A 288,358-nucleotide genomic window follows, 5' to 3' on the forward strand; every position below is an offset into this window, starting at 1 on the left:
ACCAAACTCCCAACAGACACTCTAGCTGCATAATTAAAATAAAAAAGCTTAATCTAATTTAAATGCAAAATTAAGTAACATAATTGATTGTTTGCTTTATTGAAAGCAATTATTTTGATAGTGAGAAACAGGAGCCAAGTAAAAGATATGAGTAGCAACCAAGGCATTAATCTTAAGAAATAGCACTACAGGAACAAGAATAGGAGCAAAACCAGGAAAGCAAAGAACACAGCAGTAAAATACAAAAAAATACACCACAATTTTAAAGCAGAAATTCACTAAAGCACTTTCTAAACAAATATTTCAACAAATACACAGAAACGCACTAAACCTTATTATTATGATTCATAAAACAGACCATAGCTCTCCCTAACCTGCTCAAAAAAGGCCTCACCTCCTGACCCCACAGGCAGGCTTTGGGCCTAACCAGGGGAACAGGCTTTAGAAGTTCAAATAACTTCAAATGTCCAAAAATATATAAGAACGGCCCAAATGATGTGAGGCCTCCAAAATGGACAGGGAAGAAGACTCTTTATTGGTCTGCCCAGAGGGGGGCACAAAGGCAGCCTGAGATCCACCAAGACTGACTGGAAGTAAAATGTGCTTCTAAGTCAAAGCTGAAAAATATATTCTTAAATGTCCCAATTATATCAAAAATGCCTGACTAGGGAAGGGAAGTCCATAATCCCTAGAAGATGAAAAGGGCGGATGTTGTGGTGTGAAATTTTGCATACAAGTTGATAAATGTTTTGTATGTCTTTATTTGTAACTTAGACAAAGCAATGTAATATTAGTGTTATATTATTGATAATATCAGCAATGGTTTGATGGTTTAAGAACCCCCTCCCCATTTTAGGGATGAGTCTCTTTGTAATTTTATGATAGGGTTGAGGAAAGTGCCTCAAACCAGTTTGACCAGTGATTCTCTGCTAAAGTCTCTCTGTCAACCCCCACAGGAAAGCCAGACTGCCTAACTGGCAAGCTTCATGGGGGCAGGTGTGAGGGTATTCTGTCCCCCCATTAGTCTGAAGTATGGCTGTTTGGAACTGGCTTGTATTAGAAGCCTTTAAGTACCATGACGCCCTATTGGCTCTAGGGGTTGGACAGAAAATCTATAAATTTGCTTGCTTTACCCCTCACTCTCTGACCAACTGATGAAAGACCATCTCACACACCATGAACTGAAAAGGACAACACAATGAAGAGCACAGCTCGGCAGCCATATTGAGACAGGCATGCGGCCTGTTCTGAAGAAAGCTGACCACAAATGAGAACTTAACTAGAGACATTTTTACTAACTAACAAGTCTGTGTGCTGCCTGAAACTACACATCAACATTTATCAGGTTGTATGGTTGCCAATATTCAAAAGTACTTTGCATATTGTTATTATTTATGAATATTATCAATAATACATTATTTAAATTGTAACTTAACTCCAGCTTGTCTTTTACTACACCTAATTGCCTGAGATTATAAATGTAGAAGGGAAGGTGGGGAGAAGTTATGTTGTACAATACCTTACAAACAGTGGTAAGTCTATGAGATTTGAGGCATTCTTACAAATGTTACATATTAATAATACAAAAGGGGAAAGAAGGGTAAAACATTACTCTACCAAGACAAAACAGGCAGAAATAAAATATTTATTTTTAAAAATGATCTGTGTAACAAAAGAAAGCTCAAAGAGCAGAAAGGGACAAAAGGAGTTGTTTAAAAATGGGCAATCCGGTAACAAGCAGATCCCCAATACTCAATCTGAAAACAGACGTGAAAAAACAAGAAGGTCAAAAATCCAGTAATGCAATAATAACAATAATCAAAAACACAATAGAACTCTGCAACATTCTGTGCATACAATGCACCACATTAATCTGCCTGTCTACACCACCTTTATAGGGCTGGGGGCAGTCCAAAGAGGGAGATGGACAGGTGGCCCCACCTCCTGGGGAACCCCCTACAAATACTCAAACTTGGTAGAACAAATTGTCATATATTGAAACTAAGTGATAACTAAACTGACAAGAAGACACATCATTATATAAAGAATAAACTTAATCAACAATAATTACATACAAGATACCGTATATACTTGTGTATAAGTCAGGTCTTGAAAACCGAAAAATTGATCATAAAATCAGACCCTGACTTATACTCCCGTTCAAAAATACGACACTTTTTTTTGTTTTTTTTTTTTTTACATCTTCTTGCCTCCTCCAGTCTCAATCAACAATTTTGTTGCTGCCACACTGTTACCAATTTCTTTTGCCACTTCAACGACTTTTAATTTAAAACCAGCTTCATATTTTCTTCTGATCAAACTCTCCATTGTAGATAAGGGATGCCCTTACGATAAAGGTGTATGAGGGTGTGAGATACAAAAAACACAAAACAGTGCAAACGTCGCTTTGGAATAGTTTGGGTATTACCGTGTGGTTACGTAGGCACAATACATAGAAAAAAAAGGCAGTCATAATCTCTTGGACCAATAACGTGAGTTTTCCACATTCGACTTATACGGCCGACATTATAAAATACCAGAAATTATACTGTAAAATCAAGCCCCAACTTATCCGCGGGAGAACTTAAACACGAGTATATACTGTATGGTAATAACTAAAGAACGAAAAATGAATGAAAAAAACATAAGAAATAAATTTAAACATAAGCCAGGTGAAAAAACATAAAAACATTAAACATTAGCCAGCCTGGAAAACTCTATTCGGGGGTCCTGGAGAGGAGGGTCCTTCAGATAGTCGAGCCTCGGATTCAGGAGGAACAGTGTGGTTTTCGTCCTGGTCGCGGAACAGTGGACCAGCTCTACACCCTTAGCAGGGTCCTGGAGGGTGCATGGGAGTTTGCCCAACCAGTCTACATGTGTTTTGTGGACTTGGAAAAGGCATTCGACCGTGTCCCTCGGGGAATCCTGTGGGGGTACTCCGAGAGTATGGGGTACCGGACTCCCTGATAAGGGCTGTTCGGTCCCTGTATGATCGGTGTCAGAGCTTGGTCCGCATTACCAGCAGTAAGTCGAAACCGTTTCCAGTGAGAGTTGGACTCCGCCAGGGCTGCCCTTTGTCACCGATTCTGTTCATAACTTTTATGGACAGAATTTTTAGGCACAGCCAGGGTGTTGAGGAGGTCCAGTTTGGTGGGCTCAGGATTGGGTCACTGCTTTTTGCAGATGATGTTGTCCTGTTTGCTTCATCAGGCTGTGATCTTCAGTTATCTCTGGATCAGTTCGCAGCTGAGTGAGAAGCGGCTGGGATGGGAATCAGCACCTCCAAATCCGAGACCATGGTCCTCAGCCGGAAAAGGGTGGAGTGCCCTCTCAGGGTTGGGAGCGAGATCCTGCCCCAAATGGAGGAGTTCAAGTATCTCGGGATCTTGTTCACGAGTGAGGGAAGAATGGAGCGTGAGATCAACAGGTGGATCGGTGTGGCATCCGCAGTAATGCGGGCTCTGCATCGTGTGGTGAAAATGGAGTTGAGCCGCAAAGCTCTCAATTTACCAGTCGATCTATGTTCCTACCCTCACCTATGGTCATGAGCTATGGGTAGTGACCGATAGAACAAGATTGCGAATACAAGCGGCTGAAATGAGTTTCCTCCGCAGGGTGTCTGGGCTCTCCCTTAAAGATAGGGTGAGAAGCTCAGTCATCCGGGAGGGGCTCAGAGTAGAGTCGCTGCTCCTCTGCATCGAGAGGAGTCAGATGAGGTGGCTCGGGCATCTGATCAGGATGCCTCCTGGACGTCTCCCTGGTGAGGTGTTCCGGGCACGTCCAACCAGGAGGAGACCCCAGGGAAGACCCAGGACATGCTGGAGGGACTATGTCTCTCGGCTGGCCTGGGAACGCCTCGGGATTCTCCCGGAAGAGCTAGAAGAAGTGGCCGGGGAGAGGGAAGTCTGGGCATCTCTGCTCAAGCTGCTGCCCCCGCGACCCGACCTCGGATAAGCGGAAGAGAATGGATGGATGGATGGATGGATGGATAAGCCAGGTGGCTTAAACATAACAGTCAATGGAAAGGAAAACTGTAAAAACAAAACCTTTGGGTTGAGAAAAAATTTCACAAAGAATCTTATTAAAACAAGAATTTTCCTATATAAACAAAAGAAGGACAAAAACTGGAAAAGAAGGCAAAATAAGGCAAAAGGACTTGCCTACCAAGGTAATCCACGGCAAACAAGTCCAAAATATGAAATTCTAAACTGAAACCACAAAACAAAAGCAAAATTTCAGAACCCAAAAAAAAAATCCATACATACAAAAGAACAGAAGACTTCCAACTGCAGTGAACCACCAAAGGATCCACTTTCTTAGAGTACACAATACTGTATACAGTATAAGGTGAGGGCAGTCCTTCAGCGGTGACATCAGGGTTGCCCCGCCTCTTTGGGGAATCCATCCTCAAAACACCAGCAACACAAGGGAACACCACAAAATACCACATAGTAAAGAAACAGAAAAAAACAATAAAAAAATACATAATTACTGTGCTGTATTTAAAATAAACAAAAAGGCACACAATGGGGAAATAAACATAAGCCAGAGAAAATATCTCGACTGAAACATTTGTTACAAGTTTAGAATATCAAAAAATAGAGCACTAAAACCAAAATAACAAACCAAAAGTCATCAAAAAGAATCGAGCCAATATCCTATTAAGAACGGTTTATTATTTGCCCTCACTAACACCCAAAGAGTTTATTATTTTAGTCAAAAGCAATATCAAAACTCATTACTGCAACATTTGTCTGTGTGACTGGCAAAGCGCATTACTGGCATAAACAAAGTGGCCGTAGCCATGCAGAAGAAACTAAAACAGTTAGCATTTCCAAGAAAAACAAACACCATGATGCAGAGGTGATGTCATTGTCATAAGGCTGTTGTATTTTAAGGGGAATGATAACAATCCATAAAGTACAGTACAAAAATGGGATACAGAGACGTTGAACCTCAGACTATAAAAGCTATGATATGTAGTTAGGATGCCCTCTTCACACAGCAGCTCTACCAGGCATGCCCAATGGAAGAGGAGTCACAACATCCTGGATGGCATGGGATGTGGCAAAGGTGCTATATAGGCGTAGATCCGACAAAGACTGACACCGGAGACACAGGTGAAAATCAACCACAATATTTTATTTGTTTTTCGTCTGTGGGATTCGCCTTCCTTGTACCCACAGACACAACACAGTCCTCCCAGGCAGCTTTGTCCTCCTCCCCCCGACTCTGGCGCCCTGTGTAGTCACTGCAGGCTCCTATTATAGCCCTCCCAGAAGTGCTCCAGGGGGTAAATGGCCTAATTAGGATGCACTTCCGGGCTCGTTAAGCCATGTAGCTCCTCCGGGTGGTGGCCATGGAGCCCAACAGGTCTCAGCCCTGAAGTCCCACGCCTGTGGCCCCGGTGTAACCCAGGAGGGCTGCCACCATGCATTCTGGGGGATGTAGTATGCATCCCATAGCTGCTCCCCCGGTCCCAGTGACTAAGAGGCGTCCCTTTCTATCTATCTATCTATTGTGGATGCTAGGGGTCGGTGTTGCCCCGTGAAACCCACCAGACAGGCATTCCAGACACACGTTTAAAAGCACCAAGTATAATTTTTTATTATTTTATTCAAAAAAGTGCACAAAGCACCACAATCACCACAATCCCCAATACAAATAATCAATAATCATACAATAATCCAAAAATCCTCCACTCCCAGAAGCTTCGTCACCCAACCTCCTAACTCCAGCCCAACTTGCTGGGTCTCAAACAGTCCTTTATATATTCCATGAACCGGAAGTGCTTCTCCTCTTCTTCTGGGGCAAACACCACATCATCCTTCCTCAAGCATCCCAGAAGTACTGTGGGTTTCCATCCTCGTGACTCCAAAGTACTTCTGGGTTGTAGGAAAAGTAGAAGTCCCCATGTCCTTTATGAGCTCCCCCTGGCGGCACTCATGGCACCCAACAGGGCTGAGAAAATGGACTCCATGTCCCATGATGCCCTGCGGGAATCCGGGGTACAGTTACCGTCCAGGGGAGCTGCCACCTAGCGTCCTGCAAGAGGCAGTGTCCTGGAAAGGCTGTCCTTCTCCACTCTTCCCGTTCTGGGACATCCCAGCCGGATTGAGCTGCCGGCCGTCTATCACACTATCTATCTATATTATATAGTGCCTCATCTATCTATCTATCTATCTATCTATCTATCTATCTATCTATCTATCTATCTATCTATCTATCTATCTATCTATCTATCTATCTATCTATCTATCTATCTATCTATCTATCTATCTTTATTATATAGTGCCTCATCTATCTATCTATCTATCTATCTATCTATCTATCTATCTATCTATCTATCTATCTATCTATCTATCTATCTATCTATCTATCTATCTTTATTATATAGTGCCTCATCTATCTATCTATCTATCTATCTATCTATCTATCTATCTATCTATCTATCTATCTATCTATCTATCTATCTATCTATCTATCTATCTTTATTATATAGTGCCTCATCTATCTATCTATCTATCTATCTATCTATCTATCTATCTATCTATCTATCTATCTATCTATCTATCTATCTATCTATCTTTATTATATAGTGCCTCATCTATCTATCTATCTATCTATCTATCTATCTATCTATCTATCTATCTATCTATCTATCTATCTATCTATCTATCTATCTATCTATCTATCTATCTATCTATCTCATCTCATTCATTGAGTATGGTGAGTCTCTTACAAGGGTCGATTTCAAAGTCCATGAGCAGCTGGAATGAGCTCCAAGGCAGTTACTAACAAAGTCTCCATTTGCCTCTTTAGACTAAGAGAAAAACTAACAGAGAAGATGATGGCCATAGGAGGTGTCCACAACTCTGCATCCTTCTGGTCAGAACACCATAAAAAGAAAAACAAAATGATGGCACAGGAAGTGGGCATCCATTTGACTGCTGATTCTTCAAAGAGCAGCCCAGCCACACTTAAAGTGATCCTGTTTCGTTATATTAACTGGTGGAACATCACACACATTTAAATATTGTATTTACATTGGAACCCCATTTTTATTTTACACTAGATATTTATATATTCTTTTTTCCACAGTTTAAGCATGTTTACAATACATTATGTGTACTGTAGCTTAGACGTCTCCATCCAAGTAGCTTAGTCTGGTGAACTTCAGTTTGGCTGCCATTTAATAAAAATAAGAGTATCCTTCCAGCACAAAAAGGTGTCCTCTGTACTGCAGTCACACAGTCCTGAAGCTGACCAAAAAACGTCCATCTCTGTTTCTCCACGACTAACACGCTTAGCTAGGTGGCTAAAAAATGTCACCCTTCTATTAGCAGTGCTTGTGCCCACCCATTCAACAGCACTGTGACCAATCAGAAGTGTGCTTACTAGTATGCCAGCCAGTGACCCTGCAATGTCTAGCAAGCCATTCTTTTTCTAACCATAAAAATGTTATAAATTCTGATGTTTTCTACTCCACAATGCATTCATTTCCCAGAAATTGAGTCCTACGGCATATTGTTTGCATTTCCTCTCTCATTATAGAATGTGAGCAATAAAACTTTCAAAGCCGAATCCTTTTATTAACTCCATCAGTGGTATCACATAAGAATGAAAGCACTCAAAAATCACAGCAACATTTTTCACAGCAGTTGGGCGGCACTAATAAAAATGATAGGCTTTATATTACAAATTGTATTTAGTATTTTTGATGTCATCAAAAAGGCAAGAATTAATACATCACAGCAGGCATTCTATTATGTCAATCAGAGTTCACTTCATAAAACACATTAAATAGCAGTTTATAAATGAACTAAAAATATTACAGGCTGCACTCGCCAATACTAAGACAAGAACATTGAGAGGAGCAGAGAGAAGTGCGACCGCCACACTGCTCACTGGCCAGGCTTATCTCTGTGTGGTGTTTGCGTGTTCTACTTGTGTTCACATGGATTTTCTTCTGCTTTATTCTGTCACCTTAAGACAGTCAGGTTTGGTTAGAGAGCCTGTGGGAGTCTGGGTAAGGGTTGGCACCTGCCTTGAAACTAATGCAGTCAGGAGAGGCTCCTGCTCCCCACAACTCTGTAACAGAATAAGCTTTTAAAATATACGGGCCATTGTTTGACGTTCAGTGCTAAGCAATTATTGAATTTAAAAATTCATGATAAATACATTAATATTGGCCATTCACTAGTCTGTTTACTATCCATCCAGTATTCAACCCGCTATATCCGAACTACAGGGTCACGGGGGTCTGCTGGATCCAATCCCAGCCAGCACAGGGCACAAGGCAGGAAACAAACCCCGGGCAGGGTGCCAGCCCACGCACACACACACTAGGGACAATTTAGGATCACCAATGCACCTAACCTGCATGTCTTTGGACTGTGGGAGGAAACCCACGCAAACATGGGGAGAACATGCAAACTCCAAGCAGGGAGGACCCGGGAAGCGAACCCAGGTCTCCTAAGTGCGAGGCAGCAGCACTACCCACTGTGCCACCCTCTGTTTACTATGAAACTGTTAAAAGGGAAAACTGACACAAAGAAACTAACAATGTCACAGTTCAAGAGAAATCAGTTCAAAGGAATCAGCCATGCTGATGTGTTTTTATAGTGGGCTCTACCACAGACCAAAGCACAGAAATGGCAGGCCTTACCTCACTGGTAGACGGGACTTGTGGGTTTTCCTAGGCGCAAAAAGACAAAAGGAATTGAAATCAGCATCACTGAAAGACATTACTTAATTGCGGAGTCTTAAACTCATATAAAACCATGAACAGCAAGCAATGGCAATGTCATCTTCAACAACAAAGTAATGCTTTGAACAGTGAAAAGTTTGATTGAGGGTTTCTTTCCAGTTGCCTGTTGTTGTCAGCAGGGGGCTCAGTGGCATAAACAATACAAGTTCTGTACCAGAGCAGGAAGCGATGGCGGGATTACTACTCTCTTTGTCTAGGAACAGGGTAAGAGAATTAGATGACAAAAGGCACACACGCACATAAAGTGACACAACCAAAGACAAAAGCATTTGAAAAAATCATTCTAAAAATGAAGGTGGTGCGCAGTAGATAGTAATTCTGTGCTAGAACCCTGGCTCGTTCACAGACTACGTGGGGTCTCCCTGTGTGCACCTCCCAAAGGCACGACTGGCAGCTCTGCACTCTGTGCTTCTGCATGGCCTAGCAACGGACTCATGTCCAGTCCAGAATTGGCTCCAGCCGTACACACCTGGCAGCTGCAACAGGTGTCACAAATGTGCCTTTAATTAGCCAAAAATCATCTAACTGTCAAGACATTAAAACACACAGGTAATAATGAGACACTCACCTCCCTTTCATGCTATGAATATGACACGTTATGTCCAAGTTTACTGTAATGGGTGACATGTTTAAAAGATGACAGCTTTCCTTGTAGTTCCATTATTTTGCTGTATTATATTACATTTATTAAAAAATAATAAATTACAGTGAATGAAAAATGCGGGCGGCATGGTGGCGCAGTGGTAGCGCTGCTGCCTCGCAGTAAGGAGACCTGGGTTCGCTTCCCGGGTCCTCCCTGCGTGGAGTTTGTATGATCTCCACATGTCTGCGTGGGTTTCCTCCCACAGTCCAAAGACATGCTGGTTAGGTGGACTGGTGATTCTAAATTGGCCCAAGTGTGTGCTTGGTGTGTGCTTGGTGTTTGTGTGTGTCCTGCGGTGGGTTGGCACCCTGCCTGGGATTGGTTCCTGCCTTGTGCCCTGTGCTGGCTGGGATTGGCTCCAGCAGACCCCCGTGACCCTGTGTTCGGATTCAGCGGGTTGGAAAATGAATGGATGGATGAAAAATGCAATGATGATTTAAAAATTGCAAAATAAACTTAACATTTCATTAGAAATGCTGTGATCTTGTATTGGAAGAAGCAGGTTCAGATAATGGATGGCTGCCTTGTAACTCTGCAGATCTTTATTTCACATACTGTAGTGCACCTCTTCATCACAAGACGCTTTACAGAGCAGACTAGATTGGTCATTTTATTTGGAACCGTTTCTGCTGCCATTTTTGTCATCACAGGTGTCACTATTTTAGTGACATCTTACGGCTTCTTCAAGTACAGTCATTGTAACCCAAAAGGTACGTTTGCTTGATGTGGCACTCTGCTATCCGAGTTCACAGATAAACTTTTACAAGCCTTTGTGTACTTTTGGTTACAACCCTATCCTTGAAAATTTTGACTTTGATTTCAGCCAAACATGTTGGATGTGTCTCTTGTGCTAACATTTGACCGGCTTTTGACTTTCTCTCTGTGTCTCCTCATCAGACTCATGAAAATCACTCTTCTCTCTAAAAGCAGAATACAGTAAACGATGGTCGGGAGCAGAGATACTTCAATTCAGTCCTGCACGGCCAAAGTGGCTGCAGATTTGTTTCTTAATTAAAAGCCAATTAATGCTGAGTCAACAGTTTTGTGCTTCCTTTTCATTAACTCACTTGTTAAGAATCTGTCATTTTCTAGAAAGTTGATTCAGTTCATCTGGATATAGTTCTTTTCTAGGGAGATACGTTACATCACTCATCCAAGTGACTTCCTCAGTCTCCATCGAGACAAATCCATCACTTTCTACCTGGCTTAGTCCAAGTAAAGGGAGCGGAGGGTGCTGGAGCCTATCCTGGCCCTACGTAGTGCGCAAGGCAGGAACAAACCCTGGACAGGGCGCCAGTCCATTGCAGGATGAATTACACACACACACACACACACACACACGGGTCAACTTAGTATCACCAATCCACCTGACCTGCATGTCTTTAGACTGTGGGAGGAAACCGGAGATATACCGAGGCACAGGGAGACCACGCAAACTCCACACGGGGTCACATGCCAACTTCACGGGATGTGAACCCTGGTCTCCTTACTGAGAAGCAGCGGCGCTATCACTGTGCCACCGTGTCACCCTTGTTGAGAATCCCAACCCTTAAGTGCTTCTTTTAGCCTTAGCCAGGCCCCTTCCTTTTGTTTTCTTAGCAAGATGCCAATTAATATTCACCCCTAAATGACAAATGAGCCAGCAGTTTGCAATTTAGTCCCATTTATGTGTTCTTTATGGAGTGTCTGTTTAAATAAAATATTTGACAAGAAATGGAAAAGTAAAAAGGTAAGTAATGAGAATTAGTAATCTGCTCTGGACCACAAACCATTTGAATGACATCTCTCTGTTATATAAAAACATCCTTCTGTAAGAGCCATTTTCCTAGTTCTATAAGATTCATAGACATTTTCTAAGATGACAATACATAATCTATGGGAGGTTCCTATAACCCCCATAAGTAGAATTGAATTGGTATATTCTAGCTATTTCTAACAGCTCTGACTAAACATTATTCTTCAGTTAGTGACCAGCCTTGCCGAGTGTAAGGTGCCTATGTGCCAACGGGCCTTTTGAGTGTGTAAAGTAACTCGTAAAACAGCACTTATTTAAGTGCAGAACCGTATGCTTATACTGTACAGAAGAAGAAGCTAAGAATCTTTTAAGTAAAGAAGAAGAAGTAAAGAACTTTTAATTACAGAAATAAATAAAGTTTCTCAGGAAAAGTTTAGAGAAGATATATTTTTCCTTTTTTTTTGCCTTTCGTGTAACTATTTGTTCCTTTATTCTTGCGTGGATGATTTGCTTTTAACTTTCACTAAATATTTTTAAAACAAACTTTTGGACTGAGAGATTTCTTTCGTCACACGTTTTACCTGTGCTTGATCTCGCCTTACGCTTCAGCGATGAGACTTTTTGGAAGCGAGATTTTTTTCAAGTCACGCCCTCCTCCATTTTAACGTTTTCCTCACTTTAAGTTCCCTATTAAAGAAGACGTATGATGTCCAAATCTTGTTGAAGAATTTCATCACTAAGGGTTATCAACATAAAAAAATGAGTACATGCACAATCCTAGCACAGAGAAATGGGGAAGTCAAACGAATTAACGCCAAAAATGTTGATCAGTTACACATCAAATTAGTTAAATGCATCCAAAAATGTCGAATGGTTACACTGCAGATTGGTTAAACATATATCAATAGACTATGCAGAAACAGTTGGTGGTGATCATGCGGACTATAAAAATAACAACTTACAATATCCTGAAGAATATCTACAACCGTTAACAACATCCGGTCTTACAACACACAAATTACTGTAGAAAGAAGGATGTATCCAAGAAAGGTAATGTAGTACATCTTCAGGGGATAACATTAAGACACTAAAGGAGATCTTGATATGCCATTCGTATTAAAACGTTAACAGTTTCCAGTTAGAATAGCTTTTGCAAAGACAATCAACAAATCACAGCGACAAACATTCAAAAAAGTCATTTTATTTAATAGAGAGAAAGAAATGAAATTCAATCACGGGCAGTTATACAATAAGTTGATGCATATGTAATAATTCCCATGAAAATAAAATATGTTTAAATTGTACATCCGCATCCCCATATGTGAGCGGCAGAACCGCAAAGAGGCTAGCGCATAGCACAGGCTGGGGCGTTGGCGAGTGAAGCCCCCTAATTTAAATATAAAATGATCCTCAATAGAATGTGTACTTCTTGGGGGTCCCAAAGCATGTAAGTCCCAAAAGCACTTCCAAAAATGCCCACTAGAGGGGGGAAATCCCATCAAAAACCCCTGCTAAATACAAAAGGGGCCACACAAAATCTTTATAAAATTAAATGTGTTTTTCACAAAAATGCTCTTCAATAACATTGAAGCTGTGTGGAGCATGAAGGTAACAAGATTAACCCAACGCAATAAGATACTCCAATGCAACCAAAGTCCCAATAAAGAAAGCCAAATGAAGTCAAAATCTGAAAATCACAGTAAACACAGAAGATCACAGCAACTCACCGCTTCCAAATTAACCACTTGGAATTGTGGAGACCCTCTGGCTTTATAAGACGGAGAGCAGTTTCTGGCAGTGATGGCCCCAACTCTTGAGGGAGCACCCATAAAACACATGGAACATAACAGAGGCAAAGACAATACAGCCCATAATTAACAAAAGCGACATTAACATAAATAAATGGCTCAACCAAGAACAAAGAGGACATAAAACATGGATTTGAACCCCAGCCAGAGGAGGAGCCCTGGCTGAAATTTGCAGTCACCGTTCTGACCGCAGGAGATTGCAGCAGCGTTTGAGTGGAATTGGAATCAGGAGATGCTGCTAAGGCAACCAATTCAAGAAAAGGGTCAAAACCAGAAAGATCAAAGGTGGAGGAAGCAGGATGTTTATCAAGATTCGCAGGCAGGAAATGGTGCGGTAAGTTAGAAAACCAAAAATAAAAAGAAACACATATTCAGCACCAAGTCTTACATTGTGCTTCTAAAAGTCGGGAAAATGTATTCATTACCAGGAATTCAGTAACAAGAAGGGATGAATGCAGAGGTTTTTTGGGAGAATCCAGTCTTGGACAACCAGAAAGTGTACAGCTTGACTGTTAAACCTTTGAAAAACTCACACTTCTGGTCATACGAAATGCAAAAATGGCGTTGTTAGAGAATGGCATTCATTTTTAACATTGTTAAAGACATAAAAAGTACCAAAACACACAACACCAGAGATGCCTTGACCCCTAAAACTCCTAAAGCAAAGACTCACAACATTTAGAGGCCAAGGATGAAGATAAACATCAAAACTAAAAGCCTGATAATGACAGAATGAAGACAATCAATCAGCCACAGAACTTTTTCTTTTGTGGGAAAGGACTGGCTTCCAAAAATATTTTGGTGGTAATTGTTTTATTCAGACTGGAAGAGGTTAGAAACAAAATCCAGAAATGAAAATCATAGGGTAGTCAAGGCCTATGAACACGGGAGTCTTCATAATAAATCTAAACAATTATATTGGTTGAGAGAATGATTATTTAAGAGCCTGTAATTCTCAAGAAAGGAAAGCTTTTATTCTTCAAAGAAGCAACCTTCTGCTCTAATATAAGTGTGTTCAGTCACAGCTCATTCCAGTGCTGTCACAGGGATGCATCGATAGCACCACTCACATTCCAAGCAAAGGTAGGCGAAAAAAATAAAAGGGACAACTAAAAAAATATTTGAATTACTCCAAAACAGTCCACAATGACTGGAGATCAAGACAAATGGAACGCCCAGATTTCTGTTTGGACAAGAATATAGTATATATTAGGGTGGAGTGGTGGCTCTGAGGCTAAGGATCTGTGCTGGTATCCAGAAGGCTGCTGGTTCAAATCCCCGTCACTGCCAAAAGAGATCCTACCCTTAACCTGTAATTGCTCCAGGGGCGCTGTACAATAGCTGACCCTGAGCTCTGACCCCAAGGGGTATGCGAAAACTAACAAATTCCTAGTACAAGAAATTGTATAAGGCAAAATAAAGAACAAAAATATATATATATATATATACATAATGGTCTGAACACACCATAAAAAGGAAGACAATTAAAAACAAAGAAATCTTCTGAATTGGCTGTCCCTGTCTCAGTGAGCCATTATGCAGATTTATTGCTGTTGGTATAAAGGAGCCTGCATGTTGTTTCTTGACAGACTTCTGCTGAACAATTCATCGTTTATGTGTCATGGAGAGCATGTGCAGCATTGTTCATAACGGTTCTCGATTTTGTTTTAATTCTCTTCTTTGCGATGACGTCCAGGGGGTCCAGAGTGGGTCAACAAGCTCTTTTAATTAGCTTCCTGATTTGGTGGGACTCTCTTGAAATGATATTATCAGTCCAGAACACCACAGTGTAGACAATTGGACTAGACATCAGGGATTTATAGAAGATGTGAAGGATATCACTTCCCACATTAAAGGAACACAGCCTCCTAAAAAAATAGCCTGCTCTGCCCCTTCTTCTACAGCTCCTCTGTGTTCTGAGACCTGCCTAACCAGTCATTGATGTGGACCCTCAAGTACTTGTAGGAGTGGACCACCTCTACATCCACATTATTAACATAGTCCCACAGATAGTTCATTATCTAGGACACCTCAACCAAAACTCCTGAAGTCTTTACAAATCTACTCTCTATATATAAAACCCTAAAAGTGCAATGATTTATGTGACGTTTTTTTGACACACTTTAAATCAGACTTATTTTAAAACCTATACACTGTATATATGTTTGGTATCATTCTTTTCAGAATTTATCGAACTTTAATGTGATGTTTTTAGATTTTCAGATTCTTATTCCGTTTTTAAATTATAAACTAAAAAATATCAAGAACTCACGTCCTGCGAAACAAGACTCTGTGCCAAGAGATTTAACCATGCCCTGGGCTGGAAATAAAACACAGAGAGTATGACAGCTGCTGTACAGGCTTTTAAATGTACGAAGTGCAGTGCGAGATGCTGATCACGTGGTACAGCAACAGCAGCAGCAGCAGCTGATCGAGCAAAGAGGAGGTAAAAAAAAACAAACTTTGTTTCCCATTGTATCACCGTTTAAGAGGGGGTTTCCGAGGAGCAACAGCATCTCCTTGGGGTGCGTTCAGCACCCCTCTTCACAACATGAGTGGCAGAGACTCAGAGTGGCTGGCACGTAGTGCAGGAAAGGGGAGTTGGCGAAGGAAGCAAGCAGGGGGCAAACCCCCTAGTAGATAAATACACAACTTCTGGAGGGGGAAAGTAGAAAGAGGACATGAGACTGGAAAGGCACAACAGGGGTGAGATGTTGGTGTGGTTAATTCAATGAAACAAGCTGGTGTCACACACGTGCGCATGGGAGGCAACTAAAGAGCTTGAATAAGGGCAATTCCGAGTCAGACTGGGATGTGGCAGAGTCCACTGATTCTTTTTCTCACTTTCCTGCAGACTATCCACAGGAGATTCCACCTGGCCCTGTTGACGGCTCCGGCCCCTTTGATGTCATGTCCGGGCTCGAGCCTATGGCTGAAGACCCTTATGAGCCCGACCCCTCTGACTTCACTTCCTGTCTTCCACTTTAAAAGCCTCCACCTTTTCCTTATTCCTTCAGTTCTGTTTTGGACTCAGTTTTGTGCACAGCAGTGCTGCAGACTGCAGTAACTACAGTATATTTAAACTATAAAAAAATGAACATAAGATTTGGGTTATCAACTGTCAAAAACTATAAACAGATCACAAACCTGCCAGGAAAAGGTGCAGAAAAAGATGGAGCAAAATTAAAAAGAAACCAAACCACATCAGAGTTGCAGTTGTACTCTCCGTTCCAAAAGGTCACTCGTGGCAAACTCTCACTGACTTTGGTGGTGGCCTCTCTGTTTCCTTGGCTTGAACAGAATGAATATACCTTTGAATACATAAGAAATTTGACAAACGAGAGGAGACCACTCAGTCCATCAAGCCTGTTGTTTAGCTAACTGCTAAGCTGTCCCAATATCTCATCCAGATTTTTCTTAAAGGTTGTCAAGGTTTCTGCTTCAACTCCACGTCTCAGTAAATTGTTCCAGATTCACAAAAGGTTTTGCATAAAGAAGTGCTTGAAGTTTTAAATGCACTTTCTCTTAATTTCCACTGATGTCCTCAAGTACGTGATTCACCCTTAAGCTGAAAGAATTCTGCTGGATCAGCTTTATCAACGCCTTTCAGGATTTCATATACCTGCATCAGGTCCCCTCACAGTCTCCTCTGCTCGAGAATGTCCCTGAGCTTCGGTACAACCCCAGTCAGCCAACTCAGTTCCACTTCCTAGACTGCTGTTTGCTTGTGGTGTCGTTCATCTTCCTACAGGTAGAACGCCATAGAAATGTTCAGTCCACATGTGGCTTTAGCTGAACACATTAGTACTCCACTGGTTTTGTTTCATCCTGGGCATTGGGTGTAATGACTACATAGGACAGCAGCAGTTTAAAGTAAGACAGAATCAGAAGACGGACTGAAAAGGCAATAACAAGCAAAGATCATAAATAAACAAAGGTCATGACGTGACACAAAATCAGAGAGAGAGAAATGCAGCAAGGGAGACAGCAGCCAAAATACTTCATGCACCCTAAGTCAAAATGCAAGACATAAATCCAAGTTGAAGAAGAGACAAAGCTTTACAACTAGAGATTTCTTCAACAATAATAATGGCGGAGGTTTGGTCTGGAATATCCACAAACTTGGACAACCAGTGAGTGCATGGTGCTGAACATTATGCCCTTGTGGTACTGATGTCATATGTTGCACACTCTTGCTCATGCTGCCTGGTAGAAACCTGGTGATTCTGAGGAACTGAACTCTCAAAAGGCGTCATCCATACTAACGCCAACAGGGTACAGGCGGAAGATGTATATTTTTTAATTTAATTTGAAACAAATAGCATTCCATACAAATAACTCAAGTTTAACAAAAAAAGGTTCAAAACAAATCAACCCCCACCCCTGAGAAAGAGAGCTAGTAAAAATAAGTAAATAGATAAAGTAATAAATGAATAAAGATAAATGGAGTAAAAGAGGAAAGAGAACCTGCTTCCTCAATTAAAATGCTTATTCTATGATGTTATTGATTAGATCCTTCCAGGTTTTGAAAAAGTTCTGCACAGATCCTCTAAGTGAGAATTTGATTTTTTCCAGTTTCCAATAACATATAACATCAGTTACCCACTGACTTAAAAGAGGAGAGTTAAGATTCTTCCAGTTGAGTAAGATAAGTCTACGTGCCAATAGTGTAGTAAAGGCAATCACAGTTTGTTTGTCCTTCTCCACTTTAAGCCCATCTGTGAGCCCACCAAACACAGCTGTTAATGGGTTAGGAGGGATTGTGACACCAAGGCTGTCTGATAGGCATTTAAAGAGTTTGGTTCAGAATGATGTTAACTTGGTGTAGGCCCAAAACATGTGACCCAGTGAGGCTGGAAGATGTATACCATATGTGGCAGTCGACCAGGGACCTTGTCCCACCGGGACGCCTGGAGAGCAGAAGGACCGGGAGCCACAATACAATTGATGAGCCACAGCATGAAGTTATGGGAAAGAATAGTGGAAGCTTGGGTTAAGAAGTGAGGTGATGATTAGTGAGCAGCAGTATGGTTTCATGCCAAGAAAGAGCACCACAGATGCAATGTTTGCTCTGAGGGTGTTGATGGAGAAGTTTAGAGAAGGCCAGAAGGAGTTGCATTGCATCTTTGTGGACCTGGAGAAAGCAAATGACAGGGTGCCTCGAGAGGAGCTGTGGTATTGTATGAAGAAGTCGGGAGTGGCAGAGAAGTATGTAAGAGTTATACAGGATATGTACAAAGGAAGTGTGACAGTGGTGAGGTCTGCGGTAAGAGCAACAGGTGCATTCAACGTGGAGGTGGGATTACACCAGGGATCAGCTCTGAGCCCTTATTTGCAATGGTGATGGACAGGTTGACGGACAAGATTAGACAGGAGTCCCCGTGGACAATGATGTTCGCTGATGACATTGTGATATGTAGTGATAGTAGGGAGCAGGTTGAGGAGACCCTGGAGAGGTGGAGATATGCTCTAGAGAGGAGAGGAATGAAGGTCAGTAGGAACAAGACAGAATACATGTGTGTAAATGAGAGGGAGGTCAGTGGAATGGTGAGGATGCAGGGAGTAGAGTTGGCGAAGTTGAATGAGTTTAAATACTTAAGATCAACAGTACAGAGTAATGGGGATTGTGGAAGAGAGGTGAAAAAGAGAGTGCAGGCAGGGTGGGATGGGTGGAGAAGAGTGGCAGGAGTGATTGTGACAGACGGATAATAGGCCAGAGTTAAAAGGAAGGTCTACAGGACGGTAGTGAGACCAGTTATGTTATATGGGTTGAAGGCGGTGGCACTGACAAAAAAGCAGGAGACAGAGCTGGAGGTAGCAGAGTTAAAGATGCTAAGATTTGCATTGGGTGTGACGAGGATGGATAGGATTAGAAATGAGGACATTAGAGGGTCAGCTCAAGTTGGACGGTTGGGAGACAAAGTCAGAGAGGCGAGATTGCGTTGGTTTGGACATGTGCAGAGGAGAGATGCTGGGTATATTGGGAGAAAGATGCTAAGGATAGAGCTGCCAGGGAAGAGGAAGAGAGGAAGGCCTAAGAGAAGGTTTATGGATGTGGTGAGAGAGGACATGCAGGTGATGGGTGTAACAGAGAAAGATGCAGAGGACAGAAAGATATGGAAGAAGATGATCCGCTGTGGCAACCCCTAACGGGAGCAGCCGAAAGAAGAAGAAGAAGAAGAAGTGCTGTTGCGACTTTGTAGCCAGGATACCAGTTATATGGGCGGCTGCCCCAAACCTTGCTATGGCTCTGTGTGGAGTTTCCGACACTGGCTACTCTGCTTACCCCCCACCTGAGATCTTGAAACTGAACTGGCATGTTGGACTTTAGTGACCAAAAGTAGAAACGTACATCGAAAACCAAGCCAATATTGAAGCTAAGAATCAATTTTATCTTTTGTCTACATCAGAATTAAAAACCAGAAATAATAATTGAGAGTTTGTAGCGCACAATCTTTTGCCAGGAATTATAAACTAAACACACATGCTAAATCTGTTTTTGAAATTCAAGCTTTAATATCAGATAACCAGGAACGGCAGTGCTGACCTTTCTACAGTCCTGCGTCACACAGTCCTGGCCTTTCTGGACAGCGACACCATAACACCTGCACATCGAGACAGTATCGCCTATAAGAAACAACAATGGCATTGTGGTAAGGCAGTAAGTATATTTAAACTATAAAAAAACTCTCTGTACATTGGAAACGAACATAAGATTTGGATATCAACTGTCAAAAACTACAAACAGATCACAAACCTGCCAGGAAAAGGTGCAGAAAAAGATGGAGCAAAATTAAAAAGAAACCAAACCACATCAGAGTCGCAGTTGTACTCTCCGTTCCAAAAGGTCACTCGTGGCAAACTCTCACTGAGTTTGGTGGTGGCCTCTCTGTTTCCTTGGCTTGAACAGAATGAATATACCTTTGAATACATAAGAAATTTGACAAACGAGAGGAGACCACTCAGTCCATCAAGCCTGTTGTTTAGCTAACTGCTAAGCTGTCCCAATATCTCATCCAGATTTTCCTTAAAGGTTGTCAAGGTTTCTGCTTCAACTCCACGTCTCAGTAAATTGTTCCAGATTCACAAAAGGTTTTGCATAAAGAAGTGCTTGAAGTTTTAAATGAACTTTCTCTTAATTTCCACTGATGTCCTCAAGTACGTGATTCACCCTTAAGCTGAAAGAATTCTGCTGGATCAGCTTTATCAATGCCTTTCAGGATTTCATATACCTGCATCAGGTCCCCTCACAGTCTCCTCTGCTCGAGAATGTCCCTGAGCTTCGGTACAACCCCAGTCAGCCAACTCAGTTCCACTTCCTAGACTGCTGTTTGCTTGTGGTGTCGTTCATCTTCCTACAGGTAGAACGCCATAGAAATGTTCAGTCCACATGTGGCTTTAGCTGAACACATTAGTACTCCACTGGTTTTGTTTCATCCTGGGCATTGGGTGTAATGACTACATAGGACAGCAGCAGTTTAAAGTAAGACAGAATCAGAAGACGGACTGAAAAGGCAATAACAAGCAAAGATCATAAATAAACAAAGGTCATGACGTGACACAAAATCAGAGAGAGAGAAATGCAGCCAGGGAGACAGCAGCCAAAATACTTCATGCACCCTAAGTCAAAATGCAAGACATAAATCCAAGTTGAAGAAGAGATAAAGCTTTACAACTAGAGATTTCTTCAACAATAATAATGGCGGAGGTTTGGTCTGGAATATCCACAAACTTGGACAACCAGTGAGTGCATGGTGCTGAACATTATGCCCTTGTGGTACTGATGTCATATGTTGCACACTCTTGCTCATGCTGCCTGGTAGAAACCTGGTGATTCTGAGGAACTGAACTCTCAAAAGGCGTCATCCATACTAACGCCAACAGGGTACAGGCGGAAGATGTATATTTTTTAATTTAATTTGAAACAAATAGCATTCCATACAAATAACTCAAGTTTAACAAAAAAAGGTTCAAAACAAATCAACCCCCACCCCTGAGAAAGAGAGCTAGTAAAAATAAGTAAATAGATAAAGTAATAAATGAATAAAGATAAATGGAGTAAAAGAGGAAAGAGAACCTGCTTCCTCAATTAAAATGCTTATTCTATGATGTTATTGATTAGATCCTTCCAGGTTTTGAAAAAGTTCTGCACAGATCCTCTAAGTGAGAATTTGATTTTTTCCAGTTTCCAATAACATATAACATCAGTTACCCACTGACTTAAAAGAGGAGAGTTAAGATTCTTCCAGTTGAGTAAGATAAGTCTATGTGCCAATAGTGTAGTAAAGGCAATCACAGTTTGTTTGTCCTTCTCCACTTTAAGCCCATCTGTGAGCCCACCAAACACAGCTGTTAATGGGTTAGGAGGGATTGTGACACCAAGGCTGTCTGATAGGCATTTAAAGAGTTTGGTTCAGAATGATGTTAACTTGGTGTAGGCCCAAAACATGTGACCCAGTGAGGCTGGAAGATGTATACCATATGTGGCAGTCGACCAGGGACCTTGTCCCACCGGGACGCCTGGAGAGCAGAAGGACCGGGAGCCACAATACAATTGATGAGCCACAGCATGAAGTTATGGGAAAGAATAGTGGAAGCTTGGGTTAAGAAGTGAGGTGATGATTAGTGAGCAGCAGTATGGTTTCATGCCAAGAAAGAGCACCACAGATGCAATGTTTGCTCTGAGGGTGTTGATGGAGAAGTTTAGAGAAGGCCAGAAGGAGTTGCATTGCATCTTTGTGGACCTGGAGAAAGCAAATGACAGGGTGCCTCGAGAGGAGCTGTGGTATTGTATGAAGAAGTCGGGAGTGGCAGAGAAGTATGTAAGAGTTATACAGGATATGTACAAAGGAAGTGTGACAGTGGTGAGGTCTGCGGTAAGAGCAACAGGTGCATTCAACGTGGAGGTGGGATTACACCAGGGATCAGCTCTGAGCCCTTATTTGCAATGGTGATGGACAGGTTGACGGACAAGATTAGACAGGAGTCCCCGTGGACAATGATGTTCGCTGATGACATTGTGATATGTAGTGATAGTAGGGAGCAGGTTGAGGAGACCCTGGAGAGGTGGAGATATGCTCTAGAGAGGAGAGGAATGAAGGTCAGTAGGAACAAGACAGAATACATGTGTGTAAATGAGAGGGAGGTCAGTGGAATGGTGAGGATGCAGGGAGTAGAGTTGGCGAAGTTGAATGAGTTTAAATACTTAAGATCAACAGTACAGAGTAATGGGGATTGTGGAAGAGAGGTGAAAAAGAGAGTGCAGGCAGGGTGGGATGGGTGGAGAAGAGTGGCAGGAGTGATTGTGACAGACGGATAATAGGCCAGAGTTAAAAGGAAGGTCTACAGGACGGTAGTGAGACCAGTTATGTTATATGGGTTGAAGGCGGTGGCACTGACAAAAAAGCAGGAGACAGAGCTGGAGGTAGCAGAGTTAAAGATGCTAAGATTTGCATTGGGTGTGACGAGGATGGATAGGATTAGAAATGAGGACATTAGAGGGTCAGCTCAAGTTGGACGGTTGGGAGACAAAGTCAGAGAGGCGAGATTGCGTTGGTTTGGACATGTGCAGAGGAGAGATGCTGGGTATATTGGGAGAAAGATGCTAAGGATAGAGCTGCCAGGGAAGAGGAAGAGAGGAAGGCCTAAGAGAAGGTTTATGGATGTGGTGAGAGAGGACATGCAGGTGATGGGTGTAACAGAGAAAGATGCAGAGGACAGAAAGATATGGAAGAAGATGATCCGCTGTGGCAACCCCTAACGGGAGCAGCCGAAAGAAGAAGAAGAAGAAGAAGTGCTGTTGCGACTTTGTAGCCAGGATACCAGTTATATGGGCGGCTGCCCCAAACCTTGCTATGGCTCTGTGTGGAGTTTCCGACACTGGCTACTCTGCTTACCCCCCACCTGAGATCTTGAAACTGAACTGGCATGTTGGATTTTAGTGACCAAAAGTAGAAACGTACATCGAAAACCAAGCCAATATTGAAGCTAAGAATCAATTTTATCTTTTGTCTACATCAGAATTAAAAACCAGAAATAATAATTGAGAGTTTGTAGCGCACAATCTTTTGCCAGGAATTATAAACTAAACACACATGCTAAACCTGTTTTTGAAATTCAAGCTTTAATATCAGATAACCAGGAACGGCAGTGCTGACCTTTCTACAGTCCTGCGTCACACAGTCCTGGCCTTTCTGGACAGCGACACCATAACACCTGCACATCGAGACAGTATCGCCTATAAGAAACAACAATGGCATTGTGGTAAGGCAGTAAGTATATTTAAACTATAAAAAAACTCTCTGTACATTGGAAACGAACATAAGATTTGGGTTATCAACTGTCAAAAACTATAAACAGATCACAAACCTGCCAGGAAAAGGTGCAGAAAAAGATGGAGCAAAATTAAAAAGAAACCAAACCACATCAGAGTCGCAGTTGTACTCTCCGTTCCAAAAGGTCACTCGTGGCAAACTCTCACTGAGTTTGGTGGTGGCCTCTCTGTTTCCTTGGCTTGAACAGAATGAATATACCTTTGAATACATAAGAAATTTGACAAATGAGAGGAGACCACTCAGTCCATCAAGCCTGCTGTTTAGCTAACTGCTAAGCTGTCCCAATATCTCATCCAGATTTTCCTTAAAGGTTGTCAAGGTTTCTGCTTCAACTCCACGTCTCAGTAAATTGTTCCAGATTCACAAAAGGTTTTGCATAAAGAAGTGCTTGAAGTTTTAAATGCACTTTCTCTTAATTTCCACTGATGTCCTCAAGTACGTGATTCACCCTTAAGCTGAAAGAATTCTGCTGGATCAGCTTTATCAATGCCTTTCAAGATTTCAGATACCTGCATCAGGTACCCTCACAGTCTCCTCTGCTCGAGAATGTCCCTGAGCTTCGGTACAACCCCAGTCAGCCAACTCAGTTCCACTTCCTAGACTGCTGTTTGCTTGTGGTGTCGTTCATCTTCCTACAGGTAGAATGCCATAGAAATGTTCAGTCCACATGTGGCTTTAGCTGAACACATTAGTACTCCACTGGTTTTGTTTCATCCTGGGCATTGGGTGTAATGACTACATAGGACAGCAGCAGTTTAAAGTAAGACAGAATCAGAAGACGGATTGAAAAGGCAATAACAAGCAAAGATCATAAATAAACAAAGGTCATGATGTGAGACAAAATCACAGAGAGAGAAATGCAGCAAGGGAGTCAGCAGCCAAAATACTTCATGCACCCTAAGTCAAAATGCAAGACATAAATCCAAGTTGAAGAAGAGACAAAGCTTTACAACTAGAGATTTCTTTAACAATAATAATGGCGGAGGTTTGGTCTGGAATATCCACAAACTTGGACAACCAGTGAGTGCATGGTGCTGAACATTATGCCCTTGTGGTACTGATGTCATATGTTGCACACTCTTGCTCATGCTGCCTGGTAGAAACCTGGTGATTCGGACGAACTGAACTCTCAAAAGGCGTCGTCCATACTAACGCCAACAGGGTACAGGCGGAAGATATATATATTTTTTTTATTTTATTAGAAACAAATAGCATTCCATACAAATAACTCAAGTTTAACAAAAAAAGGTTCGAAACAAATCAACCCCCACCCCTGAGAAAGAGAGCTAGGCCAGCAGAGTAAAACTTTAAGCTAGTAAAAATAAGTAAATAGATAAAGTAATAAATGAATAAAGATAAATGGAGTAAAAGAGGAAAGAGAACCTGCTTCCTCAATTAAAATGCTTATTCTATGATGTTATTAATTATATCCTGCCAGGTTTTGAAAACGTTCTGCACAGATCCTCTAAGTGAGAATTAGATTTTTTCCAGTTTCCAATAACATAACATCAGTTACCCACTGACTTAAAAGAGGAGAGTTAAGATTCTTCCAGTTGAGTAAGATAAGTCTGCGTGCCAATAGTGTAGTAAAGGCAATCACAGTTTGTTTGTCCTTCTCCACTTTAAGCCCATCTGTAAGTCCACCAAACACAGCTGTTAGTGGGTTAGGAGGGATTGTGACACCAAGGCCGTCTGATAGGCATTTAAAGAGTTTGGTTCAGAATGATGTTAATTTGGTGTAGGCCCAAAACATGTGACCCAGTGAGGCTGGAAGATGTATACCATATTTGGCAGTCGACCAGGGACCTTGTCCCACTGGGACGCCTGGAGAGCAGAAGGACCGGAGACACAATACAATTGATGAGCCACAGCATGAAGTTATGGGAAAGAATAGTGGAAGCTTTGGTTAAGAAGTGAGGTGATGATTATTGAGCAGCAGTATGGTTTCATGCTAAGAAAGAGCACCACAGATGCAATATTTGCTCTGAGGGTGTTGATTGAGAAGTTTAGAGAAGGCCAGAAGGAGTTGCATTGCGTCTTTGTGGACCTAGAGAAAGCAAATGACAGGGTGCCTCAAGAGGAGCTGTGGTATTGTATGAGGAAGTCGGGAGTGGCAGAGAAGTACATAAGAGTTGCACGAGGGACGTGTAACAGTGGTGAGGTCTGCGGTAAGAGCAACGGGTGCATTCAATGTGGAGGTGGGATTACATCAGGGATCAGCTCTGAGACCTTATTTGCAATGGTGATGGACAGGTTGACGGACGAGATTAGACAGGAGTCCTCGTGGACTATGATGTTTGCTGATGACATTGTGATCTGTAGCGATAGTAGGGAGCAGATTGAGGAGACCCTGGGGAGGTGGAGATATGCTCTAGAGAGGAGAGGAATGAAGGTCAGTAGGAACAAGACAGAATACATGTGTGTAAATGACAGGGAGGTCAGTGGAATGGTGAGGATGTAGGGAGTAGAGTTGCCGAAGGTGGATGAGTTGAAATACTAGGGATCAACAGTAGAGAGTAATGGGGATTGTGGAAGAGAGGTGAAAAAGAGAGTGCAGGCAGGGTGGAATGGGTGGAGAAGAGTGTCAGGAGTAATTTGTGACAGACGGGTATCAGCAAGAGTGAAAGGGAAGGTCTACAGGACGGTAGTGAGACCAGCTATGTTATATGGGTTAGAGATGGTGGCACTGACCAGAAAGCAGGAGACAGAGCTGGAGGTGGCAGAGTTAAAGATGCTAAGATTTGCACTGGGTGTGACGAGGATGGATAGGATTAGAAATGAGTACATTAGAGGGTCAGCTGAAGTTGGACGGTTGGGAGACAAAGTCAGAGATGTGAGATTGCGTTGGTTTGGACATGTGCAGAGGAGAGATGCTGGGTATATTAGGAGAAGGATGCTAAGGATAGAGCTGCCAGGGAAGAGGAAAACATGGCCCAAAACATGTGACCCAGTGAGGCTGGAAGATGTACACCATATGTGGCAGTCGACCAGGGACCTTATCCCACCAGGACACTTGGACAGCAGAAGGACCGGGAGAGAAGCAGTACCTTCCCGGGTACATGAGAGGGAAGCCCCCCTGGTTTGCATCGGGGCCACGGGATTGGAGCTTGGAAGCTCAATCCTATTGGGGACCGTGGCCACTGCCAGGGGGCGCTTGGACAACCCCAGACTCTTGGACTGCAGCACTTCCACTACACCAGGAAAGGTGTCAGGGAGCACCTGGAGCACATCCGGGGGGAATATAAAAGGGGCCGCCTCACTCCATTCGATGAGCCGGAGTCGGGAGGTAGAGGACAGATCTTGTAGGAGAGGAGTGGAGGTGGCAGTAAAGAGAGAAGAAGAGAAAGAAGAGGGAAAGAACTGTGCACTGTGTGTGCTGTGAAGAAAAATAATAAACGTGTGTGTTTTTGGACTTCTGAGTCTGCGTGTCAGTCTGTGTCGAGGCTGATCTTCCACACATAATTAATACCTTCAAAAAAATACTAAACCAAAAATAAAAAAGATCTGACCATTAAATTCTTTAGCCATAAAAACAATATTGCCCTGATTTTTTTTGAGGTAAAAGAAATCCATCCATCCATTATCCAACCCGCTATATCCTAGCTACAGGGTCACGGGGGTCTGCTGGAGCCAATCCCAGCCAACACAGGGCACAAGGCAGGAAACAAACCCTGGGCAGGGTGCCAGCCCACCGCAGGGTAAAAGAAATGCTGTTAAAAATTTTAATCACAACACTGGTCCACTTGTGCTACATTCATTATGGCTCCCAACAGTGTCGGACAATTCATTATCCAAGAAATATTAATATCAGCTTGTTGTGCTCAGATTTATTACTCCGTATGATAAATTACTAATCCTACTTTTTTATGAATACTGAGAAAAGTCTAGGTCATGTCCAAGTTTCAGATTCACCTTTAAAGTGGTGTTTCTTTAAAATGAGCTTCATTTTGTGAAGTTGTCTTATGAAACTCAAACACATCCTGATGTTTATTTGAATTTTTGTCAGGCCACTCATCCAGCATTTCACTGTGAGTCTAAACCTCATGAATGGAGAGAAGACTCAAAGTAATTCTAAACTAAATGCATTGTTTTAGCTTCTCGTTTTTCTTTTGAATATCTCAGTCAATGTCATATCCCCCAACATTTTGACGCTTGCTGACTTTAGTATGCTGTGCACGTTGACTCTTCTAACTTCAAATTCTGGTTTTGCAATGCGAATATGTCACTGAGAACTTCACAGTTCCTTTTCGCAAGAACCCATGGATGACCCTTCTGCAATCTCAATACTCTTCAGTCCATTTATTTTCAATATTAACATACAGTGCCCAAAAATGTATTCACGCCCTTGGAAGTTTTTATATTTTATTATTATCTAACATTGAATCACAAAGGGTTTAGTTTGGCTTCTTCAAACAAAGTTGGACCTTCCACGTTCAGCTACAGTTATATGACAATCAACTGAAACCCCCCAAGCTAGTTCAGGGACTTCTAAACCCAATGGGCTGCACCAGTGATGATTTTGGTGTGTCCTATTAGACAGTGTAAGTAGGTGGACACTAGGTGGCACTGTTTACCCAACAGACAGACGCAGGTTAAAAGCACTAAGAAGACTTTTAATTTCTTTTCTTTTTCCAAAACAGCGACTCCAAAGCACCACAGCCACAATAAACCACAATAATCTCTCCTCCATACCTCCCAGCAAGCTCTGTCACACTCCTCCCAGACTCCGACTCACTTGCTGGGTCTCCACCAGTCCTTTATATAGTCCTTGACCCAGAAGTTCTTCTGCTGTTTCTCCCACATGACTTGCCAGCACTTCCGGGTCAGATGGAGAATCCCAAGTCTTTAATCAGCCTGGACGTACTGTGGGGCTTCCGTCCTCATGACTTCCAAGTACTTTCCTGGCTGCAAGGGAAGCATGACTCCCCAGGTCCTTTCATAGCTCCCCCTGGCACCCAACAGGGTTGAGAAACCAGACTCCAAGTCCCATGATGCTACACTCCAGGGGAGCTGCCATCTAGCGTTTTGGGGGAAGCAGTGTCCTGAAAAAGCTGCCTTTCCCCCCTCCTTCCATTTCAGGGGCGTCCCGGGTGGGATAAACTGCTGGCCGTCCGCCACAATGGGGTGAATACTTATTTTGTGCTTTATACTTGCAGTTTATTTAACTTTGCAGAGATCTGTTTGCATTTTGACATTAAAGAATGATTTCCAGTTGATTAATGTCAAAAAAGCCAAACAAAATCTACTTTGATTCAAGGTTGTATAACAATAAAATGTGAAAACTTCCAAGTGGTTGTATACTTTTTATAGCCGCTGTTTATCTTGCTCCTGACCTTCAGTCCTTCCCTAATGAATTACTTTGCTTATTATATCAAATGTTTATCTTACTCTCCATTACCCTGGTAAACAACAGAGCTGGCCAGCACTTGAAATGGTTGTCCAAAGGAGCTGGCCTGGGCTCAAGCATATGCTGACGTCCTTACTAAATATAACGCGCTCTCAGCACTTATTACTCACCCATTGACTGTGTTCGCCAGGGAAAGTTATTTTTTCCACTGTTAATAAACATTTGCAGTCTCATGACAATTTTCCACTCTCCACTTTTACAGAAGTTTGCTGTTCTTTTTGGCATTTTCTTTTTTCCCCCAATCTAAAATTGATGCCATACGCCAACATCTTAACTCCTTACCGTCTTTACATATGTCACAAAATACGCTTTCTGAAGTCAACGATGTTTTATTAGCTGAGCTGCACATCGTCTTCATCAACGGCTCATCTTGATCCCACTCCCAGGGTTTTAGCCAAAGCCCATTTACCTCTTGCCTGTTTTTCTGCTCACTCATTCTCGCCTGGTGCTGTTCCAGAAAACACATCACAGTATTTCCTCTGACTTTACACACCTCTCACACCCTTTCCCTGCTCATTTTGTGCTGTTGCTTCAATAAACTCAGTACTATTAGAATTTGAATACATATATTCTAAGAAAGGTTAGCGCTGTAATGCAGAGGGTAGCACTGCCTTCTAATGGATGTGCCATCCTGGGTTCAATTGCATCCATGTTGTCTGTGTGGGCTCACATTCCTACAATAGCATGTCGGTCTCTGGAGTGGCACCCTGTCTACGACTGCTTCTTGCCACTATAGACTCCTCTCTCCAATGGCCCTGCATTGGAATAAACAGGCTTGAGAATATAATGTTATTTAATCTCTTATATTTATTTCTCTTCTGGTTCGTCCTGCTTCCACTTCAGAACCGGTCCCGTCCACACGCAGCCGACACTGCATTTCTCGATTCCTATTCGTCCTCTTCCATGTCATGCACTATACTGGCTTGCTGAGCGTAATACATCCAAAAAGTACTCGAGGTGCTGCCACAACGGTAAAGTAGCTTTACCACCTTTGCAGGAGCCACCTGTGTCTTTACAACAGCTTCTTACACAGCAAACATCAGAAGCTAAAAATTATCATAAAACATTCGAGAATACAACTCTTCTCTAGCATTCGCTTCCATGGGTGCACAGATAACTCAACCTCCTGGCCACGGACCATACTGTTTTAAAATACACGGGCAAATTTATCACCAAATCTCTCCACTATACGCTAACACTTCTACCTCTACAGGATATGAACAGTTGTATGTTTTTGACACAGCGCAAGCTACTAAAGTACGCTTACAAAATAAAGCAAACTCTGCATGCAGCAAAAATGTACTTCTCCAGCTAGATTCCATGCTCAGAACCATCAACCCCTTCGCTAAATCATACAAAAACATGCATGAGATTGCTCAGTCCAATCCAAAAGCATCTGTACGAATGGTTTTCAAGGAAAACCCAAGGCAGGATTTATGACGATACAATACCCCGACATGTCACACCGATGTTGCAGTGATTTTCATCGGAGAATATGGTGAAACGCCTGCTGAAAGGGACATTTGCATCTATCCCATAGGCAACTCCTGTAAACAGATTTCCACGCTCAATATGCATTGCGATCCAATGGTTTACCCGCTTTTATTCCCTTACAGAGACATTGGCTGGCACAAAGATTTACATGTTCCCGATAAAAGAACCGGCAAGTAAATAAGGCTTACTCAATGCCAATTTTACGCGTACAGATTAGCAACGAGGAATACATTCAGTATTTTGCACTCGAGCGGCAAACTATTCCAACAGTATGCCATAGATGTGTATGTTAAAACAGAGTGCGCGCATCTCAACTATCTCAGATTACATCAACAAGATCTGTGCGTGGAACAATACAAAGGACTATCAGACGCACTGCAAGCAAATGCTGAAAATAACAATGCATGTGTAGGGAAAATGATTATATTACCGTCCACATTTTCAGGAAGTTCAAGATACATGCAACAAAACCATCAGGATGCCATGGCCATAGTACATACATTCGGAAAGTCTGGTTTATTTATCACTTTCACATGTAATCCTGCTCGGCCGGAAATTCTACATGCACACTGCGTCTTTCAAGAAGTATTTATTTCTTCTTGATTTCTGAATTCCTTTCTCACCGTTTTCCGTTCCTATTCTTACACCGCTGTATGCTACGGCGGGCGTTGGCTAGAAATCAATATTTTGAACCTTTTCAGTCTGGTCTGCATTCTAAACACAACTCTGAAACATTTTTAATAACATAAAGAGATTCCCCGTTCTGTGCTGCCGATTCTGAATTACTTGACCTACAGGATTGATACTTCTGGATTTTAGGGCACAATTATCTGTGCCGATCCAGCATATAAAACACACTGAGAAGTAATCAGTATTTGTTGTTATGCATTTCACTTTGTCTTGATAATTTCTTTTTAATTATTTCACACACACAAAAAAAAGAGTTGCTTGTCAACATAACACATAATATTTAGGCCAACCTCAAAATGCAGCACTAATGCGCATTATTATTTTACTTCAGGTTCATTAAATCACATATTAAACATGCCTCAACTAACTGCAAAACAACCGCATTAGATTTCACTTTTGGAGTCTGCTTGGAATGCATTGTATTTCTTTTCATAAGCACGTGCTAACTGAGCCAAAACTAAATGAAACTTAGTGATAAATCAGCGTCAAGAAACCGGGTGAGGCACAAGGACAACAGAGCAGTGGCAGAGGAGTCCCAGTGTAACTCTGGCCTGGCTGAAGAAGTTTACCCTTAGATAAAGTAGTCTACTGCTGTTGGTAGGTAATTATCAACGTTAAATTATCAAGATGGGGCTAGCTGTTTAAACTTTGGAAGCACTGAATGCTGGCAGTTGTTTGTCAGCATTAATGCCACCGCCAAGCTTGGGTGTTTCATGTCTTTTTTTTTGCTTTGTGCCCTCCACCGCCATCCTACCTATCACCTATAGTGGAGGAGCAAAAGCTTTAGATTCGTCAAAAATTTTGATTTCCAGTTTTCAACGGATCTCGATGTTTTAGGGTCTCCTGATACCGAAAACATTGATATTTTGATGATGGCTGTGTGTCTGTCTGTGTGTCACAGTTTTTAGAGGTCGATCTACAGCTACAACGGCTGGAAACTTGAAACTTCAGCCTGTTATGAGATGACGATGTGCTGATTACTTTTTTGAGCCAAATCATGAAAGAGGCACTCTAGAGCAGCAGTCGCCAACTCCAGTCCTGGAGGACCACTGTGGCTGCAGGTTTTCATTCTAACCCTTTTGTTAATGAGTGCCCTGTTTGTGTTGCTAATTAACTTATTGGGAATTAATTTTAATTGAATTGCTTCTTTAAGATTTCTTCATTGTTCCTCTGAATTACTTCATTTCTTTCCTTAAATGGCACCCAAACAGAAATGAAATGTGATGTGAGTGAGCCAACAGAAGACCAACTAAGTCAGGGCCTCAAACTCCAACCAATTTCACTCCAACCAGTTGCTTAATGAGGTGCCACTTCTTGTTGTTAATTAAACTCGTTCTTTAATTCCACGGCTTATTGCTGCTCTCGTGGTGCAATAGCAGACATTTCTGTAATTGTTGATTTTCTCTTTTCTAAGAGCTCTGTTCAAATGTTTTGGGGACCTGAGCAGATCAGCATTCCTGAGACCTTCATCTTTCTTTATTTTCAGATATTGCATGATGGACACCAGTTGTTTTGGCTCATTTTGGATCTCATTACTGTTTGGCTGCTAATTAAGGAAAAAGAAACAATTAAGGGGTCTGAGTCTTCAAGAACAAGTCAATTAAAATTAGTTCAAATGAAGTTAATTAGCAGCAAAAACAGTTCACTCATTAAGAAAAGGGTTAGAATGAAAAACCTGCAGCAACGGTGGTCCTCCAGGACCGGAGTTGGCGACCCCTGCTCTAGAGGAACCCTCAAATACTGTAATTCTGCAATTAATTAATTACGAATTCTTCTCATTACTTGCTATCGTAATGACCTATTTTATGATCAGAAAGATCAGCATCAGAACGGTAAATAATTACTGAAATGTTATAGAATAATTTAGGTAATTTGGTTCCTAGGGTGCAAAGCCTACTGACGCTCACGTTCAGATTTTTTTCTTTATCTTATGTTTTCATCTTCTTCTAACTTTGTAGAACATTTTGCAGATGTTGATGCTGGTTGTTGACATAATGAGGCAAGCTAAAGCAGCACCAGGGTAAGCAGACCACCACTCCAGAAGCCTTCAGTAGCTCATTCAGTGGCCAGTCAGTAGTCTCACTTCAACAAGAAGTACGCCTCTTTGTTAATAACGGAGCACACAGTAAGAGAGACATTTTATGTAAATATTAAGTGTGAACTAAATATTACTTCTTTAATTACTTCAGATCATTTATCTCTTAGACTTGGTTTGCATATGGGTGGGAATCAGTGGTTCCCTGATTTTGACCCTGCTTGTTACTGGCTAACGTTTCCATCTCTCAGCCTATTTGCTCTGCTGTTGCGGTCTGCTGATTCCATCTCTGGAAGAACAGATGAATGTCTCTGGCAGCCAGGATGTGCTACCACTTCTGTTGTTCTCTCCGAGGTCCTTGCAAATGCTGTGCCACCCTCCTCCTAGCATCCTGAGAGAAGACTATACACTTCTCTCAGGTCGCTTCTTCAATTTATGTACTGTGCCCTCCATAATATTTAGGACAAGAACACCCCTCTGCTCCACAGTTGAAAATTACAAATCAAACAATTCAGACAAGATTAAAGTGCACATTGGAGACTTTAATTTATGGGTATTTGCATACATCTTGGTCACAGAAAGCAGTGAGTAATGATTACAAGGACCTCCATTTCAAGACACGAAAATGTTTAGGACAGAAATCTGTGATTCATAGACATCAGGCACTGTATGCTGGGAAACCGCTGTCTAATGGACATCTGGAGGCCCACCGGCCTTTGATAGAGTCTTAGTGACTCCATTGGCATGTCGGTTTTGGCTTAGCGGGGTCTTGAATGGTAATCTACTTGTCTATAACCCACCACCCTGCTTGCACTCCTAATGTAACGCTGGCCCCGATCACAATGTCTAAGAAGGAAAGGTGCAATCGGGTAATATCGTATCATCACGACTCTTTATCTCTGAGACACTGCCTTATTCCCATAATGTCTCTGATTCTGATACACAGACTAGTGAATGTTAAATTAAAGTCACTGTAATTGCACTTTCACTAGTTATGCGTGTAGCAGGCAACATGTGATATTTATTTAGAACTGGGAATAAGGTCAAAAAGAAGAGAGTTAAATATATACTAATACATAATACAATACCCACCTGTTAATATGGCTGTTGTTATTAAACTTTACACAACAGTGCTGTTAAATGTAATTAATGATAATCACAACAAGACTTTAGAAGACCTGTAATAGCTGTGCTCTCCTACATCTTTGTTTTTACTATTTGTAATGTAAATTTCAATTCACTCAATCCATAATTATGCACTACACTGAAAATGAAGGCTTATAATCATATATTTCCATTCTACAATCAAGAGCTCAGAGAAAGAACTAATCAGCTCTGTTACAAAATGTGCAGGAAACGCTGCAGCTGTTGTAATAACGCTGAAACAGATTGATGAGAAGCACAAGGAACAAGAAAAACTTCAATGTTAAGCAAAAAATACAATTTTTTCATTTCCTTTTTGCAAATCACTGGCAGTTGACCTCTAATGTAAATGTTTTACAGCCAGTTATACGGATGGATAAAGTGGGAGTTAAAAATATGTTTAACACGTGCTGCTGTGTGCGCTCTTGGGCCCTCTGGGCTGTGCCTCACGCTCTGTGGTCCTACCTTCTGCTTCCACTTCCATAAATGAAGCAAATCTTTACAAACAGAAATGAAGCCGGGGTTATAAAAGATATGGCAGATGATGATACAGAAGGCTGCTGTTGGGAACTCTGGGGAGATGGCCTGACCATCCGTTGGTAGCTCTGACTGGGGAGATGGCCTGACTGTCCGTTGGTAGCTCTGACTGGGGAGATGGCCTGACCGTCCGTTGGTAGCTCTGACTGGGGAGATGGCCTCACTGTCTGTTGGTAGCTCTGACTGGGAAGATGGCCTCACCATCCGTTGGTAGGTCTGACTGGGGAGATGGCCTGACTGTCCGTTGGTAGCCCTGACTGGGAAGATGGCCTCACCATCTGTTGGTAGCTCTGACTAGGGGAGATGGCTTGACCGTTCGTTGGTAGCTCTGACTGGGAAGATGGCCTCACCGTCCGATGGTAGCTCTGACTGGGGAGATGGCCTCACCGTCCGTTGGTAGCTCTGACTGGGGAGATGGCCTCACTGTCTGTTGGTAGCTCTGACTGGGAAGATGGCCTCACCGTCTGTTGGTAGCTCTGACTGGGGAGATGGCCTGACCGTTCATTGGTAGCTCTGACTGGGGAGATGGCCTGACGGTCCGTTGGTAGCTCTGACTGGGGAGATGGCCTGACCGTCCGTTGGTAGCTCTGACTGGGGAGATGGCCTCACTGTCTGTTGGTAGCTCTGACTGGGAAGATGGCCTCACCATTTGTTGGTAGGTCTGACTGGGGAGATGGCCTGACCGTCCGTTGGTAGCTCTGACTGGGGAGATGGCCTCACCATCCGTTGGTAGCTCTGACTGGGGAGATGGCCTGACCGTCCGTTGGTAGCTCTGACTGGGGAGATGGCCTGACCGTCCGTTAGTAGCTCTGACTGGGAAGATGGCCTCACCATCCGTTGGTAGGTCTGACTGGGGAGATGGCCTGACTGTCCGTTGGTAGCCCTGACTGGGAAGATGGCCTCACCATCTGTTGGTAGCTCTGACTAGGGGAGATGGCTTGACCGTTCGTTGGTAGCTCTGACTGGGAAGATGGCCTCACCATCCGTTGGTAGGTCTGACTGGGGAGATGGCCTCACCATCCGTTGGTAGCTCTGACTGGGGAGATGGCCTGACCGTCCGTTGGTAGCTCTGACTGGGGAGATGGCCTCACTGTCTGTTGGTAGCTCTGACTGGGAAGACGGCCTCACCATCCGTTGGTAGGTCTGACTGGGGAGATGGCCTGATCGTCCGTTGGTAGGTCTGACTGGGGAGATAGCCTGACCGTCCGTTGGTAGCTCTGACTGGGACGATGGCCTCACCATCCGTTGGTAGCTCTGACTGGGGAGATGGCCTGACTGTCCGTTGGTAGCTCTGACTGGGGAGATGGCCTCACTGTCTGTTGGTAGCTCTGACTGGGAAGATGGCCTGACCGTTCGTTGGTAGCTCTGACTGGGGAGATGGCCTCACTTTCTGTTGGTAGCTCTGACTGGGGAGACGGCCTCAATGTCTGTTGGTAACTCTGACTGGGAAGATGGCCTCACCATCCGTTGGTAGGTCTGACTGGGGAGATGGCCTGACCGTCCGTTGGTAGCTCTGACTGGGAAGATGGCCTCACCATCCGTTGGCAGCTCTGACTGGGAAGATGGCCTCATCATCCGTTTGTAGCTCTGACTGGGGAGATGACCTGACCGTCCGTTGGTAGCTCTGACTGGGGAGATGGCCTCACCGTCTGTTGGTAGCTCTGACTGTGGAGATGGCCTGACCGTCCGTTGGTAGCTCTGACTGGAGAGATGGCCTCACCATCCGTTGGTCGCTCTGACTGGGGAGATGGCCTGATCGTTCGTTGGTAGCTCTGACTGGGGCGATGGCCTCACCGTCTGTTGGTAGCTCTGACTGGGGAGATGGCCTGACCGTTCATTGGTAGCTCTGACTGGGGAGATGGCCTCACCGTCCGTTGGTAGCTCTGACTGGGGAGATGGCCTCACCGTCCGTTGGTAGCTCTGACTGGGGAGATGGCCTCACTGTCTGTTGGTAGCTCTGACTGGGAAGATGGCCTCACCATCCGTTTGTAGGTCTGACTGGGGAGATGGCCTGACTGTCCGTTGGTAGCTCTGACTGGGAAGATGGCCTCACCATCCGTTGGTAGGTCTGACTGGGGAGATGGCCTGACCGTCCGTTGGTAGCTCTGACTGGGAAGATGGCCTCACCATCCGTTGGTAGCTCTGACTGGGGAGATGGCCTGACCGTCCGTTGGTAGCTCTGACTGGGGAGATGGCCTGACCGTCCGTTGGTAGCTCTGACTGGGGAGATGGCCTGACTGTCCATTGGTAGCTCTGACTGGGAAGATGGCCTCACCATCCATTGGTAGGTCTGACTGGGGAGATGGCCTGACTGTCCGTTGGTAGCTCTGACTGGGGAGATGACCTCACCGTCTGTTGGTAGCTCTGACTGGGGAGATGGCCTGACCGTCCGTTGGTAGCTCTGACTGGGGAGATGACCTGCTCGTCTGTTGGTAGCTCTGACTGGGGAGATGGCCTCACCGTCTGTTGGTAGCTCTGACTGGGGAGATGGCCTGACTGTCCGTTGGTAGCTCTGACTGGGGAGATGGCCTCACTGTCCGTTGGTAGCTCTGACTGGGAAGATGGCCTGACTGTCCGTTGGTAGCTCTGACTGGGAAGATGGCCACACCATCCGTTGGTAGCTCTGACTGGAGAGATGGCCTGACCGTCCGTTGGTAGGTCTGACTGGGGAGATGGCCTCACCATCCGTTGGTAGCTCTGACTGGGGAGATGGCCTCACCATCCGTTGGTAGCTCTGACTGGGGAGATGGCCTGACCGTCCGTTGGTAGCTCTGACTGGGGAGATGGCCTCACTGTCTGTTGGCCATCCGTTGGTAGCTCTGACTGGGGAGATGGCCTGACCGTCCGTTGGTAGCTCTGACTGGAGAGATGGCCTCACTGTCTGTTGGTAGCTCTGACTGGGAAGATGGCCTCACCATCCGTTGGTAGGTCTGACTGGGGAGTTGGCCTGACCATCCGTTGGTAGCTCTGACTGGGGAGATGGCCTCACTTTCTGTTGGTAGCTCTGACTGGGGAGACGGCCTCAATGTCTGTTGGTAGCTCTGACTGTGAAGATGGCCTCACCATCCGTTGGTAGCTCTGACTGGGGAGATGGCCTGACCGTCCGTTGGTAGCTCTGACTGGGGAGATGGCCTCACTGTCTGTTGGCCATCCGTTGGTAGCTCTGACTGGGGAGATGGCCTGACCGTCCGTTGGTAGCTCTGACTGGGGAGATGGCCTCACTCTCTGTTGGTAGCTCTGACTGGGAAGATGGCCTCACCATCCGTTGGTAGGTCTGACTGGGGAGTTGGCCTGACCATCCGTTGGTAGCTCTGACTGGGGAGATGGCCTCACCGTCTGTTGGTAGCTCTGACTGGGGAGATGGCCTCACTGTCTGTTGGTAGCTCTGACTGGGGAGATGGCCTCACCATCCGTTGGTAGCTCTGACTGGGGAGATGGCCTGACCGTCCGTTGGTAGCTCTGACTGGGGAGATGGCCTCACTTTCTGTTGGTAGCTCTGACTGGGGAGACGGCCTCAATGTCTGTTGGTAGCTCTGACTGGGAAGATGGCCTCACCATCCGTTGGTAGGTCTGACTGGGGAGATGGCCTGACCGTCCGTTGGTAGCTCTGACTGGGAAGATGGCCTCACCATCCGTTGGTAGCTCTGACTGGGAAGATGGCCTCACCATCCGTTGGTAGCTCTGACTGGGGAGATGACCTGATCGTCCGTTGGTAGCTCTGACTGGGGAGATGGCCTCACTGTCTGTTGGTAGCTCTGACTGGGGAGATGGCCTGACTGTCCATTGGTAGCTCTGACTGGGAAGATGGCCTCACCATCCGTTGGTAGCTCTGACTGGGGAGATGGCCTGACTGTCCATTGGTAGCTCTGACTGGGGAGATGGCCTCACCGTCTGTTGGTAGCTGACTGTGGAGATGGCCTGACCGCCCATTGGTAGCTCTGACTGGGGAGATGGCCTTACCATCAGTTGGTAGCTCTGACTGGGGAGATGGCCTGACCGTCCGTTGGTAACTCTGACTGGGGAGATGGTCTCAATGTCTGTTGATAGCTCTGACTGGGAAGATGGCCTCACCATCCGTTGGTAACTCTGACTGGGGAGATGGCCTGACCGTCCGTTGGTAGCTCTGACTGGGGAGATGACCTCACCGTCTGTTGGTAGCTCTGACTGGGGAGATGGCCTGACCGTCCGTTGGTAGCTCTGACTGGGGAGATGACCTGATCGTCCGTTGGTAGCTCTGACTGGGGAGATGGCCTCACCGTCTGTTGGTAGCTCTGACTGGGGAGATGGCCTGACTGTCCGTTGGTAGCTCTGACTGGGGAGATGGCCTCACCGTCTGTTGGTAGCTTTCTGTGGAGATGGCCTGACCGCCCGTTGGTAGCTCTGACTGGGGAGATGGCCTGACCGTTCGTTGGTAGCTCTGACTGGGAAGATGGCCTCACCATCCGTTGGTAGGTCTGACTGGGGAGATGGCCTCACCATCCGTTGGTAGCTCTGACTGGGGAGATGACCTCACCATCCATTGGTAGCTCTGACTGGGGAGATGGCCTGACCGTCCGTTGGTAGCTCTGACTGGGGAGATGGCCTCACTGTCTGTTGGTAGCTCTGACTGGGGAGATGGCCTGATCGTCCGTTGGTAGCTCTGACTGGGGAGATGGCCTCACTGTCTGTTTGTTGCTCTGACTGGGGAGATGGCCTGACCGTCCGTTGGTAGCTCTGACTGGGGAGATGGCCTCACTGTCTGTTGGTAGCTCTGACTGGGGAGATGGCCTCACCGTTAGTTGGTAGCTCTGACTGGGGAGATGGCCTCACTGTCTGTTGGTAGCTCTGACTGGGAAGATGGCCTCACCATCCGTTGGTAGGTCTGACTGGGGAGATGGCCTCACCATCCGTTGGTAGCTCTGACTGGGGAGATGGCCTCACTTTCTGTTGGTAGCTCTGACTGGGAAGATGGCCTGACTGTCCGTTGGTAGCTCTGACTGGGAAGATGGCCTCACCATCCATTGGTAGGTCTGACTGGGGAGATGGCCTGACTGTCCATTGGTAGCTCTGACTGGGAAGATGGCCTCACCATGGTAGCTGTTACTGGGGAGACGGCCTGACCGTTCGTTGGTAGCTCTGACTGGGGAGATGGCCTCACTGTCTGTTGGTAGCTCTGACTGGGGAGATGGCCTCACCGTTAGTTGGTAGCTCTGACTGGGGAGATGGCCTCACTGTCTGTTGGTAGCTCTGACTGGGAAGATGGCCTCACCATCCATTGGTAGGTCTGACTGGGGAGATGGCCTCACCATCCGTTGGTAGCTCTGACTGGGGAGATGGCCTGACCGTCCGTTGGTAGCTCTGACTGGGGAGATGGCCTCACTGTCTGTTGGTAGCTCTGACTGGGGAGATGGCCTGATCGTCCGTTGGTAGCTCTGACTGGGGAGATGGCCTCACTGTCTGTTTGTTGCTCTGACTGGGGAGATGGCTTGACCGTCCGTTGGTAGCTCTGACTGGGGAGATGGCCTCACTGTCTGTTGGTAGCTCTGACTGGGGAGATGGCCTCACCGTTAGTTGGTAGCTCTGACTGGGGAGATGGCCTCACTGTCTGTTGGTAGCTCTGACTGGGAAGATGGCCTCACCATCCGTTGGTAGGTCTGACTGGGGAGATGGCCTCACCATCCGTTGGTAGCTCTGACTGGGGAGATGGCCTCACTTTCTGTTGGTAGCTCTGACTGGGAAGATGGCCTGACTGTCCGTTGGTAGCTCTGACTGGGAAGATGGCCTCACCATCCATTGGTAGGTCTGACTGGGGAGATGGCCTGACTGTCCATTGGTAGCTCTGACTGGGAAGATGGCCTCACCATGGTAGCTGTTACTGGGGAGACGGCCTGACCGTTCGTTGGTAGCTCTGACTGGGGAGATGGCCTCACTGTCTGTTGGTAGCTCTGACTGGGGAGATGGCCTCACCGTTAGTTGGTAGCTCTGACTGGGGAGATGGCCTCACTGTCTGTTGGTAGCTCTGACTGGGAAGATGGCCTCACCATCCATTGGTAGGTCTGACTGGGGAGATGGCCTCACCATCCGTTGGTAGCTCTGACTGGGGAGATGGCCTGACCATCCGTTGGTAGCTCTGACTGGGGAGATGGCCTCACTGTCTGTTGGTAGCTCTGACTGGGAAGATGGCCTGACTGTCCGTTGGTAGCTCTGACTGGGAAGATGGCCTCACCATCCATTGGTAGGTCTGACTGGGGAGTTGGCCTGACTGTCCGTTGGTAGCTCTGACTGGGAAGATGGCCTCACCATCTGTTGGTAGCTCTGACTGGGGAGACGGCCTGACCGTTCGTTGGTAGCTCTGACTGGGAAGATGGCCTCACTGTCTGTTGGTAGCTCTGACTGGGAAGATGGCCTGACTGTCCGTTGGTAGCTCTGACTGGGAAGATGGCCTCACCATCCATTGGTAGGTCTGACTGGGGAGATGGCCTGACTGTCCGTTGGTAGCTCTGACTGGGAAGATGGCCTCACCATCTGTTGGTAGCTCTGACTGGGGAGACGGCCTGACCGTTCGTTGGTAGCTCTGACTGGGAAGATGGCCTCACCATCCGTTGGTAGGTCTGACTGGGGAGATGGCCTCACCATCCGTTGGTAGCTCTGACTGGGGAGACGGCCTCACCATCCGTTGGTAGCTCTGACTGGGTAGATGGCCTGACCGTCTGTTGGTAGGTCTGACTGGGGAGATGGCCTCACTGTCTGTTGGTAGCTCTGACTGGGAAGATGGCCTCACCATCCGTTGGTAGGTCTGACTGGGGAGATGGCCTGACCATCCGTTGGTAGCTCTGACTGGGGAGATGGCCTGACCGTCCGTTGGTAGCTCTGACTGGGGAGATGGCCTCACTTTCTGTTGGTAGCTCTGACTGGGGAGATGGCCTCAATGTCTGTTGGTAGCTCTGACTGGGAAGATGGCCTCACCATCCGTTGGTAGCTCTGACTGGGGAGATGACCTGATCGTCCGTTGGCAGCTCTGAGTGGGGAGATGGCCTCACTGTCTGTTGGTAGCTCTGACTGGGGAGATGGCCTCACCGTTAGTTGGTAGCTCTGACTGGGGAGATGGCCTCACTGTCTGTTGGTAGCTCTGACTGGGGAGATGGCCTCACCGTTAGTTGGTAGCTCTGACTGGGAAGATGGCCTCACCATCCGTTGGTAGCTCTGACTGGGGAGATGACCTGATCGTCCGTTGGTAGCTCTGACTGGGGAGATGGCCTCACTGTCTGTTTGTTGCTCTGACTGGGGAGATGGCCTCACCATCCGTTGGTAGCTCTGACTGGGGAGATGGCCTGACCGTCCGTTGGTAGCTCTGACTGGGGAGATGGCCTCACTTTCTGTTGGTAGCTCTGAGTGGGGAGATGGCCTCACTGTCTGTTGGTAGCTCTGACTGGGGAGATGGCCTCACCGTTAGTTGGTAGCTCTGACTGGGGAGATGGCCTCACTGTCTGTTGGTAGCTCTGACTGGGGAGATGGCCTCACCATTAGTTGGTAGCTCTGACTGGGAAGATGGCCTCACCATCCGTTGGTAGCTCTGACTGGGGAGATGACCTGATCGTCCGTTGGTAGCTCTGACTGGGGAGATGGCCTCACTGTCTGTTTGTTGCTCTGACTGGGGAGATGGCCTGACCGTCCGTTGGTAGCTCTGACTGGGGAGATGGCCTCACTGTCTGTTGGTAGCTCTGACTGGGGAGATGGCCTCACCGTTAGTTGGTAGCTCTGACTGGGGAGATGGCCTCACTGTCTGTTGGTAGCTCTGACTGGGAAGATGGCCTCACCATCCGTTGGTAGGTCTGACTGGGGAGATGGCCTCACCATCCGTTGGTAGCTCTGACTGGGGAGATGGCCTCACTTTCTGTTGGTAGCTCTGACTGGGAAGATGGCCTGACTGTCCGTTGGTAGCTCTGACTGGGAAGATGGCCTCACCATCCATTGGTAGGTCTGACTGGGGAGATGGCCTGACTGTCCATTGGTAGCTCTGACTGGGAAGATGGCCTCACCATCTGTTGGTAGCTCTGACTGGGGAGATGGCCTCACTTTCTGTTGGTAGCTCTGAGTGGGGAGATGGCCTCAGTGTCTGTTGGTAGCTCTGACTGGGGAGATGGCCTCACTGTTAGTTGGTAGCTCTGACTGGGGAGATGGCCTCACTGTCTGTTGGTAGCTCTGACTGGGGAGATGGCCTCACCATTAGTTGGTAGCTCTGACTGGGAAGATGGCCTCACCATCCGTTGGTAGCTCTGACTGGGGAGATGACCTGATCGTCCGTTGGTAGCTCTGACTGGGGAGATGGCCTCACTGTCTGTTTGTTGCTCTGACTGGGGAGATGGCCTGACCGTCCGTTGGTAGCTCTGACTGGGGAGATGGCCTCACTGTCTGTTGGTAGCTATGACTGGGGAGATGGCCTCACCGTTAGTTGGTAGCTCTGACTGGGGAGATGGCCTCACTGTCTGTTGGTAGCTCTGACTGGGAAGATGGCCTCACCATCCGTTGGTAGGTCTGACTGGGGAGATGGCCTCACCATCCGTTGGTAGCTCTGACTGGGGAGATGGCCTCACTTTCTGTTGGTAGCTCTGACTGGGAAGATGGCCTGACTGTCCGTTGGTAGCTCTGACTGGGAAGATGGCCTCACCATCCATTGGTAGGTCTGACTGGGGAGATGGCCTGACTGTCCATTGGTAGCTCTGACTGGGAAGATGGCCTCACCATCTGTTGGTAGCTCTGACTGGGGAGATGGCCTCACCGTTAGTTGGTAGCTCTGACTGGGGAGATGGCCTCACTGTCTGTTGGTAGGTCTGACTGGGAAGATGGCCTCACCATCCGTTGGTAGGTCTGACTGGGGAGATGGCCTCACCATCCGTTGGTAGCTCTGACTGGGGAGATGGCCTGACCATCCGTTGGTAGCTCTGACTGGGGAGATGGCCTCACTGTCTGTTGGTAGTTCTGACTGGGAAGATGGCCTGACTGTCCGTTGGTAGCTCTGACTGGGAAGATGGCCTCACCATCCATTGGTAGGTCTGACTGGGGAGATGGCCTGACTGTCCGTTGGTAGCTCTGACTGGGAAGATGGCCTCACCATCTGTTGGTAGCTCTGACTGGGGAGACGGCCTGACCGTCTGTTGGTAGGTCTGACTGGGGAGATGGCCTCACTGTCTGTTGGTAGCTCTGACTGGGAAGATGGCCTCACCATCCGTTGGTAGCTCTGACTGGGTAGATGGCCTGACCGTCTGTTGGTAGGTCTGACTGGGGAGATGGCCTCACTGTCTGTTGGTAGCTCTGACTGGGAAGATGGCCTCACCATCCGTTGGTAGGTCTGACTGGGGAGATGGCCTGACCATCCGTTGGTAGCTCTGACTGGGGAGATGGCCTGACCGTCCGTTGGTAGCTCTGACTGGGAAGATGGCCTCACCATCCGTTGGTAGCTCTGACTGGGGAGATGGCCTGACCGTCCGTTGGTAGCTCTGACTGGGGAGATGGCCTCACTTTCTGTTGGTAGCTCTGACTGGGGAGACGGCCTCAATGTCTGTTGGTAGCTCTGACTGGGAAGATGGCCTCACCATCCGTTGGTAGGTCTGACTGGGGAGATGGCCTGACCGTCCGTTGGTAGCTCTGACTGGGGAGATGGCCTCACTGTCTGTTGGTAGCTCTGACTGGGAAGATGGCCTCACCATCCGTTGGTAGCTCTGACTGGGGAGATGGCCTGACCGTCCGTTGGTAGCTCTGACTGGGGAGATGGCCTCACTTTCTGTTGGTAGCTCTGACTGGGTAGACGGCCTCAATGTCTGTTGGTAGCTCTGACTGGGAAGATGGCCTCACCATCCGTTGGTAGCTCTGACTGGGGAGATGACCTGATTGTCCGTTGGTAGCTCTGACTGGGGAGATGGCCTCACTGTCTGTTTGTTGCTATGACTGGGGAGATGGCCTCACCGTTAGTTGGTAGCTCTGAGTGGGGAGATGGCCTCACTGTCTGTTGGTAGCTCTGACTGGGGAGATGGCCTCACCGTTAGTTGGTAGCTCTGACTGGGGAGATGGCCTCACTGTCTGTTGGTAGCTCTGACTGGGGAGATGGCCTCACCGTTAGTTGGTAGCTCTGACTGGGAAGATGGCCTCACCATCCGTTGGTAGCTCTGACTGGGGAGATGACCTGATCGTCCGTTGGTAGCTCTGACTGGGGAGATGGCCTCACTGTCTGTTTGTTGCTCTGACTGGGGAGATGACCTGACCGTCCGTTGGTAGCTCTGACTGGGGAGATGGCCTCACTGTCTGTTGGTAGCTCTGACTGGGGAGATGGCCTCACCGTTAGTTGGTAGCTCTGACTGGGGAGATGGCCTCACTGTGTGTTGGTAGCTCTGACTGGGAAGATGGCCTCACCATCCGTTGGTAGGTCTGACTGGGGAGATGGCCTGACCATCCGTTGGTAGCTCTGACTGGGGAGATGGCCTGACCGTCCGTTGGTAGCTCTGACTGGGAAGATGGCCTCACCATCCGTTGGTAGCTCTGACTGGGGAGATGGCCTCACCATCCATTGGTAGGTCTGACTGGGGAGATGGCCTGACTGTCCATTGGTAGCTCTGACTGGGAAGATGGCCTCACCATCTGTTGGTAGCTCTGACTGGGGAGACGGCCTGACCGTTCGTTGGTAGCTCTGACTGGGGAGATGGCCTCACTGTCTGTTGGTAGCTCTGACTGGGGAGATGGCCTCACCGTTAGTTGGTAGCTCTGACTGGGGAGATGGCCTCACTGTCTGTTGGTAGCTCTGACTGGGAAGATGGCCTCACCATCCGTTGGTAGGTCTGACTGGGGAGATGGCCTCACCATCCGTTGGTAGCTCTGACTGGGGAGATGGCCTGACCATCCGTTGGTAGCTCTGACTGGGGAGATGGCCTCACTGTCTGTTGGTAGCTCTGACTGGGAAGATGGCCTGACTGTCCGTTGGTAGCTCTGACTGGGAAGATGGCCTCACCATCCATTGGTAGGTCTGACTGGGGAGATGGCCTGACTGTCCGTTGGTAGCTCTGACTGGGAAGATGGCCTCACCATCTGTTGGTAGCTCTGACTGGGGAGACGGCCTGACCGTTCGTTGGTAGCTCTGACTGGGAAGATGGCCTCACCATCCGTTGGTAGGTCTGACTGGGGAGATGGCCTCACCATCCGTTGGTAGCTCTGACTGGGGAGACGGCCTCACCATCCGTTGGTAGCTCTGACTGGGTAGATGGCCTGACCGTCTGTTGGTAGGTCTGACTGGGGAGATGGCGTCACTGTCTGTTGGTAGCTCTGACTGGGAAGATGGGCTCACCATCCGTTGGTAGGTCTGACTGGGGAGATGGCCTGACCATCCGTTGGTAGCTCTGACTGGGGAGATGGCCTCACCGTTAGTTCGTAGCTCTGACTGGGGAGATGGCCTCACTGTCTGTTGGTAGCTCTGACTGGGGAGATGGCCTCACCGTTAGTTGGTAGCTCTGAGTGGGAAGATGGCCTTACCATCCGTTGGTAGCTCTGACTGGGGAGATGACCTGATCGTCCGTTGGTAGCTCTGACTGGGGAGATGGCCTCACTGTCTGTTTGTTGCTCTGACTGGGGAGATGACCTGACCGTCCGTTGGTAGCTCTGACTGGGGAGATGGCCTCACTGTGTGTTGGTAGCTCTGACTGGGAAGATGGCCTCACCATCCGTTGGTAGGTCTGACTGGGGAGATGGCCTCACCATCCGTTGGTAGCTCTGACTGGGGAGATGGCCTCACTTTCTGTTGGTAGCTCTGAATGGGAAGATGGCCTGACTGTCCGTTGGTAGCTCTGACTGGGAAGATGGCCTCACCATCCATTGGTAGGTCTGACTGGGGAGATGGCCTGACTGTCCATTGGTAGCTCTGACTGGGAAGATGGCCTCACCATCTGTTGGTAGCTCTGACTGGGGAGACGGCCTGACCGTTCGTTGGTAGCTCTGACTGGGGAGATGGCCTCACTGTCTGTTGGTAGCTCTGACTGGGGAGATGGCCTCACCGTTAGTTGGTAGCTCTGACTGGGGAGATGGCCTCACTGTCTGTTGGTAGCTCTGACTGGGAAGATGGCCTCACCATCCGTTGGTAGGTCTGACTGGGGAGATGGCCTCACCATCCGTTGGTAGCTCTGACTGGGGAGATGGCCTGACCATCCGTTGGTAGCTCTGACTGGGGAGATGGCCTCACTGTCTGTTGGTAGCTCTGACTGGGAAGATGGCCTGACTGTCCGATGGTAGCTCTGACTGGGAAGATGGCCTCACCATCCATTGGTAGGTCTGACTGGGGAGATGGCCTGACTGTCCGTTGGTAGCTCTGACTGGGAAGATGGCCTCACCATCTGTTGGTAGCTCTGACTGGGGAGACGGCCTCACCGTTAGTTGGTAGCTCTGACTGGGGAGATGGCCTCACTGTCTGTTGGTAGCTCTGACTGGGAAGATGGCCTCACCATCCGTTGGTAGGTCTGACTGGGGAGATGGCCTCACCATCCGTTGGTAGCTCTGACTGGGGAGATGGCCTGACCATCCGTTGGTAGCTCTGACTGGGGAGATGGCCTCACTGTCTGTTGGTAGCTCTGACTGGGAAGATGGCCTGACTGTCCGATGGTAGCTCTGACTGGGAAGATGGCCTCACCATCCATTGGTAGGTCTGACTGGGGAGATGGCCTGACTGTCCGTTGGTAGCTCTGACTGGGAAGATGGCCTCACCATCTGTTGGTAGCTCTGACTGGGGAGACGGCCTGACCGTTCGTTGGTAGCTCTGACTGGGAAGATGGCCTCACCATCCGTTGGTAGGTCTGACTGGGGAGATGGCCTCACCATCCGTTGGTAGCTCTGACTGGGGAGACGGCCTCACCATCCGTTGGTAGCTCTGACTGGGTAGATGGCCTGACCGTCTGTTGGTAGGTCTGACTGGGGAGATGGCGTCACTGTCTGTTGGTAGCTCTGACTGGGAAGATGGCCTCACTATCCGTTGGTAGGTCTGACTGGGGAGATGGCCTGACCATCCGTTGGTAGCTCTGACTGGGGAGATGGCCTGACCGTCCGTTGGTAGCTCTGACTGGGAAGATGGCCTCACCATCCGTTGGTAGCTCTGACTGGGGAGATGGCCTGACCGTCCGTTGGTAGCTCTGACTGGGGAGATGGCCTCACTTTCTGTTGGTAGCTCTGACTGGGGAGACGGCCTCAATGTCTGTTGGTAGCTCTGACTGGGAAGATGGCCTCACCATCCGTTGGTAGGTCTGACTGGGGAGATGGCCTGACCGTCCGTTGGTAGCTCTTACTGGGAAGATGGCCTCACCATCCGTTGGTAGCTCTGACTGGGAAGATGGCCTCACCATCCGTTGGTAGCTCTGACTGGGGAGATGACCTGATCGTCCGTTGGTAGCACTGACTGGGGAGATGGCCTCACCGTCTGTTGGTAGCTCTGACTGGGGAGATGGCCTGACTGTCCGTTGGTAGCTCTGACTGGGGAGATGGCCTCACCATCAGTTGGTAGCTCTGACTAGGGAGATGGCCTGACCGTCCGTTGGTAGCTCTGACTGGGAAGATGACCTCACCATCCGTTGGTAGCTCTGTCAGACTCAAAAGTGCTTCCAAGCTACCATCCTGGGGTGCCATGAGTACTCCCTGGTTGGGCTTTAAAAGAAGCCCATGTGTCTTAGCCAGGTATGTTTCTGGAGAATATTGTTGGTGAGAGCTCACCTAACATGAGAAGAAGGGGAATGTAAAGATTGTGGTTTATGAGGATGGAAATGAGTTACATTGAATGGAACTGTCTAGTAAAGACATTCTGATTGACAGATCCTAGACTTGTGCATTTGTGTTCTGGGCCAGGGTTTGTGGAAGACAACCATAACTTGTCACACCAGACATTTTGTATTTCACAGTCCCATACAGGCAATTTATGTATCTTGACTTATTTTTAAAATTTTTTTATTAGTACCATATTTTAGACAAGATTGCTTTCTCATTGTAGTGCTTTTACATGCTGTGTATTACTCTATGTGTGTTGTTGAATACAGCACCCTCTTGGTACAACTGTGAGATCCTCTTAACGGCCAATCACATCATTCAAAACACAGACAAAACTGGACCAATTGGATGTCTTGTAATTGTGAAGCCGGTGTCTGTATCAAGTTGGCCGGTAGCTGTAGACGTGTATGCACCCTGTGGAAGATCACTTCAATTACAGGCCATAGACACAAGATGAGCAGCCACACATCTCCAGCTAAAAAAAAACATTTTACAATTTGGTTTTTGTAAATTATTGTGTCGTTTCACTGATGCTGTCATTTAACTCTTCATACTATAGAAAGGATATATAGAAAGGAGAGGATATAGAGAGGAGGTGGAACAGCTGGCAATAACAAGCTATCCCTCAACATTACAAGAACCTGACCTGACCACTTCCCAGTCTGCCTCAAAGTCTCCACTGTGGAGATTGTAAAGAGTGTAAAGTTCCTTGGTACAACATAACTGAGGACCTCATATGGACTAACAACATAATTTCCTTAACTAAAAAGACCCAGCAGAGGCCACACTTTTTGAGGCGACTGAAGTGAGTGAGCGTCTGGTCTTCCATTCTCACCCCATTTTACAGAGGAACCATTAAGAGTGTTCTGAGCAGTGGCATTACACTCTGGTGGCCAGCAATTACAGCATGTCCATCCACTAGAGACTGCAGAGAACAGTGAGGTCAGTGGAAAGTATTGTTGGGGTGCCTCTCCCTTCCCTGGAAGACACATTCTATCCAAACGCTGTGTCCACATGGAATGCTAGATTGTGCAGGACCCTTCTCACCTCTCTCATGGCTGCCATCTAGCGTCTTGTGGGAGGCAGTGTCCCAAAGTAGCTGCCTTCCCCCATCCTTCCAGTCTCTGGGTGTTCTGGCCGTGTATTACACTGTAAACACTCATATCAGGTATGAAACACTTAAAGTATTAATTTGAACGCTCAAAAAAATAAAACTGGAATACAGTCATGCACGTAAAAGTAGATTACAAGACTCACGCTTGTTCAGACAATGGCTCCTTTTTTCTTTATTGTAAATGTTCAACAGCAGTATCCAAAATAACTAAATATGAAACATGCAAAATGTGGGAACGTTAAATTGTTGGCCTTCTGTATCTTTGTTTGCTTGTTTCTCTATGTTTCTTTATGTACAGATTTGTTTTCAAGCCACAGATTGGATATTTGAAACCTAACTTTTGCCCTTGGAGTTTAGGATCAGAGTGAATGCTAAGAAGTTTGAGTGTGGTCTGACAACAGAGAAACAGCACCATGCAGGGTATAAAGGTCCTAAGGAGAGTAGCAGGCTTACTGTTCCACCAATAAATCCTTGGGGGATCCCTACCTATTATATTTAACTTTTTCTTTAACTTATTACTTCCCTTGCCATTTTTTAGGGCCCCAAGCCACCCTGGGTGGATCATATTGTCAATGTAGTTGATGAAGTAAATATCCAAAAATTAAAAATGTGTTCATTGAAAAGGACTCCATTTTAGAGGAAAACATACAAGCCAAGGCTTTGTGTGAACATTCATCTGCCATTGTATAAATTGTATAAAAGGGGATGAAACATGAATCCATCATTGCCCACTTCAGCCATTTGCTTTGTGTAACAAAAGAGATTTCTTGAAGTGGCCCTTCTCTCACTTCCAAAGCCTTTATATGAGTGCACATTCAAGTCTGTGGTGCCCCACCTTTGTAACCCAATATCTGTTGCACAAAGCTCTTTTGGTAGAAAAATTCAAACATAAATCAATGGGGTAAGGGATCTCTGTTACATTATATACCCAAAATCATTGGTAATAGTAAAGAAAACGAAGCTTGTTGTTTAGCTTCTTCTTCTTTTGGCAGCAACTGTTAGAGGTTGCCACAGTGGATCATCTTCTTCCATATCTTTCTGTCCTCTGCATCTTGTTCTGTTACACCCATCACCTGCATGTCCTCTCTCACCACATCCATAAACCTTCGCTTAGACCTTCCTCTTTTCCTCTTCCCTGGCAGCTCTATCCTTAGCATCCTTCTCCCAACATACTCAGCATCTCTCCTCTGCACATGTCCAAACCAACGCAGTCTCGCCTCTCTGACTTTGTCTCCCATCTGTCCAACTTGAGATGACCCTCTAATGTTCTCCTTTCTAATCCTATCCATCCTCGTTACACCCAGTGCGAATCTTAGCATCTTTAACTCTGCCACCTCCAGCTCTGTCTCCTGCTTTCTGGTCAGTGCCACCGTCTCCAACCCATATAACATAGGTGGTCTCACTACCGTCCTGTAGACTTTCCCTTTCACTCTTGATGATACCCGTCTGTCACAAATCACTCCTGACATTCTTATTTGTTGTTTAGCATTCCCCCGAAATACACTGTAAATAATCAAGATGGTTTCTTCTTATAAAAGGCATTATATATACTGTATATACAGTATATCAGAGATTTGTTGTTCTCAAGCACTTACAAGCAGTGTGCTCCATCTGGATGAGGAATTTGAAAAGGCAATCCACGAGACGGGACCTATGCTGGAGAATATCATTTGACAAAGTGGTGTATTTAAATGAATGCAAAAATACAGATAAACCTGATGTTGTGGGGTATAAAATCTGTACATTTTGGTTTATATTTTCATTATATTTTGTTCAAGACAAGACAACAGATGAACTACATTCAGAACAAATCAATGCATGTCTTTTTTCTCAGTTATACCTCACAGCTGTTCCAACAAAGAAAGGAAGACATGCTGGTGGCTCAATTACTTTATAACCTGAGAAAGGATGGACATTTAATTATTTTCCAGCCTGGGAAAGGAAGACATAGCGACACCTCAGAGAACATAAAAGGTTTTATTGTTTGGGAAAACGGACAGTGAATTAATTCTTCATATTGACAGCCAGCCAATCAGAAAATCTTGCAAAACCCCCTGGAACAATTTTAGAATAAATATGCCTCGTCTGAGGAGTGAGTAGGGAAGTAAGGACGTAGGGAAGTAAGGAAGGAGGGAGGAAGAAGAACGGACGAAGACGTCACTGGTCGTCAGAAAAGCATCATGAACAACGATTGCTAAATCAAACGCCGCCCTGGGACATTCATCCTTGTTATCTGTAACTTTTTCTTTTGTAAGCTTTTTCTAAAGACTATATATATTCAGACTTTCCTATCAGTACCTATTGTCTATTATTCTTTGTTCCAGTGGTATTATTATCATTCCTGTAATAAACACCATGCTGCTTTTAACTTTCTATGCTTTGTCTTAATGTCTATAGAGTGATTGAAATAATAAGTTACATTTCTTTGAGCACCTGGTGCAGCCGGAGATTTGCCATTACCTCTGTGTTGCGAGGTTTATTAGGCTGAGAGTGAGAGCTCTACTCAATAGTAGAGGAACAGCATGTAAAGAAGGTATTCTTGGCTGATAAATGGCCTACAGTCAAGAGTGCCGAGTCTTTCTATGTTTAAATGTATTCTTGTAGACCAAAAGTAATATTCAGGTCTGAGATATCATTAAAACATCGTATGTTGTTTGTGCCGATAATAAGTAAGTCTCTTGAAGTGCTGAGTGCCAGGCTGTGTTATTCCTAAAGCACTTGTGTGGTTTAAAGTGCTAAAGGTTTATCAGCGTGTGTGTGTCATTCATGGAGCACTGTTGTGGTTAGGGTCTGTGTGTATGCGTATAGCTATGTATGTGTGTGTTCATCTTAAAGTGCAACAGTAGACCTGATAACGAACTTGACGAGAACACTTACCCTTGAGAAAACAGGTAAAGGGTAAGTAGAGGGACATACTACGATAATACACCTGATAAAGGAAAATGAGGAGACAATACACAATGGAGGGGCAGATGAACTATCACTAGAAGAACTTGGACGTACAATCGGTTCTAAAGTTTCAACAGATACATTTTGGAATGTCTTCAAAATTTTGCTTACAAGTAGTTTCCCTTCATTTACCGGAATGTCAGACTCTGCAATGCCAAGACTTAAAACGGTCACGGTTTAAAAAGAGTCTTTAGATGGATGTCCTTTACCCAGTATCTCTGAAAGATCTGTGACAAGAGCTTGTTGTTGTCAACGATTAAAATGCAGGCAAAGACCCTTTATTTCCAGCACACCATTATCATTTAATCCTCTTCTGTCCGTGAACTCTAAGATACACTTTCACCTTCATATAAGATACCATTTCTACAAAGAAACAAGACCTCACCAGAGGTGAAAGAAATCACACAATCACATACCTTCTGTTGGAGCGCCTGCCAGACAGTAACATAACCATCACTGTCTGGGTCAAATGATAGGCATGTAGTCCATGCAGACTTCTTGGCCTCACAAAAATGCTGTGAACCTCCTATTCCTGCTGATCCCAAAAGTGCTCTATAGATCTGAAGACTCTGTTGGCCACAGGAATAAATGAAAGCCATTGTTATTTTCAAGGAACTAGTTTGAGATCATATGTACTTTGTGACATTAACTGCTTTATGAAATTTAGGCTACTCATGGATTATTTATTATGTATTAAATCCCAATTCTGACATACGGCACGTCTGTATTAGAGATGGCTTAATTCCAGTTTCTCCAGCATGTGAAATTCAAACCATTTACTATCATGTATCTAATTCTGTTTGATCGGCACATGAACTTTGTGACCTCGACTGTGCAGTGCTCATATTGAATCAATCAGAAAACAGAACAACTGTAGCTCCCTTTCATGCTGTGGAGCAGCGAGGAGAAGAGACGTCTTACCTCGCTCTGTGTTATCTAATATGTTTCATCCTGTCTAAGTGGCAAGCTTTCATAACATCACATCCAAGTGTTTTATGAATTGAAGCCATCCCCCACAGCAGGGCAGCCAAACTTCGAGCTGAACACAGATGATCTCAGATTATTACCAGAATTTTCTGGTTGCGAAATGACTGCTTGGTCCCAGGAAAACTGAGTACAACTAACCCCCTTCTGTGCATGATGTGCGTCCTGACTAACCATTTACCTGCTCTAGTGCTCATTTCAGTGTAAATGTAACCCAAAGCCAGGGAATCCATCACATCACACTTTTAAAAGTGTGCATACACACGTGGACACTCAGATATTCTCAAACATACAATAAACACGATTTTCAAAGAATGCCATTAAGTTCCTCAGTTAGGCTGCATATTACTACACCCTGAAGCATTAGGGTTGTCATGATGACCACCGCTAAAAACACGTTAAAGCAGGAGAGTATGAAATAAACTCACACTTGTGTCCATATTACATTATTACTTTTTGTTATTTTTTGTTCATTTGTAATAAATTACTTGTGTTTAATGTAATATTTGTTACCTGCATCTACATTTTTCTATTTGCTGTTTGGCTCTGTAGAGCATATGCTAGTTATATTACCCACAATCTCCTGGATCATGGACTACCTGACCAACAGGGAGCAGTCTGTGAGGCTGAGGGACTGCGTGTCAGAAATGGTGGTGTGTAATGTAAGGTAGCAGAAAAAACATTATTAACTGTAATGATTATAAGTATCCATCTATCCATCCATTATCCAACTTGCTATATCCTAACTGCATGGTTGCGGGGGTCTGCTGGAGCCAATCCCAGCCAACACAGGGTGTAAGGCAGGAAGCAGACCCCGGGCAGGGAGCCAGCCCACCGCAGATGATTCTAAGTATTTAACTCACAAAATACCAATAACTGTATTTTGTATTAATCATGCTGCAGAGAACTAGTACTTTTCTACTTTTATTTTTCTATTTTTATTTATTGATCACTCCTACCACTTTATTTTATCATTCTTTAATTTAATATTATTTATTGTATCAGTATGCTGCTGCTGAAGAATGTGAATTTCCCATTGGGATTACTAAAGTATCTATCTATCTATCTATCTATCTATCTATCTATCTATCTATCTATCTATCTATCTATCTATCTATCTATATGATTTTATACTTCTTTATGATTTGATCTGCATTTAGGTAGGAAAGGAATTATTTTTATGCACAGAATATGAGACTGATTTAATTCTTCTATGTGAAAGTGCTAACCTCTTGATATTAACAGAACACCCTGTCATATTATGAATCAATGTGATTGTTTTCTTCACTCTTGCTTAAAAATATAAGACAAAATTGGTATTTATGAATGAATAAATAAGGATTATTAATATAATCAAACAAATATAATCTAATGAAGATATTAAAGTTATATGAATGTAATATCTTTATAACTAATGCAATGAACTTTAAGAAAACTGCTTAAAATGGGTTTGTGTGTGTACTGAGAAGGTCACAGTCTTTAGATAATGTAGGCGCCTGGTACTGCTTTGTTTTTCTGTACTCCTAAATGTCATAAATTAAAGATGTAACCCTAATTTATGTATGACCTCAAAATGAACTGTTATGTTTTTTTCTGTTCTCTCTTTGGCTAATGAATAAGCTAGGTTAATATAAAGAGGATTTTTTTCTTTTAAGCAAGACTGTCTGTTCTGACCAGCCAGTGGCACTGAGCTTTTGTGGGTGGGGGACTCCAGTCTCTTCGGATGCATGGGGGGGCAGTCTCACAATCTCTCTAACTCACCAGGTATAAAGAATAAAGAAATTGCTTTTAATTTTAAATTGGTGTTTATCTCGTTGTTTTCCGACTTCAGCACTCACAAATGCTAGAGCACCTTAGGGAACTGTCCTGTCTCCCTTCCTGTTTACCATCTACACAACTGAACTCCAGCACAATACCAGTGCTTTCCATCTTCAGAAATGTTCAGATGACTCCTCCATCATTACTGCCAGAAGGCATACTACTTTTATGGGCCCTTCAGCAAGGCCCTTAACCTGAAAAATGCTCCTGGGGCACCGACCCTCAAAGGTCATGCAAAAAGGTAATTTCCCTTCAAGGATTAATGAAGTATATCAAATCAAAAATCAAAATTAAATCATAGGCTGCATTTAGATGTGTCACACACGTGCGCTTGGGAGTCAACCAAAGGGACCAGGAAATGACAATTCCACGGCAGGCCAGGGGGCGGTGGGGTGCACTAAGGCTCTCTCTTTTCTCTCCGCAGACTTAGCACGAGAAATCCCTCCTGTCCCGGCCCCGAGGACGTCACTTCCTGTGAACCAGCTATAAAAACCCTCATCCTCCATACTTAAACAGCTCTGTTTTGGACTCTAACCTGTACACATTGTACTCTACTTTAAAGCATTTTGCAGCCAGGGAAACTATACGGGTGGCTGCCCCAAACCTTTGTTGTGTGTTTGGCTGTTTCTTTCACAAATGGAGATGAGTTAGAGTACAGGTAGTTTGTGCAGGATGCGGTCTTGCGGTGCAGGGACAACAACCTTCAACTCAACATCAGCAGGACAACAGAGCTGGTGGTGGACTTCCAAAGAGCCTCTGAAACCTGTCACCATCCAGGAGGAGGACATAGAAGTGGTGCACAGCTACAAGTGCCTGGGGGTTCACATAAACAACAAATTGGACTGGTCTGACAAAACTGTGGCGCTGTACAAGAAAGGCCAGAGCAGACTGGACTTCCTAAGGAGACTCAGGTCTTTTGATGTGTGCAGCAATCTGCTGGAAATGTTCTACCAGTCCATAGTAACCAGTATGTTTTTTTTACGCTGCAGTCTCCTGGGGAAGCAACTTGAGGTCAAGAGAAGCACAATGCCTGAAAAGACTTATCTGGAAAGCCTACTCCATCACAGGACGAACCCTAGACACACTATGAAAAAGAGGATGGTGGCAAAATTGGATGCCATCATGAAAAATCCTTTCAATCCCCTCCAGGAGGCGCTGTCTTGGAATACTTTAAGCCACAGGCTCATTTCACTATGGCTAAGAAGCATCACTGGGGGTCTTTTCTGCCCAATGCTATCGGGCAATTCAATGCTTCCTCCCAATGTACTCTTTAAGTTCATTTTGAAATTTCTGCACAATATACAGTACATTTATTTACTTATTATTTGATTGGCTGTATTATCTGTCCTGTGAGTCTGTATCTTTGTTTCTGTTGCTGTATGCATCTGAATTTTCATGTGGAATGAATAAAGTTTATCTAATCTAATCTGATCTGATCTGATCTATTACCAATAGAGATAAGTGACACTCAGAAGCCAAAAAAAATGATCCCTATTGAGAACAGACAGACCTACAATACACTCAGAAAGTATCCAGGCCTCTTTACTTTATGCACACTTTATTGCGCTATGAATTTAATTTTATATATACAAAAGTACTTTTTAGCCCATCAATCTACACTCAATAACCCATAATGACAAAGTGAAAACGTGTTGAGAAAGGTGTACAATGTTATTAAAAACGAAGAAGTGAAATTGCTCATTTCTGTAAAGTATTTGCTGTGGTCAGGTGCAGCCTACCATTCATGTCTGCTGCTTGAATGTCAGCCGTTAATCTGGCAGTGCATTGCCGTGGCTGGCGAGCTGGGCGCTTGAATCCCAAAGGTGGTACTTCAGTTCCTACCTGTGACTCACTGTGTAATACTGAGCAAGTCACTTATCCTAATTCAGCATTAAAAGTAAAAAATATATAAACAATTGCACTGCTTCCTGATTTTTCCAAGTAGTGTGGTAGACAGCTGACATGTAGGGACCTTCAAAATTTCACTGGATGTTATTTTGGAGAAATTAGGTGGACGGGATTGGTGAGATTTGTTGGGCTGAATGACGTGTTCATGCTAAAAGATTTACACTTCTTCTTTCGGCTGCTCCCGTTAGGGGTTGCCACAGCAGATCATCTTCTTCCATATCTTTCTGTCCTCTGCATCTTGTTCTTACACCCATCACCTGCATGTCCTCTCTCACCACATCCATAAACCTTCTCTTAGGTCTTCCTCTTTTCCTCTTCCCTGGCAGCTCTATCCTTATCATCCTTCTCCCAATATACCCAGCATCTCTCCTCTGCACATGTCCAAACCAACGTAATCTTGCCTTTCTGACTTTGTCTCCCAAATGTCCAACTTGAGCTGACCCTCTAATGTACTCATTTCTAATCCTGTCCATCCTCGTCACACCCAGTGCAAATCTTAGCATCTTTAACTCTGCCACCTCCAGCTCTGTCTCCTGCTTTCTGGTCAGTGCCACCGTCTCCAACCCATATAACATAGCTGGTCTCACTACCATCCTGCAGACCTTCCCTTTCACTCTTGTTGGATAAAAAGTGGCATACAAACACAAAAGTAATTTTCAAAATCTGGTTTCAATGGCAGTGTGTTCAGGAACCATATCTAGATGGGATGCCAAACACCCTTGAAATAAGTGAAATGAATGGTGTTTAGTCAAGCAGAGCTTAAGTGGTGACATTATGGGAGTGTTTAAAATTATGAAAGGAATTGGTACACTAGATGCAGGCTGTTGCTTTAAAATATTTTTTTTAGTTGTGGAAGCCTGGAACAAACTAGTGAGACATATACTGTAGATGAGGCACAAGCCGAATTGTCTGGATGTGATACTGGAATATCTTAGCTGTTAGTTAAATAAATGAACTGAATGGTCTCCTCTAGCTTGCCACATTCCTTATGTTTGTATGCCATAACAAGAACAAGGGCACAGTTAGAAACTTGTTAAGGGTAAATTTTGCACAAATATTAGAAAGTTTTCGTCATACTATGAACCATCCATCCATTTTCCAACCTGCTGAATCCGAACACATCCCAGCCAACACAGGAACCAATCCCGGGCAGGGTGCCAACCCACTGCAGGACACACACAAACACACACACACTAGGGCCAATTTAGAATCGTCAATCCACCTAACCTGCATGTCTTTGGACTGTGGGAGGAAACCCACGCAGACATGGGGAGAACATGCAAACTCCACACAGGGAGGACCCGGGAAGTGAACCCAGGTCCCCAGGTCTCCCAACTGCGAGGCAGCAGCACTACCCACTGCACCACCGTGCCACCCTACTAAGAACCATCCATGGAATAAATTACCAAGTAGTGTGGTAGACAGCTGACATGTAGGGACTTTCAAATTTCACTGGATGCTATTTTGGCGAAATTAGATGGACAGGATTTGTGAGCTTTCTTAGGGTGAATGGCCTGTTCTTGCCAAAACTTTTCTAATGTTCTAATTTCTGACAAACCCCCAGATCACCATATTCCAGTCTTTTACTTATTTCCAGGGTAAACAAGTGAAATGACATCTTTTATTGGCTAACTAAAAAGATAACAATGTGCAAACTTTCAAGGCAACTCAGCCAATAAAAGGAGTCATTTTGCTTGACTTCTCACTACATTCACAATGGCTAACACGGTATAACAGCCTAGTACTACAGGGCAAACAAGAAACACAGGGAGGCATCCACTAGTTGTCTTTATTCCCCTAGACCACAGGTGTCGAACTCCGGTCCTCGAGGGCCGCAGTGGCTGCATGTTTTCATTCTAACCATCTTCTTCATTAGTGAGCCGTTCTTACTGCTGATTAACTTCTTTTGCTTTAGTTTAAATTAGCTTGACTCAGGCCCCATAATTGTCTCTTTTTCCTTAATTAGTAGCCAAACAATAATGAGACATTAAACAAGCCACCATATGACAGAAAAACAACAGAAAAATCAACAGATTTGGAAATGTCTGCTGTGGCAGAATGAGAGCAGCAACAAGCCATTGAATTAAATAACAGGCTTAATTAACAGCAAGAATCAGCTTGTCATTGAGAGACTGGTTGGAGTGAAATTGGTTGGAGTTTGAAATCCCAGTTTAGTTGGTCATCTGTTGGCTCGTTTCATGTCTCATTTCTGTTTGGCTGTCATTTAATGAAGAAACAAATCAATTCAGAGCACTGAATCCTTAAAAACAGGGCTATTGAAATGAAGGGAAAAGGAGTTAATTAGCAGTGAAAACTACTCACTGATTAGGAAAAGGGTTAGAATGAAAACCTGCAGCCACTGCGGCCCCCCAGGCCTGGAGTTCGACACCCCTGCCCTAAAGCTTTATGAATCTATTTATGCATTTTTTCCATTGCAGGGTTTTTGGGCATTGTAGCCTAACCCAACAGCACCAAGTAAACCAGTCCTGGGTGAGATGTCAGTCCTCCATTGAATACACTCATTCATTCACAGTTGGGTAATTAACACACAGGTTATGTGGGAGAACATACAGTCCAGACACAAGGAGAACATGCAAACTCCACACAGACAGTGACCAGGCTGGGCTTTGGACCAAAGTCCTGGGAACGGCTCAGCAGTAGGAGAAATCTATTTTACTATATTAAAAACTGAAAAAAACCCTTTGAAGACCCTGCATATTTTTGCTTTATTTTCACCTCATTTTTTAATTAGTTTAGCACTTTCTTTTTTGCTCTCCCTCATTGAAACCGACGGTATCAAATGCCTTATACAAAATAAAGTCATTATTTAACCAGCCAGGTGAGAAAATCCTTGACAAAACTCTGTGCCTGCCTTCAGCCTCTCCAGTTCCTCCCTGCTTGTGTAAGAGGAGGCTCTGCTGCGGCCAATCAGAGCTGAAGCACCGCTGGGCCACAGGACTCACCAGCTCGCCCACAGCACACTCTCTCTCTCTCTCTCTCGCTCACTTACTGTCTGACAGCGCACACAGCAGGCAGCGGAGACAGGCGTCATCTGCCATGCTGCTTCACTGGGGCTTGATGCTCGTGTCTCTCTGCGGTGAGTTGTCTCAAATCTTTTGGCCACTTCTTCTAGAGACAGTCTGCTTTGGTTATTCCTACAGAAGTTAGAGTTTGTCAGTTGTAATTGGCTGTAGTACTTGTAAATATGTAAGCCTTGTCCAAAGTTATACTTTACAGATGTCAATTCACTCAGTAAAAGGGGATTCATTCTCCAAGACATTAGCGGGTAGTTTGCATTTTAGATTTTTTTCAGGTGTGTTAAAAGGAATTTCATACGCAGGACAGCTGGCTGGATTTCATTCATATTGAATATTTATTAAATGGCAAATTGTTTTAAAGCAACTTAAAGACAACAAGTTCATAAGAAAAATTCGGCAAGTTCAAAGGCTCACTCTGTGTCACAAATGAAGTTAACAGCCAGCGGACAACTTCTGGATTAATACAGTGAACGCCGTCTAAAGACAATTATAAGATTATTCTCAAGTGTTTACTTCCAGAGCACTGGCTTGATAACTGAATCATTTCGAATCGAGCGAGGCACTGATAGAAACTGAACCACACTATATAGTGCCTATCATGGGGAACACTATCCAAAGAAGCTTTACTAGTACATGTCAAATGAATCAGTCTTTGTGCAGGCAGCAGGGAAAGGCAGACACAGGGAGTCTGTGGTTGGGACTAAACCACCAACTATGTGGTTCAATATAGCGCCTTTCAAAGTGAACACTGTCTATTCCCAGCATTGGGAAACTCCTTATTTACATTTACAGTTGGTGCCCCCGCAGTGTTGAAAGTGACACCGTGAAACAAGTTACGACTAAACTGTCAGCCTTACGATTTTGCAATGGAGAAGATCCTCTCAAAGTGCTTAACTGATGAAGCAGAATTATTTCCATTATTTCCACAATTTGAACACATCATCCAAAAGCTTCACTAATATACTTTAAATGTTTCCATAGTTTCATATTTCTAGCACTGGTAAGATAAATGACAGAGTCAGGGTCACAAAGCAAGTTGGTGTCAGGGTTAAATCTGTAGACTTCTTGTGTGATGTGGTGCCTCAGATAGTGAACATCACCCAAAGATGCTAAACCTAGTATTGGACAATTGTGTCCATGCTTGTGGAGCTGGAGCGCTGGCACGATAAGACAGTTTTTAATCTGGTGTCTTTTACATTAAAGACCACAGAAGCCACTTAATGTATGAAGCAACTGCATTCTTGTTTCTACAGAAGAAATATGACTTTCTCAGAGTCAGTGGCTGGGGCCGAACTAGCACCTTGCGGTTTGATATAGTGCCTTTTATAATAAACGCTGCCCAACTTTATCAGTATACTACAATTGCATCAGCATTTCTACAGTTTGATCACGGGCAGGATGGCAATGTGCTCGGGATAAGAAATTCAGACTCCATTTAGAATTAAACCAACTACCTTGTGGATTGTGGGCAGCACGGTGGCGCAGTGGGTAGCGCTGCTGCCTCGCAGTTAGGGGACCCGGGTTCGCTTCCTGGGTCCTCCCTGCGTGGAGTTTGCATGTTCTCCCCATGGGTGTGCTCTGGTTTCCTCTCACAGTCTAAAGACATGCGGGTTAGGTGCATTGGCAATCCTAAATTGTCCCTAGTGTGTGTGCCCTGCGGTGGGCTGGCATCATGCCCGGGATTTTTTCCTGCCTTGTGCCCTGTGCTGGCTGGGATTGGCTCTAGCAGTCCCGTGACCCTGTGTTAGGATATAGCGGTTGGAAAATGACTGATTGACGGATTGACATAGTGCTTGTTACAGTGAACACCATTCAAAGAAACTTTACTGGGGTGCTTTAATCATTGCATTTATTGAGCATATTTGATTGACTTATTAAGTGTTACATAAAGACTCATTCAGTCATGGCAACTGACCTGGCACCCTCACAGTTCACAATCCATCACCCAAGCCAACAAGCCACACTTTCTGCATTTAAAAGGGAAAAATATGTGGAAGTGAGAAGGAAAGTAAATCTGTGTCCTCATTTAATCACTTGTTGTCATTTAATTGTGAAGGTACATGTCTGGTGCAAATGTTGTCCCTTTATAGAAGGGCTCCATGTGACATCGCAGCTGTGTAATTAGACAAACTAATATTCTCACCAAATTATAAACTTCCCCATTTTCCCTTACTAAACTGTCATTTTGTAAAATGATAGGCGAACTGGATCTAATGAGCTCAGATTTTCTTTAACAATAATCACATTCTTTTACAATAAAATGAAACATTTTATGAAGGTGATCGTTTTATTGTATAAAGCACCTCTTATTGTGAAAGTCATCCTTAAGTGGTTTCTGTGCACTTTTGAATATAAACGGAGACAGATTAAAGACTTAGTCAGAGGCACACAGTGACACCGAGGAGGTAGCCGTTATCCTTCATCGCTTGTTCATGCTACCGGTCTGAACAGTACATACGTATGAACAAGCATCACAACAGCCTTCAGAAAAGACCATTTGCATTTCATTTTCAATTTGTTTGAACTTTCTGAGGGAAACCGCAATGGCTGACATTAGGACAGTTTCACTATTAGCCAAGCCTGCCAACTTAATGGAATGGAGCGTCTCAGTTTCTTATGTTTTTAGATGTAAGTTCTTTATTGTACATCAGCAAAGTCCAGAAAACTTATTATACCCTAAATGAATCTGTCCGTCAGTTTCTGTTTGTTCTCAGTGAACAATACAGACCACATCAAAAAATGACAACTTTAACAGAACTCAAATGATAGGTTAATATTATAATATACTAGCTGTGTAAGCCCGTGCTGTAAAAAGCCTGGGGTCCTAGAAACTATTGAAATCATCAGAAAAAAACTGAAATGTAGAGATGTCAGGTAGTTGAAAAGAACTTCTCTGGGCGTCTCTCTCCTAGGAGATTTCGTTTTGGCAATGCGCTTGCATCACTTGTGCATTAGTGGCATGAGGAAAAGTAAAATGGATACCGTTTTGTCGGTGTTAGTGGCTAAGTGACTTTGTCTTTCTGTGGAGGTTTTGTTTTGCTGATGTGCTGACCCCACTTGTGTATTGACTGCGGGAGGAAAAGTAAAAGGCATACCATTTCACCGATGTTAGCGGCTAAGTGACTCTGCCTTTCTTCTGAGGTTTTGTTTTATCGATGTGCTGGCCTCACTTGTGTATTGACGGCGGGAGGAAAAGTAAAAGGGATACTGTTTTGTCGGTGTTAGTGGCTAAGCGACTTTGTCTTTCTTTGGAGGTTTTGTTTTGTCAACGCGCACGCATCACTTGTGTATTAACGGCGGGAGGAAAAGTAAAAGGGATACTGTTTCACCGATGTTAGCGGCTAAGCGACATTGTCTTTCTTCTGAGGTTTCGTTTTGCTGACATGCTGACCCCGCTTGTGTTATTAGCGGCTAAGTGAGTTTTCTGTTTCCTCTGCAGTGGAGCCCTTACCCCGAATCCACCTCTCACTTCCGGACCGGACAGACAGACAGACACACTTCCATGCATAGACGTTTATATATAAGAAACGAACACTGTTGCCATGCCCCAAGTGGCCAGGATAGGCCCTGATATTAAAACAAATGGATGGAATAAAACCTAAGATTAGGTCTGTTTCTGAAAGATAATAAATATTATAGTTAGGTAGCCTTAATACAGTGATGCTTATACTCAGAAATTAAAATGTGATGTGATGGAGAGTAGTTAGAAAAGAGTTAGAGTAGTGCCTGTTACGTTAAAATGACTTCTTTAGCTAGAACACAGGGAAATGGAAAAAAAAAAGATGAAGGGAATTTTCTCAAAGTCTTTCAACGTCACATGGAGAACTCCAGATATGTGGAAAAAGTTAGAAAGCGATGTAGCAGATAGTAACAACAATTCTTTCTATAGCACATTTTCATACACAGGGTGTAGATCAAAGTTCAAAGAAAAAGTTACAAGGAAAAAGGAGTAAATTAAAATTAGGTAGAACTTGGTTGAACTTTGGGGACTTTCAAAACTCAATGTGCTATTTTGAAAATGAAAAGAAATGATTCTGAATGATCTATGATTGCCAAAATGTTTGCATGTTTGTTATTATTTATTATACTGTACCATATGCTTTTTTATCATTAACTTTTAATTTGTGAGGGATGGATCGGCAACCCAGTAGGAATGGACCCCATTCCTTTACCCGGCCAGATAGCCATGACAGAGGAAGGACAGCGAGGGAGCTGTGATATTCCCCTTCCATGCCAGGATGTGGTTACAGAAGGACGCTGCAGCAGCGGCTACACTGAGGCTGGCCCCCCAGCAGCTACGGAAGAACACACTGGATAGCCTTGGGAGCCTGGAAGCACAGGCTAATGATTGACTGGGTGCTATGGCCAGTGCGTCCCCCCATACTCTGGGTGACAGCATCCCATCTGGCAACCCCCAGTATGGACATCTGCAGGGCGGGTTGGGAGTTTGCGTCCCATGAGACTGTCCTGTTGGGTTCTGTGGGACCCACCAGGGCGAGCTGTCAGATATTGATGGCACAAGGACCGTTATGGTCCTGTCTGACCTGGAAGTGCAATAGTTTGTGCACTGGAAGCACTCTCATGTCAGGCTTTAAAAGAGGAGCCCTCCACTTGACCTGGGGAGTCAGAGTCAGGAGAAGGGCTGGACAACACTTGCATGGGAAGAGTGGATAGAAAAGAAAAGGATTGGAAAGGTACTACTGAGGTACTGTTTGCCAATAAAAATAACTTTTGGTTGAACATGGGACTGTCCTGGTGTAGTCGTGTATGGGGTTTAGGGGGCTGGTACACCTTCTAGTGGCTACACACTAATATAAAACATAATGTGCGTCAACATAAGCCTCTGCTGTGCTATTAGTTAGAAAAGGAATGAAATCTCTAAGTGTCTTTACTTGTTAGCACTAGTGATGAGTGAACCCCGCCTTGAGTTTTGGCAAAAATGTGGATATGTTTGTGAATGCTGGTGAACATAGCAAAATGCATTAAAGTGGATTATAATGGTGCAATGGTCTTTTAAGCGTCCCTGAGGTCTTGGGAAGTGTCTGCCAACCATGTTGGGCCGAGCTGTGAGGCAGCAGTACCAATCAATGCACCACCACTCTAACCTGAGATAAAATTACACTCGAGTTTATTATCTCACTCTGAGTCTCCTGAGCTTCCATCACTATGAAACTAAACTAAAACCCACAGAGCCTGTGATGCAAGGGATCAATGTCATATGCTTGGGGACAGTCCCTGTGATACCAATCTACACTACAAAGTGAGACGCTTAACCTTCACCCAGCAGTGAAAACACAAGAATCTATGAGTCTGCATGATCACTGTGTGCGTGTGTTTCACGGTGGTTACTCCAGTTTTTCTCCCACATCCCAAAACACGTGTGTTATGTTAGCTCTCGCCTTGACATTGGCCCTGTTTGTGGGTGTGTACGAGTGAACCCTGTGACAGACTTTTGTTTCCTACCTTGCTCCAAGGATAGGACTCCCCATCCAATTGACCCAGACCTGGATTAAGCAAGATGGATAATGGACCCATTGCCGGATTTTGTAAATGCCATACGACATGAATAAATATACTCTTCAACTCACTCATCAATGTGATATCTGCTCACCCAAAGGTGCAATACACTCATCTTCTGTGTCTGTATGTGTCCACTGAAAAATTTAAGCTTAATTTTTAGCTTCTGACAGGCTTTGCTACTTAGGTTCAGGTCTGAGAATGTGTGCAGAGATAAGTTGGCAAAGCTAAGGCCTCACAATAAAGATTTGTCAAGTCAGGAAAAAACTACTTCATGAGTCAATAAACATTTTTTTTGTTTAAATAGTAGACAGATGTAACTCTCATTCCTTCATTTTCAGTTAACATGATTGCATAACTGAGCAAGAAATCATTGCAAATCTCAGATAAAAAAAGCGAAATGCAAATTTTTTTTTGTAGCTGACATACAAAAATATAATAAATTTGCCATTTATGGGAAATATTGTTTTAGTTGAGTTACTGCTGGTACACTTTAAAGATACATTTATTAATTCTGGCATAAAAGAATAAATAAAGAATTAATGAAGAAAGTTCCACAGGGAAGTTATCCAAATAAAGCAATAGGGATTTTTTTTTTACCAGGAACAAAGTAGATGGGCAGCATTAGAACTCGAATTGAACAATGGGGTGAGGCAGGGACCCAATATGTACCATACACACACACACACACACACACACACACACACACACACAAATATATACTGTATCTATAGTGACCTGACCTGTAGGGGGCACACACAGAACCACACAGACACAATTCTCGGTTCAAACATTAAGATTTATTACAACCCAAATACCTTTCACAGGCTTCTTATCCAAGGTTGCACAATCACAATTTACATCTTTCTTTCTTTCTTTCTTTCTTTCTTTCTTTCTTTCTTTCTTTCTTTCTTTCTTTCTTTCTTTCTTTCTTTCTAAAGTTGGGGCTGAAAAACTCTGCAGCACCCCTTGGCAGCACCCATCGAACCCAAGAGGTGACGCCCATATAACTTTATTATTATTATTTATTTCCCAGCATACCCTGCAGGTGTCTGAATGGGTACCAAAGCCCAGGGATGCTGCCCTTTCGTGCATTGGGGGAGCTAATAATCAACGCAGATTTTCTCCCTCTGTCTCTTAATTATCCTGGTTTCCCAGTATCTTAGGACCATTCCAGCTGGGATGCCAGCATACACACTTCTCTTGCCTACCTTCTGGCCAAGGCAGGCCATTTCTTGCCTTTCTTTTTTATTCCACTGGATGATTGGCCTCACAGCCAGGTAAGAAACCTCAGCCCATCCTGGCAGAGGCACCCACCCATGGATGGTGTCCATTACACTATATATTGTTTTATATATATATATATATATATTACTCTACTTTCCCTTTTGTATTATTCATGTGTAGCCTTTGTCAGAATGCCTCAAATCTCACAGACTTACCACTGTTTATAAGGTATTGTACTTTATAATTTCTCTCCACCTTCCCTTCTACATTTATAACCTCAGGCAATTAGGTGTAGTAAAAGACAAGCAGGAGTTAAGTTACAATTTAAATAATGTATTATTGGTAATATTCATAAATAATAATAATATGCAATATACATATGAATAATGGCAACCATACAACCTGATAAATGCTCATGTCTAGTTTCAGGCGACACACACACTTGTTAGTTACTTAAAATGTCTCTAGTTAAGTCCTCATTTGTGGTCAACTTTCTTCAGAACAGGCTGCATGCCTGTCTCAATATGGCTGCCGAGCTGTGCTCTTCATTGTATTGTCCTTTTCAGTTCATGGTGTGTGTGATGGTCTTTCATCAGTTGGTCAGAGAGAGAGAGGGGTAAAGCAAGAAAATTTATAGATTTTCTGTCCAACCCCTAGAGCCAATAGGGCGTCATGGTACTTAAAGGCTTCTGATACAAGCCAATCCCAAACAGACATCCTTCAGACCAACGGGGCACAGAACACCTTCATACGTGTCCCCAAAACCATTTGTTAAGGTGAAGCTTGCCAGCTAGGCAGTCTGGCTTTCTTGTGGGGTTTGACTGAGAGAGTCCAGCAGAAAAACATTTGCCAAACTTGCTTTAGGCACTTTCCCCCAACCCTGTCGTAAAATTCACTGTCCTGACTTAGTCCAAGGGGGTAAACATGAATGCTTCTCACTAATGTAACACTAATTCCATATTGCTTTGCCTAAGTTACAAATAAAGACATACACAATATTTATGAATTCGTATGCAAAATTTCACACCACAACAGAGGTACACACCAGACTCCATTTAGCATGGAGCTGCAATATCATATCCATCATATGCTAAAATGTTAGTGTTCTGCCAATGAAGAAAAAAAAAACTGGCAAAATAAAAAAGATTGGATTTGACTATGAGAGGAGAGAAAAACAAAGTCTGACAAAGGTGCCAAAGCCTAATATAGAAATCAAAACTCATTGTCAGGAAATTTCACAATTAAAAATGCTTGTAATCCTAAGAACACGACCACTAAGCACCAGGCAGTTTCTTAAAGATATATATCCACAAACATGTAAACAGCGCAAGACCAACTTAAGTAGTGGTGTTCTGCTGACAGCCTGACATCAAGCATTATACCTTCTGGGAGACGCATCACTACAACAGGAGACACTGTTAACACCAAAAATATATTATAACGGTAAAGAATGTTAACAGGCTCAAAATTAAAGTAAATCCACAAAATAAGATCAGATATGCTTTCTAAAGGTTTCAAAAGTATAAAATCTGAACAGTTACGCTAGCACTGTGACGTCCAAATGGGAGGTGAACAAATTCAGGCAAACCATTATTATAAGGAAGAAAAGCAGCTTTCTCACACCTGGACTACTTGAGAGGCACCAGCCAGTAACCACTAGTTAGAGCGTAGCTAAAGATGTGCAATACTTCATCCAGCTTCTCTGACAGGCTGTGTATCGAACTTTGTGTATTCAACCAACTAAAGTCTACATAAAATCATATAGGAACCTTAACAACTACAATACACCATTTACTATGGCTTTTTTGTATTACACCCTGGTCAAGCATCTGCTTAACTTCTTGATCATTGGGAGTTCTCCGGACCTTGGGGATTCTATAGAAATGCATTTTGACCTTAACACTGGGCTCCTTAATTAATTTCTGTTTGGTAAGATTGGTCTTCCCGGGTGGTACATGAAACACGTCTCGATTTCTTTGGTAACTATGGGCTCTAAAGAACTGCTAATACAAAAAACTTCATCTTTGGGTCATAGTTTTCAAAGATTAGCATGCAGTAATTGAAGAGGCTTACACTGCCAAGGTATTCCAACTCTACAATTCTACAATGGCAGGAATCCATCATTTAGCCCAAAAATAGTGGACCGGAAGGAACAAGAATGAGTATGTGGGCCCCATTCTGGAATTCATGGAGTTTACCTTTTCTGTTAAGCGCTTTTGAGTTTCTTGCTGTGGAAGCTCCCTCACAAGACAGGATAATTTAGGCAATTTTTTCAAGCAAAAGTACAACCTTAGTGGCTAATCTGGCTTTATGATCACCAATAAAACCATTTCCCCAGTCCTCCCTAAAAAGTCCACCAGCAAAAAGGTAATTTAAATGTTCTTACAGCAATAGATACCTGGTGAGATTCCCTCACTACATCTATAAGAAATAATAAAACAATACCCCTGGCTGTTGGGTCCTCAAGAACACACTGAATCAGTTGTTATAGTGATTTATTACATTTTTCAATCAAACCATCAGTTTATGGATGATAAACAGTAATGAGTGACATAATAGCAAGCATCCTACACAATCCTTTCTTCAGTTTTGAAATAGAAGATGTTCTCTGATATGTCAAAATCTCCCGGGGAATACGCATACAAGTAAAAACCTCAATAAGTGCTTTCATAACCCTGGCTGAGTTTGCCTTGTGAAACGCGACCACTTCCAGATAGATATCTTATCACATACTCCACTAACATGAAAATATGTTCATAACCAGTAGTGTTTGTAGTGGCATCTTACAAGAATCTTTCTCAATGTTTGCAGACAAACAATTAAAAAAAAAATTCTACATCACTGCTCCAGAACTCTGTCTGCTCTTCTTTAAAACAGGGCCATCATACTGCTGACTACATTTCCAGAATGTGGAAAAAGTGCATGTAAGGCTTCTGTGGTAGTTTTGTCAAATTTAGAGCCATCAGGCGGTCCCCTTTAGCAATGCGTGAGCCTCATCACATTGGCTTGCGTTTGGTGTATCCATGAGATTTATCTGGTTTGTTTTTTGCTTTTCAGTTTACTGTGGCTTCTTTTAAGGCAACAAATGGTACTAGACTTTTGTATCTCTGCCCTGGCTTGTGCTGCATAGCCTTGACTGGGAAATGCTTGAACTGAAAGTGCAAATATACAATAAACAAATAAGGTGAACCTAATTTTCAAGTTTAGATGGCACATGTATAAAAATACCCAAGGATAAACCTAGGACACTGCAGGACCAATGTGCCAGACTTGCAGCAAGAAGCTAAAAGACAATTTCACATACTACAAAAAGCAAATATTTTTCTAACTACAGTAAGTAATGATATTGAGCATATGATGTAAAATTAGAAAGTAATGCTTATGAATACAAAGACAAAACGAAGTGTAGGGCTTGTTTGTGGGTGTCATACATTGTACTGGAGCACTAGGACTAGCACTAGTTCTCATCGGGCTTGGGAGGCAAGGGAACTGTTGCTGCTCCATTTGCAAAGCATCTCACTCCTGTTACCATCTGTCACATTCTAAGGCTTTGTTTTACACTAATAACATAGAGATGTGGAAAATCACATTTTATTTCAGAACCATAAGAATAACTGTTTTTTTCTAAAACAACTTAAAAGCATAAAAGAGAATGAAAGTCAGGTGATACTTCGCTGTGATGGCTGGCTATGGCTACAGCTCTGTCCTCCCCCATTGCCAATAGAGTCCACTATTTGACTTTTACCTTTAATATTAAATTGACTGACTGTACCATATCTCTTACTGTCAACGAGAACAGATGTCTTCTTCAGGCCAGAGACCCCATTATTTGGATTTTAACTTACTAAAGAAGCTGTAACAACCTCTGTTGGAATCCAGTGACAATACGGACGTCTACTGGGATTCGATGAGAAATCTCGTTCTCGAACATACAACCAAATTAAATACTACAATGCAGACAAATTTCACTGAGATGCGTGGCGGGCTGAAAGCTATTAGAAAGGAGCAGACATAATTGAATAAAGATGTCCAAGTCCTACAATACACCATATCCGGTAACAAATTGGAAATGAAGATAATCCGTAAAAACGTTTCTGACTTGAGAGTCAAACTGGTCAATCAAGAAGACGGGGCTCAAAGAGACAGTTTAAGAATTGTTGGACTTAAAGAAGTGGCAGAGAAAGACAATCTGATTTACCTACTCATACAAATGTGGCAAAAGTGGTTCCCAAACCTCTCAAACTTCACCCTGGATATTATATGTGTACAGATGTGTGCTTGCAGATGCTGCCACTCCTCGACCCCTTATAATTAAACTTCTGAGGTTTTCAGACCACCAACAAATTTTGAAGATGGTATGTTGTGGTAGCCATTAAGAAGGCTAACAGAATGTTAGGATATATAGCACGATGTTTGGAGTACAAGTCCATGGAGGTTCTGCTCAACCTTTATAATGCACTGGTGAGGCCTCATCTTGAGTACTGTGTGCAGTTTTGGTCTCCAGGCCACAAAAAGGACACAGCAACACTAGAAAAAGTCCAGAGAAGAGCGACTAGGCTGAGTCTAGGGCTACAAGGAATGAATTATGAGGAAAGATTAAAAGAGCTGAGCCTTTACAGTTTAAGCAAAAGAAGATTAAGAGGTGACATGACTGAAGTGTTTAGTGCAGTGGATCGAGACTGTTATTTTAAAATGAGTTCATCAAGAACACGGGGACACAGTTGGAAACTTGTAAATTTCGCACAAACATTAGGAAGTTTTTCTTTACACAAAGAACAATAGAAACTTGGAATAAGCTACCAAGTAGTGTGGTAGACAGTAAGACGTGAGGGTCTTTCAAAACTCGACTTGATGTTTTCTTGGAAGAAATAAGTGGATAGTACTGGCGAGCTTTGTTGGGCTGAATGGCCTGTTCTCGTCTAGAATGTTCTAATGTTCTAAAATATCAGTTTCAAAGGCTAACGGATCCGCTTCTTCCTGGATTTCAACTCATTAACTGCACAGTGCAGGTAGGCCATGGAGCCAGTTTTGTTTCTACCAGTACTTCGATGCTGAGAAGATCTCTCTGTTTGCCCCAAGTTACACTGTTTGCATTGATCAAGTTCAACTTCAAGTCACATCCGTGGAGTGGTTATTCAGGTTTCTGACTTACCAAAAATTTTATCATGGCTAGATTCAACTTTTGAACTGTCCTTTATATTTTTCATATGACATTAATGTTATGCTCACACTGGAGTGGAATTGAGGGACTTTCTGCATAGTTTATCTGTTTGTTGGATTCTGGGTGGTGTGGATGCGAATGCCTGATGGCATCTTTATCATCATCATGGGTCACCAGGTGCTGCAGTTAATTCTCTCCCTTCAGTATTTTGTTCTATGTGTTCTTTTTGTTTTCTGCACCGCACATACTATTTCAAGATATAATTTACTCCTTTTCATTAATTATGTGGGTGAGGTTGAGGATCAGGGGATGTGGGTGGTTTGGGGCCTCTCTTTTTCTGGTAGTCTCTTTTTATTACACTCCTTTGAGGGGTGGTTTGAGGATTGGCCAGGGAAGAGATGTTTGGGTGCGGGGGTGGTTTGGACCTACACTGCTTGCTTTTGTTTTAATGAGGTTACTTATTGTGGGGTTCCTGCCGCTGGGGGTAGTTTGTGGGTCAGTTTGGGTGATTTTTGGAGGGAGTCTGAACTGGGGGGACTTTTATGATTTTGGTTTTTATGTATGTGACAGTACTGATTGCCGCTCAACAGCATATAAATACTTCCTTTTCTTGTTTCGCTTCATCTCCTGCCAATCTCTTTTCTCAGTCTAATTATAGCAAAGCTTAACATTATCTCGTGGATCACCAATAGCTTGAATTCAGGTCAGTGACACCTTTGTCTCCTTGATCTCCTCCACTGTCACCATGTAGATGTGTCTTTAATTCAGGAGTCGCACCTCTTGGCTGCGGATGTTTCTCTGTAATAATAAGCACTACAGGGTTGTGGCGTCTTCGTCTGCTCGTTCTTTAAAGTTATGACGTAGTTATTCTACTGTATTATAGCTTACAAATGAAAGATTTGGCTTTGGGTGGCAACAACATGGATCAATTTTGTTACCTGAAGCCCGAGCTGGGAGGTTGTGAATTACCCTTCTTTTCTGCCTATAGCCATAGCCATCCATTGCTAGTCAGATCCCCTCCACCTGCTGGCAATTACACCTCACTCTATATATTCATTATGTAATTTTACTGTCAACCTTACTTTAATAGATTTATTTCAGTTACTTAATCCTTTAGTCAGAGAATTCTTTTGTTTTTTTTCTCACCATAATTTGCAATCTTGTATTGATTATATTTTCATATCACGTAACCTAACTTCGTTGGTTTCAGATGCGTCATTGGTCTCATTTGCTATATCTCATCACAAATTTAATCATTTGCAGTTGATCCTTCCATTTTTAAAATCTCACGCCCCAAGGTGAAAATTCAACACGTCTCTTCTGAAAAACAAACTGTTTTGTGAACAACTTGCTGTCAAACCAGATGAGTTTTTAACGTTCAATATTGGCTCTTTAGATAATACAGGTGCCATCTGGGAGGCAATTAAAGGTTTCATTCGGGACTTTACTATATCCTTTTCCTCACATTTAGCACGTAATAAACTCCAAAGAATAAAGGACCATGATTCTAAACACTCATCCTTATAAAGTGCACACCTCCTTGTTGTTAATAAAGAATACAAACTTCTGAGTGCTAACATCAGAACCGAACTTAATAATCTATTCCAAACAGCCGAATTCTTAATCCGTCGTACAAGGGCCCGCTATTTTATCTCAGGCCAAGCGGACTTCTTGCTGCTAGGATCAAGAAAAATTCTTCCTTTGCCTCCATGCCTTCTATCCATACAAAATTTGGCTTGATTTCTAATGATCCCCAGATAATAATGCATTTGTAGATTACTACTCTAAACTATTTACTGACGACTCTTGTACCACTCATTCAGATCAAATCATTCCTTAGCACTCTTCCATTCCTCTGTCTCACTAAGGAACAGTCTCCTCTTTTAGATGCACACATCTCATTGCCTGAACTTTAAAGAGGGACTAGACTCAATGAGCACAGGTAAGGCTCTGGGGATGGCTCCTGCCTGAGTTAATTTTTGCATTCCGGAAACACTTATCCCTTCCCCTGTTTGAGATGATCAGTGAAGCCACCTCCTCTGGTCATTTAAACCCTAGTATTAATATTGCAGTTATCACTCTATGTTTGAAGCAAGGTAAAGACCCAACTCTGTGTCAGAGTTACAGACCCCTCTCTCTCATTAATATGGATACAAAACTGCTAGCTAAACTTCTGGCCTGGCGCTTACAGAAAGTCATTAGCAAATCAATCAATCCTGATCAGTCTGGTTTCATACAGTCACAGTTTAGTCTGTGATAACATGGGAAGACTTCTGCATGTCATTAATTCAGCTCCCTCTCTTTCTAGCCCTGCTGCACTCCTTTCCCTGGATACCGAAAAGACTTTTGACCTCATTAATTGGCAATTCTTACAGCAAGTCATAAACAGAATGGGCTTTGGTCCCAGTTTCAGAAATCTGGTGAAGACTCTATACTCTCCCACTCTGCAGTTCACCTGTCTAACTCAGATATCTCACGTCCCTTCTCCATTAGTAGGGGAGCTAGGTATGGCTGTCCTTTGTCATCCTTACTCTTCAATTTATCTCTTGAACCGCTTGCAATTGCCATCTGTAATTCCCAGCATCTAACTCCCATTACAGTTTCAAATTCCAGTCATATAATATCCTGATATGACTGACTACACACACGATTATACACCCGTTCAAAAATGTCACACTTATTTCTTTTTACATCTACTTACCTCCTCCAGTCTCGCATCGAATTTTATTGCAGCAGCATAGTTACCAATTTCTTTCGCTACTTCAATGATGTTTAATTTTAAATCAGCTTCATATTTTCTTCTGATCGAACACTCCACCACAGATAAGAGATGCCCTTACGATAAAGGTGTATGAGGGTTTGAGGTACAAAAAACACAAAACAGTGCAAACGTCGCTTCAAAATCGTAAGAATATTACCGAGTGGTCACGTAGGCACGATACAGACAGAGAGAAGTTAGGAGCACATGCTGATACAGCCGCACCCACATACACGTAGAAAAAAAAGGCAGTGTGCTCCATGGTTACTCTCTCAGGTGGGCGTTAGCATATCATAATTCCTTGTACCAATAGCATGAGTTTTCCGCATTCGACTTATATGACCGACATTACAAAATACCAGAAATTATACAATAAAATCAAGTCCCGACTTATCTACGGGAGAACTTATCCGCGAGTATATACGGTAGAAAATTTAGGAAGCTGTGCTCCATTCAGTGCTTAATATTTGAGTGGGAGAATTTCTGAGCTGCGATAGTTTTGATGCCTATGGCTTTGTTTTAAATGGTTCTTTAATGAAGAAATGGAGTCAGCAGGTGTAAATTTAGCACTCAAATAAATCTGACTAGCCTCCATATAAAAATGTAAAACCAACCCAAAGCTATGAATAACATGGCCAAAGGACAGTATGTTAGTTGCAAAAAGCAGAGAACCCCACGCAGCTCCTTGTGTGACTGGCGCTAAGCTGGTCCTGATTTGATGAAGACTCAAACCAGTGCAGGACAGTACTACAGATGCTTAGGATGCTCTCCATTCTGGACAATACAGCCCTGTGATTGATGAGATTTAATACTGATTTATCCAGTGCCAGCTACAACAAGTAAATCATGAGTTAATTGAAGCAGATATAGGGAGCTTTGGGATGTTTTCATCACGAAGATAACTACATATAATGTGTTTAAATGGTACTTAGATTTCTTTTTCTCATTCCATATACTGGAGATTTTTAATGTTTGCATGGAACATTTTCATATGAATGTCTTCTAAATGCAAGAACACATAGTAAATTCTCATAATTACTCCAGACCAAATTAAACCCCGGCAAAGCAAATTTATGAAAATCAAATATATTCAGCAAGTCAGCCTAGCATTTAAAATGTCTTACTTTAAAATCTGCAAATAATGGCCGTATCTTTCCATCTTGGCAGCTCCCTGTGCTGCTCAGGCACGTTAACTATACTGTAGGCCAAACTGGAGTGACTGATGAATACAATGAATACAGATAGAAAATCTGTAAATTTTACAAATATTTGTTATCGGATTAAAAAGAACCTCTCTGATTATTTCAAATTCATATATTTATTTATTTTTTGAATGAACAGATCAGAAAAGGGATCTCCATTTGATACAAATAAGAGATACACAATGCCCCTGAAGAGAATGAGAAACACAATAACATGTGCTCCAAAGATTATCTCATTACTTGATTAGTTGTTAAATGTTAGTAGAAATCAGACTGTTTGAGGGTGTGAGAAGAATTAACTCCTCTGGACAGGCTATTTCTAGGAGTGGGCCTAGTGATTAATTAGCCTGAACCAATCCTGGAGTGTGTTAAACAGATGTAATGAGTCCTTATGGAGCTGCTAGATGCACTACCAGCATCTTAGCCATAGGGATCTTTAACTGTGATAGTGAGAAGCAAGATATTTGTGCTTAATCCGTCCTTTTACTACTCCTGTCTTTTTTTTAGCATTTTGTTAATCTTTAACTGTACCATCAGTGTGGATAGTATTCAGTAATAACATTCATAAAACCATAAATTCTGGGGTATATATAATAAACATGCTTACCTGTAGAGATGCATTTGAACTTAATGCAAACTGTGAGTGAATTCTTAAAAGCCCTCACAATTAACTTTCTTTGCGTAAGAAAAACAGAAATTCACAGTACTGTAACAAAAATATAAAGACATGCAGTGGGAAGAAGCAATTATTAACCTTGCTGAAGATGGCTAGGTGGTGCAGTGGTTCTACTACTTAGTCAAAACTTGAGCAGTCTGTATTTGCAAATCTTTCAGGTCACTATTTGTGTAGCAGCTAGCATGTCCTCACTGTGTCCAACAGGGTTTTCCTGTGGAAGCTGCGGTTTTCCTCTCACTCTGAATGTAAATTTGCCTTCATATAAATATGTATTGCCTACAATGGACTTTTTTCAACTTTGTTGACTCTTAGCTTATTCCTGAAGATGCCGATCTGGCCTTTCACAATGCTCAGTTGGCATAAATAGGTGTGGAGCATTGATAGATGGATTAATAGATGTTTATATCATATGCATGCGATTAGGCAGGTGGGAAAATGGCTTTATCTCTGTAGTTGATATGCTTTTACTGACCCATACAAATTGTGATATATGCAATATTGTTATGATTTACTGTTTATTCATTTTAAAATATTTTCTCTGTGTTTGAATATGCAAAGAAGGTCTGGAACTTAAAGGTACCCCTTATTAGAAAAACCCAGCAGTCATAGTGGACTCTACTGGATGTACTGTACCTTCAGACAGTGATAGATAGATAGACAGATAGATAGATAGATAGATAGATAGATAGATAGATAGATAGATAGATAGATAGATACTTTATTAATCCCAGAATTCACAAAAATGTACAGTGTACAGATATGATCAAGAAGGGTAATAAAATGTTAGGTTATATATTGCGAGGTGTAAAGTACAAGTCAAAGGAAGCTATGCTTAAGCTTTGTAACATACTAGTGAGACCTAACCTGAAGTATCATGTGTAGATTTAGTCTCTCGATTACAAAACAGACTTAGCAGTGTAGGAGAAAGTTCAGAAAAAAACAACTAGAAAGATTCCAGGACTGAGGGGGATTAACTACGAGGACAAGTTAAGGGAGTTGAATGTTTGCAATCCCAAATCATACAAGTTAGGTGAACCGGTATTGTAAAATTTACCTTAGGGTGTGTATGTGTATGTGTTCACTCTGTGATGGACTGGCACCTGATGACTGCTGCGATGGGCTTCGGCTGCCCCAAAACCCTGCCATGGAGAAACAGGTTGCAGAAATGGATGGATGAGTTAGCACAGTGGATTTCAGGTTTAACTTTACAATAAGTTGGAGAATAACATGAAAACTTGTTAAAGATAAACTTCTCATATATATGAGAATTCTTTTCTTAACGCAGAGAGCTATAGATACATGGAACAGGTTACCAGTTAGTTTCATAGGACTTTAGGGACCATCAAAACTTAACTTGATTTTACTGTGGTAAAATTAGGCGGATAGGAATGCAGGGTTTTTTGAGCTGAATGGACTGTTCTCATCAACCTTTTTCTAATGTTCAATTATTCTGTGTGGATTCTTTTCAGGCTCTGTTGCTGGTGATCTTTTTGAAGTGGATATAAATATGGCTGGTGTTAAAGGATCAGTGAAATTTGACTCTTCTACAAAAATAGCCACTGTTAACTTGACAGGCACGTGTAACGTGGTGAACATCTCCCTGAATGAGTTTCCTGTAATGTTTGGCCATTATGCTCATCCCTGTCTGGAAATGAACCTTGGCAAGAAAGTTTACAAATTCAGCAGCCTTCAGATTGACGAAACTATTAATGTAACAGATCTATTTCATGTATGGCCTAATTTGGTGGATTTATCTTTGATAGTGGAGCAATCCTGCAATATAAGTGAAAGTCGAGCTTGTTCCGTTGTTCGTAAAAGTGGAAACGTGAAGACCTGGCAGGCCAAGTTCTATTCTCCAGTGGCTGGAAATGTGTATATTCGTCAAAATGAAGGGGAAGATCAGATTCGTTTTTTGTCTGACTTGGTGGATATTACTAAAATTGGAAGTCTAACAAATGTTAGTGTTTATATGCAGAGTGGACCATCAAGTTGTGATTTGCTCATTAGTTCACTCAACAAATCTGCTCTGTTACCTCTTGGAATAATGAGAGTAGGCTCTAATGGGCAAACAGAAAAATCACGAATAGAAGTGGCAAATCTTACTGGTATCAGAACCTTTGCTCTGCTTGGTACTGGAACAGTTTTTGCTTGTGCAGAAATTAGGAAGTTGGAACCCAAAGAGGTCACAGCAGTCATCAACATGAAGGGTATCAAAGGTACCATCATCTTTTCCCAGACTTCTCCATTTGAGAGCACAGAACTGAAAGTGTCTTTGTCAAACCTGAGGAACAGTGTTGGACCTTATCATGTCCACCAATTTCCTGTGCCTCCAAAGAAATCATCCAATGAAGACATCTGCAGCAATGATAATGTGGGTGGTCACTGGAATCCTTACAATCTTGACACAAAGAGCTTTTCATATCCGACTGGTCCTGGAGCCACTCACGATCGTTACGAGATTGGAGACCTCAGTGGTAAGCATGGTTCCTTGAAAGACAAAGACTGGTTCAGCTCTGTATACATTGACTGGAACTTGCCTCTGTTTGGAAGAAACAGTATAGTGGGCCGATCAGTAGTCATCCACCTTCCAAATGGCACAAGGCTTGCATGTGGCTCTATTGGCTATCCAGGAGAGATCATAACAGCGGTGGCTCTTCTGAGGGGCCCTGTGATTGGGACAGTCATATTTAGTCAGTTGAAGAGTAACCCTTACTCGGACATGTCAATTTTCATGGAAGTCTCAACCTCAAATGATACTGCTTCCAAAGACCATGGATGGCATGTTCATGAGTATCCAATCAGCTCTGAAACGGACACTGATTTGAGTGCATGCCAAAGTACAAAAGGGCATTACAATCCATTTAAAATTGAAACCAGTGCCAACAGCAATTATTCTCTTTCTTGTCAACCCGACTGCCCTTTTGCATGTGAGGTGGGTGACTTTTCCGGGAAGCATTTTTTGCTCAATCTAAGTACCCTTGCAGGAAAAGTGCAGAACAAAAATTTTTTCACAGACACCACTTCCAGCCTAGCTGGAATAACATCCGTCCTTGGCCGGTCACTGATAATTCATGGGGCAGATAGGAATCCGGACAGAATTGCTTGTGCAAATATTACAAGTCTGCACCAAACATCAGCAAGGACTGGAAACTGGTCTGGCGTTGGATCGGCGAATGGAAGAATTATATTCACACAAAATGTTTTCCTTCAGGCTACAAGTATTAATGTCTCACTATCAAATTTAAAATCTTTAGCTGGTGGCTACCATGTGCATATTTTGCCCTTAGGAATCACTGGGCAGGGTGTAGACCCGTGTTCTGATGAAAGAATTATGGGTCATTTTAATCCATTTTCTGTTAACCAATCCTTATCACCCCCTCCAGCCAATGGCACTAATGACCAGTATGAAATTGGAGACCTGAGTGGAAAATTTGGACATTTAAAAAATCTAAATCAGCTCAGTGACAACTATGTAGATAATAACTTGCCACTCTCTGGACTCAACAGTATCATAGGACGTTCTCTGGTTATACATTATGCAGATGGAAAAAGGTAAGTATAAACAGACACAAATGTTATTATTAGGCAAAAATGTCAAAATGTTGGGGTTTTCCCTGCAATAAACCCCAGGTGGTTGTTCCTTAGTGTACATATAAATGCTGAACACTGAATCTTTACTTTTGTAAGCCTCTCTCTCACATTGTGGTAAACTAAACCAGCTGCTGTAACACTAGAAAAGGGAAGTGGGCCCTCCCGTCTCACTCTGCCCTGGAAGTCCTGTTTGTAGCCAAATCATTGTTTTTATAAATATTCTCTTGCTATTTTCACTGGTAGTAGATGCTTTACAGAGACTAAGACAGAACTTATCCAATTAGAAATTCACACAATACAAAGGTTGGTGATGTCATTAGTGTTCCTGCTTCACAGCTTAGGAGACCTGGACTCAACTGCCAGCCTAGGTGCTTCGGAATTCACATTTTCCTCTTATCTAGACAGACTTCCTCAAGGAATCACAGTTACTCCTAATTCCTAAAGGCATGCATGTTAGATGAATATGTCACTCGATGACTGACCTATAATGAACTGGTAACCCATTCATGACTGGTTCCTGGCTTGCAAACAATTCAAGTGGGAAATACTCTGGCTCCCTGTAATCAAAAAACTGGGTGCAGAAAATGAATGAATGGATTTAAATTAATACATGGGCGGCATGTTGGCGTATTGGTTGGTGCCACTGTCAAATGGATGTAGAGTTGAAATTTTCTCCAAAGACGTCAGTGATTGCTTAACAGTCCATTCTAAATTGTTCTTGCATGAGTGGACCCTGAGATGGCCTAGTACAGTGTTGATTCCTGCTTTGTGCCCCGTGCTCCTGGGACAATCCCTGAACATCATGGCAATGAATTGGATGTACAGTTAGGTCCATAAATATTTGGACAGAGACAACTTTTTTCTAAATTTGGTTCTGTACATTACCACAATGAATTTTAAATGAAACAACTCAGATGCAGTTGAAGTGCAGACTTTCAGCTTTAATTCAGTGGGGTGAACAAAACGATTGCATAAAAATGTGAGGCAACTAAAGCATTTTTTTAACTGAGTGTACAGCTCAGTGATACCCTGATGCCTGCCTCCCAATACCGACTAAATCCTGAGTGAAGATCTAAGCCTTGGATTCAAATCCTGGCTCTGCTGTGATTGCTATATTAAAAAACAATCATTAAATCAGGTATTTATCAATCTATTTAGTGAATCCACTTATCCAATTTCTGGGTCATAGAAGCAGGCATTTATCCTGGATGTGAGGCGGAAAACAACCCTGGACAGAGAATAAGTTCAAGGCTGATGTTTACACGTGATCTTAAATCTAGCAGTAGAGAATGATTAGCTAGCATGTTGGCGTGGAAGACCACAGAACACAAGGTGGCTGCTCCTAGTGGAAGAAGTATTGAGAAAATGTTGTTACTGCAGTCTGTTCACTGGGTGCTCATTCTTAGTGCTTTGAAAGTGATTCTTCAAGACTCTGCAGACTGTAAAACAAATATGGCTAGAGACTTTAGCAAAAATGGCCCTTTGTTTGAAAGCTGCTTAATATTTGTATTAGTAAAAACAGTAAAATGTCACTCCTTCAAATAAAAAGATAAGCTGATAAACTCAATATTCATCTATTCATTTTCTTAACCCACTTTTTAACTGAAACTGTTGCAGGGAAATGAGCACAGGCAGAAATTAAGACAGGATGCCAGTATTATTTGATGGCTGTCTCGGTGGCTCTCAGTATCTCCCATGTAACTCTATGGGCTACAGTCTTATTGAACTCTGTGTAGGTTCCTGATCTTTTCAGTAGCTGTTGGGCCAAAAAAAACAAATTTCAATTTCTCTGTGTGTTTAAGTATAAAGTACAAATGCCAATGGCAGACCCACCAGGCTTGGGGTTGAAATCCAACACTGTCATTACCTTAGTAGTAAAGTGAAGTAATTGTGGCTTTAACTAATAAAAAATAAACTGCCTATCAGTTACAAATAGTGCTACCATAAATGATAAAAAAAGTAACTAAATTGTAGCAGAAGTTTATTTTGAAGCAGAAACAGCTAGAAGAATAAGAACAAATAGTGAGTAGCCACTGCTGATTTTGGCAGCTGAGCTAAAAACGGGAGGTGAGCAACTGACAGTGTTTACCAGAAGCTTTGTATGAAAGGGAGAATTTATCAGTGCTGTTTTTATAAAGTCTTATTGCTACAGAGCTCGTTTTTTAGTGACGTCAGGACCTTTTCACAAGCCTGCTAGTCGATCATCTCCTATCTGCCTGTTCAAGTGCTGTTGTAGCCTCTCTAATCAGTTATTGTTTCTGCCATGCCAATGAACTGTTGTTGTACGCCATCCTGACCAGAACATCTCCACAGAGGCCTTTTGAAACATTTCAGTCTGTGCTAAAGTACTATAAGAAGTTCTCATGCCTGCTGTTTGGACATCCCGTGGCTAATGGCTTTCATTTTGGCACATGTTTTTATTAGTAAATTGTACTCTTTGCTACTTCAGTAATTTTATTTTCTTCTTAGTGTGAGGAGGATATGGGTATTCATTTTTTGTACTTGTTTAATGTCATTACACCTCACAAGTAAGTTTTCTCATATTCAAACCTGCTCAAAGTTACCTGCAACATGTTAGTTTTAATTTTGACAGTTTCTATTATTAATGTTTCAAATTCTGAAATGCAAGGCCAATTACGCTGAGCAAGATTCCCTCTTGCATGGAAGGCAACATAAGGTCAAATAAGGGGAACTATGGCTACAAAAGAAAGTAAAAAAAAAATGTAAGAAGCTGGGATTTGAAGATAATCTTCAGAATCAAATTTAAAGATTGGATTTTAAGAATATCCTCTTAAAAAGATCAAATTAGAATTAAGATTAGGCTCATATGCATGGCTCTGTTCCTTTGTTGACAGGTTGTAGTGGCTGCTGGTTTGACGTGCACCACGTGTAATTTAAGAGGTTGCCCAGGGAGTATCCAGATTGCTGCCACTGTACCAGTCAGTGATATGGGCAAATATTGAATGGGGTCACCACATGCCATAGCGTATAGCAGTAGTAGGTGATCCGTTAAGCAGGTTAACTATAGATATAAAAAATAATTTAGGAGGAGACACTCACTGGACCCGGTCCTTGAAGATTTTATATTATGGTGTCTCACTACTCATGACAGAGCCTTTTTTTATGCAGTTATGGTAACAGTACTTGCTTACTTGACTGATACCAATTTTAAAATTTTATGTACCACATGTGTCACAAAGACTCATTATACAGAAGAAAGCCTTCTTCGCTAACTGAGTGGGTAGTGTGCAGGGAGAGCTTATTTTCATCCTCAGTACAATTTAGAGTGGGCAGTTGAATTGCCAGGTTGTGCTATGTGCTGAATGGTTTTTGTAAGCTCCTTGAGGTACTGACAGACAGCCAGCAGCCTAGGAAAGGAGAAACTAGGATTCTGCACAGCTTGAATTTCCTGCTACATGAGGAATTCGTTTTCACTGAGACTTCACATTTTTGGCAGGATTTCTAGTGACTTTGGAGTATAAAGACTAACACAAATCTGAGCATCCAGGCCAAGAGAGAAGCAGGTGACAAGACTATTATTTAAGCATGAGTGGATTAAAGCTGTGAGCTGAGATCATCTGGCTGTTTTGTTGTACCATGTATTCTTATTGCTCCTGAACATTTCTGTACCAGTAAGACTAGCAACAACAAATACTTTTTAATTGCACTATAAAATCCTCTTTAATAAAATCCCTGTGTGCGTCCATGTGTCCGTGTGTGTGTGTCTTCTGGTACTTTTTAATAAAGGACATCATTGCTGGGGAGAGTGCTAAATAGATAGATAGATAGACAGATAGATACTTTATTAATCCCAAGGGGTACTCGCGGCCGCGCACATAAAATTAGTTGCTGGGGAGACGCCACACATACAATAATCAGCTGCACGCCAGCACAGATTAAAATACTTGCTGGGGAACTGCACAGTACTTGCTGGAGAGACACCACAGCAAACTAAAATAAAGAGAGGCAGGATAAGAGATCTTCAAACAGACACAGCACATCAATCAACAGCCACAGAGTAGAGGATAAATGTAATATTAATTATACTTACTGTATTGTCATATACCTTTCTATTTTATTTTTATTATTATTTTACTTTAGGCTTCTTGCAAAAAATATTTTTGACAAAAAAAAATTAAGACAAGAAACAGAATGAGGTCATGGTCCCGTGCCATTTAATATAGACTGTTCCTACTAATGTTTATGCACTATTGTTCTAGCGCCCGTTATTGTAACGGGCTTAATGTCTAGTATATATATAATATCAAACTGAAAATTCTCTGCATTGAAATTTTTTACCTGCATCTTTCCTTGACACTAAAGCAACTGCTTAATCAATGATAGAATTAAATAGGCGGACAATGAGAGGAAAGTACCAATGGATTGCATGGGCGTAAGTTAAAGAGAGAGTAGGCAGGGCTAAAGATTGAAATTGCCTTTAATATGGTATGGCAGTGGGTAGGAACAGTACAATGTGCAACAGCAACACTACATCAATGATGAATCAACAGTACATTACAAATGTGGTGAGACTGGGCCATCACCTAAACGACATCAAGCCAGTACTAGTCCTGTGGCTGGAAACAGACTGTTGATGAAAGAGGCAAATATGACTGGTGCAGTGCAATGGTATAGTTCTTTTTTAATTAGCTTATACTGTACTTCTACACTATGGAAATCTATCATTCAATTTAAATTGAAGAACCTTTCATTATTTTATTTAATTTTTTTTTATTGCTGTCTGACCTCAATAATTTTTATTTTGAAAGAATCATTTCAGTTTAGTTTTTATTTATTTTCTAGAGAAGGGCTATTCAATGAAGATGAAATGCACATTGCACCTCCATAGCAGAGGAATTCCCGAAACATGCAAATATGTCCATAAAAGACTCAGAAAGGCACTTTTTGCTTCAGCCATCTCTACAGAGTTATAGTTTCAAATAGTTTATAAAATGTGTCTCTTTTGTTGTAAAAGTCTCTGTTCAAGTAGTAAGCAGTCCTCTTTGGCAACACTAGGCATTTTAAAGCTTCAGTCAAATACTAATTAACAGTAACTTATGAAAAGAGGTCATTTCCGCAGCCTCTTCACAGACATCTTTTTGAAAGCAGTACTGTATAAGTGTTTTTAAATTTGCCAGGGTCTTTCCCTTTAAGTTCCCACTGTGTACATCAATTACATGTTCACGCTTGTTCCGGTCTGTGTATAACAAAGTAATCCTGGGTAGCACTTTCTCATTCCCATTTATGACCAATTCTCTGCAATATTCCCATTTTTAAAAGCATGTTCTGTCTACACAGCTGACAACCATCAGGCTTCGTAGTATTATCATGCCAGTAAAGTGAATGGGGTGGGGGCAGTTAAGAGTGGGCCAACAGTAATTGGTTTACAAAAAAAAAAGGTTTTCTTTCCCACTGTAAGTAGGGACACAGCCAGGGGAAAGCGCATTTAGTAGCAATAATCTGAAAGTAAGTAACTAGAATAGAGACAAGTCATCTTAGGAATACAGTACAGGAACGACAGTCAGCAGATGACTTCCTGTTGGTATGTCCTTTAGGTATCAAAGGGCGGACTCTGGAAGGAGCGGACGTGACTTCAGGCATAGGTGGGCAGGATGTCATCCATCCTGGGAACAGGAGCGGAAATTATTATTATATATAGTGTAATCCTCTTACCCCTTTATAAGCTCAGTTAAATCGGTCCCTTGACAGGAAAGTATACTCCACCCAAAAAATTATATATATATATATATATATATATATATATATATATATATTATACTGTAGGCTTCTTACTTTGTTTAGTTTGTAGTGATGGTCAAGAAAAATGTTTAATCGTTAACGTTTTAATAATGTTTTCATCGAGAAAGTACATAACAAAGATTCTGATAGAGCAGGACCAAATAGCGACCAATGCTGGACAACGGCAAACAGTGTGGAAAACATCCATGGAAAGAAAACAATTTCAGGTAACTCATGTTGCATAATCCACATGTCCATTATCCATTTACTGTATATGCTCAAAATGCGCAAAATACATGCATTTTTTGCTAAAATATGATTCATATTTCCAGAAAACTCAGCGTACAAAATAAACAGGAAAGGCACCTTCCCATAACATTGTGTTTTTGAATTGGATTCTTGACCATGAGGAGGCGAGGCAGATCTTCAATTCAAAAGCGCGGTATTATGGGAAGGTGCCTTTCCTGTTTATATTGCACGCTGAGTTAAGTTATGGTGTAGCCAGGTTTTTCATTGTACTCATGTGTATTTTACTGTACTTTAATATTATTTTTTGTTCTTTATGAATTACATTTTTTCTCTTATAAGTTCTTTGTGTTTCATTTGTTTGAATTGCCCAGCAGGATGAAAGTTAAATTTCTTGTGTAATGACCGGGATAAATGTGAAGTCAAAAAAAGGTCGGAATTGAAAGTCAATGTTATATCTTAAACAAACTGGGAATGCATTACAAAAAATCAGAGTTCAGAACTGAGAGGAAGAGATCAGGTAACCGGGAAGACAAAAACATTTCTTTCCTCTAAACCAAAACACAATCAAAAATTTGAAGTCAGTAAGGCAATAGCAATGCTTCATTAACCAGGAAAAAATCTAAAGCAGCAGTCTTTCACAGAGTGGTTCAAGGCTTTTTGAAAAACTCAGATAAAACATGGCTGTTCAAGCCATCCTTTAAATTGTTGACCTAACACACCCAGCAACTAGAGGTCACATCGTCAAAAACGCAAAAAACAAACCTAGATTAGGAATCCCTCTGTGTTAAAAAACACTATAATTAATATATATTTGGCCACAAACTAAGTTTTTGAAAATCAGAGATCATAACAATGTTGAGCAGAAAGGGCCATTACTGTTAATTTTATGTCTTTCACCACCTCTTAGGATTCTTGGATATTGTAAGAGGTTTTTGATTTATGATATTCTGGTAATGGACTTGGGTTTGTGTTTAGGATTAAGATTTTTCATTTGTGGACTGTGGTTTGCATCTTGTGGTTTGCTGTTTAGACGTCCATTGTCAGCAGTTTATTTTTGCTTTTGTTTTTTGTTAATACATCTTTAAAATATAAAGAGACTTTGTTTTCCTGAAATTTGAAACATTATCAATTTTGTTGCACCTGTGCAGGCCAAAAGTCTGCCATTTGAGGCTGGGATAAGGCTGATATTTTTTCATTGAGCTTCATTTGTGACCAGAGACTTGAGTTTTTAGGTTAGGCCTCATTATGAGGTGGACACACAGTTAATATAATGACAGACTATTTAAGACTATCTATGGAAACCTATGGGAAAACAGAGTGATGTATGTAGTAACTGAACAAAGGTCTAAGCTGTAAGTTGACATTACGTGCCACAAACCCATGCCACCTTGTAAATATACAAATGACATTAAGAAAATGATCATAATAAATGATGATTTCCAGTTCACAAAAGAAACTGTTTCTAGACAAAGCAAATGAGGGTATCTGTTTAAAAAATGTAATAGCTAAAGAAAGTGCAGCACAAGTAGTGCTGATAAAACAGAATAGAGTGTGTAAGGTTTGTCTTCCTGCTGATTTGCTCCTGCTGGACATAATGTACTGATCTGGAAGTTTTAAAGCACATTACTAGTCAGCCAGCATTCCTCACATGTATTCAGTTATCGTGTCTCAGTCTTTTAATTCATCAATATAAAACACAAAACTATTTGTTTCATACGAGTTTATAATTATGACTTTGAGACAAGAATGAGGTGAAACTGAAAGAGAGCTCTGAAATCATTAAGGGATTAAATATCCATAGGTTTCTTTTCATGAGCGGTGAAGCAAAGAATTTTACTGCTGTCTCCAATTCCATTATGCTGCCACAACATCAGCATTTATAGCTGAAAAAGGGTGATGAAAACCTTTATTTTCAAAATTTGTCTCCTGGGATTTATGATGTCTCAAAATGTTTAAATCTGAGACTTGGGAAAATCATCTGATTCTAAAGATAAGAAAAGCAGGCTGAAACGTTCAAGTCTATTTTTGTTTGCATGTGTCTGTGTTTTTCCTTTCTTTGATTTGCTAAATTCAGCATTAATGAAAGGCAAACATAACATTCAGATGTTATGATCTGTGGCTTTTTCATTCATTTTTTGTGGACTCCCTTAAACATACAATATATAGACAAAGTATATATCTATTTGAGGGTGTTTAGGGTCAAGAATTCCAAAAATAACATTAGTTTCCAGTTTTAAGGTGAACTGAAAAAGCTGATTTATTTTACCTTCCTTTCTGCAATGCCTGTTTGCTGCTGGTGCTGCTGTTTTGTGGAGCAGTTGTTGACATGTTGCTAGAAAAAACAACCCAATGGTGACATCACGGGTGTTGCGGGCATAATGGTAACAAACAGCATTTCCTCAGTATCTGAGATTGATGGATAAAAACCTAAATGTGTGAGTTAGAAACCTTTACTCATGGCCTTCAGATTCCAGCTTTTGAGTTTTGTCTTAGAGTTTTGGTTTGCAATTTCAGTTTTGAACTTCCTAATTGTTTTGATTTCTGGTTGGCTTGTTCTAACAGTCCTTTTCATTAAAGTTATACTGTCTCACTTTGAGGCAGAATATCAGAGACCCCTGAATATTGTTGACTACGTGAGAATATGGACACAAACGTTAAGAGACAATAATACTAAGAATTGCTAAGAAACTGAGAGGGCAACCGTTAGAGAGAGAGAAAATGAACTGTTTGTTTTAATAGGACCCTTGGACTCTGGAGGGACAACTGTCTAGACCAGGGGCCTCATGTATAACGCCGTGCGTAGAACTCACACTATAACATGGCGTAAGCACAAAAGCGGGATTATGCGTACGCACAGAAAAATCCAGATGCAGGAATCTGTGCGCACGCATACTTTCATGTTCTTCCACTACATAAATCCCGATTTGCGTGAAAAGTAACGCACGTGCACGCGCCTTCTGTCCCGCCCCAACTCCTCCCAGAATTATGCCTCTTTGAATATGCAAATCAATATAAATAGCCTTCTCTGAAAAGACAATGGGAAAAGCACGGGAGAAAATATAAGAATTTCAGCGAATACCAAGTGGAGGCAAAGGAAAAACGTACTTACTATTTGTTGGTTTAAACAGTGGTATAATCAACAAAAGGAAGCTGATCGAGTGACAGAGTGTCGGAGAAACTCAAAGGCTCAACTTCACAAAGTCGCACAGTGCCCGAAATAAAAAAGAAATCACATATCAAAGTCGCCGTGAAAAAGCGAGTCGTAGCCCACCGTCTGAGTGTCATATGAAAGCTTATTAGGGTACAGACCAAAAAAAGGCACACAGTGGGGAAAAAAGCACGAAATGTCAACTTTAATCTCGAAATTTCCACTTTAATCACGTAGTTTATTTTGCCATTAAAGTAGAACATCATAAACTTCATCTTAAAATCATTTAATTTACTAGTTTCTCAAATCCCATTGTAACTAAAGTGGCATGTTAAATGCTTTGTTCTGTATTTGATCTTCTATGTGCTCTATGTGTATGAATCACTACCTGCTTTTTAAACGGGCTTTCTCTTTCTCCGACAGGACACATAATCCATTACATTCGTGATATTACAGCTCTCTGAATAATTAAAATACTGAGATGTATACGTGATATCTTTTTCATGATGATAGGAATGAAAGCATGTTATTAAACATGGGAACACGGTGGCGCAGTGCTTGTTCATGTCTCACGCAAGAGGCTTGCTGCGCCATGCGCACCCTTCAATTAAATAATTTATCACAGCAGTACTGTCTCTTTCAAACGTACTAACCTCCAATTCCTGTCCTTACTTTTCTTTCTCCAAAAACTCAATCGCCACACAATAAGCTATGTAATAGACGTGAAGCCATCTGTAAGCTTAGAACTTCGATTCTTCAAAACTTTTAAGGAACATTGAAATATCTTAGTAGTACGTGTTTAATTATTATATCCGTCTATCTTTCCAGTGTCGCGTCAGCACCAGCAAGAATACAGAGCAAGGCAGGAACAATTACTGAACTAGCTAGCGCTGCGGTACCGTGTCCTCACATGTTTAATTATAAACAATACAGATTATTTAAATGAAGTTAAAGTTTTATCTGTATAATATAATCAACATGTTTTGCTGCATTTCGTCTTAGAAATGAATACCGTCATCACATGTAAATACGCGCTTTATAAAGTGGCGCAGGTTGTGCAATATTATAACTGTAGTGCAAGTTTACAGTGGGGTAATTGTACTTATAAGTCCAAATATTTCTACAAGGAGCACTTGATGGACTGATTTAGTGTGTTTAGAGTTCTTGGGATGAAACTGTTTCTAAACCGCGAAGTCCGTACAGGGACTAAAGCGTTTGCTGTGGCTCAGGCAGCATCTGCTTCATGCTGTGTACCGATAATTCTCTTTCCAATCAGCTGCTGCTGTGATTTCCCACTCAGATACAGTGATATAAATACTCCGAGTGGTGCAGTGAGAGTAATGTGGAAAAAGATGATCTGCTGTGGCAACCCTTAACGGGATCAGCTGAAAGAAGAAGAAGATGCAGTGAGAGTAACAACGCTAGAGCAGTTATGGTATTTGGAATACTATGGCTATTCCCTGGACCATTATATTGCTACAGGTTAATTACAATCAGATGCATTACACTAATAAACAATATGCAGTTAATTTCAGTGTATTTATAAAGCCGCGCCAGGAATGTGGATTTAAGAATGAAAGGGTGATCACATAGGAACAGTAGCACTGCTTTGACACTGGGTGCCGCCAGTCTGCAAAACCGGGCGGATAAATTGCGTACGCCAAGGAATGAGTTACCGTGGAAATGTGCGTGGCTTTACGCCAAGTTTAGGTTTTATACATTGCGATTTGAGCGTGGAAAGGTTCGTACGCAACATTTCTGTGCGCACGCACCGTTTATACATGAGGCCCCAGGTGTCCTCAATTTCATCCTAGAGGAAGGCAGTGGCAGCAGATTTTTGCTTTAACCAGTTATTTAATTAGTACCTGGTCACTTACTACTAAACATTTTTTTCTTTTTGGAGCTTAATTCACTTGTTATGATTCAGAACTCTAAATTGTCCATTTTAGTTTTGAACAGCTGCATTCAGGTTTTAACCAGCCATCAGATAATAATGAGCTACAAATGACAAAGGAACCACCAGTTTTTCAGCTAATGTGCTTCCATTTAAACCTGTGTACACACATCATGAAGTATATGTGTTAAAAAAATATTTCGAAATAAAGGAGAGAGAAGGCACGGACCAAGAGGTACAAATCTGTTCTAAAACACAAAACATATGAATAACTTCCTCAGAAAATGAAAACTCTACAATTTGATTAATGCACTACGAAGCCATATACTGTAATTAAATACCAAGTTTAATAATATGCTAGACCTAGCTTCTAATTACGAAACTGGTTGGAAGAAAAACTTGCAGCCACCGCAGCCCTCCAAGACCGTAGCAGAGAACGCCTGGTCCATATCATGTGAATCAGTCAAACAATTTCTTGACCAAGGTTTTGTGTCTGTTTAGTTCCTTGTCCAGGGTGACACCTGCAGCCTTCTGTTTCTGTGGCTGGCTGCTCTTCAGGCAGTTGTGCTTCTGTTTTATCTGAGCAAAAGCCTGATACACGACCAATCAACAGCACACATGTCACTGCTTTGTCTGTATAACTGCTGACTCACAAAATAAACTACAGCTGTTGTATTTATGCCTTGTCTCTGTGTCATCAGAGATGAGAGTTAGTCAGGCCAGTCAGTCATGGCACAGGCTATTAAACCAAAAGGAGTTGATTATCTTGTCTACTCTACTTCTGGTTTGTGATTGTGACACTGGCATTTCTCATAATTATGAGTCTGGTTCCATCCCTGGGTTAAATGCCCTGTTCTTTTGTATCATTTTTACTTTACCCCATGCTGGTCCTGTCTACTCACTTTTGTAAGTATTTATGGGTGTGTATGACTTACTAGAACAAGTCTTTCTCAATTCCTCACCACAGTTTGACCTGGTGTTTGTGTATTTAACCTCTGGCACTCAGATACACATACTTGTAATCCAGTGAGCAAAAAGAAAATCAATTTTTGCTCCACCAAGTATAATCATGACAACCGTACTAGATCTTGGATGAATAAATTTGGTCATGGGGTCAATAAATTGACTTCCTTGACGTAGGACAGCAATATTCAGCAATGTATGCATTCCAAATTATCTCACATTTTTAGACTCAGTGATATTTTGGCATGTAAATTCTGGTGGGGTCATACCAGAATTTCCCTTTATGTGTGTACTTCTTAAATATACTGTTCAATGTATCATCCGCTTGACTGAAATGGGTGCCACTGGTTTGTAGTCATTCATACACTCTACTTTTTGTTTTCTGAGGTGCAGGGATAATTGCAAAGACATAGATCCTCACAGAAGAATCCTAAAGACGTTATTTAAGACTTCAGTTATTTTTTTAAAATGCCATGAAATTCCATCAAACCAGGATGTTCCATAAACATTAACTCATTTAAAAGTTCTCCTTATGTCATGTACAAAAACCAAAAAAATTAATCATATGCTGCTGCAGGAAATGACATTTACAGTGCATTTATTTCTCTCTATTATAAAAAAAATCTTGGAAGGAGACGTGATTGTCTCAGAGACATTTTCACATCCCGCAAGACGAGTCTTCGTGCCAAGCGATGTAACCACGCCCGGGGTCAGATGCCCTGCAAGACAACAGCTTATGCAAAGAGATTTGGAAAAGTCCTGTGTGGTTATGTCAGACACATTTCTTGTAGAGAGAAAGAAATATTCACTCACGGGCAGTTATACGTTGCGTTTTCACAATGTAATTCTGAACACGGAATCAAAATTCAATGCAATATTGATGAAAAAGTAATAGCGAAAAGAGATCGAATATATGGACATAGGTGATATGACAGAAGTGCGCCGTGCGAAATGCAGATCATGTGGCATGGCAGCAGCAGCTGATCGAGCAAAGGAGGTAAAAAAAAAAACTGTACGTTTCCCATTGTATCACTGTTTAATAGGGTGTGTTGGAGGAGCGATCGTGTCTCCTTGGGGTGCATTCAGCCCCACCTCTTTATAACGTGAGCGGCACAGACGTGAAGTGGTTGGCACGTAGCACAGGTGGGGGGGCGAAGCCCCCTTTTGCAATTAAATGGCAGACTGCTTTTCATTGTAATCAATGCGAGCATGGAAGGTATTAAGTTCATCAGTTAGTGAAAAAGTAAAGAAGACTCGATTAGGCCAAACTTTGTAGTCTGTAGGCATCTCTAAACCCTGCCAAAGCTTTTGCAAATTATTTGCTGTACATGGTTTCTAGATTAATTCTGTACTGAAGTGTGAGTGTGAGTTTGAAACCCAGCCTGATTACTTGCTTTCTGGAGTTTAGAAGTTCTCCACTTGTCTCATGATTACTTTAGTTTTTTCCCATGTCTCACAGACAGGCAGGTTTGGTGACTGGTGCTTCTAAATGGGCCTTTTTCTGAGCAAACATGAATGTGTTCATAAGTATACCCTGAAGTGAAGTGGCACTCCATCAAAGGTAGACTACTGCTTTGCGATCAGCTACTGTTGGGATACGCTCTTTGTCCTTCTTTGAACTGGTACTGGAACAAGCCTATTCAGAAAATGGAACATTAGAACATTAGAGGTGGCTTGGGCATCTGATCAGGATGCCTCCTGGACGCCTCCCTGGTGAGGTGTTCAGGGCACGTCTAACCGGGTGGAGGCCCCAGGGAAGACCCAGGACACGCTGGAGGGACTATGTCTCTCTGCTGGCCTGGGAACGCTTTGGGATTCTCCCAGAAGAGCTAGAAGAAGTGGCCGGGGAGAGGGAAGTCTGGGCATCTCTGCTCAAGCTGCTGCCCCTGCGACCCGACCTTGGATAAGCGGAAGAGGATGGATGGATGGATAGAAAACTTTTGATAAGTACAGGCCATTCAGCCCAGCAAAGCTTGCAGATTCTATTCACCAAATTTCTCCACAACATCATCAATTCGAATTATGAATCTCTTTAAAATCCTCCTCTCTACCACATTACTTGGTAATTTATTCCATACGTCTATGGTTCTCTATGTGAAGAAAATCTTTCTAATGGGATCCCGCATTCTTGTTGAACTAATTTTAAAGCAACAGCCTGCATCTACAATACCTGTCAGAATTTCGAAAACATCAATCGGGTTACATCTCTGTATGCTTAAACTGAAAATGTTCTACTCCTGTCCTCACAGTTCATACTTCTCAGTCCAGAAATCAGCATTCACTTTCCTTTATAAATTTTACCCTTTTCTATTCATCTATAAAAGTTATCATTAAATGATCTGGATTACTAAGGGTAGTAGTATTGTAACAAGCACATAGTACAGTCAAATTGATTCTGAACTACATGTTGCCACTCTCCCATGCTCTGATAAATAAGAATTTATTAAAATACAGAACTTTATTTTAGCTAACGGAACATATATTTACAATTAAATTTACTTGCTTAGCAGATGTTTTTATCCAAAGCGACTTATAAAAGAGGTAGCATTAGGCTAGGGTCTGTTTGTTCAGCAAGTGTAATAGGACAGGTAACAAAAGTTGATTGCCGCAAGTGAAAAGATGCAATGACTCATACATTTACAATCATAGATTACAATCAATAAAGCAATTAAATTTAAACAAATTAACAATTAAACAAATTAACCAAGAATATAAAGTATCGCAAGTATGTATTTTTTCTCTTCATTAGTTTGACAGACATTCACAGAACAGATGGGTCTTCAATCGCTTCTTAAATACATTGAGGGAGTCATTAGTACAGATGGAGGTGGGCATGCCATTACACCAACTAGGAATTACACAGGAAAATGTAATGACTGAATTGAGACTTAATGCCATGCAGAGTTGGCATCACCAGACGCTGTTCCCTGGCAGACCTGAGTGGGTGAGAAGGAGCACAGCACTTCACCAGTGTCTCCGTATACTCAGGTGCAGACCCATTGACTACTCTGTAGGCAAGCATCAGGGATTTGAACTTAATTTGTGCTGCTACAGGGAGCCAATGTAGCAACATGAGGAGAGTAGAGATATGTGCCCACCTTGGCTGGCTAAATACATGAGAGGCTGCTACATTCTGGATCATTTGTAGCAGCTCGATAGCACATGCGGGTGTTCCTGTCAGAAGCGAGTTGCACCTTTGTGGAAAACACGAATCAGCTGATCTGATTTTAATCTTGATGACATACAAGCTAGAAGCATACATACACACAAGACACCAAAGACTCCATATGCTACCCAACAATGATGTCATCAACACGTGAAATGTAAACAGGTATTAATATGAATTAAATAAAATAACACATCTATTTTATGATGCATGTTACTATGAGTATCATTCTATGCATTCCTTATATTCTAAATGAATCTCCAATCTTTATTGTACATTTTCAGTTTTAAACTGAGTGATTACTTTAAAGATCCTAGGTATGACATATAAAATGTCACGCATGTGTGTCTGTGGATCAGCCTACTGACTCATCTTGGGTAAGCTGTCCCAATGTGGAGGGGCACTGTTGCTAACGGTATCTTCCCTTTCTTTTCATGTAGCCAGGAGAAGATGCCCAATATGGGCAACTGACTCTGCCCCTTCCAGTTGGAAAAGTATAAAAGTGAGATGCTCACAGAATGTAGCGTGTCATTTTGGACCCCCACTCATGACAGAAAGAGCTCCAAACCAGACCTGACCTGCTTTATCAAATGCCAAACCACATCCTATTTCCTTTCATTCTGAAATTGAACTTCTTTTCTTAAAAGACACTGTTCTCAATGTAAAAAACCTTTCTCAATGGTGTGATTTTTTTTTGGAATAATAGTAATAACCTTATTGGGAAAGATATTTGATCATCCTCTAAAATTTCTTTACTGACTACCATGAAGTCTTTCTTTATAGCTTTATATTTAGGGTGAAGTGTTCTGCTCTTGGTCAGCTGTTGTCTTCCACATTATATTATTACTTATATCATTACATTATGCTGTGGTGGGCTGGTGCCCTGCCCGGGGTTTGTTCCTGCCTTGCGCCCTGTGTTGGCTGGGATTGGCTCCAGCAGACCCCCGTGACCCTGTAATTAGGATATAGCAGGTTGGATAATGGATGGATATTACATTATGTACTTACTTCCTTAGCCACCTGACTGTTACTTAATTAAAGATTGCTCTTTAAACTAAAGGTTAAATTAAGTTTAATCCCACTTTGTGCAAAATAAAAATAAGTTTACAAGACATATTGAAAATTTGAAATCTGTAATGCTTTTAACTAAGCTAATGTACAATTTTGAGTGGCTCAGATGTTACATTTCCAAAAACTTTGATTTTCTTATTGCCTTTGTAGATTTTTCACATTCTACCTGTTTCTGTACAGACGTTTTTCAAATACAGGCGGGGTGGTGGCTCTGAGGCTAGGGATCTGCACTGGCAATCGGAAGGTTGCCGGTTCGAATCCCGTAAATGCCCATAGGGACTCTGCTCTATTGGGCCCTTGAGCAAGGCCCTTAACCTGCAATTGCTAAGCGCTTTGAGTAGTGAGAAAAGTGCTATATAAATGCAAAGTATTATTATTAGTTTTGATATCTTTTGCATTCTGGAGATAGGTGTATGATACTTATTGATCATTATTAATTGTCCCACTATAAATAAATGTGGAAGCATGTTTAAAGATGCTCTCCCATTTTCTGCCATTGCATTAAGGGCTTGTTCATACTTTGTTTCCACATCTGCCAGTTTAGGGAATGCTTCTGTATTGGAATAAGTGGGTTCAGAATATCTATATAAGTACATATGCATTGTACATACAGTACATCTAACCATTCCTTTGCTAAACATGCACATGCAATACAGCATCAAGGCGGGGAGCAACCCTGGATGGAATATCCTTTATAAATTATATTCTACCCCAGTTCTTAGGCTGTTTCCTCAATACCTCTTTATTCCTTCTTTTCCTGGTTCTAAAATGAAGACTACAGTGTGCAGACATCGTGCCTGACAAAGCCTCAGATGGTGAATGGGTGAGAGCGAAGGCAGTCTTTGGAAGCACAGTGAAGGGGACAATATCAATGGTAAGTTTTTATATTTATTGCTTAATGTCAAGTGTCAGACTATTCATCACTATAGCACTCTAAATGGATCTGATTTGATAATCTTTGGCTATATAACCCTGCATGATAACCAACATGAGTTTCACTTACCATTCATCACTATTGATTTCCTTATAGCAGAACTGTACTGTTTATTTTCCTAAATACCTGATATCTAGAAATCTACAAATCCTTTAACAGCCTAAGGTCAAAGAGATATATTTAAACTATTAAAATTAGCAGTTAGTTTTGTTTCCTCAAAGGAATATTCCAAAAAGAACATGTCTGATAAAACATGAAGATATCAGAAACACTTCAATGACTTTAATAACAAATCTGTGCAAATATCTATCTTACTAAACCACAGTTAATTTATGCACGGCGGACGCACCGAGGCGCATGCGCACTGCGGCCTTGGCGCCTGCCCCAGAGTTCAGAGTCAAATGCACGCATGCGCACTGCGGCCTTGGCGCCCGCCCCAGACTCCAGAGTCAAACGTGGTGGTGGCCGCCCCAGAGTCAAATGCAGCGGCTTCCCAGAGTCAGTAGGTGGCGCCCAAATAACACAACGTGCTGCGCCGTGGCACCTGCCCCAGAGTCAAACGCAGCGGCTTCCCAAAACGCAGCGGTTTCCCAGATTCAGTAGGTGCCGCCCAGACAACACAACCTGTGAGCGCCCAAACAACAGTCATGGATACAAACAATGAACGAAGGTGCCCACACAAAGAAACCGCTTTAGTTCAAATAGGGTTATTGAATTAAATGGAAACTTTACCATGCCTATGACCTGTGAACTACACCTGAGGTAAAGCGTGTACGCCAGGTTGTACAGCCGCCCGGAGGCGACCGCCCACACCATTGCATATACCCTCCATAATATGTCATCACGCAGCGGCTTCCCACCGAGGCGCATATTGCGCCGTGGCGCACGCTCCAGAATCAAACGCAGCGGCTTCCCAGAGTCAGTAGGTGGTGCCCAAACAACACAACCTGTTCACTACATTTGCTCTAATCCACTGTGCCAGTAATAAAGATCACATAACGGTCACAGACTCAAACCCAGCGGCTTCCCCGACTCAGTAGCTGGCACACGAACACTACAACCTGTAAACTACACGTGCTGTGCTCCACTCTGCCAGCAGTCGGTGTCAGCAAAGGCAACAGAATCACATCTCCACAAAACGAAACCGCTTTAGTACAGATATGCTTATTGAATTAAATGACATTTCCCCAGACGCACCCACCCTCCATGATATGTCATCCATCCAAATATCGGACGGAACAGAAACTAATTGCCATTCTTGGATTTCCGATTCGCTAGCGAATCGCAGGCTTACTTGTTTACAGCATAACCTGCACAAAACCAAGATTAAAGTATACTGTTAATCTACAAGTATTGTCTAGCTTCTGACTATTTGCAACAAAAACAGCTGCCCACCAAGAAAATACAGGGAGAAAATTACTTTAAAGGAAACAACTGATCAACTGATGTTTAATTTATACAATGCCATCAACACTACCCAGCAAGGATATAACAGAAGAGTAAAACAGTTTGACAAGAACATGCCACTTTGCCCAACAAAAACGGTCAATTATATTCATCTAATAATGACACTAAGTCAAATTTTAAAAGTCCATAAAGTTCCTAAAGTCTTAGCCTACATTTATTACTATGTTTTCATTTAAAAGTAACATTTTTAAATGAAAATGATCTCTGTTCACACTGGTGTTTTCACTTTATTTAGGAAAGTATCTCCATTCGCAATTAATTGACCAAAAATGCATATGACATAGCTATTTGCCTACAATGGGCACACATGCATTGGCAGAAACGGGAGTAATAAGTGTCCTCCTCACTAACCATTCATTTGCAGCTTATGTTTACACACAGAGAACAGAAATGGCGAATAGGAAAAAAAAAAAAACCTAGATTGTTTTGATTGGACTGATGATGAAGTGAAATTGTTATTGTGCAAAAGATACCTCAATTTTAACCTTTTCTACACTGCTGCTGGGGGGCTCGATTTGTTCTGGATGTGCTCTGTCTCTTGGCCTCAATAGGGGAGGCAAAATGGAGCAGGGGGGTGTTGAGAGGTGGGGGAAGAGAGCTTTGCTATTTCTTATTTGTCCTTTCTACCTCAGTAACTGTTAGCGCCAACACAACAATAGGCTTCATAGCCATAACACCTGGCAATGATATGAAATTTAGGTCAAAGCTATTATATTTATAAATGTACTACTTTAACTTAAGACTACAAAATGTCAACAAAAGTTCAGAAGCAATGTTTTTATGACCAAACTGTGAATTTTGTGAGCTGGAATATCAAAGGTCTCAATTATGAATTAAAGAGAAAGAAAGTATTCACTCACTTAACAAATGCCAATATAGTATTGTTACAGGACACTCACTTAAGTAAGGAACAGTTTTGGTTGCAAAGGGAGTTGGTTGGCCAAATTTAAGCTCCAGCTTTACAAAAAAAAAACACCTAGTGGTATAGGAATCTTAATATACAGAACCATCCTTTTTTGCAGTGTCAGACATAACATGTGATCCTGAAAGGTGATATGTCATGGTGATGGGCAATTTATTTAATACTAAAGTGATTCTGATAAATATTTATGCACCTTATATGAATGGCAAGAGATGTCATCCAAAATGTATTTGCATCTATTCCTAAAGTGAACACTCATAAAATTATAATGACTGGAGACTTTAATTGTGTTTTAAATCCAGACTTGGATAGGTCTTCAGCTACAGTAGCGATAACATCTAATTCTGCAAAAATAATTACACACATTGTAATGGATCAGATCACATGGATGTTTTTAAACCCTAAACTAAGAGCATATTCCTTCTTCTCACAAGTTCATCATTGCTACTCTTGTATGTACAACGCGATTGTTATCTCCGACCACGCCCCTCTGATCATGGAGTTTAAATCACTATGCCCTACACACTCATCTCGTAGTTTCCATTTTAACCCCCTGTCATTAGCTGTTGATAACTATACAGAATTCATATCCAAGCAAAATGATTATTTTCTAGAGATAAATGCATCCCCAGAGGTCTCTGCAGGAATACTCCGGGAAACTCTGAATGCATTTTTACGAGGACAGATTATTTCATATCTTTCTCACAAAAATAAATTGGAAACCAAGAAGGCATCTGAGTTAATCAGCGAAATTATCAGAATAGATCTAGAATACGCCAGACCTCCAAATGAGGCACTTTATAGGAAAAGACAGGTTTTGCAATTAGAATTTAACCTCTTGACTACTAGAGAAACAGAACAGCTCATCTTTAAATCACAACATCATTACTATGAACATGGAGAGAAGGCCAATAAGATTTTAGTCCAACAAATCTACAAGCAGGAAGTCTACAATGCAATAACAGCAATTACCAACACAGATGGAAATTAAATCATAGCCCATAGAAATATAACCCACAAATTTAGAGAGAACCGTAAGTCCTTACATTCTACTCTATCTAGATAAGATAAGACACAATCTAATGAGTTCTTTTACTTATTACAGATACCAAAACTATCTGTATAAACCTCTGACACGCTCAGAATTATTAGATACTATAAACTCACTTTAAAGTGGGAAAGCAGCTGGTCCTAATGGCTACCCAGTGTAATATTATAAAAAAAAAAAATAAGTTAGCTCGACTATTAATTGCAACATTTACAGAAGCTAAAGACAACAAACTTCTACCTCAAACTTTTCACCAAGCATTAAATTCCATCTTTCCTTAGAAAAATAAGGACTTACTACAATGTGCATCATACAGGCCAATCTCACTCCTGAATAATGATGTTAAGATAGTCTTCAAAGTTGTAGTTAGAAGGACTTTGAAGTGCTTCCTTCTGTAATATCACAAGACCAAACCGGATTTATTAAAGGCAGACATTTAGCTTCTAATCTTCAATGTTTGTTTAATATAATATACTAGCCAACCCTTGGCGTAGCATACCCCGCATAATTATGTATTGATGGGTGAACACTTCCTGAAAGACACAGTTGTCCAAATGGGGTGGGTTTGAGGATACAACTGTAAGTGAATGCAAAGATGGAACTCTGGTGAGAGGGCGGGGAAGCGGGCCCGAGAGGTTTCGGGTCCTAACCGTCCAACGACGGGTCGGCACAACCGGTAACGATCCTTCCGCAGGTTCACCTACGGAACCCGTGTTAGGACATTTACATCCTCTAGATAGGCAAGTTTGATCGTCTGACGCCCATTCTGCCCCCCCCCATTCTAGTCTGCCGATTTCTTAAGTCATCTCTTAGTCATCGTTCAGTACGCACTGCCTGCTCATGTGTCCGCCCCCAACTCCTCACCTGAATTGCTTTCGTCTGTGTACAGTCCCCATGCACTTGTGAGTCACATTGACTGTTCATTTTCCACACACCGCCTCAGTCGCATGCACCTGTGAGCCACGTTCAGGCCAGGTGAGATTTCCCGTGTTGACTCCAATTAAGCCAAAGGCTTCACACCTGGTGGTGCCCTTCCGTCAATTCCTTTCAGTTTCAGCTTTGCAACCATACTCCCCCCGGAACCCAAAGACTTTGGTTACCCGGTTGGCCATGGGAATAACGCCGCCGGTTCGCCAGTCGGCATCATGTATGGTCGGAACTACGACGGTATGTGATCTTCTTTGAACCTCCGACTTTTGTTCTTGGTTAATGAACACATTCTTGGCAAATGCTTTCGCTCTGGCGCCATGGTCGGCTGGTTAGTGAATTGTTGGTGGGCGGGGCTCTGTGAGTTGGCATCTTGCTTGCCATGGACTTAGTGAATTATATATATAGATTCACCCATTAAATCTAAAACCCCAGAGCTCTTATTACCTTTGGATGCAGAAAAAGCATGATATGGCTGAATTTGACTACTGTGGAAGCCAGGGCGCATACAGCCACCCTAACCTGACACAGATAGGCAGAGACACAAGTACAGCACATGACACACTTTTACTCAGAGTTGGGGAGCTCTTTAACCTCGCTCCCTAGAGGACAGCACAGTACAAAGCACTAACGTACACAGTCCTTTTCTTCTCTTTACCTCTCTCTCCCAGTCCTCCCGCCTCAACTCCCTCTCGGGCAAGCTTTGTCCTCTTCCACCCGAACCTGGCTCCCCTAATGGCGTGAGGCAGCTCCTTTTAAGCAGCTGCTAGGAGTGCGCCAGGTGGTTCATCAGCGTTAACCTGGAATCACTCCCAAGTGTGAAATTACCATATAATAAGCACAATTCGAGTTTCAAAAGTCTCCATTTTCATCCATCCACAATGCTCAGCTGGTGTTTTAAGAACTATACAGCTCTGGAGGATGTTTCTGAAAGTCTCCATTTTCAGGGGTTAAAAAAGCTTGGGTAGTGAACATTTTAAAGCAAAGAACATAGAGTAGTAGTGTGGATGTAGCCTTAGTGTCTAACACACTATTTAGCAACTTACTCCATGTTTCTAAACTTCTCTGCTGGAATAGAGTTAGCTTGAAAAAGATCCTGAAGGCAACTTTTGACATTTTTCTTAAACAAGCAATATGGAAGCAAAGAAACTACAGATATAAATACTAATAAAAAACAAGAGAAGTCAGACATATGCCTTCAGTAAAAACTCTGATGATAATGATGTCATACTTAAGGTGACAATGAATTATCTCAGTAGGTGCATCTGTGTGCCCCCTCAGAAAGGACTGCCACCTTGTTTAAGGTGAGCTGTTTTAACTCTTAGTTATTCCATCTCTATATATATATATAAAATGAGAAAACAGCCATCATTCATGCCTGGGTATAATGTCATCTGATGTGTGCAAGGGGATGGGAATCTCAGATGAACAATGGCAACAAGATGCACCATGATCAAAACAGACGGACTTCACATTGTACACCCAGTTTAAGAAATGAGCATTTCGTTATGCTAGTCTAGAATAATATGTATAATAATGTTCACTCTTTAGTCATGCAAAACCCAGTATAAATGCAAAGGATGACAAGTTATAAACAAGTTAGAAAATATACAGTACACATGGCATAACAATTACAGTAAGCACATTTGGGGACTTAGCTAACTGTATCTAAACTTGGGACATTTTTAATTCTTCTATAAGTACTTTATCAAAGAGACAGAAACAAAGCACCTATCATTAAATAACCTCTCTCAAAGTAATTTTAAAACAGCAAATGTTTCAAAAATGAATGTTCAATAGAATGTTTCACTGTTTTAAAAGATGTACAGCATTTTCTATTTGAGATATCTCGCTACAAATCTCGCTGTTGACAGATTTTCCCACATTTTATATAAATTCACCTAAAGAATATTTTTTTTGTTATAAATAGAGGAAACAAAGGAGAAAATAAGCAAAAAATACAACAAAAGCACAAAATAAAACAAAGTAAATAAAGAAAAGACAAAAAACTCTACGGCTAAGATGGGTCTTCCTAAAACAGGTGATGAATGAAATTTCTTAGGTGATGTGGCTGGTTGATGTCCTCACTTTGCACTCCCACAAGCATTCATCTTTCTCACCTCCTGTACCTTGTGCTTCAAATGACTCAAAGTTTGCTGGGTACTTCACTATAAGGAGTTTGTAAGTTCTGGCTAAGGACAATGTCTGGAGTAATCCCCCTACTTTCTGGGCTGGAAATGCCCACAAAAACTACAGCATCCACCAGTAATCCTCTTTATGAATTGGCATGATGACATGTATTGTTTCTGTCAGAGCTTACTACAGTCGACCCCTGATATACGACCGGCCTGACATGCGAACAACTTGGTTTACGACCAAAATTTATGTTTTGAATTACGACCAACGTCTTGCGTTACGACCTGAATGCGGTCACGTGTATCCACTTGTGTGACTGTAAACAAACAGCCGAGAGCATTTGTAAGCGTCAGTCGGAGCCCAGATACATGTGTTTGTGGATGTAATTTCGGTCAGTGCAGTGATTAATATAATTTATTTCGATAATTGCTAAGGAAGGAACAGAAGGTAACGAAGGTAAAGAAAGCGATCACAATTGAAACGAAGAAGGAAATTGTGTGGAAATATGAGTGTGGCGTTCGAGTGACCAATCTCGCTAATATGTACAGCATGTCGAAATCCACCATCTCGACAATTTTACAAAGAAAAGATTTGTATAAGGAAGCTCCTTCCAAACAATAACCACCTTCCATTTCATTCTCCTCCTCCTCCCTTCCTGCAAGCCAAAGATGTCAACTTAAATGGTGAGTACAGCATGAAATTGTTGTTTCTGGTAGGCTAGGCACTTTTTATAACTTTTTGGTTAGTAAATTAGAAAAATTATTGGTGTTCTTGGTAAATTATGCACATTATACAACCCTTTTTATTAAAAAAAGTTAAGTGTTGCTGTGGGAGATTCAGAACACATTAAGGGCATTTCCATTATTTCTTATGGGAAAAACAGTCTTGACTTACAACCAACTTGAGTTACAACCAGCCCTCGCGAACGAATTGAGTTCGTAAGTCAAGGGTCCACTGTATTCTTCTACAGGAAGGACTTTGTCAGGCCCTGCCTTATCTTTCTAACACCCTTATAGCCCGCAAATCCCATTCTTTATTCTACACAATGTCTTTTATATTGTAAACAACCATCCATCACAGAGCTCTAGTAGGATCGATTGCATATACCATACTGCAAGTATTAAATGACTTGCTGTCGGTCACACAGTGAATCAGAGATGAGAGATGATCCAGTGGCCTTGCGGTATACAGCTGAATGCCTTATCCTCTAGGGGACATGGCCCGCCTAAAGCTGATATGAGCATTGAAAATGGAAAAGAGGAGCTATACTTTGGATTGAGGCACCATCAGTATCACTACATGTGTAATGATTTTATAACCCAGTACTACAACCATGACTAATAAAGGAATATATACAATTTTATTTATGTTTGCATGCATGTGTCTTAAATATGCATTATACATCTTTTTATTTTCAGTGTTCTTCAACTTCATTGTCTGAGTGATTTCCTCAGAATCACAGTGATTGAGGGCTAAACAAACAACCCTGAACTTCAGAATCCAGTACTTTAACTACTTGGCCAAAACTGAAGAGAAGCTGTAGGCAAACACACAATACAAAAATGCTTTTATAATCCATCCAATTACTAAACCCAGATCAGATCTGAGGGAGCAGGTGGTTATCCCTGCAGCAGTGAAAGCAATACAGGAACCAAAATAAAGAAATACATTGCAGGGCACGCTAAATACACATCCACACACTCAATCATTGGGCTAATTTCGTTATTATTCAAATCAACATGTACTTTTTGGAAAGTAGACAAAAAACGAAAGACGTAAACTGCACAGACAAGGGAAGATACAGACAGTGAAGAGGCCAAGATTTGAACCCAATACTCTGAAATGGTGACACAAACCACAGCATTAATTACTGCACAACCATGTTGCCATCATGTTTATACTCTAACCCTAAAAGCCAGCTACTGTTTTTCTGGTATCAGCGCTCTGTATCGTGTGTGTGTCAAGATTTACTTCACACATCTTTACACTGCTCCAATGGGCAGGACACAGAGCACTGAGTGAATATTCTTTGAATGTTCCTGAGAGAACTGACTGTTGTTATGTTCACAAAGATAAACCGTAATTACAGTGATTCAGCATGTTCTCACACTTTATGTCTCTTCTCAGTCAAGGAAATACTAGACTGCTTTGTAGTGTTCTGCTATAGACAGGGGCCCCTCACTTCCTGGGACTTTGCCAAAACTTAACACACATACAGAAAAATATATAATGTGCCTATACTGTGACAAACTTTTGACAGATGATAGATAATTTAGCAGTCTGGGCTATAGAATGGTTTTCTAGAGTTTTTATAATCTTTTACACTTGTTTTAAACTATGCAGGACTCATATATATATTCAAATCTGTACTTTTGTTAATTTAATTTTTACTTTGTTTTGAATTTTGATATATATGTTAGTTGCTAGGGGGTGCGTCCTGGAAGTCCTGTCTTAGGACTCATCTCGGTGATGGTATAAAAGCAAGTGTGGCCTTTTTCATTATCAGGGTGCAAGGTGTGTTGGTGGTTACTGCTGGTCTCTTACTGTTCCAGAGTGCCGGGGTAAAATCCTGAGCCCTTTCCCAGTGAGGGTTGGATTTCCAGTGGGTAGTCCAGTTTTCCTCCCACATGCCCCAAGACGTGCTGGTTTGGCTAGTTTGTGGCTTGTTGGTGTGTGTGTGGGTATGTCCATGTTTCATGGAATTGAACCTTGTCCATGGCTCTTTACTGCTTTGTGTTAAGGGCTAGCTGGATAGGCTCTGGTCCCTCGTAACTCTGCATTGAATTAAGCAAGTTTGAGAATAAGAAGAGATGTGAACATTAATGCTTAATAATGCTTAATAAACTTCATGGCTCCCGGTCAAACTTGTTATAAAGTTTCCCTTTAATATTTGCTTCTTTGTAAAATACCAAATTGGCTTCAATAAGAATAATCACATTTTCTTAGTGCCGGTGAGTCTGGTTTTATGCTGGGATATTTACTAGCTTGCCATGATTCTGTACTTGAAATGCAAGTTCTGAAAACTGATTGATGGATTACTACAAATATGGTGCCTGCAGTGCAGGGCTCGACCCCCTGTCTACAGTGCATACTGTTTAAATGAAAAGGGTTACCAAGAGCTTGTGTGTGAAGATGAAATGTAAGCAGCAAAATAAACAAATAAGCTGCAAATGAACTCAATAAATTTAACATATGCATTTAACATGCATGCTTGTTGGTGAAGCACTTTAAAATCAATTACTGTAATATGAACCATGTTTTCTTGAAGGGCGGCACGGTGGCGCAGTGGGTAGCGCTGCTGCCTCGCAGTTGGGAGACCTGAGGACCTGGGTTCGCTTCCCGGGTCCTCCCTGCGTGGAGTTTGCATGTTCTCCCCGTGTCTGCGTGGGTTTCCTCCCACAGTCCAAAGACATGCTGGTTAGGTGGATTGGCGATTCTAAATTGGCCCTAGTGTGTGCTTGGTGTGTTTGTGTGTGTCCTGCGGTGGGTTGGCACCCTGCCCAGGATTGGTTCCTGCCTTGTGCCCTGTGTTGGCTGGGATTGGCTCCAGCAGACCCCCGTGACCCTGTGTTCGGATTCAGCGGGTTGAAAAATGGATGGATGGATGGATGGACTCAAGTAAAATTAATGAAAACAAATACGAGTAGCAAAATAAATGAATAAGCAGCAAATGTGAAGGGAGATCACAGGATAGGTATTCTCTGACATTGTTTCTATGAAATACATAAGAATGTGATGATGGGACAATTGTTAAGCAGGAATACAATAAATATTCAACTGGATATCTGCTTTTAAACTAAAAAAAACACATGTATGAAAAAAATAAAACTGCCATTTAAAAAAGAAATGTGCAATACATTGAAATATACAGCATTTTATATTGTAGGGTTAAAAGAATGACACTAACAGTTAAATTTAAGCTGTCAGTAAAAGGTGACGTCCCCTCAGCTGGTGAGTGAATTAATTGGCTGTGTACTCTGTCTCCCAGTGGGGTTTCATCACTTGACCAGATACGGGGCTTTGACTTCCTTAAATCTCATTTTCCATTTAGCAGATGGATCTGTCAGTAGAAAGACTAAATATTTGCATTCATAAAAATAAAGTCTTGATTTTGTGGAAGATAAAAAGCTGTAACTGTCTTTTTGCTATGTTTACATACTTATGACTTAAACAATATTAAAAATAAACAAAAAGTGGGATTTGAGATAGTAAAGCTTGAAAGTATGGAACACTTAAAAGTAGCCCAAGCCTATTTACTAGGTGACTAATTCAAAATGTCTAACATGTATCAAAAAATAAATAGAAATAAGATTAATGAATTAAGATATTATCTGGAAAATGATTTGCTTTTACTATTTTGGAACATCGGAAGAGCCTGCACCACTATTCCACAGTAAATACTGGAACTGCCTTTCTTCCACAGGAAGGTATTATACGCAGCACATAAGAGGGGGAAATTGATCCTGGAATTAAAAAAAAATAAAAAATGTATACAACTTCCAACAATTCCATTCACCGTCAAAATATCCACCTTGAAATGCAATACACTTGTCCCAGTGTGTCTTCCATTCCTGGAAATATTTTCTCTAGTTATCTGTTGTTACTGTGTCTAGGAGTCTCCTGTTAGTTGTTCCAAGATTTTTTCCATGGTAGCAAATCATCTTCCCTTCAGTCTCAATTGTATTTTTGGGAACAAAAAGAAGTCGCAGGGAGCAAGGGCTGCTGAATTAATGGGGGTGTGTGACAACAACCATATTTTCTTTGGTCAGAAATTCTTTAACTGACAACATGGTGTGTGCAGGAGTGCTTTCATGGTACAGTGGTATATGGAGAATACACTGTCATTGTGCAAAATGCAGTTTTGCACGCTCTAATTGCTACGGACATTTTTTTCCTGATGCTTTACCGTAGATGCCCCAGCCTTCAGTTTACTGTTGCCGATTATCAATCTGTTCATGGGGAACAAATTTTAAAAAGACTGTTAATGTCCAGCGGCTATGGGTCATCTGTTGGTGAAGAAAGATTCACGGACCGTCGTGGAGTCAATGGAGGCTCTGATCGGGGCGCTCGAGAGACTGAACGAGTGTCTGGGCTTGCGAGTGTCCTGGATAAAAACCAAGATCCAGGCCTTTAATGACCTCTTGGGCACAGCCATCTGCAGTGTTTCTGTTTGCAGAGAGAGTGTCGATCTTTTCGAGAGGTTTACTTACCTTGGCAGTGGCATTCATGTCTCTGGTGACTCTTCCTATGAAGTCAGTAGATTGATTGGGAAAGCATGGGGGGGTCATGAGGTCGCTGGAAAGGGGTGTGTGGTGCTCACGATATCTGTGTAAAAGGACGAAGGTCCAAGTCTTTAGAGTCGTGGTGCTTCCTGTCTTGCTATATGGTTGCGAGACAAGGATGCTATCCAGTGACCTGAGATGAAGACTGGACTCCTTTGGTACTGCGTCTATTTGGAAAATTCTTGGGTACCGTTGGTTTGATTTTGTGATGAATGAGCGGTTGCTCATGGAGTCCTAAATGAGGCACATTACCTGCATTGTGAGGGAGTTTCAGTTACGGCACTATGGCCATGAGGTGCGTTTCCCCGAGGGTGATCTGCCTCGTAAGATCCTCATTATTGGGGACCCGAGCGGCTGGACCAGGCCAAGGGGTCGCCCATGTAACACCTGGCTGCGGCAGATAGAGGTTCATTTCTGAAGGGTGGCACTGGACCGCATGTCTGCCTGGGGGGTTGCCAACCGGGATCCCAAGTTGTTTTGTCATGTAGTGGGTGTGGCAACGCATTGTACCAGTGCCCGCTCCCCAACTTGACTTGACTTGTTAATGTTGAAAAACAAGACTATCGATGTTCAATAGGACCTGAAGTGCTTTTTCGTGCTGAAGTCACCTGCACAATTGTAGAATAAATGCCAGAAATATGATCTTTATCTAATCAGCACAGTACCACTCAGTGGACTTATTAACAAGGCTCTAGGCATTTGATACCTAGCAGCATAGCCGATAACTGTTGCTTACTCCTGTGCTATTGACCAACTGTGGAATGTTTGGGTCCTCATACACCTCTGAGACGTGGGTTTTCTCTAGTGATATAGCCACAAAATATTATCTGCTTCCACCACGACAGAAGGAGGCCTCAGCATTAATAACAAAGTTGGAAAATGTATGCAAGACATAACATTCAAGTGCATTCAAGGATTAGTTAAAGTAAAAAATGAGATACAGATATCACATTTTTATTGATTAAATACTTTTGTAAAAATTAATTATATCCAAAAACAGCAAGTGATGCATGTTTTTAAATTGCATTTTATAGTACTTCTTCTTCTTCTTCTGGCTGCTCCTGTTAGGGGTTGCCACAGCAGATCATCTTCTTCCATATGTTTCTGTCCTCTGCATCTTGCTCTGTCACACCCATCACCTTCATGTCCTCTCTCACCACATCCAAAAACCTTCCCTTAGGCATTCCACTTTTTCTCTTGCCTGGCAGCTCCATTTGTAGAATCCTTCTCCCAATATACTCAGCATCTCTCTTCTGCACATGTCCAAACCAATGCAATCTTGCCTCTCTGACTTTGTCTCCCAACCGTCCAACTAGAGCAGACCCTCTAATGTATTCATTTCCAATCCTGTCCATCCTCGTCACACCCAGTGCAAATCTTAGCATCTTTAACACTGCCACCTCCAGTTCTGTCTCCTGCTTTCTGATCAGTACCACCGTCTCCAACCCATATAACATAGCTGGTCTTACTACTGTCCTGTAGACCTTCCCTTTCACTCTTGCTGATACCCGTCTATCACAAATTACTCCTGACACTCTTCACCCATTCCACCCTACATGCACACTCTTTTTCACCTCTCTTCCACAATCCCCATTACTCTGTACTGTTGATCCCAAGTATTTAAACTCATCCACCTTCGCCAACTCTACTCCTTGCATCCTCACTATTCTACTGACCTTCCTTTCATTTACACACATGTATTCCATCTTGTTCCTACATTCATCTCCTCTCTCAAGCATATCGTCAACTCTCCAGGATCTCCTTTGACCTGCTCCCTAGTCTCGCTACAGATCACAATGTATTCAGCAAACATCATAGTCCACAGGCACTCCTGTCTAATATTGTCTGTCAATCTGTCCATCAACACTGCAAATAAGAAGGGGCTCAAAGCCAGTCCCCGATGTATTCCCACCTCCATGTGGAATGCATCCGTCACTCCTACTACAGACCTCACCACTGTCACACTTCCCTCATACATATCCTGTACAACTCTTATGTACTTCTCTGCCACTTCCTCATACAATACCACAACTCCTCTTGAGGCACCCTGTCATATGCTTTCTCCAGGTCCACAATGATGCAATGCAACTCCTACTGATCTTCTCTATACTTCTCCATCAACACCCTCAGAGCAAACATTGCATCTGTGGTGCTCTTTCTTGGCATGAAACCATACTGCTGCTCACTAATCATCACTTCCCTTTTTAACACTAGCTTCCACTACTCTTTCCTATAACTTCATGCTGTGGCTCATCAATTTTATTCCCCTGTAGTTACTACAGCTCTACACAACCCTCTTATTCTTAAAAATCAGGACCAGTACACTTCTTCTCCACACCTCAGGCATCCTCTCAATTTCCAAGATTCCATTAAACAATCTGGTTAAAAACTCCACTGCCAACTCTCCTAAACATCTCCATGCTTCCACAGGTATGTCATCTAGACCAGTGGTCCCCAACCTTTTTAACAGCAAGGACCACTTTATTAGATGCAAATTTTTCCACGGACCAGTCGGGGGGGGGGGGTTTGGGGGGGCAGTTTTATACACAATTTACATAACATTTCTATTATTATTAAGTTATTAAGCAGTTTGCATACGTTTGCAACCCGAGATTTTTCTTCTTTTTTTGCATAAAACAAAGACATATGCTTTGTATTTGCCATTCCAACAGATTGCACATCACAAACATTAACACTTCTATCTTTTTTTCGTGTCTGCCGTTTCTATAGGAGGGTGACAATGAGTTAAATTCCAATGGATGTTTTTCAGATTTTGACAAGCATTAAGCAAAAGGTATCACTGAAAACCACAGAAAACAAAAACAGCAAAAAAAAAAAAAAAAAAAAACAGTACGAGGAAAGTTCGAAGAAAGATTTTTTTTTTTTTTTTACTATGTTTCTGTTTGGGGATCAACTGAGCTGTGCACACAGATCTAACTGCTCTGTGGATGATTTGTTCAAGCATTTCAAGGTCACTTCGTTGTAATGAAAGCATCTGCTGAATGTACTTCGTAGTAACGCGATTTCTATAGACTCGCATCATATGGGGAAACTGTTGGGACCATAAAAATAACTTTGTTGTAATACTCCCTCACCTCGGTCTCTTTCCTCTCTCTGCGCCGCTGCAAAGCCCCGCCCGCCAAGCGTTCTGAAAAGTCTGAGTGAGTCTCCGTTGCCGGCAGTTCTCTCGCGGCCCGGCTTTCAGACGGCTGCGGCCCGGTAGTGGGCCGCGGACCGGGGGTTGGGGACCCCTGATCTAGACCAACAGCCTTTCCATTCTTCATTCTTTTTAATAGCTGTCCTTACTTCCTCCTTGGTAATCCATCACACATCCTGATTCACTATCTCCACATTATCCAATCTTCTCTTTCTTTCATTCATCAGCCTCTCAAAGTACCCTTTCCATCTGCTCAACACATTCTCCTCGTGTATGAGTATGTTTTCATCTTTATCCTTTATCACTCTAACCTGCTGCACATTTTTACCAGCTCGGTCCCTCTGCCTAGCCAATCGGTACAGGTCTTTTTTTCCCCTCCTTAGTCTCTATCTTCTCAAACAACTCATCATACGCCTTTTCTTTAGCCATTGCCACCTATCTCTTCACCTTGCGCCTTATCTCCTTGTACTCTTGTCTACTAGGACTATTTCATTTATGTTAGGTAGAATGCCCAGAGGGGACTGGGCGGTCTCGTGGCCTGGAACCCCTACAGATTTTATTTTTTTCTCCAGCTTTCTGGAGTTTTTTTTTTTTTTTTTTTCTGTCCACCCTGGCCATCGGACCTTACTCCTTTTCTATGTTAACTAATGTTGTCTTATTTTAATTTCTTATTTTGTCTTTTATTTTTCTTCATTATGTAAAGCACTTTGAGCTACTTTTTGTATGAAAATGAGCTATATAAATAAAAATGTTGTTGTTGTTACTTTCTGCAGTTCTCTGACTATCCCACTTCTTCTTCACCATCCTCTTCCTCTGTATACTCTCCTGTACTTCCACATTCCATCATCAGGTTTCCTTTTCCTCCTTCCTCTGTCCAGATGTCACGCTAAGCACCCTTCTTGCTGTCACTCTTTCTACTTCTGCTGTAGTGGCCCAGCTGTCTGGCAACTCTTCTCTGCCACCCAGTACCTGTCCATTTTTAACTTCCACCACTACTTGATCCTTCGCTCTGTCCACCATCCTATGTTGCCTAACTACACTTTCTCCTACCAACACTTTGCAGTCTTCAATCTCCTTCAGATTGACTCTTCTGCATAGGATATAATCTACCTGTGTGTATCTTCCTCCACTCTTGTACATCACCTTATGGTCCTCCCTCTTCTTAAAATATGTATTCACTACAGCCGTGCCCATCTTTTTTTGCAAAATCCACTATCATCTGGAACCATGAGTACAGCATATAAATTACTCACAGTGAATAGACTGGGATTCACATCCAATTCCTGCACACTCTGAGGCATCAGCAAGCTACATGGAGTTTAGTGGCAACTGAACTAACCGAAACAAAAATAACACATTTGAGAAACAATTTGTTTAAATTACTGAAGAATGTGGTAACAAACATAAAACAATAATCATCGACTAGTATGAAATAAATAAAAAACAAATAAAACATTTGGATCATCCATTCTATGAATGGGTGGAGTGGTGGCTTTGAGGCTTGGGATCTTGCTGGCAATCAGAAGGTTGCCAGTTCGAATCCTGTAAACGGCAGATATGATTCTATTCCTTAACCTGCAATTGCTTCATCCTGGGCATGATGTTTATCTCCATCCAGCCCTGCAAGAAGGTCCTCCAAATTACAGGGAAAACCTGGGGGTTGGTGGCAGGACTGGCACTCCCGGTACCATAAAAAACCTCACACTGTTCCAGTGTGGTGCTGAGGTGTCACCTGCTGCACTTAAGTCCCAATTCAGGTGGTTCAGTGTGTGGTGGGTGCGGCAAAACGCTATCAGAGCATGCTCCCATCCTCTATTCTGAGAATGTCTTTTAAACCTTTTGCACTGGTTCGTGTTAAATGTGAATGCACATTACACTAATACCACATGAAAATTATTAGAACAAAGGATGGCCTTTAATTTACATATAGACAGTCTTTCACCAGGGGTATGATTTAGGGTGACTTTGTCTTAACTGATATAAATAATCTTCTCTTCCACTACTTTCAAATTAGAATTTTGCTAAAAGAAACCTGCCCAATTTTTCACACCTCCCACTCATTTCCAGTCAAGAAGAAATACTGATCAGTCCTAAAGACTCAGACAGGATCTCAACAATATATAAGAACATCTCAAATAATCTTCCCTTCAAAGATCCTAGGGTGGTGGGAAAAGGATCTTTCATTTCAGTTAATGTCTCACAAAAGGAGTGGAAGGCAGCCTTGCACAGAATACACTTTATCGGTATATGCATATAGCATTCAACTTAAAATCTTTCTTTGATCACATTTATCTTGTTTAAAATTGAGAGAGATCTAACCTGTGAACATTGCAATCTAGATCCAGGGTCACTGGGCCAAATGTTTTGGGAGTGCAGCAAATGAACATTATTTTGGACAAAAATCTTTGAATGCCTATCAGATAACCTTGGTGTCACAATCACTACTAACCGTTAACAGTTATGTTTGGTATACTCCCAGATGGGCTTAAAGTGGAGAAGGACAAACAAACTGTAATTACCTACACCACACTACTAGCATTTAAGGAATAACTTATTACTACACATAGTAAACTGTCCTCTCAAATTTCAAAGGCATGTGTGTGTTTACATTGACTAGGAAATCAAAGTGTTAAAATGATGCATTGTCAGAGATCCTTTAGCTTTCAGTTTTATTTTACAGGTTCAGCAAATATTTTCAGATGGAAGTTTCAGTGATACGATTATAAATGTGGACTTGCAAGGAACACCAGGAGTCACAGTGAGTATTACAATTAAGTATATAAAACAGATATTTACCTTGGACAGTTTTAAAAAATTTAAATGACAGTTAAAATGTATTTATTAATGTATTTATTTGACTAAAACACAGTATGACTAAAGCAGTTACCCTGCAGATCACTGAAGAACACAATAATGATAATGAGAACTGTAATCCCTGAAACTGGATTGGAGAATAAATCAAAACCACTATAAAATGAGTAGAGTTCTCCAGCTTAAGAATGCCCACATTTCATCACTTACTTATTTTTAGATAGTATGTTGAGGTAAAAAGGACTTTTATGGAAATGTGGTCTATGATAGCTGTCTGTGAACTGGTTTCTTATGTATTAAATCAAGCTGAGTTGTGGGCAAGAGAGTTAGGAATCACCCCATGAAGGGGAAAAAAAGCAACATCAAAAACAAGAAAGCTATAAATGTTCAGTCAATTAATCATTGTTAAATAAAATAATAAAGTCACAATCTTAAGAACTCAGATGTTGTGACTGAAAAAATTGTCCATCCAATCAATGACAAAGATATTTATTTATGAAGAAATAGCAGATCGCAGTCATGTATAGTTCAGCAAGGGACAGAAATGCAAGATATCATTAGTAAAAATTGTAAGAAAATCAAAGTAATTATTAAGAAAAGAGCTGATTTGTAATTTTTTTATTATTAAAATGCTGAAAATGCTTAATTTAATTTTTATTATTACTAGTCTTTCCCTAGAAGCTAGGTTTAGAAGAGTTCTTATGGTGCCTATCGTTAAATAAGACTACCACCATGGTGTTACACTAAAATGTGTGAGCAATGAAGACTACACTTCCAGTAACCACTGTTAGAAAAGACAAAGATATCATTTATTTGTGACATCCAATCAGGTAAAGACAAAAACAAAATAACAATAAAAAAACCATTTGTAAACAAATACTGAATGAAAGTGTAGACATATTGCACAACATTGCGGATTTTGTTTTAATTATTGTTTTTTTTTCCCAAATTTAATTTTATATTTTGAAACTCTGAAGTCATTTAGACCATGCAATATTATAATATATATTATATATGCAATATTTTTTGGTATTTTATTAGTATTGCTACACTGCCATTTTTATTTTGTTTTCAAACAAGTGAGCTACCATTTTGTGCTTTTTGTTATTGGCAATGGCTTCTACATAGTGTCCAGATTTTGCAATGCAGGATATCATAGAGTTGATGCTATTTATGATAGTAGCGGGCTAAATGGTGATGTGTATCTTGTGTATCCTTGTTTTTGGATTCAGTTGATAAAACTTCCTGTGGCTGCTATTGGTAAAATCTATTTTGCGAATAAGGCCTTTCCTATGGTGAGAGGACACTCTCTGACTACTTTTTGAACCTGGGGTTTCAAAGCCAAGAGAAGGCTAGCTTTTTGTCCACATAGTTGCTATTGTTTTCTTTAAAAAAACTGATAATGTGAAATATTTGATGGGAGTACCTAGGCCTTCTTTTTTTCGTTTACCCTTGAACATAGCAAATAAGCCTTAGATGTGTGTACTGTGATTGCCACTGCTGTGCAGCCAGAGATGCTGATTGCAAAGTGGTGACATTATTAAATGCTGCCAGCCCCTAGACACCTGTCTGTAGTGCACATAAGGCATTGGCCTGCCGTTGAGAAAGTGGAATTATTTTAGTCAACAGCTGCACAGTTTGATGCTGAATAGCAGTCAATCAAGAAAGCGATCATAAAATAGAGAATTTAGAATACAGATGGGAACTACAGAATTGATGTAACAATGGCTATGGCAGATGATCATTGTATATCAGGCAAAAGGATATGTAGCATAGAAAAACTTAAAAAATGCACATCAGTTGAGGTAACACAGAAGCTGATGTCAGGAAGGGGATGACCACCTCAGAGTGTGCAGTGGGACTGCAGGCTGCTGATGCCTAATCCTTATAAATATATGACAACAATAGGAAAACTATTCAGTTCAATTTTAAAACAATTTAAAAGCCCAGTGCATCACTGTATTATAATTTCATATATAATATGTGAAAAGAATGGGATGCTACTCAGTCACAGTGCCAACTGGATTACATTTCATGATGTGTCAGAGAAGGGCTACTCTTCTGGCAACCACTTATCCCAAAATAATATTAATTAGGTCAAAAATTAAATTAATCTTTAATCTTGAGGTGATTTTAAACTTCTACAGTGTATGTCAGGATCAGTTGCATCCAAGCCCTGGAACCATTTATCAGGTCCTGGGTAGTCCTAAATATACTACAAAGGTTAGCATTCTCTGTTAAGGTTCCATGTGCCCCTGCGCTCACCTATTGGCCATGAGCTTGAGGCCTCTTGACAGCCTATTAAATACTTAAAATTATAAAAATGTTATTTTTTAATTAAACAAATAAAAGAAGTGGGTACTGCAAAATTAAAACAAGTATAATTCAAAATATATTAATTATAAGTAATGATACAAAAAAAATGAACATTTTTTGTTGCATTACAAATCACTTTTGCCCTCATTACCATCTTCTTTGGAACAATATTCAAAATATTTTATGAAAAAGATTAATTAATCTTTGCTGTACTAAGTAGATTCTGATAGAGGTCACAATCAAAGAAGATTAAGGAAGTGAGTCATACTATATGATTACAGTTTTATTTTTATTTTTTGTGGATTAATAGACAAAAGAGAAATGTATTCTAAATATCAGTCCCCAAAGCTTTAACCAGAAATGAAAGACAGAAAATAAGTAAAAGTTTAGAACACTAAATTTAAAAAATTTCGCTGAAGGCACATGGATTTTTTGATATGTTTCAATCCAAAGACCATGAAGATAAGAACTGGTATATCATTATCTAAAATAGCAGTGACCTACGCTTAAGACTTTATGGGCATGACCACCTCATGTCTTCTCTCTTCTCCAAACACATACGCACACAGTAATAAATCAAATGCAACTACACTATGCTTCATCTTTTCAAAGAAAAAAATCTTTATGCACATTTTGTAATGCAAAAGTATTCCTATACTCTTTCTTTTTCTTTGTTTTGTTTTAGTGCACCATAGCATGCACATGATTTTAGGCTAACTTGCAAGTGGTTAATAATATTGACACAAAATCACAACAAAGTTGTTCATGGTCCTGAAGTCACTACTCACAAGATATGTTGCAACACAACTGGAGTAGCTTATGAGCTCAAAAATAATTTGCACTCTGGTCTTGAGGTTATCAGTTGTGAGACGTTCTACAAGCAATTCCCATATTTCAGGTCCCATTGAACAATCAGGAATCAACTTCATGGTTATGCTTTTACAAACATTGTTGCAAAACATTGGTGAACACATGGGAAGGAGGATAGACTGGTTGGGTTTTAGCAAGCAAACCTCCATTTTATGATATTTCTTCAGAGAAATGTTACAAGTGTGTTATCAAAAAAGAAATACTGAGGAACGCTGGCCTGCAACTACAAATTCCTGGTAGCACTGAATGTTTGTGCTTTTAATAGACTAGTAGTGCAGTCTGCTAGTCATAAACTAAAAGCTAATCTAGTGAATATTGACAGTGAGCTTACCTATATTTAGCCTTCCATAAAAAACAAAGACACGGTGACAAATCATTACATTTTTCACTGTGTCAAATTTGCAGGTAACCTAAAGTCTCACCCAATGATCTCACTACATAATCATGTAAGACCGTTGAAAAGTAACACCTGTAAAATCACACAGCGTATGCTTAGTTCTGATCAGCTATCAATACAAACAATTGACTACCAGTAAGTGTGAGAGGGCACAAAACTCCTGATGTCATAACATGGCTCAAAATTTCCTATTGTGCACCCAACCCTAAGCTGAAGCTTCCCTGTTTTGTATTCAATTGGTGCTGCCATAGCTTGTACAGAAAGAGGGTGCTTAGCAAGCCAACATCTACAGGGGAACTTAAAAGTTATCATTTCTATGTTTGTGTGATCCCACTTGCGAATGCAGATGTGCAACTGCAACATGTAAAGCATAGCTCCATGTTTGGTGTTTAGGGTTCTTGGTGCCTGCACCGCCAGGCACTCTCCTGATTGACAATACATGCTAATCCAAAACAGTGTTTGGGTGACAAGTGCCAGCCCCTGGAGTCAAAAAAGGACAAAATGGAATTTAAAAGGCAATGCAAAATATAAACAAAATCCCCAAAGAGAAAAAAAAATTTCAGAATAACAAAATGAGAGCCATAACAAAGACTACACATAAGGAAACCAAGAAATTCATATCAATCTTAATAATTCTCTAAACAGCTGTCCATCAAGGAACAAAGGTCCAGATTAGAAAATGCAGGAAGAAAAAACAAACGAGATTTAAGGAAGGGAGGATATAATAATCACGAAATGAGTGTTACCACTAAAGGTATGCTTAAAGAAGTAGTCTGCTTCACTGCACTAAAAGGAGAAATCCAGAATACAAAACCAACAAATATCAAATTTGTGAGGTTGGGAAGAAAGTAAGTCAAAACCACAAAACTACACTAACCATGTCTGATGTGGAGGCAGTTTCAGCCTCAGCTACTCTACATCCTTTCTTTTCCATGGGACAAAGTTCACTTATTTCCTTGTGAGCCCTACTAAATTTTATAGCAGCAACCTAATGCCATTCAGGTCATGTGATGCTGTGTTGCATGATGTGTGCCGTTGGTATAAATACTACGGTGGAGAAAAAAACACAAAATGTCTAAGCCCATAAAAAAGTAGCAATGTGATAACATTACAAAAATTAACAATAATAATTATAAATAAATAAAACAATATAAATAGTGGATTCAAAGTTTTGAGACTAATATCGTTCTTTTCACTATTAAAGGTCACAGAAGCGTTGTGGTATATTCATATCAATCAGACGAAAGAAAACGACAAAAAGTGTACAGAAGTTGGGGATCACTTTAATCCTTACGGTTTACGCATTGGGGTAAGTGCTATTTTATTCTTGATTCATTAAATACTGAATTGCAACAGAGCCAAGTGTAGGACCACAGACTTCAGAAAATGACAAACTTCAAGAAAGCCTCCTCTATGAAAGTACCTGTTATAGTATATGAAGAGAGAATCTTTCAAACAGTGACATGCTGGAATTAATCCTTTTTCTCTGAGCTTCCCACTATGACTGGCAGAGTTTAACAGTAGTATTGTGTGCACTTGTAGATTAGCCTTCAAATGCAATCTTCAGATAAATGACATCTTCTTCTGTTTATATTGTTCATTGCTGACCTTCAGATAGGTAGGACAAAATGAAGGGTAAATAGCTGGACTCTTAAAAGAAGATCTATTTAATGCTACTTTAAAATGTCACAAGTGCAAGCAGTAAAGCAGCAAAACATGGAAAATGTGCAAGACTCTGAATATTTTATTTACAGTTAAAATTAGAAATTGTAGTGATCTCCTGAGTTTCAGTAAATTATATAATTTAGTAGGTAACACAACTCAGTTAAAGTGCTGTGATGGTATCACCATTGCAGATAATGGCAGCAACTATCCTGGCCACAGATGTCCTTCTTTAAATTAGCCAATTACGCTGGTTATATCTTTGCTACAAGCTAAGTCAAGCTAGTGTGGGCACAACACTTGGCACTAAGGTCCATACCGATATTATCTTGAGATTGTGAAATGAAATAAGGCAAGTCACAGATAATTTCAAACATCTCACAGATTTATATAGGGATTGAATAATTCAGCCTTGTAAACTAAAAGCAAAAATTATGAAGATAATTATATATCAAGAGGTATCCACTATAGTCAAGATTTAATGTAGAGCACTGGATGTTTTTTGAATCAGGACTCTGAAAAGCAGAACTCAGAATTTGTTGAAGGGAGAATACTGAAAGGAAAACCATGCTAATCCCACTTAGCAGTAATGAAGAGGTGACTGGGCATTTCCACATCAGAGGTGGAGGCGCTGAGTCATGCAGTATTCTAGCATTATTACTTAATAGGACCATTTTGAAGGATGCAGAAAGAGCTTCTTGACTTTGCCCCAAGCTGTTTTTTTGTTGTTATTATTATATTGGACTCTTGTAATAAAATGTGACCTCATAACGCAAAATCAGATATAACCGGGTACAACTGTGGATACCTAAATTAGGTACAGTACATTTTTTCACATTTTAAATAATACCAGGGAACTTTAAAAATAAAAGGAAGTGGTAAAGGAGAACAACAAAATTATAGGAAGTGGCTAAGGACATTATTACTTCATCATCTAAATTTAAAAGTTAATGTTTACCCTTTGTGACATATGGGCTCACTGTAACACTAAACAAATCCTAGTTACATACCCTAAACCATTTTTATATCTGTTGCTTGGATGTTTAATAATTCTATCATTTCTCCAAAAGTTTTTCTTTTCAAATTGTTCTTTAAGTCTGGAAATAAAAAGAAGACTGTTGAACTGCAACTCAACAGGTAAATGACTTCCGGAAAACACGCTCATATGTGGGCAAATTGTAATTCTGACATCCAGAAAACACCCTCAAATCAGAAGTTGTGCTTTTCTAGAATTAATCAAACGGCTCCTGTCTGTGTTTCATTCCACCATTTATTTTTGTATGTATGTGTATACAGCTGTATTAAAGGGCCAGAGATTGTTTCATGCTCATTAAAATTAAAATACAGTATGAAACTTTATTAGTAATAAGGGGCACGTTTTCAGCCTTAGTCGTTAGTATCAAACCCCAGCACTCGATATTTAATTGTATTTGTCAGTATTAAAGCATTTAACTTTGTTGTAGTCATCCATATTTAAGGTTTTGGTCTTCGTTATCAGTATAGTGGTCAGCATTAAAGCATAGTATTTCCCTTTACAGACCATTTATAATTAAAAATAAGCTATTTTTAATGTCATCCTGAGAGCTTTTTAAAATAAATTTAACAAATGCATTTAACATGCATGCTTGTTGGTGAAGCAGTTTAAAATCAATTAATATGAACCATGTTTTCTTGAAGGGCGGCACGGTGGTGCAGTGGGTAGCGCTGCTGCCTTGCAGTTGGGAGACCTGGGTTCACTTCCCGGGTCCTCCCTATGTGGAGTTTGCATGCTCTCCCCGCGTCTGTGTGGGTTTCCTCCCACAGTCCAAAGACATGCAGGTTAGGTGGATTGGCGATTCTAAATTGGCCCTAGTGTGTGCTTGGTGTGTTTGTGTGTGTCCTGCGGTGGGTTGGTTCCTGTCTTGTGCCCTATGTTGGCTGGGATTGGCTCCAGCAGACCCCTGTGTTCGGATTCAGCGGGTTGGATAATGGATGGATGTTTTCTTGGATGTTGAATTTTATAATAAAAAAAGATTATTCATATAAATCCACATGCAAGAATGTAAATAAGTAATGTCAAAATGCAATTAAACAACAGAAAATATTTTATTGTTCTAAAGCTAAAGATTTATTGCTTATACTACAATTATGGTACTCATAAAGGCCACATTTGCAAATTTAAGAAAATTTTATTCTTGGCATCATATTGAATGAAGGAGACACTATGTTAATAAAACATATTTGTGAAGACATACATTAGTTACATCACCTCTGTATGTCAAACATACAGTACCTTCAAAATACAACCTAGGCACACCTGCACACATGGAAATTCTAAACTCCTTGTCACAGAACATGTTACATGCTATGCCCCTCGTCAGGACCAAAATATTATTAAGGGTCCATTAAATTAATTTAGGAATTACAATCTTCAGGAGTGATCTCTAGGGAAACACCAGTGAATAAGTCATACTGGCGTGTTAATACAGAACTGGAGATCTCCAATTAGCATTTTTGTTCACATTTTAAGAAGACGTTGTGCTTGATGGTATCAAAACTAAATAGTTAGTTCAAGCAGATGCAGCATACAAGGAAATCCCAGCATCAACACTGATTCATAATACTAAAAAAAGGATTTTAATGACATGTTGAATCTATATGGAAAGAAAAAAAGCAGCTTTTTATATGGAACTGAATAAAATAACTCAAAACAATATGTTTTTGTGTTTCTGAAAAGTCATGTGAATTTCAAACGGGACAAAATTTAGACAAGAGTGCCAAGAATATATGCACACCATGAAAAGGCTGGAGAGTGTTAAGGGTTAAGCCTGATTGAGAAGACGGACTTAAAATATGGGTAGAACAGAGGAGAATCCAGAGAACAAGTGTTGGAATAGAAAGAGAGAACAAGTTTGGCAGTTGCATGGTACATTCATAACATGCCAATATTAAGCCACCAGCCAACATAAAAGCAAGTCTTTGCTGAAAGAGTGATGACAGAGAGAACATGTAGACTCCACACAGATGTGACACTAGCAGGGAATTCCAAAGACCAGGTATTTTTGAATACACCAAGCTTTACTATATGTTCCTATAATGGGAGTTATGCTATTTTATTCAAGCAGTAAGTTACTTTGTTAAATTAATGGTGATAATATATAACTGAACTCTTTTTGCTCCGGTGGCACTCACCACACTGGGTTTCAGTGACTCAAACTTGGGTCTGCACAGCATGCAGAGAAAAACCAGGTCAAGTGACTAAACAGGCTTTTGACTGAAAAAGTATCCCTTCTTTGCGGAAGGCTCAATCTGACTTTTGAGCATCTTCTACCTGTGATCTGACTACATCCGAAGGCTCTTCTCATCTTCTCACATTGACATTTAGGGGAGGTTAACTCTTCCCGTGTTGTACCCCATGAAATATGTCTCTTTTTGGGCCTTTTCTCTGATGTCACTCCTCCAATGACTCCCCTGCTGTTTCTTCTTTCACTAAATGGAACTCACAATTGCTGTACTCATCTCTAACCCTACTATCTGTGTACTGTATGTTTGTAGAAATACATACTTTTTCATGTATTACTATATTTTTTCACTTTACATCAAGTAGATATTCCCTAATATTAAAATGGAAGCCAAAAGTTAATTTTAATGTTTCTTAAGTGGTTGAAAAGGTAAAATAAAAATCTTAAAAGAAAATAATTTTTGTTTTCATACATGTACTTTTGGCCCACATCTAACAATGACAACAGTTATCCAATGGCCTGATTATAAAAGAGCAAATGGCACACCCTTACCTTCACTGTCTGGATGCTGCTTATTCTGTTGAACAAAAATACTGCATATTACTACTAGCTGGTGATTTCACATGTAATACCTCTTAAAGTTTAAAAATGAATTTTAAGAACTTTTTACATCACATGTTAAGGCAACTCCTGATGAAGGCTATACAGTACAGCCAAAACGTGGTGTTCCTTACCTTCTTTCCTTTTCAGAATGGACATAACATTTAAACCTTTATTTCCACTACTGCCTACTGCCCAATTACGTAAGTCCAAGCTTATATAAATTACATTTACAAATATGGCACTACCCAGACCTATTACATATATTAAAGTATTGTAAAAATAATTATGCAATTTACTTTTTTAATTTATTTCTGCACTTATGAAAATAAGAAATCTCCTCTTTTGTCTTCAGTGTGCTTATCTAACATCCCATATAAGCTGAACTTTGAACATAATTACAACTTGCATAATTGGTGACCTCAAATGCAGTCATTTTCATGATAATAATTTAATCTTTATGAACTTAGCTGTTTTTTGTATGTGCTTCTAGGGTGGATATTACAACAGTTGCTTCAGAGTTAACCCTCTAAATTGTGAAGTGGGAGACCTGAATTCAAAACAGGGACCTGTAAGTCTAGGAATTCGGCAGTTGTATACAGATGCCAACCTTCCACTAGCTGGTGATTTCACAGGTAATGACTTCTTAGAGTTTAAGAAAATGAATTCTGAAAGTCTTTTATATCTCATGTTTAAAATGTAATGAAAGCTCTTCTGGAGGTGAGAATTGAGCTCATTCTGAAAAGAGACATACCTTCAGTACATGCTTGGGTCTTTCAGGTTTGTCCAGTGGTTCTTCATCCGTCTGAGCTGTCTTATCACTAAATCGGGATCAGCCGACAGCTCAGCACCTTACAAAAGTGACCAAAACATACAGCCTCAGACTACAAAGTCAAGCAATGACCTTTAGTGTAAGGTAGCCTAGTGCCAGGTGAACTTATGAACAATTTTGTAATTGAACATGGTGTTTATTATGGACAATTCATGATAGGAACAGAAATCCAGTAATGATTCATCTCAAACTGTCCAATCCTCCCCATCACTCCGCTCCAAATACTGTATCTTCATCATTCCTGATGTAAAGACTGAGGTCTTACAGGACATTCTTTCTTAAAAGCCATTTGTAGTGTACAAAAAAAAAATAGCAAACAAAAGAAAAAAAATAACAGTCAAAATGTACCTCTGCAACTTGAAGATCCTGCAGACACCAGAACAAACTACAACTGTACAGCACTTAGCCAAGAACTAGGAAGGGGAAATGAGAAAGGTTTAGAAAAAACAAATGAGATGAATAGTAAAAGCCCAATTGTATACTTCTAAGTTTAGCCACCTTTGTATCTATCATGGATCAAAGTAGAGTACTTCAAGGAATGTTTTTTATTGCACACCTTACAATCTAAAATTCCAAGGAATATTCATACTGGTAAGGAGTAACTTTTTTACATTATTTTTGTGATTTCTGTTTTTCAATTCTTAAATTTTGTGTGGCCCTCCAGCATTTTAATCTGTCTTGGTGACAAATAGTTTTAATCAGTGATCCAAACTCCAATGAGTTCTTTTTAACTGGGCAATATATCAAATTTTTGATTCAATTTAATATTTAAGTCAATGTTGTGATGTCTAGTTTTTTTTTGATTTTCAAGAACTTCCCACGCCACTCCATTGCTTTTTCTAAGCACGACTGTGATGACTTCGCCTGTGCTGCCTGGTAGTAATAATAAGCATGAGAAAAAAAATGTTGTGATGATCAGAAGAAGAGGCCACATAAGTATGTGAGGCACCTGCAATGTGCTCTCTCACCTCTACCAAAATGGGTCTCTACTTAGCAAAGTTCCAAAAAATGTGCTCTGTTCCACTGCATAATGTATGAGCAGACAAGCAGCATTTGGAAGGAGATAACAGATGCAGTTACTTACCACGTTGCAAAACACACTTTTGGCTGCTTAATGTACACTAGTGCTGGGCGGTATACCGGTTCATACCGAAAACCGTTTTTTACTTTTTTTATGATATGGATTTTTCTTATACCGCAACACCAGTTTAAATTGCCTAAACGACGTTCGGAACGTGGCGCAGCGGGAAACTGTTCAAGTGGGGACCTTTTTCACTGCTACACCGCTAAACACAGATTTGTTGCACTAGGGCTTTTTTTCACTGCTACACCACCAAATAGTGGGGCGATAGCATAGGTATGCCGCGCAGTGAAAATGGACAGAGGGACGAAAAAAAGCAGTCACGTCTGTCGCCTGGAGATGCTTTAGTTTTAAAAGGTCAGATGTGAAAATACTGTTTCTATACTACTGGATAATACTGCAAGCCAAGTTGTACTTGTTTTATTTGTTTTCAATACAGTGTAATGTATCTGGGTACTATGTAATAGTGTGACGACATTTTGACTTTATTCTCGACATTTCCACTTTAATCTTGACGCTTATGACAAGAATAAAGTCGACATGTTGACTTTATTCTCGTAATTTGTCATTAAAGTAGAACATCGTAAACTAAGCTTCATCATAAAATGAATATTTAATTTACTAGATTTTCTCAAACCCCGTCATAAGTTATATAGCACATTAAATGCTTTGTGTTAAGTGATTCGTTCAGAGATGGGCGCAACTCTGAATGGATGGCATAATTAAACATGTATAACAAAGATATTTTTAAAGTTCTGAATACTCCGTGGGCTAAGTTTATAACTAGTTTTAATTTCACAAAGACGTTTATCGTGTGGGGATTGGTTATGTGGTGAAAGAAAAAGGAAGGATAGGAACTGGGGTTTTGGTATCCTATGTCAGATAGAGACAGCATGCATGCAATAAAGATAGCCCGCTCAGAAGAACATGCATTGAATTCTGTGTTCGTGTCTCCGACCAGCAGATCACAAACCCAACACTTATACAATATTTAAGTTAAACCTGTGCGATAGCTATTCATACATCGAGTTTTTTGGAGCCTCGTCACACCTGCCATAAAGTTCTCTACACTGAACATACATCTGGGGACCCCTTACTGCGAGGGAGCAGCACTACCGCCTCACTACCGTGCATGTGTAATACCTGCTTTAATGCATTTCATTATGAAAATGATATCAAGTATTTATCTTAGCATTCTAAATTTTCAGAAAGCAGGAATATCATGAAGTGAATGGATTCTGTATGGTGATCGCTGTCTTCTCTTAGTGCGGAGGAAGTCAGTTTAAGAAATGTAGTGATTAACCACTGTGTCGGGGAACGTAACACAAAGCATTTAATGTGCTGCATTAATTTATGATGGGGTAAATTAAGTAATTGATTAAACATTGATTTTAGGAAGAAGTTTAGTTTACGACATTCTACTTTAATTATGAAGTAAACTATGAGAATAAAGTGAAAATGTCGACTTTAATCTCAACATAAACAGCGAGAATAAAGTGGAAATGTCGATTTTAATCTCGACATAAACGCCGAGAATAAAGTGGAAATGTTGACTTTGTTCTCGACATATAGTTTGTTTTTTTCTTCCCAGTATAGCTTAGCTTGAAGCAAGGTCCATATTAATGCAGTTTGCCTAAATGATGGTTCAGTTGGTAAAGATGTCATCACCAAGTTGCACTTGTATTATATTTTAATTTGGTGAATACTGTGTAATGCACCTGGGCTTGAAGTCTTGAAGTAATAGTGCAACTATCAGTAATAATACTATTATTTATTTTATTGTTATTATTTATTAGTTTAAATATTATGCAGTTTAATGATGATAAAGTTGTTTAAAAAGTCACTTTAACGTGTCAGTGGACAGAGATTGTTAACATTAACAGAAAGTGTAGTTGGTTTACAAAAAATATTTACTATTTATTCCTTTTCTAAGACATATTCGGTGCAATACAATTTTTGACAAGCACTTCTGGATATTTTATTAAGTCTAAATGCCTCTTTGTATGGTTGAGAATATGTTGTCAAAATTATAGTTTGTTTTTTGCAAAATTTGTTCAATAAAAAGGTTCTATATTTTGACTGCATCTGTCATGCAATGTGATACCTTCTCTTCATTAGTGCCACCCCCTTGAAAACTATCACTTTATGGGGCAATGCAAAACTGTATTAATACTTGTGTGTACATTAAAATGTTTTTTTTTTGTACAATGTACAATACTGTTGACAGTGGAATAGGTTACTCTTAGCCAGTAATTGCAGTGGAAAATGTGGTTAACATCCACTCATGCATGGGGAAAAAAATACCGTCGAATACTGTGAAACCGGGATAATTTAGAAAAATACCGTGATATAGAATTTTGGTCATACCGCCCACCCCTAATGTACACCCTAAAATATTTGTCAGTGATGAAATAACTACACTAACAGTAATTCCCACCAAACATGATATGTTCATTCACCATAAGCCCTCATCCATTCATTCTGTACAGAAACTTTCAAAGCAAGACTAAAAACAACAGTATGTATCATTTATAGGGTAAACTGCAAATAAACAATCAAATAAACAATCTTATTACTTTTGACTAGAATTTAGTAATAGGATAATTCAGCATCAATTATTCGGTTAAAAATCTGTGTGATTTTAAAATGGTAAATTGCAATAGCAAGATGTTACTTATGTTTATTAAGATTAATAGCAAAAGTAAAGTTTCACTGGATGATTTTAACAGCTCAGTTTCCAGCAAAATATTACTGCCCTCTTCAGATTTTTGTCTGGCACCAGCACTGTAGAGTAACTCTCTATACCATAGAAAAAGAAGGATCCAAGAACCGTTTTAAGCACACGGGGTGCAAAATATTAATTGCTCAGGCAGAAATGCAGTACTGTAATTACTATACTGGTGAATGTTATAAAACAAACTAGCCAACCCGCGGCGTACCATACGCCGCATAATCAGGCTGGGTTTTTAATGATTTTTAAGCACAGGGGAAAAATTAACATTTGAAAAATCCGGAGGAGAGGGGAAGGACGCCTATTACGCCCCATCCGTCATGCTAGTCTGCTGATTTCTCGTTCAGTAACCTGTGAGTAGTGATTGGGGGGGGGTGAAGCCTCGCGAAGCATCAACACGTTTCAAGCAATTGTGTCGGAAATCGTATCGAAGCTTCGAAGCATTTAACACTCACTTCCCTAGTGACACGTCCTGGCCATTTTCATTAACGTTACAGAAAGTTATGATACACTTGAATGACGTCTGTTAAAACTCGTATTGCTTTTATTTTTTCGCAGCTACAGACTGACAACGAAGAGAAGGGTTCGTCAGCAGCTTCTAGTGTGTGATGCTTTGCATTAAGGAGACAGTGGAAGATTGTGGGTTGGCTTCCTGGTTCTTCCCTGTGTGGATAGCAAATTATCCGCGACAAACAAACTGTTTTACACGCTGCAAACCAACCCGCGGCGTAGTATATGCCGCTTTTTCAATGTTTTTTAAGCAGAGGGAAAAAAATGAACATTTGCAAAATTGGTAACGCTGCTTTCAGTAAGTACAATGCACACGCGTTTAGTTTGTTGGCGACTTTTTGCCAGCTGTCTTTCCTGGTTTGGGCTGTTTTTGCAGTGTTACCGCTTGTGCATATTAAATCTTGAATTCCTTTGAGTAACTAACTAACACCCACCCATTCAGCTTGTGTGAAAAAAATGCGCCCGTTCTTTCATCATTTTGTTGCAGCAATATACATTGTGTTTTCACTCAGCGCGGAGGTGCGCATTCATCTCGGATTATTACATCCAGCTAATCTGCTACACGACTGCGTTTGAAAAACTGACTTATCCCAGATGAGTTTCACCGGCATTAATGATTAGGAATCTGGTTGGAACAAAACACTGCAGCCACAGGGGTTCAGCAGGACTGAGTTTGGGAAACACCGCTGAACACTCATGGCTCTTGCCAACTCACGGCGTATCATATGTCGCATAATTATGTATTGATGGGTGAACACTTTCTGAACGACACAGTTGTCCAAACAGAAGTGAAAGTAAAATCGAGCCTGGTGCATTCTTTTGGTAGTGTTGCTGCTTTACAGTAAGGAGACTGTGGAAGATTTTTGGTTCGTTTGGGCTGCATTTGCAGTGTTACCGCCTGTGCATATGAAATCTTGAAATCCTTTGAGTAACAAATTAACTAACACCCACCCACACACACACAGCTTGTGTAAAAAAAATGCGCCCGTACTTTCATCATTTTGTTGCAGCCTATCAAAGACTTGCTGCCCCCAACTCAAGGTGGCTCAGAGGTCGATGTGTAGCGTACAACAGATGAACATAAATGACGCCGTTTTTTTCGAGGCGTTGCGTCCCCAGTTAGTGGGCGTGGCTCTGCGAGTTGTCGTCGTATCCAATGGTCATAGAGTTGGTGGGCGAGGCTCTTTCCTACTTGTCGGCGGCTTAGTGAATCCACGCCTCTTCCTGCGTGCTTTGATGGGTGTCTTGTTTTGGTGTGCGTGCTTTCATGGTTGTCTTCCCCTTCTGGCGTCGACTTTGTGAATTATATATATAGATACCCACACACATTATACCCACAGTTAAAGATATGAAAGTATATGCAAATGCATAATTTGGGACCATTAAAAATTATGTAAATTATAAAACATATGTATAATACACATACATAATGTACATTAATTATGAACTCTGATTAGAGCCCTTAATGAATCAAGAGCTTTGTCTTTCCTTATATAAAAATGTTAAACAGACATACAGAGCAATGTAAATAAGCACGTTTCATTCTCTAATATATTTCATAATATTATTGTGAGAAAATGTAACCAGTTTTTGTTTCTATATGGAAAGCGTATATCCTCTCTTGAGAATATCAAGAACTATCAACTATCAAATTGGTTGCTACATCAATTTAAGTTCATATTGTCCACACCTACTCTAACTTTCTCCAATTAATGATGGGCAGCACCAAGATCAGGTAGAAAACTCTGCTTAACAGAATCACGTATGGGAGCATGCTGCTCAACTGTAAACTGTTTAATACTGTCAAATAGGATATCCATAATAAATACACAAGCATGTTCAGGATAGGCCTCACACTTGGCAGCAGAGCCCCAACACAAATTGCAGGCTTCAGGCCTGCACAGGCCCAATACTGGGGTTAAAGGTTTTTAAGTTCAAAGTCTCAAAATATCCAAAATGGAGAAGAGGGAAACTGTAAACCTAGGCAAAGTTTCTTTATATTTGATTATTTATTAGAAGGATTCATATGGATTGCAACAAACAAAGCAGGAGCAATAAACAAGAGTAAACATAGGTTTGGACAAAAAACAAAACTAAAAGAATCTAAATGAATAAATTCAAGAATCACAAAACCAGGATCAGCACATTTAATGATAGCAGGGTTTAAAACTAGGCATCCAAAATCAGAAGCACAGAATCACAAAAACAGGAACTGAACATCAAAAAAGCAAAACTAAAGCTGCTTTCATTTATACTAATGAGTCCAGTCTACCAGCCGTATAAACAACAACAACATTTATTTATATAGCACATTTTCATACAAAAAAGTAGCTCAGAGTGCTTTACATAGTGAAGAAAAGAAAAATAAAGGACAAAATAAGAAATTAAAATAAGACAACATTAGTTAACATAGAATAAGAGTAAGGTCCGATGGCCAGGGAGGACAGAAAAAACAAAACAAAAAAAAAAAAAAACTCCAGATGGCTGGAGAAAAAAATAAAATCTGCAGGGGTTCCAGGCCACGAGACCACCCAGTCCCCTCTGGGTATTCTACCTAACATAAATATGTATGGTAGAATGGTATGATATATATATGTAAGTATAAAGCAGTGCCCCTTCCCTTTGGGCTCCACATAAAGGTGACAGAGCAGAATAATAGAGACAAGAGACAGAGACAAATAAAGGGCCTGAGTACAAACCATTCTAGGGAAATCCCGCCCGGCTCTGGGGCAGCCAACGACATCACTTCTGGTTCCGATCCTGTTGACATCACTTCCCATACTGGCCTTTAAAGCCACCATCTTGTTACTACTAATTCAGTTCTGTTTTGGACTCAGTCGTGTGAACATGTCTGTTTTTTTGAATCAATTTTGCAGCCGGGGAAAAATTATACGGGTGGCTGCCCCAAACCTTCTCAATGTCTTTTGGTTGTTTTTGTGACAGTGACGTAGTCGGCAGGATGATAGAATCCCAGAAGAAAATGGGACCGGACCTGAATCATGACCAGGTGGCAGAGTACTGGGGCCGAGCTTATGAGTGGGGGTTTCGTCACAGATTTCAGAAAGAACCGGTGCAGACTCCGCTCCCTTTGTCTAGTTCCGAGCCACATAAAATAAATAGGGAGAGTGTCGATGGGACACACAAATGTGGGTTGGTCTCTATGGGGGAAGCGACAGAGACTTATTATGTTCTCTCAGAGGTGAGAGCTGTCGTTTTTGTGACACCAGATACAAGGTTAATGTTAACAGTAAACGTTAACATTGGTACTATCTGTTGTTTTTCTTTAGTTGACCCTTGATCAATAAACTGCACTATGTTATTAAAATGGAATTATATTTGTGTGTAAGCCGATCATACATGCATTAAAAGCTACCCAGTTTTCCATCCATCCATCCATCCATTGTCTCCCGCTTATCCGAGGTCGGGTCGTGGGGGCAGCAGCTTGAGCAGAGATGCCCAGACTTCCCTCTCCCCGGCCACTTCTTCTAGCTCTTCCGGGAGAATCCCAAGGCGTTCCCAGGCCAGTCGAGAGACATAGTCCCTCCAGCGTGTCCTGGGTCTTCCCCGGGGCCTCCTCCCGGTTGGACGTGCCCGGAACACCTCACCAGGGAGGCGTCCAGGAGGCATCCTGATCAGATGCCCGAGCCACCTCATCTGACTCCTCTCGATGCGGAGGAGCAGCGGCTCTACTCTGAGCCCCTCCCGGATGACTGAGCTTCTCACCCTATCTTTAAGGGAAAGCCCAGACACCCTGCGGAGGAAACTCATTTCAGCCGCTTGTATTCGCGATCTCGTTCTTTCGGTCACTACCCATAGCTCATGACCATAGGTGAGGGTAGGAACATAGATCGACTGGTAAATTGAGAGCTTCGCCTTGCGGCTCAGCTCCTTTTTCACCACGACAGACCGATGCAACGCCCGCATTACTGCGGATGCCGCACCGATCCGCCTGTCGATCTCACGCTCCATTCTTCCCTCACTCGTGAACAAGACCCCGAGATACTTGAACTCCTCCACTTGGGGCAGGATCTCGCTACCAACCCTGAGAGGGCACTCCACCCTTTTCCGGCTGAGGACCATGGTCTCGGATTTGGAGGTGCTGATTCTCATCCCAGCTGCTTCACACTCGGCTGCGAACCGATCCAGAGAGAGCTGAAGATCACGGCCTGATGAAGCAAACAGGACAACATCATCTGCAAAAAGCAGTGACCCAATCCTGAGCCCACCAAACCGGACCCCCTCAACACCCTGGCTGCGCCTAGAAATTCTGTCCATAAAAGTTATGAACAGAATCGGTGACAAAGGGCAGCCCTGGCGGAGTCCAACTCTCACTGGAAACGGGTTCGACTTACTACCGGCAATGCGGACCAAGCTCTGGCACCGATCGTACAGGGACTGAACAGCCCTTATCAGGGGGGCCGGTACCCCATACTCTCGGAGTACCCCCCACAGGATTCCCCGAGGGACACGGTCGAATGCCTTTTCTAAGTCCACAAAACACATGTAGACTGGTTGGGCAAACTCCCATGCACCCTCCAGGACCCTGCTAAGGGTATAGAGCTGGTCCACTGTTCTGCGACCAGGACGAAAACCACACTGTTCCTCCTGAATCCGAGGCTCGACTATCCGACGGACCCTCCTCTCCAGGACCCCTGAATAGACTTTTCCAGGGAGGCTGAGGAGTGTGATCCCTTTGTAGTTGGAACACACCCTCCGATCCCCCTTCTTAAAGAGGGGGACCACCACCCCGGTCTGCCAATCCAGAGGCACTGTCCCTGATGTCCATGCGATGTTGCAGAGGCGTGTCAGCCAAGACAGTCCTACAACATCCAGAGCCTTGAGGAACTCTGGGCGTATCTCATCCAGCCCCGGGGCCCTGCCACCAAGGAGTTTTTTGACCACCTCGGTGACCTCAGTCCCAGAGATGGGGGGGCCCACCTCTGAGTCCCCAGGCTCTGCTTCCTCATTGGAAGGCATGTTAATGGGATTGAGGAGGTCTTCGAAGTATTCCCCCCACCGACCCACAACGTCCCGAGTCGAGGTCAGCAGCGCACCATCCCCACCATATACAGTGTTGACACTGCACTGCTTCCCCTTCCTGAGACGCCGGATGGTGGACCAGAATCTCCTCGAAGCCGTCCGAAAGTCATTCTCCATGGCCTCCCCAAACTCCTCCCACGCCTGAGTTTTTGCCTCAGCAACCACCAAAGCCGCATTCCGCTTGGCCTGCCGGTACCTATCAGCTGCCTCCGGGGTCCCACAGGACAAAAGGGTCCTGTAGGACTCCTTCTTCAGCTTGACGGCTTCCTTCACCGCCGGTGTCCACAAGCGGGTTCGGGGATTGCCGCCACGACAGGCACCGACCACCTTACGGCCACAGCTCCGGTCAGCTGCCTCAACAATAGAGGCACGGAACATGGCCCATTCGGACTCAATGTCCCCCACCTCCCTCGGGATGTGGTCGAAGTTCTGCCGGAGGTGGGAGTTGAAGCTACTTCTGACAGGGGGCTCTGCCAGACGTTCCCAGCAGACCCTCACAACACGTTTGGGCCTACCACGCCTGACCGGCATCCTCCCCCACCATCGAAGCCAACTCACCACCAGGTGGTGATCAGTTGACAGCTCCGCCCCTCTCTTCACCCGTGTCCAAGACATGTGGCCGCAAGTCCGACGACACGACCACAAAGTCGATCATCGAACTGAGGCCTAGGGTGTCCTGGTGCCAAGTGCACATATGAACACCCCTATGCTTGAACATGGTGTTCGTTATGGACAATCCGTGACGAGCACAGAAGTCCAATAACAAAACACCGCTCGGGTTCAGATCAGGGGGGCCATTCCTCCCAATCACGCCCTTCCAGGTCTCACTGTCATTGCCCACGTGAGCATTGAAGTCTCCCAGCAGAACGAGGGAGTCCCCAGAAGGTATGCCCTCTAGCACCCCCTCCAGGGACTCCAAAAAGGGTGGGTACTCCGAACTGCTGTTCGGTGCATACGCACAAACAACAGTTAGGACCCGTCCCCCCACCCGAAGGCGAAGGGAGGCTACCCTCTCGTCCACCGGGGTAAACCCCAATGTACAGGCTCCAAGTTGGGGGGCAATAAGTATACCCACACCTGCTCGGCGCCTCTCACCGGGGGCAACTCCAGAGTGGTAGAGAGTCCAGCCCCTCTCAAGGAGATTGGTTCCAGAGTCCAAGCTGTGCGTCGAGGTGAGCCCGACTATATCTAGCCGGAACCTCTCAACTTCGCGCACTAGCTCAGGCTCCTTCCCCTTCAGAGAGGTGACATTCCACGTCCCAAGAGCCAGTTTCTGTAGCCGAGGATCGGACCGCCAAGGTCCCCGCCTTCGGCCACCACCCAACTCACACTGCACCCGACCTCCTTGGCCCCTCCCATAGGTGGTGAGCCCATGGGAAGTACCCAGTTTTCACTTTTTTTAACCTCTGATAAGGGTTAAAAAATAGGGTGAGAATAAAATAGGAAGTAAGTACAAAACTGAGCATTGAGGCTCTGTAGACTGCCAGATGACTTAAAAGTTATAAAGGAGTACAGTGATAAAAGATTTAGGACTAACTTAAAGAAATAGATATAAAGTATTTCTTTATGTAAAGAGCTTCTGTAACAAAACAAAATTCCTCCAGCACAAATAAGTTCTATCTATCTATCTATCTATCTATCTATCTATCTATCTATCTATCTATCTATCTATCTATCTATCTATCTATCTATCTATCTATCTATCAACATAGATATAATGGCACTTTACATTTGCAGTATCCTTGCCTGATGTACACGTATAAACAGGACAAATTTAATTTCACACTAATGATCACAGAAACAAAATAATATGAAAATGTATGCAAAAGATAAATATGAGAACAATAATGAAGCTAAAAACATGCTCCAATAGGGGTGCACAATTACCATAAAATTAAACATTTTTGACCTTGATATTGCAATGGTAATTATTAATTTCAATTAATAGCATTACTGTGAAATACACATTTTGTGTTGTCAACTGTAAATATTCTGTATACACATAGTACAGCAGAAGCTCCATTTAGAAGTGTTCTAGGTAACCACTTAAAAACTGTTGATGTGAAATTGTTAAATGCTGGATTAGTTGAAAAATTTTAATTTAGTATTTAAAATAATATTGTTTCTTATTTATTGATTAATATAAAGATAACAGGATTCTTATTAAAATATGTGCATCACTGTATTTGGAACACAGTAAAACAGTAAATTACTGCTATTCATATAATTCTGAAAAACATGTAAGTACAGTATAATACTTTTTTTTTCAAAAAAAATGTGTCATCTAAAAAAACAGCAATCACTACCATTAAGGACAAAATTAATTAATTAATTAATTAAATAAATAAGAGACATAAAACATATTTCATGACACATTTATTTACTCTCACATTTAATGCTCCTTTTCTTTGTTTATTATCACATTACAGAATCTTTTTCTATTTATTTAATTATTTATTTTTATCTGAAATATTCCTGCAGTCTGGTCCAGTCATTAATAGCAATGGCATTCATTACATTTGCCACCGTTATGGGTAATCAAACAAACTTGCTGCTTCTCCTTCAAGCCCCAGGTGGCCACTGCAGCTCTCGGCACTTGAGGAAAGTATGCTGTTTGTAAGCGCTCACTTCTCGGTTTAAACTCTCATCAATAAAATGAATTGGTATGCTTAGCTACATGATTCAAACCGAAGAAGGGCCTCTGAGACAATAATGCTAATCAGTGCATCATGGTGTTGCACAAATCAAACACTTTAAGTTTAATTTGTTTAAAATATACCTTCCTGCATAGCTACCATTTACTTTTAGTTGCTGCAGGAAACTGACCAAAGGGTCTGAAGCTGACACTTCAAGTATATTATCTTATATGGCTTCTCTTTATGTTCTCTTGTTACCACCTTCTAACCCATAAACACAGATATGGAATGGGAGACACAGACTTTAGTTTCCTTGTTTAAAACAGGCTTGTCTTAAAAGATTAAAGAAGAGTTGGTGGGTCATTAGGAATATGTTGGAAGAAATGATAAACCTTGCACTAAAAACAAGGGCAAATAAAAATAAGGATATTCCAGAACTGGCAGAAGTAGGGAAAACAAGTCTAACATACATATAAAGGCAGCAAAAAATTACTGAGATACTATGTATTTAGTGTGGAAACTTAGAACAGGTGGTATCAGAGATGCCCTAAATTACATGGGAAACTAATATGCCTCTTCTGTGTCAGGTATGGTAGAGGTGGCACATGTAGGCAAAACTTCTATTGAAAATTCTCTCATGGTCCCATAGCAAATATTCCCACTTTGTTCATTCATCCCTTGTGCGTGTTTCATTATTTTTATGAACACATCCTGTATCTTGGCTTCATTCCCTGTAAGGAGCGATGCCATGGTGGTACTCATATTTCACAATACTTTCATTTATCTCTTCAAACTCCATTTAAACTCTCTTTCTTTTGAAATTCTTCTGGAGCTTAGCCTAAATGAAATCAGTTATTTTTCACAAATATGGTTTACCTATACATCTATTTTAGGTTTGTGAGCTGCCCTGAAGTAACTACCAACTAGTGGTTAGTGCTCCTTTCTTTACAGGTCCAGGGACTAGGTTCCACTACCAGCCTGGGAAGATTTTGTATGGTCTACCTCTGTCTGCGTGTTTTAGTTTAGCTGGTTACTTAGAATTGGCCCAGTATGGGGGACTTTAGGTAAGCATGTCCCATAATGCACTTATGAACCATCCAGGGATAGTTTATGGATAGTGATCAGTTGCACCAGCTGCTGTGACCCTGAACTAGATAAGAAAATGACAAACAAATGAATGGATGATTATATAGCTAGGACATTGCAAGTCCAATGCTTATAAGTTGTACACTATGCGAATATAATATAATAGATCTTTAAGTATTGCACTTTGACAAAAATGCCCAGCTTTTTTTTTCTTTTTCTGCAGAGCTGTTATGTAATACTGGCAGCTCATAAAAGCTGCATTAACAATGCATTTTTGTGTACATCTACAGTAACCATTAATTTTTGTCATCTTAAATAGAAGTACTTAGAACAGGGGTCCTCAATAACAGTCCTGCAGGGCCGCAGTGGCTGCAGGTTTTTGTTCTAACCTGGTTGCTTAATTAGAAAGCATTTCTTGCCAATAATTTAATTTCATAGCTTGTTAGTGCTTTAACTCTGCCATGTCAGGTAATTCTCATATCCTAGATTTTCTTCCCCTTTCTAAAGATATCATCCAAATGATTTGAAGGCTAAAATGGATGAGTAATTCTCAGTCCTTCACTTTTTTCTCTTCACTTTCCTTCCAAGTATTTAATTAAACCCAATAGGGCATGATAAATACATACAGGTGTAAATGGTAACAAGCTAAATGGAGGACTGCTGGTCTCTTTTGTCATTTGCATGTTATTGCTAATTAGGAGCAATTTAAAAACCAAGAATACAGCTGTTTAAGACTAAAATAAGCAATAATGGTGCAAAATCTTAACAAGCAAAACAACTGAAGTGAAACAGTATTGTTACTTGAGTAATAAGTGCTTCTTATTAAGCAATTGGGTTGGAGCAAAAACCAGCAGCCACTGTGGCCTTCCAGGACTGTGATTGAGAACCCCTGACTTAGAAGGTACATTGTTGTTTGCTGACAGCAGGTTTTGTATAAAACCTTTACCAGATTCAAGCATATATTTTTTTTAAATGTAATTCATAATTTCTTTTATAAAGCATCCACTTGGCTGACTTACAGCATTTTATTTTTATCTATAGTCAGGCAACGTGAATTTCTGACTGACGAACTCCACTAAAGATGGTCAGCTAACAGACAGGCATTAACAAGAAATGGCAACGAATCTATCTTTATCTCAGCTTGATTGCTCTCTATTGAATTTATACATTATCCCTGCATATATGTGTTTTTTTTATTCAGTTTATGCTCACATCCCATGTGACCTCTTAAAAATACTCTTTTTACCTACCTGCTGTCTTTTTTTTCTTCTTTTGTTTTACATTCCAGTAGTTTGGGAACTCCCGTTTTCTCCTCTCATATTTCAAATATATGCATGACACTAGTGACCTAATAACTGGGTTAAGAAAATTGACAGATGAATTAAATTATTTATGGTTCAAAAGGGTAATTATATATAGTTGTTATTTCAATTGACAAGAAATCTCAAAATATTTGTTGAATTATTGAAATTAATTCATACACATTTCTTTTTAAAATACCATTCTCATTGTTATTCTAGAGAGCTGGCAACTCTGAATTGGCCTAGTGTGAATGAATGTGTGCTATAATGGGCTGGCATCCAATTCATAGCTGTTTCCTGCCTTGTGCCCAGTGCTGCTGAGATTTTCTCTAGTTCCTACCTTTTACAAATACTCCACAATAAAGTTCAGAATTTGCATGACATGTGCTATTTTGAATATCATCATAAGATTACATCAATGTCATTTTTATAACATTTCAAATTTCACTTGAAACAGAAACTGTGAGTCAGGTTCTTCACAGCCCTCCTTGTTTATTATTTTTACCTATTAACAAAGTGGGTATCTGCACTTGTACAGTCATTTAAAACATCCTACTTTGTATAAACTTCTGTACATTCTACAAACTTTAGTTTTGTCTAACTGCTTACCTGGAATAGGCCTGAGAACCTGGCATGATAAGACTGGACCAAACAGTTGTTGACACCTGCTAGATAGTCGTGTTCTGACTACTGATGGTCTATCTGCTATGTGCTGTTTTATTAGTATATCTCCTATCAACCAACAAAGGACCAGTGGAAGCTGACCAGCCTCAGCATATTGGTTTATTACAGACAATGGTCCAATAAACTTTGATTGCTGTTTTAAAAAATACCTGCATTCTACAGAGGAAATATCAGCTCATAATACAAAGTCCACGGAAGAGATCTCCATCCCAGCTCCCCATAGATATGCCTATAGATCTTATTAATACATCTCATTCTATCCTCTCATGGCCTTTCTGTTCACTGAAAAACAAAGCTGAAACTCATTTTACATTGTAATTGCAGTTCATGCCTAAATCTAATTGTAGATAATGAAAAAATGATCTCACTTGATGCCTAGTGTACAGTAGATACATATGTCTCTATTCCTTTCTTGTAGCTATATATCGATCAATTGTCCTGTATAGCAAAACGGGTGTTTTGGGCTGTGCGGCCATCCTGCCAGAATCTCCTGCAGCTGTTCTGACATTTCCAACTATCAAATCTTTCAGCAGGTAAGAGATTTATGCCAAAAAGGGAGGTGAATGTGATATTGCACATTGTATCATCCAATAAGCTTTATGTTCAATACTCTGCTGACTACAAAATTGCTTGCAATCATATTTGGGTGATTCTGCTGTTTAAAAAAAGTAGCAAAGTGCAGTAAAGTGAGCACAACAGCAGGCACAGGAGAAGATACAAAACCATCATCGGCAGGCAGTATGTGGGAATGGCCTCTCCTGTGATGTGATAGTTAATCTGAAGTCCGAAAAAATGATGATGATGATGAAATTCATTCTTCATGCAGCTTCCTCCCATATACAAAGCAGATATATTTACATAACAAAACAAAAAAACACTTGCTACAAGTTCTGATATTTGATCTGACGATGTGAAAATCTGAAAAATCATCACTAGTACTTATGAACAATTTGGTAATATTTTTTCTTGTCATGAAAGCTATGAGTATAACATAAAATGCTGAAACCCTCTTAATAAAATTCAAGATTGCAGAGCCTGTCATGTCAGCATTTGGACCACTGCAATAACTAACGCTGGATGGGGACGTTGCTTACTGTAGAGACAGTGCCTATAACTAATCACATCTAAGCTCACATTTACAAGAGTAATTAAATAAACACATATACAACATTGTGATGTGGTACAAAAAAATGTGAATACCTTTAGAAAACCCATAAAGACATTCGGAGAACACAAAAAGAAGGCAGGAGAGAAATTTGAACCATAGACGCTGGATACAAGAGCTGCTGTAAGTTCTATTTGACCGTGAATATCATTAAAGCATTTGAATATACGTCTGCTTTGTTGTGAATTCAGAAAGGTGATTGAAGAGAAACATATTACTAAGAGAGTGGCTTTAGATCTACTGCCTATATTTCCAGAAGTGGAGGTAGCTTTATAAACTGGGGTACTACATTAAAACAAAGAACATCCATATTACTAAACGAGAATGGTAAACCGGAAGGCACAGACCTAGGTACACGGCGATGGACGCAGGAGACATAGTGCGCAGGCGCCTACAGCGCGCGTCTCATAAACCGCAAGCGAAGTCTGATCCACCGCGAACGAAGGAGTCACGGCTCAAAAATGAAAGAGCTCAACTAACGAAGGAGTCACGGCTCAAAAACGAAAGAGCTCAACTAACACCACACAGAAAAGAGGATTCTGCATTGCACCCCAGAGTCAAACGGAAGACACTACGGAGTCCGCAAAGGTCCACAAAGATAGTACGGAAGGCGCGAGAAAGTACGAAAGGCGCAGGCGCCTACAACGCGCTTCTGAACTAAACGTCCACACTACACAGCATTGTCAGGGTAATAAGAATAAACGAACTCTCCGTATTAAACGTTCGGCATCCTCACATGTCCAAGCCATATAGCATATGTGAATCACATTACAGTGATTAATTATTAACAGTACAACCACAGACAACACTCTGTATTAACAGTAAGTGCAATTATCCATATTACTAACGGTAGACAACGGATAACTAATGGAGTCACGGTCACAGCTCCAAAACGATCCAGCTCAACTAACGGAGCTACAAAAACAAGCCCGCATGGATAAAATCATTAAACGTGGGCGCCTACAACGCGCGTCTGAAACCGCGGAAGCAAAACTGTCTTGGCTCCAAAACCAAACAGCTCGACTAACGGAGCTACAAAAACGAGCCCGCATGGACAAATACAATGAACATAGACGCCTACAACGCGCATCTGAAACTGCGGATACAAAGCAGGCACGGGTTCAAAACGAAAGACCACAACTGACGGAGATACACAAACGAGCCCGCCTGGATAAAATCAATGAACGCAGGCGCCTACAACGCGCGTCTGAAATGCCGCAAGCAAAGCAGGCACGGCTCCAAAAAGAAAGAGCTCAATAGATAAACGGCAAAGAAAGGAACGACAAACAGCCGCTAAACAATTCCGCCAATTAGCTGACAACGCATTCTGTAATGAGTCCACTATTAATGAACATTCATTAGGATTAATGAATATCATTTGCTGTCATTGTCATTCACTTAACTTCCCTGAAGAAACAACTGGCAATACAACTAATGAGTTTACACGTTGTTGTCAAAAGGGTCAGGTTAGACTGCCTCCTTTAGATGACTTTCCTGAATATCTACGGAAGCGTCTAACTAACAATGTACCCGAAAGTAAAAACTTTATGGACTGCATTGGATCCTACAATAGTTCATTTTCTTTTGCATCTACCGGGGTAAATATCAGGCCAACAGCTGGCAAAGGCCCATACTGCTTTCGCATATGTGGACAAATATTATATCGGATTGGAACAGTGCACCCTGAACCAAATCACGAACGCAAATATGCACAAATCTACGTGTTAGATCCAGATGTCGCAATCTATCAACGAATGAACCTTCCTGAGAACAAGCAATACACAGAGCTCATAATGAGAAACGTCGCTGAAGTCATAAACAGTCACCCATTAGCTAAGTCTACAAAAGTACTTACAGGATCACATTCTAACAATACTGTTTTGATTCCTAGAGTTGACCTTACAAGTTCTCACCTGGAATTACCTTTTACACTTAAACGATGCCAATTTCCCATTAAACCTGCATTTGCCATGACAATCAACAAATCCCAAGGACAAACCATGGACAGAGTTGGCAGTGTATAAAGAAATATTCCAATAAATCTTTCTAATGTGCCATGCTATGGGTTCTTTACTTCCTTTGTTCGTCATCTACACCTTTACACTCCAATATATCTCATACATAACATCAATGTATTTTGGGTTACACAACACCAGGGGTTGGCGAGCGAAACGAGTAATAAGCGAGTAATGGAAAAATAGCTGCATTAAGATTTATTTCGGACAACTCTGTTTGAAGGACATGAAATTATCTTCTTTACTGTATATAAGTCTTAACAGGTAATGATCTAATGTTACTAATAAAATGTAAGTGTAAGATATTTCAATGAAAGGAGAAATGCATATGTTTTATTAAATGTTGCTAAAGATGTCATTCACTCATAATTGCCACTTTTTAATCCTCCAGTGAACTTACCATACACACATATGTGAAGTGGGAGAAAACATTCGAGCCAGGAACTGAACCTAGGTCTCTGGAACTGGCAGGCAACAGCACTAAATACTGCACCTCTTTGTATTGATGGAAAAAAACATTCTCCTTATTTCTTGTTAAAGAGAAACAATATCATTATTCCATCCAGGGCTGCTTCCTCCTTGCCTTGTGCGCATTGGTTTTAAGGAATGCTGTAGCCTCTGTGATACTAAACTGGATAAAACAGGCTTAGCAGTAGACTGATGGTTAGAGATGCAGTATGTATTAGCTAGTGAGCATTTATGCAATTAAAAAAATACAAACTTTACAGGATTGCATTTATATTATTTCAAACTACTAAACAAAAATAATGACATAAAAAGAGATCTGTATTATAAGTAATATATGTCAATTTTAATTTATATTTAGATTTGAATTCCGAAGTGCAGTTTCAAGTGTTCTTCAGATTCCTCAGTGGAGAGTCACCATCCTACCTGGGGCACCTTCTCTTGTCAACCAGGCTAAATGCCAGCAGGTCAACTTCTTCATAGCAGGTAATATCACTACATTCATGTGTCATACTGTTACCATTTTAGAAAAAAATATGGATAACAGCTTATGTTTGCTGAACATAAAATGGCCTCTGGCCCCTTTCAAATGTGTAGGGTTCTATAGAGAGCAATTAAGAATGAGTCTCCTTAGTCTAGGAACAATTATGTTAAACCTGATCTAGTTTAAGCAATCAGGTTACTCAGTAACATGCAGTGAACAGAGGTACTGTCGGACTTGAGTAAAGAATAGAGGGCATACTGGGTAGTCTACAAGTTAATGTATTCTCAATATATTAGTTTGACAGAACCTTACACATAATATGACATTTTTGGAGACCTTGATCAGGTTCTCAGATTGAAGGCATATCTGACATATTACCTCTTAGCCTCCAGGCACTCTGTCTTTTCATCACATCCCATACCTCATATTAATTCAAGATACATGTTTTCAAAAACACAGTTAATTCTACATCATCTTTAGAAAATTATTTTATCAGATGTGTCTCCTAGTGGCTAAAGCACTGATCTGTAAACCTCAAAGTTGCTGGCTCAGGTTCTATGCTTAGTGGAATTCCAGCAGTTTTCCTCAACCTCTTTACACAGAAGTAGGTCACCCTTGGAGTTCCCAGCAACCTTAGAAAAGTCTAGGACTACAAAGAAGCAGGTACAAAATCCCAGTGCTTTCTTTTGGGCAGAAAGGTCTCAACTTCCCCTAATGGAATCTATATACTGTTAACTATTGGCCTAACCTTGCTCTTCATGGTTTATGTCTAGTTCTCTGGTGCTCCTGGAGAAGTTATATTCAGTGCATTCTTTACAATGATAAGCCATACTATCCTTGGTGGTTTCTGTTTTTAAACAGTGATGTACACAGGGACTTTCTATTTGCTTGTCATCCTTGCAATATGTATTACCCTAAAATACTTTGATTTTCGACTACTGTAAACGTTTAGCATGTTTATCCCGGTGACTTGCAAATTACATCTGCATACAATTGTTCCATATTTCAAAAATGAAAATGTGTAGATAGATGAATATGTGAATAACAGAGAAGGATTAAGAAAATTAATTGATGTTATACAATGGCAGAAATAAAAGACAAGAAAACAATCCTAAGAAGCAGGAATGTACCGATGGAGTCTTCCATATTCTTTAAACCTTTGCTTACTTATATTTAGGTAAAAGCACTAGGCTGTGTTAGATATGTAATATGTGCAATTAAATCTGAGGGCAGAGTGACACAGTTCCTAAAATTTTAAAATTCCTTAAACTTTTCTGCTGTAAATGCTTATTTCCTAGGAAATATCAATGTAACAAGGCTGAGTATGTTGAAATATGAAGAAAAACTGGGGAAATTCAAACAGACCAAACTCTGTGCTGAGAGTAAGTATGCAAATATATATGAATAATAAACTTTTAAGCAATGAATCTGACAATGGAAAAGCATATGTAGTACATAGTGATACAGTAGGTTCTAATCTTCAACAAAGCTTCTTATTTAAACAGTATGCAAATTAAACATTTTTGGGAACTTTGTGTATGATATTGGCTATACCATGAATCACAGTTACCTGTCCTTTAGATCTTACATGTTGCTATTTAACTATTTCTAGTGCTGTGTTTAAAGATATTTTTAAATTTAATGAATATTTAAATTTAGTAGGACATTAAATGTTCAAAAATACAACAAATAAAAGTATTCATTTGTTTTCCATAACAGTCTATCCAATTAGAGTCATATGGGGTGGGGGCCTATGCTGGCATTAATGAAGGCATGCCGAGAACTAATCCTGAATGAGCCACCAATGTACTATACAGCACTGTCGTAGCTATCATTTTTAGGGTCTCTTTGAGGGCAGAGAGGCAGCTGTCTCATATGACCACTCAAAAAAGCAGAGCAGTGTATTTTGATGGGGAGAGTTCTAAACATAGAGCACTGTACTTTGCTCTTTTACCATTTACTTATTTGGCTGACATTTACAATTACTTACTTGAAGCCTTGATCCAAGGTGATTTACAAAATTTGAGATACAATTGGTTATATTTCTTTTGTTTTTCCAAATCAAGCACAGGCAGGTGAAGTGACATGCTCATGGTCACAATGTATCAACAGCCAGATATGAACCCACATTCTTAGGGTTTGAAGTCCAAAGCCTTAACCACTATGCCACAGAAAAAGAGTAGGAGGGATGTACTATTAAATTAACCAACAGCATAAATAAATACATGTAAACTATTTTTTGTTCAGTTTATATCAATGCTTTTGCAAGAATAAAATGAACAGCAAGAAAATAGCCCAACAGGTACCTATTGGTTAATTTAACCTGGATTTTTCACAAATGTTAAGCAATGTTAATTTTAAATAAGACTGGCTGTGTAATTGTATAATTCAGTGAAAATGTCTGTATGTCCCTTTATGTATTGTTCACTACTGTTGGCACTACTGTATATAAGCTAGAGGAATCTAAATCCCATGTATTGTATGCATTTCACATTCATTTTTTATTGAAAATGAAACAATAATACCCATTATTATACTTACAGCGGGCCATTCTGGGTTTGTACACAGAAAAATAATTGTGTGATGACTATAGCTAAATATTCAGCATAATAAGAAATAAAATAATATTATGTGGACACTGGTATATAATGTAGGTAGTTAAAGGTTTCTCTAATTGTCTAAGAACTCATGAAATCCAGCTGCCATGGATATATTAAATAAAAAACATAAACTCTAATAAAGGTCTTGAAATATTTCATAACAAAGACCAAAATGTGCCAGTTTTTAAATTTGCAATTATGTATAGTGAGATATGACCGTATGCAAATATTTGATAAAGTCATCAAATTTAATTTTTCACCATTATCTATTTTTGAAGCAGCATTCTTCCTGTCTGTATTAAAGTGAGATAATTTTAGCTGTAGTTTTCTGGAGTATGAAACTAAAGTCTATTGGATAACCCTTCAGTGTCCTGTAAGTTCAACTGTAAATATATAAATCTAATTAAAAAAAAGATACTGAATCAGGATATGGAGTTGAAAGTCTAAAAAATTGTACTTTAAATGCAATACAATTGCATAATTAGATCTGGACCACCCTATATATGTAACACAACATTAACCTCCAGCTATGTTTTCTGTTACCTTTACTATACAGGTTCTAGTGGTTTGGCAGCTTTCAGCCAGTTCATGGAGAATCAAGGAAATATACTCATCCTATTTATTGTTGCAATTCAGTTATTCTTGTAAGGCCTTATTGCATCCAATTCAACTTTTTTTGGCAAAGGACGAGGGCAATGATGATATTACGAATAAACGTTGCTGATATACCTTTGAATACATAATTGTAACAGGAAAGACACTTTGAGAGCATGGTATTTGGGAAGGTGTGACATGTCCTGGACCTCGGTCTCACAATACTATTTTATTAAAGACTACATTCAGAGCAATGTGTGATTTAAATAGCACATTAACCTTTTCCAACAAAGTCAGACATTCTTTATAACAATCTGAAATCTGCTGATGGAGCCACCCACTATACTGTTATAAATTTTTATTTTATATTTTTATTCCAATCCTCATTGTAATATTTAATTATATAGTTATTCTGTGATTTCTAAGGTATGTAAACGCACAAGAGGCAAACAGCTGTATGTATGGAAACAAATATCAGCTTAAATTAAATGGACACATTGAGAAAGAGTTTATTTTGAGAAACCAGGATGACAGATCTTACAGAATGCATCTCCTTTACCGTAACAAGTGTGAATCTTGCCCTTAGTTTACTACAACATTCAAACAACACTACAGACTTTTGAAATTTGTGTTTTAAAACCATAGTACTGATGCTTTACATCTTGTTTACAGTTGCCTCAGAACACAGGTACACAATACAGGTAACACTGTGTATTTATTGGAAGGCATCTTTCAATTAAACCTAGGAGTTGGGATATTTTTAGTGCCATTAACAAGCGACACATTACCTGAAACACTCCTGAGGGAGCACTGGGAGCTGACAGCAGTTACTGAGGTAACTCATCCCATTTCCCTGATTGTCAATTGTGTTACAGCTTATTAATTTGCTAACAGAAAGAAATAGCATGTCAAGGCCAAAAAATAAAGAAAACATAAATTAGTAGTCAGTGATGAGATTAGTGCAACTAATGAAGTGAAACACTGGACATTTTCATAAAGAACTGATGCAAAAACACTTTATATACTGTACATGAAAGTTTTTTTTGACTAAAGATTGCCTAAAACTGCACTATTTCACAAAAGGAAGAGATATCAGAATCAACTACTGACTTTTAAAATAGGAAGAATAAATTAATGAAGGAAAGACCTTACTAGTACTCAAATACCCAAGGATTAGTGTAGGTTAGCTAATTTATTTCTGAAATAGCTCAGATTTAAGATTTTACTGCAGTTATAATTTTGATTTTATGTATTAAAAAATGATAAAATATTTTTATTTCTTCCTGTGACTTACTAAAATTTTGAAGTGTTTAGCTTAGTAAGAGATTTGATGAGAATGACTCATACATGTATTCAGAATTTCATCATAATGCTGATTTTAGCAATTTACTGAAAATGATTTTATTATAGAGGCTATTTTTAGAGACTCCTTAAACCCTCAATTGGGCTCCTAAGCAGAAGAGACTCTGAAGGAGAAGTAGATGGCTAATGCTCTTGAGAGAATGCAACACTGACAACTAAGTAGTCGGACTCTCACAAGGGCAGTGGATTGAAAGGAAATATGTTCCTTTAAGCGTTACTCTTCCATTAAAGAAGAAACAGTTTCAAGAGAAAGTTGTGACATATCTCAAAATAATATGGTTAATGGCTGTTGGGTCCTATTCTGTATGCAGTTAAACAAAAATTGTCTATTGTGAAATTAATGTGTTTAATTTCTGTGATACTGCTTTGATTCTCTTCTCTACTCTTTGTAAACATATAATTATTGAAATTAGTTAATTGTGAAATAAATGATTATATGTGACTTGTATGTGCCCTCACTGTCTGATTTCTAACAACACTACAAACAATTCCTTCCAAAAGAACTTCAACTCTTTTCAATTTTTATCGGTTCACGTATTTATTTACATCACTTTCATTAGAAACCAATATTTCTCACAGAGTCAACGTGCTGTACACAACTGCAATATAAGTAAACAAAAAATGATTAAAAATAACAATTAGCATGTATATTTTAAGAAAGTGTGAAAGACTGTTCTGACATCTACTGCGAGGCAGGAACCAACCTTAAATGGGATATCAGTCCATCACAGTACACACACACTCACCCACTTTTATGCCCTTCAAGAAATCCATACATACTTATACTAGCAATCAAAAGTTTCAAATTGCCAAATAATATCAGGTTTTTGATAAAAGTTGATGCTTTTTTTATTAAGGTACCATTAAACTGATTCTAAAATAAGGTCAAGACATTACTAAAGATGCAAATGGCTATTATTGCTTGAAATGACCAATTAACAAGTTATTATTCACATATGACTGCAAAGCTACATTATCAGCAGCCACTACTCTAGTGTTCTAATGCTTAACTCTTTCAGCTCATTTGTAGTGAATCATATTTACAATAAATGCCTCAATTTCTATCAAAAACAAGAAAAATTTTGATGATTCCAAATGTTTGATCACTAGTGTAAACTGTAATACAAAACTGACAATGATTGTGTAAATATTCCTTAGTAGCCCACACAATGTGATGACTGCCCTCAATCTAAGTGCCATAAAATTACAGCTATCATAATTCTGTTAGAATAATTGGACAGACAGTGAATGTAACAAAATGCAGAAAAATAACATTGCTTAGCTTTCCTAATATTAAAAAAGGCAAGAAAATGGAAAATGTTGCACTGAAGTTATTTTATTTATAGCCTCTCCTGTGTAAGTATACCACTACAGTACCAATGTCTTATGTTTGATTTAATCGGAGTGTAAGTAGTGTTCTAACTTGTGGAAGAAATATGCATTCAAACACACTTTCAGGCTACTTTTTGGTTCTTGATTCCTCTTCTAGATAATTCCTGATCTTAATAAAAAAGTGACATCACAAAAATGATCTGAAACCCATAACACCAAATAATATTCATTAAGATGCACAGAATTCAAAATTGATCACCTGGGGTATTACAACTAATAAGCTGAAATGAGAAGAGGACTGTATTACAAGCTACCCCAGAAGACACTGGTCTAGCAATCTGGGGTGACACAGTAAGTAAGTCATGCAGACATATATGATAAAACACTGACGATACTACAACCCTATGTCATGGGCACAGGAGGCTGAAGCTTATCCTGACAGTACTTTGTGCAAGACTTGAGCCAATACCTTGATTGGTCGCTGATCCATTTAAGGACACTCTCTCAAACACATACTGACTGATACTGAGCCACTTTATGTCACCCATTAATGTAACCTTTGCATTTATGGAGATATTGCAGGAAAATCCATGCAGACACAGGAAGCTCTACACTACAGCTTTTCATACAGATACATTTTGGATATACTCTTTATTTACACATTATATTTAAATACCCTGTGACTGACTAGTGCTCTTTCCACAGTTGGTTAACGACTTGTGCATCAAACTCTTGGGCCAGGCTCCAGTCATTGTAACCCTGTACTGTATTTCATGGGTTGTAAAAAGGAATAGATGGATTTTATTTGTTATCTCTGTGGTTCCACACACTTCTTACAGCATAGATTTTTTTCCCACTTTTGTTGCAAAATATGTGAAGGGAAACGACAATGTACCTGTATTGTTTAGTGCACTTTGGCCTTTTTTCTCTTGGCTTCTTTATTAAATATTTACCACACTCATTTGCCATTACCACACAGGGATACTTAGTCCTCATGGTAAATTCAGAAGGCCAAACATCTGTCATGCTTGTCATACCTAGGGAGGTCACAAGAACTGACACTTAGGTAACAAGTTGATACCAAAATGCCAAAAATAGAAAGATAGCAGATTTTTTGATAGTATTGGTTGTGAAAGTCAGTACTGTACTAATGAGTGACTGCAAGTGATTGTATTACTTTGGAAGGCACAGTAATATGTGATAAAAAACCGGATATGGACGCAGGGACCTGCCTGTGGACGCAAAAGACATAGTGCGCAAGTGCCACACAAAGACCCCCCCCCCCCCCCCAGAGTGAAACGGGAGAGACTACGCACGTGCGCAGGCGCCACACAAAGCCCCCTCCCCGGACCAGAGCAAAACGGGAGAGACTACGAACCGTCAGAGTAGGAAACAAAGTAAAACGTCATAAAGAGGTTAAAGAACAGGGACAAACACATGCAGAGCAGGTTACAGAACAAAGCCCCCCTCCCCAGAGTAAAACGAGAGAGACTACGAACCGTCTGACATGCCGCAAGCAGGATAAAGCGAGGTCAGAAATAAAACACAGAGTAGGAAACAAAGTAAAACTTTATAAAGGGATTAAAGAACGGGGACGAACACATGGAGAGAGGGTTACAGATGATGAAAACTGGAATACAACAGCTTCAAAAAAACCTAGGCACGAAACACATGCACACCGAGATACAGAATATAAAGGCAGAAACAACGACAGTTAAACATCCACACCACACAGCGGAGGCGTACCCAGAAGGTGCAGGCGCCTGCATCGTGCGTTGGAAGGCGCGGTAAAGTACAAAAGGCAAAGGCGCCTACACAACATGGTAAAAACCGACATAATACGGAAGGCGCAGGCGTCGCCGCCATATTGTGAGTGGCACTATTGCGTGGTGAAGGCGCAGGAGGAGACATAGTAAAACAAGAGGAGTCAACGCCCCGCCCCAGAGTGAAACGGGACACACTACGGAGTCCACAAAGGTTCATACATCAAACCCGAGATGGTACGGACACGCGTCTGAAACCGCGGAAGCAAAACTGTCTCGGCTCCAAAACCAAACAGCTCAACAACTAACACAGCTTCGACACCGAGCCTACGTGGACAGATCTAATGAATGTGGACGCCTTCAACGCACGTCTCAAACTGCACAGGCAAAGCAGGCACGGATTCAACACGACACAGCTCGAGTGACCGAGATACAAACACGCGCCTGCCTGGATATAATTAATGAACGCAGGCGCCTACAACGTGCGTCTGAAATGCCGCAGACCAGGCAGGCACTGCTCCAAAAAGAAAGAGCTCGACTAAACGAGATACGAAGTGAAACGGGAAGCACTACAGAGTCCGCAGTGCTCCACAATGCACCGCATAATAGTTCGGAAAGAGCTTCGTAGTAACAGTAGGGAGACCCAGAGTGACACGGGCGAACGCTCCGTATTAAACATACGTCATCCTCACACGTCCAAACTATACAGCATAGGTGAATCACATACAGTAATGCATTATTAACAGTACGATAAACATCACAGTATTGCAAACAAATGAAAATTATTACTCGAAAAAGGGAGAATATATTCACCACGGAACAGGTGTCATTGAAACAAAAGCAGAATAAAGCGAGATCAGAAATGAAAGACAGAGTAGAAAGCAAAGTAAAATGTCATATACAGGTTAAACGAGGGGGCCAAACACATGGACAGCAGGTTACAGATAATGAAGACCGGAATTCAAAAGCTCGACTGACCGAGATACAAACTGAAACGGGAAACACTACGGGGTCTGCAGTAGTCCACAATGCACTGCATAATAGTACGGACGGAGCTCCGTATTAACAGTGGGGGGCCCCAGAGTGACACGGGCAAACGCTCTTTATTAAACGTGCGTCAACCTCACACGTGCCTGCCCAGCGGGCACGGGTTCAAAACGCCGGGGGTAGGCGAGCGAAGCGAGCAGGGGGCGGAGCCCCCTTGTATGTGATAAAAGAATGAGTTGAAACTACATATGAAAATGGCTCACGGTGCAACAGCCCTGTAGTAACACATGTCCATAAGAAAAACAGCAGAAGTCACCTTTGTAAATACATTGTGTATGAGGCAGAAGAATTTTAGTGCATGTTAACTGAAACACAGTGCAGATGCACATCGTTACAGCAATAAAGGGAATTTACCACACTTAATATTAATCTACAAATGCTAAGTTTATGTCAATAGTTTGTTTTTTAAAGGCAAACTAACGTTCATGAGTATAACCTCTAAAATATGACAAATGTAGTGAAATCACATACAGTATATCATATATTTGGTAAGTTGGCAAATGTAAAGTAATGCAATCTCTTGCCAAATTTCCCCCTGGGGACAACTAAAGTTCTATCTATGCAGTTACAACTAATTAACTACAAGTAATAACATTCCATTCATTTTCTGTTTCTGAATTTATACAGAGGCTACACAATAGCACAGTCTGGTCATGCATGTAAGGCTATTTTTACAAGAGTTCTTCAATAATCTTAATACATAATTCGCCTGCCTCCTCCCTCACTCACTCACTCACTCACGTCTGTCCGAAGCCGAATGCGCAGACGCCTTCTGCGCAGCTGCCCGAAAAACCTTACGAGACCGACATCCAACCCCAACATTGCGGCAGTCGGCGGACTTACGGCCGCAAAAATTCAAAGAGAAAGGCGACTTCGATTAAAGCTCTAGAGGCCTGAAAGGTGATTTCGACTACAGCTCGAGGCCTAATTATGCATTCTGATTCAATTACGCATTCATTCAATACACCTATATCAGGTTTGTGGTGCTTATACTTATTACTATTCCATATTGTACTGGAACATTCATCATTCAATATTATACTATAGGCCTGGAAAATTCATCAACTAACAGTACAAGCCTGTACAGTAATGAGTAAAGCGGACTACAATCATTACAAAACAACTTCTTCATTACTTATCATTTGTCCTTCATACACTGCTGACACAAACTCGTGCCCGTTTCATCTTACGTTGTCGAAATGGGCTCTTTGTCTAGTGGAATAATGTAAAAACTGACAAGTCTGATTTCACACAGGAAGCCTTGAAGTTAAGACAAATATACAATGTGAATTTCCCATTGGGATTAATAAAGTATCTATCTATCTATCTATCTATCTATCTATCTATCTATCTATCTATCTATCTATCTATCTATCTATCTATCTATCTATCTATCTATCTATCTATCTAAAGGGGACAGATTTGGACAATTTTGCACCAGGTGTTTGTGACATTTGAATCTGAATCAATTTGACTCACCTGTTAATTATTATGTTAATAAGAATTTCTGTTTTTTTTCTGGTGCCTCCTGATTCACTGCTGCAAAAAAAACCCATACAATATAACACTTGACTCATCTTGATATCTATTTATTCCACACATCAAGCTTTTTGGGGTTCCCATCCCACCTGTTTTTGGCCCTCTAGACCCAAGGACCCATCAGTTTTAGACCTTTTTGGGCCATATTTTGCACAGAAAATTACATTATTACGATAAAGAGCAAACCAATAGTTGTCTGCTGCAAAAATGATCAAAAGGACTTGATGTTGTGCATGCCACATCAATCATTAATCACTAATGGGATACAAGAGGTCAAAGTTAATATTATGTAGAAAACTTTAAAAAAATAGGTTATAAAGGCATATGTTTTATTGTTTTATGCTATTTTGAGATTGCTGAGCAGGATTATAATAATTTTGATACTTGATTCTTTACTGGTGGTCCTAGTCCTCTAATACCTAATCCCAGAAGGTTAAAAATTACAAATTTCAAAGATAAACATGTAGGATAAAGTTCTAGACTATTCCAGTTTAGCAATTACAAATATGTTATTTTTGATCCTTTACTAGGGATCTAGTCGTCTATGGACCTCTATCAGAGGGTAAAAAAATGACAAACTTCTACTACAATCAAGAATATTTAGACTTTAAACATTTAAATTAAGCACACAATTTTAATATTTCAAAAATTACAGCCAACTGTTTTTGTTTATTATGTACTTCTGCCACATGAATTCAGTCATTACATTTCTTATGAATGCCCCGAAATAGGGCAACCTATGCTAATTTAGTCTTTTTACTCTTTAATTGTATCCAGACTATAATGCAAATATAAATCTTACAATAGCAAATATTACAAACCTAACATAGGCAAGACAGATTTTAAAACCATGTTCTTACAAAAACTGCTTTAAAGAATTTATTTAAATGAAAATATCCTGAATTATCTAGGAGTTCACTAATTCAATTGTACAGATACATGTTCGAATTTTCAATTTTGCTATTGATTTTAGGCAGACTTTTTCAGCTACTGGAGAAAAAGTCAGTGATTAAATTTAGAATGTGCACAAGCTAAGATAAATCAGGTAGTGCAGGATGATATAATTTTTATAAACTCTATGCTGACATCCCCTCAAGATGATAACATTACCTCTCTGGTTGTTACACTGTAGAAATCCCCATGTTTACCACAAATTAAATTCACATCTCGCATTGTAATCTGAAATTTACAAATGGCAATACTAGTTTACTTAAGCGACAGATGGGCAACTACTTGATTGATATGCCACTACAGTATTTTAAATTTGCTGTTTTCTATTAATATTTATGTACTTTGTATTATGTTACAGAAAAAGCACAATATTGTTTTTTTGTGGCATTGAACAGGTATTGAGTATTGAAAAATTTCACTGTATCGGAATCCAGTACAAAAATTTGGGTATCGTGACATTCCTAGTTATACCAATAATTCTTTTAGATATGAGGTGACAGTGTGGAGTGTTAACTGAAACTGTGAGAAATATCTTTTAGGTTTTGCTGAAAACGTTTATGTTAAATTGTCTAAATAATGTGTTACGCATGCCTTATTTCATATTGTTCTATTCTTCTACTGATAATCCTAATAGATACATCAAGACGTTTACCAATTTATGGTATGGTAGTCCCAACTAGCAGGTACTTACACACAATATTTACGGGAATACTGGTGTATGGGTGTACTGGTTGATTATCTATATAATTGTATGCTGCAAACACTTTGGTACATTAGCTTGTGAATGCGCACTAAAGATGTCACTGTAACAGCTGGAATGTCTTCTTCTGTTGCTGCTTTTATTACACTTGCCATTTCTAGGAACCAGCTTCCACCGGTTCAATGAGAGGACGGATCCCCTACTTTATCAACTCCCCGTTCGCCAGCCTTAGTGCTGGGTGAACACGCTCGTCACTGAAACGCCTCTTACCCCAACTGTTGACACCCCTTGTCCAGCCCTTTCATTGGTCATTTGATTACAATTAACTTTCGGCATGAGTAATACTGTACCTGATCTTTAATAAAAATGCAATGCATTTGCTTCGCTTTTAGTTATGACGCGCAATCTTTGGACAGGAATTAAAATGCAATACGCTGTTGTATTCCATTTTAAACTGACCAAAAACTGTGCATAGCAAAAAAGCATTAGAACATTTACTTGGTTGATGTTTTTCCAGCAGACTCCTGTGACCCTGTGTTAGGTTATAGCGGGTTGGATAATGACTGACTGACTGATTGACTTTTTAATTACCGAAAGATAAAACATACTACCAATATCAAATGCGCTGCACTGGAATGTAGTTAACACGTTGGACTGGATTTAATTTTGGTACGAAAAATCTTCCCTAATTTGCACCTTGTCAATCAATCTTGTTAATGTACACTTAGTGCTGTCGGCATCGGCCGTTTTTCTAGCAACTATGTACTGAAAGAAGCAAACTCTGAAAAACAATTGACTTCCAGGGTGTTGGTGCCACAAAACTAAATTAACGTTTTGATTTGAAATGTGCAAAGAAAATACCAATATCAGAAGTTTTCAGTCGTCTTACTGCATTGACAAACCACCTGTACACGCCTCTATTAACAAAAATACATCGCGGAACAATCACTTCCCAGAAAGCTCTTTGCTCCTGTCTTGGATTTCATTGGCTGCGCTGCGTCTTTCTGGTCACGTGGCAGTATTACGCAATTGCCGCAATGGCAGCCCACAGAACTACATATTGACATACGGAATTTCAGCAATTCTTTCAAAACAACGAGGACTAAACAGGTAGATCGTGTCAATTTTAACTCAGAATAATTAGCCAAGTAACTACAGGTAGTTTGTCTTGTAAATCGATTTGCAGAAATGAGCGAATTTACTGTGGTAACACCAAAACCCGATTGCATGCTCAGACGGTCCTCCGCTGTACTGTCCACGCTGCCATCACTTACATCAGTATAAAGTGTCCATGGACGTGCGGCGACACTCCACATCTTACATGTAGGGAGCTTTCATCTCAATGTTTAGATATTTAAGATATATTATTAAACGAGCAATCAATAAATGTGTCGCAGTTTCGTTTGCTTATATGATATTGAATTGTTCTGTTTTTTTTTCCATGTGCATTTGTTTCCAGATTTAGTGAAACGCGTCCTCTTGTGGTTAAAAAAAATCAGTATTAAGCCAATTACTTTTAATTTACATTCGCGTCGAGCCCCGCCGTTCTTTTTCTACACTCAAATCGAGCATGCTTCCTGTAATAGTTGTTTCAAAGTGCTTCGGCAATTTAAATGAGATTTTAGTTTATAATAGTATCGGTTACAAATCGACAGTGATCTAAACATTAGCTTGCAAACAGTAACTGTTTAATTGCTACACGCCCAGTATCTAATGGTGATGAGGTTGGCATGGTGGCGGAGAGGTTAGCGTCGCTGTTGCCTTGCGTGTCAAGTGACCCGGTTTGCACTCTGGGCTGGACACTGACGGTGTGGTGTTTGCGCGATCTCGTAAACCCCGTCTCAGTAGTGTAACTCATTTTGGATAAAGCTATCTGCAGAATTAATTAATGTAATCATGTAACTGCCTTAAAAAAACAAAATAACCTGGAGATTGAATCATATGGATAATAACATCATAAAACAAATAATAAATGTACTCAGTTTTTTTGCCCATGATTCTGTATTTTAGGGAGGATGAGCTGCAATGGACATTTGTGAATAAGCATTGTAATCGTTAAGATGCACAGAACCATAAAGTACTTTTTATACTTAAATATGTTAAGTGTGTCAAAGACTATATTTTCCATCAATGTTCCATGGAAACTCAGTTTTATAGTATTTTTGTCTATACAAAACATAAATCAGTGCAATTGGTATATAAAATAGTGGTGAAAAATACATTTGATAACAAGCATATTAAAATGGAGAAGTGACTGGGAAAGCCAACTTCCTATATGTTTCAATTTTGATTAGAAACTTCTTTTAAATAATAAGTTTAGCATGGTGGCATAGTGGTTGTCACTGCTACCTCCCCAGTTTTAGTCTGAATCTGGGCACTATCTGAGTGATTACGTGTTCTTCTCGTGTGCAAGTGTTTTTTCTTATTCTACTTCTTTTTATATTTCCACGTCCCATGGAAGCACATTTTAGGTTAAATGAGCAGGTATGTAGGAGTGTAATCTGTAATGGACTGGTAGGTATTCTGTTTTGGGTGGGCTTCTGCCTTGTGCTTGATACGGTCAAGATAGGACCTCAGGACTATGAAGCTCATAGATGCAATTTAGTAGTCCTGTCACTTTGCTCCTGTTTGTCAACAAGGAAGTAGGAGAAGAGACATAAACTTGGATTTTAAAGATACCCTAGAGATTAGTGTTGCCTCCCCTTTAATTAAATTTCTTGTATCATGAACTTCTTGGGTTATGTTTGTAACCCCTCTAAACTTACTTAAAATATAAATTATTATGGCCATGTTCACACAAAACTGTTGTACCCACTTAAAGTGCAGTTCTTAAGAACTCTTGAAAGAGTGGTCACTTCTGCAAAACAGGCATGGCTCTAGTCATACTGTGTCCTGCCAAGAAACAAATAATTTACAACTAGTCATAGCTCCTGCGGTGGGTTGGCACCCTGCCCAGGATTGGTTCCTGCCTTGTGCCCTGTGTTGGCTGGGATTGGCTCCAGCAGACCCCCGTGACCCTGTGTTCGGATTCAGCGGGTTGGAAAATGGATGGATGGATGGATAGTCATAGCTCAGATTGTCTGCCTGTAAAACACCTTTAGCTTAGTTACATCATAGGACAAATGTAGCGCTGCTTGCCAAAGCAGAAAACATCAAGCTTCTCTTTTTCTTTTACATTTTAACACTGTAGACAAATTCTCAACATTCAGGCTGACTGTAAAAGGATAAAAACAAAAGGTTTAATTAAACAAGGATTTCACTTTGCTTTGGATTGATTGGTTGGGTCCTTTTGAAAGGTAAAGCTACTAAGACCCTATAGTTTGTGCATTTTATCCAGAGTGACTTACAGGTCAGAAATACGTAATACTGTTGTTCATACCAAAATATAACATTCTCAAGGTCTGTGTAAGAAACGTTTTTTGTCCAGATGTGGAGCTAACCCTGTTTGAGGTGCCAGTCCATCTCAAGTTACACTCCCATGCACACACACTTTGGGAATAGAGAGAAAAACCCTTATGGGCAAATGCCTCAGCCAGATAATGCAGACATTATGAAAATTAACTGTTAACTCAAAAGTATTTTAATGTATTGGGTTGTGATGTGTGCAGATTGAGCTAATAGAAAGTACATTTTTCTGATTATTTAGGTTTAAAATCAGGAAACATTTTTTCCCATTCATCCTTATATTGTGCACAACACTTAATTTGTTTTCCTTGTGTCACATGGAGTTAAATATCTCAATATATTGTGACCACAGGAAGGACCTGGAACAACCAAATCTCCAAACCAAGGTGAAAGCTTCCCAAACCAAGCATTCTTGTTACCTCTTTTACAAAGCAAACCCAGTTTATCAGATAGAGGAAATTTTAGTATTAATATTTTGCCTCTGCGGTGGGTTGGCACCCTGCCCAGGATTGTTTCCTGCCTTGTGCCCTGTGTTGGCTGGGATTGGCTCCAGCAGACCGCCGTGACCCTGTATTCGGATTCAGCGGGTTGGAAACTGGATGGATGGATGGATATTTTGCCTGGACTGCGGTGGGTTGGCACCCTGCCCGGGATTGGTTCCTGCCTTGTGCCCTGTGTTGGCTGGGATTGGCTCCAGCAGACCCCCGTGACCCTGTGTTTGGATTCAGCGGGTTGGAAAATGGATAGATGGATTTTGCCTGGAATTCCAATTATATTTCCACTGGAGTGATTTGAAAATGTCTAGTGCAGAGTTGTAACACTCTCTGTGAAGAATGTAAAGGTACTGTTGCTTTGTTATGTTACAGTAATTTGTCTGCATATGGTTGGAAGGAAAATTCTGTTGTCTCTTCCTTGACCTTCCTGCCTTGGACTGGCTGCAGTTGTGCATCTGGTCTCCCTTCTTGGCCGTGTCCAGCCTGACACACATCTATTTCTCACCTGAAAAGAAAATGGCACAGACGCTGATGAGTCCTGAGTTCTTGGCCTGTTTTGTAATGGTTCATCTTATTTTTCAAACATGCTTTGGAAAAAGAAGGAAAGGTGAACTATGACAGTATTAATAACTAGCTTTACTTGGTTGGAGCTGTACTTTTAGTAGTTTGTTCAGGGTATTTAAGGACAGTACTGTGATAAAAAATTATTATCAAGCATAATTGTCATTTCATTTAATGAGATTACTATTCCCAAAAATTTTAATAACAGTGTTCAGCTGGCTCCTCAGGTAATTGGTACTGTAGCTTTTCTTTACTGATAAACTCTGTCAATTTTTAACACTATAACTGTAAATTGTAAAATACTGAATCAGCATTTAAAAAAATCTCATGTTGAAAGGTCAAAACACTCCTTTTCTAGTTGCGCATTTAAAAAGAAAAAGAAGGAAACCTCTTCTGTCTGCATCTAAGGAAATTAAAGATCAAGGTAATAATCCTGATGTTCCTTGTAAATGTAGTGACTCTTCTTTTTTTGTAAACATGTATAGGGAATCCATTCAAACTGATCATATGTTTTGAAGCAGATTTTACTGTTTCTAAGAGAACATGTGTAAGGGATGTTTTCAGTTTGAAATATACCGTGGCAAGTTTATGAAAACGTACAAAATAAAAATAAATCTTTTGTCACTTGCCCTATTTATAAAACAATGGCGTGGAATTCTAAACTGTATGTTTATGGGTAAAAAAATTGACTGATTGCATCATATTTCATATTAGAGCTGGAAAGTATTATATCATTTTGTTTATGACTAACCCATCTTTTTTCTTTTTAACAAAATGTAGTAAAATGAGCATACTTTTATAAGTTTATTTAGCTGCTTGGAAAGCTAAATGAAATTGAAAATATTATTTTATTGATAGGTACCGGTATTTTCACTGTCTTGTGTTTCTGTGTCTTGAATGAAAAAATACATATTAACTGCAGATCTTTGTTACAAGGACAGTTGGAGAAGATGAAATATTTACTGAAAATTAGACTTTGATTTCAGTGGCATGTCTAAAATTAAACATTTTGCTCTTTACAGGAAATAAAAATGCCTCCAAAAATCACCACTGAATTACTCAGGCAGCTGCGGCAAGCCATGGGGAACCTGAAGTACACAGCCGAGCCCATTCAAGCTTATATAGTACCATCGGTGGACGCACACCAGGTCACTAATTACAAGATGTTTGTAATGCTATCTCTGTCTGTTTTGACAGTGTATTATTACATTATGTCAGATTATTATGCTCTTATTCTAGTGGAATGAATCAAATTATTATAAATTTCATAATAGATGTAGTGAGAAATTTTATTATTGGTTTATATAACACTAAGCATTTTTAGAATAATTGTTTTGTGTTAACCTTTTATTACTGAGGGTTGCTGCTTGCTGCATAATTTTTATCTTGCAGTGATGGTGTCATTTATTGTGCAAAAATTCATATGTCTAATGAATTTCTAATGGTTTAAAACAAAAAAATGGGAAGGCATAATTAAAATACTACTTTGGGATGCGATCATCAATTTATGTAGCAGCCTCATAAGCATGTATTTTTAAATATTCATTAGTTATAAGATATCTTTATATATGTGTATGTACATATATATATATCTTCTTCTTCTTTCAGCTGCTCCCGTTAGGGGTTGCCACAGTGGATCATCTTCTTCCATATCTTTCTGTCCTCTGCATCTTGTTCTGTTACACCTATCACCTGCATGTCCTCTCTCACCACATCCATAAACCTTCGTTTAGACGTTCCTCTTTTCTCTTCCCTGGCAGCTCTATCCTTAGCATCCTTCTCCCAATATACCCAGCATCTCTCCTCTGCACATGTCCAAACCAATGCAATCTTGCCTCTCTGACTTTGTCTCCCAACCATCTAACTTGAGCTGACCCGCTAATGTACTCATTTCTACTCCTTTTCATCCTCGTCACACCCAGTGCGAATCTTAGCATCTTTAACTCTGCTACCTCCAGCTCTGTCTCCTACTTTCTGGTCAGTGCCACAGTCTCCAACCCATATAACATAACTGGTCTCACTACTGTCCTATAGACCTTCCCTTTCACTCTTGCTGATACCCGTCTGTCACAAATTACTCCTGACACTCTTCTCCACCTATTCCACCATGCCTGCACTCTCTTTTTCACCTCTCTTCCACAATCCCCATTACTCTGTACTGTTGATCCCAAGTATTTAAACTCATCCACCTTCGCTAACTTTACTCCTTGCATCCTCACCATTCCAGTGAGCTCCCTCTCATTTACACACATGTATTCTGTCTTGTTCCTACTGACCTTCATTCCTCTCCTCTCTAGAGCATATCTCCACCTCTCCAGGGTCTCCTCAACCTGCTCCCTACTATCGCTACAGATCACATTGTCATCAGCAAACATCATAGTCCACGGGAACTCCTGTCTAATCTCGTCTTTCAACCTGTCCATCACCATTGCAAATAAGAAAGGGCTCAGAGCTGATCCCTGATGTAATCCCACCTCCACATTGAATGCACCCGTCGCTCCTACTGCAGACCTCACCACTGTCACACTTCCCTCGTATATATTCTGTACAACTCGTACTTACTCTTACTTACGTACTTCACTGCCACTCCCGACTTCCTCATACAATACCACAGCTCCTCTTGAGGCACCCTATCATATGCTTTCTCCAGGTCCACAAAGATGCAACGCAACTCCTTCTGGCCTTCTCTAAACTTCTCCATCAACATCCTCAGAGCAAACATCGCATCTGTGGTGCTCTTTCTTGGCATGAAACCATACTGCTGCTCACTAATCATCACCTCACTTCTTAACCTAGCTTCCGCTACTCTTTCCCATAACTTCATGCTGTGGCTCATCAATTTTATTCCCCTGCGGTTACTGTAGTCCTGCACATCCCCCTTATTCTTAAATATCGGCACCAGTACACTTCTTCTTCTCCACTCCTCAGGCATCCTCTCACTTTCCAAGATTCCATTAAACAATCTGGATAAAAACTCCACTGCCATCTCTTCTAAACACCTCCATGCTTCCATAGGTATGTCATCTGGACCAACGGCCTTTCCATTTATCATCCTCTTCATAGCTGTCCTTACTTCCTCCTTGCTAATCCGTTGCACTTCCTGATTCACTATCTCCACATCATCCAACCTCTTCTCTCCCTTGTTCTCTTCATTCATCAGCCTCTCAAAGTACTCTTTCAATCTGCTCAACACATTCTCCTCGCTTGTGAGTACATTTCCATCTTTATCCTTTGTCGCCCTAACCTACTGCACATCTTTCCCAGCTTGGTCCCTCTGTCTAGCCAATCGGTACAGGTTCTTTTCTCCCTCCTTAGTGTTCAACCTCTCGTACAACTCATCATACACCTTTTCTTTAGCCTTTGCCACCTCTCTCTTCACCTTGCGCCTTATTTCCTTGTCTACTTTCTGCATCTCTCTGACTATCCCACTTCTTCTTTGCCACCCTCTTCCTCTGTATACTCTCCTGTATTTCCTCATTCCACCGCCAGGTTTCCTTTTCCTCCTTCCTTTTTCCAGATGTCACGCCAAGCACTTTTCTTGCTGTCACCTTTACTACTTCTGCAGTAGTTTCCAAACTGTCTGGTAATTCTTCACTGCCACCCAATGCCTGTCTCACCTTCTCCCTAAACTCAACCTTGCAGTCTTCCTTTTTCAACTTCCACCATTTGATCCTTGGCTCTGCCCTCACTCTCTTCCTCTTCTTGATCTCCAACGTCATCCTACAGACCACCATCCTATGCTGCTTAACTACACTTTCCCCTGCCACCACTTTGCAGTCTTCAATCTCCTTCAGATCAACTCTTCTGCATCGAATGTAATCTACCTGTGTGCATCTTCCTCCACTCTTGTACGTAACCCTATGTTCCTCCCTCTTCTTAAAATACGTATTCACCACAGCCATGTCCATCCTTTTGGCAAAATCCACTATCCTCTGACCTTCTTCATTCCTCTCCTTGACACCATACCTACCCATCACCTTCTCGTCTCCACTGTTCCCTTCACCAACATGCCCATTGAAATCCGCTCCAATCACCACTTTCTGTCCTCCCTTGGGTACACTGTTCATCACTTCATCCAACTCACTCCAAAAATCTTCTTTCTCACCCATTGCACACCCAACTTGCGGTGCATATGCACTAACAACATTCATCATCACACCTCCAATTTCCAGCTTCATAATCATTACTCTGCCTGACACTCTTCTCACCTCCAAAACACTCTTGACATACTGTTCCTTCATAATAACTCCTACCCCATTTTTCCTCCCATCCACACCATGATAGAACAATTTGAATCCACCTCCAACCCACCTGACCTTACTCCCCTTCCATTTAGTCTCTTGCACGCACAATATATCAACCTTCCTTCTCTCCATCATATCTGGTAACTCTCTCCCCTTACCAGTAATACTGCCAACATTCAACGTTCCTACCCTCAGTTCCACTCTTTTTACTTTCCTCCTCTCCTCCTGCCTCCGGACACGTCTCCCCCCCTCTTCTTCTCCTCCTTCTTCTTCGGCCAACAGTAGCCCAATTTCCAGCAGCATCCTGCTGGCTAACAGTACTGGTGGCAGTTGTTAACCCGGGGCTCGACCAATCTGGTATGGAAATTTGTATTGTTGTCCGCATATTGATTTGCCAAAATTTTACACCGGATGCCCTTCCTCACGTAACCCTCCCCATTTATCCGGGCTTGGGACCGGCACTAAGAAGCACACTGGTTTGTGCATCCCCTGTGGCTGGGTTATGTACATATATATGTATATATAGTATATTTGGATTGGTAGATGTGCTCTTGAATCATCACCGATTCCAAAATGAAGACAAGGCCCAATAGTGCAAAAATAAACATTTATTGTAGAAATTAAATGTAAGGGAAGATCCCACAACAACAGGAGAACACAAAGTATGAAATAAGCAAAGCAGTGTACATTAATGTTACTGTGGATGTTCCTAAACTTTTGGTATTTGATAAACTGTATTAATCCCCGAGGAAAATTATCTTTTCACATGAACTTTCGAGGTTGGAGTGCAGGGTCAGCCATTGTACTGCACCCCTGGAGCATTTTTTTTTTTCAGGTTAAGGGCGTTTCTTAAGTGCCCAATGGAGTAGGATCCCTTCTGGCAGTAACAGGATTTGAACCGGCAACCTTCCAGATACCAGCGCAGAACCTTAGCCTCAGACCCACCACTCTGCCTTTTAAGTTGTTAAACTGTTCTGTCTATTACACCTCTGCTTTTTCCAGCTCTTCTTTTTAACACCTACATCTTACTCCCACTACATCTGAAGCCTCCCTTTGACCTGGTCTCTTGCCAGCATTTTTCTTCCTGACCTAGAGCAGTCTGGCGGGAAGGGGTTTTTGAGGCCTAGGCAGGGATATCCTTGTTCAGGTATACCCTATGTCAGGGGTGGCAAACTCCAGGCCTGGAGTGCTGCAGTGGCTACAGGTTTTCATTCTAACCCTTTTCCTAATCAGTGACCAGTTTTCACAGCTAATTAACTTTTTCCCCATCACTTTAATAGCCCTGTTAGAAGAGTTCAGCCTTCTGAATTGATTCCTTTCTTCATTAAATGACAGCCAAGCAGAAATGAGATGTGAAATGAGCTAAAGGATGACCAGCTAAACTGGGGCTTCAAACTCCAACCAATTTCACTCCAATCACTTTCTTAATGAAAAGCCAATTCTTGCTGTTAACTAAACCCGTCATTTAATTCCATGGCTTGTTGCTGCTCTCATTCTGCCACAGCACACATTTCGAAAACTGTTGTTTTTCTGTTCTTTCTAAGAGCACCGTCAAAATGTTTTGGTGACCTGAGAGATCAACCTTACCAAGACCATCACCTCTCTTTAATTTCAGATATTGTGTAATGGGCACAGGGGAGCTGGTCATGTGGTGGCTTGTTTTGTGTCTCATTATTGTTTGGCTGCTAATTAAAGAAAAAGAAACAACTATGGGGCCTGAGTCAAGTTAATTAAAAAAAGTAATCAGCAGCAAAAACTGGTCACTAATTAAGAAGATGGTAAGAATGAAAACCTGCGGCACTCGAGGCCTGGAGTTCGCCACCCCTGCCCTATGGTAATCCTAGAGCCAAACTATTGAAATTCTCCTTACTGTCCTCAGATGTTTCTGCAGTCCTTTGCATTTTCTTGTTGGGGCATTCTCATTAAGTGAATGATTTGCCTATCACTGGTGGTAATTTTTTATTTTTACTGGAGTGGTAGTGTATGTTGATATGTCTGACTTGTATGTATTGGGATCCAAGTATAAAATTACATTGGCAAAGTTGTACAGTGGAATACCCATAACAATAATAAATAATTAGTTTATTTTTAATTAGGATCCCATTAACAAAGTTGCTGTACTGTGTATGGTCTTGAATATAATGCAATTTAGCTCAATAAGGACAGTCATTATACAGTGACAAAAATGGGAAATTGTACTACAATAAGTTTTCTTCAAGTGTTGCTGAAATATTGAATCAAATCTACATCATAAATGATAAACATATACATGGCTCTGACAGGTTTTTCAATCTTTATTCCTGAAGAATCAGTAAATCTACTTATGCCAAACATTATGGTTGACTAAACACCACATTAAGTCAATGAGAGGCTGGGTTCTTTTATGTAAGATGGAAATTAATGCTTGTCTGGTGTTCCTGGTCAGATGACCAACAGTTACAACCATGAGAGGAGCAAAATACAGGCATCTTCGATCAGTGTTACTGTATATATGTTCTTCAGTGGATACAGGACTCTGGACCTGACTGGCTACTCTGTATTTGCAATGTTTCAAACAACTTCCCAAGTGATGTCAGATGTGGGTGTGCGTTATCTGGCTGAAATGACCCATTTCGTTGGTCCCCATAAGGGAAATAACAACAGAATAATCCTGTAGATCTACTGTTATATAGTCATCTACAATATCCATGTTAGATCTTTTGTATTTAGCTATAGTTCGTAAAACATTAATGACAGGTCCTGATGACAATGCACCTTTTGACAATGATATTGGTAAGTGTCCTGTGTGCAGGATTTTTTCAGATATGACACTGTCTTTCTCATTGTCAACTGAAAAAGTCTCACCCCTGCAAGAAAATCAGTCTTTCTTGACAGGTGTTCTCACAGAGTCCAATAAAAGTGATCACAACATTCTGATATATTTTGCAATCATGATTTGTCGAGGAAAAAGGTGTACGATTTTAATTATATAACCAAACTTAAGTGATGGATTTACTTTTCCTTATGGTAGTAGTCTGGTGCACTCCATACCTTACCCCAATAACTCTGTTACTGTACTTCTAAAGCTTTTACTCATTTATGAAGGAACCCACAAGCATATTTTTAGACATTATGTGTTGATGCGGTTTCTATTGTCACTGTTATGTAGAGAGTATATTACTACCTGTGCCTGAACTTGTACGCTGCTTTCTGACTTGTAAATAACATTTATAGATAATTAAGCAAAATATCTTAATAATCAAGTGAAATAAAGAATAAGACAAGATACTTAATAGACTCCTATAATAGACTCCTAAAGTGAGGTTGAAAGTGTATAGACCAACTCCTTCCTAGGTTTCACTTCCCTCAGTAATTTTTCTGCAAGTTATTATTTATGACTCAGCATCTGACTGTAGTTTTGTTAGCAATAGAGGAGTTGCATTTCCTTCTTTCTGAGCAAACCAACATGTTTATCAATTGCAAAACAGTAATATCTATTTAAGAAAAATTCCCCCCTTTTCTGGTAAATTTCACTGTAGTTTATGTGAAGTAATTTATTTGTGTTCTACCATTTGTTAAGAACAGAACTCATTTTTTTTTTCAATAAGTGAAAAGAGGTGACCTTTTTAATGGAATAACATGGACCAGTGACAAAAGTGTGGATGATGTTTGTATGATTTGTTATTTAGAAACTAAAATTATTAGACCTTAGGGAGCATTAGAATATATATATATATATATATATATATATATATGGCTCGAAAATACTCTTGTAATTATTGTAAAATTACGTATCTTTAAACCTATTTTAATTAGTACAATCTGATTTTCACATACAGGCTTGCATGATCTTTACATTAATGAAGGAAGCAATGGGTACTTATTAGCCTTGTTTCAATTTAATAAGTTTTGTTAATGAAAGGAAGTGGATAATCAGGTGACTATCATGAGCTTGTTTTTTTTTTTTTTTTTGTAAATCTCTTGATTAATGCTTTGTCTCCTATTTCCCTGCTTTTTTTCCAGAGCGAATACATTGCACCTTGTGACTGCAGGCGTGAATTCATCTCAGGATTTAATGGCTCTGCAGGTAGATGAGCAAGGAGTTAATCCTTAATTTTGTATTTTTTTATGAATAGAAGTCTCATTATGTCATAAACTTTTTTTTTTTTACCACAATAAAATATATTTTTTAATACTAATTTGGCAAATCTATGCAGAAATGTGTGGTATTCTTCTACCTCACAGTTCAAGGAGAATTAGTTTAAATTTTTGGCCTGCTGACCGTCACTGTGAAATTTTCATGTTCTTCTATCTGTGCAGGGTTTCCATCTAGGTTTTGCTACCACATGATCTAGATTGGTCTGGTATTTATAAATGTGGGGGTTTGTGATTGAGTTTGTCCTGTGAGGATATGGTCTTACCCAGAGTTGGTCCCTGCCTTGCAAAAAAAAAAAAAAAAGGTTAATTTTGCTGTTCATATCATAATAGGAGTTGAAAAATATTTCATTGTTATTGTTCATCAATTACACTCCTTTTGTGCTTATTACCATTTTCTTTCTTGACCTTTCCTGTGTTTTTCTTCAGTCCAACCAACCTCTCACTTAGTGTTTTTGCACATGTTCTCAACAAAGCTAATTTAAGAAAGGTGCATTCTTGTTCCATAAATATCTGGTATAATCATGCATTATGCCATCAGGAAAGTTGGTGCCATCATTCTTGGTGACAGAAGTTATAGCTATATGTCAATACAAATAATTTCTCTGTGTCTTATTAATGTACGTTTTCTCTTTTGAGGGGTATGTTCTTACATTTGCACAGACTGATACTGTAATTTAAGTATTATCAAAAACATGATAATCTTTTCAAACAAGGAATGCAAATTTTTATTACTTTTCATAATTGATAATGGAACCCTTTTGATCAGTCAATTACCAGTAGTCATAAATGAGTAATAAAAGGAAATAATACAAGGATACGTTTCCCAGAGGAAGTTTTATTTAGATATTATGTATGTACGAATTCATTTTAATGCTAAGTGAAAAAATGTTTCAGACTGTCTTTTAACACTACTACTGGAAAACGTTTTATTTAGAAATAGAAACATTTTGACCTTTTTTGGAGGCAGGTACAGTGGAACCTCGAGATACGATCGCCTCTGTATACGAGAAATTCAAAATACGAGGAAAGTATGAGCGAAAAATTCAGATCTAAATACGAGCATTGGCTCACGTAACGAGCCACGTGCCAGGCTGTGGGTATAGCTCGCAGCTTAGCGAGGGGGCGTGGTAGCTGTAGCGAGCCGCAGGGCGATCTGCGGTGTCTGCGTTTCTCACCTAAGTGCACAGGTGGGAAACTGCCCACATCCATGATTTGTCCTGTGGCTGATGGGCTGGGCAGGGTTGCCACCCGTCCTTTAAAATACGGAATCGTCCAGTATTTGAGAATGAAATTGCGCGTCCCGTTTTGAATCAATACGTATGCGTCCCTTATTTTTTTGTATTAAAAGTGGTAACCCTAGCAGCTGCCATGTCTTCCCCGCATATATAGAGAAGCGCGAGCCGGTTAAGGGGGAGAAGAAGTACAAGAAAAGAGAGGAGAGGAGAGAGAACGGAGGTTGCAGGAGGAGGCAGGAATCCACAGCAGTAGGAAGTCGTTGCGAGAGAGCGATCGAGTACAGGCTCGCGTGTAGCTGAACAGGCGAGCCAAACAGCTGAAGCAGGACGGTGTAGAGAAGGTCAGCTGCATTAAGTGTCTCGCCTGTTGCAGAGCCCGCATGGGAGAAGCAGGTGAGACGCTAACAGAGAAGAAGCACCGGGGATTGTCATCTGTTTTTTGAAGACTGCTTCCTGTTGACGTTTTAACCTCGTGTTAAAGGATTGTTATTCTTATGTACTTTAAACCTCCACTTCACAACTGTTTTAAGGATTAAAGATTTATTGAATGCTCTACTGCACTTTGGACACCTGTTTTGATTCTTTTAATAATCAGTTATATTATTTACCAGTGTTATTTATTAAAGGTAGACTACAGTATATATAATTTATCAGTATTATTTGTTAGGAAAATTGATTTTTATGTTAATATATTTGGGATGCGGAACGGATTAACTGGATTTCCATTATTTTCAATGGGGACGTTTGTTCTAGATACGAGAAATTCGCTATACAAGCTCAGTGCTGGAACGAATTAAACTCGTATCTAGAGGTTCCACTGTACTTGTGCAATTTTTCAACTATCAGGCCAGCTGCTGAGAACACCTACTCAGAAATCACTGATGTTGCAGGTTAGGCAGCCATTTGCCCATCAAAGATACATGCTAAATCCATCGACTATGGCTTTTAGTATAAACAAAACATGTCTGGGTTACAGGACTTGGTGAATTATAGGCCATAATGTTTCATGCATTATCACAAACAGATACAGCACTTAGCTTCTTAACAAGGCTGTCAGCTGGAACCTTTTGCATCTGTAGTATCACCAATTTCATTTGTCAGTTGTCATCCATGTAATGACACATTGTTGTGAAGTAATTCTCACTTGTTAGTGTAGTCCAAAAATCATTTGTAAATGGAAATTTATTGACTGTAGTTATCTGGGTTTTCAGTTACTGTGTCTTCTTGGTAAAATATTTTTCTGTACAACTAGTGCAGCGTGATTCCGTGACTAAAAATAATTGATTAGATGCTGGAAACCTTGACTTCAGTCACTTCAATCTTATTGTATCATTCCACACAGTCTCTGTGATCTACTGTGATACCCACTGGTTTTCCTTGATTGTTCTACTGATGTTGTAGATTACAGCAGTCCTACAGTCCTACCTCACAAGCATTTTGCCTGTTTTGTAAGTTGTAATGCATTGTAGCTGTACTGCTTTTGTATTTTACAAAAATATTGCCATTTGCAGTGATCATAGGATGGTCATCTTAAAGTCCATCTGAAGTTTGGTTTTAAAAAAAAAAAAAAATCAGGAGAATGGACAGGACAATAAGAGAAAACATAAGCTTATTTAGGGCAAGGTTCTGTGATCACATCATAGCACTATCTAAAGTGAGGTCTTTGGTCAAAATTCAGTCTGCTGCATCTAGAGCAAACCCAGCAGGGCATATGCCCTAAAAATCATGACCAGCAGACAATGAACTTTATTTTCGACAGAATCATGCTTCATGTATTGGGATGCTTCTCATCAACAGAGACTGGGCAGCATGTATGAGGTTTAGTTAAAAGGAACAATATAAATGTTTCAAAAGAACTTGATTAGGTCAACTAAAAAACTGAATCTGGCAAGAAATTCATCTTACTTAGACATATTGATGCAAAACACAGGGTTAAAGCAACTTTGGAGTGACCTAGAAGTGACATGTGAAGGGCTTTGAGTGGCCCAGTCAAAGTCCTGCCCTTGGTCTCATTGAGAATCTTTGGCATAATTTGAAAATAGGTGGTCCACTGGTGCTTTCTTACAATCTTAAATATGCCTCTGTAAATTTGTCAGGAAGAATGGCAAAATTAATTCTAAACAATGAGCAACTGTTAATTTTGACAAAAGATGGGCAAATCTAAAGTAACTGTGTTGAGTCTGAGCACTTGTGCAAGTATTACATTTCAGTTTTTGGTGCAGAAGATGAGCTGACATATACTATAACTAAATCTGTCTTAAATGTTTTCTTCTTGATTATGTGAATATACAACGTAAATGCAGACTGGAACAAAATCTGTAAGTATAATTATATATATTTGAAAACTTTAAACGGTCTGAATACAATTATAGGGAATTGTACATACTGCAGACTATTAGTTTTACAGTACATGGCACTGGAGAGTGATGGCATGTTGCATGTTAATTAGAACATGTAACTTAGAATTCCACTTTTAACTGTAGTTGTACACAATATGCACAGCTGAAGAAGCAATGATAATAAATGAGTTATTACTGTATAGGTTTTCTCTTTGGAGCAGTTTTTTTCCCAGAAAAATTCACATCTTTATTGCATACTGAATTTATAGCTGTCAATTGACTAAAGAACTAAAGTACCACATAAAGTTGAAAAGTTGAACTTTATTTTAGCATTGAGGTGCTTCTTCTTTGTAATTGTTTAATGACTCAATAAAAAGAGATCAATTACAAATTAATCTGCTTGAAATGAAGGGTATACTGACCACCAAACTACTCGGCTTAGAATGACATTAAGTCCTATGTATCTGGAGTTTAGGCATCCTAAATGGCAGAACTTAGCATGTGTAAACTGGCAACATCATAACCTCTAATGGTCACTGCACAATAGTATTTTACTGAGCGCACTTTGAACCCTAGCCAACCATAGCTGATTATACTACAGTCAATGGGCTAATTGCCAGTGATGTCAAGACAGCTTATAGAGAACAGGTTTATTTGATGTCAAACTGGTACTAGTACAGTAGTCTTACCTTTAACATCAGCAAAACCAAGGAGCTGGTCATAGACTTCGGACAGCAGAAAACAGGCTACAATCCATCCATCCATCCATTGTCCAACCTGCTGAATCCGAACACAGGGTCACAGGGGTCTGCTGGATCCAATCCCAGCCAACACAGGGCACAAGGCAGTAAACAATCCTGGGCAGGGTGCCAACCCACCGCAGAGGCTACAATCCCGTCTACATTAAGGTGGCTAGTGTTGAGAGGATCTTCAGCTTTAAAGTTCTTGGTGTCATCTTCATTGATGAACTTAAGTGGGCAAAACACCTTTTAGATTTTGTTGATGCCTTTACTTTCTTAGACATCTGAGGAAAACTTGGATTTCTTCATCTGTTCTAATGTAGTGAGAAGTCAAGCAAAATGACAGCTTTTATTGGCCAACTAAAAATATTACAATATGCAAGCTTTCGAGGTAACTCAGGCCCCTTCTTCAGGTAAGATGTAAATAACTAAATAACTTCTACAGGTGCACAGTAGAGTCTGTCCTCAATGGCTGCATAACATCCTGGTACAGCACCTGCTCAGCTCAATATTGTAAAGCAGTTTAAAGGGTGATGTGAAAGCATAGGGCATTACTGCAACCCAATTGCTGCAAAAAGGCAAACAGCCTTATTAAAGACTTCAGTCATGCTGCAGTTGCTTTTATTTGTCCTCCCTTCTGGATAACAGTATAGGATTATTCACACTTTCACCAGCAGATTCAGGGGCAATTTCTATTCACAGATATATATATATATAGATATATATAGATATATATATATATATATATATAGATATATATAGATATATATAGATATATAGATAGATAGATATAGATAGATTGTGGGAAATAGCCCGGACACAGACAGACGGACATCGTTATGTCACCCAACACACGTTTATTCTGTACACTATTTACAAAGTCAATTGATTTCACAACCTGGTGCCACAGCACCAATCACCCCAACAGTCCAGGCCTCTGTCCACAATATGCCTTCAGGCCGCCGCCTCCTCTTTCTCTCTCACTCTCGGACCTCGTCCTCTTCCACCCAACCCCAGCCTTGATTGAAGGGAGGTGGCCCCTTTTATAGTCACCCGGATGTGCTCCAGGTGGTTCCCGGCAATCTTCCGCTGACACGCCCCTGTGTGGCGGAAGTGCCGGCTGTCTCTCCGGAAGAACTCCGGGTGTCTCTTTTCTTCTTCCCCCCAGCACTTCCTGGTGTGGTGGAAGTGCTGGGGTCCCAAGTCCTCCAGGCATGGGGACGCCCCCTGGCGGTGACCACGGGCCCCTACAGGGTTGAGCTTCCAAGCCCTGTACCCGTGGCCCCCAATATAACCAGGGCGGTTGCCCCCTCGTAGTCTGGAGGAGGCATGAGCCCTACTCCTGTCCTCCTGGGCGTCCCAGCTGGGTAACACCCCCAGCTGCGTGCCACAATATATATACATATATATATATATATATATATATATATATATATATATATAGATATATATATATAGATAGATATATATATATAGATAGATATATATATATATATATATATATATATAGATATATATATAGATATATATATATATAGATAGAGATATAGATAGAGATATATATATATATATATATATATATATATATATATAGATAGATATAGATATATATATATAGATAGATAGATAGATATCATGATATAATTAAAAATGGTCACGGTTACAGTATATCTCACAGTGTAATCTACATATGTGTATATACTTTTCAGACTGAATCCAGGTTAGGTGCTTCTGTTGGCACAATTTATAGGTTAACAGTAGGAACTTCTAATGTGATGTTTCTTTTCATAAGAACCATTTTAATCAACTAAAGTAGTTATAATAATAATACATTAGTTGCACAGAATTTCAGAATGAACAACAGGGAAAAAGCAGAAACAAAATCAAAAACAACTTTGGATATGAAATAATATTCTCCTAAATAAAGAAAAATACAGGAAACACAAAGTTGAATTAGAATAACATACAATTAACCATAATAAAATACAAATACTACAAGAAAATCCTGCACAAATAACATGTTATACAAATGCAAATCATTCTGAGCACCTGGACAGAGAGGTAAACTGAAAGAAAGGGGCAGCTAAATGCCTTTCTGAACAAGTCAAGTCAAGTTAGGGAGCATGCATTGGTACAGTGCGTTGCCGCACCCACTACACATCGAAACAGCTCGGGATCCTTGTTGGCAACCCCCCCAGGCAGACACACGGTCCAGTCCTACCCTCCGGAAATGACCCTCTATCTGCCACAGACTGGTGTTACGTGGGCGACCCCTTGGCCTGGTCCAGCCATTTGGGACCCCAACAATAAGGATCATATGAGCTGTAGTGTCGTAACTGACGCTCCCTCACAATGCAGGTAATGTGCCTCATTCGGGACTCCATGAGCAACCGCTCATTTGACACAAAGTTAAACCAACAGTACCCAAGGATTTTCCGGAGAGACACAGTACCAAAGGAGTCCGGTCTTCGTCTCAGTCCCTGGATAGCGTCCATGTCTCACAACCATATAGTAAGACAGGAAGCACCAGGACTCTAAAGACTTGGACCTTCGTCCTTTTGCATAGATATCGGGATCGCCACACACCCCTTTCCAGTGACCTCATGACCCCATCCCAATCTGTCTACTGATTTCATAGGAAGAGTCACCAGAGACATGAATGTCACTGCCAAGGTAAGTAAACCTCTCGACAAGGTCAACACTCTCTCCTCAAACAGACACACTGCTGATGGCTGTGCCCAAGAGGTCATTAAAGGCCTGGATCTTGATTTTTATCCAGGACACTCGCAAGCCCAGACAATCAGACTCCTCGCTCAGTCTCTTGAGCGCACCGATCAGAGCTCCCATTGACTCCGCAAAGATCTCAGCATTGTCAGCAAAGTCAAGATCCATGAATCTTTCTTCACCAACAGATTTCTGAACAAATGTGTTTTAAGTTGTTTCTTTTTAAAGAATGATTTGAGTAAGCTAATCTCATTAAAAAATTACAAAATAAAGATAGATTTGGTGGTTATGTGTAGTAAACAATTGGAATCTACAGAATATTATAAAATAGTAATAATTGAATTATCTTAAAATAATCAGATGTGAATTATATATTTTACTAATTGTGATATTGTAGTTAACATTTTGTTTCTGTATAGATATATTTCACAGTCTTCACACCAAACCAAGATTTACTTTCTTTTTTTGACACTACCGAGTTTTGTCAGCTATAGGACTAATTGATTTGGATGAATCTGTGCTAGAGTAAAGTGTGACTGGGCCATAGAAAGATCTGCTCCCTTACTATGTGTTTCTATCAGAGATGTAAGGTTAACCCTGGGGCAAAAGAAAACAAATAAATCATTTACTACACAGTGCTTAATAAGTGGCCTTTCTATCAACTTTCTGTACACTGTCAAAAAGATGTTTTTCAAATTAATCCCATTTGAAAATGTAGTAATGTAGTAATGTTTTTGCATTATGGGTGTTTATGACATTAACAAAATATTACTAATGAACAAAAATTTACTAAGTGCCGTGGGGTATTTTTTCATTGAAGGTACTGCAATCATCACAGAACATCATGCTGCAATGTGGACAGATGGACGGTATTTTTTACAAGCTGCCCAGCAGATGGACAGTAACTGGACTCTCATGAAGATGGGTAAAGAATTTTCCATATCTAATAATACATATATAACATTAAGTAAGCAGTAGGACACACACTGAAATTTTACAAATGTATAACAACAAATATCATTGTTTTCTCATTCATAGTGTATTGTATTTAGGGATATAATAATTTTAGATAAGCAGTGTGTAAACTGTTAGCAAGACTGTAAAGGTTGTTTTTACATATAATTTTGGACTGTTTTAGATATATAATATATATACTTCTAAAGTACCTACCTAGAATATTATGCAGTTTTCATATCTGTATACCTGTGCTTATGTTGTTATAAATAAATGTTTCTTAGAATGAACATTTTAAATTAAAGTAATATTATATGTCATAGATTCATTTCTAAACAGGATGTTTACAGATTTCTGATTAAAGACAGCGTCTCCTACCTCTGCTTAACCTAGAATCATTTCTGAAGGAGTCACTTTCACCCATTAAGTAAATTAAAGGGATGATTTCTTAATTATAGGGGTCCACATCAAAAATAATTAACATTTGACAAGTAATGGTTATTAAATGTAAAAATGCTTATTTGTTATGCTATTGTTTATACAAAAAAGAATATTGTATGTCTTAAAAATAGACATCTATTAACATCATTAATTCAATATTTTATGTTAACAGACAAAAAAGATTTGTACAATCATCTGTTCAAAACACACTAGAAGCTGACTTGTCAACATAACATTGATGAACATATTATTTTTCTAATTATGTTATTAAATCACAAACATATCCAAGTGCGGCCAAGTAATAATAGTTTATTCATGTTGCTGGTGAATTTTTGCTTTCACTTCGCAAAGCTGTCTCTGGTGCTTTTCTATAATCAACAAATTTCCAGTCCTCACTTTGAGCTTAATTGTAAGCAGGGTGTCTTTTGGTGTACAGATGGTTTAAAATTTTTTAAACACTAATGCCTCCCTCTGTATAAGAAATGCAGAGCTGAGACAGCAAGTGCAATCTCATCCAATCTGAGAGTACTTTTTGGAGAATGCATCCTTATGATGCTAGAATATGACAGGATAAAGGTTATTTAAGTTTCCTTGTGGGGAATTTCTCACCTCCTTCCATCCTCACAGCCACAGTGCCACTTGGCCTTTTTGTCATAAGTACAGTGATTCAAGGTCTGTTGCATATTTTGTTAACTTTTTGTCTACTTCCTCCATAATGGCCATAAACAGTTAAGTTTTGACAGAGATAGGGCTGGGTAAATTAAATTGATATTGTGATACGTTTGACCCAAAATGTGATATTAGACACTTCTCAACATGTTTTAAAAACATTATTTAAATATTGAATATCAGCACCATATAGACATGTATATGTGTATATTGTGTAACAAAAACAAAATGGAATATTATCAAAAAGAAAAACACAACCTGTTTTTTCTTCTTTCCAGAATTAAACAGTTTCACGAATAGGTGCACCTCAAAGATGCAGTTCAGAAAACATTTTTTTTCCAACCACTTTGTTATAGAACACCTCTGCCTATTCTTAAGCTTTCATTTTATATATTACCTTTTTGTCTGCCAGTGAGTAAACATTACTCTCTCTCTCTCTCTGTCTGTTTTTATAGAAAGACAAAGCATTTGATTCATTCCTACACTAATCGCAAGTCATAATGCATGTACATACATTTATTATACATATATTGTTTTATGATTTCTATCATTTGTAAGTTCCAAATTATTCATTTGCATATACATGCTTTTTCTTGTCTGTAACAGACTATATGATGTGTGTGGGTATTTATTTTGTTACCTTCACTAGCATAGTAATTACTGTCTTTGTAGCCTGAAAACTCATCTTTTCCATTCACTGTTCTTAGCAGCTTCTCTGCGGTATACGTAGGTACTTTGCAACTCCAGACAAGAATCTGTAAGGAGATGCTTGAAATTTTGAGGAGAGCAAAGCTTAACTTTCACATTCAATCTGAATAAACAGTGAAGTAACATCTCCCTATTAAACTCTGGCACTTTAAAAATCACACTCATTTTTATTTTGTTAATTTATATTTTATTTTACTATTACTAACCTCTGCTCAAAAAGTAATATCTTTATTATATATAATACGCTACCGTGGCTATTCGTTTGTCTGTCCAGGGTTTTAAATCACCTGTAGCTCGCAAACCGTTTGACCCATTGACCTGAAATTTGGTACACTTATACTACGTGACGTCTACTATCTGCTTTCAAGGTGAAGATTGACTTCCAAGGTTATTCCTCTTTTTATTTCTATTTTATTTTATGGTAGAATCAACTCTCAGTAGGGTGGCCGTGCAGCGCATGTGTATGGGCTCCATTCTCATCCCTACCACCTACCCCGTCACTTCCCCTACCTCTTCATATCTTAAGTCATTCTTCAGGCAGATTGAAGACTTAAGTGCCGGCTTAAGTCAAAAATTAAGGAAAACGTACTAAATAATTACAATACAGACTAAATCAGTTTTGACTCAAAAAGATGCCAATGAAAGAAGAGAAGAAGCGGGCTGCTAGGGTGGAGAAAAGAAGAGATCAGGAAGTAATAAGCGCATCAACCTCTGAGCAAACGAATGGTAAACTTACAGAGAAAGAGGATGAAAACTATGAATGTGCAAGTCAAGTGTATTCACTGCACGTTATTGTGCAGTGTGTCATTACTGGTGGTTGTATATTTAACTTTCAATAATCTTAACAGATTAAAATATCGCCAGGACAACAAATGATCAAATGTTGATGCAAAACAAATGCACTAAATGTTACATATCCTTTGTTGTAGTTTGAAAGCTTAATTCACCTGCTAAATATGTAAAATTGGCTGGTAATGCATTTTACCCCATACACCAGCATTGAATAATTAACTCAAAATAAAATTATTAAGGCTGCTGTTTTTATTTCTACTTGTAGCATTTCAGCATAACCCCAAAGACCATGTGAAATGGATAGATGAGGGTTTATACTGCTTGGAAGTCTCACTTCTGGTATGGTGTGAAGTAGCATAGTTAGTGTAGTGATCTGACCACTGATAAAGTATGAGGTTTTTCTAGAGTGCAAGTCACTGCAGGTGTTATTTCTGTCCCCCTGGTGCTTCTCCACTCATACAGTATGTATCAGAGCAGTGAACATTTTACAGAACTTTGCTTAACAGTGGCCTGTTTTCCAGTAGCAGCTGGAAGGCACATTTCAGACACCACATGTGCATTAGTGGCCTCTTCATATGCAATAATGTATTTAAACTTTATACATTGTAATACATGAACTAATATCCTGGGTAAAACCAAATCATTTGTAAATGGCAGTGTTAACCCTACCTTTTTTACACTCTTCCTCTTCTGATTCTTGCTTCACTTTTTACTTTCTTGAATACATAGTATAGAGAAAGTATAGGAATCGTGAAAAAATTTAACAGGGGTGTGGAAATCAAATTTTTTTCTACTTGTCCACAGACAAGTAAACTTAGAAAATCCACTTGTCCGCCAGTTAAATGCACTTGCCCATAAACAAATAACAAAAGTGAAAAATAGTTTATTTTTTCTGATCTCTTTTATTGATACCAAAACTGCCTTCCATTTTAAAACTGAAAAAAGTTCTTTCAGGGAGTAATATTTTGCCACCTTGCTCTAGAACATTATATAAAAGATTCCCTTATCATTTTAACTCACTAATAAACAATGCCTTCATTATAGATATACTAGTTCTGTTTCACATATTACAGTTACATAACAGAACACTGTCCTGATTCATTTTCTGCCATGTTCTTCAGCTTTTGTCTTGCAACATCTTCTCCCCCAAGAATCTTTACCATCTCAGACAGCATGGGCTGAATGCTGTTCATTTCTGTTCGAACTGAACTGCTTGGTTCCTGGACTGATGGTCCTGCAGAAGTGGATTGCTGATGACTTTTCAGGTTTTTATGAGTGATGTACCTGTTGCCAGATGACAGCAAGAATTCTACAGCTGGTAGTGGGTCATACTCTTCTGAAGGTTTGCCATCAGCAACAATGCGTATCTGGTTTTGAAGGTTTTCCTGAGTCAGGTGGGTTCTTAGAGAACTCTTTACTAAATTCATATTGGAGAATAATCTCTCACAAGAAGAAAAAATAATCGCGTCTAAGTGAAGATTTTTATAGATATTTCATAATATTTGGAAACCGTTAGAATGTTTTCTTCTTTATTTTTAATAAACTGACAGCGCGAAACCAACTTGTTTTATATGTAAAATTCTCTAATCAAAAATGATCTATAGACAGCTCATCAAAATTGATGTTGTCATGCAATAAATTTCTTAATTCCTCAATATATCACAACCTGTGCGAAATCGCAAATTTCAGGAAAGATTAACTGTCTAACAAGTTTTGTTATGTGGTGAAAACATTTGCACTGTAAGTAAAATGACCGCATTTTTATGTAGAAACAATGAATTTTATCAAGCGTCTTCTATAATACGCTACCGTGGCTGCTCGTTTGTCTGTCCAGGATTTTAAATCACCTGTAGCTCGCAAACTGTTTCACCTATTGACTTGAAATTTGGTACACACATACTACACGACGTCTACTATCTGCTTTCAGGGTGATGATTTGTATTACTCTTTTCATTTTTATTTTATTTTATTGTTGAATCAACTCTAGGCACCGCACAGCAGGGCGGCCGTACGGTGCATGCATATATGCGCCGTTCTCATTCTCCCACCACCTTCACTAATCATTCTTGTGGCAGATTGAAGACTTAAGTGCCAGCTTAAGTGAAAAATTAAAGAAAACGTACTAAGTAATTGCAACACAAAAACTAACAATCAGTTTTAAGGCGAAAAGATGCCAACAAAAGAAGAGAAGCAGTGGGTCGCTAGGGTGGAGACAAGAAGAGCAGCTCAGGAAACAGCAAGCGCATCAACCTCTGAGCAAACAAATGCTAAACAAAGAAAGAGGATGAAAACTAGGAATGCTCAAGTCAAGTGTATTCACTGCATGTTATCGTGCAGTACGCCATTACTGGTTATATATAAAAGTTTTTGATTATAATGAAAAATCATCAGATTACATCGTAATGTCAGCATGAAAAAAATGACCGCATCTCCAAGCGTGTAAATAGTAGGGTAAAATACTTATGTAAGACTGTAAGAGTGCTTCCCCTTTGAAAAAATCAGCCATCATTTTGTAAACAATATTGAAGACCAATTTGAGACATGAAAAACATGCTTAAGTAGACGGTTTCCGCACGAAGTACGTACCCAAATGTTTAAAATTTGAAAGTAGTGGTAAAGATGTGCCCTGCACAGCACATATAATTCTTTTTTCTCTTGTCTCTTGCACTTGTCCGCGGACAACTGAAACCAGAAAAACACGCTTGTCCGACGGTCAATTTACCCGTGTCGGATGAGTCGGGCGTTGGATTTCCGCACCCCTGTTTAACCTCAAGATTTTGGTGAATCTTGACATTTTAGACCTTCCTGAGTCATCATTTTTGAAATGATGTCTGTGTGTAAACAAAATAACACAAAAACGCTTCGACCTAGGTCAGTGAGATTTTGTACAAGTGCTTTATATGAAAAATAAGGACTCCTTTCAAGTTTTGGGCTACTTCCAGCAACCGGACGTGGTGCTTTAACTGAATACTTTTCCAAACTTTCAAGTATCCATCCATCCATCCATTGTCTCCCGCTTATCCGAGGTCGGGTCGCGGGGGCAGCAGCTTGAGCAGAGATGCCCAGACTTCCCTCTCCCCGGCCACTTCTTCTAGCTCTTCCGGGAGAATCCCAAGGCGTTCCAAACTTTCAAGTAAACTATGGTTATAATTGCAAATAGATGATTCAAATTTGTATAGATAATTGTAATGAGAAAAAGCAAATGGACATGAAATTTGAGAAAAATTACTCAGCCTGAAGTAGTATTTTATTTAAGCAACCATCCAAATTTTTTGTTTCATGGAAATATACATCTGTAAATGACATTAAAAACTGTATTCAATAAAACACATTTCTTTCAATAACTACAGGGCTTTTCAAAATAAAAGAGCAGATTTCAAAAATTTATTTCAAACAAACTGTATAAGACAGAAACACATTCCACACATCACTGAATAGAGGTAAGTTCAAAGTTTAAAAGCCCGCCTAAAAGTACCAGTGAATACCACCGAGCTCTGTTTCTCGTTTGTAGTATACAGTAATCCTTCACTTATCGCAGGAGATAGGTTCCAAGGCCGACCGCGATAACTGAATTTCCGCGAAGTAGGTACACCATTATTTATTTAATTATTTAATGTGTATTTGGATGTTTTTAAACCCTCCCTGTATTGTTTGCAACCCACCCTTTACTCTATTAATAACAGGGACAACTGCTAAGCAATATGAAATCGGTAGATAAGTTTACACTTACTGTATAGCGAAGTACACGTAGCAGCTTGTAGGCGGTCATGACATCGTCGACCTTGTTGCAAAGATTCCTAAAGCAGATTCCATCCAGACTACTGCCTTATCACGTCTACTTGCAACTCGTTTTGCGCCCTGGTTAAAGGACACTGCGGCCGTAGATCTTCTATGCTTTTCCTCCTTTTTAAATAAAAAGAATCGTGGACTCATTGATGCCTGCAGCGGTGTAGCTGTTCCCTTCCTTCAACATATCCAAAACTTTTATCTTTTCTGCAATCATTTGCATCTTCTGTTGGCGCTTGGACACGGCCCCTGAAGCAGTAGCACGTTAATGGTGAATGAGTGAGATGAGACTTCCTGGTTAATGCAACACTCCGTCGCTGAGCCAATCAGCAGCACACAGGAACTTAACTGCGTGCTCCGATTGGGTAGCTTCTCAGCTATCCGCCAATAGCATCTCTTGTATGAAATCAATTGGGCAAACCAACTGAGGAAGCAAGTACCAGAAGTAAAAAGACCCATTGTCCGCAGAAACCCGCGAAGCAGCGAAAAATCCGCGTTATATATTTAGATATGCTTACATATAAAATCCGCGAAAAGTGAACCACGAAGTAGCGAGGGATTACTCTAGTAGCATTTCCACTTGGAGGTCTGGTTTTACCTGAATGACACCATTCCAGGACGATGGATTGGAAGATGTAGACAACAAGATCTTGCTCATCGTCTATGTCCTCCCAGGTCTCCAGAACTTACCCCCTGTGATTTTTATTGATGGGGGTACATTAAAGAAAGAGTGTTTGTTCCACCTATACCCGCTAATCTTCAAGATTTGCGACATCAAATTGAGGAAGCTGTGAATTCAGTAACAAGGGACCAGTTGACTCATGTGTGGCAAGAAATTGTCTACCATTTTAATGTTTGTCGCCCTACAAATGTTGCTCATTTTGAGTTCATTCAACCTCAAGGACCCTAGGACCAAACTTTGAACTTTCCTCTATCCAGTGATGTGCGGAATGTGTTTCTGTCTTGTAGAGTTTGTTTCAAATAAATTCTTGAAATCTGCTCTTTCAATTTGAATAGCCCTGTATTATTATTTTTTTTTTTTAATTCATACATAATGTGTAAACATTGAACATACCATGTAAATATAAAGATGTAATGGGAACAATAAGCTGCTACATCCCCGTTGTGTTCCTGGTAATTCATTTAATTTTATGATTTTTTTTTTTTATTTCTCCCATCATTAGCATAATTAAATGTAGCTAAATTTAGTTTTACCTATCGCAATTTATTACAACAAATATTACATAATACTAACACTTTTTCTATGTTTTTAGGTGACTGTAACTCTTTTTACTTTGCATGTAATCTAGGTAATGCATATGTAATTATGAAAAAATTCCACTGCCATCTTTGACTTCCCTAAGTGCGAAAATATAATTTTAATTTAAAGTTTGATTGTAAATAGAGAGGGCGGCACGGTGGTGCAGTGGGTAGCGCTGACCTGGGGACCTGGGTTCACTTCCGGTTTCCTCCCACAGTCCAAAGACATGCAGGTTAGGTGGATTGGCGATCCTAAATTGGCCCTAGTGTATGCTTGGTGTGTGGGTGTGTTTGTGTGTGTCCTGCGGTGGGTTGGCACCCTGCCCGGGATTGGTTCCTGCCTTGTGCCCTGTGTTGGCTGGGATTGGCTCCAGCAGACCCCCGTGACCCTGTGTTCGGATTCAGCGGGTTGAAAAATGAATGGATGAATGTAAATTGAGATAAAAGATTGTGTATCGATATTATCAATTAGTTATGATGAGAAATAAAGACATATGATATTTAAGAAATAATGCACAACTGGAAGTGGTTCTGATGACATTTTCCTCTCTCAGTATACAGTACGAGAAAGTCGAGAGGAGCACACTCCCGATTTTTCGGTCATGTCACCATAAGGGAACATGGATAGAGTCAACATATTCATGCTTAGAAAGACCACTGCAGGTTTTATGGATTTTATTTAATGTTCAGAAGAAGTTTTGGAAATTAAATAAAAATGTAAAACATCTCGATACTTGATTTTGCATATTGATTTTTATTAAATATCAAATTGAATCAGAAGTTTGATATATTGAGCACTAGACAGAGGGTACTTTTTTCTTTGTGAAGGTGAATCAAAGACACTGACTTCTTTGTCACTATAAAATGAGTTTCTCTGTTGAGCCTTCCAGGATGATCAACATCATAGCGGAAGGTCAGTGTGTATCTTTTAGAAAATAATATATAGTGGAGTCAGATTGCCCTTTGGGTCATTCTTCGGTTATAAAATTGCTGCCAGAGGTTCCAAACCCCTGTATGCAACTTCAAATAGTACTGCATTCAATGAAAACAAAGATGACACAGATGAGAATGAATAATTTCTTTTCATCTCCTGTAGTTTTGCAACACCAACAGTATTAACTTTAAAGCATTAGTAATGAGGTGATTGTATTATTGTTTTAAACTTCTTTATATAAGGCACTAATGCCTAAATAACACCGAACGATATGTGATGTGTAATGCATAATTTCAATGAAACAGAATTCCTTTTTCAGCTTGCTTACAACTCCTGCCTAAACACAAATACTAAATAAATAAACATTTGTGAGATATTTAATTTCATATTAATGCAAGAATGAACACGATTACAAGTCTGTTTGTAATATTTCTTTATATTAGGCTTGAAAGAAACTCCCTCTCAGGAAGACTGGTTGATAAATGTTCTCCCTGACAGTTCAAAGGTTGGAGTAGACCCTTGGATTTTACCTTCAGGTCAGTTAATTGGTATTTTAAATAAGATCCATTATTCTTTTTCAGGTTTTGTGAAATGTTGTCATTTTAAAACAAAATGTCATATGATATTAACTGGGTAATTGTAGCCTTCATCTTTGCTAATTCTGATATTTTGAAAATTATCAGGAAAGATAAATTATCATTCATGTTTAAAGCTATGGACATGTTAATCATGTTTCACCTCTGTGAGGTATTTTTTGTCTTGCAGAGGATTTTGTCTTTCTTGTTATATGTATAGCAAATTAGTCTAAAGAGCATTTATTTAGATCTGGTGCTGATCTTTAAATATTAAACTAAAAATAATCTTACTAAATATAGCAATAGTTGTTGATTATTCTATTGAAGTGCCTTCAATTTCTATTTCAGGAAACCAATTGCAAATGATTAGTACTATTGTGGGCTTTCTGCTTTTTGCTTTAAACTGTAGATTGTTAAAAATGCAGTGGTGGATGACTCATGTTTCCTAATTATGATTAAAGAAATCATTGAGAGGATTATGGGCTGGAATAATAAATGGTAAAAGGAAAATATTCCTGTCCAGCTGAAGCATTATGTTCTCATAGACTGTGGCAAAATTATTCCTTGCAGATCAGTGGGAGACAATGTCCAAAGCCTTGTCCAGTGCTGGTCACACTCTGGTACCTATTAAAGAAAATCTTATTGATATCATATGGGAGGATAAACCGGCCAGGCCCACTTTACCTTTGATGACTCTTGGCCTGGCTTATACTGGTAAGTGACTTCTTGTTAACCATAACCAGGTAATCTACCTGAAGCTAAGCATGTTCAGGCCTGGCCATTAACTGGATGGGAGACCATCTAGGAAAAGCATGGGTTACTGCGTAAAGAGGTGTTGGAAAGGCCAACAGGGGTGTTGACACTGTAGTCTGTGAGTGGATCCCAATGCCCTAGTGCAGTGTCATCTAGTTGTTTCCAAAAACACATAGTTAAATTAGCCTTTCTTTGATGTGCATTTTGTCATTCACTGTTTATTTTTAAATTTACAAGTTTATAATACCACAATGTAACAAAATTAAAGACATGAGAGTCATTCTTGGTTAGGATTATGTGAAGTCGAAATCTGTTACAGTGGTTGTTCCTGCAAGCAAAGTTCTGATGCTGTCAGCATGGAATATTTGAAGCAGTTGCAAGATTTTCTCTTGAAGTATCTGTTTGGTTCATACTAAGAAATGCAGAATTGTGCATGACATTGTTTACAATTAAATATGGTTGTGAGGATTGTATAATTTTTAATAATATTTTATGAAACGGCTATACTTGTACATTGCAGGTATGAGTTGGATGGATAAGATCACAGCTTTGCGATCTAAGATGGCAGAAAGAAAAATATCATGGATTGTGGTTACTGCTTTGGATGAAGTTGCATGTGAGTGTTTGGAACTGGAACTATTTTAGTTTTGTTACAGTGCTTTATACTGCCATTTGTGAAATATGGCATTGAAGCTGACTTGTAAATTTTTGTTTGTGTCCTAGTGGTAAAGAAATGTGTTGTGAAATACTATGAATTCTTTTCTTTCCCTAGGGCTTTTTAATCTGCGTGGCGCTGATGTTGAATATAACCCAGTTTTCTTCTCTTATGCAATTATTGGAATGAGCTCCATTAGGTAAAGTAGTGCATGATTTTCAGTTTTTTACTTCTGCAAATACTTTATGATAATAGTGAGCAGCTTAAGTTGTCTAAGGTTGCTGTGTCTTCCATTTTCTGCCGCTGACTTGCGTTAAAAAGTAATGTTTGTTGTCATGACATTTATTCCACAATTGAGTATATTTATATTCTATTTCACATTTTTGCAAATGTCTACTTAAAAGGCAGGCTTTTTTCAGTAAATCAGTTTAGATGACAGTAAATATCTGTGCGTTTGCTAGATATATTGCTTTGAACCTCTTCATTTTCACCAGAAAGGCTTTTTTGATACAATAATAAATAATATTGAAAATGACCATATCAAACTGGCAGAATGCATATTATTGAATTACAGTGTAATTATATTATGTAATTCAACTTTTGAGAAAAACAGCATGCCTATGTAGAAGTTAAAACAGCTTTATTGATTCTAAAACCTACAATCATTCTGTTAATTTTGATAAATATTGGGGATATTGTTGAATAGTCAAACAAAAAAAGAGTGAACCTTTGCTATTTGAATAAAACTGTTTTCAGAGTCTAAAGTCATCACAGACTCAAGTTATTATGTCTATAATATGTCAGCTTTTACAGTTTCCTGTCAACCTAACTGTTAAGCCTGCACAATTAATCCATTTAAAATCAAACTCATGATATGAACATAGGCATCTACTAAATGGAAAAGGCTGCAATTTATATATATGCACTCAGTAGCAGGGGTGGCCAGCTCCAATCCTGGGGCCTCATGTATAACGCCATGCGTAGAACTCACACTATAACATGGCGTAAGCACAAAAGCGGGAATGTGCGTACGCACAGAAAAATCCAGATGCAGGAATCTGTACATACGCAAACTTTCACGTTCTTCCACTACATAAATCCCGATCAGCGTGAAAAGTAACGCACATGCACGCGCCTTCTGTCCCGCCCCAACTCCTCCCAGAATTATGCCTCTTTGAATATGCAAATCGATATAAATAGCCTTCTGAGAAAAGACAATGGGAAAAGCACGGGGAAAATATAAGAATTTCAGCGAATACCTAGTGGAGGCAAAGGAAAAACGTACTATTTGTTGGTTTAAACAGTGGTATAATCAACAAAAGGAAGTTGATCAAGTGACAGAGTGTCGGAGAAACTCGAAAGCTCAAGTTCACAAAGTCGCAGAGTTCCCGAAATAAAAAAGAAATCACATATCAAAGTTGCCGTGAAAAGGCAAGTCGTAGCCCACCGTCTGAGTGTCATATGAAAGCTTATTAGGGTACAGACAAAAAAATAGGCACACAGTGGGGAAAAAAGCACGAAATGTCAATTTTAATCTTGAAATTTCCACTTTAATTTACTAGTTTCTCAAATCTCATTGTAACTAAAGTAGGACGTTAAATGCTTTGTTCTGTATTTGATCTTCTTTGTGCTCTGTGTGTGAATCACTACCTGCTTCTTAAACGGGCTTTCTCTTTCTCCGACAGGACACATAATCCATTACATTCGTGATATTACAGCTCTCTGAATAATTAAAATACTGAGATGTATACGTGATATCTTTTTCATGATGACAGGAATGAAAGCATGTTATTAAACATGGGAACACGGTGGCGCAGTGCTTGTTCATATCTCACGCAAGAGGCTTGCTGCGCCATGCGCGACCTTCAATGAAATAATTTATCACAGCAGTACTGTCTCTTTCAAACGTACTAACCTCCAATTCCTGTCCTTGCTTTTCTTTCTCCAAATACCCAATCGCCACACAATCAGCTATGTAATAGACGTGAAGCCATTTATAAGCTTAGAACGCTGATTCTTCAAAACTTTTAAGGAACATTGAAATATCTTCGTAGTACATGTTTAATTATTCTATCCGTCTATCCTTCCAGTGTCGCGTCAGCGCAAGAATACAATGCAATGCAGGAACAATCCCTGAACTAGCTAGCGCTGTGGCACCGTGTCCTCACATGTTTAATTATTAGCAATACAGATTATTTAAATGAAGTTAAAGTTTTATCTGTATAATATAATCAACATATTTTGCTGCATTTCATCTTAAAATTGTGAATTTCCCATTGGGATTAATAAAGTATCTATCTATCTATCTATCTATCTATCTATCTATCTATCTATCTATCTATCTATCTATCTATCTATCTATCTATCTATCTATCTATCTATCTATCTATCTAAAAATGAATACCATCATCATATGTAAATACGTGCTTTATAAAGTGGCGCAGGTTGTGCAATATTATACCTGTAGTGCAAGTTTACAGTGAGGTAATTGTACTTATAAGTACAAACAGTTCTACAAGGAGCACTTGATGGACTGATTGAGTGCGTTTAGAGTTCTTGGGATGAAACTTTTTCTAAACCGCGAAGTCCGTACTGGGAAGTCTCTAAAGCGTTTTGCCGTGGCTGAGGCAGCGTCTGCTTCATGCTGTGTACCGATAATTCTCTTTCCGATCAGCTGCTGCTGTGATTCCCCACTCAGATACAGAGATATAAATACTCTGAGTGGTGCAGTGAGAGTAATATGGAAAAAGATGATCTGCTGTGGCAACCCTGCGTGTTGTTGACTTTTTTTCCACAAATAGAAAAAAAAAAAAAAAAATTTAAGATGGAATGAGCATCCCTAATTTTCTACATTAATATGTTCATTAATACATTTATTACTGTAAATAAGTAACACATGGCAGTAAGTCAGTGATAGTTCATTGGTCAGAGTTCAGTCATTCAGACAGTTTTCTTTAATTATTCTCTTTCTTTTTTCTTAGAAAGCTGCTGTTGCATGCTATCTGTTGTATTGGTATTAACTTGCTAAAGGTCTTATGCACGTTATCTTGACCAAATGAATTAATTATAAAGACACTCAGTACCAGGGATGGCCAACTCTAATCCAGTGGCTGCAAGTTTTTGTTCCAACCCATTTGCTTAATTAGAAACCAATCCTCACCAATAACAGATCTTATTTAATTTCATAGTGTTAATGCTTTAACTCTACCATGTCCGCTCATTCTTAAGTCATAGATTTTTTTTTGTTTCTAATGATACATGTGTCATCTAAGTGATGTGAAGCCAAAAACGGATGAGTAATTTTCCGTTTCTTTCTCTTCAGTTTCCTTTTGAGTACTTAATTAAACCAAATAGTGAATGATGAATATAGATAGGTGGAAATGGTGGCAAGCGAGATGTACAACTGCTGGTTCCTTTGTCATTTGCATCTTATTGCTAATAAAGAACAGTTAAATTCATGATTTCTCATGAAGCAATTGGATTAGAACAAAAACTTGAAGCCACTGTGGCCCTCCAGGACCAACATTGCTCAGCCCTGAATTAAAGGGTCCGAGTCTTAAATAGCAAATAAGTTAAATGAAAAAGTTAATTAGTAGCAAAAACTAGTCACTAATTAAGAAAATGGTTAGATTGAAAACATGTAGCCACTGGTTGGCCACTCCTGCTCAATACTGTATAGCATCAGCGTTTTACATGAACTACAGTATTGTCACAAGTGAAGCTCATGTTATCAAGGACTTTCAGTGTCACCTAGTTTACTTTTTTAGAGAAACTGAGAACTGAACAAAACTTAAAAATTGGTAATTAATATGAACTAGTCAACCCGCGGCGTAGCATACGCCGCATAATTATGTATTGATGGGTGAACACTTCCTGAACGACACAGTTGTCAGTACTTGTAGATTAAAGTGTAGCGGGTCTTCGTTGTTGCCGCTTAATATAGCTTGCGTACTGAGATGTTCCGGAGTCACAATTGAGAAACACTTTTTTAATGTCTTTTAAGCACAGGGGAAAAAATGAACATGTGAAACATCCATAATGTAATAAGCCACCAAGAAAAGTAACATTGCAACAATGCTATCTATGACCCGATCGCTGTAAAACAGAAGTGAAAACAAAATCGAGCCCGGTGCATTCTTTAACTGCCTTGTGGCGCAGTAGTAGTGCTGCTGCTTTGCAGTAAGGAGACCGTGGAAGATTGTGGGTTTGGTTGCCGGTTCCTGCCTGTGTGGATAGTGCTTTGAATACTGAGAACACCGCCATATCAATGTAATGAAGTATTATTATTCTTATGTGTCCAGCGCTCGCTCGCTCTCTCTCTCTCTCGCGCACGCGCATATGTGTGTGCGTGTGTGTGTGTGTGTGTCTCACTCGCTCTCTCTCGCTGTCTGCACAGGTTCCTGCAGGCATACGCCACATAATTACTTATTGATGGCTGAACACTTCCGGAAAGACACAGTTGTCTAAAAGGAGGGAAAAAAATGAACATTTGCAAAATCCGTAACGCTGCTTTCAGTAAGTACAATGCACACGCGTTTAATTTGTCGGCCACTTTTTGCCAGCCGTCTTTTCTGGTTTGGGCTGCTTTTGCAGTGTTACCACTTGTGCATATTAAATCTTGAAATCCTTCCGAGTAACTAATTAACTAACTAACACCCACCCACCCACACACACAGCTTGAGTAGAAGGTCAGCTGCTGAGAGAGCGTCTCGACTGTTGCAGGGCCTGCATCGGTGAAGCAGGTGAGACGCTAATGAAACAGAGGCACAGGGCTTATTGGTTTTTAAAGACTGCTTCCTTCATTGTGTTTTGAGAGGGAAACATTCAATTGTCCGTGACTGACAATTGGAGGACCGCCGTCGCACGCTCATTCAGCGATTCACATCTGCAACAAACATGCCTCTTCTTACATGGTCCTGCCGCGTCCACCCTCGTTCTCAAAGCATACACACCGCCTGGTCATGTGCCCGCTAGCAAGAGCAACTCACGGAGACCCACCCACCAACTCTTAAGACCATGGCGTGTAAAACAGTTTGTGATGGTGGTGCGTGCGTCATAACCGAAAAGAATAATGAAAAGTCAACGTGGCTCAGAGGTGCATGTGGAGTCTAGCAGAGACGAACGTGAATGATGCCCTGTGTTGTGAGGTGCTGTGTCCGAGGTGGTGGGCTTGGCTCGGCGAGTTGTCGTCATATCCAATGACGTCGTGTTTTGTGAGTTGCTGCGTCCGAGTTGCTGGGCGTGGCTCTGCCAGTTTTCGTCGTATCCAATGGTCTTAGAGTTGGTGGCCGTAGCTCCTTCCTGCGTGCTTTCATGGGTGTCTTGCTTTGCTCTGCGTGCTTTAATGGGTGTCTTGCTTGCTCTGGCGGCGGCTTAGTGAATTATATATATAGATATTTGAAAAGATATTTGAAAGTTTTTTAAATATTTCTGATATTAAAAATACATGACATTATTACACATGCATTTTTGGTGGCAGTGTGCTGTCTTCTGACTGAAACAGTTTTTTGGGTGGTGCACCTTTAGGCAAAGGAGAGAGAAGCATAATAAGCAAAATTAGAATATTAAAGTACAAAATAAAATACAGAACCTGTCCCAGCTATGCAAAATGTGCATGCAGAATAACAATGTATGGTGTTGACTTTTTTCCACAGTAGAAATAATAGAAAATTTTAACATAGAATGAGCATCCCTAATTTTCTACCTTAATATATCTTTTTTTATTTTTAAATGAACGGTTATACAATACAAAGCACCTGCTCATTAATACATTTATTACTGTAAATAATCCATGGCAGTAAGTCAGTGACAGTTCATTGGTCACAGAGTTCAGTCATTCAGACACTTTTCTTTAATTATTCTCTTTCTTCTTTCTTAGAAAGCTTCTGGGTTTTTTTTAATGCACAGGAGAATAGTTTTGGGTGATGCAAGATGAAACGACTTGCATGCTACCTGTTGTATTGGTATTTAACTTGCTAAAGGTCTTACACGTGTTATCTTGACCAAATGAATTAATCATAAAGACTTATGGTTTATTTGGAACTTAAATGGAAGGCTTAGTCTTTTAAAACTTCAAACTCATCTGAAAATGAGACATCACTGCTAGTAATTTAAGCTGGCTAAATGATGTAGAACAAAGAAGGTCTTGCCCATTTTGCTAGGCTTTTAGTCACATGCAAGGCCTGTTCAACACCCCTCCCCATCAGACCCCCCTGCATTTGCAGAGTGATTGGCTGAACTGTGACTCTACCGGCAGTTTGTCAGCTCTGTGCTTCATCTGATAACAAGTCTGAGCTGAGCTGATGTTTCTGCAGAGACTCCTTCAGACAAGTAGTCACCGAATAGGACATTTATTTTAGGCTTGTAAACACTAACTCAACTGTGGCTAGATGTGACGAACTAAATAACACACCTGCTGGTATAAGCAGGCACTGGATCTGTAACTGAAAGAGACCTAGATCCATTCACCAGAGGTTACACATTCCTTCAAAACCTGCTTTATTCCTGTCCATTCTCTTTGGGGAGCTGAAAGCTGATGAACTGTTTTGCTTGGGGCAGCTAAAGGCTGACAGTCCACATGAGTTGAAAGCTCATGGTTCTCTTTGTCAGGGCAAAGAGCTGATGATCTGACAAGCAGTTAACAAGCTGCCCTCTTTGGCGTGAGAAGCCACCTGGTCTCTGTGAAGCAAAAAGTTCACAAACATTCTTTGGCCTGGAAGCTGCTGTCCATAGGGCACTGGAAGTGAACGGCCTAAACTAGCCTAACAGCAGGCTGAGGAAGGCAGCATCACACCAAACAATGGATAAAGGACTACATAGCAAACACCAAGTGTGTACTCCAACACAAGAAGAGTCCTCCACTTGGACCCAAAGCAACAACAAGAACTCCACACAACATCAGACATCATCCTTAAAGATTTAGCATTGTAAAACTTTTTATCTGTGCCATGATAAATTAAAGCTCTAAATAGCCAGTAAACAGCCAGCCTCTTCTGTGTTATATGTTTATCTGTCTTACATCCTGTCTTCTTTTTTGATATATTTGTTAGACCTGCTTTCTTCAGGAGAATGAGTAATTGTGGTTAAAAAGTAATAGATCTCTTTTTACCTCCTGCTTAGCTGCTGGTGATGATTGCTTTCATGATGAGTTACTGATCTGTATTATATAAAGTTTGTATGAAAATGTATTTTAATTTGTATTGTTTTTGTTTTATGTCAGAATTCTGCCAGACTTGCAGTATCATGCAGCAATAACTTACATTTGAAAACCTAACATGACATTGCAATGCATACCATTAAAACCAGTTTTTTCATTTTACAGAATATTATTTATGCTTTGTTTTGGAAACAGTAACATTTCAACCATACATAGGCAATAATACTAAAAAGATTACTGATGGTTAATGTGAAGCATTTCAAAATGGGCAGTTAAAAAATTTACCACAATAACAACACAACTTATTTAGTAGGTGAGGACCTCTTTGAAGGTAAAGCTTAAGGCCAGATGCTTATAGATTTCATGTTGATTGATTGCTATATTCAGCCTTTGTTTGTTTGTCTGTAGAATAACATTAATTTAAGTTCAAAAGTGATTTTAGGGGGACATACTGATTTTGATCTTTACATTTATTTATTTTTCCCAAGTGGTCCTTCACACAAAGTTGGGATTTCCTACATTATTTCAGACAACCTGCTGAAAGTACATTTTTTTTGTTCATACGAATTACTTATGCTTTGAATTTTTTTTTTTTATTTTATCCATTGCCTGATGACACATGATATACCAATATGATACTGAATGCTTAGGTATGCAAGATATAGAGTTTTTTGAGGTTCCTTCCCATTTCTGGCCCTCTAGACCAGGGGTCCCCAACCCCCGGTCCGCGGCCGTCTGACAGCCGGGCCGCGAGAGAACTGCCGGCAACGGCGACTCACTCAGACTTTTCAGAACGCTCGGCGGGCGAGGCTTTGCAGCGGTGCAGAGAGAGGAGAGAGACCGAGGTGACAGACTATTACAACAAAGTATTTTTATGGTCCCGACAGTTTCCCCATATGACATGAGTCTGTAGAAATCACGTTACTACGAAGTACATTCAACAGATGCTTTCATTACAACAAAGTGACCTTGATATGCTTGAACGAATCATCCACAGAGCAGTTAGATCTGTGGTCACAGCTCAGTTGTGCACGTTTGCACAACGATCCCCAAACAGAAACATTGTAAAAAAAAATCTTTCTTCGAACTTTCCTCGTACTGTTTTTTTTTTTTTTTTTTTTTTTGCTGTTTTTGTTGTCTGTGGTTTTCATTGATTCCTTTTGCTTATTGCTTGTCAACATTTGAAAAACATCCATTGGAATTTAACTCATTGTCACCCTCCTATAGAAACGGCAGACACGAAACAAAGATTGCAGTGTTAATGTTTGTGATGTGCAATCTGTAGGAATGGCAAATGTAAAGCATATGTCTTTGTTATATGCAAAAAAAGAAGAAAAATCTCAGATTGCAAATGTATGCGAACTGCTTAATAACTTTAATAATAATGATAGAAATGTTATGTAAATTGTGTATAAAACCGGATATAGAATTTAAAGAGATTGTTATTTTCATGGGAATTGTTACATATGCATTATTTCCACTTTTACTTTAAAACTTTTGTAAAAACAATATTTGGAATTAACTTTTCTTCAAGATTGCATTGAATTTGATTCCGTGTTTGGACTTACATCATGACAACGCAACGTATAACTACCTGTGAATGAATATCGTTTCTTTCTCTCTAATAAATAAAACAACTTTCTCGAATGTTTGTCCATGCTGTCTCTTCTTTGCTTTGTCGTTAATGTGTCATCTAGAACTGTAAAGATAAAATTATTGTTCTGATAAAATTTATAAGAGCTCAGAGCGCAGGAAGTGTGTCTGACAAAAGCATTCACATGAGTGAGGTTAGATGACCGTGGTCTTGTTTGAAAATAGTTGTAAGTAGGGCGTGACTTGAAAGAATCTGATGTTAAAAGTCTCTGTCTCACGGGACTTCATACCTCAACAACATTTTTGGATTCTTTTAATTCTTGCTGGCAACATGAATTAGACGATCTGCAAGTCTCCGAGTTAAAGTTTAAATCTGAACAATATATTTGATCTCTTTTCGCTGTTCCGTTATTTCACCATGTAATAATTTCCGTTTCTTTGCGCTAATGCGATCTTTCCTATACTTTTTTTGAGACTTTTGAATTTTAGTACTTTCATTATCTCTAACCTGCTCTGCATGTGTACTGCGCCAACATTTTTGAATTCTTTACAACTTTGTCATCTACTCTTTGTCCTTTATTTCCGGCCCCGGGTGAAGGGGGGCTGGGGATGGGGCTGAACGCACGCTAAGGAGATGTGGTCGGATCATCTGCTGGCTTGCTGCTGCTGGCGAGCTGCGTGTTGTGCTTGTCGCGCTGCGTGTCGATTATTTAAAAGCCTGTACAGCTGCTGTCCTTTGATGTTACACGAGACAAGGCAGTGAGACAAAAGTGTCTTCTGAGCAGATCACGTCTCGTCTTCCTCGACTCTCTCCCAAGATTTTTTTTATAATAGAGAGGTATGATTGAATGTTAAAATTGAGTGCATAAATAAAACAATGGGCACCAGTAATAGCTAATATATTTTATTAGATGGTTCAATCACATTTTAGTTAATTATCTAGAACTACAGGTTTAATAATTCAGGTGAACGATTGTATGTAATTTATATGAATAAATTATAAAGTGTATGCATATATGTAAGTTGTAAGAATTTTGAATATCACCTGTTAGATTAATAGCAATATGCTAATGAACAGGTTATTCTTACCAGAGGGACAGAAAGTAAATTTCAGCTTGCTCCTTTTTGTAAGCACAAAAATGTGTAGCAATCAGTAAGTATTAAGTAGAAGCTACAGTCGAGAGTATTTTATCAGTCCTATTAGTATGTCTGTTTGTATGCCAAATTCAAAATTGAAAACTATTAATAATCAGGTAATTTTGATGATTCAGAGAAATTGTCCATAGCAAAATGGACATTCTGAGATTTAACATTCAAATTTAGTTACATTTAATTGCAAGAAATGTTGACATTTACTATAATGAATAATAGCATTACACACAAAGTTGTGTGTGGTGTAGCCCCAAGTCAAATGCTTCTTCGGTGCATTGTGATATTGTTTTATTAAATATATTGACTGTCAAAGTTATAATGTTCTTTGTCTTTATCTTAAAGTGTGATATGAACATTTGTATTTGTACTGCTTTGTAATATAGTCATGTCAAACACAGTCAGCATACTATGTTTTTGGCATAATTAGACCTATTTAAAATTTATTACAGAGTGCATGGTGTTAGATAATATCTTTCTAACTTGCAGGTTGTTTATCAACGGTGAACGTATTACAGATGCAGCTGTTAAGGACCATCTGCAATTAGAAGTACCCACAAAGAGTGAATATACAGTGCAAATCCACGAGTATGAGTCTATCTTAACTGAATTACAAAGTATTTGTGCCAACCTTGGACCAAAGGAAAAAATATGGATCTGTGACAAAGCCAGCTTTGCCTTAACAGAGGCAATTCCAAAGGTATGAAAAACCAAACCTGTATCATTTTTATGCTGCATTATAAGATAGTGAAAGAGTACAGTTCATCCTTGCTGAGATGCATTATATTAAACTTACCATTATTCAGGTCATTCACAATTCCATTGAGTTAATAAGTTTAATTTACAGACGTTAGTAGTTCTCATTATTTCTCACAGGCACTGAATTTTCATTTTTGCTTTTAGGCATCTCTTGACTATTTACAGTAAACATGAGCATCTTAGATAAGGTAGACAGCATGGACAAAATATTCAATTGTATACCTCCTGGTGGGTAATTTAAAGCCATTGCTATTTGTTTATCTTTACAGACTTGTTTCATTGACTATTTTGCAATGCATGGTAATTTTTATTGACTTTATTGTGCAATATTTTAAACAATGGAATTCTTTTCATTTTATTATAATTCAAGTTCATGTTCCCACATCCTTGCTTGGCAGTATTTGTTTTGTGCTTATTGCTTTACCCACCAGAAAGCCCTGCACTCCTGTATGCTGTGCCACATCATCAGCATATCTAGCTAATTAATGGTGGACTTGTGAGGCATGATGGGCACGGCTTTGTTTGAATCCCGTGTAAGGAGGCTTGAAGGCATAGCAAACGAATGAGTCTGCGCTTCATCACCCCACATACTAAAAAAAAAAAAAGAACAGTGTCGGTATTTTCAAATTCTAATTTGTATGATTGCAGTCTTCAAAACCAGTTTTTTTTTTTTTTGCATTTTAGTAATTTGTCTATTGGCATTTACTTTCTCCCTAATAATGCATTTTCCTTGCTCTTTTTGAACTAACATTTTAAATTCACTTGTTTTTCAGCTGCATAGGTGCCTGGTTCCATATACACCAATATGCCTTTTTAAGGCTGTTAAGAATGCAACGGAAATACAAGGCATGCGTAATGCACATGTGAGTAAAATCAACCAACTTTTATTAGCCAGTAATGTTTACTTTTTTAAGAATGCAGTACAAATAAACAAATCTCTTCTTATTTTAGATCAAAGATGCTGTTGCTCTCTGTGAGCTTTTTTCATGGCTGGAAAAAGAGGTAAGTTTCAAGAATGTTAAAGTGCATGTTGTCACTAACACATCAGAAATAAATGATATTTTGGTTACAGTACTGTGCTATTATTTTCTTGATTGTTTGCGAAGGAAATTATTTATTTCTTGGTATAATATATTTCATGAAGATAAATATTTCTAGTTTTCTCTGTTCATAATAATTATTGTAAATTGCTTTAGAAATGTGGTTGTAGCTGTGTTTGTCTCAAATTACCAACGTTCTGACCAGAAATCTTTGTTTTAAATGTTGTAGTAAAATTTCAAAACAAAACAATTCACACAAAACACAGAGATAAAATTGATATTAAAGAAAAGAAAAGTTCTTCTTTAAAGAAAGTTCTGTTTAAGGCTTATTTATCTTGTTTCTTTTCTCTCTAAGTTTGGCCGTACAGTCGCATTACGTGAACAATGTTAGACACGGTCAGAAAATGTATCTAGCAGTGAGACTATTCCGTAACTTGCTAAATCAACACTCAGTTTTACAGATATAGCAAAGAATGTTCTATTTCGTGTTAATTTACATGGGGTAAAAGACTATACCATAATCTAAATAACTATGTGAAACTGATGCTCTATTGCAGTGTTTCCCAAACACAGGGACCCCCTGTGGCTGCAGGTTTTTGTTCCAAGCAGCTTCTGTTTTTAATTGAACTCCTGGGCTAATTAAGTGAACTGTTATTTCCCATGTTCTGTGTTTTGGGAACAATATAGAAATTAGAAAACTAAGTTTGCCAAAAAAATAAATAAATAAACTGTACCAAGCAGTTATATGGGAATAATGGATTTTTTTTACATTCTACTTTTCTAGGTGTTCTAATTGTTTAATTAATCCATTATTTACTAATTAGTGGGTCTGATGCTAAAGTAGTTGCAGCCTTTGATGATTCAGTGTTGTTTGCCTGGTTGTCTGCTCTGCTTATTTTTAATTGTCATTAATAAGATACAACGAATCGGGGAAACTGCCCAGAGAAAGGGCAAAATATAATGAAATCAACAAAAGAGAGTTAAGCATTTAAATCTATAGAAAAAGCAGAAATATTTCTAAATGTCTTAAAAATGTGAAAATCGTGCTGCTGTGCCTTTCTAAATGTAGAAAAAAAGAAAAATAATACCAGCTAATTGTTGTCACAGATTAGGAATCTGGTTGGAACAAAAACCTGCAGCCACAGGACCGAGTTTGGGAAACACTGCTCTATTGAAATTAAGCAAACACTGAAGTGAATTTAATAATAACTTTCTTAGACTGGCTCTTACAATGGTATTTATGCAGTATAATTCCATACTGCCAGCCCATTATTTCTTGCATAAGAAGTAGTAGGAAATTTCATTTTCTAATAAGACATTTCACATTTCAACACTGCTGGTAGAACATTTCATGAGTTGTCCAACTCTGCATCTCATGAAGTGCCTTTTAGCCTATAGATAGATGTTTTCTGTTAATTTCCATCCATCCATTTTAACTATGTAGCTAAAATAAGATACAAATCATATAATAGAAATTGCTGTGTGTCGGCTGTTGTACCACTTCAAAAAGCATAGTAAGAAGATACATTTCCTGAAGTGAGTTTGGCCTTTACATCAGAAGACAGAATGTGCATGGTAAGGTGAAGAAGAAAGAGAGGAAGACCACAGGGAGGCTTAAGAAGGCATCAATGGATGAATTATGGAGAATGGATGTAACGATCATTGGTCTGGTTGTATGTAGTGTACAGTATACTATTTGAGTTGTTTTTGTTCATTATTACGCTTAAATTTCAGATCCCAAAGAGCAATGTTACTGAAATTTCAGCCGCTGAAAAAGCAAATGAATTGCGTAGGTAAGATTATATACATATATATGTATATATTTTTTTTTTAAATTTTTAGGTAATGTTAATACACTATTTTTACTTAGACTATCTGCACCTGAATTCTACTCTAATTCTTAGTACTACATGGGAAAAATATGTACAGTACTGTGCAAAAGTTTTTGGCAGGTGTGAAAAAAATGCTGTAAACAAAGAATGCTTTCAGAAATATAAATAATGATTGTTTATTGTTATCAATTTACAAATTGCAAAGTGAGCGAACAAAAGAAAAATGTAAATCAAATCAATATTTGGTGTTACTACCTTTTGCCTTCAAACCAGCATCAATTCTTATAGGTACACTTGCACAAAGTCAGGGATTTTGTAGGATTATAGTCAGGTGTATGATCAACCAATTCTACCAAGCAGGTGCTAATGATCATCAATGTCACACGTGGGTTGAAACACAGTCATTAACTGAAACTGAAACAGCTGTGTAGGAGGCTTAAAACTGGGTGACAGCCAAACTGTGCTACCAAGGTGAAGTTGTGGAAGACAGTTTCATGTCATGGCAAGATTGAGCACAGCAACAAGACACAAGGTAGTTATACTGCATCAGCAAGGTCTCTCCCAGACAAAGATTTCAAAGCAGACTGGGGTTTCAAGATGTGCTATTCAAGCTCTTTTGAAGAAGCACAAAGAAACGGGCAATGTTGAGGATCGTAGACGCAGTGGTCGGCCAAGGAAACTTAGTGCAGCAGAAAGACATATAAAGCTTATTACCCTTCGAAATTGGAAGATGTCCAGCAGTGCCATCAGCTCAAAACTGGCAGAAACCAGTGGGACCCAGGTACACCCATCTACTGTCCGGAGAAGTCTGACCAGAAGTGGTCTTCATGGAAGAGTTGCAGCCAAAAAGCCATACCTCCGACATGGAAACAAGGCCAAGTGACTCAAGTATGCACGAAAACATAGGAACTGGGGCGCCGAAAAATGGCAGCAGGTGCTCTGGACTGATGAGTCAAAATTTGAAATATTTGGCTGTAGCAGAAGGCAGTTTGTTCATTGAAGGGCTTGAGAGCGGTACAATAATGAGTGTCTGCAGGCAACAGTGAAGCATGGTGGAGGTTCCTTGAATGTTTGGGGCTGCATTTCTGCAAATAGAGTTGGAGATTTGGTCAGGATTAATGGTGTTCTCAATGCTGAGAAATACAGGCAGATACTTGTCCATCATGCAATACCATCAGGGAGGCATATGATTGGCCCCAAATTTATTCTGCAGCAGGACAATGACCCCAAACATACAGCCAAAGTCATTAAGAACTATCTTCAGCGTAAAGAAGAAGAAGAAGTCCTGGAAGTGATGGTATGGCCCCCACAGTGCCCTGATCTCAACATCATCGAGTGTGTCTGAGATTACATGAAGAGACAGAAGGATGTGAGGAAGCCTACATCCACAGAAGATCTGTGGTTAGTTCTCCCAAGATGTTTGGAACAACCTACCAGCTGAGTTCCTTCAAAAACTGTGTGCAAGTGAACCTAGAAGAATTGATGCTGTTTTGAAGGCAAAGGGTGGTCACACCAAATATTGATTTGATTTAGATTTCTCTTTTGTTCATTCACTGCATTTTGTTGATTGATGAAAATAAATGATTAACACTTCCATTTTTGAAAGCATTCTTTGTTTACAGCATTTTTTCACACCTGCCTAAAACTTTTGCACAGTACTGTATGTCTGTGTACGTAATGTTGAGGCTTAATTGCTCATTTTCCACTAGTGCTAACAACAAGCAGGATGGCTGTGTTTCTTGTATTTTGTTTAAAACAGAGTTCTCATTTACCAACTTGGGGGCAAATCAGTAAAGAAACAACAATGCAAAGGCATTTAGAGAACTGTGAAGAGGGCAAAAGTAATCCCTATTGCAGTGTCAAGACCAAAATATTCTTTTACCAACAACAAATCTCATTATAGCCTGTGCAAATGAATATCTACCGTCATAGCAGAAGATCAGGATAATGTGCCACAATTTGAAATGCCTGAAATTGACAGCATGGCAGACATGTTCCCTGTTGATGTACTAGAGAGCATCTAAACTTCATGAAAGCAGACATTCTTCATGTGCAACAGACTACATGAAAACATTTCTGTTTTTCAGTTTCAAATTTGAAAGTATTCTGCACTAGGCTATCATTTTCCTAGAAACTCTTTTTTGTACCTCACATTTTATTGTGATCTTTGCCTCATTAATAGAAAGTGTTTTGGCTATGTTTGCATTCTCCTCCATAATGTGATGGTGTAAGTCTACACTAGCAATAAATGAGAATGTGAATGAGTTTCCACATCTCGGATCTCATGGCCATTGCTTGATCTCAGAGTGGTCATCATCATTAATTGTAAAATGTTTTGTCAAAAATGAGTGCAAACCAATGACAGTAGTATTTTTGAAGTAACTGGTGTCAAGTTAATGCACAAATAATGAGGGTTTCCTAAGTAAGAGGTTTCAATGAATTTCAGATTCAAATACAAGGGTGCATTCTGTCTAAACTGAGATACAAATTCTGTTGAACATACCAAGAACATTAATAGTAAAGTAGTCACACTTTGTCTGCTGTACTCACTTTTTAAAATGATTGATAGACTGATTCACAGGCTCTCTCTTTAATGCTACTGAAGCATTTGGTCTTAGACAGTACCTTTGTATGTTAAAGTGGACGGGAAGTTCACACCAAAATGAAAATTAAGACAAGGTTTCTCCAATAAATGACCTACCTACAGAATGTATTGCAGGGATAGTATATGGATAAGCCTGCAGAAATAGGAGATCAACATATGAAGTACAAATAATAAATGTAAGTCTTGGGGCAGATGCTCGTATTCTTGTCCCAGGCAGCTGACTGAAATGACAAGCGAGGTAAAATGGTGTTAGTTTAAACAAAAGTTAGAATAAAGTTAATAGCTGTTGTGGAGGTTTTATCAAAGTATAAGACATGTAGCCTTCCCTACAGTCACCTGATGACTGAGTCACCAATTAACAGAGTGCGTTGTTTAAACTGTGCAAGTTGAAGTATAATAGTGATAACCTTTTGTTGAGACTCTTACCCAGGATGTTAGTGGCTTAATCCCAATGACTTCACTTCCCAGGGATCCAGAAACAGAAAACGGCTGTTATGATTTATACGTTATTTTGTATAAAAGAAATCTTCTAAATTAATGCTTTTAAATATCTCACAAAACTGTAGCCTGCTTCAGGAGCTTTCTCAGAATATCAAGTAATGTGAAAGACAGTATTGAGATCATTAAGACATGGAGAATACCACAAGCTGGCATTCTTCTCAGAAAGTGGAGTGGTATAGAAGATTCATAGGGAGATAAAAAATACATTATTTTTCCTGCTATGAAGAAAAAGTTTAACTTAATTTGAACAAGCCTTATATTACACATTACAAATGATGGAAGTTGTCATAAATTTCAGGTGCTACAGTAGCAATCTATACTGCATATGAGCTGTTAAAAGTGGAAATAGAAAGCTGTAGTGTTGGTTAAGTTTGTAATGCAAGTAAGTGCAGTAAATGGATGTACGATTTAGAGGATTTATTATGCTTTTACTTGACCAGTCTCTATGTCTTGTTTTTCAAGAATTGCATGGCATATATTCTGGCCATAGCCACTTACATGTATGTGTATTGAATATTAATGTGTACACTTTCTGGACCTACTCTATCCATTATATAGTTTTATGGAGCCAGAGCTTCAAGTGCAAGACAAGAATGAGCCTTCAATAGCATGTTGCTCAATCATTTCCCTCCCTCGTGAGGAAATGCTAATTAACCTAATATATGCATTTTTGAAATTTGTGTTGGAGGAAACTAGTATACAGTGTCTGTATAAAATATATATAATCAAGACAAATATTAAAACTTTCCACAAATATTGCAGACTCGGAATTAAGCATGTTTCCCTGGATATATGAGGTAGCAATACTAATCATTCTGCCATGTTTTATATTTTAAAGTCACAGTGGTAGCGTTAGTTGCCATATGGATCCAGGGTACTTGGTTTGAATTCCATACTTGAATGTTGCTGTCCATGTGGAGTTTACACTTCTCTTTGTATCTTTATTTATTTTCTTCCACACACTACAGTTTTCCTCCCACATCTCCAAAGACATGTAAGTTAAGATAATCAGCTCTTTTCTACTTGGTAGCCTATTGAAACTTCTACTTCAGAAAATCCTTGCCTTTTGTCAACATAGCTTTCACTGCATTATCTTCTGTCCAAAATACTTGAAAAGTCTACCCTTTTATTTAAGCTTATACCTGTTACTTTCCCGTACTTCAAACAGTAAATGAAAATGAATAACCATCTGTAATTGAAACATGCAAAATCTTGTATTTACCTCCGAATTAGTAATATAAATATATCAGGAAAAAACAGTACAGTTTTAATGCAGCTTTACTGTAACATGTAGGTCTGTAGATTTTCACAAGGCAGAGCCATGTTCAAAAAAAAATGTACACTTTATATAATCCTACTGTCAATTTGGATGTTACATGCCAAATTGTTGTATTTGAGGAGTTTAAAAATCCATTTTGTTGATGTGGCTGCCATCTGGTGGTGGAAAAATGTTTAACACTATCTTTATGTATACAGAGGCAGTACAATGTTGTACAGTACACATTATTACAATTGTTATTTTTTATAATTTTTTTACTTGACTGCCAAATGTGTTTCTTGTATGCTAATTTCCCATCGTTATATGCTACAGCTATGTGCTTTTGAGACTTGAACTGTGTTCTGGCTTCATTGTGTACAAATGCATTGTTGGCTGAAAATGGAAGAAACTCATTTTTTGCTAAAAATAGCATACCTAGCTGAGAGCTTTCAGACATATATGTGTCTGTAAAAATAGTGATATTCATAGGGAGATTTTCCTTTAAAACTTAAGATTCCATGTTAAAATCCAGTGTCCTACCTTGAACTTGTGTGAATTTATTTATATATGTTTAGATTACATATGACTACTGTTTATTGACATTAAACTTTTTGTTTTTATTTATTTTTTTAGCCAGCAGGAAGATTTTGTTGACCTAAGTTTTCCCACAATTTCCAGTGTGGGGCCAAATGGTGCCATCATTCATTACAGGTATGAAAACAGATTAATTAGAAATCAGTACCTAATTTAATATGTTATATGCAAAACAGAAAACTTGAAAGGTTAGTTGCTGCATTTCTTGTTTTTGCTTAGGTAAACCAATCTCATATATTATGGTTTGGACTAGACTCATAATACCCAATAGCTCTTTGTTTTACTTAGAGCTTAATCTGTTATTTAACTAAATCCTTGGCCTTGTTTCAGTAGCAGGGCTTCAACAAGCCACAAACTCAAAAGTCTAGTTTTCAATAGCTGTGGCTAGTGTTGACTATTTGTGCCATCTTTAAAATGTTCCCTTGTTTTAATACTCCTAGGATGTATCCTAATGTGATTATTTCATCATAGTGCAAAAGGCTAGATCTTTATGGTTTTAAATATGTGAAGAAGAGTTACTTAAAAAGACTTTAAATACTGTAAAGAACTGTCTGCAAAAAACAGTATGTAATTCCTTACTTTTCACAGTGTAATGAGTGTACTGTAATGAGACGCAGTGTTTTTAGTCACGGAACTTTAAACTGAATAATATTAGGCCATATTAAACATGCAGTTTTGCACTAGGACTGCCCTTGCCTACAATCAATATTTCTTTCTTGATATTACCATTTCTCTGATATACTTGGAAAAAAATACTGCACCATGTGGTCCACCTTTATATATACTTAAACTGATTGTCTTTGCTGACTGTACTGTGTTGTAGATCTATAAAGGAATTATAGTGTCTGAATATTTATATATTATCTTTGTATATTAATATCTATATTTTATGGGTAAGTTCAAGCATTTTAAATGTTAATTGGTAATGCAGATTATGGTGTAACCAGATGTACTTGAGACAACACTAGCCCAGATTTAAATTCCACTTTAGGCTTATGATTATTCCACTAGACTTTTATATTTTTAGGGGCAGTTAGTTGTTTGAGCCACAGCTTGATAAATGTCTTGATTTGTTGTTTGAACTATGTGAAATTGAAGAAATCAGTTATTTAATAATGAGAAAGCAGAGCATCTTTTAACTATTGCCAATGAAATGCAAATAAACTTTTATCTTTCTTGTTTAACATTAATTTACAGTATATACTATGTATTTGCTCTGAAAATGCATTTTGTACAGTATAATTAATGCAGACCTAAATAAATAGATTTGTGAATAACTTATATTGATTTCCTGTCAAAATCTGAGTCATCATTTTGACTTGCTTATCGTTAAGGAGACAGACTACTTTCATGTGTTTTGATCTTACCTAGTGTCTCTATATTATCAAACAAATCGGCAATAATTTAACTACAGAAGACAACAGTTTAACATAGCGACATCTCTTGTCTTTTTTTTTTTTTTTTCAATGTTGATCATTTTTGTTTTATTTTTTTTGTTAGGCCTAATCTGTATTTATTAGAAAGTATTTGCTGATCTGAGGTGATAGCTGTGATCAACTTCCCTTGCTTATGATTATGGAAACAGCTAGCCAGTTTTGCCCTAAACTTCATCAAATAATGGGCTTGGACATCAGGGGAGAAGGAGATGCATCACTATATCAGGGGTGCCCAACTCCAGTCCTGGAAGGCCTCAGTGGCTGCAGGTTTTCATTTAAACCCTTTTCTTAGTTAGTGATCTGTTTTTGCTACTAATTAACTTCTTTTGAATTCATTTTAATTAACTTGGTTTTTAAGAAATGTTTCCCTGAATTTCTTCATCGTTCCTCTGAATTTCTTTGTTTCTTTCCTTAAATGGCACCCAAACAGAAATGAAATGTGAAGTGAGTGAGCCAACAGAAGACCAACTAAGTCAGGGCCTCAAACTCCAACCAATTTCACTCCAACCAGTTGCTTAATGAGGTGCTGAGTCTTATTGTTAATTAAACCCGTTCTTTAATTCCATGGCTTGTTGCTGCTCTCATTGTGCAATAGCAGACATTTCCGAAATTGTGGATTTTCTCTCTTCTAAGAGCAGATCAGCATTCCTGAGACCTTCACCTTTCTTTATTTTCAGAAAATGTATGATGGACACCAGTTTTGGCTCATTTTGTAACTCATTATTGTTTGGCTGCTAATTAAGAAAAAAAGAAACAATTGAGGGGTCTGAGTCTTCAAGAAAAAGTCCAATAAAACAAATTCAAAAGAAGTTAATTAGCAGCAAAAACAGGTCACTAAGAATGAAAACCTGCAGCCACTGCGGCCCTCCAGGACTGGAGTTGGACACCATTGACTATATGAACTCAGATAAGCCATGTTTTATTGAGTTCCAAAAGTGCCTAGGTAGATCCAATATACTGTATATAATAAATATGAAAAATGTTATAATAGCAGAGCTGCACTTAAAGTATCCATATTTCCTTATTATATAAATTTTATACCAAGCTTGTATTAGAAGGATTAGAAGAATTCTAGTGTTTTATTTATTCTGAGACTGCATAAGAAGCCCTGTTTTTTTTTTTTTGTTTTTTTTTCTCTCTCTTCTTAAGGCCTCTTCCAGAAACTAATCGGACTTTAACCCTGAATGAAATCTACCTCTTAGATTCAGGAGCTCAGTTCAAGTAAGCATATTTGAGTTTAAAAGTCTGCTTTGTAATATTATGATCTTCAAACATAGAATTTAAAAAAAATGTGTACTGTGTGTATGTATATATTTTTGTGTGTGTGTATATATATATATATATATATATATATATATATATATATACAGTGATACCTTAAGATACCAGTTTAACTCATTCCGTGACCGAGCTCGTAAATCAAAATGCTCTTATTTCAAATCAATTTTCCCAATTGAATGAATTGAAATGGCATTAATCCGTTCCGGACCCCCAAAAAACACTGCAGTTTTTTTGTTACATGTTTTTAAATAAGAAAAATGTACTTATAAATAACGAATATTGTATAAAAACACAATACAATAGAATGTACTGCAATAAATTGGTTTTATTAAGTACAGTACAGTATAATGTACAGCATTTACCTTGGAGATCAGACAAGTTGAAGATGCTGACGGAGGTGGTGGAGAAAGGCTGAACTGAATAACTGAATGTTATTCACTGATTTTTGCCCTTTTTGTTGCACCTTCCTCACTTTCATCTGCAGGGGTTTTCAAAAAAAACCTGTCCAATGAGGTCTGTTTCATCCTCCCTTTCAGAATGTTTCTAAAATGCGTCATGCAAGTGTCATTAAATAGCGTGTTGCGCGCCCAGTTGAAACTTTTTCTGGGTGTTTCTTTTGAATAAAGTCTGAAAGTTTCTCCCACATTCCCAACATTTCCTTTATCTCACTTGTAGAGATAACTTCCTCCGCCTCCTCTGCGTCACTTATTTCCTGCCAAACCTCCATGTGCTGCTGCGTCTGTAGCTCCTTTAGCTCCTCCGTTGTCAGTTCCTCAGAGTGCTCCTCGATGAGCTCATTGATGTCACCTTCATCCATGTCCAGGCTTGCTGGGGGATGTATCCTTTGGTCACTATTATTCCTGAAAACGTTTTGAGGTAATCCTCAGCTGCCTTCATATCTGCGCTCACTGCCTCACCATGCCTGACAACGGAGTGAATGCCGGTCCTCTTTTTAAAATTCTCGAACCACCCCCAACTGGCTTTTAACAGCTCGCCCAATGCCAAGTCTGTCGAAGTGCCTGAGGTGTGCTGCTGCATATCAGCGTAAATCGCTCGTGTCTTCTCGCAGATGATAGCCTCCGTCACAATATCTCCTGCGAGCTGCTTCTCCATCAACCACACAATCAGCAGCTTCTCCATATTTTCATGGATAGATGTCCACTGTTTAGAAATGATTTTAACGCCCTTGGCTTGCGTTATAGCCTTTATCGACTCCTTCTGCTTCAGTATGGTGCAGAATTTAGAAGTGCTACGCTTGTACTGCTTCGCCAAATCGACTACACGCACACTTTGCTCATGTTTTTCTGTAAATTCTTCATTTAATTCAATGCACATCATCCGCTTCTTCTTCTCTGCACTGTCCTTCACACTCACTTTCTTCGGACCCATAGTTGGAAAAACGAAGTTTTGCAAAATAACTGCAAGCACAAATGCGAGCACAACACTGAAGCTTCAACTGTGAGCTAACTGCTTAAAGTGAACGAGTGAGACACGGGATGTTGCGGCGTTCACTGTGGCGAGATGCACGAACTACTGGTGGGGTGGGGTATCTGAAGCTGACTCGTAACCCTAATTTTAGCTCTCAACACAAAGCAAAAAATCGGCCAAGAGACTGCTCGTATCTCAAAAAACTCATTAGTTGGGACACTCGTAAGTCAAGGTATCACTGTGTGTATGTATATGTATATATATATATATAATATATATATTCATGGCATTCGTAGTCTAGGGGCTTCGCCTCTGGTGCTGACGTCCGAGGTTCGATTCCCGAGAGGGAGTGCAGTAGAGTGTGTACGCCTGATGAGCCCAGAATTAGGGCGAAATACGTGTCGCGTACTCTTTGCATTATTTGACAGTAAACTATTTCAACCATATATATATATATATATATATATATATATATATATATATATATATATATATATATAATATATGTATATATATATATGTATATATGTGTGTGTATATATATATATATATATATATATATATATATGTGTATGTGTGTGTGTATATATATATATATATATATATATATATATGTGTATGTGTGTGTGTGTATATATATATATGTATATATGTGTATGTGTATATATATATATGTATATATGTGTATATATATATGCATATATATATATATATATATATATAAATATATATATAAATATATATATAAATATATATATATATATATATATATATATATATATATATATATATATATATAAATATAATTTTTTTTTGTAGAGATGGAACTACTGATGTGACACGAACAATGCATTTTGGCAACCCTTCTCCTTTTGAAAAGGTACACTTTATCTTAGCTAAAACTAGCTTAACTTATAGTTAAACTTTTACAGAGACTCTAAAACATTATACAGTTACAGGTGTCTCAAGTTGCCATTCACTGTAGAAATAAATTTGGGTGAATTTATTCTCAAAACTCAGTTAGCCCCAGTGTGTGATGTTGTTAGGGTGAATATCTGCATTAACCTGCTGTAATGGCAACCAGAGGAGGCATTTAGTAAAAGGGAATGAGAGAGTGGGCTTAGTTCATTTTCTGTTTCTGCACTATTTACTTAAGCCCCAAAGAGTGCAGGGGAGTCAGGATAATTAGTAGTAGTCATTTACAGTGATTAGAGTATGTTTGAGGATGCTTTATAATTATCAGTATTCTTGCATTAAGATGAACTCAAATGAAAATGCATCTACATTTACAGTGCATCTGGAAAGTATTCACAGCGCATCACTTTTTCCACATTTTGTTATGTTACAGCCTTATTCCAAAATGGATTAAATTCATTTTTTTCCTTAGAATTCTACACACAACACCACATAATGACAACATGAAAAAAGTTTACTTGAGGTCTTTGCAAATTTATTAAAAATAAAAAAACCAAGAAATCACATGTACATAAGTATTCACAGCCTTTGCTCAATACTTTGTCAATGCACCTTTGGTAGCAATTCCAGCCTCAAGTCTTTTTGAATATGATGCCACAAGGTTGGCACACCTATCCTTAGCCAGTTTCGCCCATTCCTCTTTGCAGCACCTCTCAAGCTCCATCAGGTTGGATGGGAAGCGTCGGTACACAGCCATTTTAAGATCTCTCCAGAGATGTTCAATCGGATTCAAGTCTGGGCTCTGGCTGGGCCATCAAGGACATTCACAAAGTTGTCCTGAAGCCACTCCTTTGATATCTTGGCTGTGTGCTCAGGGTTGTTGTCCTGCTGAAAGATGAACCGTCGCTCCAGTCTGAGGTCAAGAGCGCTCTGGAGCAGGTTTTCATCCAGGATGTCTCTGTACATTGCTGCAGTCATCTTTTCCTTTATCCTGACTAGTCTCCCAGTCCCTGCTGCTGAAAAACATCCCCCCAGCATGATGCTGCCACCACCACGCTTCACTGTAGGGATGGTGCCAGGTTTCCTCCAAACGTGACTCCTGGCATTCACACCAAAGAGTTCAATCTTTGTCTCATCAGACCAGAGAATTTGCTTTCTCATGGTCTGAGAGTCCTTCAGGTGCCTTTTGGCAAACTCCATGTGGGCTGCCATGTGCCTTTTACTAAGGAGTGGCTTCCGTCTGGCCACTCTACCATACAGGCCTGATTGGTGGATTGCTGCAGAGATGGTTGTCCTTCTGGAATGTTCTCCTCTCTCCACAGAGGACCTCTGGAGCTCTGACAGAGTGACCATTGTGTTCTTGGTCACCTCCCTGACTAAGGCCCTTCTCCCCCGATCGCTCAGTTTAGATGGCCGGCCAGCTCTAGAAAGAGTCTTGGTGGTTTCGAACTTGTTCCACTTACGGATGATGGAGGCCACTGTGCTCATTGGGACCTTCAAAGCAGCAGAAATTTTTCTGTAACCTTCCCCAGATTTGTGCCTCGAGACAATCCTGTCTCGGAGGTCTACAGACAATTCCTTTGACTTCATGCTTGGTTTGTGCTCTGACATGAACTGTCAACTGTGGGACCTTATATAGACAGGTGTGTGCCTTTCCAAATCATGTCCAATCAACTGAATTTACCACAGGTGGACTCCAATTAAGCTACAGAAACATCTCAAGGATGATCAGGGGAAACAGGATGCACCTGAGCTCAATTTCGAGCTTCATGGCAAAGGCTGTGAATACTTATGTACATGTGCTTTCTCAATTTTTTTTATTTTTAATAAATTTGCAAAAACCTCAAGTTAACTTTTTTTCACATTGTCATTATGGGGCGTCGTGTGTAGAATTCTGAGGAAAAAAATGAATTTAATCCATTTTGGAATAAGGCTGTAACATAACAAAATGTGGAAAAAGTGATGTGCTGTGAATACTTTCAGGATGCACTGTAAAACTTAATAATAAATTAAACCTCTCTGGTTTTAATAAATATAGTTTGTAAGATTATCCTTTTCATTATTACTTAACACTTTTATCAAAATCACAATATATTCAATATCTTTGTTAGCAAAAGAAAGAGGATCATGGTAGTAATTTGAGTCAAGTTCTTCAGCCAGTTATGTAAAATTTAGGTGTGTCTGAGGAGCTATTCTTATTAAAAAAAAAAAATAAAAAAAATTCACCTTAACATGTTCACATCAGAATCTGCGCTTCATTACGTAGATTTGTGAAAGTGACTCATGCTCCCTATAATATTTAGAGGACAGCAGAATCAAGGTGTCAGTGCTCATGTGGTAGGACAGGGTGATACATCCATTTCTAAAATTGGCCTCCAAGATCACGTAAATGGAGTGCAGATTGGCAAAGCTCAGTATAAAAAAATAGTTATCTAACAAAACTTACTCAAAATAAAGAAATCTAGAACAGAGTAAGCTGGTAAAAAAAGATATGTGATCTTTTAGAATGGCCCTGTTCAATGTCTGTTTTAATTTAACTAAAATGATATGGCATGGCCTGAAGTGAGCAGTTCATCCAAGAAAAACACAAAAGTAGTTCAGTGAAGGGGAACTGGTCAAAGTATGCCTCTAAGATGTTGTCCCATATTAATAAATGATCATCTAAACTTTATTTGAGCTATTTGATGATATTTAAGGATTTTATTACATTTTTATAATAAAAAATGAATTTTGGACAGTCATATTAAGTAAAACAGGGGATGATAAAATTGTATGTGTGCTATGTGTTTAATTTGGCTCTTTTATTATTAGGATTTAGGTGAATATTAAATTTAATTTCAATACAATTTAATAACATAGTCAGCTTGTTAATTACAAAACCACAGGAATACAAGAGAAAAGCTAGCTACCAGGGAACAACCGCATGTAACACAGTGTGAACACGTAGGCTGCACGCAGATAGTGATTAGGCCAGGACTTGAACACAGTTTTCTGTAACTGTGTGGTATCAGTAACTATTGTGCCACCATGGCTTCCACTGTAGAATTACACATAATTACACACATTTCAAACAGGTTAATAAGCTGACTGTTTCCACTGAAGTTTAACTCATATCTGATAGTAGGAAACAATTGTTTTTAAAATCTGTTTACTAAATACTGGTTTAAATATGTACTTTAGCATGTAGCTTGACAGCAATTGGAAATATGATGCTACACTTTTGACATAAGGCTGCATTAAGTATTAATGCAAGCTCCAGATGTTTACAATTTTATTTCACGTCATTAAACACAATAAATAACTAAATGACTTCAATAGCTGAAGTTACGCTGTAATTTACTGATTTTTAGTTAACATTGTTGTTTTTTGTTCTCTAGGAATGCTTCACATACGTCCTTAAAGGCCATATTGCAGTAAGTGCTGCAGTTTTTCCCAATGGAACTAAAGGTACTAGCCAAATATTAAGACAAGAAATAGTTGATGTATCGTACATGGAAAAGCCTGCTTCTGTTTAAATTTTTTTACTTGGCTCTCAGTAATATGGTTAATGCCCATTACGTGATAGAATATACATATAGTTGCAAAATACTTGCACAAATCATAATTTGTATTCCTTTAGGTAACTTTGCAGATCTTTTTGCCCTCCACCTGAGGGAATATGCAATTTTAATTGCTGCATGGATGTCTCAGAGTAAAATGACATTTTGTTGGCTGTTTAGTGGGCCTCACTGCCATTAATAATAATAATAATAATAATAATAATTCTTTGCATTTATATAGTGCTTTTCTCACTACTCACAAGCATTAAACAAAACGCAACCAATAAAGCAGTTAGAGTGCTGTTGGGTCCAAATTGCTGCCTTTTAAATTCTTTATGATATAGGAGATAAAATCTCTATAGATGGCATCTCTGCCTGTCTAGCCTGTTACCAAATACAGTAAGCTCTAAAAGCTTTGTTAATCGTGGGCCATGGTTTTGAACACTGGAAAACAAAAACAAAGACACCTCTCCAGATTGTTCATTGACCTGAGACATGTACCAACACCAAGACTGGTTGAATTAAGAGGTTTGGCCATCAAACGATAACCTATGAGTTACTGAATTAGGTCAGCTACCAAAAGTTGATTTGTTTAGTATTTTATTTTTATTGGAAGTCATAAATAGATACATCAGTCTTATGACTTTTGTTCATTCTTTAATTTATGTTCTTATTTCCTTTAGGACATCTCTTAGATTCTTTTGCTCGTTCTGCTCTTTGGGAGTCGGGTCTGGATTACCTTCATGGAACAGGACATGGAGTTGGATGTTTCCTGAATGTCCATGAGGGCCCTTGTGGAATCAGTTACAAAACATTTGCTGATGAACCTTTGGAGGCTGGCATGATATTGTCAGATGGTAAGTAGCAGCAGTCTTTTTTCTATCAATTTTCTTTTCAATGAATTAGGAAATCTGTCATTACAACTACAAGTCAGAGATTGTTGTGCTGAAAGTGAAGTGTAGAATTTGAGTTCCATCTTATTAACAGTGAATCAAAGAGAACTGAAGCACGTGTGAACATTGGCAACCTGCATATAAGTAGGCTGAAATAATAAAACAAGATTGGACCAGCAACCATCACAACATAAGCTCCGTTCCACTACAGCTGTGCTGTGGTCTGAGACCGGCAGATAATGCAAGTTTTACTTGATACTGCATATTGTACTCCTGAGTAAATCACAGTAGCAAGGAACCCATACTTTTACAGCTTTATACTTCCACCTGTTCATGTTCCTCACCCGCTGCTCCTGGGCAGAGTTGCGGTGTTACCGGTGCTTGTCCCAGCAATCATAAATGCAAGGGAGGAACAAGGCTGTATATTTGTTTTTAGAAAGCTAACTGAATAAACTTCACTCTGTCATGGTTTCATTTTCACTTTCTCCTCAGAGTGAATCACATTGTGCAATTGAGAATGAGCTTTCCTGAAATGTTCTGTATTTCTTAAGTTTATTATATAAATGTACCTATTTTTTGTGTTGCTAATTATACACTTATTAAAAAGTTTCTTATGCTTTCATATATTTTAAATGAATTAATGGGAAAGAGTAAATGCATCTAACTTGAAGTTGAACCCAAGTAATTTTGTGTTTTCCTGACAATGAGCTGCTTTGTAGTTTACTTAGAAATATCGTCTCACATTAATAAAGTGTTTGAGACAATTCAATTCAGTTATTGTTTGAACTCTGTTAACTCAATTTTAAGGTTGCCAGGCATTCTAAGGCCATCCAGAGAGCATTAAAGTATAATGGCAGAAACCAACTTTAGGCAGGGCTAAACTTGCTCATACAGATTGGATTTGTTTTGGCATTTGTGACCTTTTTTGCAAAATACTTGCTATGAAAAATTGCAAAAAAAAAAAAAAAAAGTTTTCTTATAACTGAATCAAATTTATTAAAACCTATCATCACTTTTATGTTTATTTCCCAGCCTAGTAAAGTCTCAAAATTCAATTATTGCTATCAGTTCTACTATCCGTTCTACTACTGGTCTGCAAATATGCATATAATAAAATATTGAAAACTGGCAGAAGTCATTAAAACTACACTTGCTTGGATTGCCATTGAAAGGAAGCCTTGTTTTAAATCTGTTCTTTGCAAGATTTGCTTGGTTCTCCAGTCAACATTAATTATCATCAATTTACCAGCAATTCAGTTGTTCAATATTTATTAAAGATATGTAGCCAATGAAATATACATTTTAAGGCAGAGAAGCTTTTCTCTCTTACCCCTATACATGATACTTACCTACTGTATTTCAGTCTACTTTAACCATTTGAGTATTCATTCTGTGGAGGTTTTTAGGTAGTGTGGTATTTAGAGATTTATATGTTTATAATGTACTTACTTGTTTTGAACTATTACAGTGCAATTGTAATCTTCCTGCAGCACACTTTTCCTTCATTATACTAATTGGAAACTTTATTAAAAGCAACGTACCCTGCTTCAATCATCTTTCACCTATGTTTATACCTGAGGTGAAACTAGCTAATTTAGATGAAGATTCAGACAGCATCTCCAGAGTATATAAAAATATAAGAAATGTATTATTTAATGAACTTTGGAATAATTAGACAGGGATCTCATAATTATAATTTCAGAAAAGGATTGGGATTTAACCCTTCATAAAATACACTGTAGTTCAATATGTGCCTAACACTCCAAAATTCAATTAAAATAGTTTATTTTTCACTGGCATCGTGTCTAAAATTTTTTAAAATGTCCCCAGGGTCCAACCTGTGAGCAGATGTCATCAAGCATTTGCACCTTCATTCAAATGTTCTGCAAATGTCCTAAACTTAAGCAATTATGGGCAAAATCTTTGAAAATATCTCTCATCACCTTGGATTAAACATAACTTCTAAAGACTCAACAACAATATTTACAGTAGATAAATATCAAATAAGATTTCATTCTGCTATGAAAAACCGGTTTTAATATCCTGTACCACACTACATGTACAAGGTCCTATTTTTCTCAACTGAATGATTCCTATTTCACCTTTATAACTCATTTGGACAGTCATATTCTATTTCAGCCTTAAATGCAAAAAATCAGATTCTCTTTACAAGAATGTTTACAGAACTTGGCAAAACTCCTTAATATAATTGTAAACTAAGCTTACTAGGCCTCTAATATGTTGAACCTTTATAAATAATTTGCTCTTTTATCTTAAATAAAGAACCATTATTGGTGGGACCTTATCTGTTTGTGAATGCTGAGCTTCAGGGATGTTTTTTGAAACATACTATAGTATTTTTATGTTTTTTGTTCACTTTTGCTGTTATGTTGTGCTTCTTAAATAAAAAATTACATATTGCATACACAGTTGGAAGGCTTTCTTTGCCTTTTATTGTATAATTCTTAAATACTTTGGCATACAGTGAAAAAATATCTAGAATATGTATGTGCTATAATCCAGTATACCATCAGTTCAAAACAGTCCACGATTCCATGAACACCCAAAATTACACAGCAACTGAATGCATTCATTCAAGAATTGTTGTGTTTGTACATACAGTATGCTAAATTAGCAGAAAAATATTTGTGTTTACTATATGCCACACTTTAGTAGGCATATATTTGCAAATATGTATTTTGTCACAGTTCCAAGGGTCAAAAATGTCTGAATAAAAAAAAAAGGCCAAAGAACAATCGCTCGGGAAAAACACATAAAGAAGTAACAACATGGTATAAATTAACCATAAACAAAGCCCAGGTGCCTTTTCAGGACAACTTACAATGGTTTTCAGCTCCTGTCTGGTGAAGTAACTTGTCCCCATGCCCCCTGCAAAAGCTCTTCATATCTTACCTCTCATCTCTCTCTCTTTCTCTTTGTACCCTCTGTCTCCTCTTCCCACCACTTAAGTAATGACTGTAAACATGCAGCCTTTTGCCAGATTGGAGTTAGTTCTCTTTGATCTGGATTGCCCTCCATTTGCACTCAGGACACCAGGGATCAAAGACAGTAACCAGTAACTCCTGGTGTCCCTGCATGTGAAAGGGCTGGGTCTCCCTGGTGTCATATGACAAATCTGCTCTATTGCCGGCATAACATAGACATAAGTGTCTAAATGCCCCCTAGAGGCCAGTGTATTGTAGTTTTTGGTATTCCTTCCCTGGCCCCACTATTTATTTACACAGCATGCAAGGTGTTCCTGTCAACTGTTAGGTCACTGGCCCTGTAACTCCCTGCTGTAGCATTGCATGCACTTTCATGATTATGCTGATGCCCCTACCCAGTGCACTTCTGAGGCATACGGCAAACCAACAGGGCATGAACTTCCACGCTGCCAGAAATGCAGGTCTTCTGTGTGGCTTTGTCCTCATCATGAGAACTCTCTAGACTCTTCCTTCTGCCCTGTGCCATCGTGGGGTGCTGTTGCCCTGGTACCCTGGCACTGTTTCACCATAATCAGATTAATTGCTTAGAGCGTTGTGTACTGTTGATTGGAAAATTGCTGGGGAGACTACCTCTTCTTGTAAGAAAGACATGACTCTGGTTGAAATAACAATATTTTTTGACATTGTCTATTGTCAACTATAGCTAATTTAGAAAAAATATTACACAGTGCTATGTATTTGTGATATTGATTTTGTATTTCAACCAAATTGAACTATTTCTCAATTCAGCATGTTCAGAAATCAGCATTTACTTGAGTGTGTTCAAAATAAGTAGATAATCAAATGTACTGTTATGGAATTTTTTGAAAGCTTTGGGTGACATTAAGGACTGGTGACATTTTTCATATTCTTGACTTCACAGCCATGAGAATCCATTAGGCTAATTTTAACTGGGGTTCATACAAGGACAGAAATAACAACAAAAAAGAAACAGTTACATTCTATATGCTTGCAATCAAGTCAAGTCAAGTTGGGGAGCATGCACTGGTACAGTGCATTGAATCAAATATTTCTGCAGTTATGATATACGTTTTACAGCAGAAGCTGAAGGAAGCCTTAATGAAGTGTTGAGTATACTGATGTCTGTTCTGAATTTTGTAAGGGCGAGAGGCATGAATTCTTGCTCTATGTTGTGATCTGTAAAATAGTAGTCTGCTGCACATTTAGGCGAGGTGGTTGCTCTGCAAAAATTGCTTGCATTATTTATCTAGTCTTTGGAAAGAGTTTGTTAATTTTGTCACAAACAGGAACAGTCAGTTGGCAATGACATGTTGCCCATTCATCATAACTGTTGTATCTTGTGGACCTGTTCATTGAAAAAAAGATCAATAAAATAATGCATGGTGCACACACCAATTTAATTTATCTACAAACCTTCAAGAGAGAGTGTGAACCCTCTGCCAAGCATGTGTTTCATGAAGTACTACGGAAATTAGAAGCTTATGCGTTTACTGCAGGCCATTTTACAGAGACTTTTAGGTGCAACTTGAAAACAATTCTCTGTCAATTCTCTGTCAGTCTTGGAAGAATTTATTGACATTTCATATGATAGCAGCCTATTAGCTTGTTTCTGTAAAATGCCACTTCAGACATTGTGGCATGAGTGTGTTGATTAGTACAAAAGAGTTCATGATATAGCCAGGCAACTCTTGATTCAAGTCAGCATCACATATTTATGTAATGTTTATTTATTTATTTATTTTTTGTAAAGATAAGTGACAGCAAAGATAAAGGTGATGCTGAATACTAAGGATGACACATCAATCAATTTATCAAAGATTACTCTGAAGGTTTACGTTGATAATGATACGTCATTCTGTTTGTCAAATATTACTAGACACATTGATAGGATTATTGGCAAAAAGCAAAAGTAATCTTCTCACTGAGTCAGTGGATGTTTTTATGTGTGATCGAACTTTGGGAAACATAGTGAGCTGGATCATAAAAGCTAAGCTTTAAGCTCTAAACTTCCAGTAGAAATTGGGTGTGTATGTTAGTGTGTATATATGTGTTTATAATTTATATACAAGGTAGATAAAAATAACAGAAATACCAAACAATATATTAATATCTATGACCTAGTAAGGAGTATCACCACCCTTTTGCCTTTGGTGCAGCTTAATCTCTTCTGGGAATTTTGTCCTACAAGACCAAAATTGTTTGCAGTGGGATACAGAAACAATCTTCAAGAAGAGAAGCCCCTTGTTCTTTGAAGGATGAAGATATTGAGAATCTGCTTTTCACTGTATGTTCTAGAACCTTCCATGACGGTTTAGGGGTTCTTTGATCTAGCAATTGGTGAAAGTACTCTTGCAATAGTATAGCATTGTATATGTGGGCATTATAATCCTGGAATAATCATAAGAAAAAGAAAAATACGAAAAAAAGTAATACATTTTATTTATATAGCAGCATTCCCATGCTCAAGGCACTTAAAACAAAATGATACAAATAGTTTCTGCATAGAACAATTAACAAATAAACACAATATATACGAAAACATTAAACAGAATAAAAGAATAAGCCAGATTATAATACTAAATTTAATACTAAACTAAATGCCTGAACAAGTTACATAATTTATGCTACAACACACACTCTGATTATCCCCAGCATCTGGACAGGTACACTGAAAGAAGGAGCAGAGTGTTAGGTTAAGGTAAAAAGTCTTCCTGAATAGATGAGTTTTAAGTTGTTTTTTTAAAAGAATGAATGGAGTCAGATGACCTAATTAATTTAGGGAGGTCATTTCAAAATCTGGGTGCTATACAGCTGAAGGTCCTGTCACCCACAGAGTACAAGTTAATGTGGGGCACATCAAGATTACCAGAATCAGAGGACCTTAATGGGCGAACAGGAGCAGAGCAATGAAGAAGGTGACTGATGTAGTCTTGTGCAAGGCCATTTAAAGTTTTGTCAGTTATTAATAGAATTTTATACTCCATCCTGTAAGATACAGGGAGCCAGTGAAGGAGAAGTAGGATGGGTGTGATGTGCTTGCTGTTGCTGGTTTGTGTAAGGACTTTTGCAGCAGAGTTTTGAATTAACTGGAGATGTGAAATAAGAGTTGAAGGGGCATCTCCCAGTAGGGAGTTACAATAATCGATGCAGGATGTGATAAAAGCATAGACAAATTTCTCAGCATTAGAAAAGAAGAGGAATGAGCGAACACGGGATTTGTTATGTAGGTGAAAGTAAGAAAGTTTATCAATGTGTTTATGTGGTCAGAATAAGAAAGGGAGGAATCAAAAATGATAGCAAGATTCCTTGCATTAGAAGAAGGTCTGATGAGATCACATCAAGTGCGACTGAAAAGGAGCTCATTTTCCCAACTTGTGCTTTTGTGAATTTCCCATTGGGATTAATAAAGTATCTATCTATCTATCTATCTATTGCCAAATTTTCAAGAGTTCAGTTTTGTTGCAATTTAATTTGAAAGAGTTCTACTCCGTCCAGGTTTTAATTTCACTGAGGCTAATTGCGACCGAAGAAAGCTCTGATGAATTTTCGCTTTTAACATTTAAACAGAGTTGAGTATCATCTGCATAAAAATGAGAACCCAGTCCAAAGCTATGAATAATGTGGCTAAAGGGAAACATATAAATACAGAAGAGAAGAGGACCAAGGACAGAGCCCTGAGGAATTCCTTGTGTGACTGGCGCTGAGCTGGCTCTCCTGTTGCCAAAACCAACAAACTCTTGAATTTCAGTCAGATAGGACTTGAACCACTTGAGGGCAGTGCCAGAGATGCCCAGAATGTTCTGCATTCTGGACAGTAGAATGTCATGTCTGACAGTGTCAAATGCTGCACTAAGATCAATATGCTGGTTTGTCCAGAGTCTGCTTCCATAAGCAAATCTTTGGTTACCCGAAGCAGAGCAGTTACACAGCTGTGCTGCGCCCTGACACCAGACTGAAAGAGTTCAATCAGATTAGAGGTAATTGGTGAGTTGAGAAGCTACAACATGCTCAAGAATTTTTGACAGAAAAGGTAAGTGAGACAGAGTCTGAAAATTGTTAAGATTGTCAACATCAAGACCAGACTTTTTTAACATTGGGGTTACAGAAACAATTTTGAAAGTGGCTGGCACAAAGCCAGTGTCAAGGGATATATTTATTATTGTCACAACAGTCGAGATTATGCATTAAGGCAGGATTTAAGAAGTGTGGATGGGATTGGGTCCAGTACACAGGTAATTGGCCTTATCTTACAAAGAAGGTCTTTAACAAATGCAGATGTGACTGGCAAAAAATTGGTAAAGGAGCTGAATGGAGTGGGAAGACAGGGAAACATATGGATGGATGATGGATTTATATTAGATGAATTATTTTGATCTTTAACTTTATCTTTATTATGGATAAAGAGGCATCAGTAGAGGAGGTAATTGGGCTAGATGCAGGTTTAAGTAGTTTTTTAACTACAGAGAACAAAACCCTTGGGTTATCATGGCCACATTCTATTATCTGCCATAATGTGTGTTCTTGACTGTAGTTAGTGTATCTCTGTAAACCTTTGATGGTCAGAGAAAGCCTGGATATGCCCAGTGAGGCCAGTCTTACGCGACATTCTCTCAAAGGCGTTGGCTTCATAGACTGTAATTCTGAGTTGTGCCATGGAGCTGAATGCTTAATAAGAAACTTCCTTATGTTTTAACTGAGCTGTTTTAAGTAGTGTTTAATGAAAGGCTGAGTTTATAGTAGTCAACAAGACTATCTAGCATTTATGGAATCAAGGAAGACAGAAAAAGATCAGAAATGGATCCAGCAAGGATAGAGGGACAGGTATTTTTTTAAGGTTTCTGAAAGAAATTTGACATTTACAGGTAAGAGGAGAGATAGGTAATGAGACAGTGAAAAGTACTGCTTTATGGTCAGAGAGTTCCAAATCACTACTGTAAGTGTTGCCGACAGATAAGCCAGTTGTGCACATCAGGTCTAATCTATGACCACCAGAATGGGTAGGAAAATTAACATGTTGCACCAAGTCAAAACAGTCTAGCAAGGACAGGAATTCATTCCACAGTTTAAATATGGGAGTGTCGATATGGATGTTGGAATGGCCAAGAAGAATGACTCTCTTTGAGAGGGAACTTAATGTGGATTAAAAGATCAGTCAAGTCTCATAAGAAAGACCCATTGTACTGTATTTTGGGGGACAACAGACACAATTTTATTATTAGTTTAAGAGCCAGTCACTCGAAAGACATTGGACAGTCAATTGGGATTCTTTTGATGTTTAACTCCAATCTAGCAATTACTGCAACCCCTCCATCTTTATCTTGAGTTACAAGCCTCTGAGAAAAAAACATATTCAGAAGGTGTCCCCTCCGTGAGAATGGAGTTATTTGCTTTGTTAGGATGCACTTGTCCTATAAAATGGCCTTATACTTCTTGGTTGTTACCCAACCGTGCCCAGTAATCTTCAAATGTAATCATTCCTACAAGACAGCTGCTCAATCCATTATGGATCCTTTGCCAAGTTTAACAGTTGGCAACAGACATTTTAGGTCAAAGGTATCTTTTGTCTTTCTCCAAGCATAAAATCATCTATAAATTGGCCTTAGTGTGTGCTTGGTGTGTGAGTGTGTTTGTGTGTGTCCTGCGGTGGGTTGGCACCCTGCCCAGGATTGTTTCCTGCCTTGTGCCCTGTGTTGGCTGGGATTGGCTTCAGCAGACCCCCGTGACCCTGTGTTCGGATTCAGCGGGTTAGAAAATGGATGGATGGATGTTGGAACTAGGGTAAAAGATCATGTTCACTTTTTTCCATTACTCAGAAGTACAGGTTTTCTGCTCACTACACAAGTTTTCACTTCAGTGTGCTTTGTATTTTAGCACAAGTAGTTTGTGAATGGCAGCCCTGCCGTAAACGTCATCTTTGTGAAGTTCATGGAAATGCTGATTAAGCTGTGTAGTCATTTTTATCAAGTATCCTTTAAAGTGTTCTGTCTATCCCTCTTAGCGCTTCAACTTGTGACCACTGTTTCTCTTTGCTGGTGTAGTTGTTCTATGTTTGGTATATGCTGTCATTATATTTGAGATCCTTTAATACACAAAGTAAGTTTGAGGTTTTTGTGACCACCGAACCTGTAATTCCAGCACCAGGCCTCTGTGAAACTGTTGCGTCATGTTGCTTTAATAAACTCGCATATGAAAGTGCTAACTTTCGGACCTTTTGTTTTTTTTTATAGCTGGCATGTAGTGATGATTGCTAATAATGGCACACACACAGTTGCATTTGTAATCATAATTTAGTTACTTAAATGTTAAGCTCCTTTTTTATTTGGGTTTTTCTGTTATTTTGTCCACTTACTTTATATGTATTATGTATATGTATATCTTCTGTCATGGCAGAGGTGGGTGGTGGTATTGGAAATTAATATTTTAAAAGAGAAAGGTTGAGAATATATGCTTTATCTGTCTCAGATTGCTCACCTGCAAGCTTATAGAATTTGTCATGTGAAAGTGAAAAATATCTATCTCTCCAGCTATTTTCCAAACCTGCTTATGCAGGGAAGAGTTATGGGGAAGCTGGAGCCTATTTAGGCTTGCAAGGCAAGAACAGACTAGGATATAAAACTCACACACACATATCGGGGGCAATCTAGCTTCACCAGTTCACCTAACCTACATGTCTTTCATCAGCGGAGAAAAACTGAAGCAAACACACTTGGACATGGAGAGAAAATGTGAATTTCATGTAGGGAGCACCTGAGACTTGAACCCCAGTCTTCTTGTTGCGAGGCAGCATCACTACCACTGCGCCACTTTGCTCAGTCACAAATATATAAAAGAATAAAGTACTGAAATGCTTTTAGTGACATATTGTATTGATTTACTTTGAAGAATCACATTTGTTTCAGGTAGCCTAACCAGTCCACGTAAGCTTCCAGCGTACTGTTCAAAAACTCTGTAGTGGGCAGTTTGTAATTGAGGTGAAAGTCAAGCCTGAATATAATGTAAATTTAACAATAAATTACATTTGTATTGTTTGTTGTATTCTATTGAAAATCAATGCTTGGTTTCTCTTTAAAATGCAGAACCTGGTTATTATGAAGATGGAAAATTTGGCATTCGAATTGAAAATATTGTTCTTGTGGTATCTACCAAGCCTAAAGTAAGTAGTGTCAATAGTGCTGACAGGAATATCTAATCCATTTTAATTCAGGCTTCTTACTGCATATGTAACCTATTTATTTATTTATTTTTAACAGTACAATTACAGAAATCGAGGCAGCTTGACTTTTGAACCAATCACACTGGTACCCATTCAGACTAAAATGATTAATGCTGAGATGCTGACAGAAAAAGAGGTAAGGAATATTTCTGCTGTAAGATGTGTGTGTTTGAGCCAATTTATTAAAGTGTTCATTCCCAATTAACTGGTGAAGTTCCATCCCACAGAGAGACCGAGAACCAAGAGCCCTTCTTGGTTCCCCTTTATACCCACCACTACTTAACAATAAAGAGTAGTCTAAATTTTGTTTCCTGCATTTTTTTTCCCTGAAACTTTTAAGTTTATCTTGAGATGCATGTCTTGTCTTCAAGACTTCTGCACTTCCTTTGCACCTCTGGTCCCCACTAGAAAAGAAGCAGAACAGGCCATGAGGCATCTAAAGATCTTAGCCAGTTTCTTGAGAAGTATCCAGCTGCAGCAAGGACAGTTTTTAGCCTCTCTAATAAAGTTAGACAGTTTCTTATTGCAGATAATAATACCAAAGAAAATAGTGTTTTAATTAACTGTACTTTTAAAGTAAGCATTGTAAACCATACTTTGTGTTGCTACAAACTTTGTGTATTAAAAGTTTTGGAATCAAATGACCTGTATAAGACCATATCATCATGTTTAAGTAAATGCTTGGTTCCAAGGCTTGATAATGTGTGAGATTGCTGGAGGCTGGGTGGGCTCTGATATGAATGCTGAGTACAAGGGCGTCATTTTATGGGCCTCAGAGTGTCTCGGGTTGCTGAAGGTGCCCGCGGCTTCCGATTGTCTCATCTACAGCTGGACTCTATTGTCACTTCTTAGTAGTATCTTTTGTGCTCTCACCATGTTTCACATGAGGAAGCAAAAACTGTGAGACAAGAGGGCAGACTGTACTAGAATTAGACTTCTAATGTGTATAATTTTTTATTGTAGCGCACTTGGCTGAATGACTATCACCAGAAATGCAGAGAAGTAGTTGGAGCAGAGCTTGAAAGACAAGGGCGACATGAGGCATTGCGATGGCTGATCAGAGAAACGCAGCCCATTGCCTAACTGTGCCCAGCTGAAGGAAACCATATATACTGTATATTCATACTGTGAGATGAAGAATTTCTTCTAAAGAGACTTTAAAAATGTTTAAGCATTCTTTAACATCAGTGGCTATGTTTTATTTATTTTTTTGATGATTTGCTTTAATATAAAAAATTACATGAAAATATTATTAATGTTTTGCTTATAATCTGCATTTGGTATTTAATTGTGGAAGCAAAGTCAAATGTACTGTATTCATGTTGCTATTAAGTATTTTTACTTAAATCAGTTCATGTAAATCTTTACACAAAGCCATTTAATAAATATTTTTAAATACCGTTTAAATAATGAGTACAGAATATTGAATAAAGCTATTTGTTGTGCTAATTCTGAGTAATTTACAGTAATTAGTAATTTATTTTCATTAATGCAGCACAGTTGTGTATTGTATATATTGTGACAAAGGATGGCGCTATACCAGCACTTAACCTGACACAGACAGACACAGGAGGCACACTGATAAAACACAAATGATTTTATTTTCTTCACCTCGTGGGAAACGCCTTCCTCGTTTCCCACAGGCACAACACAATCCCAATACACAGAGCACTGCACAATACTCTTCCTTCTCTATTTTCTTTCTTCTCCACTCCTCCCGGCAAGCTTTGTCTCCCTCCTCTCGACTCTGACTTCCAGAATAGTGTCTGCTAGTCCCTTATATAGGTTACCCTGAAGAACCGCCCACACGGGCTCAGGAATAGTTTCAGTACCCCCTAGCAGCGCCCTCAGATCCCAACAGGGCTGTAACAAACTCCAATTCCCATGAAGCCCTGCGGGAGTTCAAGGTACCGCTGTCAACCAGGGGAGCTGGCCATCTAGCGTTCTGGGGAGGTGATGCTCTGTCCACACTTGCTCCTCAGGCCCTTCCAAGGTAAAGGCATCCCAGCCGGGCAAGGACCCCTGCCATCCATGACAATATGAAATTGCATATATCAGGAAATACGTCACAACTGCTTTTTTAATATAAACAATTTTGATAAAAATTGTAAAAACAGAACTTTTACAAGTGATCGAAAGAAGAATTAGCTATGGTGAATCAGTGACCAGGTGCCCACGGGCACCATGTTGGCTACCTCTGCTGTAGACACTGTTTATGAAGTTTGCATATTTGCATAGGTTTCTTCCAATGACACCAGCTTTCTTATATATTACAAAGCCAAAGTGTACAATATGGATAATTTGGAAGGGTAGATAGTGCAAACAAACCTTACTGGGGAAATTTGTCATTTTACAGTAGCTCAATAAACAAATTAATAATAATGTTATACTACAATAAAGCCCTTTGAAATATATACCAGAACAACTAAAAGAAAAGAAAACTAAAGCAATTGTCTGGTTGTGAGAGATTGTGAGTGTGTTCATGCCATGTGGTAGACTAAGTGGTTGTTGCCGTCATCCATTTTCTGCCAGAATAGGCTTTGGCCCCCACACAATCCTGACCTGAAAAAAGAGAGAGCCAAGAAAGTGGAGACACACATTGATTTTTATGGTTGCATTAATTACCTTTGATTTCATTATAGATATGTTAATAAGTTTTCAGTCTCAAACATTCCATTTACATTTTGTAATGTGTTGTATAATTCCATAAAGTAAAGTGCTAATGTCCGACTCTTCACTGTTTAATTGTTTAAATCTGCTTTCACCTTTTCTGTGGACTAACTCATAACTCGGGTCCTGAACTCTGTTAAATGAAATTGTCATCTTCTGGTTAAATCAGAAAAAAGAGCACAGCTTCTTTCTAAAACATATGTTCCAGATGACTATTTATACCTGTCGTTCCCGTTATTCAGTGTGCATGTTTCTAATTTTCTCTTCATGCAGTCTGGTCACGTTGAGTATCTATTTTTGTCACAATCTCTTTTTTTTTCTGTTTCAGAAGTTGAAATGTTGTTTGCTTCCAAGTAAATACCACGAATAAGGAAGCAACCACAGAGAAAGTGAATGCATCCATTGTGTGCTGGTAATACAAGTCTCCTTGCCAGTTTCAGCCATAGCAGAATAATTATCATGCGCCTACATCACAAAGTACTAATTCAACAAGTACCTGTCATCATTGTGGTGTTATTGTCTCTTTTCTGAAGCTATTTTCACATCTAGATTTCCTACTAATTTATTTTGTAATGTGCAGTAGTAAGCTAGTCAATTTATATCTTTTCTCAGTTCGGTTTGCTTTGTATAATGCTCTTCTCTAAAAACAGATCAAGAATGTGTACACAAATTCACAGTTACCAGACAGCAATAGCAAATTACTGAACCATACAACTTTTATAAACCTGTATCATATTTTGTCTTGTCATTTACTTTTTTCAGTATGTAGGCTAGATAGGACTGATCTTTGATTGCAGTCTTCTGTATATTATTAACCCTTTATTCTCACAATTATTTTGTATTTTATTATGGCAAAGTCTGTTCGAGTTCATTATTGGGCCTTTATTCTGCCGTGAGTAAAGGCCACATGAAAAACGAGCTCCATGTAGCATCAGTAGAAGTTGGCATATTTTTAATTATGCTTTTTAAAACAATGCTTTAATAATATTTCTTAAACTAATTTTTTTTTTCTTTCAAATTCAGCCTGTGCACAGGCAGCCTGGAGACTGCATTTGTTCTTTTTGACTATTTCGATTTGCGCTGAGTATTCTGGTCTTCCTAAACATATTTAACACATGCAGATTTAAATCATGAGTCCCATGATGGAGTGGTAAACCATCAATGTTTAGTTTCTTGTCTGCTAGGCTACTCTTCATCATTCCTAAGCCATATATTGGGAAGAGCAGGTTTAGATGATAACGAGTTAATACTAGATACTGTTTGTTCAGAAATTATCCATGCATTTTTTAAAAATATTTTTTGCTTTAACCTGACATCATTTATTTTGGTGTTAATACTAATATATTCATGCAAGCTACATTCTTTTTCTGTTTGTCTGTGTTTTATTAAATCTGCCATTTGACAAGGGTTTTAGTTGTAGGAGGAATGCTGAATTTGAATTTGGTGTTTTTCCCAAGAAAAATTAAGTAAAATAGAGCTGGGGGCCCCATGATTTTCTTTTCTAATGGGAAGTGTACTGTATAATGACTAAATGATACATACAGTATCTAGATTTGTGTGGAAATTAAATTAAGTGGGTCAGCTTCCTAAAAAACACCCCATTAAGAAAGGTCTAATTAAAGGTGGACAAGTTGACTTTCTTAGACTGGTCTACCTTTAGCTATTTGCTTATGGAAAGAATGTCTAATGTATAAATGACTGAGCAGCCTACTGCCTGACCATTTTGCAATTTTAAGATGATTTGCAGATAAAGTAGTGTGGTTAAGAGTAGGACTTTAGGAACCTTCAAATATTCACTTGCTGTTTTTTTAGACATTCTAGGTGAATAGGAACCTGTTGGATTGAATGGCCTGTTCTCGTCATTGTTTTTTTGATGTTCTAATAACTTAGCAGGAGTAGAAACTGGAATGAAGAATGCAGTTAGTCGGTGCAGGCCAGAACATGAGTGCATCACCGCTGTGCTCCCCAACAAGACCGTGTATCCAGCAGAGGGAGCTCTCTCTCTCCTGTGTTTCTTGATGCAGAATTGACTAGAACCAACACCATTCCCTTTGTACTCATGGCGGAAAATAATTACATGACAGAAATATGATACAAAAAAAGATATATGTATTTAATTTGCTTTAAAAGACAACATTCATTTCCAGAATATAATGCAGAATACTGTATACATACATATTCAGGCTGGAGAGAAGCAAAGGGACATCACAGTCAAGTGGGAGAATGCTGACACACAGATGTCCTATCCAGCAGCGAGGAATTTTCTTTGTCATAGTGAGACGCTTCTGACATCGTGCTGGATCCTCATCATTATAAATAATCACATAATTAACATATTCATAGAATTCATGTTGGATATGGGTGACTACCAAAAGAACAGGCTGGTTATTAATACCTTCAGTTTTTTTAACTAGGTTTAGGTTTAGGTTTATTTGTCATATATAGGTTAACACAGGGTCAACATACAATGAAATGTGTATGACGAGAAAAACAAGTCACTCAGCCTAGATCCAATAAAGCTTAAAAAAGATTACAAGTTAAAAATAGACAAGCCATATAAAATAAAATGTGTATGTTTTAAAAGAAGTTATAGAGCAATATGAGTTGAATGAGCAGCAAGTACAAATGACAGTTATTGCACAGATAATGTTTTATAAGTGCAGATGCATATTCCATAAAGTGCAGATGCATATTCTAGTCAGTATTCAGAGTGTGTGCAGGTACAGTTTGTGTGTGAGTAGTGCAAAGTAGATGTAGTGCGTTGTAGTTGTAATGTAAGTGTATGTAAGTGTTCAGGTGTTGCTGTTGAGGAGTCGAATGGCCTGGTGGTAAAAGCTGTTCTTAAGTCTTGTAGTCCGAGCAGCCAGACTCCTGTATCGTCTGCCAGACGGTAACAAGGAGAACAGCTGACGTGCTGGATGGCTGTGGTCCTTTATGATGCTGCTTGTCTTACGCAAGCACCGCTGGAGGTAAATGTCTTCAATGGCAGGAAGACTCTTGCCCGTGATGTGCTCTGCTGCCTTCACCACTCTCTGTAGTGATTTCCAGCTGCTGGCAGAGCAGCTCTGTTTAAGTTTGGGAAAATGGTTCAAAGGTTTTAACAGAAAATAAGCAGGCAAGAATCAGAGAGGAAAGGTCCAATACTTCAATTGTTTACTTGTTCAAATATAGTATCAGTTACATACAATATAATAGCAATATACATGCAGATATAGGAATTGTACTATTGACTTACAGTAATATATATATATATATATATATATATATATATAAATTTTACTGTACTTGCAGTAATATCAAAAGATATATGATTTATACTATTGACTTACAGTAATACAGATATATGAATTATACTATTGACTTACAGTAATATCAGATATATGAATTATACTATACTTACAGTAATACAGATATGTGAATTATACTATTGACTTACAGTAATATCAAAAGACCCAGAGCCATCATCCTAGACCAGTAGACTGAGGGAGCCCGCGTGTCAGTCTCGTCAGAGGATCAACTCGTGAGCCTGGTCCAATACCGGGCGGTGTGCACGTTCCCCACGGTTGAGCTTCCGAAGAAACTGAGGGCGGAACCTTCCCTTATATACTAATTGAGTGTCCTTACCCAAAATGGCTTACGTGTAAGCAGTGTATACAGAAGTGATCAGTTTCTGCACACATCTTCCCACGGGACAACTTATGTGTTATCTCTACTAAGCCTAAAACAACCCTTCTTAGAGACATCAAAACAACTTACAGAAAAACATCTTGCATTAATTAACCTTTCCCTAAAACATTCTGAAACCCTTTATGAGAAAGAAGTTTTTGCACATTCTTTCGCTATCATCCCAAACATTCCAATCTTTGTAGCTGGTTTTGCACTGAAGCGACCAACCCCCTCTTACTCCTTTATTTTATCCCTTCTCCTGTTACAGAGAAAACCTTTTTATTACAATCGGTCCCTCGCTCAGCGCAAAATCAGCAACCTTGTCTGTCGTGCTCTATTATTAATTCGTTTTAAAACACAAAACACATAGCAATTAAATATAGTCATTAAAGCAATAATAATAATAAGCAGCACCAAAGGGCGGAAGAAAACTGACAACATTGTGGATGCCTTTGGTGACCAACCTGTAAAGATTGACCACCACGCATTTACAGATTCACCTTCAATTTTGGTCCCTAAAATTTGTAATTGAGACGTCGTCATGACTGTCTGTACAGTAAGTGCATCTACATGTTTTTGATGTTTAGCAGCCAATTCTTTTAATTGCAGGGAGCTATTTAATAAACGTTCAGCTACAGCCAGTGAAATTGAGGTCGGAGCATGCCAGACTTGCCATTGAACCTTGGTAAGATGGTTTTTAGTGGTGTAATTATTCAGATAGTAAGTATTATTTGCTATTTGCCAAACATATACATTATCAAGACATCCAGAAAATGGAACCTGTGGCAGCCTACGATTAGCGATGGTGGTGGAAACACAGAGTCGGTGAGGTCCCACTTCATACAGAGTGGTGTTCTGATTAACTAGTCTCCAATTACAGGTGGTTGCTTTACCTGAAATACATGGGTTTTCCTGTCCTGACATCAATCCACAGAACATACCAATATTAGTGTGTTCGCAATTTCGTAAATCATATGTTTTGTTTGTTTTAGGTTCTAGCCACTCACCATCCAATTGCAGCTGCCAAAAGTGTCCGTGTGCAACAACAGGTAAAACGTGATATCTACACAAGGTTATCATAGTGGTAACATTATATTGAAACCAATACCCATTACATATTGTATCATTACACCTAGTGTTTTCAGGTTTAACCGTTAACCATAAGCTACTGCTAATGTTCCATATATCTTGCCATATTTGCATATTATTAGTCCTTAAAGCCATTTGCATGTTATTTTTCTGTATCTGTGCTTGTAATATGTTAAAAGTGCATACAGTCCAGTTCATGAAAGTTGAGACATTTAGCCATCGAATGTCATTGCTAGCCATGATTATCCAGTCTGAAGCGCGTTGTTCCCAGTTTACTGTTTGCTGATGAGAGACCATGGACTGAGGTAACCACCTAGCCATTTGGTCTGCCACTTTGTGAGTATGTCGTCCCACATTCTCAAGCTTGTTTGCAGTTATTTCATTATCTATGGTGTTTAAAGTTCCTAGGGTGGTGCCAACCCCTCCTAAGAAAGTGTCATACCATGCCCGTTTAGCACGCTTACACTGTGGCAACAGTGGAAATGTCACTTGCCATGTAACCTTAGTCCTTTTTGCTGTCATAGAAACAAGTTTACATGTGTCAATTATTGGTTCTACATGTGACTGTCTCGTTATGGGGGTTCTGGCCCACACGGCTATGGCAAGCATTGGTATAGTCCTGTTAATAATTTCAGTTGCATTGATCCAGCCAATGGGCCCAGTCTTATTAGAGGTGTATTCGCCTGATGTTGCATTGACCTCGCACTGTGCCTTGGAGCCGTTCCAGGGCCCCATACACCAAGTTACTTTAGACGTCCAGGTAATATTTAAGTTTTCAGAGCACTCAATCAGATACTTCTGTGGTTTTACCCACGGCACCTTCAAGTTCGAGGAGTAGATAGTGCACCCGTCACCAGTCGTAATGGTGAGGACATTGCAAGACTGATTCTCCGGACACGTGGTGTTCTCCTGACGTCTGGGCTTAGTGGAATTGTTCCACCGCCATCGGACCTGAGTCGTCTCTGTTGCCTCGCCTCCTAATGTGGTGGCTCCTACTTCATTCAGAACACCCCCAATTCTGTAAAACAAGAACACAGCATGTTGCACCCACTCCTCACTCCCGTCTATAGCAGTGTTTTACAGGAACATTTACCCATGCTTCTTCTCCATTGTATAGAACAGTTACAATCAAATCCTGTCCCATTGCGATGATTTCTGCCGGGCGGGGTGGTTCATGGGGTTGTTTAACCCACACTTTCGCCCCATTAACCAATTTAGGAGCATCTGTTGATCCAAATCCCCCCACATTCCGGCCAGTCTTAACTACTGGTGCAGTACTTTCCTGCACTTTTCCCATGTGAACTGGTATTATTAACAAGTGCGCTATTCGATCTCCCTTAGTCAATTTGATTGGATCCCCCATTGAGGATTGTAACAGAACTTTGACGGTCCCTTGGTAATCTGCGTCGATTACGCCTGCTAGCACAGTGACTCCCTTTAGCGCCAGACTTGATCTTGGGCATACATGCCCGTAGTGTCCCTTCGGGATTTTCACCCCTTTGTTTTACATGCTGAGCTCCAAAAACTGGATGGTAAGCCACTGCCTTTCATTTACTTATTCCCCAATATGAATGTGCTGCTTGAAACACCAATAAGTTTTTTCATTCCAACTAACTGCTAAAATGGCCATTCCATTAATTCAAATGCAGTACTTTCAAAAGCTTTCATATACAAACACGTGCTTTGCTTTCATCTCCTCGATTTCTTTCTTTAATTCACTTAGTTTTCAGTCACATTATTCAACTCATGCCCTGCAGTCTACAATGGCTATACAAATCCACCAGTTTCTCCACATTCAATGTCTAAATCAAATCTTATCTTAGCACTGGTTACTTTTACAAAAAGTTATGAACTATTGGTATAACATTTTTAAACCTCAGAATTATACAGAGAATGCAGTGCAGTAGAGAATAAATGGAAGAAAACATTCTTACTCTTTTCCTTTTCTTTCAGTCCTCTGTTTTAACTTGCAATTTGGCATTGGCTGTTTTTATACTGCCACATGCCATTTTTCATACCAATTATTGCATTTAAACAAATGCACACCATATTGTCACTTACACTTTCCTTCATTACTTCATACAAGTAACCCTCACATTATAGCAGCTTTACTTGTAAACTGACGTCTCCAATATACATATTGTTTTCTCTGCAGCAATAATCAACACAGGGGCTTTGAAAGGAGTGCTCCCAATAACCAGCTTAAGTTCTACTGCTGTTCCTCAGGGTCAAAAGACCCCGAAATCAAAGCACACACTTTAACACTGAGCGATCGTTGTTTAATCCGTATGGCATTCTCCTTATGCATCGCTACGTGTACTGCTAGCTGCTCGTGACTTTTTAGCCAGGTATTACTCCTCTCTCTTGCTTTCCCATCTAACTGCTTTATAATAATTATTAACCATACACAATCTGTCTGACCAGCAGACAAGTGTAGGTTTTCTGTTTTAACCGCCTTTGCCTCTACTTTATGCAGAGACACCTTATCTGCGTCTTTGACTAGCGCAGCTGCTGCAGCTGACTCCGCCCTCCTCGAGGAAAGCACAACGGCCTCCGATTCGACTCTCTTTATTGCTACTGCTACAGTTGACGTTGCCGTTAAAGTTTCTGTTGCAACTACTGCTGTCTCCATTTTTAGCGAAGAAAACACAGCTGTAAAAGCTGATTCTACCGTACACCTAAAAAACTTCAGAAATGCTGTTGATGCACGCTGACATTTGCCGGCTGTATGCCAGCATGCGATTACAGCATATTTGCCACCTGTGGCCGATCCATCCCTATTATATACTCTTTCACTGGGGTGATTAGTACGGGGTAGGGTCTCACGGGCAACTGACCAATTTGTAACATCACCGTCACCTGAGTGGCAGGGATGTCCGTTCCCCCAATCCCCTGCACTGTCAATCGTTTCCCCTTGAATTTAGATGGATTCCCATATATTAAAGTGGCCTCCGCACCCGTATCGATGAGAGCCTTTACTATTTGTTTGTTTTTAGTTTCCCAATGTATCGTTACCGGTACAAAAGGTCGAATGTCCGCATCCTGCCAATTTAGGGCTCTCACCTGTGCTTGGCCCCATCCCTAACAATCTCGTGCTGCGCGTTCTAATTCTTTGACGGGATATAAAGTCCTTCCTTTATTTTTCCCTTTCCCTTTGCTTTTAGCTTTCTTCCCTCCTTTCTTATGTTTACTCTTGCGCCGGTTTTTCCCCCTGTCTTCCTCCTCCTCCTCCTCCTCCGAGGAGCTCTCGGAAGATGAAGAGGGGCCAGTTTCATCACGCTTCTTACTCAACTTTTCCCACTCAGCAAAAGTAAGAACTTCGTCATGCTTTTTACTTAATTTTTCCCATTCAGCGAAGGTAAGAAGTGAATGTACTTCTGCCTTTGCTACTCGTTTCTTTATTCCGCCAGACTTATCTATAAGTCCTTTTTTCTTTGCCCTGTCCAGGAGCAGTCCTGTAGGCTGTCCATCTATCTCCTCCTTAGGGACCTTAGCATTAATTAACGCTCCCCATAACTCCTTCCTATTCACTCCCCCTGTTCTATAGGCGCTATTCCTTGATGTAGCCCCAGTGGGTTGTGTTGCAGCTATCCCTGGCGGGGCTCCTCCCCACTCTCCCAGGTCATCTAAATCCCGTAATTTAGTCACAACCTCCCCCACTCCTGCACCTACCTCATTCAGTAAAAGAGTCATTATTATTCCTTTCAAACTAGCAGGGACTGTTCTTATCAGGACGGTCCTGGCCATATATGTAAATGGGAACAAATCTAACTGGTCCGCCTGGCCCGCTACCACGGCGTCCCTCATTGCCAATTCTCTAACCACTCGAATCGCCTGCTGCAAAGTCGTCCATGGTTTTACTTCAGGCCAATTCTGTGGGTGTGGATATATTCATACGCTGCGTTCGCCGCCAGCGCCAGCAACGTGCTGTCCCCTTCTAACTTAGTCAATTCTTGTCTCATTGCTTGTTTAAAACGGGAATCGACAGCATAATCTGTAAATTCAGTACCATCCCCCTTATCCAGTGACACATGCCCGGCTCCTGCATCATGCAAGCGTACGAGCCATGTGTCTACTGGCTCATTTCGCCCTTGTGCATAACGTGATCTAAATCCTTCCCTTTCTTGTGCAGTATAATCTTCGAAAACATCTCCCCTCCTAACATTACCATGTGCGTCAGTAAAAAGTCTGCGACGCATCACGGGTTTAGCCTGTAAAGGCAGAGGATCAATTACCGACCCTGCATCGGGTCCGTCATCATCCTCATAATCATCATCCCAAATGTTACCGTCCCATTTTTCAGGATCCCACTCATGGACGTTAACTGCGGCTACAAACGCTTTAACCTTCGCAACATCCGGTCTGCGCTTCTTTTTCGCATTCACCTTGGCTATGCAAAAGGCTGCCTTTTCCGCCATCCCCTCGGCTCTCTGTACCCGCGGCAATAATACAGCTACCTGGGATTCGGCCATTGAGGCCCGCCCTAACGCATCCGCCAAGTCCATTTGCATTTTCTTAATCTCCCTTTCTTTTTCGTCTACCAGACTATCCAGACTTCTAACCGCAGTTAGCAAAACCCACTCCCGCGTCTGCAAGCCCATTATGGGTTCCTTTACAGACACCTGACATTTCTTAAACATCTCTGATTTCCTTTGCCTCACTTAATAGTCCAATATTTTACCAGATTCCCCAAAATCCTGCAACCGACTACGCCAAAATGTTTTAGTTTGGGAAAATGGTTCAAAGGTTTTAACAGAAAATAAGCAGGCAAGAATCAGAGAGGAAAGGTCCAATACTTCAATTGTTTACTTGTTCAAATATAGTATCAGTTACATACAATATAATAGCAATATACATGCAGATATAGGAATTGTACTATTGACTTACAGTAATATATACATATATATATATATATATATATATATATATATATATATATAAATTTTACTGTACTTGCAGTAATATCAAAAGATATATGATTTATACTATTGACTTACAGTAATACAGATATGTGAATTATACTATTGACTTACAGTAATATCAAAAGACCCAGAGCCATCATCCTAGACCAGTAGACTGAGGGAGCCCGCGTGTCAGTCTCGTCAGAGGATCAACTCGTGAGCCTGGTCCAATACCGGGCGGTGTGCACGTTCCCCACGGTTGAGCTTCCGAAGAAACTGAGGGCGGAACCTTCCCTTATATACTAATTGAGTGTCCTTACCCAAAATGGCTTACGTGTAAGCAGTGTATACAGAAGTGATCAGTTTCTGCACACATCTTCCCACGGGACAACTTATGTGTTATCTCTACTAAGCCTAAAACAACCCTTCTTAGAGACATCAAAACAACTTACAGAAAAACATCTTGCATTAATTAACCTTTCCCTAAAACATTCTGAAACCCTTTATGAGAAAGAAGTTTTTGCACATTCTTTCGCTATCATCCCAAACATTCCAATCTTTGTAGCTGGTTTTGCACTGAAGCGACCAACCCCCTCTTACTCCTTTATTTTATCCCTTCTCCTGTTACAGAGAAAACCTTTTTATTACAAGCTCCCATACCAGATGGTAATGCAGCCCGTCAGCAGACTGTCGACCACACTCCTGTAAAAGTTTGAGGTGATGTTGGCATTCATGCCAAACTTCCTCAGCCTCCTCAGGAAGTAGAGCCGCTGGCGAGCTTTCTTGACCACAGTGTCTATGTGAAGGGTCCACGAGAGATCCTTGGTGATGTTTACTCCGAGGAACTTGAAGCTGTTAACCCTTTCAACTTCTATGCCGCTGATGTAGATGGCCTGGTGTTCTCTGCCTTGTTGTTTTCGATAGTCCACAATCATCTCCTTGGTTTTGCTGACGTTAAGAGACAAGTTGTTATCTAGGCACCAATTACTCAATGCCAGCACCTCCTCTCTGTAGGCCGTCTCATCGTTGTCAGTGATAAGGCCTATGATGGTTGTGTCGTCTGCAAACTTGATGATGGTGTTTGTGCCATGTTTTGCAACACAGTCATGGGTGAACAAGGAATACAAGAGGGAGCTAAGCACACAGCCCTGCAGCGCTCCTGTGTTTAAAATGAGTGATGAGGATGTGTGTTTGCCGACTCTCACCACCTGGGGCCTGTTTGTGAGGAAAGAGAAAATCCATCTGCAGATGGTCGTCCCCAACCCAAGGTCGTCAAGCTTCAAGACGAGTTTTGAGGGGATGATGGTGTTGAATGCCGAGCTGTAATCTATGAACAGCATTCTTACATATGTATTTCCTCTTTCCAGGTGGGTGAGGGCAGTGTTTATTGTCAGTGCAATGGTATCCTCTGTCGATCTGTTTGCTCTGTAAGCAAATTGGAGAGGATCCAGCGTGTCAGGGAGGGAGGAGCAGATGTAACCTTTGACTAGTTGCTCGAAACACTTCATAATGACCGATGTCAGTGCAACCGGGCGATAGTCATTCAGACAGGAGACCACCGGTTTCTTTGGGACAGGAATGATGGTGGATGCCTTGAAGGAAGTGGGGACCACTGACTGCCTCAGGGAGAGATTGAAAATGTTGGTGAACACACTTGCTAGCTGGTCAGCACACGCCCTGTGGGCACGGCCTGGGATGCCATCTGGTCCCGGAGCTTTGCGAGGATTGACCTTTTTGAAGGACCTTCTCACATCAGATGTTTCAAGGATCAGAGTGACAGACTCACTGCCCCCTTGAGGATATAGCACTTGTTCTTTGTTGGCTGCATCAAAACGAACATAGAAGGTGTTGAGCTCGTCTGCAAGACATGCAGTGGGCTGAACACTGACTGTGTTTTTCTTTTTATAGTCAGTGATGCAGCACAGTCCATTCCACAGGCGCTTGGTGTCAGAGCTGTGGTAGTTTGACTCCACTTTGTCCCTGTACTCCCGTTTGGCCTTTTTGATGGACCTCCGGAGGTCGTATCTGGCTGCTTTGTATGCATCAGAGTCCCCTGAGCCAAAGGCAGAGGTCCGCGCCTTGAGCTTAGCCCGGACCTCCCTATTTACCCAGGGTTTCTGGTTAGGATATATGCAAACGGTGGTTTTAGTGACAACATTGTCAATGCACTTGCTGATATATCCTGTGACAGAGTCTGTGAATTCATTGATGTTGCCATCAGCTGCATCCTCAAACATCTCCCAATCAGTTGTTTCAAAGCAGTCCTGTAAGACCCCCTCAGCTTCACTGTCCCATTTGTAGATGTTCCTGTAAACCGGTTTTTCCTGTTTAAGTCTTTGTTTATATGCAGGCAGCAGCAATATAGAGCAATGGTCTGCTTTTCCAAAAGCTGGTCGAGGGAGAGATTTGTAGGAGTCCTTGAATAAGGTGTAACAATGATCCAGTGTTTGATCACCTCTTGTGGGGGGAGAGATGTGCTGATAGTATCTAGGGAGAACTTTCTTCATGTTTGCTCTGTTAAAGTCTCCCAACACAATAAATGCTGCTTCTGAGTTAGCGTTCTCTAGTCCACTGATAACATCATACAGTTCATCCATAGCCAAAGCTTTATCAGCTTGTGGGGGGATATAACAAGGAGAACTGAACTGAACTCCCTCGGGAGGTAAAAGGGTCTAACTTTAATGGTCAGCAGCTCAAGAACCGGTGAGCAGTGTGTTTTTAAGACACACACATCCGTAGCCCACGAAGAGTTAACCATAAAGCACACACCCCCTCCCCTTGACTTGCCTGAGTCCTTCGTTCTGTCTCCCCGATAAACTGTGAACCCGTCTGGTGTGACTGCGCAGTCGGGTACGCTGGGCTCCAACCACGTCTCTGTGAACGCCAAGACGCAGCAGTTCGTGATGTCTTTCTGGTGCTTTATCCGTGCGCGCAGCTCATCTAATTTGTTGTCCAGAGACTGAACGTTAGCGAGCAGGATGCTAGGCAGAGGAGGCTTGTTGTTTCTCTGTCGGGTTCGGCACAGAACTCCGGCGCGTTTCCCCCTCTTTGTTTTCCTTTGGCGTCGCGCGAGTAAGCAAAAGGCTCCAGGCAGTACAGTGTCCGTGATATCAAAAACTGTTGTAAAATCCGAACTGGCTGATGAACGTAATTCCAATAGTGTTTGCCGGTCATACTGAAAGTGTGATGAAGTAGAACGCACAAAAAGAGTGAGTAGTAAGAAAATAAATAATAACTTTTTGCTGAGATGACTCGGAGTTCTCGTCGGTGCAGCCATCTTACGGCGCAGCCAGCATTGAAACTATAGTGGTTGACCAGACATCAGCACCTTTTAAAATAACCTGCTTGTGTCCTTCACATGTTTTCTGCCTATCTATCTAACCTGACTTACTGCTGTCATTTGTCAGCCTCCCTGCCTGTGTTTCTCTTTCTCTCTCAGCTGAATTGCATGGCTTTGTGATGTAAATTTCACAAGTTACATTTGGCACAAATAGCCTTCCTGCTACAGACTGGCATCTTGTTAACTTCAGTAGGAACACAACTGAATAGATCAAAGTGAACTCGGTACTAGACGTACGTTCAGTTTGTTCTCTGCCTGTTCTAGGCCCACTTGGTACTGAAGAGACTCAAATCCGATTTTTTTTACCTAAATGCAACTTAATGCAAACAATTCTTTGCCTTAATGCAATCTGATGCTTTCGGGGCTGTGTGGACACAGCCATCTGATCTTTTAAAATCACATTTGAGTCACTTTCATAAGTGGTCCTGTATCGAATATGTATCCAAGTCATGGCCATGTGACATGAATGAGAGCGGTCAGAGTGGAATTCGTGTGAGTTTTTGCCTATACGCACGAGCTGAACCCTGCCATCGTCAGCCAGCACCAGACGTGCAACAAAGGAAAAATACAGAAGACAGTCCGATCATTGCTGGCACCTTTCTTGTATCCACACATCTCTTGGCAATAGATGTATAAACAGCAAAAGTTAGCAATGTAGCTTTTTTGCACCTTCTCAACCATATCATGTACAGTTAATGAATTGTTTGCCATCCTCCGATGCGATGCATACACTAGCTACTAGCACGTCCATTTTGTCAGTTTTAATGCCACAAGTCGTCTCACAAATATGAAGTTATTTGTTGTGGTTGACAAAATAAGCATATCAATGTGGGTATACATGTATGGAAGAATAATTTTAGGGTAACATTGCATTCATCTTAAAGAAATAGCATATAGGCTTGATACATGTCAGAAACCTGTTCAGGCACAGCAGGAAAGCAGATAAAAGTCAAGTGAACAACAAAATGTACACTGAAATATAAGAATTGGTTTAGGAAAAATACTGAGATGGTCAAGTAAATAAAGAATGTACCAGAAGAAAGGTTGGTGTTATATATAAAATGCACTGAAGGATGACTAAGAGATGACAAAGAAGTCAGCAGATGTCCTAAAAACAAGAATGGACAATTGTTATATGCACAAACATTTCAAGGGTGGTATCGCAACTCAAAAGGTACAAGAAGAACCAGAATATAATATAACAGACTTTTATTTTATATTAATTATTTGGGTGTAAACCAATGAAACAACCAGAGTAAAATGTATGCATTGATTGACACTGTGTGGAAATTCAACAGTTTACAAAATGAAGCTCTATTGTTTGTTTCTCTGACCATTCTGATCATTCTGTAATGGACTGCTTCTGAAGAATGCTCCCTCTAATGCATTTTGCTGAGGAGTAATTAAAAGATACAATGAAACAGCTTTTCTCCTGCCTGATTACTGAATTGTCCTGTTAAAGGATGTTTCTTTCTTTAATAAGATGTTAAATTTTGACCACACATGCCATTTCAGAGGACCAATGCATTCACATTATAGTTAGATACTGGTCACTACTTGTTCTTATGAATGAGGACTGTCAAGAAAGGCAAATCCAATCTGAGCAAAATATCGTAATTGAGCAATTAGGCCTGTAATGTGAACGCAGCCAGATATGTTGTTTCTCCTGCACTGTGTTCAGCTTAGGATTCACCATCCAACTTACATGTAGGTTTTCTTTTCAGAAAATGTATCTTAGTGATGAAAATGCACTTTAGTTGACTATGGTGGGAACTTGATAGTGATTAGGCAAATGTAAATTTGGATTGACTTGGATGTCGTCTCACAGTAGTCGGTGTAAATCAGCAGCACTAACTAGCTACTGGAGGGAGTGCATAACACAGACAGGTGTCTAAAAAACTGTGATGTGATGGTCCAGGCTGGCTCCATTTTCCCTGGTAGCTTGAACCCAATACCGTCGATAAATTGTCAGAGGAGTATTATTATAGGAGATTTGGTGATTTAGATCACAACAGGGACCTGTTACTTTTTAAATCAGTCAGTCTAAACATTAGTTTTACAAAATTGGCAAGCAGTGCAAGTATTATTTTGACTCCAGTCTGTCTATTAAAACACACAATACGGCACTATCTAAGACCCAGCTTAAAATTAATAGAAAATAAAGATAGTCTGAAGAATCACTATTTGAGTTTAGCATACCCAGACTAGAGTTGCTGATTAGCTGTCCTTGTTGTATTTCTGCTAGTCATTTGTACAAAAGTATAAGTTTTACAATAATTATGAATCGTTACTGACACCCACTATTCTGTTTATTTTCTCCATGTCCTGCTGGGGCATCTAGTAACACTGCTATGCCACTGAGCTGTTCTTCTGCCCATTGCTAAGACTCCAGAAATATTTGGGAGTTGTAGAATCCATTGGTAAAGTGATCCTGTCATGCTATGAGAGTCGCACCAGAAAACTCTAGAATTCCCAAAATTTAATATGAACAACATAAAATCAGAAAATGAATGAAAGGATGAAGAATATCAGGAGAAATGCCCAAATCAAATTTTTGTTGTAATTACACTGTTAAATGAGCTGCATTCGGCTACATTGGATAAAGACCAGCTTAGCTTCTGGTACACATTAAGTTTTTCATTATAATTCTTGCTCTGTGTTAATTCTGTTACAGATTGATTAATGTCCAGGCTGGGATTGCGTGTGATGACTTGCCTGGTCAGGAGGCCATAATGGCTAGATCATGTGGATGGAGGTGCAGCCCGACTGGGATGGTTTCCAGTTCTTTTCCCAGTTGTGGAGACAGAATAATGGATGGGCTGAGGGAGACTGGATATCAGCGATAGATCGTCCCCCCAATATGATACTTGGCAGTGCACCTTACCACCGTGATCCCAGTTTGGACACCCACATGGTTACATGAGACCTGGAGTTTGAAAGAGCAGCCCTGTTTGGGTCCTTGGGAGCCACTGGAGGGAGCTGCCGGGAAAAGAGTATTCTGTTTTGTGGAATTTCTGCCAGGCCTGGAAGTGTTTCCATCATGCAATGCTGTAGCACCAGAAGTACTACTGGGTCCAACATAAAAGGAAGCTCATCAACCTTGTTCAGGGAGTTCATAGTCGGGAGGCAGGGGACAACACTTGTCTGGAGGAGAGTGGATGAAGGTAACTGGAATTGTGCTTACCATTGTATTTGTACTTTTGGATGAAGAACCTGTTAAAGGTACTTTTGTATTATAAAATAGTACTAGGAGGCTTCGCCCCCTGCTCGCTTCGCTTGCCAACCCCTGTCCTGCACTATGCGCCAGCCATTTCACGTCTCTGCCACTTTCGTATGTGGATTTCACTTTCACTAAACAACAAATCTTTTAATTCTTGCAGATAGGCCTCTTCATTGGGAAGAAACACTACTTTTCCCTGATGGCAACATGAATTAGACGATCTACAAGTCTCCGACTCAAAGTTTAAATCCGAACAATATCTACATACTTCTCTCATATCACCTATGTTCATATATTCGATCTCTTTTCGCTGTTCTGTTATTTCACCGAGTAATAATTTTCGCTTGTTTGCACTAATGCGATCTTTACTATCATTTTTTTTTTTAAACTTTCAAATTTTAGTACTTTCATTATCTCTAACCTGCTCTGTATGTGTATCGCGCCAATGTTTTTGAACCTCTTTACAATGTTTTAGTTTGTCATCTACTCTTTGTCTTTTATTTCCGGCCTTGGGGCATGGTTAAATCTCTTGGCATAAAGTCTGGTCTCGCAGGACATTAAATTATCTCTCTGAAAAAGTCTCATCTTGTCCCAGGATTTTTTTATATAATAGAGAGATTTATTTGGACCCTTGACTATGTCAGTGAACTTGTATCTGGGACTCTCGGGTGCCCCCTATCAGTCACACCTGTTACCCAATCTCTATTTTTGTCATAATTCTATTTTTCTATATCAGCTCATATAAGTCATACTCAATTACAAATATACCATTATTATTTATGTCAGTACTAGGGGGCTTTGCCCCCGCGATGCCAGCGCTACATGCCTTTGTGAAGAGGGGGGCTGAACGCACCCCTTGGAGATACAATGGGAAACAAATAACAGTTGTTTTTTTTACCTCCTCTTTGCTCGACATCCTCAAACGCTAGTCAATCTCTTTTCGCTGTTCCATTATTTCACAGAGTAATATTTTCTGTTTGTTTGCGCTAATGCATTCTTTAGACTCATTTGTTTGAGACTTTTGAATTTTCCTTCTTCCATTATCTCTAACCTGCTCTGCATGTGCATCACGGGACTTGCTTCCAAAGGTTGTGAGTATGATGTGACTTGACCATCTCGCGGGATGTGAAAGTGTCTCTCTTCAAAAGATCACGTCTTGTTGCAGTTAAAAAGTCTCGTCTTGTCGCAAGATTTTTTTTATAATAGAGAGATTAGGTACAACACTTGTCAATTTTACTTTATGCTAATTTCTGTAACAGCTGCATATTTAAGTCTATTCCTTTGCAGTTTTGCTTTATTTATTCACTAAATATTCTTTATTCAGATATTTCAAGATCAACTTCTGTATACTGTTTAACACAATTTGCAGCCCAGAGAATTAGAGATTGTCTCAATTTAATCAAATATTTTTTTTGTTATAAAGCTGCTGCTACTATCAGTTTTTATCATCAGAAACCTGCAGACTCTACGGCTGTCACTGACTGGAATTACAAATTAGCGAGAGTCCAAGATTGAATTCTTCTGATCGGCTACTGAAATTGCTGATCTATTGAGTGACAGCAAAAATAAGTCCCAACATAGCCTGATGTTCCATGGCAACAAGACAAATGAGTTTCATTTATGTAAAGTAAGCCATTACTAACTATTTAGCATTTAGAACACAGTCATTTCTTTACACAAAATGAACATGGCAGCCTGGGTGTGCTTTTCACGAGGAGAATTCTGATTTACATTAGGATGCCTCATTGTATGCTTTGTTGCTGACCTTTCAGATGAAAAAGATACATTAAGAACTACTGAAACAACTGTGAAAAAGGGTGTGCTTCATTAAAATGATATTAATGGCATTTAATATGGGAAGAGAAGGGCAAGTCAATAGCCAGATTTGTGCACTCAGCATATCCTGAAAAAAAGCAACTCTGTCATCGGAATATTTTAGGATGCTATTCTTTTTTTTTTTTTTAATGGATCCCAGTGTGTTTTGTGACCCGAGGACCCTTTTTGTGTTTTCTTGCTGGGTTTGTTTTGGCTTCCTTTTGTCACTATGGTTTCAAAAACGTTTAAGTTGTTTGGCAACACTAAATTGGCCGAGGCTGGGAGTTTGCATCAGTGTGCCCTTCCAGGTTCAACATGCGTTGTGGGTTTCTTTTGAGATATGCTCCAACAATGAAGAAGATGAATGGAAGGTTTTTTTTATTTTTTAATGAAAGAAGTTTTTTTTTTCTTTCTAAGTGCAATAAGATATGATACTGGCATTAAGAATTAATTGGCTCCCTGACAGTGCAGACCTCAGCAGCTACTTGTCATTAGAATAACTTTCAGAAAGACGTACAAAAACAGAGCTAAACGTGGTCTCAATTATAAAACATTTTCTGACAAATTAATGAGCACCTACAAGCACATTGAAATTTAGAGAATTAAAATTAAGTGGGAATAGGGTTTGTTGTTTGCAGGCTATAAACAGCTGATTATGCCCATGCACAATATTGATAAACCTCAAAAGCCAGTGTTTTGTCTTGGTAGAGGTCTGTATTACTCTACTTTACCCTTTTGTATTCTTTATTGTGTAGCCTTTCTCAGAATATCTCAAATCTTACCACAGTTTATAGGGTATTGTACTTTATAACTTCTCCTCACCCTCCCTTCTACATCTATAACTTCTGGCAATTAGATGTAGTAAAACACAAGCAGGAGTTACGTTACAGCTTTAATTAATGTGTTATTGATAATATTTATACAATAATAACAAAGAGCAAAATACAAGTGAATATTGGTAACCATACAACCTGATAAATGCTGATGTGTGGTTTCAGGCGGCACACAGACTTATAAGTTACTTAAATGTCTTTAGTTATTAAGTCATCATTTCTAGCCTTCTTCAGGACAGACTGCATGCCTCTGTCAGGACCCGGAAGTGATAGAAGTCACATGGACTGAGGAACAGAAACACTTCCGGGTCAGGGACTATAAAAGGACCATGGGAAATCCCAGACGGCGAGCTGAGCTGGGTGGAAGGGTGGCAACGTGTCTGGGAGTGGAGGATTATTGATTATTGTTTATTAGAGTAGTGTGGAGTAGTGGTGCTTTGTGCACATTTATTATTATAATAAACCATTATTTGGACTTTTATCTGGTGTCTGACGTCTGGTCTGAGGGTTCAAGGGGTCGACAGCGCCCTCAATCTGTTACAAGAGTTATACTCACCTAAAAACATAGAAAAAGTGTTAGTATTATATAATATTTGTTGCAATGAATTGCTATAGGTAAAACTGCATTTAGCTACATTTAATTATGATAATGATGGCAAAAATAAAAAAAAAATCATAAATTTGAATGTATTACCAGGAATACGACGGGGACGTAGCAGCATATTGTTCCCATTACATCGTTATATTTACATGGCATGTTCAATGTTTACACGTTATTGTTAAACCAATGATGTATCAATTTAAATAAAATTAGTAATAGTTATTAAAAGAATATGTGTTATATTGAATACAGTTTTTAATATCGTGTACACATTTATATTTTCTTGATAGAAAAAATTTGGATGGTTGTTTAAATAAAATAACTACTTTCAGTTGAGTAATTTTTCTCAGATTTCATATCTGTTTGCTTTTTATCATTGTAAATATCTATCCAAAATTAGAATCATCTATCTGTATTTATAACCATAATTTATCTGAAAATTTGCAAAAGTATTCAGTTAACCCAGAAGTGGTTCAAAAGTTGATAGGATTCCTTATTTTTGATATAAAGCAGGTGTACAAAATCTCATTGACTGAGGTCAAAGCGGTTTCGAGTTATCGTGTTTACCCACAGACAGACACAATTTCAAAAATTGTATTTTCGGACTCAGGAAGGTCTAAAACAGGGGTCCTCAATCACGGTCCTGGAGGGCCGCAGTGGCTGCAGGTTTTTTCTCCAACCCAGTTGCTTAATAAGAAGCACTTATTGCTCAAGTAACACTTCTGTTTCACTTTTGTTGCCTCGCTTGTTAGGATTTTGAACCCTTATTGCTTATTTTAGTCTTAATTGCTCCCAATTAGCAATAACATACAAATGACAAAAGAGATCAGCATTTCTCCATTTAGCTTGTTACCATTTACACCTGTGTGTATTTATCATGCCCTATTGGGTTTAATTAAATACTTGGAAGAAAAGTGAAGAGAAAAAAGTGAAGGACTGAGAATTACTAACCCATTTTAGGCTTCAAATCATTTGGATGATATCCTTAAGAAAGGGGAAGAAATTCCAGGATATGAGAATTACCTGACATGGCAGAGTTAAAATACTAACAAGCCATGAAATTAAATTATTGGCAAGAATTGCATTCTAATTAAGTAACAGAGTTAGCACAAAAACCTGCAGCCACTGCGACCCTTCAGAACAGTGATTGAGGACACCTGGTCTAAAACGTCAAGGTCAAATTTTTTCATGATTCCTATACTTTCTCTGTACCATGTATATGAAAAAGTATAAAGGAAATGTGAAAGTCAAAAGTACCAAAAAGCAAAAGAAAATCAGGCACCCTGTCCAGGGTTTGTTCCTGCCTCGCGCCCTGTGTTGGCTGGGATTGGCACCAGCAGACGTCCGTGACCCTGTGTTAGGATATAGCGGGTTGGACGATGACTGACTGACTGACAAAAGAAAATCAAGCAACCAGAACCTAATGGGCACGGCAAAGATTGAAAATCAAAGTTCAAAACCAGATGAAGAGAACCTGACACTTGAGCCTGCATGTTAAGAAGCTATCACTAAAGAATAAGAAGTTTTTGTACTCACTTGGGGATAAATGGAAGATGTGACTGCCACCATATTTATACATATCGACATGTAATGACATGTAAACAGTACCATTGCATCATGTAAATAATGAAAATCTAAATGGTAAAAAAGATAACTTTATTAAATACAAACCAGTAATGTAAAGCAAAAGTAAGAATTTGATTACACTACATGTGAAAAAATCTTTAGTAATGCATAGATACTGTGCAAACATAGACATACATATAAACTACAGCTGAGAGTTTGCACGTTCTTCTCGTTTTTGTGTAGATGTTCCTCTGGGTTCTTTTTGTCCTCTTCATTATCATACACACGTCTGAATTGGTCTGGCTCAATGTTGGTTCCTGCCAGGTGGGAAATGCCCCCGGCATAGGTGTCATGAATTTGGACTAGTTTCATCATGGATGAATGAATGCATATAAATAAAGTGTTTTTTTAATAACGGATGAAGTATTTTATTATAATTATGCATTTAGGCAGTAGGCACGAACAGTTAATGGAATAAGTACAAGGTGCAAAATGGAAGGGTTCCAGGGAGGGCTTCTCTGGGACCTCTTAATTATTCCTTTGGACCTCCTTGAAAGTCTGAACATCAAACTTGTGGACAGACCCTAAAAATGAAATTTATACACATATTATGGCATTACAAAGAACTCAGTGTCCATTACCGGGTTTGTGAGAACGTACTGCTGCAGTCTGTGTGCAGTGCAGGCAGTGTGGGACAGCTCCAGTCTTCAAGCTCCTCACAGAGGGGTCACAGTCTTGAGTGATAGCTGGGAAGTGAAGCATATCCTTCAACATGCCTTGCATATGAATCAAAAAGTGGGCACAGACTTTAAGAGCAAAAAAGTATAAATAGGAGGCCCATGTAGCCATTAGTGCTTGCTGTGGTCTCAATAATGTTGAGGAGAGTGACTCTGCATAGCAGAAAGTAAGGACAGTTACCTTGATGCCACCAGCAGGGTTCAAGTTGCAGATTAACACTACTTTACTTTCAAAATGGAATGCTTCTGCCCCCCAGCACACTCTTAAGTAACTGGAGCTGCAGAACTAGCCTGTGGCAGGGTACCAGATTGGTGTGTGGGATGCAATTACCTTAATTCATAAGATGAACTAGCCATTATTGTATTGCATTCACAGCATCAAATTACAAAGTATGAGTGATCCTGAGGAGTTTGTGACCATCTAAATAACACCATGGACCCTTAAAACCCAAACATCAAAATCATGTGGGGTTCTGGAAAAAAAATTAAAAGCATATTATGGTGTTATAAACCACTAAGTGCCCATTCCTGGGTTTGTGAGAAAATATTGTAACAGCCAGCAAGCAGCTCATCACTGGTTAAACAAGAGGGCAGCAGTTGGCAGCTCTGTGTGAGCGTTTCATAACTGGGCAAGGAGAGATGCTTGAGTGGTACTGTAGCAGTGCAGCATTTAAATCAGCAGAAATTGAGGAATAGGCAGCGGCTTTTGTAGGAAATAAATAAAACAGAGCCCCATGTCGGCATTAGTGCTTGCTTGTTTGGTGGTTCTGCTCAAGCTTTATAACACATTGGTGAGGCCTCATCTGGAGTCCTGTGTGCAGTTTTGGTCTCCAGGCTACAAAAAGGACATAGCAGCACTGGAAAAGGTCCAGAGAAGAGCGACTAGGCTGATTCCAGGGCTACAGGGGATGAATTATGAGGAAAGATTAAAAGAGCTGAGCCTTTAGAGTTTAAGCAAAAGAAGATTAAGAGGAGACATGACTGAAGTGTTTAAAATTATGAATGGTATTAGTACGGTGGATGTTATTTTGAAATGAGTTCATCAAGAGCATGGGGACACAGTTGGAAACTTGTTAAGGGTAAAATACTCACAAACTAGACAGTTGATGTTATTTTGGAAAAGTTAAATAGATAAAACTGGCAAGCTTTGTTGGGCCGAATGGCTTTTTCTCACCTATGTTTTAATGTATCATGGAAAGCGGCTGTTTGTGTGATGCCAGTCAGATGTGCCAGGGTGTGGGTTTTGTTTGCAAATTGAGTATACGTGTATGATGTGATTCATCTTTTTAAAAGAGATGTATCCTAACTGATACCATTATCCATAGTTAATATATTTTATTATTATTCCACAGTACCAGTGTCCAGCAGATATTGGAGCACTAAAGGGACTTGTAGCACTAAAGGGCATTTTGCACACTGATTTATTTAATTTATAATTGAATCAAGGGATGGATGTTCCCACGTAACTGACCTGTGTTTTAAAATTAAACATATAGTAATAATTAGTAAAAATGAAGAATTCACATTAAAAGTTGGATTCATTTCTATAACCCCCTTCTCGGCAATTAATTTTCACAAAAGCAGGGGTTCCAATCCTGAATGGCTGGATGGCAGGTTCTGAGGGCGGATGAAAAACTTTTTTTAAGATAACGGAATTCAAGAGCAAGGTCTAATATTGATTTCTGTGCAAGCCCTGAATTGGATGCAACACCTCCATCTTACACTTAGCAAATCTCTGTTGCTGGCAGTGCTGGCATTAGCGCAGCAATTTTACCTGGGCAGCACAGATGTTACTGGGGGAGAAAGCTCATTGACATGTTGACACACATCACTTCATGGGGGTCTTCAATCCCTCAAACACTTTGATCATTAATCGCATGTCATTTCCTTGTGGCACTCGATGCCTCAAGACTGGCCATTTTAAAAAATGACGGTCTGCAGGCCACATGCGGCCTAGAAGCAAGCTTTGTGTGGCCCAGTCCGTGGTTTCACCAGAAACGCAGAGAAAAACCAAGAAAAACACATTTTGTGAGCTTTCAGAAATTCCTACAGTACTAGAAACCATGAATGTAATACTCCACATATCCTTTCACCGTTGCTGTGTTTTCTAGAAGTGGTGGTAGTAGTCCATGATACAGTCATTTTTTGGTGACGGTATGTGCCGGTAAGTTATACCGGCACCTCAGACCATGACAGCTGGTGGTCATGGCATCAACTACATATTAAATGATTCTACAATCCATCGTGTGCTGAGTCGTAGTTGTATTCCAGTTTCATCAAGTGAGTGCGAATGTGGATTTTTGCAAATGAATCTTGTTGTTACTCCAATGAGAGCCTCGTTACTGACGAGCACTGTCTCCACACTTCTCTTCATGCGATTGGTTGATCCTCCACTCACACTCGATCCTGCGGCTTCATGGCTGTTACGAGAACAACAATCAGCCATTGACACTCAAAACAAAGAATGAATTACAAAGAGCGTATTTGATGAAAATATGCAAAAAGCTTTATTTAAAACTCAATCTAAAAATTGCGCACTGATTGCTTTGTGGGACTGCATAACAACTGTTTTGTAGAATGCTGAACTCGTTATTAACCTGCGGTTAATATTTTTCTCTTTTGGAAAGTCTGTGTGTGTAATTTTTATCTATCAAGCACATTATAATGCAGTACAGTACATTAGCGCAGGTGGCATAATGGAAGTGCTGCTGCCTCACAATAAGGAGATGAGGGGTTTGCATCCCGGGTCCTTCCTGCATGGAGATTGCAAACTACTTTGAGTATTGAGTAAAGCGCTGTATAAATGTAATTATTACACTTGACGATTTGTCAATTTCAAATTTTAAAGGTTATGTTTTTTCACCAAATAAACAAAACATGTAGCACTAGGACTCTCGGCCTCTGTATACCTTCACAGTATCTCAGACTTGATCCAAACACAACGTATGCGCACCGCCACCTTTTTGCTTACAAAATAAGCTCCGCTAATCACACATGTGGTGATTTAAAATGAACCCTCAGTGTGCGGTAGACGTTGCATATTTATGTGTGTCACTTGCTGGGTTTGTGCACTAATAGCTTTGGTAGCATTGATTGTTCTTAATTATTCTGTTAAAAGCACTTTGTGATGTGCCTGGGTCAAATATGTTTATTTTTTATTTCAAAAGTAAAAAAAAGTATTGCTAGTACCTCAGATTCTGTACAGTTATAACTTTTTATTGTTTTTTTATACACTTTTATGATTAGCCTGCATTAGATGTGACCAAATTTACTTTACTTGTTTTCCACTACATTCATTTGTGTTGGTTTAAAATATATTATTACCTGCTGCTTACTGGTTGCTGAAAATGTCTGGCCCAGCCACACTTCTTAGTTTGAAAATCTGAATTTGTAGCTGAATGGCCATGCTTTAAGAGATGATACTTATTTTTTTTTCAGTTTGTTCACCTGCTGTACTTTTTGTTGTACAATTTGTGTTTCAAAAATCAGAAATTTGATTTCTTCATCTTCTGATGCGATTTTACTTTTGTAGGGGATGCGAACATAAATTAAACATTTTCTAGCCGTGTGGGGCATAGAAATGGTTGAGAACCACTGATATAGAGGCAAAACATTTGTTAATCTAATGAAAGGAGTATATACCATTTTTCATATTGTGTTATGTAGTCATCTGTATCCTTTTCATGATTTATATAAAACTCACAAATCATTTTTTCTATCAGAGGGCTGTTAGTTGTTTTAATTGTCCTGGGTATATATTTTTTGTGTTTTATTTTTGTTGCTGCCACTATTTTAACAAGAAAAAGACAGAAGATTCGCACACCTACTTAATCCAATTCAAGGCTCTGGGGGAATGGAGCCTATGCTGGCAGCATTAGACACAAGGCAGGAACCAGCCCTGGTTGGGATGCCAGTCCATCACACTCACACAGAGCTTCTTGCCAAGTAACCTCACATGCATGTCATTGAGGACACAAAAATCCGGTGAAGACACACAAACTCTATACACACACACAATGGATGGGTACGGCATTTGAACCTAGGATACTAAAATTGCACATTTATAACTCATTAGGCTAAACTGTAATTAGAAGTTAAGTGCATTTGTGGATCAGACAGAACTAACAGGAAACAAGGTAAGTAATTTACTGCTGGTAAGTAAATTAAAGGAGTTAACTTGAAACTGTAGGGAAGTCATCTTGACTAAGTCTCTTAACCTGTGAGCTCTAAAGTAACAGTAGATTGTGGCTTACACCAGTATTTTGGGATGGTGCTAACCCAGAAAGGTGCTATATTCTATAAGAATGATTAACTCCTGAATTCTATGTGGCTCAGAAGAAATGAAATATTAACATTTTCAAGGATTTTAGACTAATGGGCACAAGGGGGCAGTACAAGCATTACATGACATGTTCTCCTGATCCGTCAGAACGTCAGTACCACTACTCATTTAATGGCTACAACTGCATATAAAACATGGATGGATCAAGAATGATCCCAGCCGATTGCTTCTGTTCATGTAATTGTATGGTGTCATAGGAGACTCGGTTGTCTTCAGGCATCACGCTGTTTTGCTCCTCAGTAATTACAATGGGGTTGCTGTAGATAAAGTAAATCTGAGAGCCGTCCTTGTAATCATCGGCTTTCCTCATTAGGCCATTGAATGGATTGCGAAGGCTATGCGTCCTCTTCAGGCCTTTGATATCCACCGGGCTGAGTCCTTTCTCACGAACTACTGTGTTCTCGTACTCCCTGGCCTGCCTCAATTGCCTGTGAAGTAGCAGAGAAAAATTCAATCAAATAAAAACACATTTAGGTACAAAGTGTTTCCACAGAAAGAAAGACTCAACAATCTCTTCCACGAACTCATTAAATGCAGTGTACAACATGAAAGAGAAACAAAAAAGCTTCAGATCATTTGTACTCCTTTTATTGTGAACATCTTCATTAGCGCACTGCCCAACACACAACTCTGCTTTAATTCTGAGATGCGCTGTGCTGTCAGCAAAGTCAAGACTCCGTGAAGATGTTGTGCTGTGATCTTCACGGAGTCGATGGAGGATCTGATCGGGGCGCTCGAGAGACTGAGCGAGGAGTCGGAGTTTCTGGGCTTGCGAGTGTCCTGGATAAAAACCAAGATCCAGGCCTTTAATGACCTCTTGGGCACAGCCATCAGCAGTGTGTCTGTCTGCGGAGAGAGTGTCGACCTTGTCGAGAGATTTACTTACCTTGGCAGTGACATTCAGGTCTCTGGTGACTCTTCCTATGAAGTCAGTAGATGGATTGGGAGAGCATGGGGGGGTCATGAGGTCGCTGGAAAGGGGTGTGTGGTGCTCCCGATATCTATGCAAAAGGACGAAGGTCCAAGTCTTTAGAGTCCTGGTGCTTCCTGTCTTGCTACATGGTTGTGAGACGTGGATGCTATCCAGTGACCTGAGACGAAGACTGGACTCCTTTGGTACTGTGTCTCTCCGGAAAACCCTTGGGTACCGTTAGTTTGACTTTGTGTCGAATGAGTGGTTGCTCATGGAGTCCCAAACGAGGCACATTACCTGCATTGTGAGGTTACAGCACTATGGCCATGTGACGCGTTTCCCCGAGGGTGATCCAGTTCATAAGATCCTCATTGTTGGGGACCTGAGTGGCTGGGCCAGGCCAAGGGGTCGCCCACGTAACACCTGGCTGCGGCTGATAGAGGGTCATTTCCAGAGGGTGGGACTGGACTGCGTGTCTGTCTGGGGGGTTGCAAACTGGGATCCCGAGTTGTTTCGTCATGTAGTGGGTGCGGCAACGCACTGTACCAGTACATGCTCCCCAACTTGACTTGCTATGCTGTTGTGTCTTAATAGAAAAAGTCACTGAATATTATGATGACTACAAAATGAAGGCTGAGAAGGAGACGATCAGTCAATGGGAGACACGAGTGAGAGAGGCAGAGTCTAAAGACTATTCACCCCATCATACACGTGCGTTTGGGAGACAGTTTACGGGCTCAAATTGATGCAGTTACCCACTGAACCAGGGGTTGGCGCTGCCCTCTAAGTCCTTCTTATCTCTCCCTGCAGAACAATTGAAGAATCCGCACAATAACAACATCATTTCCAGATCCAACCCTCAAGACCCCACCGCTTCATGACGTCACGTCCGGTTCCAGAATGCCTTCCACCCATGACATCACTTCCTGTAGCCAACTATATATACCGCCTCCAGTTCTGTTTTGAACTCTCTGTCTGTGAAGACGTTATTTCTTTTGCTTGTGCTATAGCTTACGGGGGACCCCTGCCTTCCCAATCAGCCGTTTTCATATTTTATTGCCTTAAAACAGAAATGATTTCATTTGGCTTTTTGACACAATAAAGATTCTTTAATGTCAAAGTGAAAACAGATTTCTGCAAAGTGATCCAAATTAATAACTACAGAAATCTGAAAGAGTTTCAAAAGATGTGCAAATCTGAAACAGAGAGAGAGAGCTGTGCACACAGGCTCAAGGCTGTCATGGCTGCCAAAGGTGCATCCACTGTCTTGAAGGAGGTTGTCAGTGGCGTAGCTGGAGTTCGTGACACTCGGAGTGGGGCGGGGCTTCAATTTGCCGCCCTATATGTTAACTTATTTAAATAGAAAATTAAAATGATATAATAGAGAAAAATTAAGATCACGTTTGCATAGATTTATTCATATATAGAGAAACAGCAATAATTTTTCACATATAATTATTTATAAGCATCAATTAGACAAGAATATAGTATAGACACAGGGATAAGCCGTGTTCTGATTATTAGTTTAATATAATTACGCTGCGAAAACCAGAACCAGTGTAGTGTACAAGTGATACGTGGGGAAGTTTTCTGCGCAGAGCAAGAACACATGCGAATTGATAACGAAACAAAATTATAAATTGTAAATTAGTTGTTTATCTTCCTAGAAATTATTATCGGTGTAATGTTTATGTTTATTTTTGTTATTGCCTCATAAATTTCAACTACCGTGCCTGATGCCGTCACAGAAGGACAGTCTGAAAATTATTTTTAAGCATTTGTGGATAGAAATCAGAGAAGTTTACTTTTTCATTCATGAGTGATATTTTTCAAAATCCTGCTGCTTACACACAAACTGTACCGAGCCTTTTGGTTAATAATGCCGCCCCCAAAAATGTCCTGCCCGGAGCGGACCGCCCCTAGCTATGCCACTGGAGGTAAATATTTGTATGATCGATTATTTTGAGCTTTATGTTTGTAATTGATTTAGACCACTTTTTTACACTTTGACTTTCCAGTCTTTTTCTGTCGATCAACATCCAGAGAAGCCTAATGAAATCCTCTGTGATTCAGTGCTGTGTAATAATAAAATGTGACAACTTCCAGGGGTGAATCCTTTTTATGGACACTGTAAGTAACATTTTGGCATTGAGGTTCTTGAATATGCTATTCACAGTGGGAATTCAGCTTGTAGTTCGTAATGTTAGAATTGTTAGAGCACCTGTTATCTTATAGGTAATTCTAGAAATGTTTATACAGACCTGAATGTGAAATCGACAGGACGTGAAGGACTACATCTCACAATCTTCTTTCACGCACACCTCAGCTTTTAGATCCCATTTTAAAGAATGGAGTCCAAGAGGTAATTTGAGCCAAGATCCTTTACACATGTTTGCTAAAAACACTAAACAGCCATTTCTGTTTTAAGATAATAGCAGACAAAACAACATATATATTTTATGGGAAATCTTAGAAGCTCTAACATTCAGACTGTAAAAACCAAAGCAGGCAAATCAGCATGGGGTCTGAAAATAGCAAAAATGTTACAGAATGTATTCCATTAAAATAACCATTTGAGGAAAATATGTATCCGTTCATTATTCAGACAGAAGACTAAAGGCAAAGACAGGAAAATTGGAGGAAATACATGGAAAAGAGAGCAGCACTGGTGAAAAGAACACCTCGTTGTAAAGTTAGCAAGAGCAATATGGTGCCACTAGAGGGCACCAGCACAATCCATCTTATAAAAAGGCACAAAAGGAAATTTTAAACAAGGCTTACCCTTTTGACTTTTTACATAGAATTAGGAATGGGACCTGCTGATGGCTTATGCTGTTCTTCAGCTTCATCTACCTCAGCTCTAATCCTGGAGGTTTAACGTAGCTGCAGGTTTTCCTTCCTGCCACTTTCTTCATCAGTGACTGATTTCCACTATTAATTGACTTCTTTTCCCTTCATTTTAATTGTCATGTTTTTTTTTTAAGACTCAGTTCTCTGAATTGATTCTTTTTTTCCTGAAATGTCAGCCAAACAAAAATGAGATGTGAAGTGAGCCGACAGATGACCAGCTAATTCAGGGCCTCAAACTCCAACCATTTTCTTAAATAGAAGTTGATTCTTGTTAATTAAACCCAATATTTAATTCCATGGCCACAGCAGACATGTCCAAAATGGTTGTTTTTCTCTTTTAAGAGCACCATCAAAATAAGCAGATCAACATCACTAAGAACTTCACCTTTCTTTATTTTCAGATCTTGTATGATGGACACAGGTTAGCTGGTATTTTGTTAGCTTGTATTGGATCTCATTTCTGTTAGGCTGTTAATTAAGGAAAAAACAACTAAGAACTCTGAGTCTTAAATAGCAAGTCAATTAAAACAGAGGCAAAATAAGTTAATTAGCCGCAAAAACTGATTACTAATTAAGAAGACAGTTAGAATGACAAGCTGCAGCTTACAGGTCACAGTCTGACACCCCTGACCTTGAGGAACTCGGGTACGTATGACATTACATGGGCACTTGTCACTGTGAGTGGCTTTATGGGCTTTGGGGTTGTGATGGCTGTTACCCCTCTTAAAGTCACAATCTTACAATAGTCAAAATACCCTAAGATTGAGGGATTTGTAGCAATAGGAAATTAATTTTTTTCAGGTTTGAGACAAAGCATGAATGAATGTTGAAGTATTTTAATGAAGGCGCTTAGTATTGTTTAGGCAAAAGATGAAGTGTAAAAGATTCCTACTGCTATAGGTAGAAATCTGGATTGGCTCAATTAGGTCTATACAGTTAGGTCCATAAATATTTGGACAGAGACTTTTTTCTAATTTTAGTTCTGTACATTACCACAATGAATTTTAAATGAAACAACTCAGATGCAGTTGAAGTGCAGACTTTCATCTTTAATTCAGTGGGGTGAACAAAACGATTGCATAAAAATGTGAGGCAACTAAAGCATTTATTTAACACAATCCCTTCATTTCAGGGGCTCAAAAGTAATTGGACAAATTAAATAGCTGGAAATAAAATATTCATTTCTAATACTTGGTTGAAAACCCTTTGCTGGCAATGGCAGCCTGAAGTCTTGAACTCATGGACATCACCAGATGCTGGGTTTCCTCCTTTTTAATGCTCTGCCAGGCCTTTACTGCAGCGGCTTTCAGTTGCTGTTTGTTTGTGGGCCTTTCTGTCTGAAGTTTAGTCTTCAACAAGTGAAGATCAGGTGACTGACTTGGCCATTCAAGAATTTTCCACTTCTTTGCTTTAATAAACTCCTGGGTTGCTTTGGCTGTATGTTTTGGGTCATTGTCCATCTGTATCATGAAACGCCGCCCAATCAATTTGACTGCATTTAGCTGGATTTGAGCAGACAGTATGTCTCTGAACACCTCAGAATTCATTCGGCTGCTTCTGTCCTGTGTCACATCATCAATAAACACTAGTGTCCCAGTGCCACTGGCAGCCATGCACGTCCAAGCCATCACACTGCCTCCACTGTGTTTTACAGATGATGTGGTATGCTTTGGATAATGAGCTGTTCCATGCCTTCTCCATACTTTTTTGTTGCCATCATTCTGGTAGAGGTTGATCTTGGTTTCATCTGTCCAAAGAATGTTTTTCCAGAACTTTGCTGGCTTTTTTAGATGTTCTTTAGCAAAGTCCAATCTAGCCTTTCTATTCTTGAGGCTTATGAGTGGCTTGCACCTTGCAGTGCACCCTCTGTATTTACTTTCATGCTGTCTTCTCTTTATGGTAGACTTTGATATCGATATGCCTACCCCCTGGAGAGTGTTGTTCACTTGGTTGGCTGTTGTGAAGGGGTTTCTCTTCACCATGGAAATGATTCTGCGATCATCCACCACTGTTGTCTTCCGTGGACGTCCAGGTCTTTTTGCGTTGCTGAGTTCACCAGTGCTTGCTTTCTTTCTCAGGATGTACCAAACTGTAGATTTTGCCACTCGTAATATTGTAGCAACTTCTTGGATGGGTTTTTTCTGTTTTCACAGCTTAAGGATGGCTTCTTTCACCTGGATGGAGAACTCCTTTGACCACATGTTGTCTGTTCACAGCAAAATCCTCCACATGCAAGTACCACACCTCAAATCAACTCCAGGCCTTTGATAATGACATAATGACGGACTTGCCCACACCTGCCCATGAAATAGTCTTTGAGTCAATTGTCCAATTACTTTTGAGCCCCTGAAATGAAGGGATTGTGTTAAAAAAACGCTTTAGTTGCCTCACATTTTTATGCAATCGTTTTGTTCACCCCACTAAATTAAAGCTGAAAGTCTGCACTTCAACTGCATCTGAGTTGTTTCATTTAAAATTCATTGTGGTAATGTACAGAACCAAAATTAGAAAAAAGTTGTCTCTGTCCAAATATTTATGGACCTAACTGTTGTAACAGTAGAGGCGTGGAGCCACCTCTAACACCCTCAGGTACCACTCTGAACACGAGGTAAAAGCACAAGACTTCTTTATTTGTCTTCTGTACAGTGCACAAAGCACTCTCCACACCACACTACTCATATACTACAACAATTACAAACAATACTCTTTCTCTAACCAATCCTCCTCGCCCAGACACTTCGCCACCCTACCTCCCAGCTCAGCTCAGTGTACTGGGCTTCCCACAGTCCTTTTATATCCCCTGACCCGGAAGTGGTTCCTGGCAAAACCCACAAGTCCATTTCCTTCCGGGTCAGGGTAAACAGTCCTTTTATTCATCCCGGGAGCACGTCGTTCCTTCCGGTCACGTGATGCTGACGCACTCCTGGGTTATAGGGCACACAAGAGCCCACTAGCCCCTTTACAGCGACTCCCGGTGGCCCCCAAGGTATCCAGCAGGGCTGTGTGTATAAACTACAAAGTCCATAAGGCCCTGCTGGCATTCGGGGCAACATCATGCTGTCCGGAGGGCTCCTCCTAGCGGCCTGGGGGTGGCGACCGGAGTCCGTAGCCGGTCGTCCATCACACTGTGTATATATATATATATATATAAATATATATATATATATATATCTTCTTTTATAATACGCTACCATGGCTGTTGGTTTGTCTCTCCAGGATTTTAAATCACCTGTAACATGTAAACCATTTGAACTATTGACCTGAAATTTGGTACACATATACTGCATGACGTTTACTATCCGCTTTTGGGGTGATGATTTTTATTCCTCTTTTTATTCTTATTTTATTTTATTGTAGAATTAACTCTCGGCAGCAGGGCAGCAGTACAGCGCATGCATACAGGCACCGTTCTCATTCCCTACCACCTTCGCTGTCACTTCCCCTACCTCTTCATATCTTAAATCATTCTTGAGGCAGATTGTTAAGTGAAAAATTAAATTAAAGAAAACGTACTAAGTAATTGCAACACAAAAATTTACTTAATCAGTTTCAACATGAAAAGATGCCGATGACAGAAGAGAAGAAGTGGGCTGCTAGGATGGAGAAAAGAAGAGCTGCTCAGGAAGCATCAAGTGCATCAAACACTGAGCAAATGAATGCTAAACGTACAGAGAAAGAGGATGAAAACTAGGAATGCTCAAGTCAAGTGTATTCACTGCACGTTATCATGCAGTGTGCTTTTATTGGAATATATACAGTATATAGTCATATGAAAAAATTTGGGAACCCCTCTTAATTCTTTGTAGTTTTGTTTATCTTTGGCTGAGCTTTCAAAGTAGCAACTTCCTTTTAATATATGACATGCCTTATGGAAACAATAGTATTTCAGCAGTGACATTAAGTTTATTGGATTAACAGAAAATATGCCATATGCATCATAACAAAATTAGACATGTGCATAAATTTGGGCACCCCAACAGAGATATTACATCAATACTTAGTTGAGCCTACTTTTGCATATATAACAGCCTCTAGACACCTCCTATAGCCTTTGATGTGTGTCTGGATTCTGGATGGAGGTATTTTTGACCATTCTTCCATACAAAATCTCTCCAGTTCAGTTAAATTTGATGGCTGCCGAGCATGGACAGCCTGCTTCAAATCATTCCATAAATTTTCAATGATATTCAAGTCAGGGGACTGTGATGGCCATTCCAGAACATTGTACTTCTCCCTCTGCATTAATGACTTTGTAGATTTCGAACTGTGTTTTGGGTCATTGTCTTGTTGGAATATCCAACCCCTGCATAACTTCAACTTTGCGAATGATGCTTGAAAATTATCCTGAAGAATTTGTTGATATTGGGTTGAATTTATCCGACCCTCGACTTTAACAATGGCCCCAGTCCCTGAACTAGCCACACAGCATGATGGAACCTCCACCAAATTTGACAGTAGGTAGCAGGTGTTTTTCTTGGAATGCGGTGTTCTTCTTCCACCATGGAAATCACTTTTTGTTATGACCAGATAACTCAATTATTGTCTCATCAGTCCAAAGCACTTTATTCCAAAATGAATCTGGCTTGTATAAATGAGCATTTGCATACAACAAGCGACCCTGTTTGTGGGGTGAGTGCAGAAAGGGCTTCTTTCTCATCACCCAGCCATACAGATGTTGTTTGTGCAAATTGCGCTGAATTGTAGAACGATGTACAGATACACCATCTGCAGCAAGATGTTCTTGCAGGTCTTTGGAGGTTATCGGTGGGTTGTCTGTAACCATTCTCACAATCCTGCGCATATGCCGCTCCTGTATTTTTCTTGGCCTGCCAGACCTGGGTTTAACAGCAACTGTGCCTGTGGCCTTCCATTTCCTGATTACATTCCTTACAGTTGAAACTGACACTTTAAACCTCTGAGATAGCTTTTAGTAGCCTTCCCCTAAACCAGTGGTTGTCAATCTGTGGGGCGGGCCCCCCTAGGGGGGTGCGAAGTAACAAAAAGGGGGGCGCGAAGATGTGAAAAAAATAAAACAAGAATCAAAAATATGAAAAATACATCTATTGAAACCAAAACAAATTAACTTAAAACTACATTTTGATACTATACAAATAAATATAGAGTTAGATAAATGTCGATAAAAGTTAAGTAGGTATAATAAAATATGCATCTATGATATATTATTAATTAAAAAAGAACAAATTGGTATTAGTGGGCTCCTTTCAAAAAAACATTAGGGGGAGCACGATTAAAACTGTTATGAAAACTTCGCAAATACTTAAAGGTTGAGAAACGCTGCCCTAAGCCATGATACTGAACAATCTTTGTTTTCAAATCTTTTGAGAGTTGCTTTGAGGATCCCATGCTGTCACTCTTCAGAGGAGAGTCAAAGGGAAGCAAAACCTGCAATTGACCACCTTAAATACCTTTTCTCAAGATTGGACACACCTGTCTATGAAGTTCAAGGCTTACCGAGCTAATCCAACCAATTTGGTGTTTCAAGTAATCAGTATTGAGCAGTTACATGCATTCAAATCAGCAAAATTACAAGGGGACCCACATTTTTGCACAGCCAGTTTTTCACATTTGATTTAATTTCATACAACTAAATACTGCTTCACTAAAAATGTTTGTTCGGAAAACACCCGAGTACTCAGATGTTCCTAGGAAATGAAAGACATACCACTGTTATCTTTTTGTATATACAGTATATGTATATACAGTATATATATATATATATATGTGTGTGTATATGTATATACTATATGTACATGTACAGTATATATGACAGTGGTGAGGTCTGCAGTAGGAGTGATGGATGCATTCAAGGTGGAGGTGGGATTACATCAGGGATCAGCTCTTATTTGCAATGGTGATGGACAGGTTGACAGACGAGATTAGACAGGAGTCCCCGTGGACTATGATGTTCGCTGATGACATTGTGATCTGTAGTGATAGTAGGGAGCAAGTTGAGGAGACCCTGGAGAGGTGGAGATATGCTCTAGAGAGGAGAGGAATGAAGGTCAGTAGGAACAAGACAGAATACATGTGTGTAAACGAGAGGGAGGTCAGTGGAATGGTGAGGATGCAGGGAGTAGAGCTGGTGAAGGTGGATGAGTTTAAATACTTGGGATCAACAGTACAGAGTAATGGGGATTGTGGAAGAGAGGTGAAGAAGAGAGTGCAGGCAGGGTGGAATGGGTTGAGAAGAGTGTCAGGAGTGATTTGTGACAGACGGGTATCAGCAAGAGTGAAAGGGAAGGTCTACAGGATGATAGTGAGACCACCTATGTTATATGGGTTGGAGATGGTGGCACAGACAGAGCTGGATGTGGCAGAGTTAAAGATGCTAAGATTTGCACTGGATGTGACAAGGATGGATAGGATTAGAAATGAGTACATTAGAGGGTCAGCTCAAGTTGGACGGTTGGGAGACAAAGTCAGAGAGGTGAGATTGCGTTGGTTTGGACATGAGATGAGGAGAGATGCTGAGTATATTGGGAGAAGGATGTTAAGGACAGAGCTGCCAGGGAAGAGGAAAAGATGAAGGCCTAAGCGAAGGTTTATGGATGTGGTGAGAGAGGACAGGCAAGTGATGGGTGTAACAGAACAAGATGCAGAGGACAAAAAGATATGGAAGAAGATGATTCACTGTGGCAACCCCTAATAGGAGCAGCCGAAAGACGAAAAACATATAATATATATATGAGTTTTTAGGAGCCTCAGACAAGGAAGGATTGGAATCAAAAATTGGCCCTTGTCCTTTAATCCCTGGACAATCCTTTGGACACCAACCAACGCAACGTACAGGCAGGCAGACAGGACCAGCGGTTTGGAGATGCTCTCAGACTGAGCTTTGTGTGTTTTTCTCTGTCAAATTAAAAAGTGTAACCTGTGCTAAATCAGTGCTGGTCCAGTTTCATAGAGCTGTCTTTGAAAGCATCCTCAATTGTGGGGGAAGTGACACAACCAAGGGCTCAGCAATTCTCCAGGTGCCCCAGGTGGTGGCAATGGGCCCCAGAAGGGTTGCTGAAAGCAAGGGAGGCTGCCTTCTAGCATTCCAGGGGAAGTAATGCCCTGGATAAGCTCTTTCCCCCCGTCCATCTAGTGTAGAGGCGTCCCAGCCAGGCAAGGGCCTTGGCCATCCGCAACACATGGATTACATCAATAAAGCAATTAAACTTAATATAACAACAAATTAACCAACCATATAAAATATCACAGAGCAGATTTTTTTTCCCTCTATGAATTGGACAGATAATCGCAGAACAGATGGGTTTTCGATTGCTTTGTGAATCCATTGAGGGAATCATCAGTACGGATGGAGGTGGGCAGCTCTTTCCGCCAACATATGAAAATAGACTGGATTGAGACTTGATGCCATGTAGAGGTGGCATCACCAGACGCTGTTCCCTGGCACTTCACCAGTGTCTCTGTATACTCAGGTGCTGAACCATTGACAACTGTAGATTTGAACTGAATGTGTTCTGCTACAGGGAGCCAAATATCAAAATATATTGTTTCATGTCAAATTTTAAAAACTGCAAAAATAAGAATTAGCACACTAGTAATTTTCTCCATTGTTATTATGTGGGTAGTTATGACAATATGCATCAATTCTAAGTACAAGTTGTGCCTCCTTTAGAGTTATTCCTCGTAATGGAAAAGCACTTCAAACCAGGCCGTTGGCCTTTTTCTGGTGTGTGGTGGTTCTTGTTGTTATTGGAAAAGCAGTAATCCAAACTGTCGAGTTTTTAAAACATGAGCTCTTTATGAGTTTTGAAAGACGTGCTGTCTGTCATTCCGGTGAAAAGATCCCAATCATTGGTTTACTACTTTGCTCATTTTATTGTTACCCAAATCATCAACTTGATTAAGTTAACAGGATTGATGGGCTGCATAGTCTGTACTTGTCAACTGTTTTTACGTTTTGATTTTCTAAAATACGTAATCACTATATAATAATAAGAAATATAGTTATTGGAACCAAAAGATGTGTTAGTGAATCAATGACTTAGAGATGCGGTGAGTCAGCCAGTTCGTCAGTGCAGCAGTGATGGATTTGGTTCATCTACAGATTCATTGAGCAGTTCACTGGGTCAAATCACAATGCTGCTCTTGGTATTCACATTCATAATTACATTATCTGAAATAATTTAATCAAATGCAATGATTTTTTTTACCTCATTCATTATTATGTTATGAGTTGTGCCCTTTTTATTGATTTTTGTTAAGTTCAAGATGTTCATATTGAGTGAATAATTTCTTGTAGCAACATGTTTGGGTCACAAAAAAATGATTTGTTTCAAAAAAAGTTTAGACAACGGCTGTCTAATTTGCTGTATGGCATGCCAACAAGTAGTTAGCCAGGAGTTTCTCAAAAATTAATTAAAAACATTAAAGTTACTGTTAGGGTGGCACGGTGGCGCAGTGGTAGCGCTGCTGCCTCGCAGTAAGGAGACCCAGGTTCGCCCGGCGTGTAGTTTGCATGTTCTCCCCGTGTCTGCGTGGCTTTCCTCTCACAGTCCAAAGACATGCAGGTTAGGTGCATTGGTGATCCTAAATTGTGCTTGGTGTGTGTGCCCTGTGGTGGGCTGGCGCGCTGCCCAGGGTTTGTTTCTGCCTTGTGCCCTGTGCTGGCTGCTGGGATTGGCTTCAGAAGACCTCGTGATACTGTGTTAGGATATAGTGGGTTGGACGATGACTGACATTTACCATTATCATTTTTTTTAAATGTGTTTAACATTTCAAAAGCATGTACTCAAGTCAAATTAAGTTTATCGTCATGAGTTTTTTTACTTAAGCATCACCTCACAACAGTCGAAAGTAAAAAAATAACAACACAAGACACACACATGAAAGTATACCAAACATACAACGTATATATATACAAACAGTGGGAAGATGGTCTTGAATACTAGGGAGAGGGTTAAGTATACAATTGTATACAATATATGCAGAATGACTTCACAAGTATATGCCTTTCATTCAGAAAGTGTTGAGACCCCTTCACTTTCTGCACACTTCATTGTGAGAGCAATGGTCCGCCCAGTGGAGGTTGCTTACTGGAGTTTTACAGCAGCATCCACTACTAGGCTGCTGATGGACCTAAGAATCCATGGCCAAGCCCTACGCTGGACTACTAAGGAAGCATCGGGGACTGCAGGATGGTGTAGCCAGTGGATATGGCTGAAGAGGAAGGACCCTAGTTGGGTCCCAAAGAGCATGAGACGCACAACCAGGTCTGATTAGCCTGTGGTGGACCTGCATCAGTAGAAGGTGTATAGTGATTAAAAGGCCGAAACACCCGATGATGCTGAGGTGCACAAATAATGATGTGTCCCTAGTGACATCTGCTAAACGGTGAGAATTTGGTGTCTGGGGGGGGGGGGGGGGGGGCTACCTATGACAGACTGGCTCAGTCCCTACCAAGGTGGTGGTAAACAACAGCAAGTTTGTTTAGTGTGGAGGACCTTCTTTAGGCACAAGGAGTTTTGTAACAACCGGAAAAGGGTGGAGTGCCCTCTCAGGGTTGGTAGCGAGATCCTGCCCCAAGTAGAGGAGTTCAAGTATCTCGGGGTCTTGTTCACGAGTGAGGGAAGAATGGAGCGTGAGATCGACAGGCGGATCGGTGCGGCATCCGCAGTAATGCGGGCGCTGCATCCTGTATATTCAAGTGATGTAGGTGATGGATAAATTTCACATTTTTGCTCATCAATCAGCACTCAGTAATCCATAATGACAAAGTGAAAACATATTTTCAGAAAGGTTGGCAAATTTATTAAAAATCAAAACCTGAACTCTTTCTTTTATATAAGTATTCAGACCCTTTGCTGTGGCACTCCAAATTCTAATCAGGGGTGTCCTGTTTGCTTTAAGTCTCCTTGAGATGTGTCTAGAACTTGATTGGAGTTTACTGGTGGAAACTGACATTGACTAGACACCGTTTAGAAAGGCACACACCTGTATATGTACTGCTAGGTCCCACAATTCACACTGCAGGTCAGGACAAAAACCCAACCATGAAGTCCAAGGAACTCTCTGTAGATCCTCTGTGATCAAATTATGGGGAGTCACAGAACAGGCCATGGGGGTAAAACCATTTCTAAAGCTCTGAGTCTTCTCAGGAGCACAGTGGCCTCAATAATTTTGAAACGGAAGAAGATTGGAACCACCAGTCTTCACACATCACAATAATGACCTAAACATTCAAAAGCCCACTTAATCCAGTTCAGGTTCACAGAAGGCCAGGGTCTATCATGACCGTACTGGGCACAATATATCATCTAGCATAGAGGGCAAGGCAGGAACAAACCCTGGACAGGGCACCAGTCCATCGCTGGGCCAATTTAGTATCACCAATTCACCTGACCTGCATATCTTTGGGAGGAAACTGGAGCACCCAGAAGAAACCCACACAGACACGGGGAGAACATGCAAACTTGACGTAGAGAGGACCTGGGACTTGAACTCTGGACTCCTTACTGCAATGCCACACTGTGCAACCCAGGGCACAATGTCTGCACTTTATAAGCAGTGGCATAGCTAGATTTCATCAATTTGATTGAATGCTGTGGAACATGAGGAGCTCACGTCATGACTCTGCTCAGAGAACAGAGAGGGGGGCTACTGTTATGTAAATTCCCTGCAAAAGCTAAAATTTCAACCATCAGATTTACTATAAAACTATGACTTAGATCTCACAGTGATTAGTGCTGCCTTGTCAAGGCTCCAGACTCCTAGTTTTGAAACTTGGGCTTGTTTGTGTGGCGTTTGCATGTTCATCCAGTGTCTCTGTTGACCTTTCACCTTAAAGAAGTGAATGTTAGAATAGCTGACAGTTCAGAATTTGCTTGGCTGGTCTTTTACACCTCAATGGACCAATGCCCTGTCTAAGGCACGTCTCTGCCCTAAGTCCAGGCTCTGAACCTCCATATTGAATTACGTTAGTTTAAAAATGAATGGATTTTTATTGAGGTAATACTTTTGCCTCACAGCTCTGAAGCCTTAGGCTCAAATCCCTGGCTGCTTTCTACCTGTATGGAGTTTGCATATTCTTTGTATTTCTGAGCTACCTATGATAGGTTAAATGATGGCCGTAAATTGACCAAGTGTGCTCTATGATGTACTGCTGTCCCATTCAGGGATTTTTCCTGCCTTGTGTCTGTCTGTCTTCAGCAGCTTGGATTAAATGGGATTAGAAAATGGATGAATTAATTTTCATTATCCAAAACTGACAAGGTGTCTGTCTAACTTTTTTCACCGTGCTGGATCAAACCGCTCTGACAGAATCCAGCAATCTTTAGGCTTCTGCTTGTTAAACAACACGACTGTCCTTGGGTTTTATTGATGGAAATCGCAAAGATAACATGCAAGGGAAATCCCCAGTCTGTGGATTGAAGGATATGTCAGCAAAAAATTCCTGCATCCGTGACAGGGAAAAATCTCAGAGGACAGGTGATTTAATAAGGTTTTGTGAGTAGAGGTTACAAATCAATGGCTTTTAATTATCATTCTGGGCTCCTAGTTTAGGATTTGTGTCTTTATTCTTGTTTGTCTTTATTTTTTTATTTCAGTATTCACCAACTAGAGATACAAGCACAGAGGGGATCAGGGCTCAGCACGTTGGCATGTGGCAGTGGACTGCAGCAAGCAGAGCCTCTTTGGGAAGGCCAGCAAAAGTATAAGGACGATTTTTAGTTTCAGACAGACTGAACAGGAATGTTAAAAGTCGTGCAGTATCTCTTCAGCTAGAGAAATCTCGGCACTTTGGGAAAGAAAGTGTCTAAACTGTTTAACTTTGGAGGAAAACGCTTTTGTGTTTTGGTTATTAGTTGGTAGAAATCTGGATTGGCTTAATTAGGTTTATATGACCCTCACATATAATTAAGTTTTAGGAGCCTCAGGCAAGGAAGAATTGGAATCAAAATTTGGCCCTGGGCCTTCAATCCCTGGACAATCCTTTGGACACCAATCAACCCAACGTACAGGCAGGCAGACAGGATCATCAGTTTGGAGATGCTTTCAGACTGACCTTTTTGTGTTTTTCTCTGTCAGATTAAAAAAGTGTAACCTGTGCTAAAATCAGTGCTGGTCCAGTTTCATAGAGCTGTCTTTGAAAGCATCCTCAATTGCTCCATAACTGTCTGGTATGGCATTGCATGCGATCCCTTGGAACAGCAGAGAGGAACGCAGGTCTGAAACTGGACTGAGGGCCTCTATACATCACAGGTCAAGAAAAGTGCAGGAGATATAAACGAGGACTACACTCAATTGGAGAAGCTGTCTTTCAGTGATTATCATCACACACATGTTACCGACGACTAAAGGCAAGAAGTCCTAGACAAATTGTTGGTTTCTTTCCTAAAGCAGTTAGTCTGGTTAAACACAGATTTGGATTCATCTCTGAATTTAACCCTAACCCTAACCCTGTTCAACCTAAATAATGCTTACACATTACCAGGCTTAAGTGCAGTTCTCCATTGACAAATTATTTTATATAGTTTTGGCTTTATGCTGTATATTGTTATTCACTACTATTTTATATAATATTATGATGGTGTCATGTATTGTTTATTGTGAGAATTGTACAGTATCTATCTATCTATCTATCTATCTATCTATCTATCTATCTATCTATCTATCTATCTATCTATCTATCTATCTATCTATCTATCTATCTATCTATCTATCTATCTAATAAAACACTATAGTCTCTGACAAAAGTGGAACTGCAAATGTGAGACAAACAAGGAGGAGAAGTGGAATGGGTGGCATGCAGTGAGTCGTCTTCAATAACACCTTCAAAAATGATGCATTTGAGAAGAACATTTTATGGGTTTGTACTCGAGAGATGGAGCGCCAGTGAAGAGATGGTCACACATGTGCGAATACAGATTAAAGATGCTGAAGGTACACAAGTGATTTTTAAACTGTTCTGTTATCTGTCTTTGACAGGTGGCATGGCTAGTGTTTTAATAAAACATGAGTTAGAGATGAACAAAGGCAGTTGAAAAAGTGTTGATAAACTCAAAGGAGCCTAAGAGTCCACCAGTATTACCTCTCCTCTGCCTTCAACACAGGACCCCATGGACAATGAAAAGGTTTTTTTTTTTAACCAGTGGCCCATGCCACCTCTTTCAAACTGGGTACCTAGGAGGTGTTCTTCTGGGTCATCCCCTAAACCCACATGGGCAAAGGCCTTAATTTAACAGAAAAGATTCTTCCCTTTTACTGCCTTTTGTTGATAGAAAAATAAGAAGCAACTAAAGATAAATAAAGTTAAACAGAAGGTAACTCTTTTACAAAAGGAACATAGTGAAAAGTCAAGCAAAATGACACCTTTTATTGGCTAACTAAAAAGATTAAAATATGCAAGCTTTCGAGGCAACTCAGGCCCCTTCCTCAGACAAGACGTAATCAAGAAGAAGTGGCCTGAGTTGCCTTGAAAGCTTGCATATTGTAATCTTTTTAGTTAGCCAATAAAAGGTGTCATTTTGCTTGACTTTTCACTACATTCATAATGGCTAACATGGTACAACACCCTAGTACTACAGACATACAAGAAAAGGAACACAGATACGCAAATGTGGAGGGTGATAGACAGATAGATAGATAGAAAATGGAAGGGTCTATTTGGACCAGATACATAGGAAACACACCATACTGTATAATAGAAATAGAGAAATAGATAGGAAAGGCACTATATTATAGTGAGATATATAGATAGGAAAGGTATTTTATAATATGTAGACAGATAAATAGATAAGCTGCGGTGGGCTGACGCCCTGCCCGGGGTTTCTTTCCTGCCTTGCGCCCTGTGTTGGCTGGGGTTGGCTCCAGCAGACCTCCGTGACCCTGTAGTTAGGATATAGCGGGTTGGATAATGGATGGGTGGATGGATAAATAGATAAGGTGTAACTAAGATAAATAGAAAAGCAGAGTAATGATGATAAGAACGGCCTATTCAGACCAATAAGCTCAACCATTCTGTTTGCCTAAATTGTTCAAAAATAAAATCAAGTTGAGATCTTAACGTCCCTAAAGTTCCACTCTCCAATGCACTACTTGGTTTCATGAGTCTTTGGCTCTTTGTCGTACCCTTAATGACTTTTCAGCTGAGCCCTTGTGTTCTTGATTTTAAAGTCACAACCTCAATCCACTGAACTGATTCCTTTCTTAATTTTAGATGCTTCAATCATGTCACCTCTTAATTTTGGTTTGCTTAAACTGAAAAGGTTCAACTCCTTCACTTTCTCCTCCTAACTCTTACCCTGTAGCTTTGGACTCAGCCTAGTTGCTCTCCTTGGGACTTTTTCTAGCTCTGCTCTTATGCCTGGAGACCAAAGCTGCACACAGGACTCCAGATGAGGCCTCACCAGTGTGTTATAAAGCTTGAGTAGAACCTTCTCACATCATCACATAGAGCCTAACATTCAATTGGCCCTCTTAATGGCTTCTTCGTACTGTCTGGTTGCAGATAATTTCGAGTCCTCTACGACTCATAGGTCCTTCTCATAAGCCCGTAGCTCTCAGACTCAGTGCTGGGGACTCCCTGTGGCTGCAGATTTTTGCTGCAACCAACTTCTGTTTTGAATCGGACTTCTGGGCTAATTAGTCGAACTGCTATTTCCTACTTAGTATGTTTTGGGGTCAATGTAGGAATGACTTAACTACGTTTGGTAAATTTTTATGAGAATAAACCAAGCATTTATGTATTTTACGTGGGGATAATTAAGTGTGTGTGTGTTTTTTTAAACCTGATTTAAAAAAAAAAAATATTATCATCAGGGCGGCACGGTCATGTTGGATCAGACTTCGCTTGCGGTTTATGAGACGCACGCTGTAGGCGCCTGCGCACTATGTCTCCTGGGTCCATCGCCGTGTACCTGCGTCCATGCCTTCCGGTTTACCGAGACCTGCGTCTGTGCCTTCCGGTTTACCATTCTCGGTTAGTAACATGGATGAGGACACCATTGAGTCTGACACTGAAGTAGTTTCAGCTTTATGCATTGGCAGGTTTTCTTCTCTGCTCATTGTTGCCATCATCAGGATACAATTAAAGGAGCAAATGACACTGGCAGAAAAGGAGAGTTAAGTCCTTAAAGCGACAGCAAAAATACAAATATTTCTAAATGTCTTATAAATGTAAAAATCACACTGTTGTGTTTTTCTAAATGCCAAAAGAGAAGAGCTAATTAAATAATGAGATCAGTTAGAGGTAAAATGACTCCCTGATTGTGAAACTGGTAGGAACAAAAAACTGCAGCTACCTGGGGTCCTCAGGGCCAAGTTTGAGAACCCCTGTCATAAGGGTCCTATGACTTGTACTTTGGATAGGAAAGGCACTTTATAATTGATAGGCAATGCACTATTTGATAGATAATGAAAGGCGCTATTTGAAATAGATATTTAAAGAGATGGATAGGAAAGGCACTATATAGTAGATAGAGATTAGATAGGAAATGAGTATTAGATAGTGTTACATATGCATACAATTTGGTATGAAATCAAAGATATATTATACCTCCGTTTATTGCAGTAGGAGAAACTACAAAAGATACCAGTGGCAGTCAGGATGCAGAGAGCCAGTGAAGTGATGGCAATGTTGAAGTGCTTAAATTCTGAAAAGACAAGACAATCCATTAGCAGACTGTTATGTTATGAGCAGACTTTTACAGAATAAGATTATATCATTATAAATTAGACAATGGTGTGTAAAAATAAAAATACATGAAGTTTATCCATTCATCCATCCATTTTCCAACCCGCTGAATCCAAACACAGGGTCACGGGGGTCCGCCGGAGCCAATCCCAGCCAACACAGGGCACAAGGCAGGAACCAATCCCGGGAAGGATGCCAACCCACCGCAGGACATGAAGTTTATGGTTTAATGAATTTAATTTTATAATTTTGGTACTACAGTAGAGTATCTCTGTATTTGCACATTTTACTTGTCACAGGTTTTCATTTCCAAAACTTGCTGATGAACATTTTCTGTGGTTATTTTAAATGGACAGTGACATGAAGTTATCACTCACGGCTCATCGGCAGTTCAAATGTCATTCTGCCACTTACCTGATTGCTCCAGATTTACTTCTGCACAAGTGCATCCTTGTCACACCTTCATTCACATAGAGGGATATGACACATAGATAGATAGATAGATAGATAGATAGATAGATAGATAGATAGATAGATAGATAGATAGATAGATAATAAAGTCACTATATGATAGATAGATAGATAATAAAGTCACTATATGATAGATAGATAATAAATGCACTATAAGATAGATAGATAATAAAGGCACATTAACAGATACAGTAGGTAGAAAGAGAGCGCTTCCAAAAGACCTTGATCGCTTGTCTCTGGTACAAATATGACATCCCCATTTTCTTCAGCTGGAACTATGATGGTGGGCATCAACATCATTATTTTTATTATTTTATTATTATTATTCCTTTTTCAGCAGATGCATTTATTCAAGGTGACTAATAAGTACAGTAATTAAAACATCATCATTCTAATCACCCGAAACTAGCCTAAGCCATTTCAGCGTGGCAGTCCATTGCAGGGCACACCCAGACTCACACCTGTGGGTCGAGCTTAATGTTACCAAATAGCCTGACACAAACATCTTTGTGGGAAAAAAAACAGAATATTTAGAAGAACATGCACTGAATCATGGATAGAACAAGCAAACTGCACCCAGACAGTGCCAAGGTGGACATACATCAAAGAAGGGCTAACCACTTTGCCACCTGGTATAATGTTTTTAATTAAATAAGCAGAGCTCAAGTGTGGCTTTCATATATTTTAGCTGTTGGATATTTATTTATTATCTATTTTGAGGAAAACCATCCCAGAGAAGTCTGTGCATCAGTCCTAACTGTAAGATGGGTGCCAGGACTCTGCTGTCTGTCTCACCTGATGGATCAAGTTTAAGACCCTTCACCAATGGGCCATTCTGACCCCCTAAGGCATGTTGTCTGACTGCTTGACCGCTTTACTTGAAGATTTATGAACTTACAGGAGGAGGCCAGTGTGGCAGCTCTATGTGTGAGAGATAATTGCAGGTGTGAAGTGTGGCAGTGACTCTTGCCCGTAATCTGCCACATGACGTACAAGGGCCCCAGCTCTACTAGTCTGCCAAGTCATTTTGTTTTTAGCTGCAAGAAAAAAAAATGAAATGTAATTGGGGGGAGTACCAAGCAAGCTGCTTGCGAATGCCAATTTGGGCATGTTTTATTGCTAGGAGTCTGGGTGACACCAAAACCAAACAATATTTAATCTAGTGCCCTGCACTGTGAGTGTTATGAAAAGTATATTGCAAATATGATGAAGATCTTCTAATTTCTTTAATTTTGCAGTCCACTCTGAGTTAATGTGAAATGTTAGTTAAAGTACGTCTTGTCATTGACTTAGACAGCACTTGTGACAGTCACCTAAAGTTAAGGAAATTTTTCCTATTGATGCACCACTTCATTAGATCTAGCAAATTTTCTGCTTTAACTTTCCGCTTTCCTTTCATTTTGCAGGACTTCTGTAGGCAAAGTGCATCCTGACATAAATAAGACTGAAGAAAAAAGTGATCACTTACCAGCTATGGAGCCGTCATCCTGCTCCCTGTTAACGGTGCCCAAGTCTGCCGTGTGGCTGAGGTTGAAAACAGCTGCGCTCGCCGTCATGTTGTCATTGGAATGGCCCAAGTGAGCTGAGAGAAATCCCAACCAAGAGATTTCAATGGCAAGCCCATGTGACACCACTTGGCCGTATTTGTTGCCTTGGAAACGCCTTTCTTTTGTTATTTGCATCCCTCCTCTCTTGTCCTTGTTTGCAGATTATTCATCCAATTTTTGGCAAACAGTGAGCCACACACCACTTGGAATTCATTGTGCAGCAATCAAAGTCTGGACGCATCTCTGACAGAAATGGGAACTCCAATCTCAGCGTGTGGCGGCCAGTGAATTTTAAAGTGCAGTTCACACGCCAGAAAACAGCAAAACAGACCTTGTACTTTGCAAGTAACTTGTTTAAACTTACACTTTAATTGAAATATGCTACAAATATTGGGAAAAAGCTTCTAAACCTTACTAGAGCAAATCTGTGAAGAGTTCACATTATATAGGTCATATTTTTGCAAGAAGAATAAAGGAATAATGTTCAGTTTTACAAATCTAACAAACAGACTCCTTATAGATTCATACTGAAAGGCACATGTTTACATTTTTTTAATTATTACATACTGTTAAGCTTGTAAGTAAAACACAACTCAAGCAACACTTTATTTGATTTATTTATTGATTGGATCAAATCTTTTTTACAAGACACACAAAAAGCCAATATCTTTGTGGTAAGAATGATGGTAACTTTAAAATTAAAGAACAATCATGTCAAGTACATAAGGAGTATATAAATAAATCAATATGAATATTCACATGTCCTGATCATGTGAATAATTTAAGTAGAGTGCAACTAAGTGCAGCAAATCAGAAAGACACCGAGCTTACTCCCCTTCAAAGTTAGAAGACGTTCAACGCTGCAGTCAGTGCAGAACTGGCAGAAAGCACCAGGACGCTGGTATATCCATCTACAGTTGGGTGAGGTGTTACCAGAAGTGGTCTTCATGCAACCAAAATGGCATTCCTCTGACTTGGAAATGAAGCCAAATGACTGACCCATGCTTACCTTTCTATGAAAACACAAGAACTGGGGTGAGAGAATAATGTGCAGCTAACAGTATTTTGGTCTGCAGTGCACATTGAAATAAACTGCTCATAAAATTAAAGGAACACGTTGAAAACACATCAGATCTCAATGGGAAAAGAAATCCTGCTGGATATCTCTACTGATATGGACTGGGTAATGTGTTAGGAACGAAAGGATGCCACATCGTTTGATGGAAATGAAAATTATCAACCTACAGAGGGCTGAATTCAAAGACGCCCTGAAAATCAAAGTGAAAAAACGATACGGTAGGCTAGTCCATTTTGCCGAAATTTCATTGCAGCAACTCCAAATCGTACTCAGTAGTGTGAATGGCCCCCACATGCTTGTATTCATGCCGGACAACGTCGAAGGCGGGAGGACATGCTCCTAATGAAACGATAGATGGTGTCCTGGGAGATCTCCTCCCAGATCTGGACCAGGGCATCACTGAGCTCCTGGATAGTCTGAGGTGCAACCTGGTGGCATCGGATGGACCAAAACATAATGTCCCAGAGGTGTTCTATTGGATTTAGGCCAGGCGAGTGAGCGTGGGAGCCAGTCAATGGCATCAGTTTCTTCATCTTCCAGGAACTGCCTGCATACTCTCACGACATGAGGCCGGGCATTGTCACGCACCAGGAGGAACTCAGGACCCACTGCACCAGCATAGGGTCTGACAATGGGTCCAAGGATTTTAGCCCAATAACTAATGGCAGTCAAGGTGCCATTGTCTATCCTGTAGTGGTCTGTGTGTACCTCCATGGATATGCCTCTCCAGACCATCACTGACCCACCACCAAACCGGTCATGCAGAACGATGTTACAGGCAGCATAACGTTCTTCATGGCCTCTGCAGACCCTTTCACGTCTGTCACATGTGCTCAGGGTGAACCTGCTCTCATCTGTGAAAAGCACAGGGCGCCAGTGGTGGACCTGACAATTCTGGTATTGTATGGCAAATGCCAATTGAGCTCCATGGTGCTGGGCAGTGAGCACGGGGCCCACTAGAGGCCACCCTCATGATTTCTGTTTCTGATTGTTTGGTCAGAGACATTCACGTCAGTGTCCTGCTGGAGTAATTTTTTAGGGCTCTGGCAGTGCTCATCCTGTTCCTCCTTTGGAGCAGATACCGGTGGGTCCTGCTGATGGGTTAAGGACCTTCTACGGCTCAGTCCAGCTCTCCTAGAGTAACTGCCTGTCTCCTGGAATCTCCTCCATGCCCTTGAGACTGTGCTGGGAGACACAGCAAACCTTTTGGCAATGGTATGCATTGATGTGTCATCCTGGAGAAGATGGACTACCTGTGTAACCTCTGTAGGGTCCAGTTATCACCTCATGCTACCAGCAGAGACACTGACCGTAGCCAAATGGAAAACTAATGAAAAAACAGATGAGGAAGGAAAAATGTTAGTGGCCTCCACCTGTTAAACTATTCATTCCTGTTTTGGGGGTCTTTTCATTGTTGCCCCTCTAGTGCACCTGTTGTTAATTTCATGATCATTAAAGGAGCTGAAACTGATTAACAGGCCCCTCTGCTACTTAACTGACCAGATCAATTACCCAGAAGTTTCATTGACTTGATGCTATACTCGGATTAAAAAGTGTTCCTTTAATTTTTTTGAGCAGTATATATAAGGAATTGTTTTAAAATGTCACAAGCGTAGCTCCTTAAAGGATTAAAAGGCAGATGTACAGTAATACACAAAATGTACCAAGGGATGATTAAGAGATCAGCAGATGTCCAGTAAACAACAAATCTGGACATACACGGAAATCTCAAGGGTGACAGCTAAACCCAAAGGATATGAGAAGAATAAGAATATAATTAAATAGACTTTTATTTTATATAAGTCATTTGTGTATAGACCAACGAACCAACCGGAGTCACAAATATGCATTGATTGACACTGTTGTGTAAATTCAGTTGCTTAGAAAATGGATCTCTGTCCTTTCATTTTTGATCATTCTGTAACAGACTGCTGTGCTGAATGCTCCCTGTTCGGTATTTGCTGAGGAGATAATTTAAGACGCAATGGTCAAGTTTTCCTCCTGCCTGATTACTGACTCAAGAGGTTTTTTATCAGACTTGTCCTAGTAGAGGATAAGTTTCTTTCTTCAATCAATAAGTTTGATTTCTACCACATTGCGGTGTAGAAAAATGACAGTTGTTGCTTTAGACTGACGCGTCAAAATGCAAAAATTGTCTCACAAACTGAAGGCAGGCAGTTTGGGCTGTTGAACAGTACGTGGATGAATGCCTTCAAGCACGGTGGAGGTTGCCTACAAGTTTGTGGCTGCATTTTCCCAAACACAGTTGGTGATTTAATTGAAATTGCTGGCTCCACTCTGCTAAGAAGTACAGACAGATTGTTATCCGCCATGCAGTGTCAACAGGGAGGTGTCCAAAGCCTGCAGTGGAACTGTGGCAAGACCTTCAACAATGCCTGGAAGCATGGACCACATGTGGACCTTCAGAAGGTAGATGGTGCATCTAAAGCCGATGACTTCTAGTTGTGGGGTATGTCAGATTTGCTGACCACAGTTTTGGATCTTGTTGCCAGACCACATCAATTTACATGGCTGAAAATTGATGTGCATGTTTTCCTCGTGTCTGCGTGGCTTTCCTCCGGGTGCTCTGGTTTCCTCCCACAGTCCAAAGGCCTGCAGCTTAGGTGGTGTGGCTGGTGACCAAAACCCTTACCTGGCTGGGATGCTTTCATAAAGGAAGGCCTGGGGAAGAGAACAGGTACAGGGCATTATCTCCCCAGGGGAGTTAGGTGGCAGCCCCCCTGGGTTGCAGCACTGCTTCGGATTCCCACAGGGCTTCATGAAAGCTGGAATTTGGTACAGCCCTGTTGGGTTCTATGGGTGTTGCCAAGGGGGTACAGCAGGGATTGAAGAGCCTTATTTAGTTGAAGTGCTTCTGGACCACCCTAACAGACCACCGGAAGTATTCCTGGGTGCAGGATAAAAAGAGCCAGCTGCCACTGCTCCAGAGTCCAGAATTGGGAGGTTGAGGACAAAGCTTGCTGGAGGAGGAATGGAGGTGGAAAGAGAGATAAAGAAAGACGAGAGAGAGAAGAGAAGAAGATAAAGTGCTGATTGTCTTATTGTTATTATTGTGCTTGTGTACTGCACTGTGGTACAGATGGGAAAATGAAAAGGAAGCATTTCCCACAGCTGAATAAGAGCCATGTGTGTGAAAGAACTTGTGTCTGTTTTTGTCTGTGTCGGGTGTTGGGAGTTAAGTGCCCCCTGCAGGCCATAGAGGATTGACAATACTAAATTAGCCATATTGTGAGGTTTGGGGGTGTGTGTTTGTGTTTCTGATTGGGTTAGAAAATGATATGACATATCACATTTACCAACCGAGTGCTGACCTTCCAGCACATTGTGCCAACCCCTTTCTCTGTCATCCAATAGCATACTGTCTGATGGAGCTGGTGCTGTATGAAGGGTTAACTAACCACTCTCGTGAGTTAAGCTACAATTTCTGCCCTTTTTTTTCTTTTTTTTCCCATGCTGTCATGGTATTTAAAGCACAAGATATCAGACAGACAAGCCTCTCTTCTGTTTGGGAGGTCCAAAGCCCCCGTACTGTCTGATGGAGCTGGTGATGTACGAAGGGTTAACAGGTGCAGTGAGTTCCGCCACAGCTCTTTTTTTTATTTTTCCATGCCACATTCCTTATTCTTCGTTGCTGTCTTTTATACTTTGTACTTCCACAAGAGCATTCACTGGTTGTCAGCTCTCATGCACACAGAGTTCACCCCTACAACAAAAGAGAAAATCAGACCTGTTTGATGTTGTTGGAGTGAGTCGCTGGCTATGCCACATTATCTGACTGACCTTCAGGCAGTGCGCTGCCAGCTGCCTCCGACTTGCTATGATTATGTAAAAGAAGGCCATGACTGAAAAGTGCTGGAAAAGTCCTCTAATGTGACATGATTTTAAGAAAAGGCAAAGGGTGGTCACAGCAAATATTGATTTCATTAATGTTTTCTATTTACTGTACTTTCTAGAAAGTTTATTAATTAATACATCGTGACGGACAGCCGGGGTCCATGACTGGCTGGGACGCCCCTTCGTTATATACTCAGGGGGAGCAACCATGGACTGTGCAATACCTCCCCCTGGACGCTAGATGGCTGCCCCCCCTGGGTTGGAGCAGTGCCTTGGTTTCCCGCGGTGCTCCATGGGAATTGGAGTTGGGTGCAGCCCTTTTGGGTCCTGCAGGCGCCGCCAGGGGATGCTGCAGCTGGAACTCTTGAGCCCTTATGGGCAGTGTTTTCACCACACCTGGAAGTGCAGCCGGAACTCGGCAATCAAGTTCCTGGAGCACCTCCGGGTGGACTATAAAAGGGGCCAGCAGCCACCACTCCGGGAGCCAGAGTCGGGAGGAGGAGGACGAAACTTGACAGAGGAGTGGTGGTGCCAAAGAAGAGTGTGCCTTTTATTTGTGCTTGGGACTGTGTACTGCCTGTGGGACATGGGGAAGAAAAATAATTAAGCGTGCCTCCGTGTCCAGTCTGTGTCGGGTCGGGCGTCTATATAGCGCCTTGTCACAACATATTATTCATGGCATTATTTTTAAAAGCATTCCCACTTTACATTTTTGCACAGGTATCTAAGACGTTTACATATTAAATCTTCAAACTTATATGTTCTTTTGTTTTGTTAACATTTTTTTCATCTATACTTATTGCACTTATTTTCTTTCATACCCTGTTTATCCTTCCTGTTTATAATTCATTTACTTTACAATAAGCAGGATGTATTGGATGGGTGTTTCATTTGTATACGTTGTCATATACATGAGCTTGGGGACTGTCTCATGGGTACTGGTCCAGGTTATCATGGAGTCAGAAGAGAGAGAGAGTGAAGCACCGTCACTAACGCAGTTTCCATTCCTCTACAGTGGAAGAGGAGCCACCACAAGATGCATGGCATCATTTCTGGCATTATCATCACAAGTCCCACCTCTTCTGGTCACCTGGCTGTATAAATCACTGTTCAACCGAAAGTTGTCATTCTGTTTGTAGCCTGCTTTAGAAGAAGAAGGAGCTCCAAATCTAAAAACCATTATTATTTCAGTCATCAGCTCAGAGGAGCAGCATCGACAATGATAATCATCTGATTTGATTTCTATTTCCTTTGATTTTCAGTCTGAAATTGTATCCAGAGCAGAGCCTCAACTCTTTTCCTTTCTTCCTGTCTTTTTACATTATATACAGTTGTGCTCATAAGTTTACATACCCTGGCAGAATTTGTGAACTATTGGCTATTGTTTCGAAAACCGAAATAATCGTGCAGAAAGCTTTCCTTTTAATTAGGGAGTATGCTCAGGCGAGGCGCTTTATTATTACATAATTGCGTGTGCTCTTTATACTGTAAATTATAATGATAACTGAAATCACCCAAATGGGCCTGATCATATAGACACAAGTTGGCACACACAGGTTCAAATGAAGGGTAATTAATGGAGAGTGTCCACGCCTGTAACCTCCTGGAGTGTAATCAGCATCTGTGTATAAATAGTCAATTGAAATTCATCCAGAGCTGCACTGACTTTACTGGATACCAAGCCATGGAGAAAGCAAAGAAACTGTCAAAGGACCAGCGAGAAAAGGTTGTTGATTTGTATAAATCAGGAAAAGGATATAAAGAGAAAGTGAAAATGCCTGTCAGTAGTGTTTAAACTCTAATAAAAAAAAGTGGCAAGTTAGTTGGGGGGGCGGAGGGGGGTTTGGGATCTGTTGTTACCAAGCCACGGTCAGATAGACTAACCAAGATTTCAGCCACAGCTGCCAGGATTGTTTGTCGTGATGCCAAGAAAAACCCACAAGCCACTTGAGCTGAGATATGGGCGTCTCTGCAAACAAGTGGTGTTGCTGTGTCAAGATGCACAATAAGGAGGTACTTGAACAAAAGTGGGCTGCATGGTCAAGTTGAAAAAAAAAAGCCTTTACTGTGCCAACGCCACAAAACTGCTCACTTACAAAATGCCAAGCAGCATCTAAACAAGCCCCCAAACTTCTGGAACAAAGCCCTTTGTAGTGATGAGACCAAAATTGAACTTTATAGTCACAACCATAAACTCAAGGCCCAATAACAAAAAGTACACCATCCCTACTGTGAAGCATGGAGGGGGATCTCTGATGTTCTGGGGGTGAGTGAGCTGCAGCGACACAGGTAGCTGAGTGAAAATGAATGGCAAGATGAATGCACCACGTTACTGGAAAATAATGGAGGACAACTTGCATTCATCAGTTTGAAAGCTGCGCACGGGACGCACTTGGATCTTCCAACATGACAATGATCCAAAACACAAGGCCAAGTTGATCCTTCAGTGGCTACAGCAGAAAAAAGTGAAGGTGCTGGAGTGGCCATCACAGTCTCCTGACCTCAATATCTTTGAGCCACTTTGGGAGGATCTCAATTGTGCAGTTCTTGCAAGACAACCCAATACTTTTGGGGACCTGAAGGCTTTTCACCAAGAAGAATGGCCAGCTGTACCACCTGAGAAAACCAAGGTCCTCATCCACAAGTATCACAAAAGACTGCAGGCCAACACTGATGCTAAAGGGGGCAATACGCAGTGTTAAGAACTGAGGGTATGCAGACTTTTGAACAGGGACCAGCTCATTATTTTTCTTATTGCTATGTTTTGTTAATAATTGTGTCGTTCTATAATTTAATTTGGATTCCATTAAATGAAGTGTGTTCTGCCTGATCAATCATCTTGTCTTTAAAGTGTGGTGCACGTCTTACAAATTCTGCCAGGGTATGTAAATGTATGAGTATAACTTTAAATGTATATATTATGATAGGTCAACCGACAAGGAACTGCTTATAAAATTAATTTATTAAACCATAAAATTCATATGTTTTTATTTTTATTTTTACACAATATTGCCAAATTTACACTGGGTGATCACCAGGGGGTGTAGAAACACCCAAAACTCCTCGACACAACTAGACGACACAGTCCTGGGTTCAAACACAAGAACTTCTTCATTTATAATACCTCCATTGTTCTCCAAATTCTCTTCTGCAGTAACACAACACAACAATAAATCTCTTTCCCATTTCCACACATCCTTTGAAGCCTTGCCCACACTCCTCCCGACTCTGACTGCCCTTGCAGGAAACTCTTTTTCATGCCAGACCAGGGAGTACTGCCAGTCCCATTACACTGCACACTGGAGACATTGCCGGGTCAGGCAGAAGTCCTTTGAAAAGGTTATAATGATCTCCTGCTTGTCCACCTGGCTGCACCCAAGACACTCATCAGGGCTGTCCCATGGGACTGCAAATCCCAGCATGTCCTGCAGATATTCCTATGGGTGTCCCACCACTGAGATGCTGCCACCATGTGTACCGGGGGAGAATATGACACTGGGAGGCAGGCACTGCGCCTTACAACTTTAATATGACTTAAAATATAAAGTAAGCCTGGCCTTGAAACTCCAACAGCAAGAAGTCCAAGCTTACAAACTCTACAAGGGAGAGTCAAAAACCCTTGGCCCAACAGACAAAAACGCAAAGTAACTGAATATTAAAGAACTCATTCAAGGAAAAATCAAGAGAAAAAAAACAATAAAGCAATAACAATTTCTTTTATATACTTCAGAGGCAAACATTAAAGCAAACAAAATAAGTCAAAAAATCAAAATCAGAAAATGACAGCCAAGGGATCAAAACCAGAAGAAATAAAATCAAAAAGTTACAATCAATCTTAGGTAAGCTGAATAACAAAAGTAGGGAAAGCTCTTGACTCAGCACTCGACTGCCTCTTTACTTATTAAAGTTTGATTATACACATTAAAGAACCATAAAATTCAAAGAAGAGAAGGTAACAGATTTTAAAACTTGAATCACAAAATAACACAGAAAAGTCAGTAAAATAAATACATAAATATAAGATGCGACCCTGACAATACGCAGAGAAGTGGCTCTTTTTAATGGCCGCTATTCTTTATAATGGGGCCGCTGCTTTTTTTAACATAAATAAATGATCTGAAGAAAAACATAATCAATAAGCTGGTTAAGTTTGCAAGTGATACCAAGCTAAGCAGATGGGCAGATAATCTGGAATCTGTTGAATCATTACAGAGGGACATGAGCAGCATACAGGCCTGGGCAGATTTGTGGCAGATGAAATTTAATGTCAGTAAATTTGGTTTGAATACACAATGTGAGAATTCTGAAAATCGAGAGCACACCTTATGAGAAGGATTTAGGAGGGGCAGTGGACTCAATGGTATCAACTGCCAGACAGCGTCCAGAAGCCATTAAGAAGGCTAACAGAATGTTAGGTTATATAGCGCCTTCATGTGTGGAGTACAAGTCCAAGGAGGTTCTGCTCAAGCTTTATAACACACTGGTGAGGCCTCATCTGGAGTCCTGTGTGCAGTTTTGGTCTCCAGGCTACAAGAAGGACATAGCAGCGCTAGAAAAGGTCCAGAGAAGAGCAACTAGGCTGAGTCCAGGGCTACAGGGGATGAGCTATAAGGAGAGATTGAAGGAGATGAGCCTTTTCAGTTTAAGCAAGCAGAGATTAAGAGGTGACAGAACTGACGTTTAAAATTATGAAGGGAATTAGTGCAGTGAATCCCAGCTGTTACTTTAAGATAAATTCTGCAACAACACAAGGACACAGCTGGAAACTTGTTAAGGGCAGATTTCACACAAATGTTAGAATATTTTTCTTTATGTAAACAACACTAAACACATGAAATGAATTATATAAATTAACAGGTAGTGTGACAGAGAAAAGGACTTTGAGGATCTTCAGCTCTTGACTTGATATTATTTTGGACAATCGAGTTGAATAGGATGGACAAGCTCATTGAGCTAAATGGTCTGATCATAATTTTTCTAATGACACTAACTCCCTAATCAGATATGAAATAACTAACACATGAAATATTCTTTTGAAATATCCCGAAACTTGGACATAAGAATTAGCAGATGTCAAAAGATATGTGGAGTGTCTTAACTCCACTATGAAAATCAAAAAGACCAGTGGATGATTGGTTAGGTGACATCATAGTAAGGCAGTGGACAATATAGTGTAGTGGTTAAGGCTTTAGACTTCAAACCCTGAGGTTGTGAGTTCAAATCCTGCTACTGTCACTGTGTGACCCTGACCAACTCACTTCACCCAATGCTCTAATTGGAAAACCAAACGAAATGTAACCAATTGTATCTTCAATATCGTAAGTCTCCAAATAAGTAAATGTAAATGAATCGTTAAGGAGTAAAACTGGCAGAACAAAACAGGCAACCAAGAATCAAATCAAAAAACATTACTCAAGAATTAAAGTTAGTAAACTAACCTAACACTATAGGGCCTTCTTCAACTAGCTACACTAAAGAGAACAACATAGCGCCTAGTAAAGCCATTGCAAATTTAGAAGCACAAGTAACACATCCTGACAGCATCAAATAAGCAAGCAAATTAAGATGGAAATAAATTTCAACTCTGTAAAACAAAGTCTAAATCAAAAATAAACCTCATAACCAGAATGTACATGTCAGAAAAATTACAAAGCAAACAGAAATATCCACATAAGAGGTATTTAATATTACATCATGCTGCCATCTTTTATAAGGAGGTGGTGGTGATGACTCAAAATGTGACCCACAGCAGGCATAGCAGCCAGAACACAACAGACCATAGAAGGGCCAAAACAACGCCCCAAATGCACAAAAACATCATAAACACAGTAATACAAAGTTTTCATAATCAAAAAAGATGTCCAAAGTGAAAGATACAGTACATACCGTCCTCCACTATTTATTTTCACTATGAGCCTGTGATTTTGAGTTTGTAAAATTATTGTAGGTCAGGTGGCATATCGGCTTATTTTACAATATAAACTTTGAAGTAAACTTAGTAAAGTAAAATCTGATTTTTGGAAGATTTGTTTTCCAACTTGAATTACTGAGCAATGAATACAATGAGCATTTTCGTGATTTCAGTTCACACAAACAGGGCATTGCGCTGTTCTCTTACAACGTTGAGAATGCACCTGAGAATATCCAAATTGAATTGATCGAAGTGCAGTCAGATTCTATTCTGAAGGCAAAATACAACGAAGTTGGCGTGCCAGGCTTGTATGCTTACCTGCCACCCTCGTATGTGCAGATCCGTAAGTTGGCATCGAGAGTACTGTCAATGTTCGGAAGCACTTACCTTTGTGGGCAAATGTTTTTGTTAATGAAAGCTACCAAAACCCCACATCGCTCAAGACTTACCGTCGAGCACCTTTCATCCCTCATAAAAGTTGCAGCTGCACAAGATTTCAAGCCTGATATTGACGAACTGGTTACTAACAAGAGATGCCAAGTGTCGGGATTGTCCTTCCGTCCCGTGAGTGCAAAGCGTACCAGTATTCTGCTTATCACAGACTTACTACTTGCGGCTTGCGGTACGAAGCGACGCGATGTGAGCAGAGTTCTGGTGCTCCCATCGTTCCCTTGCTTTTGTGTGCGATGCGCTGGAAAAATAGACAAAATGATGTCTCTGGAAATAATTAATGTTGATGGAGTACAAATGCCTCACCGCGTAGTAAATATCAGGGGAGATGGTGCTTGCTTATTCTCATCTATAGCTTATTTAGTGCATGAATCTCTGTCTTTAGCGGTACGGATTCGGGCAGACATTGTACAACATGTTTTAAGTAATTGGTCAAGGTTTCAGCCATTTACAATGATGCCGTCAGGAATCTCTTATACAAATGAGCTTCAGTATCTCACTGAAATGTCAAAGTCTCAAACTTATGGTACCATTTCTAAGCTAATGGCAGCGGGAGAGTTGTTCCCCAATGAGTTTCAAGTATATTATTATGGAGTCCTACACTCCAAGTTTGGACAGGCACTCGAGGGGATAAAAAAACTTAGGTTTTTGGGAGATGTTATGAATGGGCACTTTGATGTTCTCATTCCCTACACTTACATGCCTGATGTACACATGGAGCGCACACAAATTGAGGATAAAAGTCGGTCGCCTTAAAAGGCGGGTGAGCCTAGTAATATAATAAGGACCTAGCTAAGAGGTTAAGACTCTAATTCTACACTGTTGTATGGAGACTGCATGGAAATAAATTGCTTTTCTTTAAACTTTAAACTTTATGTGTTACATTTTTTAAAGTTTTCAGTATTGGAAAGAAAGCTACACTAACTTTGTATAATAGTATAATAGTATTTGTTACAGTACGGCCCGCTGACGCACGTATGGCAGTCGAAGCGGCCCACCAATGGTAATGAGTTTGACATGCCTGATTTATATGAAGTTAACAATTTAACTGTAAAATGTAACATACATACTTCA

The 288,358-nt window shown here is 40.2% G+C and overlaps 3 protein-coding genes across 4 annotated transcripts; 2 read left to right on the forward strand and 1 right to left on the reverse strand.

Annotated features, from left to right (window-relative positions):
* Nucleotides 1-60,120: 60,120 nt before the first annotated feature.
* Nucleotides 60,121-149,317, forward strand: cusr (Copper-only SOD repeat protein). The gene is made up of 10 exons (XM_051922165.1): nucleotides 60,121-60,230; nucleotides 78,182-80,264; nucleotides 97,308-97,407; nucleotides 115,087-115,164; nucleotides 120,005-120,109; nucleotides 124,777-124,918; nucleotides 140,603-140,717; nucleotides 144,191-144,315; nucleotides 145,612-145,695; nucleotides 147,470-149,317. The coding sequence occupies exons 1-10, from the start codon at nucleotides 60,191-60,193 to the stop codon at nucleotides 147,559-147,561; spliced, it is 2,964 nt and encodes a 987-aa protein (XP_051778125.1). The 5' UTR covers nucleotides 60,121-60,190; the 3' UTR covers nucleotides 147,562-149,317.
* A 7,842-nt stretch (nucleotides 149,318-157,159) lies between these two features.
* On the forward strand, nucleotides 157,160-227,220 carry xpnpep1 (X-prolyl aminopeptidase (aminopeptidase P) 1, soluble). Of its 2 annotated transcripts, none has more exons than XM_028795859.2 (20): nucleotides 157,160-157,311; nucleotides 161,684-161,809; nucleotides 168,908-168,971; nucleotides 176,901-177,005; nucleotides 186,068-186,160; nucleotides 186,770-186,913; nucleotides 187,473-187,568; nucleotides 187,725-187,806; nucleotides 197,995-198,205; nucleotides 199,038-199,127; nucleotides 199,216-199,266; nucleotides 201,039-201,097; nucleotides 206,134-206,211; nucleotides 208,680-208,751; nucleotides 211,059-211,119; nucleotides 214,532-214,601; nucleotides 215,377-215,550; nucleotides 225,629-225,705; nucleotides 225,803-225,901; nucleotides 226,729-227,220. In XM_028795859.2, the coding sequence occupies exons 2-20, from the start codon at nucleotides 161,693-161,695 to the stop codon at nucleotides 226,846-226,848; spliced, it is 1,863 nt and encodes a 620-aa protein (XP_028651692.2). In that variant the 5' UTR covers nucleotides 157,160-157,311; nucleotides 161,684-161,692; the 3' UTR covers nucleotides 226,849-227,220. The 2 variants fall into 2 exon arrangements, with proteins under 2 accessions (XP_028651692.2, XP_051778136.1); XM_051922176.1 differs by lacking the exon at nucleotides 157,160-157,311 and adding an exon at nucleotides 161,008-161,085.
* Nucleotides 227,221-252,741: 25,521 nt separating this feature from the next.
* Nucleotides 252,742-276,400, reverse strand: si:dkey-246e1.3 (uncharacterized). Its single transcript, XM_051922195.1, has 3 exons — nucleotides 275,912-276,400; nucleotides 273,835-273,931; nucleotides 252,742-254,973 (listed from the first exon to the last, which is right to left on the reverse strand). The coding sequence occupies exons 1-3, from the start codon at nucleotides 276,123-276,125 to the stop codon at nucleotides 254,661-254,663; spliced, it is 624 nt and encodes a 207-aa protein (XP_051778155.1). The 5' UTR covers nucleotides 276,126-276,400; the 3' UTR covers nucleotides 252,742-254,660.
* Nucleotides 276,401-288,358: the final 11,958 nt, after the last annotated feature.

This window comes from Erpetoichthys calabaricus, chromosome 2 (genome assembly GCF_900747795.2).
Source record: "Erpetoichthys calabaricus chromosome 2, fErpCal1.3, whole genome shotgun sequence".
In the NCBI taxonomy this organism is placed as follows: Eukaryota; Metazoa; Chordata; class Cladistia; order Polypteriformes; family Polypteridae; genus Erpetoichthys; species Erpetoichthys calabaricus.

Excerpts from the sequence above, each read along its gene's own strand:
- cusr (XM_051922165.1), top strand. The coding sequence starts at position 60,191 with ATGCTGCTTCACTGGGGCTTGATGCTCGTGTCTCTCTGCG. Across the intron at positions 60,231-78,181 it reads GATGCTCGTGTCTCTCTGCG|GCTCTGTTGCTGGTGATCTT; the intron begins GTGAGTTGTCTC and ends GATTCTTTTCAG. Across the intron at positions 97,408-115,086 it reads TGAAGGGGACAATATCAATG|GTTCAGCAAATATTTTCAGA; the intron begins GTAAGTTTTTAT and ends TTTATTTTACAG.
- xpnpep1 (XM_028795859.2), top strand. The coding sequence starts at position 161,693 with ATGCCTCCAAAAATCACCACTGAATTACTCAGGCAGCTGCGGCAAGCC. Across the intron at positions 168,972-176,900 it reads AGGATTTAATGGCTCTGCAG|GTACTGCAATCATCACAGAA; the intron begins GTAGATGAGCAA and ends TTTTCATTGAAG. Across the intron at positions 208,752-211,058 it reads GATTCAGGAGCTCAGTTCAA|AGATGGAACTACTGATGTGA; the intron begins GTAAGCATATTT and ends TTTTTTTTGTAG.
- si:dkey-246e1.3 (XM_051922195.1), bottom strand. The coding sequence starts at position 276,125 with ATGCAAATAACAAAAGAAAGGCGTTTCCAAGGCAACAAATACGGCCAA. Across the intron at positions 273,932-275,911 it reads GGATGACGGCTCCATAGCTG|AATTTAAGCACTTCAACATT; the intron begins GTAAGTGATCAC and ends TTGTCTTTTCAG. Across the intron at positions 254,974-273,834 it reads TCCTACTGCAATAAACGGAG|GCAATTGAGGCAGGCCAGGG; the intron begins GTATAATATATC and ends GCTACTTCACAG.